This window comes from Podarcis tiliguerta (genome assembly GCF_965153285.1).
Source record: "Podarcis tiliguerta genome assembly, chromosome: 6".
Taxonomy (NCBI): domain Eukaryota; kingdom Metazoa; phylum Chordata; class Lepidosauria; order Squamata; family Lacertidae; genus Podarcis; species Podarcis tiliguerta.
In genome coordinates, this window is record NC_139539.1 from 56,381,022 (window position 1) to 56,669,379 (window position 288,358).

The 288,358-nt window shown below is 42.8% G+C and overlaps 3 protein-coding genes across 4 annotated transcripts; 2 read left to right on the forward strand and 1 right to left on the reverse strand.

Annotated features, from left to right (window-relative positions):
• Window positions 1-414: 414 nt before the first annotated feature.
• Window positions 415-6,871, forward strand: BSND (barttin CLCNK type accessory subunit beta). The gene is made up of 4 exons (XM_083448205.1): window positions 415-635; window positions 1,325-1,419; window positions 2,962-3,216; window positions 6,165-6,871. Exons 1-4 carry the CDS (start codon window positions 459-461, stop codon window positions 6,589-6,591), a joined length of 954 nt encoding a protein of 317 aa, XP_083304331.1. The 5' UTR covers window positions 415-458; the 3' UTR covers window positions 6,592-6,871.
• A 14,187-nt stretch (window positions 6,872-21,058) lies between these two features.
• Window positions 21,059-46,435, forward strand: PCSK9 (proprotein convertase subtilisin/kexin type 9). Its single transcript, XM_083448064.1, has 12 exons — window positions 21,059-22,666; window positions 26,149-26,340; window positions 31,301-31,424; window positions 32,772-32,905; window positions 35,402-35,543; window positions 36,263-36,459; window positions 37,893-38,076; window positions 41,166-41,336; window positions 41,600-41,748; window positions 41,879-42,059; window positions 43,258-43,439; window positions 43,898-46,435. The coding sequence occupies exons 1-12, from the start codon at window positions 22,472-22,474 to the stop codon at window positions 44,093-44,095; spliced, it is 2,049 nt and encodes a 682-aa protein (XP_083304190.1). The 5' UTR covers window positions 21,059-22,471; the 3' UTR covers window positions 44,096-46,435.
• Window positions 46,436-46,738: 303 nt separating this feature from the next.
• On the reverse strand, window positions 46,739-121,223 carry USP24 (ubiquitin specific peptidase 24). Of its 2 annotated transcripts, none has more exons than XM_083447947.1 (67): window positions 120,677-121,223; window positions 108,330-108,495; window positions 102,480-102,547; window positions 101,699-101,842; window positions 100,490-100,612; window positions 99,661-99,696; window positions 98,586-98,651; window positions 98,179-98,244; window positions 96,898-96,972; window positions 95,762-95,920; window positions 94,931-95,045; window positions 94,038-94,141; window positions 91,410-91,517; window positions 91,151-91,246; window positions 90,896-91,057; window positions 90,337-90,444; window positions 88,779-88,928; window positions 88,473-88,604; window positions 88,032-88,143; window positions 87,742-87,818; window positions 86,921-87,061; window positions 85,970-86,023; window positions 85,236-85,351; window positions 83,304-83,370; window positions 81,393-81,503; window positions 80,936-81,034; window positions 80,690-80,860; window positions 79,850-79,935; window positions 79,635-79,728; window positions 78,428-78,583; window positions 77,247-77,344; window positions 75,993-76,088; window positions 75,646-75,874; window positions 75,263-75,422; window positions 74,950-75,105; window positions 74,603-74,673; window positions 73,916-74,076; window positions 73,061-73,122; window positions 72,046-72,237; window positions 71,148-71,265; window positions 70,042-70,186; window positions 69,681-69,800; window positions 68,497-68,622; window positions 67,939-68,037; window positions 67,748-67,830; window positions 66,182-66,323; window positions 65,591-65,710; window positions 64,952-65,172; window positions 64,326-64,450; window positions 63,526-63,667; window positions 62,421-62,571; window positions 60,823-60,918; window positions 59,493-59,596; window positions 59,277-59,390; window positions 58,587-58,683; window positions 57,704-57,820; window positions 57,106-57,198; window positions 56,222-56,324; window positions 54,666-54,787; window positions 54,388-54,501; window positions 53,367-53,432; window positions 52,938-53,004; window positions 52,330-52,411; window positions 51,652-51,727; window positions 51,475-51,561; window positions 50,479-50,589; window positions 46,739-49,132 (listed from the first exon to the last, which is right to left on the reverse strand). In XM_083447947.1, exons 1-67 carry the CDS (start codon window positions 121,016-121,018, stop codon window positions 49,070-49,072), a joined length of 7,833 nt encoding a protein of 2,610 aa, XP_083304073.1. In that variant the 5' UTR covers window positions 121,019-121,223; the 3' UTR covers window positions 46,739-49,069. The 2 variants fall into 2 exon arrangements, with proteins under 2 accessions (XP_083304073.1, XP_083304074.1); XM_083447948.1 differs by lacking the exon at window positions 120,677-121,223 and adding an exon at window positions 111,993-112,213.
• Window positions 121,224-288,358: the final 167,135 nt, after the last annotated feature.

A 288,358-nucleotide genomic window follows, 5' to 3' on the forward strand; every position in this document is an offset into this window, starting at 1 on the left:
TGAGCCTCTGAAACCTGGCAACTGGGATCCGGTTCTAGAAGGGTCCTAAAACCTCCCTCCTGAGTCCACACCCCTTTGGCAAAGCATGCTCAGCTTTTGCGCTGTATATACCTAGGGGGAAGGTTATTGTGAAGTGTCCCTGGGCAATGTTACTCATGTGTGAATGGAAGGATCTTGTTTGCATTCATTACAAACCCATTAAAAGCTGGCTGGCTGAGACCTGGGCAGGACTGGTCTGAAGGTTGCAGCTGACACTTGTCCCCTTGCTGGCTCTCTGCACCATCTCCTTGCAGTGCACCAGAGTGAGGAGGGCTGCTGTCTGGGTCAGGGACAGGTGAAGGGCTGCCCAGCCTTTCTGGACTCCCCACCACCACCCACACCTTTCCAGTGCAAGGTTCTTTCCATGAACTAGCCTGCCCAGAAATTACCTCGATTTCAATCTTTCTTCCTGGATCCCAATGGCTGAAGAGAAAACTTTTCGCCATGGGCTCATCGTCTTGGGAGTTTTTCTGGTGATGATTGGAATGTTCATCATGAGTGTGGACAAGCCCCAGATCTACATCACCTTTTGTACCTTAGGGGCCTTGGTCATTGCTGCGGGGATCATTTGGAGCATGTGTCAGTGCTACCCGAAGGTAGGAAACAAGTCTACTTTTCTTTTTTCTAAAGAATGTGCCTTCCACAGTTGCATTTTGGGGATATCAAACTCAGACTTCCCAAGAATATATTTGGGCTCTTGGAAACTGCGGGATTATATGTTTCCTACTCTTTATTGAGCTTGTTAGCCCTTTAAGAAGTACAAACTTAAAAATATTTTACTTGCAAAGCAATCAATTTTTGGGTATCCGCTTGATTAATAAATTAGTTTACACATTGGTTTCCTTACTGTTGCCACAAAAATAATGATGCCGTCGCAGGATAGGTATTAGAATGGTGCCACAATATAATGCAGTGGGAACTGTACAAAGAATAAGTTAGGTAATGGCAAATCTAAGGCTGTTCCCTGTTGGAGTTGCAGCTTGAATATTCTTTCCGAAAATATAGGATTTGATTGAAGACACAGTTCGGAATGTAAAAATAAAAATAAAATGCCTTTCTTCTAGGGAACCCCTACATCTCCTTGGAGATAGGTGAGAAAGAATCACTTTGCCCAGGGTGGACTGCCTCCTCAGCTATATCTGAGATCCAAATGATACATCACATTTTCTTAATTAAATTCAGTGTTTGTGCATGTGTTTGTGTGTAGCTGCTCATTTGATGGGAGGAAATAACCCCCTTGTTCCAAGGAGTTCTCTTCCCTTACTTCCCCGCTTTTCCTCCCCAGATCAGAGTAGTTTCTGTTGATGTGGAGTCTGAGAAGTTTCTTGTAAAGAACACTGCTGCTTCATCTGTTCAGAATGAGATTCCCGAGAAGAACAGGTATGTTTGCGGAAACCAAGCCTATAAGCTTCAACTCAACAGTCTGTAATCTACTTTTTAATTAGAATACAGTACTCGCCTGTGCATATTGCAAACTGTGTTCCGCAGAGGGACAAGGTCAACGTCTGGAAATGCTGGCACAGGGCAGTGAATTGCACAATTTAAGTGTATTTTTAAGCAGGAGAAAAGTGGTGTCTTTAGGGAAAATATAAAGCTCCTCAGAGGTATGTGTGTTTGTGTGTAAAGCATGGAACAGCTTTGGAGACCCATGCGTAGGAAAGCAAAAGGCAGCAGCGTTTACAGCACAATCCTATACTTGTCTGCTTAGAAATAGATCTCATTGAGTTCAATGTGGCTTACTCTCAGATGTGTATATAGGATTGCAACCTCCATCTCATTTCAGTGTCTAGCCCTGCTATATATAATCCAATCCAGAAAAAGGATGAGGGCCTCCTTAGGGTTCATTCTGCACTGGCCATAAGAACAGCAGCTCCTTTGGCCTTGTCTCTCTGGGCTGTGCAGAAGCTATAACTGGTCAATCGAGATAAAATTATGGCAGCTTAAAAGAGCTTCTTTTCCATCTTCCACCTCATATCCAAGCTTCTTCAGAACAGTGCCTCCCTCACCCTAGAGATGGATAAATCCTGGTGAAATGGTATTTGTAGGAGGTGGTCTCCTGCAGAGTGCAGTGACAGGTTGGGTATATATGGGGTGGATCTACACACAGGGGGAACCGCTATAAATAAGCCAGAAATTAGATCCGTTATAATAAAAGAAAGAAAAAACCCTATGGAAAATCGCATATCATTTTTTTCTGCTCTCTGGCACCATCTGGTGTTGCATGCTTATAGCACATTCAAATAGTTATTTCTTTACTAATGTAGCTGAGTCCCAGGGGTGAGATAATCTTTGGTCCCAAGCTGTATAGAGCTTTCTACCAAGTTCATTTGTCATTTCTTCCCTTCCTCTCAACATTGACTAAGGGCAAGAGCACAGCCTGCTGCCAGAAGGCCTATTTTATGTGCTTCATAAGCAACTGTTTTTCTGATTGAAAACCTGGACCCGGCACCAGCCTACTGTGCATTAGCCCAGCCTCAGAGGCGTCCATGGGCCATGCCATTCCTGGCTATATGTCATTTACTTGCTCAGATCTCCCTTCCCACCACACTCCATCCATCAACTTCCCTTAAACAGCGCAAGACAATTTCCCATAATACTCCAATTGCCAACAACAGAAAGGAAAGTGAAACTAAAGTAGCTGAAGGCAGCATAGCCCTGGCATACAGACTGATGGGTTTCTCCTAGTCAGCCAGGAGGGAATGGAGGACAGGTAAGAAAAGCAGGTCTCCTGACAGCAAAAATCCAGATAATGAACAACTGCAACACACTTAAGAGGAAGCAAACTTGACTAGAGAAATGCTAGGTCCTCTGAAGCTGCTCAAATTTTTGAATCAGCAAATAATCAGATTCCTGTCCCCTGTTAATAACAGATGTAACAAATCTGGTGAAGTAACATACCACTTTCTCATGTTGTTTGCTCAGTTCCCAGACACCTTACACCAGCCAGAAAGAAGCTGAAGTCTATGAGAAAAGCCTGCCGTCTTATGAACAGATCCAGATGAAAGTGGCAGGTGCAGAATCTGTGGGTGTTCTGTCTGCCTCAGTCCCACCGGTTAGGGCAGAAGGATGTACCCAGCCTGTTGTACAGGCCAAGGCAGAGGTCCACAGGGATTCAGAAAGCGATGGAGACTCCTGCAAGGACCCAGTGTCCCAGAAGGACACTGCAAGGTTGTACTGGTGAGTAGCTCATGCGGTGCGTTCAGGGGCTGGTTTGAATTGCACACCACCCTGAACCTTATGGTCACCTTATGGTGATTTCTGTTAGGCACTCTGGATAGAGAAAGGTTTTCAAAGGTGGGATGGTTGTCAAATTATATAACTATTAGTTGGTTGTATGCATTTTCATTGCTTGATTAAACAAAATGAAGAAATGAACATCTGCATAAAACAATGTTACTAATACAGGTGTCAGAACCGACACAATCTTTGAAAATATATAATATTCTATGTTAGAAATTATATCCTTTTCTATGTGTAAGATACGGCGCAATGATATACCGTATTTTTCGCCCTATAGGACGCACTTTTTCCCCTCCAAAAATGAAGGGGAAATCTGGGTGCGTCCTATGGGGCGAATGCAGGCTTCGCGGACCTCTCCGCAAACAGCAGGAGCGCTCCCGCTGCTGGCGGAGAGGTGCCTGCATGCTGAAGCCTGCGCGCGCTGAGCTCAGCGCGCCCAGGCTTCGCGGACCTCTCCGCTAGCAGCGGGAGCGCTCCCGCTGCTGGCGGAGACGTGCCTGCATGCCGAAGCCTGCGCGCGCTGAGCTCAGCGCGCCCAGGCTTCGCGGACCTCTCCGCTAGCAGCGGGAACGCTCCCGCTGCTGGCGGAGAGGTGCCTGCATGCCGAAGCCTGCGCGCGCTGAGCTCAGCGCGCCCAGGCTTCGCGGACCTCTCCGCTAGCAGCGGGAACGCTCCCGCTGCTGGCGGAGAGGTGCCTGCATGCTGAAGCCTGCGCGCGCTGAGCTCAGCGCGCCCAGGCTTCGCGGACCTCTCCGCTAGCAGCGGGAGCGCTCCCGCTGCTGGCGGAGACGTGCCTGCATGCCGAAGCCTGCGCGCGCTGAGCTCAGCGCGCCCAGGCTTCGCGGACCTCTCCGCTAGCAGCGGGAACGCTCCCGCTGCTGGCGGAGAGGTGCCTGCATGCGGAAGCCTGCGCGCGCTGAGCTCAGCGCGCCCAGGCTTCGCGGACCTCTCCGCTAGCAGCGGGAGCGCTCCCGCTGCTGGCGGAGAGGTGCCTGCATGCGGAAGCCTGCGCGCGCTGAGCTCAGCGCGCCCAGGCTTCGCGGACCTCTCCGCTAGCAGCGGGAACGCTCCCGCTGCTGGCGGAGAGGTGCCTGCATGCGGAAGCCTGCGCGCGCTGAGCTCAGCGCGCCCAGGCTTCGCGGACCTCTCCGCTAGCAGCGGGAGCCAGCACTGGGCTCCCACAGCTTGCAGAGAGCTGCCTGTTTGGGGGCTGGGGTCGGGGGAAGCTCGGGCTTCCCCAACCCCGCGCCTGGGGGGGAAATAATTTTTTTCCTTTATTTCCCCCCCAAAAAACTAGGTGCGCCTTATGGGACGGTGCGTCCTATAGGGCGAAAAATACGGTATATATCTATATATGTACTACACACACACAGTGTGTGTATGTGTGTGTGTGTGTGTGTGTGTGTGTATATATATATATATATATATATGCAGGTTTTGGTGTCCTCGGGTGTCTTCCCGTGTAAAAGTTGGGGTGTCTAGGCGACGTTTCGACGAGGTCTCACTCGTCATCTTCAGGCTGGTGCTTTCGGCTTCTTGTTACTGGAACAGAGCAGGATCTCAGTGTTTGAGTTCCTATAAATACTGTTGAGGAGGTGTGGTGTATAGCCTCCAATGTTCTGGGCAGAGAGGAGGTTCCCAGGCTAGTGTGCCTTTTCTTCTTTTGTTCCTTAATTACTTGAGGGATATCTTGAGTGATTTCTTGAGTGATTTCCTGAATCCCACTTAGGTGGGTCATTAGGTGTGGATTAGTTGCTAAAGCCTTCGTGTCTTGAACTCTTGAACTTTGTGAAGAGTTTTTCTGAGAAGATGGCTGTACTGCACTTGGTTGTGCTCTGGCTTGGCTTCGTGTATAGGGGCGAGCTGTGGTTTTGTGGCCTGTGCCAGCCAGATCTGTGTAGGGATTGCAGGGGGGTGCAGCATCCGGAGGTGCCACCCTGGTTTGGCTACTGGATGGTGTCTGTAATTTATCTGTGGAGAGGGTCTGGGTTTGGGTCTGGTGTGGTTGATTGGTGATGGCGTTCTGTGTGCCTCTGGATCTGGTGTCAGATTTTGTGGGGAGGGCTAATTTCCAGATGTCTGGCAAGCGGGATGTGTCGTCACGCTTGTTCATGTTGTGAGGGTGTTTCTCTATCTCGATGGCTTCCATGATTATTCTCTTGTGGTGATGTTCCATGTTAAAGAGCAATTTGGAATCTGCAAAATTAATTTCGTGTCCTGTTTCTTTCATGTGTTGGAAAAGAGAGGAAGTTTTTTCTTCTTTTTTGACGGCATTCTTGTGTTCTGCGATCCGTGCATTTATTCGTCTGTTTGTTTGTCCAATGTACGTGGCTGGGCAGACTTTGCAGGGTAATCTAACTGATTGGCAACATCGGTTGATTAATCTGTTAGAGTAATCAGCTACTGTTACCATCCCCATAGAAGGTGGAGCTAAATATAAGATGCATGCTAGCTCTGTATCAATGAAAAGCCAACACAGTCTGTACTGCCCGGTGTTGTTCCTTCTAGTTAAAGCAGGCATCACAAGCGCAATACCTTCCATGTGGAGTGCAACTCCTGTTAACTCAGACCATTGGGCATGCTGGCCGGGGATGATGGGAGTTGGGTCCAAGAACATCTGGAGGGGACCACATTGGTGACTCTTGAGTTCAAGATCAAAACAATAATGTTGGGCTGGAATGGTCAATAATATTTAATTTACCCCTGGGAAACCAAGTTAATTAAACCAACAACAGCTGGTCATTCCAGAACCAGGGATATGCTGGTGAAAAGCAGAGCATCTGCCCGGCTTGATTTACTATAAACGTCCTAGTAGAAACACAAAACAGCTCAACAATCAGCTTTGGAAGCTATGTCCTTCAATGAACCTTCTCTTTAAATTCTAGTGAGTCGGAAAAAATTCCTAACCAGGCGCCACTCGCTTCTTTCCAAGAGGAAGCTGATGCCTCTTCTGTGGAATCTGCAGCCAACAGTCCGTTTCTACAGAGGTGGGAAAATGTCTCGAAGCCTATGTCTCCAACAGAAAGCCAGCTCAGATTCAAGCTTCCTTCCTATGAAGATTTTGCCCTGATCGATTCCCTGACGGCGGAAGGTCAAGGTCAAAACAATGAAAGGATAACGGCACCTAACCAAAGCCATTGCCCTATTCCTGCCCCCAGAGGAGATGGGGCATTGGCTACTACAGTAGGGCCTGAACGACTGGAACACAGAGCTGCGCATAATGTAGAAGAGGATGACATGTACTATGGAATAAAAGAGGGAGCAGGAGACGTCCCCTCGTCGGTCGGTGCTGTCTCTGAACCAAAGGACTAAGCATTAAAAATTAGGAATGAGCCCGGGGACCTTCTCATGGGAGTCCAAATCCAAAGAGATGAAAGGTTGGGTGGGGGTGGGGAGTGGCTCAGACAATAAAAGGATGCCCAAGCCAAGGTCGATTTGTCCTTCTCTCTGGGGATATGTAGGGAGTGATGGAGAATAAGGGTTAGGACCAAAGCAGAAGAAGAAACGTTTGGCTGTCTGTTGAAGTGTCTTAAGCTGTCCCTCCACTTATGCTCAACCTGTATATTTGTAAATAAAGTGAAATAGCACCAAATCCCATAAGTCCCCTGTGGTTTTCTTCCAAAGGAAATCAAACCTGGGTAGCACTGAACCCCTAAAAGGTCTCACCAACCAGAGAGATGATTCAGAAAAACACTACAAAGGGGAAACAGACTCTGTATATGAGAATGGCACCCCTGTTGAGAACATATATATCGTCCCAAGGGGCAGAGTCATGACTTTTCCCTGGGAGTGTGGATGGAGGATCCATGACTTGCTTGAACATCATCTTTTGGTGCTTCTTTGCCATTTATGAAATGATACTCTATTGGGATGCGGGTGGCACTGTGGTCTAAACCACTGAGCCTCTTGGGCTTGCTGATCAGAAGGTCAGCAGTTCAAATCCCTGTTATGGAGTGAGCTCCCATTGCTCTGTCCTAGCTCCTGCCAACCTAGCAGTTTGAAGCACACCAGTGCAAGTAGATAAATAGGTACTGCTGCAGCAGGAAGGTAAACGCCGTTTCCGTGTGCTCTGGTTTCGGTCACGGTGTTCTGTTGTGCCACATGAAAGCTGTCTGTGGACAAATGCTAGCCTGAAAGTGAGATGAGCACCGCAACCCCATAGTCACCTTTGACTGGACTTAACCGTCCAGAGGTCCTTTACCTTTACCTTTTACCTACTAAGGCTGCCATTTTCTAAATGTACAAAACTGGGAGCAAGTCCTACCGAATTTAGCAAGGTATGCTTTTGAGTGGAAATGCACAGAATTACACCGTAAATGTGTTTCTAGTCTTTTAGAATCCTTTAGCATTCTTGCCCCGTCATCCACAGATACCTTTTATTAGACTGTTTATTGGATTGATTGTACTTCATGTCCATGGACTGCTTTGCTGAGGACATGTTTGATGGTGGTGGTTCCTGGGGATTGGATGATATCCCAAAGAGCGACACTTTTAACATGAAAAAGAACTGGTCAGAGGTATAAGAAGTGCTTGCATGTGGGTGCCAAAGCAGCTCAGGGCTCACACTTCATTAATTGGCCCAATCGCTATGGAGCGGCTGATGTGCAGGAGCAGCAGCAGCCAGGCAGAAGGCGGATCGTGTGCCCTCAGCACCTTTGCTTCTGAGGTCCCGCTTTCTGCTCCGATTCATGCCTTTGGGCCATTGGAGGTCTGCTTGCTGCAGTGGAAAATCCGGAGTGATTTATGTTGCTTTCGGAAGCCTGCCAACTGCTCAGCTTGTCAGCTTGCTTCTTCCGCATGGGGAGGGAGCCAAGCTCCCAGGCAGCTGTGGGACAGCAGCTCCATGAAACTGACAGCGCGAGGCAACAAAAGGGTTGGCGTTGGCCCCGTCTTAACTAGGCTATCTGAGTATAAAGCCAGTAGGGCCTGTTTTAGAAGTTGCGCTCATGCCTGTTCCTTGGGGGCAGAAAGACACCATTTCGAATATGGCATCGAGTTCAACAGGACTTACTGCCAAACAACTTGTGCTTAGCATCACAGCTTTGGGAACCACACAAAATATTTTATTCTGAATGGATTAATGAATCTTAATAATAACCCTGCACCCTAAGATAGCAGCATACCCTCCCACATTTCTCTGGTGAAAATAGGGACGCCCTATTCAATAATAATAATAATAATAATAATAATAATAATAATAATACCCTGCCCATCTGGGCAGCTTCCAACAAATATAAAAACATAATAAAACATTAAACATTAAAAGCCTTCAGATATCTTCTAAAAATTGTAGACTTATCTCCTTGGCTTGGGGGGGTCACATAACTCCATACCCTCCAACATTTCCCAAGTGAAAATAGGGATGTCCTAAGGAAATGTGGGACATTCTGGAATCAAATCAGAAGCTGTGATGGCTTCTGCAAATATGAGACGATCCCTAGAAAAAACAGGCACTTAGAGGGTCTGTAGAAGTTTATAGGACCATATACACTGCAGGCACTGCAGAGAAACCACAACCATTAGGAAAACGTATTTTCTTCAGGGACTGAAGGGTGCTGCAAATCTTAGGAGTCTTCATGCATGTCTTGGCTTCTCAAATAAGCTTTCAAGTGACCTGGAAGCTGAGTATTTTTAATGTTTCAATTCCGCAATGGAACAAGATGCTACTTGTTTGTAAGTAGACTGCAGTCAAATGCTCCTGGTAACTAACAGCAGAAGGGTTTCACACAGTTTAAATATCCCATCAGAAGCTGGCTTAAGACGTGACCTGGAAGAGGTTGATTGTCTTGAGCCTCAATTTTTACGAAACACTTGACAATGCCAGAAGCAGTCTCGTGTTGCGACCCCCTTTGCTCTGTAACTTGCTCCATTCCCCATTTGTGCTCCTGATACATCACTTCCCCACCCCTGACAGCTGCAGGAAATATCGTGGACTGAAGACAGATTGTGAAAATGATGGCGTAATGATGTCAGAAGTGACCTCAGTGGCTGTGGGTGGTTTTGTTGCTCGGTCCCTTCTGTCCCGCCAGCTTTAGTACTTTGCTAAAGCATTGTGTACTTGGCATAAGCTGCCCTGACAGTGGTAATCCTACTCGTGTACTGTGTCAACAGCCATTTAAAATGTGTTGTTTGCACTAAATAGAAAAGCCCAGTTCGTGACCCTGAGGTGTCCTTCGTAGCTTCACTTGACGTTTGTAGAGGCTGCAGCCCCAGATCCAGTTACTAAGGTACATCCCGTATTCATGAATATTCCATGTGTCCTCGAGTAGATAATTGGAACCATCTTGTTCTGTTCTGCGGGTTCCCCTTCGCTTCTTTTTGTCTATTCCCACAAGTCACCACCAACATCCCTGCCAACCTCCTTGACTGGGACAGTTATTTATGACTCTTCCATCTTGGCTCTTGTGGCTATTTTGTGCCCACGCGTTGTGTCAATATGTGTTGTGTGTGCCGCATGTTGTGTGCCTATATGTATCCCATATCAGCTCTGACTACACCCACTTTCATTTTCACCACACCCACTATTCCATTTCCTTGTTCCTCTGGCATGTGGCCCCCCAGAAGGCTGGATTTGAAGGAAGGTGGCGCCTGGCCTGAAAAAAATGTTCCCCACTCCTGGCTTAGCCCATCAAAATAGCTTTTGAGGGGTGTCAAACGGAACCATCCTCTTCTGGAGCACTGTCAGGCTGGATAGAACAAAACGGAAAACACCCTCTTGCAATTTCCAGCAAGAACTCTTGATCTGTGTATTTTCCTAGCCTTGCTGGGTGGGAGAAAGAAGTCTGCAGTAGGCATGGATTTTTTAAGAGGGTAGAGAGATTGGGGGCTTTGCAAGGTGCAATGCCACCTTCTCATCAGCTTGCCAAAATAGATAGTCTGGTGGTCCAGTTTCACAGTGCTGCCCTTTTCCGTCTTCCTTGTGCCCTGGTTCCCTCTTATATTCCATTGCATGCATCTCTTTCAAAGCTAGACTATAAATTTAGCAGGTATCTTTGTACTTTGCTCATTGTCTGCCACAAGAAAGGACGCCACCTTCCCTGCAGATGTCTGGCCCTCTGATCACGTACGCAGCCAAAGGTGAAAACAATGTCAGGGAGTTGAGGAGGATTGTTTATACAATTATAAGAAACACTTGTTGGGTGTCACAGCAAGAAAACAAAAGAAAAGAAGAAAAGCACATGTTTCCTAAACATTGTTTTCAGAAGTGAGAGCAGCACACAAAAGAAAAATGGACCCCCCTCCTTGTTTAGACCTGACTCATGTCCCTGCTCCCAGCTCCCTGACTCCCCAAGGCAGGCCTTCCAAGTCCTGAGAGGTTTGCTTGCTCTCACCTCACTCTAGGACGTGATGTGCTGGCCAAGCTAGATGGAGTTTGCTGCTGTTGGGTAGCTGAATTATGCTAAACAAACAGCAAAGGCAGGACTGTGGGATTGGGATCACAGCATGGTTGTAGGGTTTAAAAAACTGCCTGCCCCTGTTGCTGTTCAATTTGGTATAACCTGCCCCCCTTCACACACATGGAGAAATTCGCTCCAGTTCACTGTTAAAGGTGAACTTGAAAGCTTTGCATTTTCCAAAACAATATGCAAACTGAAACACTGCTCTCCTTTGAAATGTGAGCTTCTCCGCAGTTCGCAATGCAACGCTCCAGGCAATTAATGTGTACAAAAATGCATATACTATGGTAAGGCGTGCATATAAATGTGTATATAAGGGAAAGTAACATAAGAATGTGCATTATTTTAGGGGAAATTGCTTTGCAAAAATGCATACATTATGCAACATTGCATATAAAAATGTGCAGAGCAGGAGAAATTTCCAGAGAACTGCTGACAATTTTAAAAAATAATAATCACAAGATGACGTAGCAATGTGGAGAACTGAATTTAAGATTGGAAAAATGAGAAACAGAGAGAAACTGAAAAGGGCATATTCACTCCTGCAGAAGGGAGACTGAGCACTTTTATTCATGTTAATGACCTAAGCCTAATTCTTCTGGTATGTGCCTGGATCCCTCCTACAAAATACTGACAGCCTGGAGGCCTCCTAAGATGCCAACAGCCACTATTTTCATCACAGAGACATAAAACAACCAGTGGTATTGCAGTACATTCACCCCAACAGCCACAGTGGTGTTGCAGCCATTGTTTACATCAACCTGTAAAAACACATTTTCGTTGGATTCCTTGTCTTAACAATTAAGGTACAAGTAATCTGTGCTAGGTGAACATGGACTCTGGCTTAAGAATGCAAGAAGTGCCTTGCCAAGTCAGTTGTCTGCCTCCATCTAGTCCTTAATTCTTTGCAAAATCACAGTGTCAAGCCAGTGTGAGACAGTCCACTAGAGACTGGCCAGTAGTCCTCTCCTGGACCTGATGTTGGCCACTTGTGAGATGAGATCAGTGTGGCGGTTTTATTGTTACTGAAAAGCAGGATTCAGCCTCCTGGACCATTGGGACAGCACTGTCCTGTTATATAGAGTGATAATTCCTGTTAAGTCTTCTGTGTCCTGCTGCTTTTGGCTGCATAGCTCAAACCTGGAATTATCAGTTTTGGCAGGGGTTAAATATGGCAGGGAAGGAGACATTCCTGCATGAAATTAAAACATGCAAACAGAAATCCCTGAGCTTTTGGCTGCCTAATTGTAGAAAAGGCTGAGGCAACACCCAGAGCCCTAGTAAATAACCTTGACATAGGGCAAGGGAGGCAATAGACTTTGCAGCATTACCAGACATAACTCACCTGTGAGGAAATTAAAATCAGGTGCTGAGCTTTTCAGGCACTGCAGGGTATGGCCTGTGGAATAGGCATGAGGCACTTGGCTGGGGTTGTATATAACCTACTAAGAAGCTCCAGTTTTGCTCTGGTGATCCTGTGTTCCCAAGAACATAAGTGGTGCAGTGAAAATGGAGGACTTGCGGGAAATATGCGCCTAATATCTGGAGGTAATGTAAGAGGTCATCTATTCCAATCCTTTGCATTGAGGTAGAATCCATTTGCAAAGAGGCACCTTAATAGTTCTTGTTCGATTTATTTACTTAAAATATTTTTTATGTTGCCTTATTTAGGTAGCCGTGTTGGTCTGACGCAGTAGAAATATATATTTTTTTTTTTTTTTTTAAATGTCCAGTAGCACCTTAGAGACCAACTAAGTTTGTATTACTCAGAAGGGAACTTGCATCTTTGCTATGCTATTCTACTCGTTTTGGTTCCATTTAACTGCTTATATTAAGCAGAGAGGCTGTGTGAAATGGAGGTTAAGATGCTGGACTTGTATGAGGGAGAGTGGGGTTGTAAATTCCTGCAGAACCATGAAGCTGGCTGGGTAACTGCCGCCCAGTCACAGACTCTCAGCCTAACCTACTATTACCGGTAAATGGAGCAGCCCCTGGGCTTATGGAGGGTGGGCTGTAAGTATGAGAAATAAATACGAAGAGTACAAAAGCTCTTCTTATTAGTGGGTTGCTCTTGCCTGTACCCAGGGATAGAAGCAGACACATCTGAGAGTATATGGTTATTTACACAAATAATTTGTGTCCCATCTTTCTCAGTGGGATCCAACACACAGAACTCCAGAACTGGGAATAATCTTGTAGCAGCCTGCCCTCTGCTGACCGCATTTGTACACACACCACTCTGGATACTTTATAATGCAGTACAATCGTGCCTTGGTTCCCAAACAGCTTGGCTCCCTAACAAATCGGTTCCCGAATGCTGCAAACCCGGAAGTAAGTGTTCCAGTTTGTGAACTTTTTTTGAAGCCAAACGTCTGTTTCAGCTGTCGGCATTGTTTCCATTGCCAATCAGCCAATCAGAAGCTGCGCCTTGGTTTGCGAACATTTTGGAAGTTGAACGGACTTCCAGAACGGATTGAGTTCGGGAAGCAAGCTACACAGTAGTAGGGTTGCCATATGTCTGGAATTTCCTGGACATAGCCGGGTTTTGGCTGTTAAAAACTGTCTCTGGGCAGAAAGCACTTAAAATGTTGGGGGAAATCTGGATGTATAGTGTAGATTTTGGCGAACATCCTTAAAAATAGCTCAAAAATTAAACAACACCCCCCCCCGATATTTCACAAAAAACCTCAACATTTTGGGAAACTAAAAAAACAACAACTCAGCAATTTGGTCAAAAAGAAAAAAAAACTCAACAAATTTGCCATTTTGAAATACAGTGGTATCTCGGGTTAAGTACTTAATTCGTTCCGGAGGTCCGTTCTTAACCTGAAACTGTTTTTAACCTGAAGCACCACTTTAGCTAATGGGGCCTCCTGCTGCCGCCATGCCGCCGGAGCACGATTTCCATTCTTATCCTGAAGCAAAGTTCTTAACCTGAAGCACTATTTCTGGGTTAGCGGAGTCTGTAACCTGAAGTGTATATAACCTGAAGTGTATATAACCTGAGGTACCACTGTATGGCAACCCTACACAGTGGGTTCTCTTAGCTTTAATTTGTGTTACCACTAAGTACAGGTGATCATCAAATTGCCCCTCAAACCAGAGGTAAAAAATGAAGATGTAAAAGGAGCACTTGTGATATAACAGCTTTATTCCGATATACAGTATATGTATACTCATGATACACAGCCCTGCATAGGCAGTAGATAAGTAGGACTAGAATTGTTCTTAGGTAGTAGAATGGAGAGCTTGGTGGCAGAAGTGGAAAAGACAGAATATGAGCTGGGGGGATCTGGACACTCATATCGGGCCCTGCCAGAAATCCTTAGGATTGTGCATTCAGGATAATTTGCACTCAGGATGCCATATTCAGCCCTGCTATCAATACTGCTTAACTGCTTTGTGCTTGCAAGTTTTGGGGTGGATGTACTGCTTTGTTTCTGATCAGTGCATGTCCTGTTCTTCCTGCTGAAATTTCTTCTCTCCCTCCAGATGGCAATAGTGCGGTGACATTGTGGAAGCATCGCAGAACTAAAAAAGCAGAATGGTGTGTGAATGGTGATAGTCCCATATAATTGCATGCACCTTGTCAATGGCAAGTGGCAGAAGACAACCACAAACACACCAGTCTGCAGTGGCCCGCAGATGAAGGAGAAACTCTTAATTTCTGGTCCTTCAAAACATAACAATATTTATTGGAGCCTGAAGTCACTTTTTGGAGAACACACTTCTCTATTGCCTCAGTTGCAGCTTTTACAGAACCCCTTCCCCTTTGTTGTTGTTTTTCTGGAAGCTCATCACACATACTCATTATCTCATTGTTTGTTGTCATTTCCCGCCTGTGAGGAAGGGGCTGTTCCTGTTCAATTCATCTTTTCTGTGTGCCCATTTTATAAAGGCCCTGGTGGGGAAATCCTGGATCTGGGATTGAGAGCAGGATGCAACAATTCTCTTCCAGAAGCTGTCAGAAGGCATTGAAAGAGGGCACAAGGGGCTAATGCCCCCAGTTGCCCCCCCCCAGTCCAGAATTTGTAGATGCCCCTGTGGGAGCAATATGGACCTGGTCCCAAATATCAGTGTTCTGTATAGGTGTATCTGGATGATAGGCTGAGGCAGAGATTGGTATATTGGTATTATGGCACTTGCTTTTCTGATTTTCCGATTCTATCAGTTTGTGCATGTTTATAGATGTCTGTTTGTATACATACATACATACATACATACATACATACAGTTATATAGCTGGTTAGCTAGAACTGATGCTCATTTTTGGGTAACTGTTGCAGTGCTTCCAGACTGGCTGTTTATTTGCACAAAATGTGATTGTTACCCTGCACTTTCTAGTGCAATTTTCCATCCCTTTTTTAACTGCAAAAAAATCTGATAAGAAAAGTTATGGAAAACTACATTGCAAAGTGTGAGATAGCAACCACTAGGTTCCACATGAGGAATGCTTGAGAAGCAGAAGACATCAAATAAACTCAATGCAAGTTGTGGATGTTAGCGGCAGGAATGCTCAGTAATCAGCCCGCCTGGGAACTCCCTCTCTCACTGATAAGAGTCTTGCCCTGCTTTCTATATTTTTGGTGAGCTGTCTGCCTGCCTTTTCGTCTTTCTATCAAAGCTTTGCTTGGGTGCCAAAGCAATCAGGAGCTTCTTTTTGAAAGCAAGCACAGCCAAGTTTTTAAACACTGCAAAATCACTCTGAGGAGAGAGCATTTGTGATGTCATGAGACAGCTGCCAATCAACACTGGAGAGGATTAGGGACACATGACAATGATGTGAGTGTGCTTCCAGAACACAGTGATGACTCTTTCTATGTCTGTGCATCACAACTCTACTTCTAAAATCTCTCCTATTGAGCCCTGTTTCTTTCCCTATCCTTCACTACTCTCTCATGCTTCAATTCTCAAACGAATGGTTGGCTTATGTACTGAATACATGCTTTGCACATCAGCTCTCTGGATCCTTCCTAACATTCCCATAAGCAAGCAAGCTTTGAACCAAGAAAAGTCCTACCACAAGAAATGGTTTGGTGCCGCAAGGTTCTTTGGGTTCAGCTTCATTAGTAAAGAAAAAGCGTTCTATATGTGTTATAACTCTGTGACACCAGATGGCACTGTGGAGTCCCATCATTCTCCAATGTGATTTCCCATAATAAAGCTTACAACGCATTTTCCTGAAACGCTTTTTCGATGTGTCCAGCCCCAGTTGCTTTTGACCATCCCAACTGGAATTTGTCCCTCTGGAAGACATTAATTTAGGCTTCTGATATAAAATACTCATGCATCTGGAAAAGGAGACTCTTGCTGCTGCAAGATGTATTAATTGGATCATTCCACAGGGCTCCTATTTTGCTTTTCCCCAATATAGTCTTAACATTGGCTACCCTTTTGGAGCAGGCCCACCTTGTCTGTTCTGCCCTGGATCTCAGCCCACCAGGTTACAAACATGCTGACCACTTTTACTCCATGTATCCTGTTAAGGAAATTCGTGCTTCTGGTCAAAGCTGATTAAACCAATTTCTATTAGAATCCAGGAATATTCTAATATGAGAAGGAGCGATTGGCATTTGTCTTTTGGATAAACAAAAGCAGGTCACTGAATCCATCTCTTTCCAGATCTGCTGGCTTTCCTCTTATTTTGGCACGAGGAGCCTTTGCTGTTTGGTGCCCAGCAGAAGATTTCTTCCTGCTCATGAACAAAGATGAAAAGAACTAGCCTATTAACTCTTCTTGCTCCACCAAGAAGTTCCTAATGTAAAACCTCATATACAGGCTAAGCAGGCCCTCTTTGTGCAGGGGCTCCCAGCTCCTTCTGGTCCCAAGATCCCATTTTCCGCTGTCTGGGAGGCCTTATGGCCAGCTCTCCACAGTGAAAAACTGGAACAACTCATATGTGTTTCAGGATCCAGCCAACTGCCGGCTTTCTTGGCTTGCCAGTTTGCCTCTAGTCCATAGAGAAGGAGCCAATCTTTCAGAGAGGCATCAAGCCAAGAGCAGCGACTGTGTGAAATTGACCGCGAGTGGCACAGAGATTCTCTCTTCCTCCTCCTTTCATTATGTAACGCGATTTCAAATGTAACATGGGATGGGCTCAAATTTCCATTTTGTGTATGTGTGCATTTTAAGCTAATTGGATAAATTAAAATCGCCCTGTTCAGAATTTTGTAGAGCAGGAATGCATGCTATTTACAGGTATTAATTCACTGAAAAGGGGCCCTTTGTTGTTGCTGTCCGATAAATGCAACATAAACATTTTCACTAGCTATCCAAAGCATTCTTGTAAAGAGCCCAGACATTACTTAGAAGCTTGAGGACAAAGGTGAAAGACCCTCCAAGGTGCTCATAAGTGAGGTACAGCCATTGCAGGGGACACACACGCACACCTTTCCTCATAATAGTGCGCTGGCTGGAGGAATATTCCTTCCCCAGAAACAAATTAAGGTGTCTTATTTCTGCCCCTTCCATTCCACAGGTGTGAGAGCCAGATGGACTTTGATTGTAGGCAGTCCAGGAGAGGCACTTGCCTGAGTCCCTGGAAGCTCAGGCGCCTAAGATACCAAGAATTGAACCCTAGTTCATTCAGTCTAGAGGATTGTGGGTTCATAGAACTGTAAGATTCTGATTGGATAGCACCATGTGGCATGACTCGTGACAAGAGGCGCATTTGTGTGCCTCTGAGCCCATGCCAGTTCACACAATTCACAAACACTTTATTGTACTTCTAAAAAAAAAAAAAAGGTTAAACAACTTAATAAAATTATTCATCTCTCCCAGGCATGGGGAACCTCAGGACTGTGGTCTGAATGTGACCCTCAGGCCTTTCCCAAGGCAAAAATGCCGCCCCCCAGTGACAATACTGCCCCTCTTTTCTACCCATGGCCGGATTTAGGTTTGATGAGGCCCTAAGCTACTGAAGGTAATGGGGCCCTTTATATGTCCAGCTGTCCTTTGTCAACAACAAATTGTCACTGTTTTTCGTGTTGAATATATGCTCTACACTTTGGTAATTTATGGACCTAATGGGTATCGAAAGCCATTTGCACATAACAAAATATGTATTTTATCAAAGCAGGCGGGGCCCCTGACTTACATCATAGGAGCCTACACAACACGAAACACTGTTGCTGTATGTAGGTTTTATTTTATTTGTTTTTTTATCTTATATTTTGGAAATGTACATCCAGTTCTTTTTCTTTAATTTTTTTGGGGGCCCCCCAAGAGAGTGGGGCCCTAAGCTATAGCTTGTTTAGCTTATACGTAAATCCGGCACTGCTTTTACCCCATCTCTGTGCTGTCCTTGAGTGCTTTTGTCTGACAGGAAATGTGCCATTGAACTATGATAATCCCTCTTGTTGGCCTGGATGGAGAGAGAGGGTTGTGTAGAAACCTCTGACTTGTGCAAGGCCTGTGGTACGAAGCCTGCAATACGAAGGCAAGAATTACATCTGTTGCTCTAGCTCTGCCTTCTCCTCAAGAAGGTTGTCCCTGAGGTGATGGGGTCCTTGGACTGAGAAAGGTTTGTCCAAATTTTAGGCCTTCCCTTCTCTCTGGAGTAGTCCCACTGGGAGCAAATCGTATGGGTTAAGTCATAGAATCATAGAATCATAGAATCATAGAGTTGGAAGAGACCACAAGGGTCATCGAGTCCAACCCCCTGCCAAGCAGGAAACACCATCAGAGCACTCCTGACATAAAGTCTGAAGAGGCGGCCAACAACCAGAGTCACAGCGGCAACCCACAAAACATACAGACTGTAAAATCAAAGGCACCGCAGCATGTTGTGGTTTTTGTTGGAAATGGGCTGAACTGGATTAAGCCCCAAACATCTGAAGGAGGAGCCACATCACAGGCTTTCCAACCAAGGCTGTCCGCTGAGCTCTTCCGGTGGTTTCTCTTGCCAGTTCCACCTCCCCCTCCTCCAGCGCACGGAAATTATTGCCCAGCGTTTCACGATAACACTGTTTTGAAAATGTCCTGGCCAGAACATAAAAAAGAGAGGAAAACACTGCTGTTTTCTTTTCAGTTATTCTTCCAAAAATATGACTTAGTTGAGTTTTGATCATTCCACAGCACTCTTATTTGCTTGAGAGCACATTCTGTAGCTCCTTCGGGCATGGTCTGTTTCGGCCTCGCAATTTATGTGACAGACAGAGCAATTTGCTGCAGAACAGCAGAACCACGGAATCAGAGGTAGGCTTGGGGGGAGAAACTTGATTCAGTTTGCATTTAAAGGTGAATCTACCTAATTTGTATTTTCCAGAGCAACTGGAAAACTGAAACACGTCTTTCGAAATATGCGTTTCTCCTAATTTTGCAAGGCAGTTCTCCTTCCACTTAAAGTGGACGAAAATCCGTACACCGAGGTGCATAGAAATGAATATATAAACGTAAATGAAAATGGTACACAAAGTGCATTATATAAGGAGTCATTGCATACAAACTTGTGCATATTAGGAGAAATAGACACTAAAAGGCTGATTAATTTTCCTGAGGACCTTTTTAAAAAAAGAAGCCACAAACTGCTGCAGCAATGTGGAGAATTAAACTTAAGGATAAATGAGAAACTGAGGCAAAATGAAATTGACACATTCACTCATCCTTAGTTGAAATGGGTCTTATAAGTCATCTAGTCCAATCCCAATCAGTTCAAGAAAGTTGGAGATCTCAAGCATCCCTAACAGGTGGCCGTCTGGCCTCTGCACAAAGACCTCCACTGAGAGAGAGCCACCCCGCCCAGATTAGGTTTCATTGTCAAATTGCTCTTACCACAAAGACATTTCTCCTAACAGTTGACCCAAATCTACATTCTTTGCATTGATAAAGTAATTCGATTGTGTGGCTGGTTCATTTGATCAGAAGCTGCTTCTAATTCCTTTGCTCTCTCTACTTCTATGTTCAGGTGACGACTGCACAGTAACTCTAAGCCGGAGTGACCTTCTAAGGCTGACCATGGATTCCTGTCCCATTTGTAGCAGAGAAAAGCTGAAGCTGTTCTTTGCTGCCAAAAGCCCTGGATGCAGCACTGCCTCTGCACAAGAGATCCAGAAGCACTGAAAGGGTCCTGGCATAGGGTGTGTGGACATCAGGGTGAACTCTCTGACGGTAAGAGCTGTTCGACAGTGAAGGAGACCCCTTGGGAAGGTGGTGGGCTCTCCTTCCTTGGGGATTTTAAAGCAGAGGTTGGGTGGCCATCTGTCATGGATGCTTTAGTTGAGATTCTTGCATTGCAGGGGGGTGGACAATACTATGCTTCTCTGATTATGCTTTTGGCACAATGCCCTTCCAGAAAGAAAGGCTAGGACTTGTGTTCAGTGTTAGACCTACTCAGCAGCAGACCCAATGACATTAATGGGCAGAACTAACTTAGGTTTGTTCATTTCAATGGGTCTAGAACAAGGGTCTGCAACCTTTAAGACAAAAAGAGCCACTTGGACCCGTTTCCGAAGAAAAAACAACAACTGGGAGCCGCAAAACCATTGCGACATTTAAAACAAATATATCTCCGGAGCCGCGATCTGACAGCGGGCGGGAAGGTGACGTCGGGACGGTGCGTGACTAACGCACGCACCGCCCCCATGCAACGTCACATCAAGTACAGCGCCCGCCACAGTGAGGAGTGTCAGGGCACACAATGCGCCTCCTCCCCTCGCTAGTATCCGCCCCAGAGCCGCGGCAAAGGTGTAAAAGAGCCACATGCGGCTCCGGAGCCACGGGTTGCAGACCCCTGGTCTAGAACATAGTTGGATATAATCAAAGGCTGCAGCCTTAATTAGTGTATGCACTGCATGCTTGGTGACTCAAAGTGATGCCACTGAGTGTGAAAGGTGACAAAAGGCGATATGGAAGCTCTGTCTGTGGCAGTAGCAGCTGGTGGTGTGGGGCAGAGTCACCCTCCCAATACTGGTGGCCCAGCAGTTTACCGAAAGGGGGCTGAGGCTGGGGCAGAGGCAAAGTTGGGCTGTGTACCAGATTGGTTCTGCCAGTGCATCTGTCCAGTGCCTTTGCCCTCACCCTGATCTGTCCCCTCCAAGCAAGGTGTAGAAATGTCTGTATCGGGAAGGCTGCTCCCCGTGGCTCTCTGCTGCTCCACCCCCATGTTTCTTCCTTTCTTATTTTTTAATTGTTATCTAATCTGCTTTTATAAATGTCTGCCATGTGAGTTCATGTCAATACGGAAAGCGGCAACTAATACGAAAAGCAGAATAAGAATGTGAAAAAAGGAAAGAACAGAGATATTTGCAGGCATAATTTTACTTATTTTTATTTTAACATTATATTGCAATCTGCCTCGAACATATGCAGATGGAAAGGTGGGGGTTAAATGATGATGATGATGATAATAATAATAATAATAATAATAATAATAATAATTCATAATATTTGACCTGGGCTTCATAAAGTATTCATTCTGTCTCTATAGGCTCACCTGTATTTGACAGTGTCAAAGGCAGAATCCATAGCTCTGTGGTTAGACCACATGCTTGGCTTGCACAAGACTCTTAATCTCAGTCTTGGGTTCGAACCCCATTGCAGGGGGTTGGACTGGATGACCTTTGGGATCCCTTCCAGCTCTATAAGTCTATGATTCTAAGATTACTAGGTTCAATCCACGGGTCTTTCAGCAAAGAGAAAATCAGCTAGCAGGAGTGGGCTACATATGTGCTTTGTTTTGAGTCACTGCAGGCCAGTGGTGGGTGGAGCCAGTCAGAAGTGGGCGGAGCCAGAGGCCAAGGTAGGTGGCTCAGTAGATGCCACTCTGACCCTTGTATAGCAGGCTGCATTCAGGCATGCAAAAGTCAGGGAACCCTACAGCCCGCCTCTGCATCCAGGCAACTGAGGCAAGCAAGAAACATTCTGGCAGTTCAAGGTCACATTCCAGCCAGGCAAAGACACTCTTTCAGCGAGAGGGGCTGTGCCCTAGTGAGGGCCCTGAGGTGGGGGATAGAGAGGTCTCTCAGCCTTTCTTTGTGTGCTATGTTCATTCTAGTTCTCTTGGGAAATTAAAGCTGTACTTCCTTGGGATGGAAGTACTATCGTACCCCGAAGAAACAAGAGTCTGGGGAGTACTGTAGACATTCTTTTTCCAGGTTTCCTTCAAAAAAGCTTTCCAAAGACCCATGCCACAACATGCCTATTGCTTCTCGAATTCCTTACATACACAACTGCTCCCCCTTATCCCCTTGAGACGCAGTCCTCCAATCGTGTTCATGCATAGAATATATACAGTACATTTTTCCTTCTGCAAGCTATGCAATGGAATGCGTTTGAGAAAGAAAGAAAGAAAGAAAAAAAAAAAACCCCACGCGAAAGTAATCCTGTAATTTGACGCCAGGAAAAGCAAAACGGGGCAGCAACTTGATCTCCAGGGATGAGAGAAACTCCAATTAATGTTTAACGAGATAGGATGGTCCGATGGGATAATAGTGGCGTGATCCGGCACATCCACGCCCCAAAAAGATTTAGAGGAGCACATGGAAAGGCAAAGGGGAGGAGGGAAAGTCGAAGCGGCTAGAAAGAAGCGGGCGAGGGGGGTGTGCGTGCGCGCTGTGTGTGCTAGCGAGCTGTGGGATGCGATTCCCATTTGCTGATCCTTCGCCCGGTGCAACTGCCGCCGCGCCAAGGGCAGCTCGCGCCAGTAGCCCGCTGCGCGCAGGGCCCCGCCGGGTTCTAGGCTCCGCCCGCGCCGGGTTCTAGGCGTCGCGCTGCGCTCCAGAGCCGAGCCTTTCCGCGTGCGGCGGCTTCTTCTGGGTCTCTGCCGACTCCCGCGTTCTTCCCAAGCGGGGGACACGATGGGCGGCCGCTGCTTGCGCGCTCCGCTGCTGCTGCTGTTCCTGCTGGGCGCGCTCTCTCCGGCTGCAGGCAACCTCGACGATCCGGACGAGGAGGAGGACGACCTGGTGGCGTCCTTCGCCTTCGAGGAGGAGAGCCAGGCCGACTTGGGGAAATACCGGAGCGGTTCCGCCGCTTTCCATCGGAGCAATAAGGTGACCGTGGCGGAGAGGAGGACCAGAGGGACTCGGAAGGCTCCGGCTGGTGCCCTTGCTCCTTCTCTCCCACTCGCCTTGGGCGAGCTGGGGGTGGCCTGGAGGGGCACCTCCGTCCTCCGAGGCTCGGGAGGACTCTGGTGGTTCCAGACAGGCGGGGTTTGGGGGGCAGCGAGCGCAAAAGTAGCTTTACGCACTGCAATGGAGCTTATTGATTATTTCATAAAATGTATATATTATGCCTCTTGACTGCCGAAAAAACACATCGAAGAGATTTCCCCCCCAAAAATAGATTGGGACCTTAGGCTGCAGTTGCCCGGGAGTATAAACTCCAGCGAATTCCGTTGGACTTCTGAAGGGATTGGCAATGTAAGGATTGCCCAAAGGACCCCATAGAGGCCCCGGGTTCGCATTGCACAGATGCTCGTTCCTTTGCTTGCGGGCAGTCAGCCCCTAGACCAGAGAGGATCTTGTCTGGCGCTGCCTTGCTCCCTCCCTCTGGAAATTACCCCACCTCCCCGCCCCACCTGAAGCCGAGTGTGCATTATTGGGAAGCTTTGCGTGCCTGCTTCCAACCCCAGCATCTGCGTGCAGGACTGGGAATGGTTCTCTGCGTGAAAACCCTGGAGGGCCGCTGCCAGTCCGTGCCGGCAACACTGAGCTAGAAGGGTCTGACTCAGTTTGAGGCGGCTTCCTAAATGGGCTGTGCTTTCTTGGGCGAGAAAGAAAATAATCTCTCTGCAGATTGTCTTTGCACATGCCCCAGGCTGCTCTCATCGTTATAGTCAGCTTCACTTTTGGGCAGGGCTCTGGCATTCAGAAACATTTCCATGGGAGGATCCTAGGTTGACTTGAAGCCCTGTTTCTGTGGCACTGCTTCTCCAACCCCTTCCCCTGTCTGGAAACTTGTTTTCCCCATTTGGAAGGATACTAATGCATGCTTTGGGATTTCTGATGCCAAATTCAGGCACCCACGGTAGGTCAGGACCTGGGATGGGCTTATCATTATCATCATCATTCATGAAGCAAAGGCTGTTGTGGGAACAGGGATCCAATATCCCTCTCCTCCGTTATTTTGGATCTGTTCTGTTTCCTTATGAAGTCACCCCTCTATCCAAACTGTAATGCTCTCTTTTTTGGGGAGTGGGGTGTTGTCTCTTGAAGAAGGGACATTTGAAATGTTACGTTCAGGCAGCAGGAGGAAGAGGCTTTGTGAAGCGTCCATTTTAGGAAATTTGGCCAGGCACCAGTCATATACTATTGTAACGTTGGACATGCCTTGAAGGCTTCCAGGTGTTTTGCAACGAATGCACACCTGTTGCATTTTGCCTTCATTCAGAACCTCCTCATCTGCTGAAAGGTAGATCTGCCTATTAAGGTCTTGTGATGTCTGGTGACATGCCTTCTATTGGAACTATTCGTTTTTAAAAATGCCTGCTTTGTTTTGCATGTGAGTTGAAAGATCTGGCATCCAGGGAGAGGTTCGGAAATGCAGGGGTTGTTCTCCTGGCACTCTGCGTTGTATTGTCTTTCTTTTGTCTTTGGGGCACTTCTGAGCCTTGCCTCTTTTGATTGGATGCCTTCGTGCAGTCCACCTGCCTTGCAAGCTTCAGCCATGATAGAGAATATCTGCTGCCTTGGCTTGTGCTGTGCAGGGTGCACGGCTGACCTACCTCCTCTCACTGCAAGGGACTGTCAGAAAGAGCCAAGGTGTTCTTTCAAATTTACTTCCCTGGCTTTTAGAGGTGGAGTCTGCCCAGCGATGAACCAGGTGGTATGGTCAATACTGGAAGCAGTGAGCAGTCAGCATCTGGATTTCCTAGATGTGTATGCAGGTCCCCCCCCCCCCCCAAAAAAAGGGTCACTGGATTTTGGTTTTGGCTTCTTTCAAAAAAATCAGAACAGTGTAGGGGTGTGTGAAAAATTAAAAGAGAAAGGAACACAAATGGAGATTGCTAAAAGATGGGGGGCATCTATACGTAATCATTGCAGGAGATCTATAATTGGATCTCTCAGCATCTTAAGAAGCACTTATAGGTGGGGAGGGGAAATGATTTGAATCAGGATTTAGTGCTGAGAGACAGGTTTTTAAACATTTCCCCCAGTTTAAATTTCCTCTGCCCAACGCTGCCACAGAGACGAGAGAAAGCACATCCAGTAATGGTTTATGTCTTCCCCCCTCCACGCTCCACAGCTAATAGCAGATTCTGGGAGGTGGGGATTTTAAATCATGGAAACAGTGCAGAGAAGAAGCTCCCCGGCCCCAATTCACTCAGCATCCAACCCTGATCCAAATCGGAGGATGTGACTGCTTTTGAGCAAAGATGTTGGGAGGTCTGATTCTGGATCTCCCATGTCCCATTCATCTCAGCCCTGTGCGATTGACTAGAAGATGGGAGAATAATTTGTGCAGGATTCAGCAAGATTTGCTTCACAAAATTCCTGGTCCTTCCCCCTTTCTCATAGTTGCCTCTGATATACGGTACAGAATCAGCTTCCTTCTAAGGGACAGATTATACATGACATGGTGATGTGTGCAACAAACTCCAGATTTTTTAAAAAATAAAAAGCAGATTTTTAGTAGAGATGTGTGAGCTTGTGTTTGCGCAATCCTTTCTCTGCTGATCAGTTTCCTCACTCAAAATCTCTCCCTACTCCTGCTATTTCTTACACAAAGTTCCATACGTTTATATCCATATCTGTGGGTGGAATTGCTGGGAGGGAGAGATTTTGAACTGGAAAAACAACCAGCACATCTTTCCTTCACTTTCAAAACCACATCAATTCTCAGTTGTCGTTCACTACGCAAATAAAGATTGTGCTGCTTTATGTGTGTGCGCTTAACAAGGCGTTGTTTGCTTCTTAAAGTGGCTGTGTTGAGTCAAAAAATGTTAAGTCAGAGGAGTGGTTGAGTGGAATCTGTTTCCTTTCCAGTGAGGTGTTAAATACAGTGGTGCAGTAGTTAATTTTGAAATGCAGGCCCTCTTCGTGGCAGCACACCCACATCTCTTCTGAGGCTGTTAAAGCCAAAATGATTTTTGGATAAATGCAGGGACCCCTTTCCAAGTTTTGCTTAATTTGAAGCCTGATGGAGAATTCTGGTGGACCTCTAAAGCTTGCTCGCTATTTTGATTAGCCATAATAGAGGGTGGTTGGTTATCTGGTCATTTTGTCTTTTAGAAAAGCTTTATTTGGTTGGCACGCAGAGGAGGCCCCCCTCAGGGGGATGTTGCTGTCATTCCTGCTATGAAATCGGTGGTGCTTTGCTCCTTCTCTGCCACACCTCTGGCTCACTTCATACGCATGTCAAAAGAAGTGAGCATGCAGAAGAGGCAATGCCCAGTATGTGGGACTAGGAGCAGAATCTCACACTTTCTTAAGGGCACCAGAGCCCCGCCCTGTGTTTGCGCCACCCCCCTAGTGGGGCACGCGCTTCTGCAAATCATCTACCGACTCTCTTCTTCTGTTTTGTCTAAACGCAGGATTTGTGGCGCCTGCCAGGGCAATACATTGTGGTGCTTAAGGAAGAAACCCACAAATCTCAGACGTCAAGGACCGCCAAGCGCCTTCAGGCCAGAGCAGCCAGGCATGGCTACTTGACGAAAATCCTGCATATCTTTGAGGACCTGTTCCAGGGCTTTCTCGTGAAGATGAGCAGCGATGTGCTGCACATGGTAAGTCCCTCTTTCTGCATCGGAGCTGGGGAACTCAGGATCTCTCCAGATGTGGTTCGGTCCCAACCCCCGTCAGCCGCAGCTTATGGGCAGGGACGAGGAGAGTTATAGTTGATCACCGTGCTATCAGAAATGTCCAGAGTGTGGAAGAAACTTGTATACTTACAAGTTGGGAAAAGGCAGGCCCACCAGTCCTGTTGTCTCCCCTCAGTTCCAAGTCAGTCTCCTATCTCCTTCTCCTGGTCCCTGACATAGCACAGCAGTATTTACAAGCACAATAGGTACTTATTTACATTCAGATCTTGGCATGTCTCTCATCCAAGCTTCCCCTGGCTCTACAGTTTTATCAAATGCAGCATAAAACATACCTTGTGGGGTTCCACCAGTGGAATGGGCGTTCTTGGCTCTCCACAGCTCCAGTATCTGCTCCAGAGGGTTAGAGAGATTTGGAGAGGTGTAGGGGAGCTATACTGGGGGAGGTGGAGGGGGAGAAGGGGAGGACCCATGCTGCAAGTGAAAGTCTCCGCCCGCACCATGCCAAATGCCACCCAAACCCTGGGAGGGAGGGTCTTATAGGCCATCTAGTCGAAACCTCCCTGCTAAAGATGGAGCAAGACTATCTTGTAAAAGATGGCTGTCTAGGCTGTGTTTGAATAAATTTTGTGCAATGCCATATCAACAACAAATAGAGATATTTTAAAGAAATATGGCTAGCGAAAGCAAGGCACCATCATCTCAACAGCTGTTAACATCTGTAAAGGGAAAAAAAGGTTAAGAATTTGGCTTTTGCGGAGCAGAATCTGCTGGGATCTTTTACTTAGTTAGAACCAGCTGCATGTATACAGATGTTTCGTTTTCAAGTGAGATTTCTTTCAGTTTCAGACTCTTCTTTTGGTGCACCAAGCAGAATGCTTAAGTGTGCAGAAGGAAAAATTCCCAAAACACTTTGGGGGGCTAATACTTGTGTATCTGTCTGCTTTTTGTTTCTGGTTTTTGTTGTCCCTACAGTTATTATTATTTTTTTAATCATCTCTGTTGCATGAACTTTCACTAAGTCCCTGTTCCCCATTGCGTGGGGCAATGATGTGGGCCTTCTGGCAATGTGTGACTGGCCGAAATTGACCAGGATCTACTGAGTGGTGTCTGAGTTGTTTTTAGTACACAAAACTGAACAAGTACACCATGTGAATTCTACTTGTATAAATATCTCAAATTGTTTTTCCCATAACCAGTGGTGGGAAGGCTGTGTGGTTGTGTTGCTCTCTTGTCTTCCTGGGACTGCACGTGGCCGCCGCTCATAGGCAGGAAGGGGGAACAAGGCCGCAGGAGCTCAACATGGCACAGGGGCGGAAGGAGCAGCTTGGCTTCGCTCTGCTCCCACACCATACTGAACGCCTCCTTCTCTCAGTGAGTGGCAGCGAGGCACAGAGTTGCGAAAAGTGGGGGTCAATGTAGGCCGCCATCCCTGTGTAGCCTTAGCAACCGGTACTGCCAATAGGCCAACTGTAGTTGAACTAAAATATATGATTGGGGTAAGAATAAATAAATCAGGGTAGTGCATTTTTAAGAGCTTTGCTTGAAAAATATGCTTTAGTTGGAATGCTTGAAAGTAAGTTAAGACATCACAACTCGGCAGCATTCTCTTCCTTTATATTGTTTAAATATGAAAGAGAACAAAAATGGAAGATCCTAGAAGCTGGACCAGTTAACATTCCAATATTGGTACAGTAAGCGTCCAGCTTAAACTTGTGGGCATTCAGCTTTATGTGTGTGGCAAAAAAATAAAGAAAAATTTAAAGGGAGGTGGTTCTGGGGTCATATGACCTTGGCAACCCCCCCCCCCCATTGAATGGGAGGACATGACTCTTAATCTCAGGCTCATGAGTTTGAGCCTCACAGTGAGTGGAAGATTCCCTTCCAACTCTACAAGTCTGTGATTCTGTTTTGACTATATGTGAATTTGGCTTTCGGCGGTCTCCCTGAAAATAACCCTAACATAAGTTGTAGGCTTACTGTATGGCCAAAGACCTGCCTGCGCGCACGCGTGCACACACACACACACACACACACACACACATTCCCCCTTTGAAACCGAACAATTTTACTGGCATTGTCCTCATTCCTTATGTTACTAATTGATATTATGAAACAATGCATTTTTTAAAACGGAAATTGTTTTCTGCAGAAAAATACTTGTTCACCGAATTTATTTCCTCCCCAAGGAGCCCCAGGGCTTCAGAGAGACATACAATTTGAAAGCAAAGCAAAAACATTCTAAAGCAGTTTAAATATTCTAAAAAACAGTAACAAAAAACATCTAAACGTTTCGGTTAAAAACGTTTGGTTAAAAAGCAGTTACAGTTAGAACATTCTAAAAGCAATTGCTTTTCAGTTAAAAGCGTTCTTCCATCCAGTGATCACAGCATTGCCGGGAACGATATTCTTTTGCCACCAAACGATGCTTCCCAATTTCCCCAACAGCCTTTGAGTGACTGTAGTGTGGTGTTTTTTCTCAGTGTGCTGAGTTTGTTATGGTGATGGGAAAACCAGGTTCAGGTCTCTGCTCAGCCACAACGTTCTCTTGTTGGGCAGGAGTGCATGCTATGTTGACTTTGTGAGATTACCGCACGGCTAATGTTCTGACCTCCTTGGCAAGATACAAATAAGAAGCAACTTTCCTCTTTGTCCCCGTGGGAAGTGTTTGGGAGGTGTTTTGTTTTGTGATGGCTTTCCCCCTTTCGTTCTGAGAAGGGCATATTTGCATGGACTCCTGTGGCTTTTTACCGGACAACTGATAACCCAGTGGTCCTTTCCAAACATTTCATAATCTTACGATAAGGCAGGTGCCATTTGAGAAATCCAAAGTGATGCAAGACTCAGTGGAGGCAAATAGGTTTGCTTAATCACTTCCTAGTCACTTACGATGCCAGATATGCTTCAGGCTGGTAGCTCTGTGAAAGTCGGCGAATCAGAGAACTTAAGAGCGTTGCAACGCTAAAGATGATGCCAGGTGTGCCGCTGCTTAGGGGAAATCATCCGATGCAGAATGCAAACACTCCTGGTTTGGGTTTTCTAAAACAACTCGTTGACATGGCTCTCTCTGCAGGGTTTTAGACACCCATGTGCAAGTTGCGACAGGTGTAGGAAATAGCATCTCATGCCCTCTGTTTGGCTGTGCTTGCGGTCACAAAGGCTTGTCTGCACACGCATAAGGGAAGTGGAAGGGAAAATATTCAGGAGCGCTCACAGATGGATGTGTGCGCATGCATGCACATACCCCAAGAGAGAATGGGCGAGAGGATTAGAATTTGTGTGGGAGCATGAGAGAGATCGAGATTGTGTATGCATGTTTGGTGTATGTTTGTGGGGGGCAGCGACCACAGAGTTAGCCTGCAGCAAGGAGATTCTCCCACAGTCTGTCAGTGGTGTGCTTCCTGCATGCAGTAGATATTTACCAACAAAGGCCTCAAGTGCTGAGCGCACACAGGAGAATTTGTGACTTGCCGCTACAACAGTTTGAGCTGCTTTGAGAAAAAGAGGCTGGAAATGCTCCCTAAATGGTGGCAAAGGGGAAATTAGCAAATGTGAGCTAGAAGTCAGACGGAGGAAGGAATTTTGTCAGACATTGGTTATTAGAGTTATTAGAATTGGCGTTATTAGAGTTATCCAGCTGTTAGAGTTATCCAGAATTGGAGGAGTATGTCTTTTTCCATTTGTTAAGTACCTGCCGTAATGCTGAGTTCGATAACAGCTGCATAACTTTATCAACAACACTAATGGTAATGACAAGAAAATTAAAAACAAAGCTATCAGAGATTATAAAATCAGAGAATTGTAGAGCTGGGACCCCCCAAGGTCATCTAGTTCCGCCCCCTGCAATGCAGGAATCTTTTTGCCCAATGAAGGGAATGGGCTTACAAAAACAGTTACGGGAGCAAGTGATGTTGCTGGATGTCAGGCGTAGTTGAATACATATATGAAACAGAAGCCTGCACAATTTTGTAAGGAGGACATGTTGTGCATAGAGAAGATGAGAAGTCTTTGGTCTCTGTCCTGCCATCTTTCTGGGTCTGATGGGATTGCAGTCCAGCAACATCTGGAGGACCAAAGGTGCCCCAGTCCTTCTCTCAGCCCCTCCACCTTGCCTGCTGCAGTCCTGTCCTTACCACCAACCTTATCATTTTCCTCTCTCATCCCTACCCTTGCCCTAAATCTCCAGCACCTTCCCACCCTGCTAGGCTTCCTCATTCCAGCATGTTTCTTCATCTTCCTCAGTACCAGCCAGACTGGCTTCTGATTCCTGCAGGGAAGGAAGGCTCTGCTTGTGCTTCCGAATGAATATGGAACAAGGTTGGATGGGCAGGTCACCACACAAGGCAGGGCCTTCTCAGTGGTGACACCCCAGTTCTGTTGAGATCAATTTGAACCGCACTCACGGCTCCTCCAGTTCACCTCTTAAGCATTCATCCTGATTTGCTTGCACAAGGTTTACACAGAGGTTAGATTGTATCCAGTCTTTATTGAGCGTTCGTCCTGATCTGTTTGAGCCACCATCTGCATGTTAATCCTCTGTTGACCTACTTTTCGGTGCATTTCCCGGTCACTTTCGAAACCAGTTTCTTTTTAAAAGTGGATTTGTTGCTCCAGGGCACTAATTGTATAAATCTGAATTTCCAGATGCTCTCTCATTGATGGGGAGGAGCCGCAGGGAGAAGAGGAAATTACACAAATGGCCTCTCTCCACATTCCGTTAGATGATTTTGGACTCCACCTCCCCTTAGCCCCAGCCAACATGGCCACTGCTTAGAGTGATGGGAGCTGTAGTCCAGCAACATCTGAAGGCCCACAGATCCCCCATTCCTGTTATATGCTCTGTATACTTTTAGGAGAAGAGTAGGATGATGGCGATGATATTTCTTGCATGACTTGCACCGTTCTTCCCGTGTCGTCTTTTGTGCAGGCTTTGAGACTACCGCATGTGGATTATATAGAAGAAGACTCCTATGTGTTTGCTCAGAGCATTCCCTGGAACCTGGGCCGGATTGTCCCTGTGCAAGACGGATCTACTGAATATAATCCTCCCAGTAGGTGATATTCCCATTCAACCATGTGTGCATGAGATGCCAAATATCTATGGAGTCAACAACAAAATCCTATGCAGAGGGATGGCGCTACCTATCACTGATTGCTTGGTCTGCCACTATGTGGTTCACGTGGGACTGCATTCCATGGGTGTGGGGCCACCACCAATAAGGCCCTGTTTCACACGCTTGCTGCCCTTACAGCCCTATTTGGGCCTGAGACCGTCACATGACAATAGCGAGACCAGCTCCGGATCCAGTGGATCTCAGGCTGGCTTAATCCTGCTCCTCTTTTCCCCAGGAGAACTCCATCTGGGGGCCTGCAAGCTGGCGAATAACTTGCCAGCTTGCCTCTCATCCCCATGCTTGGCAGCTGATGCAGGGCTGGGCTGAGCCAGTGGAGATGAGCAGAGGAACAGCCTTGCTGAATCCACCCACCCAACCCGGCTTGGTGTGAGGGTTGCTTTGAATTGCTCTGCATGTATTCTTTTTGCAACATAGTTTTTATTCATTTCCTTCTCTAAACTGTTCAACATGATTGCATTGGGATACATCTTTGTTTACTTTAGAGGATATGGCATGCAACAATTACATGAAATTTAAAATGGAAATAAAACAACCATAAGTACTCAGGTAAACATTTCTGAATCTATTAACAAAGTTGCGTCAAAATGGAGACCTTCAGGTGACAAGCAACTAGTAAGTTTAATAAATGAATGAAATAAGTGTTTGTGCCAAAATGATTACAATTGTTGCAGATATGAAATTTTATATATAGTAAATTGCATTGATTGCTTTGATGGGTAAAAGGTATTTTGTATCAGTAACAATTAGAATTTATAGGAAGGGAGGGGGAAAGGGGAGAAATTAAAACATGTACTTCATTATACACATGTTTCTGATTAAAACATAAATTTAACAATAAGCAGAGTGGATTTTCTGAATATCTCTTTTTGTTTTCTGCTAAAACCACTAGATGGTTAAATGCTGAGACCTCAAATAATTACTGGATAGGCTACTTCACTTTTTAAATAGCGAAGTAGACTGACTCACCCCCACCCCAATTTCCGCTTTCCGAAGATTGCAAATCTGGCCTTAACGACACAGAAACAGAGCAGCCAACTCACTTGTATTGCCTTTGATCACCAGAATAGAAGGGATAATCGTGTTAAGTCCAATCTTCCATTTCCTTTCCTGCCTGCTCCGTACAAGACAAAATTGGAGCAGCTCCCTTTATAAATTGCTTGCGCAAGATAAACCTCATTGTATATTGGCATGCTGGGATGCTGCGTTGAGAGCAATGGCTTCACTGCCTCTTGGCGTCACTGACTGACTGTCTCCTCTTTTTAGACAGGGGCGACCTGGTTGAAGTTTATCTGCTGGACACTGGGGTCCAGAGCAACCACCGAGAGATCGAGGGCAGAGTGTTCATGACTGAATTTGAGAACGTCCCAGAAGAAGATGGCACTCGCTTCCACCGACAGGTACGCCAGCTCTGCTTCGTGAGCGATGACGACTTTCTTGCCACCTTCCCCTTTTACCAGTGACGTTGCTAGAACCCTACGTTTATTATGATGGCTCAACCCTGAAACCTTTAGTCCTTGGAGGAGATCTGTGGGATTAAGCACCAGTTACGGTGTTTCTGTGGGAGCAGCGTGTGTAATTCAATCTGTCAGTTTCTTCAGGCCCGCTTTTTCGTTATGTTGAAAAGGGATGCTCGCAACTGTACCGCTGGGAAGTGGGTGAGTTCTTAACAGACACTCACCATTGTGGGTGCTGAATGTGCTTCTGTGCATCCCAGTGAGATGCCATTTGTGGACAGACCTGACTGCAGCCAGATTCCCTCTGACCAAGATGTTGGATCCTAGTCTTCCCATTGGGTCTCTTCCTCTCCTCCAGGGCGGAATGGCCTCTTAAGGTGGTTTCAGATATGTACATTGCATGGAGATTTCCAGATTGAATGGCACAATTGTGGTGGAAATCTGTGCACATGCTCAGTGCCATCTTAAGAGGCCTAAAGCCAGTGAGATAAGGTCCAGGGCAGCATTTTTCAAATAAAATTGAACCAAAATTTTCATACCAACTAATTTTTGCGCTGCAGTTTGACACCTGAGGCTGGGCTTTCATCCTGCCTCTGTGGGTTGAATTGAAAGGAAAGCCCACAGAAGGAGTCTGGTGGAAGCTGACTTTTCAATCCTGATGGCCTCCACCCCAGAAAAGCCACTCCTTTGGGTTGGGGTACCTTGTTGAATGGGGTGGGATGTGATGCTGATGATAAATAATAATAATAATAATAATAATAATAATAATAATAATAATAATAATAATAATATAATATTTATACCCCTTCTATCTAGCTAGGTTTCCCTAGCCACTCTGGGCGGCTTCCAACAAAACATTAAAATACACTACTACCGAGAAGGCCCTCTGCCTGGTTCCCTGTAACTTCACTTCTCGCAGTGAGGGAACCGCCAGAAGGCCCTTGGTGCTGGGCCTCAGTGTCTGGGCAGAATGGTGGGGGTGGAGACGCTCCTTCAGGTGCAGTGGGCTCAGGAGGAAGGAGCCAGTCCTCACAAATTGAGCAGAAGCACCTTACAGGAGCTACCCCCACCTGACTTCTGAGGATCCTCCCTTAGCCCTTTACACCAGAGCCTACTCCATTCAGCAGGGTCCCCTTTCTCTAGGGAGAGGTTTTGGGGAAGGGGCTGTCAAAAGGTGGGCAGAGTGTGAAAGCCAGCTTCAGCCAGCCCCCTTCTTCAGGCTTCCCCCTTGAGCCAACCCCATGGATTCTTCAGTCACAGTGAGGCTTTTGTTCAGGCATTATCAATCAACCTTTTTGTGCTTTGCTGAGTTATTGTCGCATCTGAAAGGCCCCATGTGCTCTTGTCATGCTTTAACCGTATGTGTATGGCAGGGGAGGCCCTGTAACATTCATGACTTGCTTTTTAACGTGAGCTGTCATGCCGACAACTTGTTCCCTTATTCCGTTGCTGAATTCCTCATAAAAACGTGTCACTGTGTTTGGCGGCACCACTGGGATGGTGTTTTCTTGAAGCGGGAAGTGTCAGTTGAGCTAGTAGGCCGGAGGCAGTTCAGCTGCTTTTTATCTGTAATGACAATCACTCCTTATGTGAAGGATCAAGGGGCTTCCAGCCTCTCATATTTGCGGCACAACCTGGATCTGCTTAAAGCCCCTAATCTTTTTCTCGACCTCTGCAGCCCCCCCCCCCCGATTTAGCATGTTAGTAATGGGGAGGGAGAGCAGTCAGTTCTTCACAAGATGAGGGGAAAGGGTTCAGTTGTTTTTGTCTAGCGAAGGGGTGAATAATGGGGCCGTTGGACAGCATAGAATTTCAAGATAGCTTTGAAAGGATGAAATTATGGCTCCAGTCATGCCTCCCCTTTTACATTGGGAGCATTTATTCTTCTCTCCCTGCGCCTTCCAATAATGGTAGCATTTAATCAATTACTGTCCTGAATTATGTCTTCACGTCACCCCGACATTCTACCATTGCTCTTTTTCCAAATACAGTGGTACCTTGGGTTACATACGCTTCAGGTTACAGGCGCTTCAAGTTAGACTCCGCTAACCCAGAAATAGTACCTCGGGTTAAGAAGTTTGCTTCAGGATGATAACAGAAATTGCACGGTGGCGGCGGGAGGCCCCATTAGCTAAAGTGGTACCTCAGGTTAAGAATAGTTTCAGGTTAAGAACAGACCTCCGGAACGAATTAAGTTCTTAACCCGAGGTACCACTGTAGTTTTCAGTAAAAATTAATTTAGAATTCTGTAATATAATTCAGGACTTCACATTCTTTGGGTTCCTCTTTTTCCTCATGTCTGTTGAAGGCAACGGAACCACTTGGTTCTTTAGCCACGCAGGGTGGTTTTAGACCCGAGGACGTGAAGGATTGCCATTCATGGTGTGCGCGAGGGGGCAGAAGCAGGTGATCAATGGCGAACTTTATGCTTTGTGGCAGGCCAGCAAGTGTGACAGCCACGGGACCCACATGGCTGGCGTTGTGAGTGGGAGGGATGCCGGCATCGCCAAAGGAGCCAGCGTGAGCAGCCTCCGAGTGCTCAACTGCCAGGGGAAGGGCACTGTGAGCGGCACTCTGATGGGTGAGTAAGCAGCAGCTGTTCGTCAAGGGGGAGCGGAACTCTGGAGTCCAATCTGTCAAATCCCAGCCAGACTTTGGATGTTGCTGATCCACCACCGCTGAGGGGAGGAGCCTGTTAGGTTGAATGGATATTCAGTCCAGTTCTTATGAACTCAGCTCTCGCTTTGTTTGCCCCCCCCCCCCCCCGGTCAGGTTTAAAAACAAAAGGGGGAGAGAGAGAGAATGCGGTCAAAATCTAATTTATATTGAGAGACGGAGCTTATTTTGTGGTTTCATATTTGAGGACCCCAAAGGAGAAATACTTACGAATTTAGTGGAAGTATGTTGACCTCCACAGCCCACTTTAATGGTTGCATGGACCTGTCAGCTGGACTCTAGTCCAAGAAAGTTTCTGCCATAACAAATGTTTGTCTTTCAAGTCCCACAAAAGTCTTCTGGGTTTTTTTTTGTTTTGTGCTATCAAGGGCTGACCCTTTTGTCCATTGCACTTGCATGGTTCCTAACTTTAAAACAAACAAGACGTTTTCTTCTCCTTCCTTTTCTGCACAGTAGGACAGATGTGTGTACAAAAATCTCCTTTCCCTCTTTCACATGTGCTCTACTGGTTTGTCTCCCCAGCTCAGAAACGGGGCAAAGCACACACTGTGAAGAGTCGTGCCTTGTGCTCTCTCTTTTGAGCAAGACAGCTCAGCTGCCCTTTTCCTTTTTTTCACATGACAGGATTGGAGTTCATTAAGAAGACCCTGGATATCCAGCCCTACAGCCCTCTGGTTGTCTTGCTTCCCTTGGCTGGTGGCTACAGCCACATCCTGAACACGGCCTGCCGCCTGATGGTCCGGATGGGGGTGGTGATAATCACTGCAGCGGGCAACTACAAGGAAGATGCTTGCTTGTATTCACCGGCATCAGAACCAGAGGTACGTGAGAGGGTTAGCTTGCTCCCTTGTTCTAGACCCGTAGTAAAGTAGCCCAGTAATTATTTGTGGTGCCCCAAGGAAGCTTCCAGATTATCTCATCACGGGTACATCTTTCACATGGTTGTAAACACAGCGCTCTTCCACTGAGACAGTTTGCTGCACGGACCTGCCACTCACCCACTGTGCGGTTGCCAAGTACTGACTGGTGCACACACCTGGGCTAGCCTACCTGCCATTTGATGGAATATTAGCACTCCAGGGCAAGGCATGGAAAGATGGGCGACTGCTGCCACCTGCATCCTCCAAACCAAGGACTGGGCAGCTTACGGATAGAGAAAGATTCAGTTGCTGCCCTAGAACATGCTGCGGATATCTTGGCCAAGCCACAGGTTCCTTTCTGCGACTACATTGACTCCAGATATAAAGTGGGGGAGGCTGGCACTTAGCCTTGTGGGTTGTGATTCTCAGAGCAGGGTCTATACCACAGCCCACTTATAGAATTGGCTGAAGAGGAATGTTCAAATTAACTGGGATCTCTAGTGACATTTTGGGGAAAAGATGGTTTGGGGAGGAAAGTAGCCATTAAAAACACACACGCTAATACTTTCTGGAGTCTCTGGTCACATCCACACCATGCTCTCTCCCTATAGCACTATTATACCACTTGATGATAACAGTCGTGGAGAATCCTGAAAACTTGTTCGGGTGCTGGGAGTTGTAGCTCTGTGAGGTCAGCACCCTTCACAAGCCACAGTTCTCAGGATTCTTTGGGGGAAGCCACAACTGTGGAAGCAGCGTAAGAATGCTCTAAACCAGAGGTCGGCAATCTAAGGCCCATGAGCTGCCACCGAACCAAGCCGCCCACTCGGCAAGTCCCCATGCGCTGTGCTAAACCAGAGCAGCGCAGCGTGGGGACTCTTACACAGCGCTGGAAATCACTTCTGGGCATGCCCAGACGCTGAAAATTGCTTCTGCACAGGCACGGTTTTTGGCGTCTGGGCATGCGCAGAAGCGATTTCTGGCACCGCGGACATGCACAGACGTGATTTCCGGCGTTGCGCTGCGCCAGCCCAGCCCACGGAGGATCTCGCGGGAGTGATCTGGCCTATGCCCAGTAAGCCTGGCCACCCCTGCTCTAAACACCTGGGGTGGACAGGACCTCTTCCTGGTGTTTCTGGGTGTTTTCCCATCAACGTTGCACCCTGTGCTTGTGCTGTTTAAATATACACTAGAGTGTAAAGGTAGGTTTGACAGTGAAACTAATTACTCAGGCCAATTGGCAGTGGGATGTCTCTTGCAGAGGCCAGACAGTCCATCTGCTGGAGGTTTCCTGCATTTGATGGCTTCTGCCATCTAAGACCCTCTGTGCCTCTAGGAGTTTGCCTTTCTTCTTTGCTCCACGCCAGCCCTGATTAGGTCTCGTGTTCTCATAGGTTATCACGGTGGGGGCCACCAATGTTCAGGACCAGCCTGCTTCCATGGGCTCCTTGGGGACCAACTTTGGCCGTTGTGTGGACCTTTTCGCCCCCGGAGACGATATCATCGGTGCCTCCAGCGACTGCACGACTTGCTTCACCTCGCAGAGCGGGACATCCCAGGCAGCTGCGCACGTGGCAGGTAAGACCTTACGGCAGAATTTGTGTGACTGCTGCACGGCTCCCAGCAGGGTCGAACTCATGGAATCTCTCTGTGTCTCTGGTCACACCGACTCCAAACATTTAAAGCACATGGCTTCCCCCAAGGAATCCTCTGTAGTTTGTCAAGGATGCTGGGAATTGTAGCTCTGTGTGAGAGGTGAACCGTGGTTCCTATAATTTTTTTTTGTGGGCGAGGGGAGCTGTGTGCTTTAAATGTGTGTTAAACGTGCTTCAAATGGCCTGGTGCAGATGTGACCTTTGAATTTGTCGTTTTGAGCCTCCCATTCTCAATGGTGAAAGGCAAATATTTTCTCCCGCCTCATTTTCTCTATCTCATCAAGCAGTCAAAACCCTAACACAGAACAGTGAATTAATGAAGGTTTTCCTCATAGTGGCCCCCATCACTCAGGACTGCATGCAATTACAGATATGCCTCCACTTCTGCAGCTTCATGATTCATCGATGGCTCTTTTCCATATAGATATCCCCCCCCCCCCGTCCCACATATTAAGCACATGCACGATGGCAGGAGGAGGATTGCACTAGCTAATAATAATAACAATAACAATAATAATTTATTTTTTATACCCCACCCTTTTGGCTGGGTTTTCCCAGCCACTCTGGGCAGCTTCCAACAAAATATTAAAATACAATAGTGCATCAAACATTAAAAGCTTCCCTAAACAGGGCTGCCTTCAGATGTCTTCTAAAAGTCTGGTAGTTGTTTTTCTCTTTGACATCTGGTGGGAGGGCGTTCCACAGGGTGGGTGCCACTACCGGGAAGGCCCTCTGTCAGTGCCCTGGATGTAAATGCGCCCGCTGGATTCATCCCACATTTGGCAGTAGTGTGAAAGGGACCCTATGTACATAGGGCTTCTCCATGGGTCTAAGCCTAGTTTCAAGACTAAATCAGCCTTGGTTGACCTGATGGATTACCTTTATCATGATATAGTGGGAGGGCAACCTTGTTACTCACTTGATGAGGGCTGATGCACTGAATTTGAATCCTGGGAAGACAGGGTGGATAGGTGGTTCCATGTCTGGAAGATAGGGCCGTTGCCTGTTATGGTTGGGATTGCACTCTAAAGGAGCAGGTACACAGCTTGAGGGTTCTCCCAAGTATGTATTTGTCATTTCAAACCTGTTAGAGCACGGGTTCTGAAACTTAGGTCTCTGGCTGGTTTTGGACTACAGCTGCCATCATCCCTGGCCACTGCTCCTACTAGCTAGGGTTGATGGGAGTTGTAGTCCAAAAACAGCCGGAGACCCAAGTTTCAGAAACCCTGCATTAGAGGATACATCTTTGTGTTATTACAGCCTCTGTAACGAGAGAGGAAAACCGGGATATAAATTTCCTAAATAATAAATAAGCAAGTGACCTCTGTGGTTATAGGTGTGCCTTTTACTGGCTTCATCCAGTACACAAGCTAACAGCTGTATCTGGATCGGGTCAGCCTAGCCACTGTAGTTCACAAATTGGTAATCTTGAGACTGTATTTCTGCAATATGCTGCATGTAGGACTGCCCTTGGGCCTAGTCCAGAAATTCCTGGGGTGCAGAATGGAGGCAGATGGCCGACTGCATGTGACACCTCTGCTAAAACATCTGCATTGGCTACCCACATGCTTCCAGGCATGTTACAGAGAGCCCTGACTGGACTCAGCTGGAAGCTGAGCATGCCGTGTTGCTGGTCCCATCCTGTGGAACACTCCTCGAGCTTGTTAGGCTTTCAAATTTTGAAGACCTGTGCATCTGCTTAATTTTTGGGGTTATCAGCCAGTCATTTTCATGATTATTTTGAAAGGGTTTTTAATGGTGTTTCATATTGCATGGTGGACATTTTGTTGTACATCGGCCTGATATTTTACGAGATGGGTGGCAGCATGTAAATACTTTGATAAATAACAAGTAAGTAGCTGGGAAGCTGCCCTGTGGCCCATCAGATCCTCGGTGTCTGAAAGCTGTGGCCTTGGCAGGGCACATCCATGTGAAATGACAGCCTGACCTTTACGCCACAGAATATTTTCCCGGCGTGTGCACATGCGCATGCTCTCGCCCTCCCCCGCTCCTCAGGCTCATTTGGCAGCTTTGTGCGGCTGCAGCTGGGAATGCCAGCGTGTGTGTCATGGTCTGATAGTGACATGCCTCGTGGGCTGTTGGGCCGAAGGCTGAATGCATCGAAGAGTTAACTGCTGCCAACACATTTCCTTACTAAATGGTTCTGTGCATCCTGGAGGGTGCCTGTGGCGAGTGTAGATATTTTTAAGAAATTAAATATGCAGCTTGAAGGGGAGGAAAGGAAAAGGCATTTACTTAACGCAGAAATAACCCCTCCGATTAGGCTATACTGGAGGAAAGGAGTTCCAGATGGCTGAATAATTTGTATTCTGAATTATCGGCAGAAATAAACGCCCAAGAACAACAAAGCAATTTGCAGATTAGAAGGTGGTTCTTGCTGTTTGCTTTATCCTGACCAAGACCACCTGGGTGTGTGCACCATTCCGTTCCATGGAGAAACTGGCAGTTCCATCCATTGAAGTGAATGGGGAAGCTCTTTAGAGTAAAGGAGTGCACCCATCAGAGAACCCCTCTGCCCACAGTGAATGTATGTGTTGGGCCAATGATCTTCTGTGGGGCCTTTCTAAAAAAAACAGACATTTGCCTGCGTTTGCCTCTCGTTCTCTCTCTTTGGCAAGAGCATCAGAGCATCAGTTAAGTAGCCTGGATGTATAACAGACTACAGGGTACAATCCAGCCAAAGTTAAGCACTTTTATGTCTCATGGAGTTCAATGGGAGAGATTCAATCATGTTGCCCAGGTGAGTGGAAGAGCAACGCAACTGGATCCAGCCCCCTCACTTCTTACCAAACAGCTGATCAACTGTTAATGATTAAGTGAATTCCATCTAAACAGCTGCACACACAGAGAGCCAAAACACGGAGCTGTTAATTTCACAGCACACAAACATAATTCTGTGATAACAGAAAACAGAAAAAGATAATCGCCCAATCTAGTTATACACACGCAGCCGCTGTCAAATAATGCAGAGTAATATGCACGTTTCCATAGGAATTGCAGCCATGCTTCTGAACTCCAACCCTGACCTGTCCATCTCCGAGTTGAGGCAGAAGCTGATCCACTTCTCCAGAAAAAACCTCATCAATGAGGCTTGGTTTCCAGAAGACCAGAGGCTACTAACTCCAAACAGGGTAGCTGGGCTTCCCTCCAAACTGGTAGCAGGTGAGTGATCCTTATTCTCATTGGCTTCATGCTTTTGTAGAAGAGCTTTGACAGGCCATGACAAGGGTCCATTTGACGATCCCCTCCCCTCCCCCTGCCTTCCAAAATGCCACTTTTCCAGCTCAACAGTGGTTCCCAAGCACCTCCCTGAGATAGGTCTCGTGAATGCGTGTGTGTTCTCCAGTTGGCTGGGCCAGGGAAAGAGCTGCACTCTGTGGGGCACTGCTAGGCACCTCTAATGGCCACGAGCCACTTCCTTTCAGATGAGCAGCTGTACTGTCGTTCCGTGTGGTCTTCCCTCTCGGGGTCAACCAGCAAGTCGATAGCTGCCGCCCGCTGCAACAGCAACGAAGAAATGTTCAGCTGCTCAAGCTTATCGAAGAATGGCAAGCGGCGAGGCGAGCGCATGGAGGTGATGTTCTGTGGGGGGCAAGGCTATATTTTGGAGTTGCTGTTTGACATGCAGACACAAGCTTTTCAGTGGGTTATGGAGGCTTGCTGGCACTTCCCTGTGTCTCACTGCTGTGCTTTCCAAATTCCAGGATTACGGAGGCAAGAAGGAGTGCGTGGCTCATAATCGATTTGGGGGCCAAGGCGTCTATGCCATTGCCAGGTGCTGCATTTGGCCCAAAGCCGACTGCCAGGTTCATGCCCACTCGCAGACTGCAGAGGGCACAGCACTGCAGAGTGTCAGCTGCACCAAGGACGGCCATGTATTGACAGGTACGTGACGACAGCTATGATGGATGCAATCCATATTGTCATGCCAAAGCATCTTTCCCAGGTGGGCTCTGAGTCACCAAGGAAGGTTCCGTGCAGGGAAGAGGACTCCCTTACTGGACCCAGACTTATGTGGCCAATAATGTGTTGTGGCACACTTGCAGATCTTATAGTTTGATGCACCCATAGCCCCATCAGCATTGCACTGTGTGGGTTGGGATGGGCTTTCCCACCTGCCATCTTGGGACCACTGTGCGACATTTGCAAGCAACTCTTTCTGGGCTTGCGTAGTTTGCACAATTAATAACTACCGGTAATGAAAATGGAAGAGTTTATAAGTACAGTCGTACCTTGGATGCTAAACGCCTTGGTACTTGGACATTTTGGCTCCCGAATGCTGCAAACCTGGAAGTGAGTGTTCCAGTTTTCAAACCTTCTTTGGAACCAGAATGTCTGACGGGGCATCCGATTGGCTGCTGAAGCTTCCGGCAGCTAATCAGAAGCACCACTTTGGTTTCCGAACATTTTGGAAGTTGAACAGACTTCCGGAATGGATTCCATTCGACTTCCAAGGTACAACTGTATTTGCACTTGGGGAATTCTTCAAAGCTGGATAGAATTTATTTGGAAATGGACTAACACCTTTCTCTAAACTCACACAAGCAGAGTTTATTTTTTTTAAAGCAGCGGGAAAGTCAAGTACTGGTCAAGGATCCTTAAAACAGCATGTAAACCTATTGCATGGTCATGGCAACATCCGCACACATTGCTTATGCATGCACAATGCCCATGAGCAGTACAGTGCATGCACACCCAAGTGGGCAAAACAGCTTGTGGAAACAGGCCTTTCAGTAGGTCTGAACAGACAAGGCTGTATCCCACACTACTGCTTGGTCTTTTCAAGGACAGCAAATTGGGTGATTTGGGTTTATATTTGGGTTCTTGCAAACGACAACATGTGGTAGGATGATGATGTGAATTGGAGTGGGTGGGGACAGACAAGCAGAATGTGATGCTGATGCAGAAACCTCTTCCATACCCCAGCTAATTTCTGACCTGCAATATAAACCAAAGCAAACAGAACAAACAAAAATGGAGATTCCCAATGTGAACATTCCAAATCAACTTGTACCCATGATTGCATTCATCTACACACACCCGTGTCACTGAGCATATACCCTAATATGATCTAAACTGGCAGGTTGCAGCTCTCATTCTCTGGCTGGAGATTTCAGTGACAGCATCAGACCTGAACTGGGGACAGAAAGCCATCGTGACCAGTGTGTTGGCCGGGCAGGTGCAACCGTGCATGCTTCCTGCTGCCATGTGCCCAGCCTAGAGTGCAAGGTGCAGGAATACTCTTCTCTGGAGCACACAGCAAAGGTATGTGGGTGTCGTTCCTTTAGGGCATGAGTCACCAACCATTGTGGGTCCATGGGCTCATTTGCAACCTGGAGAAGCATGCACCCCACAACTTACTCTGCTGGCTATGACAGACAGCTTCTTTCAAGCCTAACTTCAACCTCTGGCAGAGTTTAATCACTTTTGGGCCTCAAGTGGAGGCCACTTGCCATATGATTACTGGAATTTGCTCCATGCCCAAGCTGACTAAGAGACCACGAGACCCTTCTGCACAATGATCTTGTGGTCTTTTAGCTGCAAGTCCATTTCTTTGGGCAGGGATACTTGAACCAGGCGCAGTGGCAGCAGGGTTGTGGGATTCTCTGTATAAGAGGCTGCAAGGGAGAATGAATAGACTTATTTGGGGATGCCACCTTTGGGGCTGCCTTATCTAGAGGTTTTCATCTTTGTCGGTGTTAACCTTGCCTTCTCCATCACAGGTGATGGTGACTTGCGATGATGGCTGGACTTTGACAGGATGCAGTGCCCAGGCCCATGGCCCCAACACACTTGGGGCGTATTCTGTGGACAACACGTGCGTTGTCCTGAGCAGCCCAAGGGGCAAAGGAGCAGCAGCTCTGGCCATCTGTTGCAGAAAGAGACTCTTGGAAGATAAGCATGGTTCCAATTATAAGTGACAGACCTCTTCCCACCCCACCCTTTACTATCTATCCCTGGAACTACTGTGTTAAGACCACACCCCCATAACATCACCCTAGTGAAGAAGATATTCTTCCAGGTGGGACTCTAGAAAGCATTTGGGGTGACCTTAGTAGAATGCTCTGAGTTTACCAGTTTGCCAATAGTACCACCATCTTCACTATGGGGAGATGGTTCTAGTGATGCCCTCTCAGTAATACCAATTGAGATGCATCCACAGAATGATGTTGACAGTAGGTTAGTCAATACTTCCCCTATCTGCCTTTTATATGTATGGCCAGCCACTTCCAGCCCTTGAGGATGTGTGACAGCATCGGCTCCTTCCAAGTTTCTTCTTGTCCCAAAACTGCAGGGTAGCCAACCATACTCCTTATTGATGTGAACCACCCAGGGTGGTTTCATGAAAACAGCATGGATTGGGCAGTGCTCTGGGCTCAAAGTGGCATTAATGCACATACATGCATTCACTTAATGTGTTTGACTTCTATGATTTTTGAAGAACTGTTCAGTATTTCTTCAAAAGCTGGGGATAAAGAAGAAGAATGGGAGCTTTGGAGAGGACAACAGGTTTTTGTGGGACCTCAACCCCTTCATGGTGTCTGAGGTGTAACCAGCAACTCCCCTTTTGCAGTCATTAGCAGCTTTTGAACTAAATGTTGAGTATCCCCCTTAAGACATTTAATCTGGTGGCTGAAGCAGGATTTTGGATGGATATAATCAACTAAGTAACTGCATGGGAGCTTATGCAGTGGGACTGCCCCTCCTCCATATGTGCCCTGTGGTGCCCCCAAATCTACTGCAGAGGGCTGAGGGAACTCTCAGAAGAGATATAGGGTGCGGGGCAGGGGGGAAGGCGGCCCCATTATGCAAACGGAAGCTGTTCCACTCGCGCAATAAGTTTCCAAGACTCCATGTCATGCATTGTATGCTCAGCTTCTCCCCCTCAAAGGGGTCATTCCTTGTTTTAAAAAACCATTTACTATGTTAAGTAGCATTGTACCTATCAGGCCAGTCTTGTTTTGTAAACGTTTTGTTTTCACCTTCTCTCCCCAGCAAACATGGTTAACAAGGTTACTTGTCCAAGACAGAGTAGGAAAATAAGGTTAGTCCAGAAGACCCTCTCCTGGGATTCTTAAGCCATAACCTTTTACAGGAGGGAAGGGGAGCCTGTGGTCCTCCAGTTGTTGCTGGACCTACAACCCCCATCTTTCCTGACCACTGGCCATGCAACTGGGGAGTCTTGGGAGGTCCACAGGTCCCCCACCCCTGCCTAAGCACAGAGAAAAAGTTCCAGTGCCTAAAAAGTCTCTCCTGTGTTAAGGCTGAGGGATCTCAGTATCTTGATGTGGTTTAGCAAAGATTGGGGGAGTCTTCATGCCCATGGAGGGGCAGCATTCAGCTCATACAAACACACCCCTGCATTCCTTCAATATTTCAAGTTCTAAAGTGCCTTACAGACCCCATTTGCAATAATTAACAGAGAGCTTTGCAAATTTAAAACCCTCCTCCCTGAAAACAGGGAGTAGTCAGGATGACTTCTGATGCTGCCTTCTAACCTAGAAATGCCCCATCTACTGTGATCCCATGTTAAGGCGGCCATATTTAATTGGCCACTGTTGCCCCTACCTGTAATTGTGGAAGGCACTGCAAAAGTCATCAGCTGAGGTAGAGGGAACAGTTCAGATTTCATTGTTGGCCTCCAAGAATACCACTGAGTTGTTGAAGAACATTTCTTTAGATAAAAGTACCCAAAGCACTTAAGATTCAGGAGACCATGAACTATTATTGGCCATAAACCACACATGAGATACTGTGAAGTCAAGCACACTGTCAGCAATTTAGGCCAAATAGTTTGGTTTACTGATAAAGCACTTGGTAGCTACAATTTTAATTTTTGTTTTAAGCAGGCACAAGTCCTTCCCTCCTTTGGGTTTTTAGTCAAGTTTCCCAACTGCTTACATAATCAAAACTTTATCTGTTGATGTATGTTGAAATAGTATGTTAAAAATACTCTGACAGACCAATCCTTCCCTGTTTTCTCAGAAGCGAGGCTTACTTTCCAGGTAAGTCTGCATAGGGCTGCAGTCTAAACAGCTTTTTCATGAGTAATGTAGACAGCATGTTATACTTTGTAAGTGTTTTTGAACTAACACACATATTAACTACTGTAATTGATAGGTGCTTAATGTAAAGAAAAGCTTTCCTCGTGCTGTGGGTTTTACATTTTTATCTGGAAACTATTTATTCTGTTTTATATAAAACATTTTATAATGCCATCTTTTTTTGGAATAAAGTTTCATATGAATTTTCTTGGGAACGCATAACTGTGTAGCCTCCGCTTAAGCAGAATATTAACTACAGGTAACACAACTTACGCACATTTAACTTGTGTGCATTCAGCTTGGCTTTTTTAAAAAAAACCCTGGCAGTCCTGCCAACCATTTGCACCCAATGTGTTTTGACTAGATGCATTCTTTTTGTTAGACAGCTACCTGACATGACAAAGGTACAGATTTCTGCTAGTCTTCAGTGGAAATCTGAAGTATAGGGCAATTTCCTGAGTAAAACACCAGCAAAATGACATCTGACCTCTTTTCACAACCTAATGATCAGACTGGTCCTTTTTTGTGTGTGAGAGGAATAAACTTTATTCCATTGACCAGGATTTCCCCCCATGAGAACTGCCTTTTCTTTTCCAGTACCAAGTGCCTTAGGAATTAGTTGGACAAATCCACACACAGCTAAGAGTGCACAGTTGAATCGCAGCTGCCACCCCACCCCATAGAACATTCCATTAAACATATATCATATCCATTTTTCATCCAAAAAGACTGGCAGTAAAAGTGATCACAACATAGAAACATGTCACAATTTACACAGCAAACTAGATTTGTTGCATTTGGTTTTTTTAAAAAAATATTCTTCAGCAGATTCAAGTGATAGCAGCCAGAAATCAATAATCAACCAATTGTTGTAGTTGAAAACGGTAACCATCAACTCTGTACAAGCAGAAAGAGGACCAGAAAACAGCCTGCAATAATGTTATAATGTATGGTGGTAAAACAGAACATTCCTGGGGTTGAACGTTCTGTTTCAGTCTGAAAAGAGACCATCTTTTCCATAGGAAATGATGGAAGCGCCAATGCCTTTGGACAAACAGGAGTGATACTTTTTAATATCACCTCTGTTAACACTCGCTTCTGGTTCAACTTAAAAGTGAAGATAGGTGCTGCAATAAAAATGGGGTGGGGCATCAAAATTTATTCAAAATTTTAAAACACCACATTTAAAATTTTGGAGGCTTTTGATAAAATATCTGAATTCTGCCACATTTCAAAGAAGACATGTGTCTTGAGAAAAGCAAATTCAACTGAAATGTCATTGTTTTGCACATGCAGTGTTACCAGCACGACTCCTTTGACTCAAAACACATGGCAGAGAATTCCAGCTGGAAGATGTATAGCTGTTTCCTTCAGCAGTGAAGTGACCTGTAATATTCACAACCAGTGCACAACTGTGAAGAAAGCTATTGTGTCAGATCAGGTTTTGCAATAGTACATAAAAGTGAAAAGAAAAAAGAGGCACTTTTTGGCTGTTTGTGCCTTTGACTTGGCAAACCTTTCTACAGTGGAGGTAACCCAGGCACTCTACAACTTCCCCTCAATTCATGTGCACGGTGCATTTCATTTAAATTAAGGCAAAATCCTTGAACAAAGGCAAAAGCAGTGCAGAAAAAAAATGTGAAAAAACTAAAAATTGGCACAGAAGAAGCTAGTACCCAGAGCTGCTAAAGACATCACTTAACTGCATTTCACATGGGAAAACTAAATTGTACCCATGTAGCTCAATTGGTTTCCAGTTATTAAGGAACAAATGAACCTGTTGTATTTTCAATGCTGCCTGGCCAAGCAAAACAAAGCCTACAATCTTTGCCTGTGTTATTGTTGTGTTTTTTTTTAAAAAAAGATTCATATGTCCCCATGTCACTCAAGGAATCATATACAGCCAATTCCAACTCTCAAATTCAAAAGCATAAGCAAATGATTGCAGATCACATCATTAAGACTACAATTTATTCAATATGTCTCCAAGTGTTAGAATGATGATTTAAGGAGGCAAAACAGCAATAAAATTCTGTCTTAAAGTGCTTTTTTTGTTTTTTGTTAAACTTACTCATCAACATTTTTTTTAAAAAGATCCACTGATGCCACAATACATAAATGTATTCTTGGAATAAACAAAGCTACTTTATTGCTCTTATCCATTTACTTTTAGCATCAGGGAAAAAAGTTACCAATTTCAGACTTCCTTGTACCAAAACCATTCCATAAGGAATAACCATCCTTACACAAAAGGGCTGCAAACCCTTTCTGCAAAGCGCTATACAAATGACCTAGGAGACATATTAAATACAAAGGTCCTTGTGTAAACTGATTCTTAACTAATAATTTACAATGCCAAGTGTAAGTCACACATTTTTACATAATTTTGAATATCACTATTCAATATTTTCAGAAAGATTAAAAATTTGCCCTCCATACCTAAAGGCAGTCAGATTTTTTTCTTCTTCTGTATAAAAACCGAAAGTTTTTTTTTTTTGCAGCATCACAGAAAAGCAAGTTTTTTTTACATTCACTCATTAAAGGTTCACATAATAAAAATTTCAACCACTTGATATTTTTCCTTAAATTGGTAAAATCTTGTGACAGATTTTTAAACTCATGCTTGGACCAGCATCCCACAAGAACCACAAAGGATGCTGGGAGTTCCCCCACAGCCTGATGCTTAAACTTCTCAGTTGGAGAATCTCTCTTTAGGAAGTAGCATGGCCACTTTTTCTTAGAAAGCTTCACTTCTAAAAGATGAAAGCGGTGGGATTTTAACAATATCAGAAAGATGCCAGGGGTTCAATGCTTCCGTTGAACGCTCGTTCTTCAGCTTGCAGCTAACCACTAAGGATCCACATCATCAAGGTCACTTTTAGGTTCACCAATCATCATTGGGGACACTGTGCCCTTTCAAAAACACAAAAGAGTTAGGAAAGCGTATGTACTCTTCCAAGTATCACATAATGCCTAGCTTTCTGGGGTTTGAAAGCACATTTGGAAATCTGAAGCAGGCAACACAATACACCCATTTCACAGAAGGAATAGGCAGTGCTGAGACCACTTCTCCCAAATAAAACAGATGCAGATAAAAGCAGGCAACCTCCTCACCAAAACAAGCAAAACGCCCTCCAACCAACAAAAAAAAAGCAAACTACCTCCCTCAAAACAAGCAAGCAGGCAACCTTCACGAAACCAAAACAAGCAACTGAACAAAAAAGTGGGTGGGCAAGAAGCATTCTGGTGAAAAGGAGACAAGATGAAGGTGTGGCTGGATGCATGCCCTTTTATTTCTACCCATGGAAAGTTGGGGGGGGGGGATGCTCTTTAAAAGAGTATTGGGAGGGGCAGTGGGTCTTAGCTGGTACCAAGTGAAGTGTCTCAAGATGCTATGGAGATCATGGGCAGTACATCATAGACCCCAGGCACTGTGAACTATCACCGCATAGCTGGCAATTTAGAACTACTCAGCAATTATTTTGCTGATCTGAATGGCACAAACGTCACCAGGAAGGCGCACTATGGTAAATGTATGCCAAACCAAATTAAGACTCCAAGATGCTGCTGGTAGAGCTAATTCTTGCCTGAGTTCTTCAAAGTCTGAGAGAGTGAATTTCATCTAAGAAAGTAATGTGCTTAAGAACTCCACTATATTGCTTAGAAACAGATGCATCTTAGACCAGGCTAGTATCAAACCTATCTTGGCTATATTGTGAAACTGTTCTGTGCCTGTTACCCTAAGTATTTCAGTATTCTGATGCTTTGTGCTTGTCACTCTTTGGTGCTAGACTGGCCTGAAGTCAAATCAAGCTGGGCAACAAGGCCTTTGAAACAAAGAACACTGCAAATGGTTTACATTTCAGCTTTTGACAGAAGAATGCACAAGCTCAATTCATTTGCACTGGGTGGGGTTTAAAATTAGTTGGAACCATGTGGGGAGCTACTTGCACGAATTACTTTCTATATGAAGCCGTCTCTGCAAAACTCTCAAGTCAAGCAACCACTCTCACAGCTTCTTGAACGCATGAATGGGAATTATGGTTGTCTATAGAAAACAACCACTATTATAAAACAGGTGAGCTTCTGGGGTGGAATTCGAAAGTTTTCAGCATCAGGTTATGCAAAGCAAGAACGGTGAACGGAAATCAAACCATTTCCTAAGTATTAGTCACTCAGCTTTGAAGAGGCAATGCCAATTAGGAAGCCGACAGCAGCAAGCATGCAGGTAACGGACTCAGAACAACCTTGCCCTTTACCTGTGGTAGATGTCTGCCACCATTCTCATTGGCTGGGCTGCTCTCGGATCCATTACTGCTTCCTGATTGATCCTTCTCATTCAGCAGCGCTGTGGCATATGCCAGCGTGTCCTAAAGGAAAACCATAGAACTTCAGAGCCAAGTAAATACTTTTTACACAATGTTGCTGCTTACTAGGAAAAAGAAATGCTGTGCTTGCAAACAGGCATAAATTGGCACTGGTTCATATATGGCAAACTGGTTTTGGTTTTTTTAAAAAAGAGCATGGTAATGATACCATATCAGAGACATAACAAAAATCCCTTGCTATACTGCAGGGCAGGGGCTCCTTTTTCTTAGCCTGTGGGTCATATTCCCTTCTGCGCAACCTTGGAAGACCACATGGTAGTGGAGGGCGGAGCCAGAAGCAAAAGGGGGAGGAGCAACAACCAGCTTTCACCTTTGCATAGTAGGCTAGTTCACACACAGTCTTCATCTTCTGTTCAGGGACACTAACGGACCAAAAGCACTCCAAATGCAAAGGCAGAACAAATGAGGAGTGTGGCCTGGGGAGAGCGCCGGGGGCGAGACGCAGAGAGGGTGGGAGAGTTGGATTTGGCTCCTGGTCCCCCAGCCCAGCTGTATGAGGTTTATTTTTTAAAAGAGCAAACTGGAAAGTTATGGCACTTCAGTCCTGTTTCAATGTTTAAAGCAATGGGCAACTTGAAATTATTTAAAAATCAGACGTGCTAATGAATTTCAAGCCTATGAAGACTGGTAATGTATGCATACACGCATGTAGCTTGCAGCATTTGTGCACCAAGTTTGCTGTGCCTTTCATAAATAAAACTTGGCAACCATTGGCCAGTATTACATAGTAATTAGACAGGAGAGTACTGCACACGACAGCAAAAATGCTAGACAGCATTACCATTTTCATTATATTTGTATAAACACACACACACACACACGGTAACTACTGCCCACAGAGATTCTGTGTGTCAAATTTAGGCTGACCTGTGCAGAAATAGTGCGCTGAAAGGTTTTGGCGGTTGAGGTTTCATTGGATACATTACTCTGTGGAGCCCAGTAGTGTTCAGACATCTAGAGAAATATGAAAGCACCCATTAATGGAAACTGGAACAGTACTATAGCCACGTGAATGAACTTTTGTAATGAAAGGGTTTAAATTACCTTTATTTGAAGCCACTGTACAGCCCAACTCCAATGATGGGAATTCTCCTTGAAATAATCTTTAGCAGCAGAGCACCTTTGAAATCCAAAGCAAATTGTTAAAACTATTTATCTAAAGGTAATTTAGGATCACACTCCCTTTTCATACTTTATGAACTGTCTGGCTGTGTAATTCACTGCCTTTGCTTGTGTGCTGCAATACAGAGCAGGATGGAGTCCAATGTTTCAGAACGTCTCCAAAGTACAAATTCTTCCACTTTACAAAACCTTTCCTTCCTTGTCACACGGGGCAATTCTTCCTTGTCACAGTCAGCTGAGCGGCTATGATACATTGCAGTGACAGGACGATTTTACAAATGACAGAACATCACTATTTTTCAAACAGCACAGGCTTCATATTTGCTGTTTTCTTTGAGCCTGCTATTATTACAATGCAACTGAATGCACAGCATTGAACGTTCTTTAGGTATCCATACAACTAGTCTTCCTTGGATCACAGGTTCACAAGAAGCAGACCCTTTATCTAGATTATAAATGGATCCTACACATTTTATTTGGGCCTGAGAAAGGATAAAAGAGAACTGGCAAAGGCTTGCTGAAGACACAGCTGCTTCTTATAATCATGTGACTTAATACAAACAGAGCACACCGACTTCCATTTCACTGAGTTATACTTACTTCTGAGCAAGAGTGACCAAGAATTTGACACACTGATAACAGCGACTGCTGTCCACATGGTTATTACTGTGGTGCATCAGTGCTGTTGAAGAAAAAGAAAGGAGATTAATCAGTATTAAAGACTTCAGGAGTGGGCCCTGCCATAAAGCAGGGAGATTTGATTCTACATCCTAGTTTGGGTTTCATGTCAGACTACTAACCAAAGTGTAGAATCTAAACCATGGTTGTAGTTTCAAAATGTTCCACAGACAAACCATCATTTCAAGAAGTTTTTCATAAATATTTCTCACTTTCATTGAGCAGCACCAGCTTCTGCAGACAATAGCTGTAACCACGGTTTGCTAACTTAGACAAAAGCATAGTTTGGTGCAACGTATGAAATTAGCCTGTGATTCATGTCTTACTTAACAACAACAAAATGTTAATAATAATAAATAATAATAATAATAATAATAATAATAATAATAATAATAATAATTTTATTTATACCCCCTTTTCTAGTTAAAACATGCAATGAGCTGTGTGATTACACCCTAGGTTATAATAGAGCACTTAAAGATGATGAAACTTGATTATCAACATACCCCCCAGCAATCCATTTTACTCACCCAGCAATCCATTTTCAGTCTCAAATGCAAACTTGACCCGCTCTATTTGCAAAGGATCTTCAATAATCTGCGAAAAGGAACAGAACAATTATACAGACACCTGGAATCTATCATATAGTTATACAATGCTTGGTTGTACCCAATGAAGTCTTTCCACTAGTACAAGAACTTCTGCCTGCACAAAAGGGCTTTCTTTCGATTCTACCTTGGCTAGATTATATCCATTGTTATGTTAGCAAGATAAATAATATTATGACACTGCAAAAACCAGATAAGGGAAAATCCGTATGGATATAAGAAACATTGGTTGTATAAATTAGTTTTGTTTTTGGCATTTTCATCTATACTCCAATGCATATCGACTGAGTGAACAGCGTAACACAAACAAGCAAAAAAAACCCTGTTTGTTATTAAGGTGTGTTCAGTTACCAATATCTCATGAAGAAGCTGGAAGATGTTCTTCAATTCATGGGGTGGAGCAGTCTCCAGCTGATTCTGTAAGTTTGAAGACGCAGATTTAAGCAGGTGGAAGGGAACGTACATGAATATCAGATTTAGGCTAATAATTCATATATGATTTTGCATTTTTAAAAACCCCTAAATTATAACAAGGTGGGGGCTAGATATCTACACTTTTATCAGAAGCCTGTGTCATCAGAGAAATACATTTAAACATTTTTTTCCCCAATTTGTTCTGGGGAAGAATTCTTCATTTGTGTTTTTTTTCTGAAGAGCATTGGTTCAAAGGCTAGGGTGCTGGAGGACAGGCAGCAGGAACCAAACATATAAAATAGGAAAATTAGAGAAGTGAGAGGTGTACAAACTATGGGCTAAAACATATACAGATCTCCTGCTTCCTGGAAACTAAGCAATTTTTGTTTGTTTTGCTATTTCAAATATAAACGTTTTGCTCTCGTAAAAGCAAGTAAGTTACATTTATAAATATGAAATATGTTGCACTATGACCTAGGAGACCAGGGTTCAAATTTCCACTTGGCAATGAAGCTCACTGGGTAACCTTGGGCCAGTCGCAGTCTCTTAAATTAACCTACCTCACAGGGTTGTTGTGGGGATTGAGGAAGGGAAGAACCATGGATGCCACCTTCAGCTCTTTCGCAAAAAGGGTGGGATAGAAATGAAATTAATATGCATGCATGGAGCGCATGGATGAATGGAGGAATATGCCAGAAGCTCTGGCTATTTGTACCTTTTTGCAGAGCCTTTTCATGTGCTACAATAGCTAATGTGTACGGTGAAGTGCAAATAAGCTCTTTCATTCTGAAGAATTGGCATCTGCCAATATGGAGATTGTGCAACAGGCAATTCGATTCTGTACTGCACAGAGCTGTTACGTACACAGACATGTGTGTGCGCGCACACACACACGCCTCAGGCACCAACGTAGAACAGGCCATGTTTTGAAAGTGTACCCTGACTGGTTTCTCCTTACCTTGATGAAATGGAGCATGGTAAAGGAAAAGTGCTCATTACAAAAGCAGCAGTACACCACCATCTCAATGAGGACCAGCAGCGATCCAGTTAGCTCCCTTAATGCATACATCACCTAATGAAGAAACACAAAGAGTCAGATTAGGCAGCCGTTCTTTCTTAAAATAAAAATAAAAAATCCAGCTTTGGGAAGCTCGTAGATTTGCTCTTTTTAAATGTTCTTCACATTTAAGACCCAACCCAAGCCTCATAATTTATAGGCCTAAAACAGTAGCTTACCTCCATTAAATAAGGCTTCCCCTCAGGCAGGAACAGTAAAGCTTCTACTTCTTCATGGAGGGCCAGGAGTGGCCCAGAGGTGGTAATGCTAAGGGGTGAATGCAGAACACACAGACCAGGAGCTGAAAAATAAACAAAAGGAAAAGAAATATGGAGGCAGGAAACACACAGAGGGACGAGTGGTGGAGAGGATAGCAAAAACTTCGATCCACGTGATTTCCGGCCTTCCTGAACAAATACAAGGAGACATCCCCCACCTGCCTGCCTCCTGAGAAAATAGTTGAACCACTACTCCTTTTGAGTAGCAACTTTATATGCAGATAGTAAATAGCAGGGGTGTGCACTGGTTCTGTGTACTGCAAATTACAAGGTGAATCAGGGTGATTTGGGGAAGATTCCCACATCAGACTGTGCTACTAGCATGGTGCCTCCAGATGGACTGGGGGACTCCCTAAGCCTCCAGGTGGCTCTGTGCCCTTGATTCCCACCCCTAGCCTCCCAGAAACTAAGTCAAGCTGACTGGGGGAAACTCCCAAAACTCGGAAGGGTGGAGAGGTGGTGGAATCTGAGAAACAGGTCTAGCTTTGAAACTGATTTCTTTTCCCAGAGCACTCTAATTAGATATTTAGAGGAGGGGTTGAAAGCTATTTCTTTACATGTTCCATTCTTTACAGTGAATGGAAAGATTTCCATTGTATGCCTCAAAGTAAGTGGGAAAGGGGCTGAAGACCACCCCTTTGACCCTTATGGTAACAGGTCCTTGCTGGGAGAAATCCACTTTTTCCTAGGGATTTGTGCTGTTTTGCAGCAACCCCGTTCCATGAAAGTCTCCTTGGCAGAAGAGAATTTGCCTCCAAATGTCTGTGGGAGGCAGAAACTCAACCCCCTAACTACAACCATTTGGGCACAAGGGTCTTTGCTAGGGGCGACATTCCCCACACTCAATATTTCATGAGAATCTAGCACTTTTTTTCTTTGCCCGCAATTCCTAGTGTGCCCACCCTAAAATGGTCAAGTCTGTCCTTGTGGGAGAAGCGCTGTGAAGCTTCATTCCCTCACAGAAAGGGTGACTGTGCATACAAATTTCACCCAATTCTGGAAGAAAATGAAAAAAAGCATAACTCGTCCTTTGATGGGAAAAGAATCTAACCTTTAGGTGTCCCCTGGATATAAATGCCTAGTTTGCAGTCTTAATCCATTCTGGAGGGTCCTCCAAGCAAGGACCCACTGGCAAATTTAACCCACTTCTGTGAAAAGGGAAGAAAGTTACAACTGTTTTTAGATTCCCCATTATCATGAAGGGGTTGAGAAAACAGAGCTTAATGAGTAACAATGGGTTGAATTGGAAAGACTGGCTCCAAACAGATCAGGCTGCTTCCCAAAGCTGCAGATTAAAAGTTGAATATGGTGGCTGGTGTACACTTCTTCCAAATAGTCACTGAAAACCAGGAGTTGCTCTTGGTGGGTAAACTGAGGAAGTTTAATCTCTTTACTGAAGATCTGCCAAGCTGCATTATTAACAGCGGCCATTTAGTTTTGTGAAACAAAATACTTACCCACATTCCTTTGTGATGAGACATCAGAGTGCAAAACAAGCAGTGCCACGGTATTATGGAGGAACCCAAACTCTCGAGCTTGTGCTGAACTCCATCTGCGATTCTGTTTTTGTTAGGCAATATTAAAAAAAAGAGTAGAAGATTATTTTGCAAGCCCTGCTTAAACATCATTGCCTGCACACACTTTTCAGTTTTGTGTCTTTTATTTTATTTAAGGGAAGAGCATTCCTAAAACCAATCATATGCTTGCTTTAAGTAAGCAGCAACTGTGTTCATATAATAGTAGCAAAGTATAGAGTGCTATATGGAAAACTCATTTTGAGTTTCCAAGGTAGACTCAATTTTATGGTACAGCAGAACCTAGGCATATCGCACCATGGGTTATGTTGCAAGTAGGCACCCGTTTCTGTTTGATTAATGCAAAAAGCCTTCCATCAGCAACTTGTCCCAACAATGGGCAGGGTGTTCCAAGAGGGAGAAGCAATGCATGCAGCAAGTTCAGAACGGGGCTGAGTTGTGCTGAATCACCTACAGGCTTGAGGCAGTCAGTACCAGCAGCTGCCAAGGCAGGCCAGACACATGGCTCTGCCTCCCTCCTGCCTCAAATGCTGCTGGCAGTGCAGAGCTGGGCCCAAGGGAAGCAGCTGCAGGGAGTCTGGCTGTTTTCTTGCACATACGGTTGCAGGGGGAAGAGGAGCACACAGATTAAATTTCCTTGGCTGCTTCTCTTGGGCTCTCAGGTACAGGAGCAGTGGTGGCAATCGGAAGACAGAGTTCACAATGGCTTTAATCCCAATGGGTAGTTTCTGTAACTTAGTATATGAACTTGAAGGCAACACAAATATTCTACCTAGATTACTGGATGATATTAAGCACCTCATTACCTGGTTATTCTGACGGCTAGGACCAAGGAGAAAGTTGATCATATGCCTCAAGGCAGAATGCCTGAGAAGGAGATCACAAGCTCTTATACCCTGCTGTGAAAGGACAAACAGAACATAGGGTCACATCTGTTTCCATATGCAGAGCATGCCTGCACATTTTAGATTATGGTTCCTTATTACGCTTCGTACTTTCCAAAAGCACATATGATTAAATGAAATACTACTGACTGGCAGGGTTTTGAATGGCTCCACAGCACCAGATTCCCTAGGATTTGCAGGTATTTTTTCTTTCAGGTTTGCTTGCTTACCAGTTTAACAATAGGATACCCTGAACACAAAGGAAGACCGGACAGCTGGAAACACACGCCCTAAAGACTGCAGCAGACCATTGGAAAGCACCTGGGGAAAGGCATGCTCTCCAGTCAATAAGGCTTGATTTGAGCACCTGTAACAGGTTTAAACTCTAAATGGCTATATAAGAAATCCAGAATAATAATCTACCTTTATGTGATAATGGTAATGTTTACCCATAACATAAATTTGTCCTAGGACATAGGGCAAATAAAGAGAGAAGTGGAAGAGTGAGTATTTGGTTTACCTTTTGTACAAAATTGTTGAACAAGAAGAAGTACTGGGCACAGTTTTTGCAGTTCTCAGGAACATCCTTGTCCAGCAGACCAAGCAGCACATCCACTAACTGATGCAGACTTTTCAACTGTTGAAAAGTAAAGATGGGAAGATCTTGTAGTATCAGGAAGGCAGATTTAATTAAGGCACATTTAATAATAAGTACAAAAGGCACCTACTGCCTATGGGTTTATTAGGCTTGCTTAAGACAAATGCCAGGCAGCTTGGTTCAGCTGGCCATTGGGCATTGCTTCCTTAACACCCTGCTGAACAATTCTATTACATACATTTCAGGACTCACACATATCCTTAGAACAAAATAACTTAATTTAAGAAGGGCATCAGCGTATACACTCTTAGAATAGAAGGACTATAACACTTTCAAGTCTGACCACTGGCCCAGCAAATTTAAGTAAAAACACTCAAGCTTAAAAAGCTCTGTATTGAGCACAGTGACAACAACTTTGGTGCGTGTCTATGCAAGGAGCTAAGCAGGACATTTAAGCCTCTTTCTCTGACCACCAACCACCTCCTGAGATTTTACCAAACGTTGCCCATACATTCTCAAATGGATCTCTGCAGCCGTAAGAACAGGAACTTATTTTTTCAAGTAGGAGTTTCTCACAACACTTAATACTGCACTTAGACAAAACCATCACAGAACCATAGGATTTGCAAATGTCTGAAACTAGTCACAAGATTCTGGCAGTGAACAGACTAAAGAAATACGACAGAAGAGCAAGGGCGGCAGAGGGGTGGGGAACAATTAACATATACCATTAATGAAGCAGTAGCATACAATTTTCTGAAGTGCAATGAAATGTTTCGCATACCAGCAGTTACATATTACTGACCTTTTCCTGATAAAACAAGGCACTGTCTAAGGTTTTTTCAAGAATGGTGGCTACAGCAACTCGCACCTCTCTCACACTGCATTCCAGTAGAAAAGTCCTGAAAAATGCACACATGCAATAAAAATGAAGATGCGCGCGATAGAATCCATCTCTCTCATGTGCTAGTAGAAATCTGCAATCCCTGCCTTTTACTCAAGTGTGAAATCCAATATTTACACTTCTTTGAGAGTAGAAAGACTGGATACGGTCACTTAATAGCCAAACTGAAGGTGCCTCATAGAATGTAAATGATATCTATGTGCGTCTGACAGGAATTCTTCAAATCAGCAGGACTTAATACCATAACAAAATAGACAGATTAAAAGGAAGCAGTAATTGACTGCCTAAAGCAATGTAGATAGGCTTTCCACTGAAAGTCGTTCAGTGTGACAGAGCTTGTCATTTGGAGCAGACACATGCCTACACACACACACTGACTCACTGTGCACTTAATGGATCAAGCAATTTTTATATTCATGTCATAAATTATATTTCCTGCCAGAAATATAGCTAAAAGGCTATCTGCTTCTCCACAAGTAGATCGTTCTCTCATATGGCTTATTCATCCAAGTATACAAATTTTTGAGTACATGCCTCTAATGAAGATAAGCGAGTAGTATATAATACTTGTGTACTTATGTTGATACTTACTTTATGAGCTCTCGCCCTTCTGCCTCAACTAAATATTCAACCAACCATTGACAAGCTTCAAAACTTTTAGAAACCAAAGCATCAATGGTTGCAATCCATTCTTCTATGTCAACCCTTAAAAAACACACACACAAAAAAAATCACAGCAAGGTCAGCAAGACTTCAATATGTGAAATATAAGTTTTCTCTCTTTTAAAAAGCTTTAAAAAGTGCTACCTGAGTTTTTTCTTGGTTCGCAGACATGTCTGGAAGAGGAACTGGACTGCTAGTTGTAAACTTACTCTTGCCATAGATGGATAATGGGGGTGCTTTAACTTTGTCTAAGAAAAAGAAAGTGCATCACATAACACCACAAATACTGGCCTTTCTGGTAAGATTATTAAACACAGTTTTCAGACTGGAACTGAGATGGTGCCAAAATAGTTTTAGGATGGCACAAGGTAAAGAGAATTATCTGAGGTTTCAGAAAAACGCTTTGTCAAATGTCTAATGACTTCCACTCTTCTGCTAAGCTCCTTGGTGTTTAAAGAAAGGGGGAAAACAGCTTCTGTCCCTTGGATTATGCTCTGGGAGCTGCAATCCAGCACAAACTTTTCCTCATTTTTTGGACCTTCCTCTTTAGCTCAAACCAAACTATGAGTGTGTGCAGTGGCCTCAATATTTGCCTTGTAACTGTTATGTGTTTTAAAATTCTGATCCATTTTCAAATTGCTTCCTGCTATTTGACTTGATTTGGTTTTGTGTAAACAAAATTCTGAGGTTCTCATTCACTATAATGGAGAATTGAAAAATGGTGTAACTCCCCCCGCCCTTTGACCAAAGTGGATGAAATTTACAAGGGTGAGGGAAGCAGGTATTTGTCTCTTGCCTTTTCGCTTCATACAATAATTAAAGGGGTGTGTATTAAATGCTTCATACCAGCCTTTTCATTCCAGTGGTTGTGTCGTCTGATGGGTTTTATAGGCCTACAACAAACCATACAGTCTTAGGGTGTCTAAAATGTTGGTTGCAGAGTTTGGCTGTTTCAGTTTTCTTTGTTAAAGCAGAGTTACACAGGAGCTAACATATATGTGTGTGAGTAGCTTCTAATTTCTTTAAAAGTCCTACACCGCTGTGCTTTGACAAAAAACACAATCTAGAGCCCTTCAACAACATTTTGGACAGCCTTCTTGCAAAGTGATGTAGGAAAAAATAGATATATGAGGGGAAAAGTACAGAAACAATGGGGCAGAAAAACATAAAGTTTGGATCCAGCTTGGTGGAGGGCAGCCCCACAAATCACCCTGTTATTTGGCCCACAAACAGGCAATGAACACCCTAAAAGATATAATCACAGACTAAACATATGTTTTACTGCAGTTAAGTAATCAAAGAGGCCATAGTATGCTATATCAACAATGCATTCATTTTTTAAAAAGAAGTTTGCTGCTGGATAGTCTTAATTTCTCCCCCTCTTCCCACTGAGTACAGTTTATCTTGTTCTGGCTCCACTGAGCCTCAGCAATTCACTTCACTTAGTATCTGAAAGATAAAATTAATCACTCACAGCATTTAATGAAGCTAGTGATAAAACAAAGCTAAAATAGTCACTGCTGTAGACATCTCTGTTCTTCATAAACTTCAGGTTTTCATCTCTCACCATCTGAAATGACAACACATGTCTGGTTTTAGAAATAAAAGTCAAGGATATGTTTAGAATTTCTAAATCTTTCTTACAGAAAATATGACATTTTTTAAACAAAAGCATCATTAAAAGCAGGATGTTAGAAGCAATGTATATCTCATACTGTATGTTTGAAATGGCATGATTTGGGCTGAATTAGCTGTAATTATCACCAAGCTAATCAAGTCATACTGGAAAGGCTCACTGAAAACATCAGGCTCAGTGTGCTGCAGCAGTGAGATTAATGGCAACTTCTAAATAAATAGAAAATAGAACTCACATTTATTACAGTGCCATAAAACAGCAACTAAACATTCACATGATTTTCTGTCATGAATGCTTCAGCTGAGATTCCTGCATTGCAGGGGGTTGGACTAGATGACCCTTGGGGTCCCATTCCAACCCTACAATTCTATTATTCTATGTTACTAGTGCTGGCAAAGATAAAGGGGCAGCTACAATTGAGTTGTCCACTGAAAATGACAGACATTAGGCTTACAAGAGAGAACTATTTCTCTCTTGATTACCGTATTTTTCGCACCATAGGGCGCACCTTGTTTTAGAGGGGGAGAACAAGAAAAAAAATCTCCCCCTCTCTGCCCAGTGCCCCTTCAGAGAGAGGGAGAATTTCCCCCCTCTTGTTTTCCCGCTCTAAAACAAGGTGCCGTTTAAGGTGCGTTCAGGCGGCTACCTTGGAAGCCTGGAGAGCGAGAGAGGGAAGCCCACCACCAGCCCCAAAGAGCAGGTCAGGGAGCAGTGGAAAGGCGCAGCGGAGAGGCTCCTGTCATAGCCGCGCGTCAACTCTCCAGCCGGGAGAGGGTTGCGGGGGGCTTCTTTAGCCCCGTGCGCGCTCTCCCGGCTGGAGAGGTGACGCGCGGCTATAGAGGCTCCTGCCATAGCCGCGCGTCACCTCTCCAGCCGGGAGAGGGTCGCGGAGCTATGGCATCTTCGCTCCATAGGACGCACACACATTTCCCCTTCATTTTTGAAGGGGAAAAAGTGCGTCCTATAGAGCGAAAAATACGGTAATTTATCGATTATCGATTCTTACAACATGAGGAAATGGTCTTCAATTGAATAGCTTTAAAATAATAAATAATAATAAATTTTTATTTATATCCCGCCCTCCCCAGCCGAAGCCGGGCTCAGAGCGGCTAACAACAGTAAAATGATAAAACATTCTAAAATCATCTCATTATAAAATTAATTCCAATCAAATTAATGGCAACTATTGGGCTAGAAGTTCGGTGAGGATTGCCAAAGGAGGGAGTCAGGCTGTGCCCTGGCCAAAGGCCTGGTGGAACAGCTCTGAAGTGTCACCTCTAAATCTATGAGATTAAATCTTGATTTTTGTTTTGCTCCAGAACAATTCAGAGAGTAAAAGATATACCTATATCCATTACACCTAGAATTTTATCTATTGAGCTTGTGAATACCTGACATTTTCATAGTGTTATCTAGCTGCCATTAACACTGTTTACCTGATATATCCGAACTGGCATTTTCTCTACAAATAAGCCTTTCTTCTCCCCTTTCTTGACCAACTTGGTCAAGATGGACAAGCGGTCACTACTGGGTCTATGGGGCCGTGGCGATGATTGCGGTGAAACATCTGGTGAAGATGGAGCAGACCTGGGAAATAAAACGCATGTAAGCTCAATGCTGAAAATATATTCTTCCCTTTGCTTGACAAAGTGCAAAGCCAAAGTTCTCAAGTATGTTGTGCATCTAGCAATGCACATTTGATCATAACTTTACGTTCTGCACATGGAAGGCCTGAACTCATTATATGGCTGATTGTGGCTACAATCCTGCATCCTTTGCTAGGGCAGCACGCTGTGGAACAGTGTTTTCTAAGAAGCCAGTGTAGCTTCTCCTCCTTCACCAGGTCTCCAGGGCTGTTTACTGCTGTGGTGCTGAGTACATTGCTCTAAACAGATGCTCCCATGCATTCAACAGCCTGCCAAGCCCTCTCTCTCACAGCTCTGCTTCTGCTTCTGCTACTACTAATACACTGTATCTGTAATACCCAATGATGTTCATAACTGAACCATTTCTTTTTCATAATGAAAAGAGGCTTCATAGAGTCAGCTGGCCAGCCCCCTGCTAATGGGAAAAAATGAAACAAGGTAAAGAGAAAACCAAAGGTTTCTCTGACTAAATGTTTTTTGGCCGTTTTAGCAGGATTTGGGTTTCATGGTGCAAGTATTCACCCCCAAATGGTTATGTTCCACTTTTTCAAGGTTATATCTTTAAAAAGTTTCAATACCGTAGCTTGTACAGTCCTATTCCTTCATACAGCATTCACCTCCTAAATGTCTTGGATGCCCCTGGTCATAAACATACTAACAGAAGCTGTCCTGAGCTTATGCGTAACCAAATTATAGCCTCAAGAGTACTCCTCTGAACAGAAGATTATAAATTCTGCAGAGGTCCCTCATGGAAGGAATAAGCTTCTGGTTAAGTAGCTTAAACACACACACACACAGAGAGAGAGAGAGAGAGAGAGAGAGAGACTGGAGGGGAAGCAAGATGTTCTGCTTGTGCAGGGATCAGATAACCGGGGTTAGAGACAGGTAAACTTACAAAGACAGGTCCTCAGCTTCCTGACGCACGACGCTAACTCTGCTTTTCTTTGGCAAAACTGGCGAGTTCTGGTCAGAGACTCTCTGGTAGAAGAGCATGTAGGCATTCCAGTAGCGGCGGCGAACATCAGGGTATGGATTTGCTGCGAAGAAGAGATATCCTTATAGTTGACTGACCTGATTCTTGCAGCAGGAATACTGGCCTAACTACAACTTTCAGGCAGTTGTTAATGGAAATCTACACATTCCAACGGGGAAAGAATAAATTGCTGATTAAGGGGGTCAACAAGAAACATTTTCTATGGCGTTTTATTTTCCAAAGGCAGGTGGCTCACTTCCGTTTCACGTCAAACATTTTTCTCCCCCCCACCCCCGGGCCAAGAAAAGCAGGTCTGTGCAGGAAGCAGCATAGCACTGATATGCATGCATGCTTCACTGTGTGTGTGTGTGTGTGTGTGTGTGTGTACACACATGCACAGAAGCAATACACTACACATCACATGCATGTTTCACGTTGCTTCCTACATGGTAATGCCTTCTGTGTAGAAAAAGCATGTTTTTGTGTAGCAACTCTGATGACACCAGTTACACTCTTCAGTTCCCAATTTGTTAAGGAGCCATATGAAAAGAATAAAAAACAACAGTACAGCAGCCATACAGTATGTCAGTAATATATTAAATTTTTCTGAAGACAGATGCCAAACTTCCACATCAGCAACTGTGATCCTGTAACTCAGCCCTGAAGTGAGTAAGATTTAAATGCAGGGGAAAGTGATAACGGAACACAAAATTTATACTTACACTGGTCATAAACTTTGGGTCTATACTCTCCGCCAAAGCATTCATACTCCAAAGTTTCATCATTCAACTCAAATTCTTCAACAACTGTGTCATTGAATTTGAACCATTTTCCTTTTCCACATCCCCTGTTGGTAACACACAGAAACACAAGCCATGTTCACTGTCAAAGATGATGGCTTAAAAATCTCAACAAAGTTTCCTAATAGCTTTCCAATTCTCATGGCTACCAAAGAGATAATCTGCATTTAGAATGATTTCATGTTAAAATCAAATATGGAACAAAACAGATCTGAATATAAAGGGATCAGAAATCATAGCAAAAATTACACATTCACCACCAGTCTGTTTCATACAATGATTTAAACTTTATAAAGATCATCCCTCCTGTCACACACATCCTTTGAAAGGAAGATTCTGGTTTTGTTTTAAGCCAGAGCTACCCCATTGCATTTGCAAAAACTTTCAAGCATACTGGTATACTTTCATACAGAGCTTTAAAAAGTGCTGTACAAAAATGATGCATTTGCCAGTAGGAGTTGCAAGTTTAACACTGCATGGTCTTAGCTGCTTTAAAGTACTCAAGCAAAGAATTAATAGAGCCCTTCCAGAGCAGACTTTCTCCTTACCTTCTATCTTTGATAAAGGAATAGTAGTGCCCTGCATGGGCCTGACCACTGTGCACTATCACCCCAACCAGCTCATAGTTTTCTGTAGGGGCCACTTTCTTCCGTGGGGATCCTGCCCCTCCCTGATCGATGTGTCGCCCATTGTCGCCAACTTCCGAGGAAGAATCTTGCCGGGCCATTCCTGAAACTGTATAGGGTTCCATGTTCAGCATCCAGGGGAACTGTTTGAAAGGAAACACTTCCGATTAAATTTAAACCTGAGCCCTATTACTTGTTTATAAACCTCCTGTAATTACCTAAAACACAGGGTGCCTAACCTTTAAAGGTTGAACACAGGAAATAGTTTATGGGATGCAGAGTCATAGAGCAAACCAAATCTGTTTTTCCAGGACTCAGCATGGAACTTCCAATTTTTTCCAGTGAGGAAGATTATGGACTTCAGCTCAGAAAGCAAGTCACAATCACTTCTTTTGAAACTCTGCAAGCACCATTAGTAGTTAGGGCAGGTAATGTCAAAGGCCTATCAGAGGGACAGAGATACACCATGGGCAACATGCATACTTGGAACAGAATAAATAATGGTGAGAAGTAAAGATTCCATTCCATTCCTATGGAGAAATAAAGAGCAGCTGTGCTTACCTTTATCTGTTCATCGTACTTAATGGAACGTCCACTTTCCCAATCAAATCCAAATCTCATGAGGTGGATCACCAACAAGCTAGGCAGAGCTTTAATGCACGTCCGCTTTACTGTAGTTCTCTTAAAAATAGAAGAGAGTCACCTCCAGCTACTCATTTTAGCATCAGGGAATGCATACTTCCTGCTCACTGTAGAGAAGTTTTCTTACAATTATGGATTTAGGTTGATAGAATCAAAGAGCAGGAAAACTATTTTCTAAAGACTAACTAATTCCTTATCAAATCATTTACAACACGTCTTTTCTCAAAGGCAAAAACTTTCAAACATACAAATATTTTGTCTCTGCTTTGCCTAGGACACCAATATTCTGAAGTGACACCCCCCGCCCAATATATATATATACTACCCTAGTACTCATCGAAGGAAGTGCAGAATATCAATGTGATAAAGACAAGAACACATTAAACTTGAGGGCTTGGACTAGACTCATTCTCCAGATCTCTAAGTGTACTAACACACCCTGGGTTGTCTCTCCCTTAGAATTTCAGAGGCATTTTAACTGTCACCAGGGAAGTGGGGGAGAAGCATTACCTTTTCTTTACATTTCTCACAGTAATATGCATTACTTCCTTCCAGAATTTCTCCTCTAACAAACTGATCCAATGAAATTTCCAGGCTTTGACATGAAGTGACTCCTAGATTGAGAGCCATAAAGGCTTCCTCCCGTTCATACCTACACCAAATTGGATAATGAAAAAGGGTTAGACTGCAATACTACCAACTCTATTGTTTCATGGTTTAAGAGGTGTCTCTTTTTGGCAATATCTTTAACAGTCAAACCCACTGCAGACATGAGGCTTATCATCTCCTTTGATGGTTTACAGAGCAATCTTAATTTACACTGGCTTAAGTTAAGCCTATTTCCAGCTCTGTGAAGGAAGAATATGATTCACAACACCCATTTTGCTGGCTAAGTTCTGCCGGGTTGTGAGGCCACATGACTTAACTGCAAGGGAAAGGTCTAAGTCTCTCCTTGCCCTGTTCCACCTCTGCCAGGCCCTCAGAATGCCTCCCTTTTTTGAGACTTCTGTCGGCAACCCTCTGGCTCAGACAGGGTGAAAGACCTCTGCCAGCATATCCCCAGCTGAGGAAGCTCAAAATCTGCCAGAACCAAACCCATTCATCCCAGAGGATCTTGAGTTTGGATTGTGCTATAAGACGGCAGGCTATAGACTCATGGCTCCAACCCGTCCTCCCTGCAATTTCAATCCTGGTGAGGGTTTGCTGCTTAAAAACTAACCATGGTTACTATTTGTGAAGAATTAAGTAGTAGTATAATTACAGATGCAATACTAACAATATTGACAAGAAAATGGGGGTGGGGGTGTCATACAGGAAGGGGAGGCGGGTGCCATAGAAACAGATCTATGACAGCCTTCCCTCACCTGGCAGCCTCCAGAGCTTTTGGATTCCAAATCCCATCAGGCCCACTCAACATGGCCAATGATCAGGGATGATGGGAGTTGTAGCCCAAAACACCTGGAAGGCACTAGGTTGGGAAAGGGCTAGGAAAGAGACTTCCCAATCAGACATCTTTTGCTGGTAACATGTTTTCCGTATTTGCAACCAAGCTGCTGTGTTTTATTTCTATTTTTAAAAATGAAGAATTGGCAACGGCTTTTCTAAACCCTAACCTATGAGAATTATAAAGGCTTGAGAAATTAATTTAGAAATCTAATGTAATGTGTTGACTGAGAAGCGATCGGGCTCCTCTCCCACATAATCCAGAGAAGGGAGGATATAAATGGTTGAGCCTTGAGAGCTCTGTGCTGTTGCAGAGCAGGCAGGGTTAGGACTGGTTAGGCCATATCCCATGGAATGTTGAAAGCTGCCGAATGACTGACATGGCCCTGCCTGTGGAAAGGAGAATTCCATGCCTGAATCATGCTAATCTGCAAGAGAAAAAGTTGAGGGGGGGATATTGGCAGTGTACTTATCAAGAGCTTTTACTCCTTTAAAATGAAGTCACTGAATGGCACTAAACAAAGATGAAAATCAAGCACTTCTCCTACAATGTTCCAGTAGTTAACATTAAGAGTTCTTTTTTCCAAGTAGGCTACCCGTAACTAGCAATAACCTAAGTTAAAATTCACCCACCTATGAGGACAGTCCTTGCAGATTTTCTGATCAGAGTAGATTCCCTGGAAAGTGTTCTTAAATATTTGGTCTCGCCCTATTTTCTGTAAGAGATAAAAAAAATGCTAATAGCAACTAGCTTATACATGAAGTGGCTGTTAATGAAAAGAATTACTGTGTAATTATAACACCATAACAAACATAAAAATAACCTTGAGGTATTCATCCATCTGATCTATAAGACTTGTGAAGAACTCATAAGCATCTTGTTGTTCACGTACATAGAGCTCCTTGTTCCACATCTTGAAGATCTAAAATATAAAATGTATTCCATAGAGTCACTGCTTTAATATACTGAGACTCTTAAGGAAAGCATTAGATGCTTCTTAGTTCCCTGGAAAAAGCTTGCCACCCAGTGGAAGGAGAGGAGAGCATCCCAGTGATCAGCACCACTGGATTGTGACCAATAGGGAGAACTATATATTACAGTTGCACCTTGGAAGTTGAACGGAATCAGTTCTGGAAGTCCATTCAACTTCCAAAATGTTTGGAAAGCAAAGTACAGCTTCTGATTGGCTGCAGGAAAATAGTTTGCAAACTGGAACAGTCATTTCCAGGTTTGCGGCATTCGGGAGCCAAAACATTTGAGAACTAAGCTGTTCGAAAACCAAGGTAGATATTCAAACAGGTAAGAGTCCTTTTAGTATTGCTGCGTTTCAGTATGTTTAGACCTAAATCTACATGTTAAAATTGGGGGTGGGGAGAATTACCTTCCAGAAATTTTCAGGTATGTAATACTGCAGCTTGCTCTCCATTAAGTGACCAAAGAGTGACTGAACTTGGTAGAACACATTGTCATCGGGATTGTCCATGTCATCGTCAATCGAAAGCAATGCCTTTAGAAACAATTGACAAGGAAAGTTATTGAAAATGCATCACACTTAGGAACAGTTCAGTGTCGTCAAGAGTTGGTAAGAGCAGTAACCAAGGTATTTAATATTAATATTCAACATACCCAGAGCTTCCTTATTAACTGTTCTCAACTTCAACAAGCATACTGGTTAGGAAGATGGAAGGGACGAAAAGTAGGGCAACATGGCTGGCCTCACTGAAAGGCTTCTCACCAAACTGCACTACCTCAAAGGACTGGAATTCATTCTGTCCCCTTATAGGAACTGGGTGGAGGAGAGATCACAAGGCTCCTGTATCTGTCCTCCAAGCAAAGCAGGAGCAAGAGCCTGGGCTTCAAATGCCCATGTGCTCCAACTATGGCCCAGGTGGGCCCAGAGATATTCTTCAAAGGAAGGGGAAAGAGGGTGAGCAAGCTCCAGCTCTGTGTTTAGCCTCCAAACCTTTTCAGAGAAGAAAAGGAATCCTGCTGCTATCTGGGAGGCTTGGGGATGATGGGCCAATTGTGTGTGTGCTTCTCCTGTTGTTTTGTTTTTGGTGCTTGTGTTTGTGTGCAATTTGCTTTTGTTGTTTGGGGCTGGGTGTTCTCCTTGCTTTTAATTATTTCCAAAGCTATGCTTTTTGTCACTGCTGGGGTATGCGTGTTTTGCCTGGTTTTTACTGTGTTTATTTTGTGATGTATGTGTTTTCCTGGGGATGCTGCATGTTTGTTTTGTCTGTATTTTGTCATCTACACAAGTGTTTTGCCTGTGTGAGCGTCAACAGTTTTTATTCTATGACATGGGCATTTTATGGTGTCCCAGAAAGTTTTGGATTTCTAAATGTGCCTGAGCCAAAACCCTATCACCAAGGTTAGAGATCCCCTCATTTACTACATATGAATCTCAGCCTTGTAATTTCTGAACTAGGTAGTTTTGGATTTACCTCAGAGTTGTGGCCCATTTTCATGATTCAGCACTCCTTCCTTCCCAGAGTCCAGACTATATGTATGAAGCTAACAGGCATCCCAAAATAATTTGCTTTAAGAACATTAAATAAAGATTACCTCGGGAAGTCCTGGCTGCATATAGAGCTGTTGGAAGACTGCATTCATGTAACATGTTGCACCTCCGTTTTTTAGCCCCACAAATCCTGAAATGGATCGACCGTCTACAGGTGGGAGATACTGGAAGATAGGGAGGCAGAGAGCAGAAATTTGTAGCAAAGAACTTTTAAAGCATTAATGGATATAATTATTAGAAAAACTGAATATCCAAGAGACTTTCAAAAAATATTCATTATGGTTCCTTCCAACGCTACAATTCTATGACTCTCATTGTTTAATCCATTCTGAAGATCTGACATTTAGCTTCATATATACATAGCTGGAGTGAAAAAAATTACCTCCATTGAAGTAACGCACTTACATCAAATTCCTTGGAAAGAGCTGGATCAAGCTGGTGATGCATAGAGAGCAGCTCTTTTGTAATAAGCTGTAGATTTGAAGGCGAGCTATCTGCCAGCATCACCAGCACTTCATATGCTGCTAATCGGCTATTCACTGTACTGCACCTAGAAGGGAGCAAAAAGAATCTGTTCATGCTGCATATTCAGTTTTCATACTAGCAAGATATATCAAATGACCTACTTCCAATAGTTGCCAAAGGGAATCCAAGTAAAGTTTAATGCCCATCTGTGCAGTCCAATTTTAAAACCGTTCAGGGCATTTTTATTTCCTGGACCAGTGGATGTTATTTATTTTGCAGAGGAAGGCAAGGAATAAAAAAAGCCTGTGTGCTTATCATTCCCTCCTAAAGAAAGACTGGTTCCAGGATGTAAATAAAATGACACTTAAGCAGAAAAGTGCCTAGATTTCTGCATAAAATCCCAAGCTCAGTGGCTAAGTTAAGTTACACCCATAAGAGAAATTTACGAAAACAGTTAAGCTGATTTCTTTGTTTCTGGGTATGGCATTCAACATTTTAAGGGAGTTATGGACTGTGATAATGCACGGGTCAGCTACACCGGCCCTATGGTCCAATAAATTATTCAGATGCCTTTGTGCTTCTGAAAGAGGGATTGAGCTTTGCTTTTTAAAACAACTGAGCCCTTTGGATTTTGTAATGGACCGACTATACCCATTCAAATTATGCACAGTAAAAATAAATAGTTCTGGAAGAGCATTTGCAATATTGCTTAATAATCTTCAAGAATTTGAAATGTGATTCTCCACAGATATGGAACATCATGTTCTAAAAATGTAATAAAGAACATGAGAGCAATATAGATGATTTATAATTGAGTAGTATTTCAATATGTTTCTTAATAGCCTCTCTCAGGAACCACATTTATTCTCGGTTATTTAATTTCTCGGCACACTCAAGCACTGCTTATGAAGTTTACTTCAATGTCTTTTTTAAAAAAAGGAAATTGTTCCATTCTGCACAAAGCTGATTGACTATTCAAGGATGGTAGATCTGAGCCCTCTGTGCTTCTTTGTTTAATACAACAAAAGTCCTCATGCACTCTTTACTTTGGATGAAAGTCTTGCTGAGTGGCAGCCACACTGCCAGCTGGAGAATGGCTGTTCAGAATAATCCTAGATGCTCGGAAGAGGAAGTCATCTAATAATGGTTTGATCAAAGACGAACCTATAAAGGGAATAACACTATGTTCAATGTTGACCGTTACATGATTTATAATAAATGATCATGCAAGAAAAAGGTGTCCAGTGAGGGATCATGCTTTTCCTATCATCTCTACTTAAACAGGTCATAGGAAGCAGAGCTGAGAAAGGTCTTACTGGATAACTGCTGCCAGTCAGAACAGATGGCTTCACCTTGGCAGAACACAAGCCGGACTATAGCAACTTTCACTGTATTTAAAGAGCACCTCCACCAGAGTCTCCCCTCCCCTTTACTAAAACAACTAAGCAATGATTATCAAATGGCATCACATGCTGTTCCTGTTTTATTGTAAGATACACATACAGCTATCCGCACCCCAGAGAACGGTTATTTTTGTAATAGTTTATGACCAAAGCACTACGAATCAAATGTGGAAAACAGCAAATAATTTTCATTTAAGACCACTGCTATTTGAAGTATGTTCTAAGCAGGCAGGAAAGTGAGACAACCTCTGCTCACTCAGGTCTTATCCTAAGAGATAGTTGTTCATACTGCCAAATTTGCTGCATTTGCTTATTTGCCTGAAAGCTTAAACCTTGCTCCACAAAGGAGGTGAAGAACCATTCTCTTTCCACTGTGAAAATTAGAACTCTTGTTGCCTGTGGCAACCAGATGCAAGCAGCCTGACCTGACAAATTAGGAATTCTTGTGATCTGAAGCCTGAGCGATCTCAGCAGCGAGGAAGAAATGAAATCGCTAGGTTTAACATTGTAATGACACAACTAAACACTGAAAGCAAGTTACCTAGCATTTCCTTCTCTGTTCCGCAAAGTGACAGGAGGGTCTTAATGAGCCTCAAATGTCCCGCCAACAACACATTGTCAGCTTCACTGGTTTCACATTCAGCTGCACGGGTAGGTTCAAAGTTATCCAACCACGTGATCTCATCCTCCAACATAGCAGCTGGGCTAATCTTTAGCTGTTCCATTTCTGAAGCTAGGTAAGAAAAACCACATGGGTTAAGCCTACAGAACAGATGGACAAACTTAGGTTAACATTTTGTTTCATATAAAAGATATCATTTAGCTTAAAATGAACACAGAATTATTTTTTGGAAATGAAATGTCAAGACACAGGTAAACGTTCCCTTTTTTTTTTTTTAAAAAAAAAGTTATTATAAGGGAGAATAGCATTTTTTGGCTCTTTTGCCTTTCTATCACTTGCTCATACTCCTACATACATCCCCTAGTGGCAAAGAACATGCATGCATTATCCTGGCCACTCTTCCTAGTTCTATAAAACAATGTGAAAAAAGCCAAAGTGGCTCTTGTATGTTATTTCCATCCGCAAGAAAGTCGAATGCTATGGTAGTTGTAGTGTGTAGTTTCTTATGGTCTTGAAAAGGTAGGAAATGGTAATAATAATACTTTTATTATTTATACCCCGCCCATCTGGCTGGGATAGTACTGCTACCCACCTGTGTGCTCAGAGTCAACTACTAATCACTTGAGACAATTAGACTGCACACTAAAACTAAAGAGAAGACCCAGGCAAAAAGTTCATGAGAGAGGCAGATGATCTTTCACTTGACCTCTGAAACAGAGTTTTTAGCCCATGCAAATACAGTTCTGCACAGAACTACAAGGACACAAATAATGGAGGAAGGATAAGAACCCAAGAGAAACAAATTTCTCTCTCTCCATAAGCGCAATCAATATTAATTCTTGACTCAACTTCGATGGCACTGTTTACCATGTGGGTAAGGGACGTTTTCTTATGGTACATTAAGTTTCAAGTAGTTTTGATTCCTATTACTTACATGTGAGATCGTCCAATAACTGGCATCTAAGGTCAAAGTACTCTGTACACTGGGACAAAAGCCTAAAAGCAAATTCAGGCAATTAATATTGGGAGGGGGGGGGAGGAATCTCAGAAGCATATAAAATATTTACAGAAACCTTTACTTTCCCAGGTACCATGTACACATGCAAGATGTTTATTCAGACCTAGCCAACATGTTGACTTACATTCTATGCTATAAAACAAAGGTTTGCTTTTATTTTAAGTTCACAGTAGTGAATTGTTTGTAACGATCATCATCATTCATCCCAGAATAATATGTTGAAATGCTATCAGCTTAAAATCCCCTTCTCTGAAAGCAGATCTGGGATTTGGTGTTCATATTTAATGTTTAACTTTTAAAGCAAACATTGCTGCACATTCAACATCATGGATGCTTATGTTCTTATTGGAAATCTAATGGTAACAGGAAGAAGACTGATGTTTTGTTATTGGCATGTATGTAATTTTAAAACAGCACTCCCCCCCCCCCCCCGCCACAGCGCTATTGGTTTTTTGTGCATTTACTATGATCAACAAATCTAAAAGTAAGTTAGCATAGTATGCTGGCTGATGCTACTGCCTCCAAATGCTTATCCTCTCTTTGTACTGGGTAGATTGTGGTTCAATGCTGCAGTATGATTCAGTAACTTCCTGGCTATTCAATTCCTATTCAAGCAACCACAGGGGAAATCATAACTTCTCAGTTCACTTCTAGCACTCTTTCTCCCCCGTTTCACAAGTTTTTACTGCACTTGTCTTAAATAAGCATTTAAGACAAATGCTTATTTTTAATTCTTACATTCTCTATTGAACAAACATGCCTCCAACTTGCCTCTGGTTGACGCCTCTCATGATGCTGGTAGGTGACCAGAGCGGCAGCTGAGCAGTAAGGACGACACTCAAAAGAAATTGGTTTGGTTTTTGTATATCAGGGTGAGCTGATGTGTCTGTCTGACTGAGGGTATACAATTGGTCACAGGCCACGCGACGAATCTGGAACAGGGCAGAAGCACATGTCAGATCACAAAACCTAATACCAGTGTCTTAGAAAACTATTAAAACACTCAAGTTACTATCGTAATTTGTCCAAGCTAGCTGAGACAGACAAGCATGTAAGGAACAGAAGTGACCATGCAGGCTCTTTCTTGAGTGGGCACTAGGACAGCACCAAGTGTTGTCATCCTCCAATTGCCCACTTGAGGCAGGAAAAAATGTCATCAATCCATTGCTGCTTTTGAGGCAAATCTTAGTTTCAGTTTTAAACTGGCACATCTGTATAAAGTATGATAAAAAATGCTGGCAGTTAATTTAATTCCCAGAAGTCCAGTCCTCTAAAAACACAGCTTTCTCATCCTAGGAACTTGCTTGCTTGAAAGTCAGTGGCATAGCCGAAGTAACTTCACCTGTAGCAAATGTTTTTCAGCTGCCACTGGCACGAGCACTTGGTCCATGCTACAGGGCAGAACATGCCCTGCTCTCTGCAAGAGAACTGCTCTGAATATAAATGCAAGCACCTTACCTCTGCACTTGGCGAGCCAAGTAGTATGTCTATGATAAAGTCAGCAACACAAGGGAGGTTGTAAAAAGATCCTAAGAAAAACACAATGTGGATTGTCACAATTTCTTTCGTGAGAAAGCACTATAGTACTTAATACTCCTAGCATTAAAATATCATTGGGAAAATCTAATAGAATCATTAGCGTTATATGGCGTTACAGTAAAATGTGGGTGCCAGATATAAGCAGAGGTTGAGAGAAAGTGAAAACAGAGCTGGATGGTAACAAATTGGGACTGGGTCTTTGTGGCACAATTGTATGTAGGGTCAGGAAACAACAGAAAAGCTTCATCCACTTCTCTCAGACCTACCTAGCTGCTGACTGCGGAGCTGTAGGCATGTAACTAAGAGAGACAAGGCCTCTCCTGCAATCAGTGCATCTTTGGTGGATACAGAATGCTGCCTCACACAGATCCCAGCATGCAGAGCTGTTGGTTCTCCTTCACTCCCTGAACTGCAATTGCTTCCTGCAATATGTTAACAAGTGACAAAAGATTAAAAGAAGTGTAGATCTCTCAAGTTAGGAATGAACAGCTACAGTTGTGATAAAGTCTTATGAGCAACACAGAGCTGAGGTCATTGCCAAATCTCAGCTGTTTCAATTCTGTCAAGTCAGTGGCGTACCTGAGCTGCTAAGACGGTTACGAATGCCAACAGGGAACAGCGTGTTGCTTTCTTTGATCGGCTGGCTGCTTCCCACCAGGTCAAGCCGCCCTGCAGCAGCAGCCCATGAGAGTCGCATAAAACAAGCAACTGTGGAAGTGAAGTCGTTTGCTTCCATTGTCTGGGGGAAAAAAAAAAAGAATTCTTGTTCAAGATACCAATGTGTTAGGCCAGAAAAGCACTTACAGGTGACATCAAATCCAAGGAACATAGTTGGAAACAGGAGAAAAACTCTGGTTTTCTGGCAGTGTGTCATTTTTTTAAAAAGGTACTAAAATTCTGCAGAGCAGATGTTTGAGCTCTGCCTTTAGCAGGGCTACTGCTGCCACATTAGACCTACTTACTTGGATTGCAACCCGTGCAGCAGGAATGATCTCCTCCACTCTGATAGAGGACCTGTCTGACACAGATAGCTGGCGATAAGAGGACTTCTCTGGGGTTCCACACATTGACATCTGCCTGGTAGTCTGCCGGCTCACATTACGGAATGGGCGTGACGATAGTGTTTCCACTCCATGTTTAACAATATCGTCATCAAGAAAGGTAGGCATGGTTTGCCCAACAAGCAAAAACCTAAACATAAAAAGAATTGTGTTGTTTTGAACAGTGAAGGCACTATGTACCTTAGGAAGATCAAACACTGAGCAGATTAGGGTCATGCATATCTACCTTTGAAAAATCAATCACATACCTTGCCAGCTGCAGACAGATTGAATAAACTCCCTGTCTTGTTTCATAATCCACTTCTGATGGGATGGAGTCTCTCTGCATAACATTCACCACCAAACTGGAAAATAAATTTAGAGATTTTTAATTAAGACAAGAAACATATAACACATGTAGAAGTCTGTTGGTTGAAAATATTTCCCTGTATTGATGAGGATTAGTATAATGTGTTAATCACTTAAAACAAAGCAGCCTCACTAACACTATCACTAAATCAGGGAGCCAGTTGACAGGCTCCACCAAATTCTGTCTATCAGCAGGTGAAACGGGGGAAAGCAAGGGCTCTGATGTAAATCAACTTTTTTCTGCACTGCACAATGTTCTGGACACCGATCCAATGACTGTGCCATCACAATAATGGCAGCACCTGTCACTTCCTTCCTTTCTGTGGTCCAAAGGCATACTCTTCTGTTGGCGTGTTATGGCTCAGTTGGTTAAAGCATGGTGCTGATAATGTCAAGGCTGCAGGTTCAATCCCTGTATGGAACAGCTGCATTGCAGGGGTTTGGACTAGATGATCCTCAGGGTCCCTTCCAACTCTACCATTCTATGATTCTAAGCACACAACTACTGGAGACTAGAGATATAAGCAACTCTCATTTGCCGGTCAAGTACTGAAGTACAAATATGCTAAGAGATGACATTTAATACTTACAAGCTCCAGCTTATTTTTTTAAAATTCTAATCAACTATTTAAATTATTATGACTTTATCAGTAGGGCATAGTCAATGCCATCTCAGTGCCTCAAACTGTCTACTCCTATTCAAAGTTAAGTGCAGATTCAATGATCAATGGCATAGTACTATCCATTATCCAGAACTCTTTGACAAAGCATTTTCTGCAAACACCTTAACAGATTTTGGGAGGACAGCACCGACCACTGAAAGCAGTATTGAAAAAGCAAGGATATCCAGGTTGCACTGCAGTTTTGGCACCTCTTTGTGTAGGATGTGCGAAGAAAGGCTTATGGAAGTGGAAAGGTAACAGGAAAAAACCCTTGCTGCAATTTATTCAACATCATACACAGAAAGAAGGCAAACAACCTAGTGTAATTTATGTTGTCCTCACAGTATTTGGAATAGCTGCTCAAATACTACTATTGAGAGCACCACTTACAGTATTTATACTGGTATTAAATGTATACTGAGTGGAGAATACTTAAAGGCTAGTTCTCGCACAGATGGAAGGTTCCACTTCAGAATATTTATTTCAACTAACCTCAAGCCACCTGCTCTGAGAAAATTTTCGCAGAAAGATTTGGCACAATTTCTTGCCATTTCATCATCCGCTGTAGGCATTAGCTTGGAACTCAGGACCTGAAAAATATTCAGACTTTAGGTAAGTGGCAGAGTTTCAATGGAGCAATACACTAAGCCCCTCTCTCACCCACAGGCAAAGTATGCTCAGCTGAGCAAGAGTTCATATTACACTCTAACACTGCTACTCAGAATTAACTCACCTTCCTACGGCACTTGGTCATCTGAATTCAATGAGACCTTTCAATAATGTTAATTAATTCTTTTATCAACACCTGTTATATAATTAAGAACATTAACACAGTCAGAGGTCCTTGAATACTAACAAAGCTTTCATGAAGAGTGTTTCAAGGCCCATGACAATCCCTGTCATTTCAAGAGAGAAGTTATGGTATATTTACATAGTATGTAAAAAGAATGGAAGATAAGGAACTACAAGGTGGTGAGGGAGTGCCATGCGACCTGGTAAACAGATGTTTAGGTGGTTGCAAGAGAGCAGGATCACTACTATGGAAACCATGCAAAGATAACCCAACTATGGACAACTGGAAACACAGTGTCACTGCAGCAGAGTTTCATCTTAAGAGAATTCAATGACTCCTTTTTGTTTCCTAGCACTGTGTGTATTCTGTATGTTGGCATGCGGCTGCAGGTGTTTTTTTTGTTAGTCTGGGCTGCTTTTTATTACTTGCCTTTCCCCCTTTTGGGGGATGGAGGGTTTTGCATGTTTGTTTTGCCAGCTTTGTTTTGTGTGTGCTGGCATCACCCCATTTTTCTTCTGTGAATGGATATATTGTGGCATCCTTTATATTTTTTAGTTTTCCAGATGTGTCTCAGGACTTAAAATATTTGAGGACCCAAGCACTAAACTATAGTTTAGCATTAAATGGATGAGCCTCAACAAATCATTGGGTTCACAGACTGCCTTTTCTCTCTCCTCCTCCGAGTTTGTTGACACTTGCCTAAGTCACATTTTAGTATTATGGTGTAAACCAGGTCGCTGACTGGAGGCAAAGTTTCATACAGAAAACTTTCCCAACTCTACCTGGAGATGCCAGGAACTGAACATAGGGTCTTCTACATGCAAAACAAAAGAATTGATATTTGGCCCTACCCCACACTTCCATGCCAATTTACTCTTACCTCAAGATTGTAAAGTACTCTAAAAGTAGACATTCCTGGGGCAAAAGACCTGAAAAGACTTTCAAGTATTGAAGTAGCGCTAGGCTGGTGTTGATGCTTTGTAGACAAAGAAGGCGACTTTGAAGACTGGGAGTTTGATTCAGAGAGCAATGTTTTCTGAGAAAAGAATAAGCATAGAGAAATACAAATAAGAAGGCAGTTCTGATATACAGTAACATGGTTATATAGCCATGACAGCTAGTCTTTGGAGTCCTGAACTTCCTAAAAGTAATAAAATCTCTTGCAAGCACCTTTTGCTATATTCTATACCAGGGACAGAGGACTCGTGGCCCTCTCAGTATCGCTGGATTACAAGTCCATCCCTGTCTACTGGTGCAGCCGACTCAGGCTGATAGAAATTTGACGTCTGGAGTGCCACAGATTCAAGATCCCTATTCAATACCATAAAGAACTATAAAATACAATCTGCAGATTTTTACAAAGTTTATGCCCCACCCTTCTTTTTCGATGCACCCCAGTGTAAATACAATTTCTCTTTAATTAGTATTTTTTGTAATTTACATTATTATTTTTTAATAGCTGGCATCCATCTGTCTTGGGAGACAATGGAGGAGTGTGCCTTTGGGGGTGAAGTAAAACTCTTGGAAGGTTGCAGCGTGAGAGATACGGGAGAGACATGTTTTGTGAATGCCAGATTAATTTTAACGTAGTTTGCTAACTTCTATGAAACATGGTTAGGACCCAATGACTATTTGCTACTATCCTATATAGGTAGCTAGGCCAGCCATCCTTAAGGGTGAATGTTAAATGAGCCTGTGGCTTAGGAACTTTATGAGTAATAGATTCTGTGCCAACGTTGAGATGAAGCTAGCAAGCTAATACCCGGCTGTGCTAACATGGCATTTTTCCTGCCCCAGTGGCGATAAGCACATTAGCCATGCTATCTGAATCCCTAGAAGGAAAGTAATGTGTGCTAAGCAAAGGAATCCCACCCCCCGCCAAAGCAACACATCATTAATAATAAGAGAAATAAAATTAATTTAGCCAGTGATGGTTCAATTCTTGCTCCACAATGGCTAGCATTTCCCCAGAATTTTATAATGCCTACAATTTAATGCCCTACCTATTTCTTTCTCCATTCCTTTCAATCCCAATCTCAATCAGTAAAACTAGACTATGATTGTGTAGTTAACAGAAAAATATATACCTTTCGTCCAAGAGAATCTAGCTGATCAAGAGCTTCCTGAATAGCTGGGTCAGTAGGAATCAGCAAAAGAAGCCTCCGTACTCTCAAAGTAATCCTGAAGAATACAAGAGACATATAATGTACTCAATTTCTGCTGGGCTGGACACTATGCCTACTGGTAAATGCTTCCGAAATTTATTTATTTTTGCAGCCACAGTATTTCTACAGTGTCTTACCTTGGCTCTTCTAGGTTCGCAAGCTGGTACAGCATGTCAAACACATTACACACAAGAGCCATTACCACTCCAGGGAGGGATTTTTCCTGAGGATTAAGAACACACAATTAACTCCCCTATTTCTTAAGCAATTTGTTAGGGTTCTCAATTTTTAAAAATTGAGCGATATAAATTTAAAACCTGGCCTAGGGATGTCAGCTACTTGCCAACACAAGGCACTGAATCCTGTATACTTCTCTCTCTCTCTCTCTCTCTCTCTCTCACTCACACACACACACACACACGTCTGCAGTGTTGATCTGAAATTCTGCCAAAGAAACCACAGCTTCACATTTCCAATACTTTTAACTTTTATGTACAGAGTGGACCAAAACATTACACCTTGGAATTCTAAACTGTGTCATCAAATATAGTGAACAGCAGCAGGGAGGATGCTTTATACTTTTTCCATTTCTGCTTACAGTTAGAACTACTTCAAACAATTCAGATGCATTCATTTCTGAAATGATCACTGAAATCCTGCATTCATCAAAATCAGATGAGAAGGGTGTGCTAGCAGTTCCTGCTGGATTTATCAAGCATCTCAATTCAACTGGGAAAAAGTGCAGGATCAGTGTAGTAACTGCATGTAGCACTAGCTCACTTCAGTTTATTTTCAACTGATTTTCAAATTCTGACAAACTAATTTTATAAAGATTTGAATCACGACTGTCCAATGCAGGGTACAGAGAAATGGAAGATACTGGAAAGCATTTTTTTAAAGTGAAAAGAAAACAACTTAATTAATGAAAAAGTGTCTTTGTGTGTATGAAATCTATATTTACTCGCCCCATGTTGTACCTGTTCCATTGCATATGATGAACTGAAGACATTACTACTGTTGCTGGAGCTAGTGGAGGAATCAGCAGAGCTTGCTGATGGGGTTCCACTTCCTGATGTCTTTACTGTAAGTGCTTGTTCTTCAGAGAAGCCCAACTGGTGAAGTAGCTTCTGATCTTTATTCACTGTTAGCTGAAATACAATATCTTTTCTTAGCTTCTGCAAACCGTACACATCTAGAATATTGATAAAATCATCCTAACATACCAAGCTGTCATTTGCAAATATCTGTATGTTTTCCACAGGAGCATTCAACAGCTTTGCTATCTTCCATCTGACACTCCCTATGATCTCATTGCTATGAGCCTGCAAAAATGAAGTGGAAGTTAGTTCATTCATGTTCTCAGTTCTAGGAAGTATTATTAGACAGAAACCAGTGACCCATAAGGGAAACTTTTCCACATTATCCTGCAAGCCCCATTTACTCAGCATAACCTTGACAAATGCATCTCTGGGTTATTTGTGGGGCATAGGAATTTGTTCATTTTTTTCTTCAAAAAATGAAGCCCGGCCTCCCACAAGGTCTGAGGGACAGCGGACCGGTCCCCTGCTGAAAAAGTTTGCTGACCCCTGCTTTGCATCAACACCCAACTCCCTTTTTGCTGAGAATTTTCACACCTGAAATATGAGTATTTTAAAAGGCAATAAAATTGCAAGAGCATACCTCTACTGTAAAGGTATCTTTGGTAGATTCATACATAACATTAAGTGTTAAAAGATGTCCATGAAAGGAGGCACCGTGAGGTAGAATAGTACGTGGAACGGAGTAAAGGTCCTGTGGAAAGAAAGTGGTAAAAATGACCTTTGACACAAATGATCAAGGAACAATTTAAAATGTAAACTGGCGTAAGCTGATCAACTGAACATTTTTATCTGTGTTTTAGCTGTCACAATGATCTGTCCATTATACAGCAAAGACTTCCCCGACCTGGTGTGCTCCAGATATTTTGGACATCATCATCGCTGCCCATGCTGGCTGAGACTCAGTGGCAGAACACCTGCTTTGTATGCAGAAGGTCTCTGGTTTAATTCCCAGAAGCTCCAGCTGGGGCTGGGAATGCTCCTGCTATGAAATCATGAAGAGCCACTGCCTGTCAGTGTAGAGGCCATGCAGCTCCAAGTCTATGCCTTTGCCACTGCACTGTTCATGGGTCTTGTCCCTCAGCGAGTTAGCTTGGTGCCGCATGGCCTGTGGGTGGAGAGGGTTGCGGTGGTCCAGAATGGAAATCTTCTCTCCGGCCTGCTCCTAGGTCATTCAAAGGAGACCCAATTTCGGGTAAAGCTCAGTGTTCTCATTCACTTGGGTAGTAAGCAGGGCCCATGATCAAGGAGCAGAATCCGATCACTGCATGCTACTGTTGTTGCAGTGGGCTGTTAAGGGGTAGTAGTAGTAGTAGTTGTTATTATTAGGACTTCTTAGTCACCTTCCAAGGTATAAATTTCTTGCCAAAACTTGAGAGACTGGGGCTCCAGGACCAGTTCACTAGATCACTTGCCCTGCCACAGTTCAGCCAAATACAAAAATAGGTAAAGGCAAAGGGTTCAGTCGTGGCCGACTCTGGGGTTGCGGCGCTCATCTCGCTTTATTGGCCGAGGGAGCCGGCGTACAGCTTCCGGGTCATGTGGCCAGCATGACTAAGCCGCTTCTGGCGAACCAGAGCAGCACATGGAAACGCCGTTTACCTTCCCACCGGAGCGGTACCGATTTATCTACTTGCACTTCTGACATGCTTTTGAACTGCTAGGTTGGCAGGAGCAGGGACCAAGCAATGGGAGCTCACTCCGTCGCGGGGATTCGAACCGCCGACCTTCTGATCGGCAAGTTCCAGGCTCTGTGGTTTAACCCACAGTGCCACCCAAAAAAACCAAAAAATGCAAAAATAGCTACTACTAATAAAACTGTAGCCTTTTCAATCCAGTTCTGCGTTGGTTCTCATCCTCCTCACTCTTTGATGCGGCCCAAAGGTAATAGAAACTTGCTTGCTTAAACAATGAGTCTACAGTGGGATATGTGTGTTATTGGGTTGTTGTTTTTATTTTGGTTATGTATTTTGTGGTTTTATATTTTGATTTTATTTTGTAAACCACCTTGAGATCTTTGGGTCTCAAAGGCAAATCTTAAAAATGTAGTATAAACACTGACAACTGGGAAACACTGGCCTGCGAGTGCTCCAGTTGGAGAACAGCCTTTACCAAAGGTGTCATGGACTTTGAAGACACCCGAACTCAGGATGCAAGGGAGAAATGTGCTAAGAGGAAGGCACACTTGGCAAATCCACACTGTGATCAACTCCTGCCCGGGAACCAATGTCTCCACTGTGGAAGGACGTGTGGATCCAGAATTGGCCTCCACAGTCACTCACGGACTCATTGTTAAAACCGTGTTTATGGAAGACAATCTTACCTCAGCTATGAGTGATTGCCAAAGAAGAAGAAAATAGGGCGGTATATAAATTCAATAAATAAGAACAATAACAACAATAACAATAGGAGAACTTGAAGCCTAAACTTAGCATTGCACTTACTGGGCTACTCAAACTAAAGGGACATGGGTACCAAAATTTCTTTTTCTTACCTCTATAGTGATGACGTAGCGTTCTGCCAACAGCAGCAGTCTCTCAATTATTACAAGCTTTGTTGACCTGGAGATTGCAATCAAAATAAATGGCAGACAGTTGGGTGAGACCTCAGTTGAGCTCCTTGAAAATACCTACCAGCCTGACAAAAGCTACCAACACTATGCCCTGATAGGTGGCCCAAACAAATTTCTCACTATCAAGGAGTATGCAGAAGCTGGAACTAAGTTTCAAGGTGGCAACAGTCAAGGAGTTAGATTTATTCACTTCTCCTCCCCACCATCACCTCAGTAACATTTGATTTAAAAAAGAGGAAGTGTGATGTGATGTCTTCACACTGTTTTGCTGTACCTGCTCCACATTACACAATGAAGTGAAGCAGAGCCAGAGAAATTCCTGAACTGGGTCATAACATATTATGCATTCCAAGTAACAACAGGTTAGTGGTGAAGTACCGGTGGCAGTGGCAGCAAGGAGGAAAAAAATCATCCTTAATGCATACTTCCAACCCTAGTTTTGCCTAGCGAAAGAAAAGAATGGAGGAGTATAAGTAGTAAACTCAGTCCAGTTTTTCCTAAACTTTTGTTATTTGGGGCTGACATAATTAAAGATAAACCTGGCAACACACTTTATTATTTCACCTGAAAAATGTTTAAAAAGTGAGGTACAACATACATTTTAAAGAAATGTTAGCGGGGAAGAAGGCGTGAGAGAAGAGCCAATAGCAAAACAGCGCTGCAGATTATTGCAGTTTTTGATGCTATTTTATATCTCCAATTTGCCCTCCTTCCCCTCAGGGCCAGGGGGAATGTGGTCAGTGCTTGAGGGAAATAGCACCAGCTTCTGCACTTGGCTGTATTCCTGGGCCAATTCATCTTTCCATTTATTTAATTAATGTATTGATATCTCACACCTTTCCATGGTAACCGTAAACTCAAGGCAGCTTACAAATAAAAATACAGATGAGACCAAACAGCCGCAGAAAAAGGGTCACAGAAGCCATATCAGCAACAGAAAACACTTAGATTTAAGAGTTTTACAGTGCTGTTGCTGGTAAACTGCAGCCTCACTGTAGACTTCTCCCAATTGCATAAATGACTACTATGCTGTTGTATATTCCCTGAGAAATACTACTAGTACCAACTTTGATCTTCTTTAAGCAGCTGTCCAAATCAATTTAATGGAAGTGCACAATATTTGTTCCACGATTACTACACTTGTTTAATACAAATGTATTAAACAACACTTCTTTTTTGGAACTGGAACAGAGCACCACTTGATTTTCCAAAAGGTAAACTTAGGGTATATTGTATTGTGCTGTGTTGTATTATTTTCCTTCTCATCACAGGCCAGCATAAGTTGAGCAAACCTTAAAGAAGTGTTTATTCAACACTTCTTTTTGTAACCAGAGACTTGCATCACCCTTCTGGCAACTACCTTCTGCAGTGAATCCTATTGCAATGTATTTAAAAACAAAAACAAAAAACCAGAAACGTTCATTTGTGGGGACAAATACATTAAATAAACCTATCCTTTGCAAAGTGTTTATGTATGATGAAGCTGTGGGTGCCAGTTCTAATTTCGGTAGTTTCTTTGGCCCATATCCATTTCACACACAGACAAGAATACCTGGTTCAGATGTAACATTCTAAAGTTTAGTGGATCAGGAATGTGAGATATGAGACTCCTCATTACTGAGGTTTCTTTTAACACAAGCAAGCTGGGCAAACTGTGGTTACAGCTAACCACATTATCATGGTTTAAAGAGGATTTCATACCATGGTTTTGCACATCTTAGCAAGGCATGGTTACGGAAAACTGAAGGAAGGTGTGATCCTTCAGCACATTCCCAGTCCTCTAAATCATGGTTATCTAGAACAAACCAACATAGATCATATTTATCTATTCCTAAACCAAAACCAAAACCTTACCTGTATGGAGACTGTACTGATGTTGCCACAGTAGGCATTGCAGTTGCTGTTAGCATTTTGGTAGCTCTTGTGACAGCATGTGTCAGCGTTGGACCACCAAGTGCTGAACTGGCTGCCTAGAATGAAAGGAACATGGTGCTATTTCTGGATTACAAGGAAGGCCACGTAATGGTGCGGCAACTTCTTCAGCACTGAGAACTTAAACTTTGCCTTTTATCTGAAAAGTAATTTCCTAGCGTCAAGGCATAACAGGCAGACATCTCTACAAACCTTCATTTTAATGATATTCAAAGAAAGGAGCACTGGCTACTCCCTGTGAATACTCTATCTAGTTAAGATGTTTGAGGGTTATACCCAAGGCAAGGAAACAGGTAAAAGATCTCTGACTCTAGGCTCCTGGCTCCAGTTCCAACCATGTAAAGAGAGAGAGGGTAAATACAATTCCAAAAAAAAAAGAATAACTCTACTTGGGTCAAAGGTGGGAGAAAGTTCAGTGTCCCGGGCAAAGACAGGAAAAGAACTGGAGTTGTCTAGGGTCACATGTCTCCCATGCAGTTCCCTGCTGTCCCAGATAATTAGTGGATATAAGCCAACATGGTGGCTGCTCTATTAACTCCAGTTGAGAATGGGCTTTCTGTACAGTACAAGGTGGAATGCTGGAAATTATTTTACAATTATGTAAGAATAAAAAATACAACAGGACATTTTTTTAAAAAAAAAAGATTGACACTTACTTCTAATCTTGTATAACAATCCGCAATGAATTTTTTGTGGAGTGACACTGAATCCTGAAAAGAATGAAAAGTGTTAAACTATATTAAAAACATTAATTCACACACATGCAGAGAGAGCAAGAGTACATACAGAGAACTGCTACTATACACATATTACTGAATTTAAGCATGAGTATGGATAGGAGAAAGAGTGTTGGTAATACAAAAACGTACACGGTCCATGTCTCTATTCAGACAACCAAAACCATGGCTTGCCATTATGAATGAACAGCGGTAAGCACACACACACACACACACACACACACACACACACAATCTCTTCCCCATCCCTCTTCCTTCCTATGCAAAGCAGCATGCAGATGCAGAGAAAGAAGCTCAACTTTGAATCAGTGACAATTTAACTTCAATCAGTGACAGGTTAACTTCAACTTCGAATCAGTGACAAGCTAATTGTTTGTAGTTTCATAGAAATGCAGCAAACTATCAATTGTCAACAAGTGGAAGCTACTAATCTCTTTCCCCCATGCGCGCAAAGGAAGAGGTGGGATTGCACATTTCAGGGGCAATGCTGAGGCATTCTACATTTGTGGAAGAGTGAGGACAGGGACACACCCTCTAACTCCCCAGCCTTGTCACCCTCCTTGAGCTGGAGAAATAACTTCTTTTGCAGCAGAGAGCCTGCTCTACTCATTTTGGCAACCTGTGAGATTGATCACATGAGGAACCCACATAAATAGAGCAGGCTCTCCACTGCAGAAGCAGCTATCCCTCCAAGTCATGGAGAGCAATGAGGATGGGGTGCCCACATGGAGCTACCAGGTTAGTCTTCGCTGCCTACTCTCACGTGCTCTTTAAACACAGATGCCGAACGCTGGGTTAGGATCATCTAAAGGCAGCCTACATCTCCTCTTCTGGGGCAAGTACAGCAACCAAACAATTCAGAGTTGTTACCTTCTTTAGTCTTGGATTTAGATTGATGTAACTATAGTTTATTATTAGCTGAATAGCTTCATTCGCTATTTCTTCATCAGGTGACTCCATTGCGATCTTCCAAATAAAATCCATTCCTATTAATTCCAGTTTTTCTACATGCTAGACAAAATAAAAGAGAGAGAGACTAAGGTTGTTAGCACCCAGATCAGAGTACACTATTGAAATATTTCACATGTTGCAGAGCTTTATCCTATCACAAACTGAAGATACTATTATTAATTACAAGTAATAGTAATATAAGGACAAATAAGGACTCCTCTAATTATGTTGGTTAATCCTAGAAAAAGCCCCTCCCTCCCAAGCACGTAAAAGCAAAGAATTTAACTGTACTGCAAAGAATTTAACTGTTTAATATGAGTAAGTTAAAGAAAAGTGATCTGAGCCCTAAAGCTAATCTTGACTTAGGACAAATTAATGTACTATAGTAGGGTTGTCATATTTCAAAAAGTAAAAACCAGGGCACCCCAAAATGTTGAGATTATTTAAAGGAACCCCCAAAATTGTTGAGCTTTCGTTAGGGGGAAAAACACGATTTTTTTAATTGACTTGCCTGAGATCCAGGACAAAGTGCTGCCTTTCAGAAATTCCCCTGGATGTCAATTCCGCCTTTGAAATCCCAGTAATGTCAGGGAAAATCCGTAACTATAGCTTTGAAGAGCCACATTCTAGCTGCCACTTCCCAATGGTCACTATTTTATAGCGCACACTATTTTTCCAAATAAACTTGCCAGCTGTGACCTATGAACTGCACTGGAACAAGTTTATAGAAAGCTGCTTACCAGCTGAGTTCCTTGACGTTTCAATCGATGATCACAGAGGTTCACATTTTCAAAAAAGGTCTTAAACAAACCAAAACCTGTTTTTAAAAATTAACATTTTAAAGGAATTCTGCTATTTTCATTTAAACAAACACAGAAACATTACTCATGCAAAATAAAAGCTTTAAAGTCTAACTTCATTAGTCTCTGAAGCTGTTTGCAATCTTCAGCCATTATCAAGCCCCCCAAATTTTATTCTAAGATATCTGACTATTATACAGAAGGCTGATAAAACAAAAATACTTACATACCATTCATAGTGATTTCATAAGACTCCAATTTAAGAATTTTTTCTTTAAAAAGCTGCTGCTGCACATCACTCTCGAGATCATGCTGCCCCTTTGTAAACCATTCAAAGCACATCTGTGAAAAGAGTTTACACTATGGTTCACATTCTGTTTTTAAATGATATATTTTGCATTGCTCTAAAATATCCGACATACTATGGTTTACTCCACGCACCAGAATTTGTTTGAGGATTGCTAACAATTTAAGAAAACTCTAGTATCCGTATGATTGAGAATGAACAGCCATTTTTGTCTACTCCCGATAGCCCCTCAAACATTCCTAACAGCACTTGATTTTTCTACAGATTTGTGAAACGATTTTGTTTTCCTAATGTGTTTTGATTTTAGCCCCAGATCATCTTTAGGATACATTGTTTCCAAGGACATTCAGCAGCAGCATCTCACCTCTCGATCTAGTTCACAAACATCTTGGCCTGTCACAAGGCATTCCCAGATTTCCCGAGCACGATTCCATCCTAAGTAAAGCGTAGCCTCTTGGAGAAAAAATGCCAGAAATTTGAGATGTGCCTCCAAGTACTGAAAAGGAAGCAAACACAAACTGCAATTAACATTTCCAAACAGACCTTTATGAAACGTTTTGTAAATTTGAGGTTTGAGGGATTGAAGCTCACTACCTCAGTAAAGAGACAAGTTGCTTCTATACAGGGCTAGCCCCAAATGATCTGGTTTGAAGGTCACAAGTTTGCTTACCTCCCGATACGTGTATCGGCAATCCACTAAGGTTGCTCCTGACAGGCCCCCAGGACCTGCCACGGATGCGGCCAATCGGTGGCATGCTATTAAGCTGCTTGTCACCAGCTTCACTATTTCAAAGTTTTTCTTCAGATCCTGAATAATGCTCTTGGCAGAAGTATTGGAAAAGATGTGTTAAGCAGAGCATTACAACATGTGCAATTAGACTTTCAAGGCTCAAATACAAGTTTCCCTCGCTGCACCCCCCTGGCCATCTATTCAATCAGGGCCTCAAATGTCTCATAATTTCTATCCTCATTCACCACAGTTTCCAGTCATGACACTAGTCGTGCAGAAAGAAGTACTAAGCACTTCAAATATATACTTCAGTTAGCACAGCACAAAATCGTGTGCTTTCGTTTCCAAAGCCAAATCTGAACTTGCTACGAATACTTAGCATTAAGAACGACACTAATATGGCATGGCATTGTGACAGCGATTGCTTTGTTCAAAGAGGAAGTCTAAGTCTGATTTCTATGTAGCAGACCCAGGGTTTGACAGCTGTTTTCACATCAGTTCCCTACACAACAGGTTCCATGTTAGGAAGTTAGGAAGTTAGGAAGTTAGGAAGAGGGGGGCTAAATACAAAGAAGATTTTGGATTCAAGGATGAGACTTTAGGCCCACAGTGTCAGCCAATACATTTCCTCTACTTAGTAGAATTTAATCAAGAATTACACAAGTAAAGTTTAATAAGGTTAAAAAGATAAAATACAGGGTAACCTTACAAATATAAAGTATTGATGCAGAGCTGAAAAACCCTAATTAAATCATAATTATCTGGATCAACAAAATAAGTAAGGCTAGGGTCTGATACAAGCTTTCTAAAGGATAGCTTTTTAAAAAAATGTTAAGAGGAGAGTGGGATACAAAGATAAAATGGGAAATAATGGAAGATCCTGCTGATGGAGGGCGGGGTCTGAGGAAAAGCGGCTCAATATAAGACAGCCTTTATTGCGAAAAAAGGGAGAGCCAGAAGAACATCTTTAATCAGAACTAATATATCTGACCACGCCAGAGTTTACAACATGGTATGTGAACTTGTGAGTTACACCAGATCAGATATTCGGACACAATCTGAATAGTGGGAAATAGCTATTTCTGGGAGATCCTACTGCTGACAGCTCTTAAGACCACCCAAAGAAACACCCCCCCCCTTTCACACATTCCCCCCTTCTTTAAAATCTAGCTTGAGAGAGTGAGTTGAATGCTGTATTGAGTACATAATAGTGTTTTCTCAATTAACTGAGCCTAAAATTACAACAATTTGTATGCTAGGGCCTGCAAAAAAAAATTGAGGTTAAAAAGTGGTCCTCAAATTTGTAAAGGCTGGGAACCACTGATCTATACACTGAAATAACAAACAAACATTTTCAGGTCCCAAGTACCCAAACCCTCAGTATTCAATGTTGTCTCTGAACGCATCCCATTTTTTAGATTCATTCCCTCTTGATATTTTCCCTTCCTGATCATATCAATCCACACAAGACACAATTTTGTCTCAAAAATTATCTTACCTTATCTTGCTTTTGGTAGGTCTGCTTAATAAATGAGCGTGTGATTTCATGAAGCTGACGTAAAGCTGGGACCACCCACACAAACTGAGGATTATTATGCTGGGATGACTATTAGGAGAAGGTACAGTAATAGATATGCTTAGTAACAATGACTGCATAAACATTCCAAGTTTTATTCCCCATTCTAGATTACTTTTGTAGTCTGTACTATAGCTATTCCTCAGTTCCACAAAATCCAGTATTTAGTTCTCTATGTAATATATATAGATTACATTGTGAAGGACACGTGGATCTATTTGCAAATTTCATTCTTGCAGCTTCCCCACAGCAAACAGTCACTCCTTTTGGCAGAAACAAAGGCAAGATACTGGCTATGACTCTCACAAGAAGCAAACTGATACACACACTCTCCCTTTTCAAGGCGTCCTGTGAAACTTGAGAACTAATGAATGTGCCAAGCTTCAAGTTCTGCAACATTTCTAATCAAATAAAGTTACATCTAGAAGATTTGGGGGCGGGGCGCACGGAATATACATTCTGAGAGATAAGGCAAACTAACCCTCTTGATGTCTTCTATGCATTTGATGATGTAGCTTCTTTTTATTGCCTCCTTCACTGCATATGCATCACTAAGGATTGTCAAATGCTCCTCCAAGGCTTGTTGAATCAAACTGCTGGGCAATGTTGGAAGATGAGCCAACTCCCAGAGAACCTCAAGAACCTACAAGGATATACACACACAGATAAATATCAACATTCATTACAGAAGTTAGCCTCCATGTTAACTCTTATAAGTGGAATTTATTACTCATGCCTTTCCAGTGGTTGTCTCTACACGTGCTTCCCGACCAATACGTCCTATCAAGCTTAGCAGCTTCTGTCTCACTCTATCACTCTCAGATTCCCAACTCTACAAAAGGGGAGGGAAGGGGGGGGAATGAATAAAGACAAAACAAAAAACAAAAAACAATTTGAGTTTCAACTGGGCCAAGCTTTGGTTATCCATATTATGATCTTTAGATCCAGACAGACTTCAAAATATATATTTCAGTTTCTTGCTGTAGTTGCCTCACCTTCTGAATAAGGACAAAGAGATGATTGAGCTGGTCTGAGCTGAACTTGACAGCAGCTGCTGCAATAATGGTGTGGATGTTCTCTATTACAGTTGACGGCTGTCCTGACTTTAAAGAGGAGAGAAAAACAACAGTAAGGAGACAGCTATGAAAAAAGGTGAACTTGAAAAAATGATCCTAGATGTATATTAAACAGAAAATCTGGAATCTCAGGCATTCTCACCCACTGAAAACATAGATGTTTCTGATTCAACATGCTTAGGTTCACACTGCAAGAATGAGGAAGTCTGTAGCCCCATCTTAGAGACTGCAAGAAATACCACACTGACAACTTTGTGGTTTTATGTTCAGGTTTTGGACACAACAAAGGAAGTATTTGTATTCTTTGAAAGGTTTTATACTAAGTGTAAGGGGCAGATACTGTTTGCTAGGTGTGTCATTGAGTAAACTGATTACTAATTCAGAAGCGCTTTCTGTTTCAGGCTCTGGGTATTCTGGAGGCTAATGGAACCAGTAGAAATGCAGGCATTGTGTAACTACTACTACATAATTAAATAAAGATGAATCATTCATTCATCTCTAAGAAAAGATGGTACTTTTGAGAACCTTGGAAGGTAAAATTTCAGAAATAAATGCTCAAGCCATGTCAGAAAGGACTCACAATCCTTCAGGAAGGCTGAATTGATTTGTTCGAAATCAAAAGAAGTTGCTGACGTAGGTGCTAACAACCCTTATATGAATGCAGATTAGCACAGTATTTGAAATAAACATTCTAAAGGTAATGCAAATATGAAGACTGTATGGAATACTGAGCTGCTAATTTATCAACCAAACTCTTGGTGCTACATATTGCAGCAAGAAATATACTTGTGAATGGGCAGTGTGCAAATGTTATTTGTTCTCATATACAACTGAAGTTAAGGTACGACCAAAATCTAAAGAAATGAAGCCACCTTAAAATATTGTAGCAGTATTCTTAGTTATAAGTATCCTATGTAATGTTGAGAGACTGTAAACACATTGAACCACAGAAGTCATCCATTTGGAATACTGGAAATTGTGCGCTTAAAAGCAGTGGACTTCACAGCTTTCTACATCAACTCAACCTGCATCCCTGCTACGCTGTGGCAATGATTTGCAACTCACCTTAGTCAGTCACAACCCACCCATGTCCTAGAGTACTGGAAAGGGATAGACTACAAAGACATTCTATAATGTGTGTTATTCAGAGACACACAGAGCCTTAAGATCTCTTTTTTTAGAACATGTCACAGGTTTGTCAGCAGAATGACTGTGCTCAAAATAAATGAAGAAGTACGTCACATTGTTGCAACAATGCCAGAAATAAAGAGCTTTGTCACCATTTTACAGACTACTGCATATTTATAAGCTTAACATTGCGTGGATATTCTAAAGACGCCCGTTATAAAGTAAATTGGAGTGGTGGTCCTGATGCTCATTACATTTCTGCACTCTGAGTCCAGCACAAATTTTCATGCAGAATTTTTCATTAAATTTCTGAATAACCATAAACTGAGGTATAGAGCAGGCCAGAGTTTCTTAACATATTCAGCGCACAGGAAGATTTGACATAGTTGCTTCATATAAGAGTACTTAAATTAATCAGTGAGGAGGCAGGGAAGGGGGAGAACACGCAGCCTTTAACACTTATGTGAAATTTGAATGAACATCATTTCTGCAAAAAAGAAAAGTGATAGAAGTGCCCTTGAAGATAAATGAATTACTAGAGCTCTCTTTATTAAACTGCAATAACTAAGTTAAGTAACCAAATAATGTAATGGTGTGTGGGAGGATGGATGGACTGAATAAAATGTACAGATATGCAAAGGTATGTGGGTGTCAAACAAATTTAGCAAAGCAATTAAAAAAACTAGCAGTTCTAAACTAAGATATATATATAAAAAAATCATACATCTCTCAATGTTTTCTCTTTCACACAGAATTTGAAGAGAGATACAACTAGAAACAAAAGAGATGAACCTAGAAGCATAATTTTTTCCAGGGCCTCAGCAAATGTGATCACCATACTGTTTGCTTTCTTGCTCATATAGCATCAGAGTGTGGTTGTCACGCATCTTCTTGGAAACTTGCCTAAATCAGATTACTGGTCAGCAGGACATGAACAAGGTATGTCTTATGAGGTTTGGGAAAGTCACAACACAAGATAAAGATATCAGGACTTAATATGGTGATAGGAACGTACTGAGAAGCATGCATTGAAACAAACCCTGCTCTCTGCTTGTGGCATATTTATGTGATTGCAAATAACATAAAATAAAATAAAAAATGATTCATTGAGGTGTTGTTTGTATTACAAGCAACAAATTTCCCTTGGGCAAGTTGTTTAACAAGATGACCTACTGGCCTCCTTCCAATCCTAGGATTGATGCATCTATTTAGCATCCACGAACACAACTTCCTGCCATGAGTCCTAATTCTGTAGAATAACACATACTCCATGGATATCTACCGTATGATCAGTCACACTATTATTATCTGCTAAGTTTGGATAGGTTTGGGATCTTTATACATGCACCTGAAAAAGACATTCCACAAATGCTGTCAAAAGAATTTCAAACTCTGAGACATACTGCTGCACATCCTCACCTGTATTCTCCATATTTTTGTCAGCTCATCTAATGATAACTTGCTGCCCAAGAGTTCAATAATTCCTTTTATACGATCACAATATTGTGCTTGGTCTATGTTACCTAGCGAAAGAAACAGGACAGTGAGCCTAACCAGAAGGAATGCCTTAATCAAGTCTTTGATATGGTAATAACAAAATATATACTCCTTCAAAACAACTACAGTAATAAGAGGTTCAGTAACATGAAGATTTGTTTTCTAACAACTCTCTCCATCTCATTCACTACACAACTAAGGCCCTTAATATTTTTAAAAATGCCCTTTCTTACCCGATGGATTGGTGCTGGTAGCACCCAAGATACTTCTAAAAATACTAGAGAATTTGAAAGACTCGTTAAAAAATGAACTTTTACCAGGAATATCTACACCAAAATATTCAGATACATGAATGGTTCAGACAAAGTGCTGTGGTTTAGCATTACGAGTCTTAGCTCATATACTTTGTTCTCGTACTCTGGTGTGGCTGCAAAAAGTACACAATTTTAGCTTCCATCTTGTATTAACCACGGTTTTTTTAATCATCCAAAGCCAAACAACACTTCATCTTAACAATGGTTAATTGAAGCAAGCCAACTTTCTAAACTATGGTTTGTGTCAATCAACCACTGTTAAGATAAACCACAGTTTGCCTGGGTTTGGACAACATTCTGAATTTATTTTAATCTTGTAAGTGGAAGCTTCACATCATTTCCTTGCAGCCAACCTGGAGGAAGAGGAGTGAGGCAGCAGGCAAGTACAAGGCTCCCTTTCATTAACACCAAACATAGTTTAGCACTCCTGACTGCAACCACAATATCAACTTTCTTTCTGTTTAAGAACTTCAGAAATGCAGCAGGATATTCAAATCTTACCTTCTAATGCAATTGAAAGAACAGAGTTTTCTACTAGCCAGTTTAATAACCGATCTGTATCTATTGCGTTCTTTACTGATTTGGATACAGTGCTGTCTTCAATAAGTTTTGTTACCTAAAAATTAACACAGTGTCACTCAGAGGATTTGTAACAACTAGATATATCAACAGCCAAAGTGTGTAGGAAATAAAATAAATAAACTTGGAAGTCAGTTGCTCTATGTATGAGTGGTTCTTGGGAGGGCTGTAAATATGTGTCCTCACTGTGAAGGTTTGCAAGGCCTGAAACACTAAATACTTGAAGATCCAGGGAATAAGCAAAGCTATATTCTATTTTTCATTACTGCACTGAGCAGTGCTCAGCTCTATAAAATCATTAATATTTCAATGGCCTCATGAAAAGTTTATTAGGTCTTTTAAATGCACACTAACACCATATATTTGCCACTTATTCCATAAGTGAACTTCAAATGGATTTATAGCCATGGATAGAATCTAAGAATCTTTTGATTCCTCCTATGCCCCTGAATTTTCCCTTTGAAAGCTTTATGATCCAAATCAGCAATGGTTATCATTAAGTTGTTACGGTTAATATGAGCTAGAGAACTAGCCTTTAACTACTGGATCGGAACCCATTCGTGGGCTGAAGCCTGATCCATGGTGGCTCAGAAGAGGAGCACTACCACCATGCACATATATGGTAAAAGATCAATAAAATGGTCGCCAAATGAATGTTTGGGATAAAAGTGTGTCCTAGATCTGTGAAAGTTGAAAATACCTGACTGTGAATGTCAATCTAATCAGTTGAAGATTTTAGCATAGCAAACTTACTTCTTTGAGAGAGTTCATTTTTGCACTGAAGTGTGGCGATTTCAGCATACGCAACAGGATATCTAAGCGCAGGTCATCTACTACTGTTACCAAGTCAGGTTGGAATCGCATGCAAAGGAGCTTGATGGCAGACAAGAGTTCAGGGATACTGACCAGCCTCTGCGAAACATAAGAATTATGAGCGCTTTTTAGAGATCTCAATGATGAATTCAAGCAGCAAGGAAGATACCACCTAAGTTCAGGCAGCCTTTGAAACTGTACAGGTAGGGCTGCCATATTTCAAAAGGTGAAAATCCGGACACAAAAGTTGTTGAGCATTTTTCTGGCAGAAGTTATTAAGCTTTTTTTAGTTTTGCTTTGTCTATCAAACACGCTTTGAAAAAGCACTAGCTATACAAGATTCGAACCTCCTATAACAAAGAATGCTGATTTGCAACTATTGTGGATGTAGACCAGGCATAGGCAAACTTGGCCCTCCAGATGTTTTCGGACTATAACACTCATTATCCCTAACTAACAGGACCAGTGGTCAGGGATGATGGGAGTTGTAGCCCAAAACATCTGGAGGGCCGAGTTTGCCTATGCCTGATGTAGACTGCTACATGGAAGCAACCATTCTAGCAGGGCCACTCCACCAGCTCCACTAAAAGACTTGCTTTATCGGGCTCTTCCTGTCTCTGAACAATTCTATTCCATGTTGTCATTATAGAAATTACTATTTTTATTTTTTTTAATGGGTATCCTGAGTTTCCTCTTCCTTCCCAAGCCCTTCTTTCTTGTGCATCATGTGTTTTAGACTGTAAGTCTTTGGGCAGGCACTTTCCTGTATTAACTGACTGCATGTAAGTTACCCGGCTGAAGAGCTGGGTAAACATGTTCTAAATAAATCGTAAATACAGAACAAATTACTTTATAAAGGAAAGTGTGTACTAAGCACACTGCAGCTGACAGCATTAATGGCTAAATCTTCTATTGCTGATTATTTGTCAAGTGTCATTACAATGTTCACCAAGCATTAGTTAAGTACACACATGCTTTTAAGCATGGGAGCAGCAGCATTAGCTAATGGAATGTCAGTTTTACACTTTCAAATTGCAGTTCAAGTTGTAGGTCGTATCTGAAAAATCAGGTTTTACCTTGTCTTTCAGGTCCTTCTCTTCAACATTCTGTACATATTTAATCATATTATGAATTACTGGATCCAGCATGGGCTATAAAACAAGAAACAGGCATTCTGTATGTTAAAGAGAAAATGTATCTCCCCGCTCCAAGGGCTTTCTTGAAATGGAAAACTTTTATTCCTGCACCCTTCTGAAGATCAGGGAAGTTTCCCTAAGTGGGATTTAATGTGGTGCAGAAAACAAAAATTGCAACCACTCTCCCCTGAGCAAAAGTATATTCCACTCATGCTCAGAACATAAGTTAGTGTTCCATTATTATGCTAGTGTTCCATTATTTGACACAAACTAGGCACAATTAAAATAGATGTAAGCCAATTTGATGTGAGTATATGTGAAGTAAGGAAGCAAACAAATTAATTAATTATAAAGTGTTGTATCCACTGCTTGCCTGAGTGGAAACTGCTCACTCAACCAATCTTTTCACCCCTGCCCCTGTAGAGCCCTGAACAACATCTCTGGAGGGCTTTCCTATGGGCTGTGTCATAGGCAACTCTCCCTAAAATGGGCAAAGGAAGCAAGGTTTTTGCGTCCAATTTCAGACAACACCCCCCCTTCCAGGTAAACAGCCCACGTTGTTCAATGAAGTCCTCCGGAAAGGCTTTTTAAGTGTCTGCAGGGAGGAGGAGAAAGATCAGTTGCACAAGCAACCTTCACATGTGACTGTTAGATACTTCCCAATGTAAAAATAAATACAAGTCTATATTGGGGAGGGCAAATGTTAGATTAGGACCTACTGAATGATCTCTGGGTGGGTTAAAGTAGAACAAGGATTTCCAACTCCCAATTGTTTAACAATGGCAGCAAAATGACCCCCCCCCCAATTCAACTGCTGGAGGAGTGGACTTTTATGTGGAAGGACTGCAAACTCAGTTTGGTTCTGTCACTAAATACAAATTCCAGGGTTCAGAATTATTTAATTCTAAGTGTACAAATTGGATCTCACAGTCCGCCCACCTCCAATCTGTCCTATAAAGGTATCTCACAGATTATTCAGAGTTATCCCAAACTGACTGTTATTTTTAACAATAATAGCATCAATGTTAATGTGAGCATCATTTGGTGTTATTATATTATTATAATATTATAAGTTTCAAAACAAGTATTTTGCAGATTCATTACCTGAAAACCAAACATAAGGCATAGGGCAATGAACCACACTTGTTTCACTTTTTTAAAAAAAGCTCAGAGCAAGTTACTAATTGTACATAATTTGAAAGAGAAAGTGCTGTTCGTTACCTGTACTACCGAAGAATTGAGATACTCTGCACAAACCCCCAAAGGCTGAACTAAAGAAGATACTGCCTAGAAGAAAGAGAAAGCATTTAAGAACATACACAGAACAGACCCGAGGCAAATACCACAAGAAGGATGCCCAAACTGGTCCCTAGCATATGAGGCTAAGACAAGAGAATGGTATTTGATAAAACAGACTGATGAATATGGCTAGTATAGTTTTGCTTGACGACAGCAACAGCAAATACAGCCTAAAGGTAATGCAACGAAGCACACCAATTCACACTACAGTTTTAGAAGTTGTGTTTGCTTCACCCAGCACATCTCGAGACTAAAATATTACTTGAACAAGAGCCATCTACTGTGAAAGATTCATAAAACAAAGGGAAATGATCTGGATTTTAACTTACCCCAAGTTCAATATCTTCTGAATGAAGCTTAGACTGAATTGCAGAAAATCCACCTAATTCTGCAAACTTAATAAGTATACAAACAACACCGTCAAAGACATGAACTATATAAATAAAAGTAGTGTGATAGGTCTCAGAAACAGGCATGAATAGATGAGCATTTCCTTCAGTTGTCCACCACAGGAAAGTGTATCAGAAAGGTATGGTGAGTCTAAGGATTTTACTACTTCAGTAATGGAGGTAAAGGTACAACAATTCTCTTAGGAGAATAGGAAAACTACTACTGCAGTTCTCTCTGTCAAAGACATCTTTTTTCTGAAGTTCACCTAGAAAACTCAGTTTAATGGCATTTCACAGGTAAATTGATGAGAAATCCCTTTAAGAGGTAAAACTATTTTTCCATATGCATCATCCATTTCTTTTTACTCTATTACAGCTCCAGAGAAATGATGAAACATTTTGCAAGAATAATGCTGCATACATGCACATGTGTGCAGACACATACAAAATGAGCCTTGGCAGCCTCTTCACAAAACTCTAGCCTCTCCCTCCTATTTGGTGCTAAAAATACTCATTCTGCTGACAAAAACATTCGCCTCTCCCATTGTACAAGTGATGGCCGCTCTTCATTTCCCTTCAAATACTTCCCATTCCCTTCAGTTACCACTATAAATTCATCCACTGGATCTCATTTAAAGATACATGCCTATATATGATCCTCATTCTTCCAGTGCTAACATCCTTCACTGACAGAAGTCCTCTTGCTTTAAATTACAACCCATTCATTCTCTTTTGTGATCTCCCTGAATATGGACATGGTGCTAACTCTTCCACTTCAGATCCTTCCTCAAATGTATCTTATTTCCCTGTATGCCTTTTGACCAACACTTTCACCCTTATTTCCAACTTAATCCCATCTTAAATATTTGTAACTGTATTTCTTCACAGTCATTCTTCTTATCCTCTTGTCGTCCCCCACCCCACGAACTGGTTTTATTTTTGTTTAATGAGAGTCTGTATAGCGCTCTATATGTGTAGATGGTTCAGAATAAATAATGCTTTATCATTTACTTACCCTATTCACTAAGTCCACTAGCCATCCATGTGGTTCCTAGCCAACAGAGATGTTAACAAATTAGTAGCATTTCCCCCACAAGGATACTTTGTAAAATAATGGTGTTTTAATTGTGTGTTTCATTTAGAGCTCTAGATTACTTCATGCATGACTGGTCACTGCAAATACAACACATGCACTGCCTGCCAACAACTGTTCAGATAAGGCGCATAACATTTCTGGATGAGATTGTTAGCACTATCCACTTCCCAAACATTGCCTAACCTATTATAATGTATTATGCTCTATGATTCTATGATTCTATGACAAGATTAGGATATGGAGTTGGTGACACAGAATCAGTTATATTTATAACCCATAATGGAGTAGAAGGTTTTTTTTTTTTTAAGGAATGAAATTAGAAGCAATATTTTGGCACCAATAAGCTCAATGCTGCAAAAGTGTCTAAAAAGTCTCATGACCGAATTTTTATTTATCCATTTATCACTTCCTTATATCACTTCCTCAGCCACTATTCAGATCTAAAAGGACTGGAAATTATCACACCCATACAAGAGTCTAAACCACAGCCACAGTGTGGTCACCACTAAGATCTAGAAGAGAGCACTGCGGTTGGAGTGGTAATTAAACCCTTATTATAGTCAAAGTAGCAGAAATAATAGCACACCAAAGGCTACTGTCAATGAGACAGATTGATAAATTGTTAGATATGGGAAAGGGGGTGGGGAGGAAATGGCAATGTTTATTTCAAGTGACACACATACTGCACTAAAACACAACTTAAATTCTGTCTGACTTCTAGTAAGAGACCTGAAGTGCACACATTTACCTTCTGGAAAGTAGATATGGGTGAGACAGCATACATATTGCCCTCTCCAAATACTTCTGCCCAGTTCCTTTGGCATACTTTCATTCGGTTCTTGAAATGGTACTCATTATCAGGATTAAGAGCCTACAGTGAAAGGTTTGACAAGAAATCAGACATACAGGATTTTCCAGTGTAAAACACATTTGGATCAAGTGGCTTTTCATCAGGTTTTCCCTCCTAGGAAAGAAAAGTGTTTGAACATCAAGAAGAACATACACTTTTGCAGAAGCAGGAACAGAACTTCAGAGTAAAGAAATAGAAGACATGGTTTTAGTATCTCAAAACCAATTTTCTTTGACAAAACACTGGGTGGCTATTGGAGCCTAGACTGGCGAAATGCATTGCTTCGGATTATGTTTATGCAGATATTAACATGGATGCTAAACTTTGGCTTTTAAAATGAAAAGTGAAATATTGTGAGTGAAACCTCAAAAAGCAGCCCTATACCAGGTTAGAATGTTTGCTCATCCGCTCTAGTATGGTCTATTCTGACAAGCACCAGCTCTTCAGGGTCCCAGACAGAGGGAGATCTTTCCCATTGCCTACCACCTGAACCTTCTAACTGAAGATGCCAGAAATTTAACCTGGGATCTTGAGATTGCAGACTATGTGCTCTACCACTGAGATATGGCCACTCCCTCTTCACATTTCTTAAAAATAGTAAATTGACAAGTTTAAAGTCATTGCAGACAGTGGAATACCAAGTGTCAAAGCAAAGTACGAACATACATCTTGCTAAGCAATTAATTACATTCTCTATAGTTTAGAACCTAAGTGGTTTGAATTTCCAAATATACAGGAAAGCCAAGGTTTGGAGCAGTTCTTGGAAAATGACACAACAGCCATAACTGTGGTTTGTCAGTTCAGACATGGCAAACCAGAATAGTACAAGCCATGGTTCAAAAAACCACTTCAAACCAGGTTTCTTATTCTGATTCAATGGGTGATGTCTTGTCAATTCAGTATGTCTTGTCAATTCAAACATCACACTAAGTCATAGTTAAAAGCTTCCTTAATCATGATTTGGCGGAATGTATTCAGTATGCAAATATAACCAAGAAATGTCTCTTCTAGATTTTACATTTTAATAAGCCATGTGTTTAGGATGAACAGATATTCAGTTGTAAGATTTTCATGCTGAATAGCCTTGAGATCAAGTAACTGCAATACCATTGTGAGTACAGCGAGAAGACCAACAGGGATAGGATCTTGCTTTATCCTCTCTGCAGCCAGATCTACTAGTAGCATCAACATGTTGTAGATTCCCTCATGGATTTCGGTACCCCATTTATGAACAGCGCTCGATGTCAACAGCTGCAAAGGAGCACAGTATGTGTTAAAATGCTGACATGGATCTATAAGGGGGAAAAGAGGACCTTTTTGCCAGCCTTGAAATGCTTTTGGAGCTATCTATTTAGCAACAAACAACTTCTGAAGGCAGATTTTAAACCTGGAAAGAACAGCCGGCATCTACCTTAGCTCCCCATCCCAGTATTAAGAAGATTCAATTTTTAGTCATAGAATATTTAGAGAACACAACATCTTCAATACATTCCAAGACCAGAGGTGGCTAGGAGAACATCTTCACTTGGCATAACCTCACTAATCCACTTTAAAAAACCCCAAACTCCTGTCCTTATTCCTACAAACGTTTCTCAATAGCCCCATTCTCCTGTCCCCATTTGCTGTCCCAATAAAAATGACCTATTTTGTAGAACACCACAAAATTGCTGCAACATGAAAAAGAAAAATCAAATGCAGCTCTGCAAATTTTAAGTAGAATAACACAATAGTATTTGTCAACCATGTCCATTATTGTAACTTGCCCTCTTCCTCCTTACTTGCTACAGTATCAGAATGTAGCAAGCTGCCACTTTATGAGTTATATACCACCTACTCTCCTATCTACAGCACTAGATAGAATCCACTAGATAGAATCTCTTACACCTACCTTTTTAAATGCTTCAGGCATACATCTGTCCATAAACCTTCTGCAGTTTTCATCAGAATCTGAAAGCCCTTATTTAACAGAGGGAAAAAGGAGGAGTTAGGATCCTGCAAAGTTTTGCAAGCTACGGACTGAAGCTCACAGGGCTACCCAAACAAGATTTTTGTTGGTTCACACAAACACTATTACTGCATACCAATTATTTTAATAATGAAGAAACTCAAAGAAGTTATAGTTTTAATAAGGAGAAATGAATGAAATAAAACAGTGCATTTTTCTAAAAGTCAACAAAGAAGCAACAATGCTTTCTAAAGCTCCATTTTTTGTGCTTAAAAGGAAGGGGCAAGGTATTGCTCACAAAGGCCAGGATCCAGAATACTATGAACAAAGGAGACTTTAGATATTTTCTTATTCAACTGTGGGACTTTCAAAAGTAGTTTATGATATGGCACTGGAGTCAGAAATTCTATGAGGGTAGTTCACATGAGACAGAACAGCTCTATGGATCCCAGGCAGAGTTTGCTGGCTGGCACAGCAGAACATTACAGCAAAGGTAATAAAAGGTAAGCATTGCTCTGTTTTCTCTGTGGATGCAGATGCTTCCAGCTGGAGCGTATGCAGTTATCAGTGACATAAATGCTCTTCACTTCATCTGAAGCATCAAGATGAAAAACGGGGAAGGGGGAGAGATCATACTCAAGAGCAGAAGACTGAATCCCCAACCTAGAAACTATTTTGTTCCTTTAATGGTGTTTACTGTCAAACCCTTGGGAAAGGATGCAGACATTTCTGAGCACATCAGATGTGCCACACACCATCTGCGGCAGAAGTAAGCAGGCAATGCTTCGCGCTGAACAGCTGCAATTTAGCTATAATTTCATGATGATACTGATTATGCACAGACAGCTTAAACAGTTCCCTGAAGCATAGGTCTTGCAGCATCACTTATCATCCTGAGTAAGCATCATTGCACAAAGCACATGCTGTAAACCTGAAGGGTGCAAATGCAGACTGCTTATATTTACAGGGCTGCACTAGACCGAGGTACACATCTGCACTGTAAACAAAAGATTACACATTCAACCAGCATCTATAAGAACTTCCTTTCAAATGGAGGCCCAATGCATATCCTGTGACTTAGTGATTTTCCACAGCATTTAAAATCAGAAGAGCCAATATGTGCAGGCATGCATAGAATGTATTTATTTGTAAGGCTTCGGCTGTAATGCCAGCGTCCTCAATGTGGTTTTTGTGTGCAATAGCACCTGTGAAAGCCTCTCTCAACGTCAGTGAACGCCTCTGTACTCCCCATACCCCATACCATGCTATGACTTCACTCCCTGCCCCTTCAGAAGTAAGAAGAGAGTGATTTCTGCTTGGAAAAGAAAGCAGAGAGAGGAAGTGGGAGGAGTGCCATTCCCACTTCCTCTTCAAACTCTTTTGTTTTCAAGCCTGAAATCACTATCCAAGGAGAACACAGAGTGACCAGGAGAAAAAGTGTTTTGTAAAAAAGAAGTAAGAGGGGGCTAAGAAAAGAGGGACCTAGCGAGGGAGAGAAGGGAAGGAACAGAACACTGTGTTAGGTTTTGTCCTTCTCTTGGGGGGTGGCGGTTCTGCATTTTTATTTTTAAATTCTTGTTTCAACTTCTTTCCTCTCTGATGCAGTCTGTATTCGTCATTGCCCCCTTCCCAACCTTCTCCTCTTTGGTCATCTACATTTTTGTTTGTTTGTTTCCCATACAACAGCATTTGGCTGTTTGTTTCCCCCTGTTCTCCAGGGTTTGTGAGCCTTTACTTGTTTTTTCTTCCTCCAGGCCTGCCTACCTCCTTCCCAGGAGACATATAATGTAAGCAAGTCGCAGGGTGGGGGGTGGGGTGGGGAGACGTACTTCCCAAAATTTGTGACTAGGCATGACACTCGCAGCAGTCATGTTATGACCTGCAGCCTTCTCTGCCCTGCCCGCTCCACAGCAGCAATTTTGTGGTGTTCTTCACAACACCTTTTGAAAATGCCAAATATGCCCATGGGCCCAGGAAAGCTGGGGGCCCTGCTGTAATTCAATGCAGACAGCTGATTGCTCCCATATCTGTAAGACAGTAATTCTTAATCTGTCCACTTGCACCCTCCTCAATGTATTCCTCTTTCTGAGACCCCATTTCAGATGAATTTTTTTTTATCCCAACAATTTTCATTTGCTCTGATTTAATAATAAAGGAAAGTGCCTCTGATTACATGAACAGTTAATTTCCCTTATCCCTTAACTAAGGCACATTTCATTAAGAATGTATGTGATCAGTGGGAGGGGGGAAATCTAGGGCACACAACTCCAGTCCTATATAGGTCTGAACCTTAGCAGGGCCCCACTGCTCTTGGCACACTCTGTAAGGCTGGATAACATGCATTTCTCATCATACAAAGTTCACTTTATTCTTTCCCTCTTCACTTCCACTTCTACAAAGAAGGCTCAACACCTTTACACTCCTGTGATGCAATAAAAGGAATCTGAGTGAGCCTTCCACTCACCCTTAAGTGCTTGCAGGCAGTCTCCAAACATGTTCAGTTTAGTGTGGGGAGATAGCTTATACAGTCATTGGCTCATTCTATACAGCTGAATCACCCCCGACTGTGCACCACACACACAAAAAGCCAAAAAGCTAAGTTATCCTCTGTCACCAATAAAACAAGTTTTCTCAGCTTTTGTTGCCTGTGTCTGACCATATGCACCAACATTCTAAGCTCAGTAATGTCTACATTGTCTGGCAGTGGTTCTACAGGGTTACAGGAGTCTTTCCTCAGCATACCTGAAAGATGCCATATATTGATTTTGGGGTCTTTTGCAGGCAAAGCACATACTCTACCAATAACTTTTGGCCCTTCCCTTATGTAGAGATGCCATGCTACTTCCTCACCCCCCCCCTTAACTTTGAGCATCATCAAAAGCTCAGGGGTGAAATCCAAATAAGAAGTTCTCCTGACACAAAGATTTCTTCTTTTCAAGGGAACTTGTCTCCCCATGCTATCTCCCAAAATCTGATCCAGAGGGTTCAGGCTATCCTCAGAACACATTTAAGGGGCACACAGGCAGAGAAGTTCTGTTGTGCAATTAATTTGTTGCATACCACCCCAGAAGTGTAGTCAATTAAACCCTCCACACCAGCTAAGCAAAGAGATTCCCAAGACTTCATTGGAGACTTAAGTTACGAGGCAGGGGCTCTACGAGTTTGGAAGCTCCAATAAAATAAAGACCCTAGTAAGGATTTAGATTCCTGAAATGAGAAAAAAGGTGTGCATGCACATACATATCTAAGGCAGAGTTATCAGTGATGCCACTGGAACCATTTTTGTGCTTCCCTTTGCAAATACCTTTCCAAGTTCCCTTTCTATGTGCCAAGCAGAAATAACTAGAAAATAATTGTTGGGCACGGTTCCCTTCAAGAAGTGGTTAAGGGACGCGAGTGGCGCTGTGGTCTAAACCACTGAGCCTAGGGGTTGCTAATCAGAAGGTTGGCGGTTCGAATCCCTGCGATGGGGTGAGCTCCCGTTGCTCGGTTCCAGCTCCTGCCAACCTAGCAGTTCGAAAGCATGTCAAAGTGCAAGTAGATAAACAGGTACCACTCGGGCGGGAAGGTACCGTATTTTTCGCCCTATAGGACGCACCGTCCCATAAGGCGCACCTAGTTTTTTGGGGGGGAAATAAAGGAAAAAAATTATTTCCCCCCCCCAGGCGCGGGGTTGGGGAAGCCCGAGCTTCCCCCGACCCCAGCCCCCAAACAGGCAGCTCTCTGCAAGCCGTGGGAGCCCAGTGCTGGCTCCCACTGCTTGCTGAGAGGTCCACGAAGCCTGGACGCGCTGAGCTCAGCGTGCGCAGGCTTCAGCATGCAGGCAACTCTCCGCCAGCAGCGGGAGCGCTCCCACTGCTTGCTGAGAGGTCCACAAAGCCTGGACGCGTTGAGCTCAGGGCGCGCAGGCTTCAGCATGCAGGCAACTCTCCGCCAGCAGCGGGAGCGCTCCCACTGCTTGCTGAGAGGTCCACGAAGCCTGGACGCGTTGAGCTCAGGGCGCGCAGGCTTCAGCATGCAGACAACTCTCCGCCAGCAGCGGGAGCGCTCCCGCTGCTAGCGGAGAGGTCCGCGAAGCCTGGACGCGCTGAGCTCAGCGCGCGCAGGCTTCAGCATGCAGGCAACTCTCTGCCAGCAGCGGGAGCGCTCCCGCTGCTAGCGGAGAGGTCCGCGAAGCCTAGACGCGCTGAGCTCAGCGCGCGCAGGCTTCAGCATGCAGGCAACTCAACGCCAGCAGCGGGAGCGCTCCCGCTGCTAGCGGAGAGGTCCGCGAAGCCTGGACGCGCTGAGCTCAGCGCGCGCAGGCTTCAGCATGCAGGCAACTCAACGCCAGCAGCGGGAGCGCTCCCGCTGCTAGCGGAGAGGTCCGCGAAGCCTGGACGCGCTGAGCTCAGCGCGCGCAGGCTTCAGCATGCAGGCAACTCAACGCCAGCAGCGGGAGCGCTCCCGCTGCTAGCGGAGAGGTCCGCGAAGCCTGGACGCGCTGAGCTCAGCGCGCGCAGGCTTCAGCATGCAGGCAACTCAACGCCAGCAGCGGGAGCGCTCCCGCTGCTAGCGGAGAGGTCCGCGAAGCCTGGACGTGCTGAGCTCAGCGCGCGCAGGCTTCAGCATGCAGGCAACTCAACGCCAGCAGCGGGAGCGCTCCCGCTGCTAGCGGAGAGGTCCGCGAAGCCTGGACGCGCTGAGCTCAGCGCGCGCAGGCTTCAGCATGCAGGCAACTCTCCGCCAGCAGCGGGAGCGCTCCCGCTGCTTGCGGAGAGGTCCGCGAAGCCTGCATTCGCCCCATAGGACGCACACACATTTCCCCTTCATTTTTGGAGGGGAAAAAGTGCGTCCTATAGGGCGAAAAATACGGTAAATGGCATTTCTGTGCGCTGCTCTGGTTTCACCAGAAGTGGTTTAGTCATGCTGGCCAGATGACCCAGAAAAACTGTGGACAAACGTCTGCTCCCTCGGCCAGTAAAGCGAGTTGAGCGCCGCAACCCCAGAGTCATTCACGACTGGCCTTAACTGTCAGTGGTCCTTTACCTTTTTTAATTGCTGGGTATTCCACAGTTTGAGAAATTGGTTTTCAGAAGACTTTGTGATTTTTTCATAATGAGAAAAGACCACTCTCTTTCCACACCCCCACCACAACTTAACTAACACCAAATAATCACCTTTAGCATCACATGCATACACTCTTTCAAGTGTGCAAAAGTTCCACTGAAATGTTGCAAACTAGTGTTTCCGCCATGTAATTATACTGCAATTATACTACAAGCATTTCCATATCAAAAAGCATTACTACTAGCCTTTTAAAATTAGCAGCTCATTTGTTTTTGCTGCAACACAGTTAATTTTCTATAATTGCCTGAAGAGCCCTGCTCTTGGCAATATGTTTAAGCAAGTTTAGAAAATAAAATTTCATTTTCACCCCAATATTTGAGCATACCAGCCTATTCAACAGTTTGTTAATCACCAAACAAAATAATATTTAATAAGGGATATATTTGTGCCTGTTTTCACATGTTCTAAAGATCATCTATAATTCAAAAGTGATTCTGAAACATTTGATTAAAAGGTGAAAGCATCAAGTTAAAAATGCACAGCACTCTACTGAAGCCAAGAGATTCATACTACTTCCAACAAGAAAATATTTTGTTAATTAAACACCTGTTACCAACATGCAACGTGGAAAAAGGTGAAGCCAAAAGCTATTTGAGTAGACAATTTTTTACTGTCAAGTTATCATTATTAATATAAAAGTCAACATTTGTATGATGCTACTTTAAAAAAAAGGTTGCAACTTACCCAGCCTTGCTAGATAAGTGGATGCAATTAAACACTTGCCAAGAGATTCTTCCCGCTTATATGGAATGGACCAATGATCTGTTAATACTCTGCTCTCCAGTTCGTAAAGATTTGTTGTAGGAAACTCGATACCTTCTCCAGAGCAGTTCCCATTTTCGTCATTTTTCTGTTGAAAAGAAGAGACAGTTAGCTGTATGAAGAAGCCACAGTTAGTTGCTCTAGTTACTGGCTGTTATAAAAAGGGATTGTAGCAGATCCATACCAGAAAACCTGACATTCCAACTACAAAGCAACTCCTGTGCAACAGAAATTCTACTTCTTAACTCAGAAAACAAAGCCTATTTGCTGTCCTCTTTTCCCACCATTTCTGCACCCAGCAGAAAAATAAGGAAGTGCCAGAAAAAGTAGGGAGGATTAATGCAGAATCTAGCACTGTGACATATATATGCACAGTGGTGAGACAGATGTACTACCATCATTGACTTAAAAGTTTTCCTAGATTACTGAATCAAAAGTCTGGAAAGGATTGAAGGACATTAATCCAATCATTTTCAAACCAAAAATAAATCACCTAATTATTTAAAAGATATAGAATACAACTTCTGATAATCACATAATTGATCCAACATGCTAACAATGAAGTATTAATTGCCCATCCACAGATCTGATCATACCAGACCCACAAGCCAGCCACTCTAGTAAGGTTCTGCTTCCCCACTGTGCAACAAAAATGCAGCTTCTTCTAATAATATAAGAGCACAAGCCAATCTATGCCAACATTCTGTCCCTACAGTGACCCATCAGATACCTATGGAAACCCCCAAGCAGAACATGAGCACAATAGCATTTTCCGGTTTATGACCCAAAGCAACTGGTATTCAGAGGCATACTGCCAATCATACAGGAGACAATAACTATACAGCCATTATAATGAGCAATCACTAATAGTTTTACCTTGGTACCAACCTCTGCTTTATGGCAGGAGGAGATGTGGAATATAAAGCCACCATAGTTCTGCATTACAGTGGATTTGTACACTGACTGTGCCTCTCTTTTCTGCCTTTACTGGACCACTCACCTGTCCAAGATCATAATGCACACAAGAAGTGAGTGCACCACTTTTGAGGTAAGAAAGAAAAGCATGAAAAAGACCATCGCCATGCTGAAGAGCAGCTAGACCTACAACTTTGTGAAGAGCTCTTTCCACACTGAAAGGCTTACAGCTATCACATCTGCATCTACATAGGGATATGACAATCATATCAAACAAATCTATTTGGCCTTGAACTTATCTTCTCCTCTATATCTAAATAACCAAATTGTCACTACTGCAGTGAATAAGGAAACAGAGAACACCATAATCTCAAAACCAAGTTTGGTTTAGAATCTTTACAGGTATCTATTTTTTCTTTAGGTTACCGTAGGAGCGCCTTATCTAGTTTATAAACCATTCTGCTATAGTTACTTTCTAATTATTTTTCACAGTTTCAGCAAAAGATTCTGAAATCCATAGGTACAGATCTACAAGGCTAAGGTGGATTCCCATAAGGGGAAATAAAAGCAAACAAAGAGCAAGATGGTATCTGACCCACCTCCCAACTAATGTAGCCCGTGTGGACAGCACATTTCTTCAACTTATTTATAGTAAAGCAAATAAGGTCATTTATGCCACTTTCTCATCAGTTCCATTTCCTATGGAGCCATTTCTACAAACAGAAAGCACATAACCCACATTTCATTTTATAAATCCCTGCTCTCTCCCCATTCCCCAAACACCACTTAAATTTAACTACTTCCATCTAGCAGGCCTAACAATTCAAATCATTTGTTACAATTAATGAAGAGAGGCTTTAACTTTTTTATTATTATTGCGAACAAATAGTTTGAGCACCCTAGGTCTAAAGGCATTCAATGCTGCTCAAAGCAGTGGAGCCTATGAAATCCTTCACCATGTACAAGATTGGGTAGTAAGCGCTGACCATTGTTCAGCTTGAGATTTAACCTTTTTTAAAAGTGCCAACAGGATGCAAATTGATGCCAAGCATGGATCTAACAATAAAACTCTCATGGACACACATAGCTACCACAAAAAGACCAAAACCATGACTCACTGCACACTGGCTAGTCAGTGAGCAGGCTATTTTCGATCATTGTATGTACTTGGACAAGGTTCAAAACTTGTGAACTAGTAGTCACAGTTTGTTTTTCCAGTACCACTCCACTGTCTCATTTATTGCTTTCATTTCCTGGTCTAACAAGCACTCTCTCTGTATTAAAAACAACTGCACATTCATAAAATAATGCTTCCTATCTGAGAATGAACATTAAGTGCTGTGGAACAGGAAACTATTATCTAGGAAAGCAACAACAAACTAAAAGCACGGACATGAAATACTATCTTTTCAATGGATTGAAATATAGAAAACAACATTGTGGTTATAGAACAGCATTTGAGAATGGTGAGCATTGCAGTAAGAATGTAAGAAGAGCCCTGCTACATTTTCTCACAGTGGTCAGCTAGAGGTCTATGGGAAATTCAGGAGCAGTTCATAAGTGGCCATCGCTAGTTTAACAGTGTGCTACGTAAAGAAATACTTCCCTTTGCCCGTCTTGAATTTTCTGTTACCCAGCTTCATTGGCCAGCCATGGGCTCTGATATTCTGAGAAAAACACCCTACCCACTTTCCCTGCAGCATGAATGCATCTCTATCATGTTCCCCCTTCTTCACATTTTTTTCTAAGCAAATGTTGGAACCTTCCCTCACACCCCTCCTCTTATTGAACCCTTTTCAGCATTACAATATCCACACACAGGGTCAAATTTTCATTGTGCTATCCGTCAAAACTTCAAAATTGTGTTTCTGACCAGTCACCAATTAGGATTCCCCGCCCCAAAGTGCATCACATGAAAATAGCCCTTTTATTCAAGATAACAGCTAGAAAAGCAAGGAAAACTCTTAGATATCTTTATCTTGTAATACCAAATGCTACATAATCTCTCAACATTTATACTCTCAGAACATGCACTTGCAAATACACAATTATGCATCCTAAGTATGGTGGTTCAACTGATTCCCATAGAGATCAAGTGACACTTGCTCATATTGATCAAGCTTTCATCTGGGTTTCCATGAGAACATCTGGGATCGTGGTACGGCAATGCCTCTATCAATTAACCTAAAACACAGGGGGATCTTTGACTATGAAGGGACATTCTATAAAAATGACACCCCCTGAACCCTAGACTGTAGAGGTCCTACACTATATAGAGAGAGGGGGGAGTGATGTTCTTGAACTATAATGCCATCCATAGGTTCATATATTCTGATGTTTTTGTAGACTCTTTAGGAAATTCCCTAGCAGTTATCTGCCCCTTGGCCAAGCTCAATGATGCGCACAGGAGAAGAGGCAAAATAAAGACAATCATTTCAATTAAGTAAAGGATAGAAATTTCATTTCATGAAATGATGCTATTATTGGGTTAAGTGATGCAATACATATACTATGGGTTATGGAATATATGTAGAGAGGAATGTTTTTTTTAGTGTGGTGATAGTGGCATCCTGATGATAACAAAGAGAACACTTAATATTTGTAAAGGGATATTCCCTTCAAGAGGAAAAAAGACTGCACAAGCTCAGAAGTGCTCAGTCTTGGCATTACCCTAATGCAGTTTCAACAGAGATTCCAATCCCTTCATATATCCCCATTTGTGTCCCAAACTCAATCTACTTAACTAGGCTAAAACAAGATACAGCCAATCTTTGATAGAGCCACTAGTCACGACCTCCGGACACAGTGGAGAAACCTCTGAGGTTTTGCAGAAGAGCCTCCTGAGGTTAGACAGTAGAGCAAGTAGGAGAAGTACAGGGTCAGAGGTTGCTGCTAAGAGCAGAACAGCAGTCTCCACACTATCCATCATGGCAATGAGAGCCAGAAACAACATCAGATATGTTATTCAGTCAACACTTAGCTACTGTGAGGCTGTGCACGGCATCACCACATTACTTGCAAAACTAGCATACCAAACAATGCTACACATGACAGCAAAATCACAGAGCACAAAACTACACATCATTTATTTATATGAATCATTTATAAGTCATCTTTCAAGGTGTGCCCTCCCAAGGTGTGTTTTTTTAGCACAATAAAACTACATCATAATTACTGAAAAAATAGCACAAAAACCCGGCAACAGGATCACAAAAAGCCTGACAGAACAAAATAAACTTTTCAGGGCCCACATAAAATAATCAAGTGGAGGGTTCAAACACATTTCTTGGGGGAAAGACTTTCAGAGATGTGGTGTCCCGTCTCATCCCCAAAAGCCCCGTCCCTGGTATCTGCAAACTTGATTGTTCTTAATGGTAGGCCAGACAACAGAGTCCCAAGGATTATCTTGCATCTAGAGGTCACTCATAAGAGCATGGGCAGTCCTTCAAACAACCTATTCCAAAACCATTAAAGGCTTTAAATGTTAAACTCAGCAGCAGTTTGAACTGAGCTTAGAAGAAACAGGCAGCAAAAGTAACTGAAGCAGAATGGGTGTTATATACACACAGACTTCTTTGCTCTCCAAGCAACCTGGCGGCTGGATTCTGTACCAACTGAAACTTCTGAGCTGCCTTCAAGTGTAGCCCTACGTAAAAAGCATTACAGCAGCCTAGTCTGGAAGTAGCCAGTGTGTGGACGACTACAGCAACTGCAAAATAACATCTCACTATCCTAGAAGAAAATCATGTAAGTAAGTAACCTAGTCAGCAAAGTGGCAAGCATGTACATGCAAGTGATACGGTGGTACCTCGGGATACAAACACTTCGGGTTACAGATTCTGCTAACTCAGAAGTAGTATCTCGGGTTAAGAAATTTGCCCCAGGATGAGAACAGAAATCGCACGCTGGCTGTGTGGCAGCAGCGGGAGGCCCCATTAGCTAAAGTGGTGCCTCATGTTAAGAACGGTTTCAGAACGGACCACCGGAACAAATTAGGTTCGTAACCAGAGGTACCACTATATTCTGATTCTGCACAAATGAAGTGTGAAATCTGAGGGATATTTGGATGTAGCTCAGCCCTGCAAGTTATGCTTTCCTCTATAGAATGAATTATCGTTGCCTGCATTTTTTAATGCAAATGCAGGTATACTTCTTTAATGGAAGCCTAGGAAAACACAACAGTGTGATTCATTTTCTACAGCACAGTTTTCATTGAACATTAAACCACAAGTTGCCCATTTCTTTTAGTTCATCTATATTGCTGCAGGATTATATAAGTTATGGGTACTTTAGCAGCTCTCTCTAGCATTACTTCTTTTTCCCACTCCCAAGGGAAAAGTGCTAATTACCACTGTATTTTCCTTTGGGGTGCCCAGGATTGTACATTCACAAAGATAACACATTCAGAATTTAAATCCTATAATACCAGCTAAACACATTCATAGTGAAACAAGGGTATTTTTCCATGGCATGGTAATAGGAATGCTTCCCCCTGTCCTTCTGTCAGGTGCTAGCATCCAGATCAGGATGCTACCATAGACAGGACATTTTATTCCATACTTGACAGCCATAGGAAAAATGATTTGAAACACAGGTGCATCGAATGATTCACACAATAACTCAGAGCGTATAGATCTACTTAGTTACAATTTTATAGCTCCCTTTTATATTTGTCAGTTAACACTGAATTTGAAAAGTTCATCTAGACAGTTTTTGATATTAAGCAAAGGAAAGCAAGCAATACATGCAAAAAACAGGTGAAAAAGAGTTGACACCAAATGAGGATCTGTTATAAACTGTCAGACCTCTGCCTCCGCTATCCCAGACAAGCTTTTTTGTATAAGTAAGTTGTTTTCAAAAAAAAAAAAAAAAAAAAAACACCTATAAAAGATTAGGATCCTCCCAGGCCTTTTCTTATAAGAGACTCCTGTTCTTATCCAGAAAGATTCAAAATGTGTTTAGTAGAATTAACTTCTAACACTGGCCTCATTTTCCTCCAGCATTTCACTTCCTTATTAAGCAGCTGTCATTGAATAGAACTTCTGACTGGGAAGATGACCAGAAAATGTCTCTACTGAACATTATCTGAAAGACACTTCCTGCCCAGCTGAGCTGCTGTTTGTTCCATGCATAAATGGCCTCCCACTTCCACCAATGATAAACATTTAGATCACATCAAGTGTTAATCTTCGCCTGGAAGTTGCTTCAGTAAACAGAAAAAATATTTCATATGGGATTTGGAAACCCTTTAAAGGTGGAAGTTAACAGTAAGAAATGTACTAAAGATTATAACAGCTGCAGAGAAGGTTAAAAAGACAATGTCCATAAATATTTTTTGTTCAAGAAATAAAAGTGCTGAAAACATATTGAGATTCCAGTTTTGCAGAACCAGAAACCCAAGAACACCACATAGAAAAATGCTTTAATCCTGAAACGTGTTATACACAAAATGCATATGGCCGTATTTTATAATTTACACAAAAGGGTTAACATGCTGGTGGCACAGTCCTTCCGTATCTAAGATTTTAAGAACTCCTCCTTTAAAAATCAACAGAACACAGGCATGACAAAGTTAAACAATAAAATCAATGCTATCACTTGACTTAACTGCAACCCGTAATTTCAGAAAGCTATGAAGTTGGCACAAAAGTGATAATGAACATATCTATGGAGAATGTGAAGAAACTACTGTATACTTAAGCTTTTACACTATTTTTCAGGTTTCATCTCCCCCACTTGATTTATAACCAAAAGACAAAACAATTAATATATATACAACTAGAACTCATCCTATTCTTGATTGTAATCTGCTTCAACTGTTTTTAATACTGTGTTTTTAAATTGTTGCAACTTGAAGGGCAAGTTAAGAAATCTGAGTAATAATATACAGGAAAACAGAGGCGCAACTAGGTAAAAGCCAAACCATAAAAAACAAACACTCTTAAGAGCTGTGCGCAAGTAAAAATTTGCACTTGGCAAACATGTGTCAGACCACTATGTATCAGGTGCTTGGACTGATAGGAATATGAAAATTGTTTCATGTTTCCCAATGAGTTAGAGCTGTGAAATTTGATACGCTGTGGTCAGACCTTTACCTTCAGAGAAGGTACCAAATAACTGAATATACCTGCTTTTGAAAATATAACATCTGAATCTGTGGGGTATATATTTATTCTATACAATAGCTGTTCAAACTTTCTAAGTTAACTTGTTGCACTTCAGGATGTAGTACTAAGCTATGCAACATGAACACAGACAGCTAAATTCTAGCAGAACATCGCACTATAACTGGAAGGAGAGGTGACCATTAGAAGCTCCCAACCTCTTCCCCAGCCCAGATTAAAAATCAAGCCAGAAAGTAGAACCAAAAGTTCCACACTGGTTGTCTCCATTAGAGGTTATGAGTGTAAAGAAAATTAACATGAGAGGGAATTGGATTAAATATGGAGAATTAATAATTAAAGAAGGAGAGAAATGGAAAATGAAGCTATATGAACAAGTAAAAGAATATGTGTTTGATTAGTTGCATTATTTTCAGGTAAATGAAATGTTTAAAAAGGATTTTAAAGAGAGCGGATATGCAGAAAAGGAATTGAAATTTCAAATAGAGATAATAAAAAATGATTATAAGATATTGTCAAAAATGTATAAAATGTTGTTGGAATGGCATATGATGGATGAGGAAGTAAAGTCAGTTATGATACACTGGGCCAGAGATTTTAGCTATAATATACAATTGGATGATTGGGAAAAAGTATGGAATGAAAATATAAAATTTACAGCATGTACTGCATTAAAGGAGAATATCATGAAAATGGTATATAGATGGTATATTACACCAGTTAAGTTAGCAAAAATGTTTAAAACGTGTAATAAGTGTTGGAAATGTAAAGAAAAAGAAGGATCATTTTATCATATGTGGTGGGAATGTAAGAAGGTGAAGGGTTTCTGGGAGATGATATATGATGAGTTGAAAAGATATTGAAATATACATTTGTAAAGAAACCAGAAGCCTTTCTGTTAGGAATAACAGGAAGTGAAATAAATGGAAGGGACTACAAACTTTTCAAATACGCAGTAACGGCAGCGAGAATTTTAATGGCCCAGAAATGGAAACAGGAGGAACTACCGACCCTTGAAGAGTGGAGAATGAAACTTATGGACTATGCAGAGTTGGATAAACTAACTGGGAAGATTAGATATCAATGGGATCACAAGTTCATTGAGGACTGGGGAAAATTTACAGAATATCTGAAAAGTATATGTGATGAACAAACAACGCTAGTGGGATTTAAAGAAGTTTTGTGAAAGTTAGAGGAGTATTGTTAAAAAGGAATAGGATAGTAAGGGTATACTAAAAGGCAATATTAAATTTAAAGAATGCGTAAAGTATGTAAAAAAATGGATGATTTGCAGAGAAGCTGATGGAAGTCTAAAAAGTTGAAATTTGTGAAAAAAATTTGATATGGTGAAATTGTATAATGGAAAATTTAATAAATATTATTATTAAAAAAATAAAATAAATAAAAATCAAGCCAGAAAGGACTTTCCATTTTACAACTTGCCGTGAAAGACTGCCCTACTACAGTTACTCCCATAAATAGACCTTCTTGTTCCCAGAGCCACCTGTATGGTAAGCTTCTGTCACCTGCCCATCCCAGTTACCCTAAGACTAGTCCTCTGAAGCAGCCCCCTAGCTCTAACTTTTAGGCCAATGTAAGCCACAGGAGTGGGGGAAGAGAAACTCGCCCAACTCTGGTTAAAATACTCAAGTCCCTTCATCTTAAAATTAACAAAGCAACTTTCTGTCTCAAGGATAAAAAAATCACTTCTGCACTCTAAACACACTATATATTAAATTATTAGTTTATTAACAAGGATTAAGCATTCATAAAATGATTCAGAATGTTTAGTGAATGATGCAATGCTCTTAAATATATGAAGCTATGCATAAGCATAGTTTGCCACAGCAATTGTACATGTGTGAACACACACACAAAAAGAACATGATTATAGTGGAACACACGTTACGGTGAAGTGTTCTGCTACTCTCAAGTCTTCCATCACCCAAGATGGGATGGATGGGAAGGGCACTCTGAATAGGAATGTTATAGCAACTCATCTGTGATGAACAGGTGTACAGTGCAGAAGTATAAGTAGTGGACTCTTTGCAAAAAATAATAGTCCTGTTATTTTTTGGCCAATGTGTTATTTTAGATTATTAGTACTGGCACTGCATAGCTGCTGAACAAAACCAGGTGCAGGAAACTGTAAAGGCAGCTTATCTCTGTTAGGACCAAATATTTAGATATCTGTATTTTCCCATGAGAGTCAAACAGAACAGAAATTGACACAGGAGAGAAAGTCTCTTCTTTTCCTCAGCACTACTGATCAGATCTAATTGTGTGATTCCTGTGACAGCTTTTAAAGAAAGAATCAAAATGTTGGCTAATCCAGTCACAAATGTCCTACATAGGTGGTTTTTTTTTTGTTTTTTTTGTTTTTTTTGTAAACTGCTTTGAGGTTTCATTACACTCAAGCAGTATATAAACATTGTGAAATAAATAAATAGATAGTTTGGCTCTTACATGGCACACCGAAAACTGAGTAGGTAAATATTTGGTGGTTATACAGCACTGAAGTGGCACTACAGTAATGACAACTGCGAAGAATAGTAAATGCTTAAGAATCAAAACAAGACTTCTGTGCTGGTTCCCAACATAATTAAAATTCCCAACTTACTACAAGAACATGCTCATGGATTCCTATGTTTATTTACCTTTTCAGTCATGATTCAGTTGTCAGCATGTAATTTAGGAGAACTGGGAGCAAGGAAAGGAAGGAGTTCGTACACAGCCAAGCCTGGCAAAAGACCTCCCAGCCAGAGTTCTCAACCCCAGGCATCTGTTTCTTTCTTCACAACAAAAACCAGCTTTTCAAATTTGAAAACTTATTATTTATCTGTTAAAATGGTTCATACAATAACATCACTTCTGGAGGCTTGGGGTGGGAATATTATAAGGAATGTAAGTAGTATTTGTTTGTTTGAAGGATTTTTACCTCACTCCTCAGCCAAAAAAGGGGGGGGGGGCTGCTACTTAGAAAAGCAAGTAATAAGACAGTCTTTGACCTCAAGCTTACAATCTTGACTCAAAAGGAAAGTGGCCTTGGAGGAAGGAGCCAAAAACAAACTCAGGCACTTGTTCTTGGTTACAAAATACAACTAGAAACACAGGGCTGTACCCAACACTGCAGCTTCACCAGTGTGATGGGCTTCCGTGCAGGCAATGGAGTTTCCTCTTCTGTCCCTTTCAGGCCTTTGCCTGCTGTCAAATTCAGCTTCAGAGGGTGGGGGTGGGGGTAGAAGAAAGAATCCCATTGTGCTAGGTGAACCATGCTGGTACATTACTGGAGACAAATCACAAATTCATACTTGAATGTTATCTAATAAGCATTGCAAGTCGGAATGAGTAGAAAGTATGGAAGAAAAAGTAGAGTATAAGTTAGTTCTTTCAGTGTATGATGGATCAGAATAAGATTGTATCAGAGGGCTACAATGTTGCCATGTTGCTTCTCCTGCCCCTCCACTGACGGCTTGGGTGATGCCCCAGATGCATTCTGAATTCCTATCTTGTACAGAAGTCAAAGGAGTCCATGCTGTCCTTGGCCAATATTTGGTAGGGTATCTCCCCAGGAAGCCCCCATCACTTTTCCTGTAGGCAGCAGAGAATATGCACTTGGTAGAAGTGCTCAGGGTGACTCCACCAAGAAGCAGCTGAGGAAGCCGCCTACCTTTCATTCCTATCCCCAAACCCATTCAATTGTAGGAAGGCTATTCATTTTCTTACCTAATGCAACATAGTCAGAAGCAGCGCACCCAGTGGGGAGAGTCGCATCACTACCAAGAGGAAGAGGGGCAAGGTGGCGGAGACTGTGCAGGTGTACTGGCAGGACTGGATGTGCCCAGGCAGCCCCAACCTCCACACTGCTCACCAGGCAAGTTGCTACTAAATGTCTGGATCAGCTTATACAATCCAAACATTAATTACTGCATTCAGCGAAGATCCACTGGAATTAACAGACCTAAACGGCCATTCATTTCAATGGGTCCACTCTGAGTAAAAGTTAACTGACTATAACTCTCAAGTTCCTGACACAATATGCTTTTATGAGGTTTTGTCAGAATGTGTATTTTATACTTCTATTTATTTTTTGCCCATGTTTGAATAGGTTATGACTTGCTCCTCATGCAACATAGCGACCTATGTGATATAGTGCACACAATTATTGAGCTTTATAGCTCTAAGCATTCCGGGACAAGAGTATTTCAAAAATCCCCTTCTCCCAGATGAACATAACTGAGAACTTTGTTTTCTTAATGAGACTCTTTGCTGAGTCTCTCTACCATTGGAAGTATAGCAGGATAGTGCCAGAGATATAGTATTTTCAGATGTAGTGCCCAAGATTTGGAATAGCTTCCCAAAAGAAGTGCACCTGGGCCTATCAATATCACTTTTAGATAAGCATCAAATCCAGTTCTACCTCAACCACTAATGATGTGATAGTTTTAAAACTTCCTACCTAATTCATGGTTTTGGATCATTTTACTGATTTTGTTGCTTGTAAGCCACCCAGACTCTTTCAAGTAAGACAATCAGGGCAGAATTGCTATAAAGAATTGCACGGGTGCTCAAAGAACTCCTTGGTTAACAAAAGCTGCAAAACTATACACACATGGGAGCAAACTCAACTGAAAGCAATATGGCCTACATCGGATTAGACATGGAAAATATTAGTATGGGCACCTCATAATGAAAGAACGAGTCCGCACACACACAAGTGACCAGCTCCCAAACCCTCCAACACCGCAGCCTAGGCATAACACATCAATCCCTTTTCCTAGGCTCCAGGCTACATTCCTCTTCCGGTGACAAACCAGGGCACCCAAACGCAGATCGCACTTGAAGCTCGAGTTATGCACCTGACAGCTCATGCACAAGACGCCCAGGAAAACCCGCCTGCTTTGGGGGGGGGGTCAACTCCACCAAGACCCCCAAGGCGCGCGTGGCGGGGTCCCTTTGGGAACTCGTGGAAACTGGGGGAGGGGGCCCTTTGAGAAGAAATCGAGGTGAGGATTCAGGGCTGCGCGGTTCCTATCCTTGCAAGCTCTTGGTACCCCGAGTCCTCTCTCTCTCTCTCAAGACCAAAGCGGTATTTTAAGGCGATCCCGTCCCCCTTTCGATGCGTTTCCAAAGGGCCGGTGCGGCCAAAGGTCAGGCTGGGATCGGGCTTAACGGCGGCGCAAAGCATAGGCGAGCCTCGCCCGCTCCCATCCTCCGCCCAGAGACCGTTACCTCCTTCTCCACCACCTCATGGTAGGCAGGGGGCGGGTCGAAGCCGGTAGTGCCGCCGCTGCCGCTTCCACCTTGGCCTCCTCCTCCTCCACCACCGGTGCCTTCGCCGTCCCCTCCGCCGCGGGAGACTCCGCCGCCGCCTTGCTGGGGGCCTCCCTGGCCGCCGCCGCCCCCTCCGCTGTCCATGGGCTCATAGTGCAGGCCGGGCCGCTCGTTGGTGAGCAGCGCCACGGCCTCGTTGATGTCGTTCTTGGCCAGGCGGAGGGCCCTGCGGATGGCGGCCGCGTCCGAGAAGCCCATGCAGAGCAGCGTGGTCATGTGCTGCTCCTCCTCGCTCTCCATGGCGCCTCGCTTCGCGACGCCTCAGGCGCTGCTGCTGCTGCTGCCGCTCCCGCTCCGGCGGCCGCCGCCACCGCCGCCGCCCGCTCTGCGCGCCGCCATGTTGACGGGAACCTCCTCCTCCTCCTCCTTTGGCCCGCCTCCCACCGCCGCTGCCTCAGGGCAGGACAACGCCGAGCCCCACACCCACCCGGAAGCGGCCTGCTGAAGCCCGGATGAGCGTGGGGAAAGGGAGGGGGAGAGCGCCGCCGCGATCACGTGCTGAGGGAGACGAGGCCAATGCCCGAACGTGAATGGAGGGGAGGAGGGGTGTGGTTGTCATGGAAACGTCAGAGGCAACAGGCGATGGAATCCTGCAAATGCCGCTCTTATACCGAGCCCCGGTCACCCCACCAAGCTTGAAAAGCATTGAAAGTATTCATTCATCTAAGGTTCTTCCCCGAAGAAGTCTGCTGCTCCCCCCCCCCCCGCAATGTCCTATCTACGGGGTATTTTTACCAAGAAAAGCTCAACTTTGATTTCCTAAAAGAAGCTCAACAACTTTGGCTGCCCGCCCCCCCCCCCAACAAAAATCCTGGCTACGCCCATGGGTGGATCTGCCACCACGTGCTTATTTACTTCTTGCTGGTGTTGTTATTTTCCAGACCTCGACCTCACCGTTTTGAAGAAAAGCTCCCCGAATAAAAAAAAAAATATATTACTTTTGGGTTCAGTGACTTTGTGGCTGGGTTGTTTCATTTTTATATATGCCATTAGATAGATAGATAGATAGATAGATAGATAGATAGATAGATAGATAGATATAGCGGCATTGTTCTTTTCTGTTTTGTAACTTGCCCTGGGACCTTTTTGGGAAGGGCAGGTAGTAAATATATTTAAATAAATAAATCCCCATGAGCCAAAGTCTCAAAAAACAACACCAAGCTTTCTTCCATCAGTACCTGGAAAGACAGTGCAGGTCCTGAACTTGTCTGGAGATGCCTTTAAGGCATGTAGGGACCAGTCTCTCCTAAAGAGGCATAAATTACTTTCCTGGTCATCAGAAGCTTTTGGACATATTTTGCTTTTCCATATTTCTTTGATTCATGTGACATTTCTAAAGGCAGAAAATGACATATTGGATTCAGGTAGTTAGCCATGTTGGTCTGACACAGTCAAAATAAATAAATAAAAATGGCCAGTAGCACCTTAGAGACCGATTAAGTTTGTTCTGAGTATAAGCTTTTGTGTGCATGCACACTTCTTCATATTCTTGGTCTCTAAGGTGCTACTGGACAATTTTTTTATTTATAATCAAATACTGGTTTCTATCAGGTATTTCATCCTCTGCTGCTAGTGCGGATTCCCCATCACTGCTTCACCACTCCATGAAAAAACCTGCACCTGCTCAAATTCGGCTTAAAGTGCTGCTCTTGGAGGCATACACACCACAATCCTCATGCAGAATCAGATCTCTAAATTGAGATCCTGCTGCTTAATTGTGTATGTAACTAGCAGGCAGTCTTTGATTTCTGCTTTCAGAAGCTGCTGCAGCTTTTAAAATTCCCGTAGACCTCAAAAGCCAAGAGATACCATAATTTATTGAACCTCAAAAAAATCCAGACCTTAAGCCAAATTCCAACACTGAAGTGTGGATCTGGATCTGTTTAACGTGTTTGATGGATTAGTTAATCATATTATCTATAGTGGTGCTTATATACACTGTCACCAGGGGTTTATATATCCTGCTGTGACTCTGAAGCATGGAATTTGTGTGTAATCCATTATAGCTTGCTCATAGTTGCCTGTCTATGCTATCTGCCATATTTATGCAGGCTCTGGATTTAAGTTCTCTGTGGTCTTGTCCACCCTATTTGAACACACACACACACACACACACACACACACACAGAGTGCCCTATCATTATCCCTCTTTCTCTCCCTCCTACATTCCCTCCACTTCTTGTTTCCTCTTCTGGGTCTCTACCGTTCCTCCCCATAGGTCATTGTTCAAGTCAGCATCACTTTATCTGCATGCTGCAGGATCCCCTCAATTTTTTTCTTAAACGTTCTGGGTGTTTTTGCACAACAATAGCATTTCACGTGAACAATGTCGTTCTGGAATGTGCAAGTAACGCAAGGATCTTAAAATAAAATGAAAGCTGAACATGAAATATGTTCCCCTGATGTCAACATAATTCCTGTTTGACACAGGCCAAAGCATAACCGCAAACCATATGGGGGAAACTCACACTTCTGCATACAAACAGACACAGCAATGAAACATTGAGATATGAGCAAAGTGAGGTGCAAAAAAGGAATGGTGGGAATGCACATTACTAAGGCTTATGCATACGTACAGTGGTACCTTGGGTTAAGTACTTAATTCGTTCCAGAGGTCCGTACTTAACCTGAAACTGTTCTTAACCTGAAGCACCACTTTAGCTAATGGGGCCTCCTGCTGCTGCCGCGCCGCCGGAGCACGATTTCTGTTCTCATCCTGAAGCAAAGTTCTTAACCTGAAGCACTATTTCTGGGTTAGCGGAGTCTGTAACCTGAAGCGTATGTAACCCGAGGTACCACTGTATTTCTATTTTCCCAAAGCTCTTCATGACATTGTTGCAGTAGTGAAACCTCAAATTAGCCGCTTGCAGTATAGATGACAGCTTTCAGTAACCTGAGCCACGCTGCATTCCTTGTCAGAAAATGGCCTATTGCTTTCTTCCATCTCTAGCCAGTCTTGCCGTGGGCAGGACATGGGCCCATAACTTTTGGAAGCACAATCATACATGACCTAGATTATTATGTCATATGGCTGTCAAATACACAGCTTTGCAAATCTCCCAGCTTCCTCTTGTAAACTCCTGATCTTGGACGTCTAAAAGGAGAGGGTGGAAGCCTTTTTATTCTCTCTTTCTCTGAACCTAATATATAATAGGAGCTGGAGCAGCAATAATAGAGATTAGATGGGTTATGAAAGATATATAAGAGGCAAGGAAACTGCATGGGTGCAAAGCACTGAACCTCCAATTCTGGGGCAGGCCCTAAATTTGAACTCCTTAGAATAATATTGGAGAGTTGCCTTAACTTGAAAGGTAATGCATACTTTTTGGGTTGTGCGTGCAACAATGAAGAAAGCCTAGGGCTCATCTGCTAACTGCATCATTTGATGCATTGTTGTTGTTAAGTTGTGGGTGAACATATCAGACGACACAACGATTCTTCAAATAGCTCTTGTTTATTCAGAGGCCAGAACAGAACTGAACTGAAGGGTTCAGCCAGCCTGCTTATACAGTGGTACCTCGGGTAACATACGCTTCAGGTTACATACGCTTCCGGGTTACAGACTCCGCTAACCCAGAAATAGTGCTTCAGGTTAAGAACTTTGCTTCAGGATGAGAACAGAAATTGTGTTCCGGCGGCGCAGCAGCAGCAGGAGGCCCCATTAGTTAAATTGGTTCTTCAGGTTAAGAACAGTTTCAGGTTAAGGACTTCCGAGTTGAGCGCCAGCGATCATGGCGGCCCCCTGCTGAGCACCGGAGGGGGAGCTCCGAAAAAAACAGGGTTCTACCGCTACGGCGACGTGGTGAACCCCTGAAAACGTAGGCGGAGGAAGCCTACGTCCGTGGGACTCGGCGGGCACCAACAGCGATCCCCTAAAACGTTTCTGGGGCTCAGGAAGAGCTCCGGAGTGTGGAGGGGGTAACGCGGTGCTGAGAGTCAATCGCTTCTTTTTCGGAGAGACGTCGCACAGCCGTGATCGGAGGAGCGCTCAACTTCTTCTTGGGACAAATTGGATTATAAAAGAACTTTCCGTGAGTAGGAGAATTACAAATTTTAAAAGGGAAAGAAACAAATTAAGGAACTTTTGGATTTGGCAAGTTAAAAAAGCAAGCTAAATTAGAACCGAAGCGGTAAGGTTTAACCAGGAAGTCAGCCTTCCGCTCTGTATATAGCTGGAAACAAAGACTTTTGCGTGCCAAACCTTTAAAAGTGCTTTTGAAGAAACGGAATCTGGCGTTTTGATAAGGATCTTTTCCCCCCCTAAGTGGCAGGGAAAAGGGGGGGAAGGACTGGAAACTGTATTGCCTGCGTAAGAAAGAGCTGACTGTGGGGGAACCACCGCCCGGCGCGCCCGGCGCGCCCAGAACCACCGCCCGGCGCGCCCGGCTCTGATCTGTCAATCTGAAAACACAGGGTAAAGGAGGGACTGCGGAGAGAGACTCTGAGATTTTAAGCTCTGCAAACTGGATTATACTGTTAAAAGCTGAGACTGTTTAAGTCTTGTTACTGGGAGGAATTAGCTGCAAAGTTGCTGGGAAGGAGAAGGAGAAGACGGGAGCCATTGTTCCCAGGGGCTATTGTATCCCCCTGGTGGACATAAGGATTGTTACAAAGACTGATACAAAGAAACAGAAAGCAACTGGGAATTTTCCACTGTTTGGTTTTAAAATCTGACAGCTGGCTGCAGCTGGGAAAGTGACTGGGGACTTTCCACTGTTTTGACTTCAAGTCTGACAGCTAGCCTCAGCTGAGAGTGACCTTGAAATAAGTTGCTGTGGTATGGCAAGTGATAAGGGAAAAGTAGACCAGCTGCAGGAGAAGACTACAAGATCTGGGAAAACCTTTTACTCAGGAAGAAGAGCCTCTATACCTGACCCAATTGGAGGTGCATCTGTACAACCTAAACCAAAAGCTATGTCTTCAACTGAGGACCTTTTCAATACAGGATTTGCAAAAATTCAAGAATCATTAAATAAATTGACAGAGGAGGTTGTAGAAACAAACAAAAAGGTGTCAGAGACATCTTCTAAAATAGATCAAAATACAGCTTGTATTAAACAAAATACGAATTTAATTCAGCAATTATTGCAGGAATCATCAAAAACAAGGAAAATTGCAGAAGAAGCTAAAGCAGCTGCAGAGGCCACAGAAGAAAAAATACCACCGATTAACAGGCAACTTGAGGACTATAGAACAAGATTTTCCATGCTTGAATTAAAAGATAAACAAACGAATCTCAGGATCAGATCCTTGCCAGAAATTGAAAAAGAAGGTCTTAAGGAATTTCTTGCACAGGAATTTGCAGATTTCTGGAAACTGGATCTGGATAAAGAAGAAATCAAAATAGTAAGTGCTTTCCGACTGGGTAAAACAAGCAGGAGAATCAAGACAAGAGACTGTTTGGTCACCTTTGGATCTAAAGAGGAGAGAGATAAAATTTTGGGACTACATTTCCAAAGGCCTTTGGAAGTTGGTGAATCAAGAGTGGAATTGTTCAGGGACATCCCCAAACATCTCTTAGACCTCAGATCTAGCTACAGAGACTTGGTCACACAGCTGAGAAAGAACAACATCATCTTTAGGTGGGAGTTCCCTGAAGGGCTTTCGTTTAGTATAAAAGGAAGGAAAATAAAAATAAAATCAGTGGAAGATAAAGACAGATTTTTAAAGGACTACGAGGAGGACTTACAGAAGGAATTCTTTAAAGACCAAGACCCGTCCGATACACAAGAGAGAAAAAGGAGAGATATAGCTAAAGCAATCTTGGATTTGGACAAGACGACACCACCGGGACCAGAAGAGAAAGAAGACACATTGGGAGCTTCTGGAGGAATATAGCAGACCAATTTCAAGATGTCTCTGCAACTATTAAGCTGGAACTGCAACGGTCTAAACGTGGTTTCTAAGAGAAAATCAATTTTTCACATTTTAAAAAAAGAACAATTGGACTTGATTTGTTTACAGGAAACACATGTAACTAGGCTCCATAGAAAAATTCTAATTAATAAAAGACTAGGTCAAGAGTTTATTTCATCGGACAAAGTTAAAAAAAGAGGAGTGGTGGTATATGCAAAAGAGAGCCTAGCACCAAAATTAATTTTTAAAGATGAACAAGGAAGATATTTGGCAATTGAAATTCAACACCATGGACAGAAATATCTGATTGTTGGCGTATACGCACTGAACGAAGGAAAATCGGAATTTTTCAAAAAGTTACATGAGACATTGATGGACTATCTGGAGTACAATGTGATCTTGATGGGAGATATGAATGGAGTTGTTTCTACAAATATGGACAAGGCACAACGGCAGGTAGTCACCAAAGATGGGAGACTACCGAAAACCTTTTTTGAACTGACTGATAACCTGGACTTGGTGGATATCTGGAGAACCAAAAATCCTTTAGAAAGAGAAGGAACCTTCTTTTCTGAAGCCAAAAAGACATGGACAAGAATTGACCAAATCTGGATCACAAGAGGACTGGCACCAAAGATAAAAAAAGTAGAAATCTGCCCAAAGACTTACTCCGACCACAATGCTGTAAAGATGGTAATGAACTTACAACCAACTGGTTCTTTCAGATGGAGGATGAATGACTCTCTGTTTAGAGATGAGGAAATAACCAAGAAGGCCCAGAAAACTCTGAAAGACTATTTTGAGATAAATTTAAACACTACGGTGGAAAAAAGAACTGTATGGGACGCAAGTAAAGCTGTTATGAGAGGATTTTTGATACAACAGAACGCACTCAAGAAGAGATTACAACAGGAAAAAAGAGAAAAGATATTGGAAAAGATTAAGGAAGGTGAAAAAAGACTGAGATCAAATCCAAAATCACAACAAATCTTGAGAGAGATAAAGTTATATCAAGTACAATACATGCAAATGATAAATCAAGAGATTGAATGGAAGGTCAGACAAATGAGACAAAGAACTTTCGAATCAGCAAACAAATGTGGAAAGTTATTGGCATGGCAAATAAAGAAGAGACAGAAAATGAATACAATAACAAATTTAGAAGAGGAAGGAAGAATTATTCAGAACCCAGTGGAAATTAGGAGTGCCTTTCAAAGATACTTTAAACAGCTTTATTCACAACAACCACAGAAGGAAGCAGATATGGAGGAATTCTTGAAAGAAAATGGGCTACCGGAAATATCTCAAGAAAGTAAATTTAAATTGAGCTGCAGGATAACAGAACAAGAGGTAGAGAGCGCCATCCAAAATATGAAACTTGGCAAGTCCCCAGGACCTGATGGGTTGACGGCAAGATATTATAAATCAATGAAAGACTGGCTAATTCAACCCTTGAAGGATATATGTAATGACATATTACAGGGGAAAAGGACACCAGAAACGTGGAAAGAAGCTTTTGTGACTCTCATACCAAAGACAGAATCGGAAAAACACCAACTTAAGAACTATCGGCCTATATCATTACTTAATGTGGATTATAAAATTTTTGCTGACATTTTGGCTAGAAGATTAAAGAGGGTTTTAGCGGAGGAGATTCACAAGGACCAAGCAGGCTTTCTCCCAGGAAGGCACCTATCTGATAATGTAAGGAATATAATTGACATTTTGGAACTTTTACAGGAAAGAATAAACACAAAAGCAGCTTTAGTATTTGTGGACGCGGAGAAAGCCTTTGATAACATTTCTTGGGGTTTTATGAAAAAGAATCTCCATAGTATGGGGGTAGGCCAAGAGTTCGAAAATGGTATAGGTGCAATCTATTCTGAACAAAAAGCAAAATTAATTGTTAACAATGTTTTGACTGAAGAGTTCAGAATAGAAAAAGGAACACGACAAGGTTGTCCTATTTCCCCTCTGCTTTTTATATCGGTCCTGGAGGTGTTGCTGAATATGATTAGAAAGGACCAGATGGTAAGAGGGATACAGGTCGGAGTTAAACAATTTAAATTAAGAGCATTTGCAGATGACTTGGTTTTGACATTGCAGGAGCCAGAGTCCAGTGTGAAGAGGGTTTTAGAACTGATTCAAGAGTTTGGTCGATTAGCAGGTTTTAAACTCAACAAAACAAAAACTAAGGTTTTGACAAAGAATCTAACAGAAAAAGAGAAAGAAAGGTTTCAGAATGAGACAGGTTTGACAGTGGTGAAAAAAGTGAAATATCTGGGAATTATTATGACCTCAAAAAATGGGAACTTATATAAGGATAACTACGAAAAATGCTGGATGGAGATAAAAAAAGATCTAGATATATGGTCTAATCTAAAACTCTCACTGTTAGGTCGTATTGCTGTGATAAAGATGAATGTATTGCCAAAAATGTTATTTTTGTTCCAGACACTGCAGATTATTGATAAAATGGACTGTTTCAAGAAGTGGCAGAAAGATATATCCAGATTTGTCTGGCAGGGCAAAAAGCCAAGAATAAAATTTAAAATATTAACAGATGCAAAGGAAAGAGGAGGCTTTGCCCTGCCAGACTTGAAACTTTACTATGAAGCAGCAGCTTTTTGCTGGCTGAAAGAATGGCTACTTCTTGAAAATACAGATATACTGGACTTAGAAGGATTCAATAATGCATTTGGGTGGCATGCTTACTTATGGTATGACAAGGTTAAAGTTCACAGAATGTTTAAGATTCACATTGTCAGGAAAGCATTGTTTAATGTATGGACTAGATATAAGGATTTCTTTGAAAACAAGACTCCAAGGTGGTTATCTCCGATGGAAGCAAAAGCAGTCAAAAAACTCAATATGGAGGCCAATTGGCCAAAATATTGGGAGATACTAGAACAAGATGGAGATAAATTGAAATTGCAGAGTTTTGACAAATTAAAAAGTAAAGTCCGTGATTGGCTCCACTATCATCAGATAATGGAGGCATATAAATTGGATAGAAAAATTGGCTTCCAGGTGGAAAAATCAAAATTGGAAACAGAATTGCTAGAACCCAAAACTAAGGTATTGTCAAGAATGTATAATCTGCTGCTGAAATGGAATACACAGGATGAGGAAGTGAAATCAGTAATGATTAAATGGGCACAAGATGTGGGTCACAACATAATGCTAGCCGACTGGGAACGGTTATGGACCACTGGGCTAAAGTTTACGGCATGTAATGCCCTAAGAGAAAATATTATGAAAATGATATACAGATGGTACATAACACCAGTCAAACTAGCAAAAATTTATCATATGCCCGATAACAAATGTTGGAAATGTAAAGAAACTGAAGGTACCTTTTTTCATCTCTGGTGGACATGCCCAAGGATTAAGACCTTTTGGGAGATGATCTATAATGAACTGAAGAAAGTATTTAAATATACATTCCCAAAGAAACCGGAGGCCTTTCTCCTGGGCATGGTCAACCAAGAGGTACGTATGAAAGACAGGATATTTTTTATGTACGCCACAACAGCAGCAAGAATACTTATTGCAAAGTATTGGAAGACACAAGAATTACCCACGCTGGAGGAATGGCAGATGAAAGTCATGGACTATATGGAATCCGCAGAAATGACTGGCAGAATCAGAGACCAGGGTGAAGAGACGGTGGAGGAAGATTGGAAGAAATTTAAAGACTATTTACAGAAACACTACAAGATTAATGAATGTTAAAATAACATCAGATTGAATGTAGAAGGTTATTGGAGTAAAATTTTAAGGATCAGAAGACCCAACATTCTAAGTTCTAAGCATTGAATAAGCTATATTAAGACATTCAAATCAGAAAAGAGGTTAATTATGACAGAGGGAAGGGATTTGTTGTTTAATTGTATGAATTGGAATACAGGGAAGGGAGACTCGGGGAAGTCAGAGAAACAAGTTAATGCAAGACTAATATGAAGATAAGATTGTTTTTATTTCTGTTTTTTGTAGTATGTTATGTTTGTGTAATTCTGTATGTTTTTGGTGTATTGTTTGTTGCTTTGTTTTGCTTTGTTGTCTTTTATGCAAAAACGAATAAAATATTTATAAAAAAAAAAAAAAAAAAGAACAGTTTCAGGTTAAGAACGGACCTCTGGAACGAATTAAGTACTTAACCCGAGCTACCACTGTATGGAGCTCCACTAGAATGCAACAGTAACCATTTTCTGTAACTATTCAATCACTGAACGTCACTTTCAATCCCTTATTTGCATATGTGGACCTGAGTGAAAACTATCTACAGTATCCCTCTGCTGGCCCAGGGTGAGAACTTCAGTACATAACAGTTGTTGTTTTGCACATGTTTACATTGCAGAGATGCTGGAAAACACAACTTGTTTCATAATACAAGGCATATAGAAATTCAACAGGGTCTTCTTCCTTTCTGTGCTGAGAGTGCTGCATCTATTAAACTTCTGACTGCAATGGAATTATTAAAAGAGCAGGACCCCTGTAATGAAATAAAGGCTGACCCAAGCTGCAGCGGATATGAATGTTTTTGGATCTTCCAGAGACCTGTGACCTTTCAGTCTCTCTTTGGAAAGACTGCAAGAATTTGTGGGAGTTTGATAGCTAGCCAGCCTAAAAATAAGCTGTGACTGAATCAAATATACTGGCTTTTGCTAGACTAGGTATTTTTGAATGCTATGTGAATGGTTATATTTGCACTACATGTTTTAGCCCAACATAACCCATATACCTGAAGGTAGGATTTTGAAGCTGCAAAATATATATATATATAAATATTCTGGCATATTTTATTCATTTATTTAGGAAAATGTATAAATCACTTGATTGTAAAACCCAAACTGACCCTCAGATACCCATTTGTACAGGGTACAGTATGAAAAGCTTTAATAAATCATGCCCTTTCCAAATTTTTTCTTAATCATTGATACATTTCAGCTTCTTTCATTTGAAATAACTAACATATTTTAACCAACTGTTGCTAGAGGTTCAGTGTTATTAAGGCATCATAGGCTGCAATTCTGTATTCACTTACCTGGGAGTAAGTCCTATTGAACTCAATGACACTTGCTTCTGAATAGATATGTATATAGGACTGGATTGTTGTTGTAGTTCAAATGAGAGTGTTCAGAGCAAGTGGCCAACTTCCAGATATTTAAATTAGTACCAGCATGGTAATGTTATTAAGGGCAGATGATGCAGTAAGATTATATTACAGTGGTACCTCAGGTTACATAAGCTTCAGGTTATATATGCTTCAGGTTACAGACTCCGCTTATCCAGAAATAGTACATCGGGTTAGGAACTTTGCTTCAGAATAAGAACAGAAATTGTGTGGCGGTGGCGCGGTGGCAGCGGGAGGCCCCATTAGCTAAAGTGGTGATTCGGGTTAAGAACAGTTTCAGGTTAAGAACGGACCTCCGGAACAAATTAAGTACTTAACCCGAGGTACCACTGTATCTGTTTAATGAAAAATTTCCACCTATTAGTAAAAAAAGAAAAGAAAAAAAGAGGGAAGAGGGAATGAAATAAAAACCTAAGATACAGTACTGCTTTTTATTTTCCACATTTTATTTCAGCGTTCAAAAAACTATGGAAATGCATTAGGTGAGAGAAAAGGCGGTTAATATCAAACACTATCCAGAGCATTACCACTAAAACACATTTGCCTTCAAACCTTCAACACTATGCATCATTTCCCCATAAGAATCTGTGTTTTGTGTGGGTAAGGGGAAATGTTTGATAAGTAGGGTCATGTTCCTTTTGAAAAACCTGTAAAAACATGCGTCTACACACAGAGAGAGATATGTATATCTGTCTGTCTGTCTGTCTGTCTGTCTGTCTGTCTGTCTATCTGTCTATCTTACTATGCAACATCAACTAAAGGCCACAGCTATCAAATTTGCTATGGCTAAGGGTCCTTTCAGCATTCTCTACTCATAGAATCATAGAGACTGAAGGAATCCCTCAGTACAGGAATATTCAGCAGTCTCATACAGAGATTGAACCTGCAACCTTGGCATTATCAGCAACATGCTCTAACCAACTGAGCTATCAAGGATGAGCATATTAGATTAGTAACATACTGATATGATACGATGCGATAATCTTTATTGTCATTGTCCCATACAGAACAACGAAATTGAAAATCTACATCAGACATTCAGAAACCAACAAGCCTGCTATCCCAGCCTGGTTAGCCCCCTAAAAACTCTGATACCCCATAATTAAATACAATATACTCCCATAGAGACTACCTAACACTGCGTTTAAAACCAAAATCGCATTTGACTAGAAACTGTTTGTCAGGCGGCTAGTCCTAGTCTTTATAACCCTGTACCTCCTTCCAGAAGGCAAAAGCTGAAAGAGATCATTTCTGGGGTGCACACTATCCTGCACTACCTCTGCAGCTTTCTTATGGCACCTGGAAGCATAGATTTGATCCAAGGTAGGGAGAGTGCACCCAATTATTCTCTCCACAGTCTTTACAACCCTGGACAACATTGTTTTTTCCCTGACCGTGCAGCTCCCAAACCACACACAGACCATAATTTAATACACTCTCAAAAGTACAATGGTAAAATGCCATCAACATATTCCTCTTGGATCAGTAACATAGAAGATAATTGGGTGGTTTTGCACTAGCGTTTTTTTTTATTAGTATAGAGCACTTAATTCCATGTTTTAAAGAAATTGGGATCATTTATATTATATACTAGGAGCTGCCGCTGCTCTCCAACACTGCCAGCCCCTTTGCCAGCCCCACTTCCCCAACTCCTAACAAACCCTCCTCCCTTTACTGTATGAAATATACTCCGAGTTGAGAGTGGATTTCATGCTCTTCATTCAGCTCATAGTGGTGAGGAGGAATGGAAGTTCCCCCAGAATGTTTGACTTATATACATTATTTACACAATGAGCCCCACGTGATTGGCTAATTCTGGGATTCTCCTGAAGGCCAGTCAGGTCGTGGATTCACTTCCACCTGGAGCTGGATTGGGTGGCTCCTGTGGACCAATCAGACTGCTGCATTCTGGAGCCTATTGTTCTAGGACCAATCAGGCTGCTGCGTTCTGAATCCTATAGTTCTAGGACCAATCAGACTGCTGCATTTTGGATCCTACTCAACTCAGTACATAACACTGTAATACTCAACATGATTCTCAAATGCCATTTTGTAGTCACAGTGGTCCATTGAGGGTTGGTCGTTTCTGGTTCCAGTCCTCTGTCTGGATCCAATTCCCCAACCCTGTTATAGATCCATTGACAGAACACTAAGATGATGTGCTAAAGACGCACCCCCCTCTTTGATGCTAATGGCAACCAATAGTTTGGTTATACCCATACCCTCATCAACTAGGTGCAAAGCAGCAACATTTTGAAACAGAGATGCTGTTTCTCCAACAAAAAGGGAGAAATCAATCATTTCTTCATAGAGCTAAGGAGAGTGAAAATTGATAGATGCAGTGCTTTTCCCCCCTGGGGGTAAGCATTTCCCTAAACATTTTGTGGTTCTTTGTACTTTTGTCCATTTACTGTATTTATTTCCTCCTGATTTGAACTATAAAATGGTGATTTTCTTGAGTCAAAAAGAGAGTACCCCTAAACATTATTATTATTATTATTATTTAGAAAAAAAGCACTGGATAGATGTATTTTCCTGCAGGTACATTACTGCCCTCTTCTGGATGTTGGCAGATCTTTCGGATGAGCCATTGGATTGAACATACTGGTAATTGCAACCTCCTTGAGATTTCTTGCTGAAACTGGTGTATGTCTTTAGATAACAAAATAAATACACAGCCTTGACTAGCAAGCTAGATGAGGGACAAACCACACACGATGCGGGAAATCCATGATTGGCTCTCTGAACGTTTTTGTTTCCTTTCCTTCTTTTACCTTAAAACAGATGCAGGGGACTCTGAAGTTGATTGGAGCACTGGAAGTGGACACATTAACCCTTTTCATGGATCAATTTTCCATTCTGAATCCCCTTGCTCTCCCAAGCTACAATTAGCTGTGTGTGTGTGTATTCAAGAAAATCATCTATACTTGCATTTTTCTCCCCAAAGGACTATTAGCAAGACATTTTCCAATGCAGTCTAATACATGTTTGCTCCAAAGTTAAGATACATTTACCAAGGCCAATGTGTTTGTGCTCCTTGTCACTAACATGGCCTCTTCAATGGTCACGGTAACTAGTTTGCTTTTATGCAGTTGTGACTGACATAGAACTAGAATAACACATGCATGTGTCCCCCCTCTCTCCCCACACACCCACCTGATGAGGGAAGTTTTTAACATTTGATGTTTTATCGCTTTATTATTATTATTATTATTATTATTCTCTTGGGAGCCACCCAGAGTGACTGGGGATAAATAAAAAGTAGTAGTAGTAGTAGTAGTAGTAGTAGTTGTTATGAATCTTATTTCAAAAGAGGGAAAATAGCATAGCAGCTCTGGCCAACCCAGCCAGCTGTCTCTGGGGATCGCAAAAAGGGGATTGTTATGTTGTGGGTGAACATATCAGACGACACAGCGATTCTTCAAACAGCTCTTGTTTATTCACAGGCCAGAAGAGAACTGAACTGAAGGGTTCAGCCAGCCTGCTTATATAGAGCTCCACTACAACGCAACTGTAACAAATTTCTGTAACTATCCAATCACTGAACGTCACTTTCAATCCCTTATTTGCATATGTGTACCTGAGTGAAAACTATCTACAGTATCCCCCTGCTGGCCCAGGGTGAGAACTTCAGTTAAAGGAGTACAGTCGTAACTTGGTTGTTGAATGCCTTGCGATTCGAAAGTTTTGGCTCCGAATGCCACAAACTCAGAAGTGAGTGTTCAGGTTTGCAAATGTTCTTTGGAACCTGAACGTCCAACGCGGCTTCTGTGGCTTCTGATTGAGTGCAGGAAGCCCCTGCAGCCAATCGGAAGCCGTGCCTTGGTTTTTGAACGTTTTTGGAAGTCGAACAGACTTCTGGAAGGGATTCCATTTGAGAACCAAGGTACGACTGTATCCAGGAAGAAGAAGAAGAAGAAGAAGAAGAAGAAGAAGAAGAAGAAGAAGAAGAAGAAGAAGAAGAATTTATTATTTATACCCTGCCCATCTGGCTGGGCTTTCCCAGCCACTCTGGACGGCTTCCAACAAAATATTAAAATACAGTAATGCATCAAACATTAAAAGTTTCCCTAAACAGGGCTGCCTTCAGATGTCTTCTAAAAGTCTGGTAGTTGTTGTTCTTTTTGACATCTGGTGGGAGGGTGTTCTACAGGGCGGGTGCCACTACGGAGAAGACCCTCTGCCTGGTTCCCTGTAACTTGGCTTCTCACAGTGAGGGAACTGCCAGAAGTCGCTTGGCGCTGGACCTCAGTGTCTGAGTAGAACGATAGGGCTGGAGACGCTCCTTCAGATATACTGGACCGAGGCCGTAAAACTTTAAAATCATTTGAACCTGTCTGATCTGTCTGAACTGCTTGGTTCAGTTGGCAGGAAGAACTCCAGTAGAGTGCAAATACACACTTTAAGCAGGGTGGCGGGGAGTGTTGGGATCACATGAAAAAATAGTTCACACACAAAAAAAATCCCCACACTATTCTTACTCTCTGTCCAAAGTGGGGTAAAGGTACACGAGGCCTGCCCTCTTTTCCACCAGGTCACACTATTATGACCTCACCCTTCTCCATCACCTCCCATTTTATTTCTCTGCCCAATTAGGACAATGCTATGCATTGGATGAAATAGGCTCTTGTTCACAAAAGCTTTTGTCACAATACGTCTGTTTAGTCTTCAAGGTGCTGCAGGAGACTCTGTCCTTTTTGCTGAAACTAACATGGCTACCAGTCTGAAAATGACTTGAAGACAATTCCCATGACTCTCAAACCGGGAAGCCAGTGGATCAGGCCCATCTTCCCACCTCATTCTGTTAGCAGTCAGGCCAGTGAGGGATGAGGGGAGGAGGAGAATGTGAGTGGGGAGGAGAAGGCAGAAGGAGGTGGTGTCCTCTGCCCACCTCAGGCGGTGTAATTTCTTGTGCCAGGTCTTTTTATGCTTTAAAAACAAGCAAACACCAAAGCAAGGTACAGCTGCAAAATTTGGGTGGTCTAAAGGTAGATTATTCTCATCTCCTCATGCATGCAGGGCAAAGTGAACTCCTTCAGTCTTCCCAACCCTGTGTCCTATGCAGTGGGCCACTGAGGGCTGTTGTTGTCAGTGTTTGTGTGTTTGTGTGTCTGTCTGGCTGGCTGTGTGGCTCCCCTTATTTCATGTTGTTAACCGCCCTGAGATCTACGGATGAAGGACGGTATGCAACTTAGATAAATACATACATAAATAAGTATTATATATTGACCCTTCCTCTTACCAGCTTGGCAAAAGCATACTCCCTTCACTGGGCATGTCTCGAATCCAAGTCCCAAGGCAGCTGTGTGTGCTCTCTGTAGGCAGCCTGCTCAGTGCTGAAGGGGTGTCCCTCTTGGAATGAGTTCATTGGCTCCATCCGCATGTGGGCATAATTGCCAGCACAATCCTTGATTGGCTGGTGTAAGTGAAAGTTCAGGCACGCTGTCGATCATTTTCACTCTATTTTTGTATTTTCTGTTTGTGCATCATCTCCCCCTCCCCTCCTGGCCTGAGCACATGCTGGATACAATTGCCTAGTGCTGGCATATCTCCAATTCTGGCATAAAGTGAGTATAAGATTGCTCTGTCCAAAGTGCAAGTACTTAACTTTACACTGTTAAACTGATGCAATTGCCAGTGTCCAACTTTCAACTTTGGAAACAAATTTAAAGATGCCATTAACTCGGATGCCTAGCTATGATCATCCACTTAATCTGAATCAAGGTTATTTATTAATTCTAAAATGCGAGGTCATATGCTGGCCTTCAAGGAACAAATGCTTTGCCTTCTTAATTCTTGCCGAGTTCCACCAGATGGCACTAATGGATAACATACAAACAGATTTAACCCCAAATTAGAACAACTCAAATCTTTCTTTTGTTCTGCCACATACTATTTATCCTTTACCTTCTTGGCTTAAACAGATTTGATGTCCTTGATACTCTTTATTGTGATACCATTTTTTTCAAATCTGAAGCTATCCCCTGAATTGCTGACCATTCTATTTTGTAGGTCATGTATCACCGAAGGCAATATGCTTAAAGCTTACACTGTTCTCTTCTTTTGCTGGAGGGAACATACTCTATATGTAGCACATCCACCTTGGGCACATCAAAGATCTCTGTGTTATATTTCAACATGCGATAGAAGTGGGTTTGCATCTAAATTACAGTGGTACCTCGGGTTAAGTACTTAATTTGTTCCGTAGGTCCTGAAGCTGTTCTGAACCTGAAGCACCACTTGAGCTAATGGGGCCTCCCGCTGCTGCCGCACCGCCGGAGCACGATTTCTGTTCTCATCCTGAAGCAAAGTTCTTAACCTGAGGTAATATTTCTGGGTTAGCAGAGTCTGTAACCTGAAGCCTATGTAATCTGAAGCGTATGTAACCCAAGGTACCACTGCAATGGCTGAGACTTAATGGCTGGAAACTAAGCCTTATGAGGAGCGCTTGAATGGGATGGGTATGTTTAGCCTGGAAAAGTAGAGACTGAGAGGAGATATGAAAGCCATCTTCAAATATCTTAAGGGCTGTCACGTGGAAGAGGGAGCAAGCTTGTTTTCTCTTGCTCTGGAGGGTAGGACTCGAACCAATAGATTCAAGTTAAAGGAAGGGAGATTCTAAGTAAACAGCAGGCAGGAAGAGCTTTCTGACAATAAGAGCTGTTTGGCAGTGGAACAGACTCCCAGGAGAGATGGTGGACTCTCCTTCCTTGCAGGTTTTAAAGCAGAGGTTGGATGGCCACCTGTCATGGATGCTTTAGCTAAGGTTCCTGATTCTATGACTAAGGATGCAATACTACATGCACCATTGAAGATTACTTTTTGAGCACAGTGGAACTTCTGAATGAATATACATAGCATTGTGCCCCATGAGCCAGGTGTCCATTTACTGCACATTAAGAGGTATTGAGAATTTGGGACCGTCATAATAGATATATAAAGGTAAAGGTACCCCTGACAGTTAGGTCCGGTCGCGGACGACTCTGGGGTTGTGCACTCATCTCGCTCTATAGGCCAAGGGAGCTGGCGTTTGTTCGCAGACAGCTTCTGGGTCATGTGGCCAGCATGACTAAGCCACTTCTGGTGAACCAGAGCAGCGCATGGAAATGCCGTTTACCTTTCCTTTGGAGCAGTACCTATTTATCTACTTGCACTTTGACATGCTTTCGAATTGCTAGGTTGGCAGGAGCAGGGACCAAGCAACGGGAGCTCACACTGTCACGTCGTCGGGATTCGAACCGCTGACCTTCTGATCGGCAAGCCCTAGGCTCTGTGGTTTAACCCACAGCGCCCTAATAGATATATACATTAACCCACCGCGTCCCTAATAGATATATACATTAAGTAAATTCTATTATATTACAGGCATGTGAGAGTTGTCATTGCTGTAAGTTTTTGGTCCTCAAAGCAGCTGACTACAGCAATTGCACCCTTATCTTCCACACTTCATATGTAACCTAGATAATCCTAAAGCATCCTTTTTATGTGGGCAAGAGTAAATTAGTCAATGAAGCAGACTGCCTATCACATGGGAATCACATTTGAGCCTGCTGGTGTTTCTTTTCAGTATAAAGAGTTTGAGGGCATAGTTAACAGCTGAACCCTAGGCCATGCTTTTGATAACAAGAAGCCACCATGTCCTATATTCTGAAAAGTGCCACAGCTGGGGTAGAATATTGTATAATCCGATCTGGCATATTCTCTACCAGCAGGCATTTCATTTTGACTTGGAATGGATCAAGAAGGACTTGAGCATTTGTCCATTCTCCTTAACTCTTCTGAACTGATAAAAGGAACCAAAACATTCTGTGAAAAGTTACTTGGAGGGGAGAGGTTTTGGAAAACACCAGCAGAAAACGCACCCAATGCAGCATCATTTTTGAAATCAGCTGTAGCGAGAATTTCATAGTAAAGCTTCACACACACATAGTCCTCTGTGGTAACATTTTACAACGTTTGTAGCAGCAAATCTTACATCTTGTGAGGATGTATTTAGGTTACTACACCAGTGTGGTGTAGTGGTTAAGAGCAGTGGACTCATAATCTGGTGAACCAGGTTCGCTTCCCCGCTCCTCCACATGCAGCTGCTGGGTGACCTTGTGCTAGTCACACTTCTCTGAAGTCTCTCAGCCCCACTCACCTCACAGAGTGTTTGTTGTGGGGGAGGAAGGGAAAGGAGATTGTTAGCCCCTTTGAGACTCCTTAGGGTAGTGATAAAGTGGGATATCAAACCCAAACTCCTCCTCCACCTCCTCCTCCTCCTCCTCCTCTTCTTCTTCTTCTTCTTCCTCCTTTCCTGAATTGACTTCAATATATTTAAGAAACAAGGAAGTGGATGTAGATGACTGGTGTTTCAGGCATCAAAAGTCTCAAACTGGGAGCCCAGCAGGTCAGGCAGAGGGGGATTTAGGGGAGCACATTTAGTCACACTGGGTGCAGAGCCTTGCGGGTGCCACAGCGACGTGGCAACTATTATTTAGAATGGAGTGTGAGAGGTGAGGGGGGTGGCCAATTTTGACAGGACAAAGTATTGAGGATCGAGGTGTTAAGATGTAGAGAACTTTAGAAAAAATATCCCTGAATTTACAAATCACAGGCTAGTATTCCCCCCCTTTAAATCCTGAAACTCTGACGCCAGTCTTTGGGTTTTTTTAAGGCTTTATTTTATTTTTCACGGTTCACAGAAATTCCTATGAAGTTCACCAAATGCCATATATCTTCCTCCAGATTAAAAAAAAATATATATTACTGTGTTTTCAGTTGCAAAGCATCTCTGAGCAATGTCTTGGGAAATATGCAGAATTTCACCATTAAATTACCAAGAAAACACAGAACTATCAATTGTGTTAAAAGTTTAGTGATTTTTTGTCGATGGGGGAGCAGATAAGCACAAATCCTTTAGAAGCCTAGCTTCAAGAGAGCCTCGTAATCTTGGTCTTTTGTTTTAGAGTACCCAGGGCAAAGCCCATGTCAGTGCACTGGATAAGACAGGCTCTGTTGGAATGCCCCAGGGGTGCTTGTGGATTTAGCTTACAGCTTCTGAAATCTGATTTAAGAAGTGCTTGGTAGCATTTCTGTATTTATTGTACTTTGTGCGGTAAGGAAAAAGCTCAAGTGTGTGAATAGATAAATGAACTGGTTGCTTCTCACATGCTTCTCACTGTACATGAGTCCCAAAACATGTCCAAGTCAGGAAGCTCTTGTTGGCTTTGAGCCAGGAAATGACATCATTCCAGCCAGTTGTATCTTGTGTGTGTGTGTGTGTGTGTGTATCTATATGGTCACAGTAGTAAAACATTTGAGGTTGCCGCTAGTCTGAGAAAGCAAGTTCCTCCTGGAAACCTTTATAATTTCCCAGACCTAGAATGCCACAGCACATTTTACCTTTATGTTGCCACATCAGTGCCAAGAACTGAGTTGTCTACCAGCTGAGGCATTTCCAGATATGCACCTGTATCTGGACGTACCATGATGCTTTGCAACCAATTGCACTGCAGCCAGAATCCTTGTAGGGCCACACAGCGAACAGCAGGGAAAATATTTATGCAGGTTAAGGCAGGGTTAAGCAGAATGATTTGGTGTATTATGGCCCACTTTCTGCGACAAACCATGACTTATTCAAAAGAGGGCGCAGACAGCAGATACCAAGTGCACACTTATCATTAGGGCATGTGAAGACAAAAACGCTCAGTCTTCCCATTACAGCTTTTTCAAGAAACGAGTTTTAAGGTGGAGGTGGAGGGAGGAGGGAACTGAAGGACTGGCGAGGCTGAAGAACTTCCAGTATGTTTTTGTATATGTGCAGATTTCATTTTTGAGAGCATTTTCTAAAATGCTAAGCCACAAATGCCCGGGTTGTCGATTCCTAGCAAACAGTATGAAAAACAATGTCAGAAGCAATCAGCATCCTTAGGGTGGTGGCCCATTAGTGGAGGGCTTGCTAACTGGAATCACTTTGGGATACATAATTGTTTCTGACACCCAAGCTGATCCGACCCTGGGTATCTCTATATCCAGCAAATCACCCATGACAGTTTTGATAATTTGAATTTTTCGACCCAAATCAACGTATGCAAAATTGCTTCAAGAGAGAGCAAAAGAGGAAGGCGGAGGGGGGAGAGCCTAGGTAGAGAAGAATGGCTGCTCAGGGTCAGGCTATGAAAATGTAACCACATGAGTGAGCCTACAGACATGTCAATTAGTGGAGGGGGGCCCCCACTCTGCGGGGCTTGCAAGACTCCCTCTCCTTTCCCTTAGGCTTAATTAAGAAACGAGAGGAGGTCTGCCATGTGAAATTAAAATTTGGGGGAGGAGGTCACTTCAAACAGGACAAGGTTGGCATTGTAAAAGCGGGCTTCTGGATTTGCTGGGTGCTCAGAACTGATTAACACGCCAAATGTGATGAGCTCATGCATCAGTAACCCATCCAAATACTATACATTTCAGAAATGAACAGCATTTCTAGTTCATGTGTGCTTTCTGCTTTAATTTAGTCAAGCTAAACGGAAGAATATGGGAGATGTCAAATCACATCTTTATAGGATGGTCTTTTAGACCCTGCTTAGATGGGATGCCATGTCAATAATTCAGGACGTTGGTGTGTTATAAAGAATAGGTTAGTTTAGGAGTAGTCAGCACTCCTTTTGGACTTTGGCACTTATTTTAATTAAAGTGTCATAGAAGTTGGGAGAGTGGAATTGTCACTAGACTGAGGGGTGCCCTTCTGCTTCTTTAGGTGCAAAGTATGGGAATCTGAAATATCACAAAAGAAAGCAAGGGTAGCGGGGGTAGTGGTGAGATTTTCTAATGATCCAAGAAAACTAAACACGGAAAGTTGGCATTCATATTCTGCAAAGTTGCTTCACATCTCAGCAAAGAGAACATAAGAATATAAAAAGAGCTGTGCTGGATCAGGCTAGTGGCCCATCTAGTCCATAATCCTCTCCTCACAGTGGTCAGTCAGATGCCTTTGGGAAGTGCACAAACACACACACTTCCCTCCTGTGGGTTCCAGCAACTTCTCTTCAGAAGCATACTATCCCCAACAGTGGAGATGGAAGATATCCACTGGGATTAGACGCCATTGATAGTCTTCTCCTCCACGAATTTTGCTGTTGAGAGTAAAGCATCACTGCTTGTTACAAGTTCCCTCAATCACTTGGAGGGGGAGGGGTGATATTTTTCCTTTCCCGATACAGTGGTACCTCAGGTTAAGAACTTAATTCATTCTGGAGGTCCATTCTTAAGCTGAAACTGTTCTTAACCTGAGGTACCGCTTTAGCTAATGGGGCCTCCCACTGCGCCACTGCGCAATTTCTGTTCTCATCCTGAAGCAAAGTTCTTTACCCGAGGTACTATTTATGGCTTATCGGAGTCTGTAACCTGAAGCATCTGTAACCCGAAGCGTTTGTAACCCGAGGTACCACTGTACTTTCCTAAGTTAACTATATGTTGATATGTAGAATGTTTATCCCAGGTTTTCCTTCCTTCCTCCTTCTTGTTCAGTTAGGCTACATGTATGTCGGTACTCGGAATAATAAACCTTAATTTTATTTTTTTATGCTTTCAACCAGCCATCTTACCAAACAAGTCATGTCTGCATTCTGCTGCTATACATTCAGACCTGCAATATTTGTTTAATCCTCTTTCGAAGCTCTAGAGAGGGAGAAAACTATTTCTTTATCCACTTTTTCCATGCCATGTGTAATTTTACACATTTCTATCATGTCACCTCCAACTTGCTTTTTCTATAAACTCAAAAGGCCCAAATGCTTCAACCTTTCCACATAGGGGAGTTTCTCTGTAATGGTTCTAGGGGTTGCTCGTGCGTAAGCCGGTGCAAACACCTGGCTGGGTTGCCTGAGTGAACCTTTCCTGTCCGGACAGCCACTCACCCGTGGCTGTCTCAATCGCTGGCAGAATCCGTCAGTGGGCGTTTCTTAAACTTCTTCCAGCAAAGAAGCTCTTTGACACCTAGTCTCCTCCTACTCTCCCTGCGCGAAAGCCTTCTGCGCAAGGAGGGCGTAGGCAGCGGAGGACCTCTACTCTCCCCGCTGGTCCCTGCCAAGGAGTCATGGGACCGCCTCGCCGCTTCCCCCATCTGCCCCCCTTCTCCACTGGTGCTACGCTGATTCTCTTCCCCAGAAGATGGGCTACCTCTCCCACTCCCAGGACACTCTCCGGAATCCCTCTGGATTTTGCTCTCTCCCTCCAGCATGATGGCAGTTCCCTGACATGCTCTATCCCCTTCATCATTTTTTTTCCCCTTTTCTGAACTTTTTGAACAGAGAAAATGTGAGAGCCAGCAAGTCATGTTTGTTGAACAAAATGGGCTTTATACTTTGAATCTCTAACCCAGGGTTGAAGGAATCGCTGGCGTGTTGTGCGAAACATAGTCCTCCAGTTGTGAGGAGGCCTTTATTCCCTTCATGGAGCTACAATTCCCAGAGTTCCCTGGGAAGTGGGATTGTTAAACCACTCAAAATGGTAGCTCTGTGAGGAGGATAGAGGTCTCCTCACAACTATTAGTATCAGCACACGGTATTAGATATGGTCCAGAAGCCTTAAAAAGAGTTCCCAGGATTCTATGTGGAAAGCCACGATTTGGTATGATTCTTCTTTCAACGTAGAGTGAAGATAGAGCCTTATGAGGTGTTAAATTAACAGAAGAAATAATTAGTGTTCCATTTAGGTATCAAAAACAGCTTCTGCACCAGCACTGGTGAAGCTTTGCTGATGAAATCCCATCCAAGATTCACGGACTCCTAAACTCAGACGGTTTTGACCTAATCAGCCTAAGGATGAGTTGGCTTGTTTTGAAGCACAGCAGCAAAAAGCACATTGCAGATGTTGTTTGAATGAACGTTGGCAACTTTCAGAATGCTGGATTCTCGGCATTCTTGGCTGCTGTGGAGTAATCCAAAGCACTGCAGCAATTGAATTCAGAGCGTCTTCATTAGCACACTTCTCAGAGTTTGGTGGAACACAGTATAAATCCCCAGGTACTCTTCTACTTCAGGCTCAACATTCTCAAAATACATATGGAAATACTTTTGACTTTGCATTCCCTTCTCAAGCCCCTCCAGTTTAAACCTACATTTGTACTGCACATTAAAAAGGGAAACCTTTCAAGCCCTGAGCAATGTACACAGTTCAGAAATACATGAAACTCAAAGCTACACATTAATCACAGTCACGTTTCAACTTTGGAGTGGAAACTCTGAATGTTGCTTGGACTTCGTTGCACGGTTAAAAGGGAAAGGGAGATTTCCAACCTTTGAAAGTCAGAGTTCACGAGCTGCCTCAGGTAAAAAGAGAAATTGCGTTAATGGTCTTCATCATATTTCCTCCCTGGGGCACTTAGAAAAGTCTCTACAAATTTTTAGCACACTACTAGATTTCTGACTGTGGTCCCTTACAAGCTGACAGTGGTACAACAAATACTTGCTTTTGCAAAGGCAGTAGCGAAAAAGAAAAAGGGCGCATGGTGCATTTTGAGAGCCACGTGACAGATTACTGCTTTGACAAATGAATCTGTATGCTGAAAGGCTCTTTTCGAGACATGGGCTTTAATAATTGATTACTGCTTAATTGCAAATGTTTTGCTACTTTGTTACGGCCTATGGTAAGAAATATGGGGACGCGGGTGGCGCTGTGAGTAAAACCTCAGTGCCTAGGACTTGCTGATCGCAAGGTCGGTGGTTCGAATCCCCGCGGCGGGGTGAGCTCCCGTCATTCGGTCCCAGCTCCTGCCCACCTAGCAGCTCGAAAGCACCCCTAAGTGCAAGTAGATAAATAGGTACCGCTTTATAGCGGGAAGGTAAACGGCGTTTCCGTGTGCGGCGCTGGTGCTGGCTCGCCAGATGCCGCTTAGTCACGCTGGCCACGTGACCCGGAAGTGTCTCCGGACAGCGCTGGCTCTCGGCCTCTTGAGCGAGATGAGCGCGCAACCGTAGAGTCAGACACGACTGGCCCGTATGGGCAGGGGTACCTTTACCCATGGTAAGAAATAAACCATTGATCTGCCTTCCCAGCTGTCAAGAGGATGCATGTTTGACCAAGGCACCGAGCTAGTATGAAGTAGAGAAGCTGAACTGTCAAATGCTAGGCGTGGAAGAAACCTATTGGGAGAAAAATGGTATCTAGAGCAAGAAGTAACCAAAGTGGGTCATCATGGGAACGTGGTAGAGAATATGCAAACAGCAATGTTGGTGAGCTGAGTGTTAATATTTACAGGAATTGAACAGGCGTTGGCTGCTCAGATAACAGTTGGTTAGAGGCTACTTGTGTTACAGTTAAGATACATCCAAAAATAAAGAGTATTGTTTCCTTCATATAAGCTGGTTCTGCCCTTTGGTGGAAGCTAGAGAACACTGATGGAAAGCCTATTACCAAAGTGGGAAGATGGGGTAAGAGACAAGAGAGAGGTTAAATGTGGGGTGTCATGGTGGTTAGCTAGTCTCACCTACGTCCCCTCATTGGTTGTATATAGAAATGGTGGGCTGTGTTGGAAGTCAGTTCTGATGTAGAGCAAACATAACACATTTTTGTATGCTGTTTTCATGAATATATGCATTTTAACGCACACTTTACCTTAGTGTATTCATTTCTGTACTGGCAGAAGGTCTTCTCAGTAGTGGTGACTGCCCCATGGAATGCCCTCCCATCAAATGTCAAGGAAATAAACAACTATCTGACTTTTAGAAGACATCTGAAGGCAGCCCTGTTTAGGGAAGTTTTTAATGTTTGATGTTTTATTGTGGCAGCCGCCCAGAGTGGCTGGGGAAACCCAACCATATTATTATTATTATTATTATTATTATTATTATTATTATTATTATGAGATAACTGCGTCGCAAAATTGGGGGAAGTGTGAATTTCCCCACGATATATGCCTTTTCCCTCCTACAGATTGTTTGGTTGGAGAGCTCACAAAAATTGAAGAAGTGTAAACTTCCAAAACAAAAAACAAAAAAAGCATTTGGATTTGCACATTGATTCCAAAAGTGTGCACTGGGAAGTTCCTTATTAAAATGCAAAAAAAATCAGATCTCCCCCCCACCCATATGCTCTATTTTATATGAAAATGACCTCCCTCCCAATTCCTGCTCCACAGCCCAACAGGCAAGCAAGTGTTTGTTAAACACATGCATGTATAGTGTGGCTTTCTGAATGAAGGAGGATGGTTCATGAAAGATCTAGCAACTTAACATGAATTATTCTTGTACAGAATAGCTTCTCTTTGATCCAGCTAACTCAGTCCAGGCGAGCTTGGGGTGGGGAGTGTTTTTAATTAAAATTAAAAAGAGCAAGAAATAAATGAAATAAAAATGAAATGGCCAAGAATTATTATTTTATTTAAAATATACGTTTTAATCCACTTTCCCCATATGTTCCGACATGAGAGGTGGCTTTGTGACTAGCTTGTTATACAGAACTGTTTGGCTAGAAGCCCACACACATTGTGCAGCAAAGTGAGGCTTCATTTCCATGTCTCTCTCTTTCTGGTTTTCACTGCTGTGCTCCCCACCCCACCCCCCCAACACACCAAAACGTGGCAAGCGGAGACAGGCAACATGCGAGCCATAATGTTACACAACATTTTTCAGTCGAGCAGTTGACATTTTTATGGCTGGAAGACATTTAAAAATAGGGGAGAGGAAGAATAGCCAGCTATTTTAAGGGGGAAGATGATGCCAGATCCTTGTTTAATAAGCGAAAGAGGAATTCCAGAAAGAACCATTTGCAGTTTTCAGGGGGTTATGGGCAAGCGCACTTGCCGTTGTGAAAAAAAAAGAGAGAAAAAGAGAGAAAACCTCAATGAAGCACAAGGGTTGAAAAGCACCTTTGTTTCCTGTTTATTTCAAAAGTCAGAGAAATTCAGATTGTTTGGAATGTCAGCCTGATCTGAAGCTTTTGTTTTGTGTCAAGCTTCAAGAAAGTATTGATAAATCCTGTGGGCACCTAACTATATAATGATGCTATCCATACATGTTCCTTGTTTACATGTAGATTGGACTACTATAGCATACTATAGCACTACTTTTGAATAGTGCCTAGACACCAGTTTGCGCAGAATATGACAGCTAAGCTGCTAGTGGGCTGCATCACATTCATTGGCTTCTGGGAGTTTATGGGCCCAGTTCAAAGTGCTGGTACTAGTCTTGAAAGCCTTACATGGTTTAGGAACACAGTCTTCCATATGAACTTCTTTTATGCTGCTGCAATGGATAGAGGCCCTCCTCTGTACCCACCCCAAGCAGAAGTGAGTTTTGTGGGTAATGGTGGGAGCGCCTTCTCAGTCAGGTCACCTAGACTCTGGTTTGCCATTGAATATCCAGCTGATCCCCCCCCCAACTTTTCACAAAAAAGAGAAAATCCTGTTTCCCTCAAGGGATTTTGCTTTTAGGGTTCATAGATCCTTCTGCTTGTCTTGTGCCTAGAAAACACAGGTCCAGGCAGTTTTCCTCTTGCCCTGCTTCTTTCCCCAGGGAAAACCTGCTCCTTAGCTTTCAATCAGAACAAACGACAAACCACAAAATCCTGTTTGCTGTTTGCTCTGATGGAGCGCTAAAGAGTGGGAGGTACAGATCTGGTCAGTTTGTACCAGAATTTGCAAAAAATCAAATTCTTCAAGCATCCCAAATTTTGAGCTGCACATTTGGACTTTTTTGGCATGGAATTTGGATATTTGGGGATGTAAGACGACCCAGTCTTGATCGTGGATCATAATTTGGTTTCAAATGGTGAAGGCAATTGACATTTACTGTATCTAATTGACTTTTTAATGATGCCCTCAAAAGGACAATTGAAGGAAAGTTTAGTCTTATAGAGCTATCACTGATTTTTTTTATCTCATCAGCTTTTCTTCTCAAGCATTTCTGTTTTACATTGGTTCACAACAGTACCAGCCAGCCTGATGATATCCAATTATACCCATAGATAAATAAAGAACGTTAAAAAAAAAACAACTGCAGGAAAATTGCTTTTCTCTGGGATGGCTGGAACGGCCAACATAATATAGCATTGTTTGATCTTGCAAAGCCATCAATTTACATGCTAGCGTGTGTCAAGCCTGTTCTTGGCAAAACTGGAACAACACCTGGTTTAGTTTTAGCCTGCTCACTATACATTTTCAAACAATGGAGGGTCTTCTTGGATCAAAAATTCAGGCTACAAGCCAGGCCTGAGGATTCTGCTGTCAATAAGATACTCTAGTACCTTCAGCAATTAAGGTGCAGATTTCTTCCTGTCCTCCTCCTCCTCCTTCACCATCTTCCAGGGCTAGACAATGCCTCAAAAGTGTACACTCACAACTTACGCACATCTGACTTGCCCATATTCAGCTTTATGTGTTTGGCAACTTAAAAAATAAAAGAAAAAGAGGGCTGGCATCTGGGTGTGCGTGGGGGGACTATGACATACCCACCTGCCATTGCACCCAACGTGTTTCGACTAGACGTGATTTTGGCTTTATGCACTGCCCCCGGAACGTAACCTTTGCAGGCTCACTGTAGTAAGTAATAATGTTTGCTTAGCTTAGGATGCTCTGTTGGCAAGTCTTGCTTGTACAAACCTAGCTGACATCATCGAAATGGGTTAGCCTGGTATTATCTAACACCCTTTGGCTCCACATTGCCATTTCCTTCCTGACATCAGAATTTCAGATGACAAGCCAGTGAGCTTCCCTTTCTCCTATCGCAAGTCCACATGAAACAGATTATTTCATATATTCAGTGGGTTCTAGCCTACCTTTCCTTTGACAGAACCCACAATGAGAGTTTTACAACAACAATATTACAAACACTATGTTGTAAGGCCATGCACATGCCCAAAGAGATTAACCCCCAGAAGAGCAGGGAATGGTGGCCTGGGGGAAGGACTCTTTTAAATTATGGAACTCCCCTGCCACAGCAGTGTGACCACCATCTTCGCCATATTGCTTTTTGCCGTATACTAAATACATGCCTCTTTTCGCTGACCTTTATCAGTTCAGATGGGTGGCATATAAATACTACTACTACAACTATACTGTCCATATTCTTATCTTTGTGCTATTGAATGTTGACAGTGCATCTCCAGAATGTACTGGGAGGGATTCAAGTGCTTAACAGGGAATTTAAGATTGCACAATTAAAGTGAATCATAACACTCTGTTATCCTAGTGAAACAGATCCATTTAAAACACACACAGGTTAAGAAAGTGATGGGAAAATGGGATGGAATGTGTAGAATGAAGAAATAACTCAGGGGAATACAAATCAGGATGAATGCAGGTCTAATGCTCATTGTAGTTCAATCTCCCTGCAAACAAGTTGACCAAATGCTCAATAAAGACCAAATATGATCTATACTCCATGTAAACCCAGTGCAAGCAAATCAGGATGAATGCACAGTGGATAGATCATCTGGAGGAGCTCTCAGCTCTGTGGTCTGGATGTCACCTTCCCATCTTTCAGCTCTATACTTCCTTTCCCCTAAAAGACCAGCAATACAGAATGCATGGGTTTTATGCAATAAGAACACTAATAAGTGGTGATGATGATTTCAAAATACTTTATGCTGTCTTTAAAGGAAATAAAAAATATTTTTTACATGATTGCGTATTTTTTTACATTTCTTTAGAAATTTGGTTAATGACGCAGATGACTGACTGAATCAAAGGGAAGCCTGTCCCATGGCAAGTCTTTGACTAAGGTCTAAATGCTAATTCAATCATGCAATCTAGACATTGCAAACAGCATTTCAGCACTCTGTAATTGCATCCACATTCTTTCTCCCTGTCAAGCTTTATGAGATCTTACTGACAAACACACTATCTCCAAAGCTGTCTTCATACCTCCAATTGTATCCTATTTTTTCTCATTTTCTGGTACCATTCTTTGCTAAATCATTGCCCCTGTTTTGCTTATTGGAAATAGTCCCCCCACCACCTTAAAAAGTTCTGGATGCCCTAGTTTTCCTTCCATTGTGTATGCAAACTGACCATAAGGACAAAATTAAAAAAAAATCCTTCCAGTAGCACCTTAAAGGTAAAGGGACCCCTGACCATTAGGTCTAGTCGTGACCGACTCTGGGGTTGCAGAGCTCATCTCGCTTTATTGGCCGAGAGAGCCGGCATACAGCTTCTGTGTCATGTGGCCAGCATGACTAAGCCGCTTCTGGCAAACCAGAGCAGCACACGGAAATGCCATTTACCTCCCCACTGGAGCGGTACCTATTTATCTACTTGCACTTTGACATGCTTTCGAACTACTAGGTTGGCAGGAGCAGGGACCAAGCAACAGGAGCTCACCCCATTGCGGGGATTCAAACCGCTGACCTTCTGATCAGCAAGTCCTAGGCTCTGTGGTTTAACCCACAGCGCCACCCGTGTCCCTCAGTAGCACCTTAGAGACCAACTAAGTTTGTTATTGGTATGAGCTTTTGTGTGCATGCACACTCTTATGAGCACACCGAGTTTCATGACCCAATGTATGACAGGAGGTTATTGCACAAGAAACGAATGCCTACAGCTATGGTTGCCAACCTTTCAAGAAGGTCCCATAGCTGTGCTTTTAACAGTGATCTGCAGCAATCAGCAAGCAATAGCATTTAGCTCCATGCCACGACTTCAAGGGCTGCTTAGAAAGCTGGCATCACTATGCTGAGCAGGCAAAAAAACATGTCAGGGGTTTGTAATCCTGTTTTAATCTGTGAAGTGTCAGGTAGAGGTCTGTAGCCTTCTAAGGAGGACTGCCTGAATATTATCACAAAACTGCAAATGCGGAATTTTTCAAAATGTACTCTCTCTTGTGAATTCCCCCTCTCCCCCAGTCTCTCTCCCCCTCCAGTCTCTATTTAGGAAAATTACCTGACTTGTAATTATAAGATGTATTGCAGATGGAGGTAATCAGAGAGAAACGACTATCACACCTGCACTGGAACCGAATGTGGCATTTATTAGGCTAAATTTCTCCTGCTGACAAACTGGGAATGGGGGGTTGTGGGCAAGGACATGGAAAGTAAACCAAGATTCCACTGCACAGCTGGAATATAAACTTGCAGTGCTGCTCACATTCATTTTTCCTCACGCAAATGATCTGACTGTTATTGATCGAGATTACCACCAAATAAAAAACAGAATCTCCTGGCATAAAAAATGATTGCAAGCATTCTTCTGCCTCTTCTTTTGAAATGTGCAGTGAAAGGCTCAAGGGAAGAGATGCAGCAGGAGACCCACGTTAAATTGCATATAATATTGTCTTCTACTACTGATGAAAAGATATGGTGAAATAGCTACTTTTTAAACCATCAGCTTGGGCATGGTAATTGGTGACTCCATGTTAGATGGGCAGTAACCTTTAAGGAAGAGGGACGCGGATGGTGCTGTGGGTTAAACCACAGAGCCTCTTGGGCTTGCCAGTCAGAAGGTCGGCGGTTCGAATTCCCATGACAGGGTGAGCTCCCGTTGCTCGGTCCCTGCTCCTGCCAACCTAGCAGTTCGAAAGCATGTCAAAAGTGCAAGTAGATAAATAGGTACCGCTCCAGCGGAAAGGTAAATGGTGTTGGTTCACCAGAAGCGGCTTAGTCATGCTGGCCACATGACCTGGAAGCTGTACGCCGGCTCCCTTGGCCAATAAAGCGAGATGAGCGGTGCAACCCCAGAGTCGGTCATGACTGGACCTAATGTTCAGGGGTCCCTTTACCTTTATCTTTAACCTTTAAGAAAGGTTACAAATGGTCAGACTGGAGAGTTCCTCATTACCATAGACAGAATATTTGGACGCCAGTGGCTGAAGCTGGCGAGGGCTAATTTTCAGGACATTTTCAGGACATATTACAACTATGATGCCTGATTATATAAGGTCAATGGTGATTTCTGCCCCCACACTTTAAAAAGACTTAACATGTAAGATTGTCCATCAACATAAACCATTTGGGAGGCAAACATGTTTCAATAGCTGCTTGGCAGAAATGAATTCCTTGACCCAGAATATCCCTGTTTAGACACCAAATACACCTTTGCTGTTACTTCTCTAAGGGAAATATGTAAAATTACTGTTTGGTGCTGACCACCTTGGATTTTTCACCCAGCACATTTCCCTCAAATCCTGGTTAGGCTAAATCTTGGCCAAATTACCTTTCTAAGATATCAAAACATACGCCACACCTTAGACATGGTTAACCAGTCACAGAATCCTACTGTTCTGCCTCTGCTACATCAAAGTATACTATATGACCTGCACAAATACAACTTCCAGTGGCAATTATACTGGTTCCCAGATGTTTTCAATAACAAATTTGCTGGTCAGCTGCTAACTAAATCATTTTCAGCTCAGCACTGACCCATGTTAAACCAGTAGTATAGGCAAGCCCCTAGACAAGAGGATTCAGTTACATCTACTAACTATATTGTATCCCCATGAAAAAATTGTGCTCTTCACAAACACAATAAAATCTTTCTTTCTTTCTTTCTTTCTTTCTTTCTTTCTTTCTTTCTTTCTTTCCCCCCCTCCCTCCCTCCCTCCCTCCGTTGCCCACAGGCACCATTAAAAGGGAAAACATTTGTTTAGTTGAAACACATTGTCAATGCAACACATGATCCTCCCCTCCCCTCTGAAACTATGCTGCATAATTTAGAAGAGGGGTAATTAGCTCAATCACAATGTCCTTCTCCATTCTGAGTCAATTCATGGCTCTGGGCGGTGTATTTTCCTTGGATACCAAAAGGAAAGTATGGAGCTAATTTCACTCTTTCGTGTACCACTCCTAAGAACAAATCATCAGCTGACATAAAATCCATTGGTTCCAATGGGTCTGCAGTAATCCACACCAGCAAGGGGTGAGATGGGGTGGGGTGAAGGACTGGAATTTTCTGTGTATTCTCTTTGGAGTTTTTCACTTGCAAAAGAGCTCAATTTGAAGCATTACTGCAAGATACACTTTAGTGGTATGGGTAGCAGGAGACTTCAGTCATGCTAAGATTATACGACAAACCAATTTGAAATCTCCTGTTTTAAGAGACAACAGGCCATGACTTAATGCATACGTTCAAGTCCTGAACTTTTACATTTTCTGCTGCAGGGATCTTCAAGTATATATTGGCCAAAATGGCCAGAATAGTACATCAGAGACACAGTTATATAAAGTACATAAGAGTGTAGAAGCATAGAAAATATTTTAAATGCACATGCAACTATATAAAATGTAAGGGAACTTTATAAACATTTTAAACCCTAAATCAGGGGATAGGGAAACTGTGGCCCTCCAGATGTTGTTGGACTCTCAACTCCCATCATCACTGTCCATTCACCATAATGGCTACAGCTGATGGGAGTTGGATAACATCTGGAGGGCCACAGGTTCCTCAAAGGCCTTGGGATCAAGGACCTTCTTCTCCCATATGAACCTGCCTGGGGAATATGATGACCCTCCCATGAGCCCTTTTCCGGTTCCCCTATTCTGCCGACTACGCTGCGGAAGAAACACACAGCCGGCTTTTATGCTTTGCTGCCTGACATGGCCAGCGAGGCACTGCCCAGTAGCGGGGCTCTGATTGGTCCAATTTGAACTTATGTTTTGGGCAGGAAATCCTACCCTGTGACCCTGCTGGCCGGGGAATTCCCAAGTGGCTGGCCCACCACGTGTAATCTGGCTGTTGGGAACCGCAGCTGAGGGTGAGGGGCTGCAAACACCACCCACCTGAGAAAGGGCTGAGTGGCCATTTTCACCTGATGCTTACCTGGAGACCCCAAGAACCAAAACTAGAACGTCTGTAGCCACTGTAGCTGCTCTGCCATTTTAAAACATGAAATGTAGTTTTACAGAGAGCCTCCATTAGATTATAGATGCTGGACTGATTTCTTCCTTTCTTTAACACACTGCAAAGCCTCAGATACTTCTATAATTTCTTTTTTTGTCATGACACTGAGAATACAGCTGTCTGGACAGAATCAATTTGCTCAGGTGGAAATTGTGCTCTCGGTAGAATTGAGCTGCAGTTTTTCTGCACAGCGTCCAACTGGTAGGCTGTGAGAAGCTCTGAGTAATTAAGTCCCCATGTTCAGATGGGGAAAACATGGAAAGGAACAAGCTTCTGGTCCCTTCTCAGGCCTGACTGAGCAGCCGCCTTGCGAGTTTCCCATGGCAACTTCCCAACAGCTCTTTCACAAGCAGGTGGTGCTTAGTGTTCTGGCCTGAATATCGTCTTCCCATCGATGTCCGCACTGGTGTATTGTGCTGTGCTTGTTTTTGAAACATGAACTGACTGGCTGCTTCCACACAACCAGAGCTGCATACAATTAGGACCTCATCCAGTAATCTTTGGAAGAGACACCCTTCAAAGTGCTCATCCATATGGAAATCAGGCTAGGAAGTTCTTAGCGCTTCCCCAGAAGACTGGGAACTTTGGAAAAGAATTGTGGGCTATGTATATATGCATTATGAGCTTAAACCCATAGATAATTTAAATCTTCCCACTCACAAGACAGTATAAGCTAAGCTAATCAGCAGCTGCTTGCAGATATAGTACTCAGCTACTCTGGAACTGGCGTTACTCTGAGAACCTTTTCAAAAGAAATTCAAAAGAAATCCACAATGTTGATCCTGAATTACAACCAGTGGTGCTGACAGCACTCCTAGAGCCTTCTGTGCTTGGGGAGTCCACCTCCCTTGTGGAAGTGGAAGCTGATGTGACCCTAGGCCAGTGCAGCAGTGCTACTGCCAGAAGGACATTATTAGAACAAGGGACAATGGGTGGAATGGAAGTGTGGCAGAGGGAGGACCGGAGCTTAGGAGGAATCCTATGCTTCCCCCAGGCTTGTTCCTGTGCCCTATGATGGCATAATGTTATGATGACAGTGTCATGCTGAAACATAATCTCGGGAGTAAACGAAGAGGTCCTCCCACTTGCCCCACTCTTTTGCAAAGGGAGGGTCGGGTTTTGCCAAGGGGTGGGGGAGAAAATAAATCCCGCTCACATGTAAAGGTGAATCTATCCAAGTCACACTTTCAGAAACAGCATGACAACCAAAAAACAGCCACACCTTGAAATTCACACTGATCTGAATTTTGCACTGCAGTTCTCCAAACAATGTTTACAAATAAATAAATAAATAAATGCGTGCTTATAAAAAATAATATATTGGTGAAAATGACATACAAAAATGCATTATGTTAGGGCCAATTGCTGGCAAAAACATATATGTTTGTCAAATCTATATAGAAAAATGTGTTTATTAGAATAAACGCTGATGATTTTTTTTTTAATGCAAATTGGGAAATGGAATTTAGGATTGGAAAAGGGAGAAATAGAGAGAACCAAAATGGACATATGCATCCCTAAAGACATCTGCAGGCATTTTATTCATGTGCAAATTCATGCAAGTGGGAATGGGCATTCTGAGCTCCACCCCATCACTGTTCCTATCACCCTCTATGAATAGGAGGATAAACTTCTGATGGAGGGAGTCTCCTTTACTTGTGGATGCTGCCCACGTGATCTAGAACCAATAGCATGGCAAGCCTTCAAGAGGCCAGGAGGAGGCTCCCTGCTTCAGATATTCAGTCTCCAGTTTGGAGGGGACAGGGATGGAGCACAAATCTCACTCTGTTCACCCCTGATTTTTTCTGCTTCTGTGTTGGTATGTCTAAAAAAGGCAATCTATCACGGCACACCACCATATATCCTTGGCCAGAGAACACACACCTCAGCTTTCAAGCCATGAAAGTGGAGTCACATCACACTGTTGCCAGGTCTTTAGAGTTATGTACACAGATGTGGAGTTGTGGAACGGGCACTGTGCACTAGCTACAAACACCCAACAACCAGCAAGGGGCGTAAGTGTTGGCAAAACTCTAACAGGTACACTGCCTGCAGAAGCAAACTTGATCTGAATTCCACTGCTGCAGTTGGAGCTGGAAAAACTCCCCATAAGTAAAGCAGGGAGGGGAGCGGACCTCAGCAAGGAGTGAGACGCCATACCTCAAAACAGCATTCCTACACATCTTTCATCTCTGCCTTCCCAAGAAAAGAGCTGAGCATGCACAGCAATGTTAACATCTATGTCTGGATAGTGTCTCTCTCTCGTCAAAATATGTGGAAGCTGTCTAATGCCTGAGCAACCCTCCATTACTCAACATGGCTAGGAGTGCCTCTTGCATGTGATAAATATGCCCTTTACAGAAAGGACCAACAAATCCACAGGTACAGGTAAGATCTCACAGTGGGCAACAGGAAAAGGAATAATAATAATAATAATATATATGCTGTCCATCTGACTGGGTTGCCCCAGCCACTCTGGGTGGCTTCCAACCAATTAAAACATCAAACACAGTAAAACATCAAACCTTTAAAACTTCCCTAAACATGGCTGCCTTCAGATGTCTTCTAAAAGTCAGATAGTAGTTTATTTCCATGATACCTGACAGGCTGGCGCTCCACAGGGATGTTCCACAGGCACCACTACTGAGAAGGCCCTCTGCCTGGTTCCCTATAACCTCACTTCTCTCAATGAGGGGCCCTTGGAGCTGGACCTCAGTGTCCGGGCTGAACAACAGGGACGGAGACACTCCTTCAGGTACACTGGGCTGAAGCACAACCAAACACACTACTAGGAATGGATTACTATTTCCTCAGATTAGGAAGGCCCCCCAGATGTTTTGGGTTTCAAGTCACACCTTCTTTGCCCATTGTCCATGCCAGCTGGGGCTTATGGGAGCTGTCTGCCGCACCTGAAGGATACCAGGTTGATCAGGCTGATGTACACTGAGCAAGAAATTGATAACTGGATGCAAACTGGATGTACATGTGCAAAGGCTTTGCAATCATGCACAATCATGTGACTGGGTTGCCCCAGCCACTCTGGGTGGCTTCCAACAAATATAAAAGCATAATAAAACATCAAACATTTTAAAAAATTCCCTATATTGAGCTGCCTTCAGATGTTTTCTAAAAGTCAAAAAATTGTTTATTTCCTTGACATCTGATGGGAGGGCGTTCCACAGGCCAGGCACCACCACTGAGAAGGCCCTCTGCTTGGTTCCCTGTAACCCCACTTCTCACAGTGAGGGAACCTCCAGAAGGCTCTTGGAGCTGGACCTCAGTGTCTGGGCTGAACAATGAGGATGGAGACTCTCTTTCAGGTATACAGGGTCGAGCTCGTTTGGGGCTTTAAAGGTCAGCCCCAACACTTTGAATTTTGCTTGGAAACATAACAGATAAACATCTGTTAGACTAATTAACCTCTGCCTTTGTGTGGCTATGGACTAGATGGGCTCTTAAGATGGCTTGGAGTCTGACAGTTCTGTGATTCTGAAAGCCATGAGCCTCTGGCTTTCATAGTCAGACCCTCCAAGTGTCCCTATTTTCCAGGGGCATCCCTGATTTAGAGAAGATGTCCTGGTTTCTGATTTGAACCCAGAATGTCCCACTTTTCTTTAGGATGTCCCTATTTTCATTGGATAAATGTTGGAGGTATGACATTATCCAACCCCCGAGCCGTCTGAAGGCAATCCTGTTTAGGGAAGTTTTAAAAAATATTAAATGTTTTATTATGTTTTTATATATGTTGCAAGTTGTCCAGAGTGGCTGGGGCAACCCAGTAAGATGTGTGGGGTATAAATAGTAAAATTATCATTATGGAATGGGATGTACTTATTTTCATCGGAGAAATGTTGAAGGGTATGGAAAGTATTTCATTGGACATTTCCTATGGCTTTAAACAGACTGCTATAAACTTCCTTTGTAGAGTGAAATCTCATTTGGCCTGAGAGAGAGAGAGAGAGAGAGAGCGTGCTAGACAGTAGGGTCAAGGGTTTGGTGAGGCCCCCAGAAGGAGAAAGCACTACTGTGTCTGTCAATTTACCCAAAGGTTCTGTAAGATGAATGATAGTGCTAACTTTAAACAGCTTTGTAGGTGATGTTTTTCAAGCCCCTATCCCCTTTAGATCACCTGCTGACCCATCTGCCAGCAGATAAACTTGGAGCAGAAGAACATTACCTCATTAAGAAAGCTGGCTTAGTCTAACTGGAAACAGAAGACACACAATGTCTCCTTTGCCTTTTTTATTTAAAAAAATAAAAATAAAAAAAATGCTTCACAGATATTTTGAAGACTGCTATTCAGAAAATTCATTTCCAGGCATGTGCTAAAAGCAAAATATGGCCAACTGTTTAAAGATCAGATTTCAGCATTTATGACATAACAAGTGTCATCAGTTAACGTGGAAGATCACCATGCAGAATGCTAAATGACTGGATGCTCCAGGCTTTAATACTGTGATAATAACAATAACAGCAGGGCTAGTCCTACCATGAGGCAGAGTGAAGCGCGTGCCCCAGGCAGCTGAGTTTGGGTGTCATAGGCAGCAAATGCTTAGTTATTTAATTTATTATGGTTGTATTCTTATTCTCAGGGAGATACGCTTGTGGGGTTTTCCTACCTTTGATGCCAAAACAAATTGGCCAGCCATGGCTATTATGTAGCTTGACTGGGGCCTTGAACTTAGTTGAGCAATTATTCAACCACAGCAAGCCTGCCTCCGTTTTTTCTTTACTGAAACAGTGCTTGGCCCTTGGTTTGACACTACCAGTGGTTTAGTTCTCACATTGCAACTGTATTTTTGGAATTCACAGAATCCTAGCAGGGCACGAACGGGATATTTTAGAAAAGGGGAAACCAAGCTTACATTTGTACTGCGAATGTTTGCCAAAACTGACACGTGACCTGCTCTATCCGGCAGGAAACCACAGCAGACTGCTGAACTTCTGACCACGTAATTCCCCCTTGTGGAAGTGGAACTTTATTGCTGAAGCTTTCCATTTAAATAGCCAAGGATTTATAGTTCAAGTAGGTATACAGCAGTTTATCAGACTTGTATCTATCAGACTTTTGGGGGAAAATAGGTTGGTATTAAATTCATCATCATAATTTGATTCTTTTAAGATCATAGTCACATGGAGGCACTGTTATGTATTCAGTGGTCTGTGTTTGCCTGAGCTTGAGTCTGGACTAAGGATTCTGAGCTCCTCTGTACTGATTTGATACACGATATCCAATCACAGAACATTTCAGGATTTGGGCCTCTGCCATTGGCCCTTAAACTCTGACTTATGGTTTGCAGCTTGGAAGTTTAGACAGCCAATCACGTTGGGGGTGGGAGTGGCCCAGGCTTCCAGAATGTATATAAGCAGTTACTTTACGCCTGTTGTCCAGTTCTGTTTGTTTAATAAAGGTTCTTGCTGTTATCACTGTGTCTTGCCTTGTCGGAAGCCACCTACACTTCACGTACCATTTGGATTGGGACTCTCCTCCCATCACTTTCCTGCTGAAAACTCCCACCACCCAATTTGCTATTGACTGCAATGGCACCTTTGGGAGTCAAATAATAGTTGGAGGGGCTTCAGCACTTTCTCCAGGCTTTTGTGGGAATTTAATGGAATTGCCTTAATTCTTAAATGATGAAACTGCCTGTACTAGTTATATGTATATGTTTGTGTGCATTCTGCTTTTTAACATCTAGGTCTCAAAGTGGTTTACAACAATAAAAAAGACAATATGCAGAATTTATAACATAAATTAAACCTCAGAAATGGAAAATCTGGAAAATGTAATCAATCCATTAAAAAAGAAAGAAAGAAATGCATTCATGATGCAAAAGTCTCCTGAAATAAAATAATTTTAATCAGGTGTCTGGAACTCTGTAGACTCTGACTTCTAGTGGGAGTTCCGCAGACTCGGGCCCACAACTGGAAGGCATGATTTCTCATTGACATGGATCATGCTTCTGATCCATAGGGGGCCAATTATAGTGCTCCCCCAGATGAGCTCAGTGATTGAATTCATATGTGCAGGGTAAGGCATTTTTAGTTTTACTAGGATGGTTTTTACTTTTAAGTGCTATTTTGTTTTAATACTCATCTTTTTATTCTTATGAATTTTGACCATAATAGTACATTGTTTTCTAAAAATATAGATAATCTGCACTGCAATTATTAACTGATGAAGCATGCACTACAAATTAAAGAAATAATAATAAGGATAACCTCTTTCCCCCGTGTCCTAATTCATAGCATCACCTTCCACAGTGACTGCTATTTTAAAAGAAAGAAAAAACAAAAAAGAGATGATAATGTATTGAAATGTCAAGTCTCTTTTAGCCCTTTAATCTACCTGTTTGGAGAGATCTGCAATATTGGCGGGCTAATATATTTACAAAAACCACAATAGGCTGGGAAACCTTCCTTGCTGAGTCATCAAAAACTGCATGTCCTCTTGTTTTTCTTATTCTGATCTGATGCTAGTGGTTTAACTCTAAACCAGCTGCATTCGAAGGAACACTGGCTTTCCACAGTTTAATTAACTCAGGACAGATGAGACTTGAAACCTTTCACATGGAATGGCTGGAGATTAAGAACCTTTTCTTCCCCCCTCTGAAAGGAAGAAAGCTGTTTCTGGAGATTAATTTCCAAGGATTTTCATTAGATTAGCTTTCAGAGATAATTTCCTTTCCTTGCCAAAGCCTACGAATGACCTTCAGCTGCCTTGGGGGATTCTCCCAGTACTTCTACTATCAATCGCTTCAAAATATGCAAAACGGCATTAAACTGACTGTCCTGTAGTGAGCTCATGTTCTTCTTCATTCCAGGCAAAATCTATAACTTTGTGTAATAAGATTATTAATAACACTTTTATTAGATTTCAACTACAGTTGGAAAGAGGTGGCTTGCTCAGGGTCTGATCTGTGCATAAGCATTTGTTCGTTAGTAAAAAGGAGTTGGAAGAGGATATTATCAGTTGGGTTATAACGATAATTGAAACAGACGTTTTATGGAGTGTTCTGAATTAAGGTAATTTTGATGAAGAATCATACCCTGTAGAATCTTGTGCAAAATCAGAAGTGGATCTATTCATTTTTAAAAAATGTTTTTATTTCATTTTGCAATATGTAATAAACCTCCGCTGCCTTTTCTTCGGGAGAAAATATGAGGGCCTGTATTGGTTTATTCATGATTTTACAGTCCACCCAACCAAACAATGACACTTGGTGCCGGTGATTGATGACATGGTGCAATCTGTCACCAGCACCAAGTGGCGTTGTTTGGTTGGGTGGACTGTGAAAATTCAGAACAGTGCAAGCAGAGGGTCTGTAGCACATGATCTGCACACAGAAGGTTCCAAGTTCAGTCAATGCTGTCTCTAAGCAGTTCTCGAAGACCAAAACCCTAGAGAACTGCTGCTAGTTAATGCATACAAAACTGAGCTAGATGGATCAATGGTCAGGTTCCATGTGAGGCAGATCCCAAAGCTCCATTTGGGTGTTGAGGAACCCCTGCATTTATATGGCGAAACTCTTGTTCATTGCAGAACATTCTGGGTCATATTCTACAGCACATTCAGTTCAAGTGGGGCACTCATTTGGCCTGTTTGGCTTCACTTTAATTCCACATCCACTGAGAATGACCGCTGGCTGTTGTTTTTCAGCGCTCGAAATTAATTGGGAACCAGTTCCTTCTGGGTCTTTCTGGGTATTTCAAATGGCTTAGTAGAAAGGAGATGCTAAACAGATGGCACTTCAGTCTGCAGCTCTTTCATATAAATTGTCCCAGCTATAAAACAGTTAAGCGTTTGGCTTGCAAACTCAGAACAGGGAATTGAGAGCTGAAACTGAAATACTAGCCTTCTTAAACTCAGCATATTGTGTGCAAGGATGTGTGAAGTGATTTTAAGGATGAAGTGCCAATTTGAACAATTGCCCAAAACTCAGTCCCTAGTCTTTGAGATTTAGAAAAGCTCAGGTGCAGATGCACTTATTTATTTATTTTTAACCTCCCTCCCCCTTTTTGGTGAACGCACCTTTTACACTTCCTGCTTTTAGCCAAGGTTATAAGCCTCAGTTCCAAGCGCTGTAAGGACATCTGTTTCCAAAGCAATTCCAACAAGAATCAGAAAGCAGGAAGCAGTGGAATCCTCCAGAGTAAAGCTATCACCATGAGACCTCTCATATAATTGCAGAAGCTCAGGTTTCTAGGTGTTCAGCCAAGCTGTGGACCTGCAGAGGCACCGCTGTCGCCACTTCAGAATCCGTTTTGCTGCAACTTCCCATCTGTGGACAACCAAGCTATAAGGTTCTTATGTGCTTCCGCTCTCCCTGAATCCAGCTTTTCTGCCATGTTGTGCTCGTGCAGCATAAAATCATATATTTGGAAATGGGCTTCTGAGTAACCATAAAGTGAAATGGAGGAAGTAATGAAAAGCAATGTCCACACATATTAATAGCCGGCTATAAAGTTGGGTATCACATTGCAAGAACACCTCTACCTGCGTTTAAGATACATCCTGTTTTGGCACTCAGCCTATTTGGATGGTGGTAGCTTATCTTTTTTGGGCCAATCCCCCAAGGGTGCATGCCAGTGGTGGGTGTGGCCAAGACGAAGTGGGTGTGGCCACTCCATCTTTGCTCTAATGATTCCCAGGGAAGAGGTGAGTTGCAATGGCACAGTTCCCAAATTGCAGTCATTCAGCTGATCTGTGGCATGTCTGTGGATTTGTGGTTGAAGATGAGGCATTGAACATCCTTCACATTAAACATGCATATGGATCATTAATTATATTTTTATTTCTTATATTCTATTTATTGTATTACAATTCAAATTTGATCCCTGCCACTCCTCCCTTCCCTCCCCAACCATTTTATTTTTTTAAAAAAGCAAGCCCCAGCATGGGGCAAATGAAGTGCCACCAAGACTGAGTGTGCAGGGATACCCCCACTACTTTTTCCTCCCTCCAACCTTAAAAACAGCCAGCTCCAGCATGCAACAAAAGAGCTGCCTGCTGCAGACTGGAGGGTAATAGCAGCTTGAGTTTCTGGGGTTATTCCTGTTACTTCTCCCCACACATTTTCCCCCTCCACTAGACCCAGCATGGGGGAAAAGGGGTGCCCACTGCTGGCAGGCAGGTATGCAGCAGCCTGAGTTTGCAAGGATAAACCTGATGTATTTTCTTTCCTTCCCCAATTATTATTATTTTTCAATAATCCCCAGAATAGGGCAAAGGAGGCATCTTCTTCTGGCTAGCAAGGAGCAGTGGCACCCTGAGCAAAATGCCAGTTTGTCAAAGTTGGATGGGGACCAATAGCAATCTGGCTCACTATGGCAGCAACGTTCTCCACTCCTGATTTAGTATCTCTCTCTCTTTAACTAAAAACATTCCAATCTAACATATAAACATTTTAAAATCACCTGTATCGGTCTCCTAATTCTGATGGAGGGACACATTTATATTTATTTATTTATCAAAACTATACCACCTACTGCATGAGTCTCAAGGCAGCATACAACCAAGTATGAAAATACAACCTCCACATTCAAATCAGTACTGTATAGTTAACAAAGAAGAATGCAGCTAATAAGTTTGGATAGATGGCAAGGCTTTCTTCTGGGGATACTCATCATACAGTATTGTTGGCGACTCTATGAGTCTCTGCTGCCACAGCTGCCTGGTCCGGCTAATCATCTTTCAGAATCACTATGAGCCCCAAACCAGAATGAACTTGTATGTGGCCGACCTTTGTATTTAATAGGAAGGAGATCGTGTTACAGTAGCAGTTAACCACAGTGCTCTTTGAAGCTTATTGCAATGCATCATTGTGGTCCCAGGTGTAGGCTGGTCAAATGGGCGGAAAGGGGCCAGCCAGAGAAAGTGGAATGACGCCTGAGAAGAAGAAAAATAGAGCACAGGAGCTGCCCGGTAAAGCAGTTTCTTCACAGAAGGATGAGGGCGGAGAACGCAGAGCAGTTTTCCAAGAGCAAAAGCAGCATTTAGCATTTAGCTTTATCTTAAAGCTACACTGACTGTTTTCCCGTAAAAGTATATTCCACATTTACACAGTGCTGTTGGAATGCGTACCCACCCACTCAAAGTGCTGAGGTGTACTGAAGAGTGCTGTTTGTTCATTTCCCCCTTCTTCCTACTGGATCAGGTCAATGGCCCATCCAGTTCAGAATCCTGATCTCTCAGGGACCAGCCAGATGACCCAGGGCAGCCCCCAAGCAGGATCTGAGTGCAACAGCATTCTCCCCATCTGAGGTTCCCAGCAACGGGCATTCGGAGGCAAGAAAATAGGAAGAAGAAGAAGAAGAAGAAGAGTTTGGACTTGATATCCTGCCTTTCACTCCCCTTAAGGAGTCTCAAAGCGGCTAACAATCTCCTTTCCCTTCCTCCCCCACGACAAACACTCTGTGAGGTGAGTGAGGCTGAGACACTTCAGAGAAGTGTGACTAGCCCAAGGTCACCCAGCAGCTGCATGTGGAGGAGCGGGGAATCGAACCCGGTTCACCAGATTACGAGTCCACTGCTCTTAACCACTACACCACACTAGCCGCCACCATTGTGGCTAGCAGCCATTATGCCTCTTTCCGCATGAACTTAGCCAGGTTCTTTTGCCTCACAAATAGTGGCTATTTTCTCTCAGCTTCAACTCTCACCTCTACAAGCTGCTAGCAGAGAGGAGGACAATACCCCTTCTTTGTTCGTTCCCCATATAAACATTGCTAGGACATAAACACAACGCACTCAGATGGAATACTTTAGTTGCCCGGGAAAGTATTTCCAGAAAAATGAATCGGATCCTGAGAGCAGGATTAGAGCTGATTTAGTCACATAAACCCGTGTGCTTTGGGCCTGTAGCACAGGATATGAACATGAATGAAACTTATTAAAAATATGGGAAGAGAATAAAAGCCCTCCCTAAATCTCCCTTATTGTATAAGCTGCTATGAATTAAAGCCTTTTCAGCCTGATTCTCAGTCATCAGCATAATTATGTAGGAACATTTTCCAGACCAGCCAAGGATTCCCCACTCCCCACTCTCTAACAAGCATTTTAACAACCTGCAAATCAGGAAACTGTAAATCAGAGAAGTGAACTGAAATCACCAATGATTAGCAAGGCAGGATATCTCCCGCTTGTATTCAGACTGAGGGAAGTGAATTGTAACTGTCCCGTTTTCCAGGATTTAAGTGTCATGTGGTTTAAAGCAGTCATCATCCATACATTTATTCTGAACTGTACACCATTGTTGCTAGTAATGACTGCATAGTTGAACCCCACTCTTCTGCTCTTAATGCATCTCAGGTGGTGATTTACAGCACAATGCAGTTTAGAACAAAGCACATCTCAATATTTTAAGTTTTAAAGCTATGCTCCACTTTAAAAGCTGATTGAAATAACAAACATGTTTACAATTTATCTGTCTATTTATAAAGGTACAGTGGTACCTCAGGTTAAGAACTTAATTCGTTCTGGAGGTCTGTTCTTAACCTGAAACTGTTCTTAACCTGAAGCACCACTTTAGCTAATGGGGCCTCCTGCTGTCGCCGTGCCACCACCGTGCCACTGCCACGTGATTTCTGTTCTCATCCTGAAGCAAAGTTCTTAACCCGAGGTAATATTTCTGGGTTAGCGGAGTCTGTAACCTGAAGCATATGTAACCTGAAGTGTATGTAATCCAAGGTACCACAGTATTTCTATTTTGCCCACTCACATAAAACATCAAAGCAGTGCACTGCATAAAGTTTCACAAAACAGTACAAAAATCACAAACGTGGCTGGTTTATTTAAAATAACAATAACACTAAAAAACAACTGGATAGGCCTGTCCTCTGAAAGTTTACAGCGAGAATGCCTGCTGAATCTTGGCTGAGATGGCAAGTGACACTAGATGCCCGACTTCTGGCTGATGCCAGTCAGGCTTCAGAGACATCGGGGATAACTAACAGCACTCCTCTGGATGATCTCAGCAATCAAGCTGGGCTATAAGGAAGAGATGAGAGGAATCTGTTGGAAAGGCATCAGAGTGAGCCTGGTGAATCTCTACCAGGAGTATATTTCAGAGCCAGGGTGCCAATCACCAAAAAGTCCTCTTTGCTCACTTGTCTTGTGACCTCTCACAAAGTATCTCTTATCCTTTGTCATACTCCATGCTTATAGGCTCTGGAATGCTAGAGTAACATCCCTAGGCTGTACTTGGGCATCCTGGTACCTTAGAGCAGTGGGGCCCTCAGGGCAGAACTTGGGGGGGACGACATTACCTTCCCGCCGGAGCAGTCGGTACCTATTTATCTACTTGCACTTTGATGTGCTTTCGAACTGCTAGGTGGGCAGGAACAGGGACCAAGCAACGGGAGCTCACCCCTTCATGGGGATTTGAACTGCCGACCTTCTGATCGGCAAGCCCTAGGCTCTGTGGTTTAACCCACAGTGCCACCCGCGTCCCTCAATTTTGAAGTAATTACTATCTAATTTCACAATGCTAAAGATAAAACAGTCAAGTCCAGAGTCTAAAATTACCTAATCACTACTGCCCTAGAACATGTGAGAGAATGACCAGGACCTGAAAGTAAGTAAATACAAGTAAATACAAGGCCGCTATTAGCCCAAGCACTAATCTATAGAGGAGGGCACCAGCTGCTTCCCTGCATGATTCACTGTTCTGTTCTAGCCTGTCTCTGCACCCTTCCACTCAGCCTCCACTGCAAGATGCATAAATCTCTCATTTGGGGTATGATCAGTCTTAATGTAATTCCCCGCTATGGAGGAGGCTGTCTGTTACAAACACTCAATTCACTTTAAAAAGCTAAGATTCTAGTTTTCTATCCTACTTTTCAAGCAGCAATAAACCACTTTCCCAGTTTGAATATCACAGTAAACTGTGGTTTAGCAAGTCCAAAACAGAAACCCCAAAGTTAGGTGTGCAAAGTTAGGGGATGTGTGTAGAGCGAGCATGGGTCATTCCTGGACTAATAAACTGTGGTTTATATGCCTGGGATGGTAATCTTTTACCTGGGACTATTTATTATCATCATTAAAGTCACTGCTGCATGCAAAACAGTATGAAGGTTGTACAAATTTATAATGGCTGGGAGTGGTACAGAGAAGTACTCCCATCTTAGCAAAAACATGACTGTTGCCTGGTTTGGGCAAGAAACAATGTGTGTGCAATTATGAGGCAAATGCATCCTCTTAATGGTATAGCTAGTAATGGCTAGTCCCCCACTGGCTATGGATCTTGTGCTCCAGTTGTTGAAAGAGTAATATCCCGTTCTGCACAGCGTGATGGAAGAGCAATGAAAACATCATCTTAATAGGAAAAGTATGCTTTCACAAAAGCAACACGGCATGTTTGCCTGAGACAGGCCTGTTCTGAAAAGGCAGCACAAAACAGATAACCATTTAAAAGGGAATTAGCTGTTAATTGGGAGGTGCCTGGACCTCTCAACAGAACAATAGGCATAACAATAGGGCAGAATAACCCTGCTCTTTATCATTTCAGTCCTAAAGGCTACCAATTCTAAGTGAAGATGTATCAAAGTTTTGTCTCAAGATTTGATTGTGAGATTTTGTACACGATGGGTGAAGGCGCACTGGAAATGATGCTGAGGAGGATCAGGACGATGATCATATTGGACACTAAAGGATGTGGGTACATTTAGCTTACATTGTATCTAACAATGACCTCGCAATCACCATCTAAGGCCGTTCTTCATGTGCCCCCTTTCACAAGAAGAATATAATACGGACCATGCTAGGTGTTTACAAGTGATGGTGAAGCTGGACATGCAAAGAGGAGGAACTGGCCCATGGCTCTCAGGTTCCCTTGTAATGAGAGATATGCCACAATGTGAAGCGTAATGCACCACAAAATACATTCGACTGCACCATGTACAATCTTTTTGAACTTTCCTGACTTCCCATGTGGCTTCAATCTCCCACTTGGGGTACTGTCAAAAAGATCGATTTCCCTCTCTGAGTTCCTCACACAATGCGCTGGATTCCTGCAGTTGCTCAGTATCCATGTATTTTACCCGTTAGCCTTTAGAATAACAACATGTGCAATAGGTTTCTTTTGCCTTATCTGGCCAGGAAGTCCCTTTGCAGAGAATTACTCTTGGCAGGAATCATTTTGGCTGGCTTGCTGTGCTGGCTTGCACTGATGAGATCATTTGAGTTTGCCTCTGAGCTTTGTTGATGTCCCAGCAATGGCTTTGTCCAACAGTGGAAGGCACCATCTTCCTGCTGCACCATCTGTATTTGCACAAACATGTTTATTTGCAAAGCGCCAGGTCAGAGATACCAAAATCCACTGAACAAAACCGGAAAGTTACTGTGTGTGTTTCTTTTCAGGCAGAGTGGCTAAATAAACATCTTCAAATGCTAACATTTTAATGGAATGATAGGTTTACAGATGAAGGAGCTGTGACAAAATAGCTTCTGGCTGCTTCCATGTCCAGTTCACACTAATATTTCTCCATGCCAGGCTTTGACAACCTGGTGTTCTCAAGATGTTGCAGGACTAAAGCTCCCATCATCCCCGACTATGGCTATGATGGCTGGGCTGATGGGAGTTGCATAGCTGTCAATTTACAGATTTGAAAATAAGGGACCAGCAGCCTCAAAATAAGGGACCAGCAGCCAAAATAACGGACCTGCAGCCTCACCTGTTCCAGGCACTCCAGTCTTCCTGTCCTCCTGCAGTCTGGTCAAACTCATGCTGGTAGCTTCGAGAACACTGTCCAACAAACTTTGTAACCAGAGGTTCAGCTGAATAGAATCTGAATCACATGCACCACAAGGCCTATGCAGCCTCAACTTAAGATGGCTCCCCAGCTTGGCTATGCACTGCAAAGTTTGCAGGAGCACCTGCAACAAAATGGCGTCCAGCATTCAAAAACCCCCTCAGCTTGCTTTAACTAGCCACACACAAGGCATGCAAGCTCCACCCCCCAGTCATTCTTAGACTTCTTATTGGGTGAGCAACACAGCCAAGCAACACAGTTGGAGCCTCCCTCCTCCCTGGCCGGCAGGGAGGGAGGGAGAGGACCTGCTTCCTTTGAAATTTAAGGGACATCATTTAAGGGACATTTAAGGGACATCTATCAATAAGGGACAGCAGTGGGACATGGCGCTGGAATAAGGGACTGTCCCTTCAAATAAGGGACTCTTGACAGCTATGGAGTTGTGGTCCAACAATATATGGAGGGCATCAACTTAGTCATGGCGGCCTAGCTGCTCACATGTAGGGACACATGATGATGTCAACTGGCCTTTAGTTCTTCAGCTTCTATTTTGCACAATTACCATTCTATTGTGCTGTGAATATCCCTTTCCCCGGTCTTATCTTAAGGCATTTTTTGCATGTGTCCCTTAAGCTGGCTTTATATTTTAAAATCTAATCAGCTATCCTTGGTAGCTCTTGGTTCCCATGCTCCTTGCTTGTAGTTTTTTGTTTTTGCCTCAGCAGCTATTTTCTCATTAGTCTCTGATAACTTCATGAACCCATTCTTTCAGTCAATAATTGTCTAGTTTTACCCTCATTGAAAAGATTTCCTTTCCATTACTGAGGCTAAATAAAAACAAGGAAATTAAATTAGATACAAAACTTTGTTGAAATAACATGAAGGTTGTGACACACAAGCCAGGAAATCCAAAGATAAGGCTCAACAAGCTGCCATCCACTTAGGAATGAAGAAGCACAGTAGTAGGTCTCTCTATTTTTTCCTCTTAGATAAAGCACAACACAGATCCTATTTGGCTCAGTTGTAGGGGGCACTGTGTCCTTTTGTTAGAGAGTCCTGGAACTAATAGGATGGCGGCCTCATCCTAGGGTTGCCCAGGCAGGTACAATATGTGACCCATGAGAACAACAAAATAACAAGACTGTACAATGGTGAGGGGGATAAAATTAGGCCAATTTTTTATTGACAGCAGCAGGCAGGACGAGGGTTGGCATTCCTATCAGGCAGATACCCCAAGCTTGGGAGTGCCGAGTTCAATCCACCCCTTAGGCCCCTTTTGGGGGGAGCCCTATACCATATTGATCCTGCCCAATGCCATTTCTGTCCACATACAAACATTCTCCGCCTAACAAAGGAAGGTCATAATTTCACTGAGGGAACTGCGAAGAAAACCCTAACCAAGTGCCAATCAGGTTGAGAGAGAGAGAAAAAAACATTTTTGGTCCTGTCAACCAGGGACCCAGAATTGCTCAGTAAACCAAGCGTGGGCAGGCGAGAAGCTCTCAAGAGAAAATGGCCCTGAGCTCCAGGGATAGTAGCCTTATATATGCTTTCCCTTCCCCTTTGCAAGGGCTTATTGGACAGCTTTTTCCCACTAGTCTGTCGCACAGTAAGGATAGTGGGCAAAACCTTGCCCAGTATTTTGCTGTGATCTACAGGCCACAACGCCACCAGGCCCAGGTGTCCTGTGCTTATTGGGCATGGAACGGGGTATGTAGAATAGAGCTAGCAAAGAGCAGGTCTAAAGGTATGCTAGAATATTTCTACCTGTAGTGAAGAGGCCCTTAGAAGTAGGACTGAGGCAGCAGGTGAGGGAGACTGCTCTTTCAAAATTCCTCACACAATTTATGGGCTGTGAAATGAGACGGGGGCACAGGATTTTGCCAACTACTCTTGTGGGAAAAGTGGAGGTTAAATTTTCCTTAGAAAATTATCTTCTGAGAATTTCCAGCTCACTTAATGTTGAATGGAACTCTGTTGTTAGTGTGGATGATACTAAACAATACTAAATGATATTTAAAGCTGGATCCACAGCTGTCCCCTAAATTCACAGATTGCGAAAAAAATGGAGAATCCATTTTGCTGACTATTCTTCAGCAAAGGACTAAACATTCCCAACAGTTCACAGAGACCTCCAAAAAGAAAAAGAAAAGGAAAAGTTTTCAATATTATTATTTTCTGAGATTCAGAAACTTCACCTCCTCCCTCATTATTTCTATAGATGATCTGGCATTGGGTATGGTTTCTTAACAAGGAGATAGAGATTAGGTTTTCTGGATCGATTGTCAAAAGCATTCATTCTCTGGAGAATCAAAGAAGGAATTTCAGCAAGAGTACTTGTGGGCAAGCTACACTTACTGAAAGTTCTAAGCTGCTCTGAAAATTGAAAAATTCCCGTTCTGTTTTTCACCTGATCCCTCCCTCCCATTTGGTAAACAAGGACATGTTACAGTACTGTATTACTTCTTCCTGAGGTCGATCTTAGAGGGGGAAAGCTCATCTGGACCCCTTGATGGCTGGGAAGTAGTAAACAAGACTACTCACACACCTTCTAAAGAGATTATTGAATGGGATTAACACCACACAGGTCTGAGGTAAGGTTACCAGATTTTTTTCAATGAATCTGGGGACACTTTTCAACTTCAATGGATTCTGTATGGGGACTGATTTGTAAATCCGAGGACTGTCCCCAGGAAACGGGGACGTCTGGTAACCATGGTCTGAGGAGAGCAGAGGTATAAACTCCATAGAGGTTATTCCATCCCACTGACAAAAACATACCTTTATAGCTTAAGATCTTCAGGTTCTTAGTTCAATTCTTTTAAAAAAATGGTGGTACAGTTTTAAGTTACCATCAGTTTTTGGGGTGCTATCCTAATGAATGAAATGATGCTTATCTACACTGTAGTCCTTAATAAAAGGCCCTTTACTGGCTAATCCAAAAGGTGGCAAACTTATTCTGTTTCTGATTCTCACTCTTTGTTCCTTAGGGCTTCTCTCAGGAAATGCCTCCATTAGAAAGAGAGGTTATCTATGCAACCTGACCTTTAAATGCAGGTGATTAAAGATGAAGACCACCTGAAAGAAATTGCTACACTAAAGGCAATGGCCCTTTTCCTTGAAAACAAAAAACAAATCTTTCCCATTATTGCACCTGTCACTCAGAAAGGCTGTGGTTTAGAAGCCTCTTGCACTGCATGTTATCCTGCATCTGACTGATGGTGGTAACTCAGTTTGCCTTAGGCTTTTAGGGACTCATCCATCTGGAAAGAAATGCTATAGACTTTGTAGAAACTCATCCAGGCAGGAAGAAATCCCCATTCCTTTCCTTACTGAATGACAACAAGCCTGTAATTTGTGTTTTCCAAGCAAGCATTCCATTGGGCTGTTCTGCCCCCAAATCTGATAGATGACATCCTGTGTGTGTTTTCCCACAGGACACAATCTAGCCCCCTCTTGCTGCCACCCATTTACCTTTGTGCTTTTAAAATAGTAGTATTCTTTGGAGAAAAGTCTTGGAATCGTATATTAAATGATATTTTATAGTAAGACTAGCAGGATGCAGGAAAAGGCTTTGCTGCTCTGATTCAGGGATTGTGTCTATCTCTGGGTCACAACACAGATTCATTTGCAAATCTTTTTACAGTTTTAGATTTTAATGCTATGTTTTACTGGTTGTTGTGACCCACCTTTGAGTTTTTGAATCCTAATAAATACTTGAAATTAAAAAAATGGCTTAAAACATCTGTTTGACAATTGTAACATTTGGGGCATTTTAGAACAAGTGTCTTGTTCCTTGTCAACCTATTTTACTAGGGTTCTTAAAATAGATGGATTTTTTGCTTGATTAGAACTACAGTTTATTTCTCAGCAGTGGGAGGACATGGTATGACCAAGTTGGTCCAGATGTAACAATAGTACAAAATCTTTCTTGCACCCCCCCTTTTTTTGAATTAAGGAACAAGCTGTATGTGAAGTTTGATGTGAATTTTACTGGGCAACTGATTCACTTGCACTATCTGAAACTGCTTACAGTCAAGCAACACATTAATCTCCCCCTCAGTAGCCACAAGTTTCCCTCCCACACTGAAAGAGTTTCTGTTCCCCCCATTTTTAAGAGAATCATTCCTCCCTCTAGAAGAGGGGCTTTTAAGATTTCTCATTGCACCGAAGTTTGATTACTTAGTCATATCTTTGGAGATATCATTAGAATGAGCTCAAGTGGAAAGTTTTCATCATGCAACAGCTTGAGACTGCCCAGCTGAATGCAACCAGGCGTTATCAAGGAGCTGGGACCAGTTACAAATCTGCCCTTGTTTCCATGAGCCGGCAGCTGTGCACAGACCGTTCTGCAGGTTGAGCTACTGTTGGACTCTCCTCCCTGGAGTTAGAAAGTCCACCGAGGGGTTTGGCGTTGCCCAGTCATCGCCTCCTCTGGTTGCAGTCCAGATCTGATGGAAATCAGTGACAAAGTTCCTTGCAATCAAAGTACAACCAGACTACGGTGCTGTGGTCTAAACCACTGAGCTTGCTGATTGGAAGGTTCAAATCCCTGTTATGGAGTGAGCTCCCATTGCTCTGTCCCAGCTCCTGCCAACCTAGCAGTTTGAAAGCACACCAGCGCAAGTAGATGAATACGTACTGCTGTGGTGGAAAGGTAAACAGCATTTCCGTGCGCTCTGACTTCTGTCACGGTGTTCCGTTGCGCCAGAAGTGGTTTAGTCATGCTGGCCACATGACCTGGAAAACTGTCTGTGGACAAACACTGGCTCCCTCGGTCTGAAAGCAAGATGAGCGCTGCAACCCCATAGTTGCCTTTGACTGGACTTAACTATCCAGGGGTCCTTTACCTTTACATTTTAACTAATGTGTTCAAATGGTCATCCAGGCAACTGTGGAACTTTATTGTATGACTTGTGACTTATGTTGTTGGGATTGTCATTCTAGTTCTGTGGAATCAAAGTCAGAAGCAAACAAACAGGACATCTGCTCTTAAGTCCCTCTGTATAGTTTTGTGCTCACAAGAATGAACGCCAGTTACAATACTGTTAATGCTGATACATAATTATGCAGGTAAATTTCATGTATATCTCAAGAGCCTAAGATCCAAGGAGGCCCATACATATGAGATAAGCTTTCCATATGCTCATGGTTTCCCCTTGACTTACTGCTGGTAGCAGACCCCTGCACCTTTTGGAATGGCAGCTTGGAAAGTCTTCCTAACCTAAAGCCAGCTTTCCAGGGGATGGGGAGGTGATAGGAAGGGTATATGTGAAGAGTACTTAGTATACCTACAGATTCTAGTTTTAGGTTATACAATTGATTTTTTCACACTAAATTGCATTTCTGCTTGGAAATAAAAACATTTTGGCATCAAAACCTGAACACAGCCACACTGTAAATCAAAGTTTGAGGTTTTAAATAAGAATTTTGAATAAAAAAAGGAATGTGAATTCATTCAGTTTCAAATTTGAATGCTACTTTCCTCCTTAAGTTCTGGCTTTGACATTGTTGCTGTGGCTGGTTAGTTTGTATTCATTGTGATTTCTCGATTTAAATCAATTTTAAGCTCCAGCAAATCAAAGAGTGGATTTTGAATCCCAGTTTCCTCAAATTGTTTTGTATGTCCAAATAAATTATCCATATAGTTTTCTGTTTTCTATATATGTTAGAGTGGGGTGGATTGAAGGTAGTTTGGGATCCACTGAGATATAGTGGGGTGATTTGCAGTAGTTTGGCAAGTGCTTCAGTTTCCCAGTGGTTTAACAACAGCAACAAGCCAAAAGACTCTCCTGCTGACCTTAAATTAGACTGCTATAATGAAAAAAGTTTGTGTCAATTTTTTTTTGCAAAGAACTGTAAGCTTGGTTCTGAGGCAGAAACAAATTCCTGGTTTGAACATGTCTTCCAAAGCATCTTATTCTTGAATTTTGTCTATGTCTCTCCTCCCCTCTACCTCTACCACCAATATTTTACACTTGGCTCCAGTTGGTGGACCTCAAGATCCAATAAAAAACAAAGAAGATCCCACAAATCTGAAGCTTGCCTACTGCTATGCTATGGGCATATTATCCCCAATGCTTAACGCTCTCTTATAAATTTCCATCCTCAGTTATTATATTGTAACCATGTGATATAATTGGGAACTGTCTTTCTGGAAACATTTAGCTTACTCTTACTCTTGCCTTCTGATGGCATTTTTGATTATCAAGTACATAATGGGAAGAAGTCTAGCGAAGTTGTGAATGAAGAGGTCAAAATAAGCAACACTTCCAAGGAAAAATGAGTCTTGTTCCCTGCGTCACTGGAAAGAGAAAAAAGATCAATGTATGAATCATGCAGAAACAGTTCCAGGCTACAAGTGCCAAAAATTAATGAATCGGCTCCCCTATAACGTTCATATTGCAAGGCGGCGTCCAAATACGCTATTTAAGTATTAGTGCAGCGCCTTAGGTCTCAGAACTCTGAACTCTCCAGCATTTGGCTTTTATTATTTAATCAAAATTGCTGTGGTAGAAAAAGAGTTTTTGGGGAAATATACTGTTGATCTAGAAAACATGATAAACATGTACGAAGCCCAGAAATGAATATCATTTACTTGTTAAAGCAACATTTACAAATTCCTTGTACGCTCTCCATTTTCTTCTTTCCATTTTTGTTTTGTTCTCCAACTTTGCCAGCATTTTGCAAACATGTTTCTGCCTCCACGAAAAAGACACCATTTTGATCAAGGCTTTGGCATTTCTCACAAGCCTGAAGCGATGGTTCAGCTTGCAAAGAACCAAGAACATTATCTTCAAAGACAGACCAAGCACTCCCACACAGAACAAACTTTGTTGTTGCATCCAGTCCCTAAACCAATGGCTGCAAGCAGTGTTTGGGACTGGTCATAAGGTTGACGGCAGTACAAAGATTGTTTTCCGCAAGCTCTTGGTGTATTCAGCTTCTCAGTGGAACGTCAACATATTTGGACCCGCTTTTAGGGTCTAGATGTGGCTGAACTTCAAGTATCAGTCCAAGAGCCAATAGTTTAGATTGACTTATACACGTGTGGGGGGCCTTGGCTAGGTCCTGTGGTTTTAACTCTCTGTTTAGGCAATTCGTTCTTTATGGGCATGGCCCAAATAAATGGCAGCACATTTAAATCCCATTGATTTCAACTGGAGAGGTTAGCATGGCGTTCACTTTCTTCCACTGAAATCAATGGGCTTAGCTTCGGAGGCATCATCTTTCAAATTTCGTATGTGACTTTTTTGTTATCTGATTTCATTGTTTTGTTGTGCTATTATGTTGTTGCTTTATTATGTTGCTATGAACTAGTTACTACTTCCTGTGATGGTTGATTCTGAGATGAATTCGTGGTTTCTTTGTTGTTAACCACTTGGAGCATGGTTCTTTTTGTGTATAAGTGACAATGAGGAATGAACGAATGAGGGGTTTATGTATGATTGTGTGTCTGTGGTAAGGGTGTGTGTTGCCCAGCCCTGCCCATTTTTGAGCCTGGCTCTATCCAGTTTTGAAATGTAGCCCCCATCAGCTTTCCATCATGGTAATGTGACCCTTGACCCCCACAAAGGTTGGTAAAATAGTCTCGATGAAGGAATACATTGGCTCCCATAGGTGCCAACTCCCTGGGGCCCTGGGTTCCTGAGCATCCACAAAATTCCCTATGAAAGGGGTTGGGCACCCACAATTTTTTGTGCCAGGGCCATGTATGCTGCATGGTACCCATGGCCCTGGGCACCCACAGTTGCGGGGCCAAGCTGGCGCTCCTGTTGGCTCCTACAATGTTTTGTTGTTGCCATTATAATGTTGCACTGATGTGAGGAGGCCCAGTCTACTTGCAGAAATCCTTACTTGTTTGCCTGGTCCTGTGCAGAATCTGTAGTAAGTCAATATGCATTCAATGTGTGTAGTGTCTAAAAGTAATGCCATTGTATTTCATATTAGTATCTTCCTCTACACATTTTCTAGTAAAAAGGGGGAAAATGTTAGTACTGTACCAGAAACATCAAATTGTGTGGCTAAAGTTTATTTTGCAAATGCAAAGAACCATTCAGCATATTTGTTTACCTTGCATGAAGTCTGGAATTTGCTTTTCCATGGAATGCAGGATTTGCATCCCAGCCAGAAGGAACGGAGCGCTGATGGACAATGTGGTGGTAGTGGTGACACAACAGAGGTAGGGAGTGGTCCTTTGGGGGCAAAGGTTGCTACAATCTGAGATTTAGTAAAAACAAACAACTCATCACATGTTATAAAACTGTTCTGCCATTTCAGGATATGGATGGAAGAAAATCACATGATTAATTTTATGGGAGGCACCAGAAGTGGGTCTGGGGCAGGCATAGGCAAACTCGGCCCTCCAGATGTTTTGGGACTACAACTCCCATGATCCCTAGCTAACAGTGGTCAAGGATGATGGGAGTTGTAGTCCCAAAACATCTGGAGGGCCGAGTTTGCCTATGCTAGGTCTGGGGGATAAGGAACCATCCATACAGGCAGAGTTCCCCCCAGCCTCCAATTTATCATGCAAGATAAAGCTTACACATACAGAAATGAACTTCACCCCTTCTATACTCTCCCAATATTTTTGCCTGGTGCTATCACCAAATAGACTTCTGTTTAAAAATAAAGCAAAACTTAGAACTAGATGTTTGGGAGAAGAGTTTAGTGGTCTGACATTATAGTTTTCTGTATGCAGTGTGAAGATAAATGTGTTTCCATGGATTTGCTGCATGGATAGCATGCAATCATGCAACCTACCTCCATCATTCAGTCAGTCAGTGCAACTGACATTTGGTACTTAAAAATGTTGGGTTTTGTCTGTAGTTTCTAGCATGGCACCCCCTCCCCATATGGATCCTTGAAGTTAATAGATTGTTTCCCACCTAATCCAGTAAGTGTGAATTTAATCTGAAATGGGGGGGGGCACCTCTATTTGGGGGTGGAGATGTGTTTCCCTCCCTCTAAGCCTGTTTTGACAAGTTTTGTCTGAAATGTTTTCTTTTTTTTAACCATTCTGAAAATGGCAGGAAAAGTTAGGTACTTAAAGCTTATTTTTAAACAGCATTTCAAAGTGAAGAAAGAGGCATGTAATTAATGTCTTTTTGCTGTTTTCTCTTGCACTTTAAAACATCTGGACATTAGTGTTGACAGACAGAGTCCTTAATCTTTTTCACTGTGTGCTCCAAGCCATATTTTTCTTCTCTGCTTTAGTGGCACCTGAGGAAAAAAAATCCAAAATACAGTCTACAGTGGTTGAAAAGGAACTGGCCCAGTGACTTTACTGCTAGAGCAACAGAAGAACAGCAGCCATGGATGCCTGAGAATCAACACTCTTATGGCCCACCTACATCCATCTTGGCAGCTGGCAGTGGGTGAAAAAACAGGTCTATCTGTGTACCACTCGAGTAATTAGTCTATGCAGGTGAAATGTGGAAGGGATTACAGAGGTGCAGTCACTAAATTAGGAATGAAACAAGTGTAACTCTAAAAGCCTACCTTTGAATTTACTTAAATAAATTATGACGGCAGATATTCAATTTCATATGTCTGGAGTAAAACGTCCCTCGTTTTCATGGCTGCTTTTGCTGCCAGAATCAGTATTTGGCTCATTACGTTTGTGATTCCCATTTCAGCTAAGAGTGAGAGTCATACTGTGGACAATCTTCATGCGGTAATGTAGATCTTCTATTAACTCCTGTGTATCAGATATTTCACTGAGGTGGGGCAATTTGTACCCATCACGTAACGGGAGACAGCTGTAGCTTCTGTTATCATACCTGAAATGCAGAATCAGTTGGTCCCTGGGAATTTGACAGAACCCCCACTTGTCAATAAAATAAGGCCAAAGCTTTTATGTGAGACAACTTTTTTTAAAGTATAGGTACACTGTGAATGAGGCAATATCCAGTGGCCTCACAAAAAAATCACTGAACATCATGGAATCGTAAAGAGGCATTTTCAGTATCTGCCCACATGTAGAAAACTCTTCTCCATGAGATTCCCTGGGAACACATTTGAGAAACACCAGAGGATCTTTACATTTGGATAAACATTTAGTGGCTAAGGCTGCAATCCTAATTATTTCTACTCAGATGTAAGTTCCACCGAACTCAGTGGGCTTACTCTCAGGTCAATGGGTTTAGGATTGCAGCCTAAAATGGTGTGTGTTGGGAACGAGAAATGCTTGTAAATCAAATAGGGTGGTGGTTGTACTTATTATTTTGCTAATCACATTGCAGACCCTCCAGCTGTCTCTGTTTTCCAAGGACAGTCCCGGTTCTTCAGAAGCTGTACTGGTTTCTGCTTTGATCCTGGAATGTCCTGCTTTTCCTTAGGACATCCCTATTTTCATTGGCGAAATGTTGGAACGTATGGAGTTATGCAACACCCGAGCCAAGGACATAAGTAATTATACAAGCTTTAGAAAACACCTGAAGGCAGCCCTGTACAGTGGTACCTCGGGTTACATATGCTTCAGGTTACATACGCTTTAGGTTACAGACTCCGCTAACCCAGAAATAGTACCTCGGGTTAGAACTTTGCTTCAGGATGAGAACAGAAATCGTGCTCTGGCGGTGTGGCAGCAGCAGGAGGCCCCATTAGCTAAAGTGGTGCTTCAGGTTAAGAACAGTTCCAGGTTAAGTACGGCCCTCCGGAACGAATTAAGTATACCACTGTATAGGGAAGTAGTTTAATGTTTTATTATGTTTTTAAATATGTTGGAAGCTGCCCAGAGTGACTGGGGCAATGCAGTCAGATGGGTGGGGTATAAATAATAAAATCACTATTATTGTTGTTATGGAATAGGACATCCCTATTTTTTCATCAGAGAAATGTTGGACGGTATGATGTTGATATCTGCATGGAGCCTCCAGGCAGGGCAGGGTATAAGACCAAATAAATACATTCTGTCATAAACACACAACACTGGTCACATGGTAGCCATGGGGAAATAATTTGAAATCCCATGACCCGTTGGTTCTATTGTGTTCCTGTGCACAGCCTGCAGCTTTTGGCACAGCACTGCAAATAACATTTCTAGACTCCGTTTGCCAGTGACATGCCCATGACTGGCCGAGGGCTATGATGTGGGAGTTGCAAGAGTTTCCTGGAGGAACCATGTACAGATGTAGTGTTGGGGACAGGCCCAAAACTAAAGTGTGTGCCTTTAATCCCCGTTATCTGCTGGCAGATTAACTGATCTAACCCAGTTTATACAGAAGACTGTATTAAAGAGAGACATTTAAATCCTAGCTGCTCCACTTTGAGACTCATGTTTACTTAATCATGGTTATTTAAAACACTTCAAATTAGACCTTTGGCAAAAGCAGTACAGTCTCAAATTGCAGCCTTGGTCTGATGCAGCTGTTTAGTCAGATGAGGTTTAGCTAGAGCTAACTATCTCAATAGATAGCATTAAAACATGAATGCAAAAAAACTTTGTTGCTTTTTTTGGTGGTAGGGGGAGAGGAGAATTTTTCTAAAATTGGGTCACCCTGGATGTGCAAAACATCCCATTCAGTGGAGGAGAATGCATTCTTCTCTCTATCCCAAATCCCAATCCCAAACACCTGTACAAGATCAATATTCATATGCATAGATATGTTTTGACTCATCCAATTGGCTCACATTGTTCCAATTACATGGTTGTTGTAGAGCCAGGTTAGAAATTTTTTTGCCAAGAAGAAAAGGAAAGGCATTGATATTTTGTGGTTTCAGGACAGACTCTTCACATTGAAAAGCCAGAACATTGTTTTAAAACAACCCTGTACATTAAACAGTTTTGAAACGAAAATATCTGAATTCTTTAAGGTTTAAAGTATGAAACAGAAAATATGCTGCTGTCCACCTTTGGAATAAAAATGCTGAAAAGTAGTAAATTCAACTAATTAAATCCATTCTACTTATATGTGACTTTTTTGTTCAGCACTTTTATGCTAATAGGATGTTCAGGCCAATCCCCATGATTGACCCTGATTCTCCAGTAAAGAAGACTGCACTTTCTTGTAACTTAAGAGCAAAATAACTGTCTTAAAAGTGCACTGGTCCTTTGAACACAGCCTCATAGCCCAGCAGGGCTTGCTAGACTAAGCATGTGCTCTTGCAACATCTCAGAAAGCCTTGCTTGGATGGGCACCTTCATTAGGCGTCAGGCAAAAACATTGCTCTTCTTCCAGGCCTTTGGCTAATTAACATAAGTACATACATACATACATACATGTTGTTGTTTAGTTGTTTAGTCATGTCCGACTCTTCATGACCCCCATGGACCAGAGCACGCCAGGCACTCCTGTCTTCCACTGCCTCCTGCAGTTTGGTCAATCTCATGCTGGTAGCTTCGAGAACACTGTCCAACCATCTCGTCCTCTGTCGTCCCCTTCTCCTTGTGCCCTCCATCTTTCCCAACATCAGGGTCTTTTCCAGGGAGTCTTCTCTTCTCATGAGGTGGCCAAAGTACTGAAGCCTCAGTTTCACGATCTGTCCTTCCAGTGAGCACTCAGGGCTGATTTCCTTAAGAATGGAGAGGTTTGATCTTCCTGCAGTCTATGGGACTCTCAAGAGTCTACTCTAGCATCATAATTCAAAAGCATCAATTCTTCAGTGATCAGCCTTCTACATACATACATACATACAAACAAACAAACAAACAGTTTTTGACCTTTTAAACTCTGTGTGTTTTTGGGGAATGTACTGTTTTTGTTTGTTAGTATGTTATGTGTTGTGTTAGTATGTTTTGTGTTTTTATATTGTAAACTGCCCTGTGATCCTCAAATGAAGGGCAGTATAGAAATTTAATAAATAAAATAAAATAAAATAAAATAAAATAAAATAAAATATAAAGCTTCCAAATAAATAAAAGACAGAAAGAAACAGGACTCTTCTGTTTTGGAAACGAATAGTCAGCATGCTAAGTCTCTCAGTCTGCCTGATTTTAGAAGTCTCGTAGTGCTAATGATGGGAAATGCCCCCAAATAAATTACAGCTCTTTGGACTCTGCTTAAACTTTCTTATCAGTGACACACTGACTCATTGAAATAATGCAGACACAGTGTCCGTTCTCAGCTGAAGTCAGAGTGCCCCTGACCCATTTCAGTTCTGGCTTTCTGTATTACTTAGCTGAAAGATTTCTTGTATTATTAGAGACAGCTAAGATGGAAAGAAGAGGAGAGGCATAGCGCTGGAAACCTGATTATCCATAAATGGACATTTCCCCGCATCCCTAATCATGAAGTCATTCGAGGACATTACTTCAGCGACCTCCTTCCAGCTTGGGTTAGTCTGTGTGCAAATACTTGCATAAAGTGGAACAAAGCAAATGATAACATTGCCCTTTCTCTCTTGGCACCATGGAACAAGTTAAAATTACTCAGAAGTAATGTGATAGTTGCAGTCTACAGATCAGTTACACCATAGCTTTTCAGTAGAGTTGTTCAGTGGATGACTTGAGAGTAAGCAGTTTTATAAAAGAACCTCTTAATGAGGGTGAAAGAGGAGAGTGCAAAATATGGTCTGAAGCTCAACATCAAAAAAACGAAGATCATGGCCACTGGTCCCATCACCTCCTGGCAAACAGAAGGGGAAGAAATGGAGGCAGTGAGAGGTTTTACTTTCTTGGGCTCCATGATCACTGCAGATGGTGACAGCAGCCATGAAATTAAAAGACGCCCGCTTCTTGGGAGAAAAGCAATGACAAACCTAGACAGCATCTTAAAAAGCAGAGACATCACCTTGCCAACAAAGGTCCATATAGTAAAAGCTATGGTTTTCGCAGTCGTGATGTACAGAAGTGAGAGCTGGACCATAAAGAAGGCTGATCGCCGAAGAATTGATGCTTTTGAATTATGGTGCTGGAAGAGACTCTTGAGAGTCCCATGGACTGCAAGGAGATCAAACCTACCCATTCTTAAGGGAATCAGCCCTGAATGCTCACTGGAAGGACAGATCCTGGAGCTGAGACTCCAATACTTTGGCCACCTCATGAGAAGAGAAGACTCCCTGGAAAAGACCCTGATGTTGGGAAAGATGGAGGGCACAAGGAGAAGGGGATGACAGAGGACGAGATGGTTGGATAGTGTTCTTGAAGCTACCAGCATGAGTTTGACCAAACTGTGGGAGAAAGTGGAAGACAGGAGTGCCTGGCGTGCTCTGGTTCATGGGGTCACGAATAGTTGGACATGACTAAACGACTAAACAACAACAACAACAACAAAACCTGTTCACGAGAGACAGAAGTGGGTTTTTGGCACACCACAAACAATCATACCTCTTATTATATCGCATCCAGCACTACGCAAAAATACCTTGTGTTCAGCTTTATAGAACCCCAACGTCAACCTATAAAAGATAGTATGGCATCTACAATTGGGTCACCTGTTTTTAAGCAGTAGCTATGTAAAATGACTCATTGACTTATTTCATAAAACTTACACACCGCGTGGTTGTAAAGAAAACCCTCAAAGCAGTTTACTAAAACTATGACGTGTATGGGTGTGCATCTGTGAAATCTACAGTTCTAGGGAAGGGCTGGGGCCTGTATATTTGATACCTGCATGTTCTTCCCCCTTCCGCAACAAATAGCAGCTTTGAGATGATGCAGACTTGCAAAATAGTATGGGGCAGGGGAATTTAACTCCTCTGCAAGCAGCATGGTCTGATTACACCCCTGCAGCTTCTTTTAAAAAACAACATGGGAGACCAATCACAGTTCTCCTGCCTTCTTATCTAGTATCTTAAATAAATACAGAACATTATGAATGCAGATTAAGAATGATGATGCTCTGGAGCCGCTCCCATTCACTTCAGTGGAGTGGAGAACTCCTCAGAGGTTTATGCCCTAGATGCATATACTGTATAAATGTTGCTCCAAAATCAACACTGGAACTCCAACATTTCCTAAATGTGTAGGCACAGGGATTCTTATTCAGATTTTATTTTTATTTTTTAAAAAACTTATTTATTGAGACTTGTTCAAAGCTATATCAAGACAAAAGCACACCAAGAACTCAGGTCAATATAAGTTTCAATAGTGGGAGTGGTCCCTACTCACAATTCAATAATCAACAGAAACAAAAACTAATCCATTCAATAATAAAGATTACAAACTCAAATAGAGATTACAAACTCTAACAGAGATTACAAACTCAAACTCAAAGAGATATGTATAAAACAATAATTTGTCACAAAGATTTTCTCCTTTTCACTCGACAATACAGTGGTACCTCAGGTTAAGTACTTAATTCATTCTGGAGGTCTGTACTTAAACCTGAAACTGTTCTTAACCTGAAGCACCACTTTAGTTAATGGGGCCTCCTGCTGCTGCCGTGCCGTCAGAGCACGATTTCTGTTCTCATCCTGAAGCAAAGTTCTTAACCTGAGTTACTATTGCTGGGTTAGCGGAGTCTGTAACCTGAAGCGTATGTAACCCAAGGTACCACTGTAATGTTGATACTTATAATTTATCAGCTTGTAGATGGAGACTCAGTTTCAATTGTTGAGCAGAAGTCAGTTACGGATTGGAAACCAGAACAGGGCCCTGTTTCGATGTATTCACCTTCATCAGCTGGAAGTGTCAAATATCACATGAAAATACATTTAAATTCTAAATTATCATAAATTATAAAACAGTATTATATACCAATTGTGAGCAGGGACCACTCCCACTATTGAAACTTATATTGGCCTGAGTTCTGGGTGTGCTTTTGTCTTGGTATATTTGATACAAAAATACATACCCATTACAAGATCAGATTCGAGTCTGATGTACAGGCACATACAAATGACGTGTGATCACTGATGCACGGGCTCTTTTGGAGTGGAGAAGGGAAGAATGGGGGCAGCTTGGGTGGGACATGCTTATGCGTGCTCTGCTGATGTGCGAAGGGACCAGGAACCAGGAACGGAGTCCCCGCACAAAATGGTCGTCACCTGTATTCAATTTTCAATTGGTCTGAACGCGCATAACCAAACATTGACCTATGTCCCCATTTCTATACACAGTGGTACCTCTGGTTGCGAACGGGATCCATTCCGGAGGCCCGTTTGCAACCTGAAAGGTCGCGATTTGCCGCTTCTGCACATGCGTGTAACACCATTTTGTGCGTCTGTGCATGCGTCAGCGGCGAAACCTGGAAGTAACCCTTTCCGATACTTCCGGGTCACCACGGGACGCAACCTGAAAATGCTCAAGCTGAAGCAAACATAACGTGAGGTATGGCTGTATGTCACACAGTGACAAATTACGGACCGGTGTTCAGTTTGGTGTTTCGTTTTACTCACTGAAAGTAGCTAGCAGCCAACCAAGCAGGATTCTCAGCAGAACAGGCTAAGTGGGTTGTTGCCAACCTGCTTTAGAAAATGTTCATAAATGCATGTTGCCCTAACATGCTCCCAGTTAAAACTGGTGTTCTTGAAGGTTCACACATGGGGCAGTTGTCATTCATGCCCTTAAGGAGTCTGTGAAAATGACCTGCTTGGTATATTTGTGAAATGTTTGTTGCTCTCCCTCTGCTTGGTCTCCATGATGTTTATGAGGTAGATATGGTCGATTGTTCTTTTTGTTTACAAAGTTATTCCTGTTTGGACCTTTTTTCATTTTGAAAAAGCATTTTACCTAGTTTGATCTTTGCATATTTATTATTGTGCTTTATAAGCCTGTAAAGTGTCTGGTTGTCAAGTAACTCCTTAAAATCCCTGTGAAGGACAATGAAATAAAATTTGCAGGGTGGGACTTGTGAGAAAGAACAGCTGCGCACTTTGAATTGTCTCTCTTCCAGGCTCTTTTTATGAACAAAAGCATCCATTAAAGAGCCATAACAAATGTAAGTCCAATGCTTTATTCGTCCATGGCATTCAGTGGGACTTACTTCTGAGTAAATCTACTTATTTGCACTAGATTCATGCATCTGTGAATATCTTCATTCTGTTCAGCAAGCCTTCAGTTTGATTTAAGGATGCAGTGGATCTAATACAACATTGTGTGTCCCTTCTAGAATGAAAGGGCTGTGTTAGTGGCAACCTGCTGGCCAAAGCCAGCTTGACTTTGAGCTCCAGAGAAATGGAGAAGCTCTCAAGTCCTATAAAGTCAGGTCAGCTTTGTGTCCTTCAGCAGCTCTTTTGCAGTCTTCTAGTTCTAGGATTTCCTGTTCTTTACCAGGATAATTTAGTAGAATTGGAATTTCGGAATTGCTGGCAGATGCAAAGAGTGGCATAATAAACTTAATAGATTATGACACCTTGCAAACTGGCGGGGGTGTGGCCTAAAAACCATACAGCCGTAACCCTGAGGCAAAGAAAAAGAGTTAAGAGCAGGAACTTTTCAGCAGAAAAATAGCCAGTGGATAAAGGCTTAACCAGCCATTGCTAAGGCTGCAAGAAAGAAAGAAAGAAAGAAAGAAAGAAAGAAAGAAAGAAAGAAAGAAAGAAAGGAAGGGCTTAATGATTAATTAGTCCTAGTGGAAGTAAATCAGCAGTCATACAATATCCTTTGGGACCAACTCATCAAGTTATTATGATTCACTTAAGGTCTTTAGCGTGTCTCTGGTGTGACTTTAGAAAAGCAGTTTTCTCCTCAGCTGCACAAGTCCATTTGTGCTACCAAACCATCTTTTCTGTCCTGTCAAAATGTTAGTTTGTCCTGGAGGGGGACAAGAAACAGGTCCTTGAAATGACTTCATTGGCACTCAGCTTTGACACGGCTACTGCTACGCTACTGTTTCACAGCTATCTGCCACGGCAGCGGCTTATGGTGAATTCCCTCACATCCTGTTGACTTTTACACTTTGGAGTTCGGGGGGGGGGGGGAGGGCAGGACTTAGGTTAATGAGAGGTGGAATTGGCACAAACGCTGCCCAGTGGCTTCATGCTTATGAAATTTTGACTCAAATTACGTCAGGAGCTGTAAACCAGTAAGTGGCATGGCCTAAGCTGCTGCGATCACTGTTGAATACATAGGAGAGGTGGCGGGAGGGGGCAGAAGTAGCCCTTACAATATTTATTTAGAAAGTGCATCTTGTTTCCATTTGTAGGCAAGCGAATTACGAAGATTCATGTGGCATTTGTAAATGGAAAAAGTGACACCGCCCTTGTTATGAATAAAACTTATGAAACGTTTAAAGGAAAACAGCTTTTTTTTTTTTTTAGCCGAGCCTTGTGGTTTAACCGCATGAAATGTGTCCACTCGCATGGACATTTGCCTTTGAATTGCTAATCTTCCCATAGAACAAGTGGCATGTATGGTCCAACTCACCTGAAATAAATTCAGGGCTTCGCATGTGGAAGGACCCAAGTTCAATCCCTGACATATCAAAGCAGGGCGATGAAAAAACCATGCCTAACACCAAAGCTGTTTGCTGGGTTCGTTAGTGCATGTGTGCTTGGGAAGCAGGATCAGGAACGGCCTCTTGAGCATATTTTTCAGGAAATAGGGCATGAGAACAGCAGGAGTTTTAGGAAAGAGCAGGTGGGGGAACACTTGTGTGAATCAATGCGTCTTGAGAATAGCAAAAGAACAGCATACAGTGCTACAGAATACGTCTATACCAACTATAGCATACTTAACAAAGGGGCAAATGGGACTCGTCAACCTGGGAAGGTAGGCCATCTAGAAGAAGGAAAATGATCCTAAACCTACGCTGCCTTGCAGCATATCTTTTGGAGAAGAAAAGGCTAAGGAGCAAACCCTACACACATCCAGAGTGGAGATCCTAAGATGGTTGGAAGGTGCCTTGTACGCCTCCTTCTGGCAACTCCTGCAGACAACTTTGTGTCAAATGTATTGCTCTGCTTTCCTGTGGACCACATCAGCAAGGCTGGGTGGGGGTTGGCGATCCTGTCTTCTGGGCAGCTCAGGTCCTCCACACAGACTGCCCAGGCTTGTGCCCTGAGGAGGTCACCTTGGTGCCCCAACACAGCGGTTTGACTTCACCCCAGGAGGCATACTTCATTGTCTCTCAAGACAGATGGATGCCAAAAGGCTTGCACTATTTACCAAGCTGGAATCTGCTTACTAGCCTAACAAAACCTGGTAGGACTACAGGGTACTTTACAATCACCTGCTTCTGCAGTCCTAGGCAGGCATCAAAACAGGGCGGGTATTGAGTCTTTGTTGGTCTTGATTGTTGATTCAGCTTGGTAGGTCACAAGTAGTGCAGACCTTTCCAGTATCTGAAAAATCTTGTCACAGTGTTAACTTAAGTCAATGCACCTCCTTAGAGCAGTCAGGAGAAAATGAGAACTCATGAGGTCCTTTGCCCAGTATCTGTCTTTGCCCATGATATTAGTTTGATAAATGTTTGTGTGAGAGAGAAAATTCATACACGAAAAAAGCCTTTGCCTTTATCCTGGTTTCCACGACTTATGACATGCTTATCTTGACTGTATTCAAAATTCACCTTGCCAAGCCTAGATATCATGATTTGGAAATGATGCATTTTGTCCTGGCAGCATCTTGGGTCTAGCATTTCATTCTGATAAACATCAGAGATAAACATCAGAGAAATATAGCTAAGGAAAATAAGAAGAGCTGATTATAACTCAGTATGAAGTTTTGTGTGACAAGTTCCATTCATTGTGAGAACTCTTTGTTTCTTGCAAATGAGCTCTTTTGAATGCTGCTCTCCTGCAGAGTGCAATGTGCATATCATCCATCAAAGCAAGAGTCAACGAAGGAAATGAGGACAGTTGATAACATGTTTCTTATGATAATGCCATTTTTCCATGATTACCAAAGGCCAAAACTTATATATTTGAGGGAAAATGTTATGTTTTGAAAAACATTCAGAACTTCCCACACAATTTAGAGCTGAACTATTACAGAGAATTGGGGGCATGGGAAGGTGTCTCCAGGACTAAAGTCACACAGGCAAAAGAAAAAAAAAGATTATGGGATGTTTTGTGTAGGAACTTTCCAGAGCAGAAAACAAACCAAGAGGATTATTTCCAATTTGGAGCCAGTACCTAGTACACCCACATTGTCATCTTTCTTTTTTCTTCTCCAAACATATTGTTGAACAAAGAACTAGTGTGACATTAGAAATTCCCATATTTTCCAATGGCAGCTCAGCAACATAATTTTATACCCATGTATTCTTGGTTGTGTAATGGACTGCCTGTCATGGATTTTGGAAGCATTAAACTATCCTAGTTTATTGGCTAGACAGGTTTCTAGTATGGATCTATCCACCAACCACTGGGTATTAGCTCCTGCCTATGATGCAGCCATAAATGTCACAGAGGTCCTCTCAGATAAAAGGGCAGCAACTGTAATACAGTCTTCAGGTTCTTCTCCCATAGAAATGAGAATGGAGATGTATTGAAATGAGAATGGAGCTCCAAAGGTTTAGGATTTTGGGGTGGGTGGGTGTTGAAGCCAGAAATACATGTGTCACTTAACTCGTAGTGTGTGACATGCACACACAAGATGTATTTGCAACATATTCTTCCATTTAACAAATAGGGAATACATTGCACATGCAAGCAAAATCCATGGCAGACAATTCCTAAGCCCAAGAAGTTGGCTTAGCACTCTGAAGGACAAACTTATTAGATCAGTGCTCTTAATTCCTTTTCGCAATAGAGAAACACTAAAACTCATTTGCTCAAGAAATAAGATTTTTTTTTTAAAAAAAGATAAGCCAGTGAAAAACTCACCCAGAGGCATCAGAGAGAGAAGAGGCTCTCATTTTCACTCTCTTTACTCTGGGTTCCTCTTCTTTTTACCTTCGCTGATTGTTGTGTAATACCCAGCATGGCTATCTTCCTATATTTGTGGGTTTCCCAACATATCTGGAGGCAGTGGCTATGGGGTTTTGATTTACATTTCCAAGAGTGGCTGACATAGTATCAGCCCAGAGCATTATGGGAAATTAAAATGGCAGACTTGCATACCCACAATTCCTTGGTGAAATATACTCGGAGTTGAGAGTGGATTTCATGCTCTTTATTCAGCTCAGAGTGGTGGGGAGGAATGGAAGTTCCCCCAGAATGTCTGCTTTAAATACATTATTTACATGATGTTGGTCCTGGTCTTACCATTATAGGGTCTGGAAGCAACGAATGGGAATCTAAGATCCCAGTTCCTTTATAGTGTTAAAATTTCTAAAGTCAGCTTTCAGTGTTAGCAGCTGAAGTCAAGCGTTAAATCTGTGCTATAGCATGTGCAGTGTGTTTCTGCAAAGCTGGCAAAAAGCAGAAAGAGTAAAGCCAGTTCAGAACACAGTTCACGGACAGAAATAATTAGCCAGGCTCACAGCCAAAGGAGCATGCTCAGTGAACAGGAGGACGAAGCAAGCCCAGAGTTAAATGGGAGCAGCTTTGCACATCCACAAAGAAGCTCTGAAGGAGAACGTACAAGAGCGTATTCTCGTCTTTCCTTTTTTTCAAATGGAGAACAATTTCAGGCCGTGTAAAAACGATTAAAGCATCAAAACAGCAATAAACAAACATAACAACAATACCTTTTTCAACTAGCAGGAGGAGCAACACACAGCTCAGGCAAAGTATCATTGTGCTCCTCATGAAATGCTTGCCTGAATGAAGACAAGAAAGCAAGGGACACCAAGAACTCAAAATGCTCTTTTAGCTGTTGTTGTTATTTTATTATTATTTATTAATTTATATGCCACTTAATGCCACAATAGGGTTCCAAGTGGTTTACTTGTATAAAAACTGGGGTTTTGCACCAGACCCCATTAAGGCACAAAGTACAAAGGTCCCGTAAGCACCCAGGGTTCCAGATCCTGTGGAAGTCTATGAGTGCAGAGGCCTGTATGCGTAGGTTTCCCCAGCTCAATTCATGCTCAATGTGTGGACCAAGGAATCTTCACAACCACAGTTTCAGGCCAGTGATGTGATCCCACTGGCCCTTTTGACGGGTTAACGGTACAGGGGTCAGCAAACCTTTTCAGCAGGGGGCCGCTCCACTGTCCCTCAGACCTTGTGGGGGGCTGGACTATATTTTGAAGAAAAAAATGAACAAATTCCTATGCCCCACAAATAACCCAGAGATGCATTTTAAATAAAAGTAGACATTCTACTCATGTAAAAACACGCTGATTCCAGGACCGTCTGCAGGCCAAATTGAGAAGGCGATTGGGCCGGATCCGGCCCCCGGGCCTTAGTTTGTCTACCCATGGGTTAACCCCTTCATTTGATTAACACTTGAAGAGCTTGTATCTTTCAATTTATTCCCTCTCATTCAGTCTGTTCCTGACCTCTGGAAGTCATTCAAGGATGACACCACAACACCTGGTTCAGATGGAAAGGAGAAGTAGAACTGGACACCAGTAGCTTACTAATGACAGCCCAAAATTCTGGATGACTTCTCACAGGTATTCTATGTGAATGTGATGTGAAAAACCATGAGAGAGAAAATATATACCCACAAGAGAGCAGCCTCATTCCCTGCACCTCTTCTTGGAATCTCCCGGTGATGTAAGAATTGACCATTTCTATTCCAAAGGATACCACGGCTAATGACACTGAAAGCCACTGAGAAGTCCAGGAGAACTCACAACATCACATAACCCTGTCTTTCCTACAGATGGTTATCATTAAGGGCAACCAAGGCAGTTTCAGGCAGAAGACGGATTGAAATGGATCTAGATAATTAACATTCATCTGAAGATTTATAGCCCACTTTTCAGGCCACACTGTCCTCACAAGGTGGATTGCATAAAGCAGGGGCAGTCAATTTGGCACCTACTATCCCTGATCTTTAGCCCTACTAACTAGTGCTGGCAGGAGCTATCGTCCAGCAATGACTGGAGGGCACAACGTTGGCTACCCTGAAATAAAGCTTTAAGCTCATAAAAACAAAAATTCCAAAGAAACCATTAATTTTAAACCACCAGGAGCTAAAATTTTTTAAGCACAGCATATTGATTAATCAAACACAGACAGGAATAATAACGTATTGAGTTTTCTTAAAAACAAGAGAGCAAGCCATATGTATTTCCCTGTGGAATTCCAAAGGTGTGGGGGTCACCACTAAGAAGGTCCTGCTTTTGATATGCCCACTCTTATCAGTGGACTGACAAACAGGAACTCAGAAGTTGATCTCAGTACTCAGAAGTTTATGAGCCTGCTTGTCATACAAGATGATGTGGAGCTGCTCAATCAACTTGTAGATAAAGGGGGAATGGAAAAGGGTTTGTAATTCCCCAAGTAAAGGGCACAGTGGTCAAAGAACTGTTACCCCAGCTTGGGTAGCTCAATGCAATGGTTGAAAGCCTTCTTTTAAGAAGAATAGATTGAAAGATGAATTCAAATTTTTTCACCCTGAAATGTTTCCTGACATCATAAGGGCTCTGAAAAGGAAATTTCAAGTGAGGATATATGGCTCAGATATTCCACTCTGCTCGGACAGAATAATGAAACACTTTTTTGTTGTGATTTATGAGCCTGGAAAATTGACTCCAGACTTTCTGAAAGCCTTGAAACTACTCTAATCTAGCCCAAAGCTGTCAGCTTGGTTATGTCTCCCTGAATAAGATGATAAAAACACTCAGATCTGATATGTGCGGCCTCAGCCTAGGCAGATTTAGGCGGGCTTAAGCCCACTGAAAACAGTGGGTTTAGGTGTGCCTAACTGAATAGGATTGCAAGCCTCCATACTATATTTACTCATCTGGATCCAGTGGAATCATATCTCCATGTAACAGTCAATAAGTAATATTGTCTTCTGGATAAGTGTGCATATTTGTACTGCAATAGAAAGAAAGCAAAATGCACAGGTTGCACTATTGGCTTATGGGGAGACTCAGGTACAGTGGGAAACAGACGCAGGTGGGCAAACAGGAGGGGAGGGTATCCCTCTCCTAAGCCCCTTTTCTAGTGGGCAACTTGCAGTAGCAGTCCTTCACTTACCATTGCTTGTTACTTGTGGTAATATTGGCCCAAGACACACAACTAAATTCCAGAAAGCACTTGCAACAACAGTGGATGTGCTAACTGTGAGAAGAAGACGTTTTATGACTTGACCAAATCTTTCCATTTGATTGCCGGGGGGAAATGAGAAGTTCTTAGAGCAAAAACAGTGCCTTGAGGGAGTTTGCCTGGATACCATACTACGTAAGAACTCAAGAAGAGCACCACTGAGTCAGACCAAAGGTCAGTTGACTCCAACATCCTGTTTTACAAAATGGCCAGTCAGATGCCTCTTGGGAATCTGACCCCACAAGCAGGCCATGAGGGAAACAGCCCCCTCTTGCTATTGCTCCCTAGCTTACTGCCACTGAAGGGATGAGTTCAAAACTGGGCTGGTATTGTTGAGTCTTGGTATAGAATCTCCTGCACTTACAAAGGCTACAAATAATGTATGCCTTTATTGTAAGCTGAGCCCATTCTCACCACCCTGTTTTTCTCTGCTTCAGATTGAAAACTGAGCTGCAGAAGAACTGGGCAGTAATGGCTGTGAGGGAAAGGTAGGCCTATCTCGCCACCTTATTCCATGTTTTAAATGGTCCTACAACTGTGTTCCTAGCAGCTAGAACGCCTCTCTTTATCTCCCCTCCTTCCCCAGCACCCAGTTAAACTTCATTCTGAGGGAAGGGAAAGAGAAGAGGAGGAGCAGAAAGAGAGGTCACCGGAGGAATTGCGTCTCCAATGATGCCTTGTGCGAGTGATATATAGCAGAACCTCAAGTGCCATGTAAGGAGTGGGAGGAAGAGAAAAATGGAGGGGTACAGAGGGTAGTGAGCAGACTTTCTCCTTAGTGTTATGTTGTTGTTAATTACATTTCTATACTGCCCATCATCTGAGGATCACAGGGTAGTATAAAAACACAAAAAAACATAACATAGTAACAAACAAAAACAATTACCTCCAGTTAAAAGGCCATAGGTAAAGGTAAAGGTACCCCTGCCCGTATGGGCCAGTCTTGACAGACTCTAGGGTTGTGCGCCCATCTCACTCAAAGAGGCCGAGGGCCAGCGCTGTCCGGAGACACTTCCGGGTCACGTGGCCAGCGTGACATCGCTGCTCTGGCGAGCCAGAGCCGCACACGGAAACGCCGTTTACCTTCCCGCTAGTAAGCGGTCCCTATTTATCTACTTGCACCCAGGGGTGCTTTCGAACTGCTAGGTTGGCAGGAGCAGGGACTGAGCAATGGGAGCGCACCCCGCCGCGGAGATTCGAACCGCCGAACTTTCGATCGGCAAGCCCTAGGCGCTGAGGCTTTAACCCACAGTGCCACCCGCGTCCCTATGGCCATACACAGTGTTTAATTGGCCAAAGGCCTGAGAGAAGAGGAATGTTTTTGCCTGGCACCTAAATATATGTAATAAAGGTGTCAGGTGAGCCTTCCTGGGGAGAGCATTCCACAAGTGGGGAGCCACCACAGAAAAGGTCTGTTCTCGTGTTGCCACCCTCCGGACCTCTCATGGAGGAGGCACACGAAGAAGGGCCTCAGATAAGCTGCTACTTTTTAATAATAATAATAAATGCTCTGGGAGTATAATCCATCTAGGTGTATAATGTCAACTTTTATTGTTTCACTATTGCTTTGAACATGTTCTGTCTCAAGAAGGACTCATAAGTTGGTATTTAGTTATACCAGAACCATGGGAATGTTAATGTACACAGATCTACTTGCCTCATTGGGATGTTGTGAGGATTAGTGAAAACCTGCTTCATAAATGTTAAGTAATATTGCTTTAATAGTTACAAGAATAATGCTGGTTCAAATTTATTAGTTGGAAGGGCTTTTTTTCATTTGGTAGGAAATGGGTTCTGGGAAATGAAAAATGAAACACTATGTAAATGAGAAACATTATGGTGATGATGATGTTTTAAAATCTGGTTTTAATAGTGGGTACTGTAATTGTCAAAAACGTCTGCTCTCCCCCCTACTCCCACAAATCCATATGAGGCTCCATAAAAAAAGGCTGATTACATTACCCTTGCCATTTATTTTGTTCCTCACCAAAGTTTCATCCAATATGTTTGCATCTGAGCTAGTGTGGTCCAGAATATAATGTTGGAATTATACCAGGGAGGGTTCAGTCTTAGCTCATTTATGGACTCTATGGATTTATTCTGAACACACAAGCTCTCTCATGTGTATATTCAGTGCTAGTCTTTGCTTGTGCTTTTCATAATTTTCTTTTATTTAAATCACAGAATTGTACAGTTGGAAGGGACCCTAAGGGTCATCTAGTTCATCAAATCTTCCTACGTAGGCCACACCCATTTGTTTTCCAAAAGGAGTCATATGGGGGGGTCAAGACAAGGGATGTTAAGCCTCACCCCACCATTTTCTCCACTCAAAAGGCCTACTCTGTGAAGCTGCTTTGTGGTATTTTTTTAAAAAATTATTATTATTATTATTATTATTATTATTATTATTATTATTAGATAGGGTAGGGAATTTTTGGTAGCAAAACTGAAGAAAGAAGAGGGCTGTTAAGAAATGGCATTTCTACCCAAAATCAGCAGAAATGAGACTCAAACAAGCAAAAAAACATTTTTGTGCATGAATTTATCAAACCTAATTCTGTTTCATTTAGAGAATCCCTTGGAAAAGAGAGTAGAAGGGTGCTTGCCTGAGGGCATTGGCTAATTACTTAATGTGAAAGCTGGCAGCTGTTTTTAAACTGATTGCCAACACAATAGGGTGATTGGGATATTAGGGGAGTGATAGTACCACTGGTGGGGCTCAAAATATGCTCCTTTGTCCACCTTTGGTCCTCACTCTGCGCTCAGCTCTCACCTGTGGCTCCTAGAAGCTGTCAGCATGCGACAGCAGCCACACCCTTAGAGCGGCTTCAACTGGCAGGCTAAACCAGGTCAGAGTAGCAGATGGGTCTCAAACCCTTAGTGAGACAGGCTTTGAGGGATTGATCAGACAAGACCAATAATGGGTCCAACGGTCAAGAAGGCAGTTTCTGCACATGCTGTAGAGGGAAGTGGGGGGCAGAAGGGACTCATTATCCTGGGAAGGTAGAAGGAAATCTCTGGTCTTAAACCTCTGCTGCCTTGCAGGATATCTTCAGGAGAAGAAAAAGCTGAGGAGTAAATCCTATACAAATCTGGAGTGGAGTCCCGAAAATGATTGGATGGTGCCTTGTACGTCTCCTTCTGGCAACTCCTGCAGCCAATCTGATGCCAAACGTATTGCTTTCCTTTCATTTGGACCACATCAGCAAGGCCGGGAGGGGGGACTTGTCATCTGGGCAGCCCAGGACCTCCATACACACTGCCCAGGCTTGCACCCTGGGGAAGTCACTTCGGTGCAGCTAGTGGAGTGGTTTGACTTCACCCCTGGAGGCACACTCCATTGTCTGCCGAGATAGATGGATGCCAACAATGATTGCCCATGCAATAGGGAAGGCAGATGCCCCCCCCCCCCAATCCAGGACTAACAGACACAAGTGACTGGTTATTCTGAACATCACATTTGTTTTTACGTCCCATTTGAATCCATTTGTTTCTTCTGAATAAATAGGGGTTGTGTTGCAGATCTCGGATCCAGCAATATTTGTGCCTAACCCCAGGGGATAAACTGAAGAAAATCCAGCATATTCCTCCACAGTTATTAGCAATGATTCCTAGGATAGCTGCCTACTTCAGGAGATGCTTCCAGATGGTGGGCTTAATATTGCAAAACAAGTCATTTGGGATATTGGCATCAGGTTTTTTTAAAGTCATATTTTCCATGGAAAAGGAAAATCTGGATTAAATTGCATGCATGTTTGTGTGCATATGGGGGGGGGTATGCACAAATATTGTGATGATGATGACATGAGAGCACAGCCACCCAAAAGTGTGTCTTTTGGACTCTGTGATCTCATGCAGGTCACATGACTTGCGCAGGGCCATGGACGGGAAGATGGGCATCCCGGTTCTGGGACTCAACTTGTTGGAGGGTATGTGTGTGGTGTGTGGAGAGCCACTGTGGGTAGATGGTGGAATGAGGAAGACTTAGATTTAAATACCCAAGTTCATTGGGTAGCCTTGGGGAAGTCTTAATCATTCCATCAGATATACCTGACTGGGTTGTTATGTAGATAAAATGAGATAATCCTGCGCAGGTTGTCTGTAGTTACCTGGTATTAAGCTCAGTAGGCCTCAGACGGGGAGAACTGAATCAGGTGATAATCAGAAAGCCAGCTCCATACAGCTTTTTGATGTAATACTCCCAAGCTCTGTAGTGTTCCTTCAGTCTTGGTCAGGAATGGCACCAGTGCGGGTATCCTCCAGGTGGCCCCCTCAGCAGTGGTGGCAGAGACCTCACTAGATGGACCTCTTGGTGGTGGTGCACCCTTTTCCTTACCTTGGTGGGGGTTGGCAGGCACAGCAACACAACAACAACAGCTCCTGGTCTAGAGTGCTGCTGCTGGCACATGACATTTTAATTTCTCCAAAATTCCTTTGTGGCCTTGATTTGGCATTGCCTTGGAGCTCTGTCCTCTGGGATTAGCTTCAAGATACACAGTAGGCTGTTTGAAGGGCTCATACCATTAACAACTGCCTGCCAGTGCCTGACATCAGTGTGAAATGGCCAATTTCTTCCCATCCCTCTTTAGCAACGGATTGATTTCTGGCTTCTGCCTGCCTGCCACCCATCAAACACCTGTTTGCCCCCACGCCTTGCCAGCTTTTGGTGTTGAAAGAATGGCACTTGGAAGAAGATTGAGGGGTGGGGGAGCATGTTAAAAATGTCTATTACTTCAATTCCCCAAGGCCAGATGTGCTGGCAGCATTAGCCTACATTCATCGCCTTGCATGACCACATCAGACAGAGAGGACACAGATGGACCGACAAAAGTCATAAAGAAAGGAAGCTATGTTTTCTCCGAACTTTGTCCAATTTATGGTTTAACACAAATGGGCAACTGTAGCCATGGATGACTGAAGTATACGGAAACATTAATTTCGAAAGTGACAAGTAAAGACTGAAATAGCTCAGAAAGGGAGGAAGATGCAGTATATGGCCTTTTGGACATATAGATATCTCTGTGGTTTGGGAAGGAGACCTGCTTCTATTCATTTATTTGCTTAACACTTCTAGGAGTGGATGGCCATGTTTTGAAAGTCTTCTCCCATCCTGCAAGTGTTGAAATGTTGTTAGTAACAGATTGCTCACCGAATCTCACCGATTCCACATTCCTGAATGGGACCATATAACTTAACCTCATGTACCGCTTGACTAGTGACTTCCTGTTAAAGTGACACATGGGGTTCCATTTACACGGGAGATGCATTCAGATGGAACCGTTTCAGGGTGGGCCAAGAAGGAGTGCAAACGCATTATGTGCTGATTGATTGTGCTAGGTGGACTATAATTATGATTTACGCTCACATTCTTTTTTTTCTTCCTTAAAAGGAAATCCCAGTTGCCAAATATGTTAATGGTGTATGTAATGGTGTGTTAACGGACACCATTACGACGCTGAACAAAATTAAACCTTTTGCCAAGACAAACCTTTTCAATAGTACATTTTATGGATCAGCAGACTTTGCAAATGCCTCAGAAAGTGGAACCATAGTGTGAGAAACAGGCCCTGGAAACAGCTAGCAGTTGCCTAACCACAAGCCAAACATGCCTGTTAGTAATTAACTCTACATGGATGTTAATTTTATCATCTCATAAGTGCTATGCATAATTGCATAATTGTGATATTGTATAATATTTAATTACAGCTTGGGTTGTGATTTAGAAAACACGTTTCTGGACCAGTTAATTTCGTGCCAAGGCACTCATGAAGACATGTATGAATACAAATGGCCATGGATTTCAGAACCAATATGAATATTAGAAAATATGCTGCTTAATAGGAAGAAGCCAAAAATGGAGAGTTTGAAGGAATGTTTGAAAGTGTTGTTTGATATTAATTATTTGTACAGCTTGCTGATTGGGCACAACTAGTTAATTTGATAATGGTACCGCTAGATTTTTGTAAGCAGTAAGGTGGGTATTTTTGGTTAAAACAAAAGGCTTGTAGCTAATAAGTATGAAAAGGTTTTCTGGTATTTTTGAGAGAATAACTAGGGGCCAGGATTCAGAAAGACATGAGGAGTGCACTGTATCTTCAAAGACTATACTGAGGTGAACCTGGGGCAGAGAGAAAATGTAAAAGAGCTTAGAGGAAATGGTGTGAGACCCTATGAAAACTGAAATGAAATAAAAGTTAGCAAATTCCTAACAATTTGGTTAGATTGGATGTGTGTTTAGGTTGTTGGAAGACAGGTTGGCTGCATACATCGTCTAGGGCCAATATTCACTGTCTTCAGACCACATTTGATGTTTCTTGAGGAGCACTCATATATTTGTTTATTATATAATATGTAGAAGTAACCACAACAAATGCTCTTCGAGCACAATGCCCTAATGCAGTCTTGAATATATCCAGAAGCGGGTCCTTGAAGCTTGCTCCCTTCCCCATGGTATACTCCGAAATGGTGTCCACTGTGCAACAAAGTGCTTCCTATAGGCAGCACAGTCCCCATACCTTGTCTTGTTTCAGTTCCTCTTCCTACCAGGCAGTTCCTTCACTTCTCCTTAGTCCTCAGCCCTCTCTGTTTCCCACTCTTCTCCAGCCCATTGTGCCTAATTGGACAATGTTCAGTGATGTAATTTCCTGATGGCTCCTCCCTTTAGGGATGTTAGTCCAGTTAATGTTACGATAGGAAGCTCTATCTGTCTTGTTGCCATGTAGTCTACAAGAAAGCAATGTTTCCCTTGCATAATGTGACACCCATCTGCCCAACAAGTGAAAGATCAGTGAGCAGACCTTTGGAGCATTCAAGTGGCATATCCTATTCCTAAATATTGATTATTTGCTGCCTTGGTTCTGGTCCTCAAGCTACATGCCCAGTCTCTAGCTCTAGTGCTTTTAACATTAACTTAAATATATTTGTAGTACTAATGGTGATGTAGTTATTGTATGTAAGTATAATAAGTTTATGATTAAGCAGGAATTACTGAAAACGCTCTCTCCTTGATATTGGGTCCTTTTACAGATGGCTTTTTAACTACCTCTTGAATTGAATGATTGATCGCATATGTGGCACACTTTTCTTCTTAAGGCTGCAAGCAGCAGACCCAAGGACCCAGGTTTTTTTATACCTGCCATTTTATGCATCACAGCAAACCTTCTAAATGTCACCATAACCAATAGTTTGAATGACCTGGTTGCCATGAACAGGTGTCTGCCTCAAGCAAGGGGGGAAGATAACTGCCCACAGGGAGGCAGAAAATGAAATAAGAAACCAAAACATACATATGTCCCCATCATATATACACATGCTTGGAAAATGGGAGAACATACTGGAAATATCTTCTTGTCCCTTTTATCATAACAAACAAGCAATCAAACATTTGCTCCTTCCTGTATGCTTACTCTCTGCTTCTTTCTCCCTTTATGAGCTGGTAACTAAAAATATTTTTGTATTTGTGTGAACAATATGTATGTTGTTGCCTCCTGATCTATGGTATGGCCTATGCACTCATAACTGGACAACGTCCTTGACAAATTATTGAGAAGTCTTTGAGTCCTTCAGGTTCAAGCCTGTTTCTGGCCATCCCTTGACATCCTCCACCCCCAACACTCTGCTTTTTGGTCCTTTGGGCCATGGATGTGTTATTGGTGGCTATAAGGAAGTATTTGACACTGGATCTGCCTCCCTGATGTTTAGGCTCTCTTGCTCTCTGTTAGTCCTTTGGGCCATGGATGTGTTATTGGTGGCTATAAGGAAGTATTTGACACTGGATCTGCCTCCCTGATGTTTAAGCTCTCTTGCTCTCTGTTAGAAAGGGAGATATGAAGTATCCTCTGGTCCTCAACTACATTAGCTCCAATCTGAGTCCAAACATAATCTGGGGACAGCATCAATAAACAGGAGTCAGGAGGTCGCCAACTAAGGTGGTCCTGAAGAGGCCAAGGCAAGGCGTCTGGTTCAGAGAAGGGAGCTGAATGACATGCATTGCTTCTGGCAACTGGCAAAATCCAGCTGATAGCCCAGAGTATGCAGCAGATGTCTTTTACAATTGAGGGGGTGTTATTACTCACAAGGAGTCCTTTAGTCAAGAGACATGCAGTGTCATTGGGCTCTCAGACATGCACTCTGGACTTGGACCTTCTGGTGCTGATGCTCTTGAGGGCAGGAGGATGACTTGACCTCTGTCAGAGGTGGGTCAGAAATCCACCCAAAGGGTCCTTCCAGGGCATCCTCTGGAGGTAGGCCAGTGGAGTGCCCCCTGTTATACCAGGGACCTCAGTGCTGGTGTCTGGGGGACTCTCAGTACGCCTGGGTCATTCCTCATCAGAAGGGTTAGGGCATCTCTCTGTCTCTCCTCCTCTCTCTCACACACCAGCAACAATCCTGCAAGGAAATATGTGTATACATTGCAATTGCATGGGTAAAGTCAATCACATGGGTCTTTTAAATTATGTAGTCAGCACCCTCCTGTGTGGTGAGGTGGTGCTTCATAGGGAAAGGCCCACATGATCCACGAGACTCCTGATATCAGGGTTGTGAGTTCAAGCCTTATGTTGGGCAAAAGATTCCTGAATTGCAGGGGGTTTGATGACCCTCATGGTCCCATCCAACTCTATGATAATCTGTGAGCAGCTGATCAGTTAATTTACCAAGGCTTTCCTGCAGCAGTGTGGGTTCACACCAAGAGCAGGAACTCCCATGTGACCGGTGCTGTGTATCAAAAGGGCTTAATCCATGGAGCAAGCAACTTTAGCTTGTTTGGGGTCTAATGCTATTGGAATGGAAAGTGTGTATCCTGAATTCCAACACTAAGGGGAATGCCAAACACTTTCTCCACTGTAATGGGAGTTGATCCAGAGAAACATTCCACAAAAGAATGTGCTTTTTTTTTCCAGGTAAGAAGTGAATATGCTATTTCTCTCCCGCCCCATTTGGTTGCTTCAATTTATGTTTTTGTTTTACAACGTGTGTATATATATGAAGTTTGTCCAGTTATCCAGATGTGTGTATGTTATGTTACCTTCTTTTAAAAGTACTTGATTTGGAGCCAAAAGGAAAAAGGAAGGGTTAGGAATGTGAAACCTAGTTTCTCATAACTTTGTAGAAGGCAGATGTTTCTTTTCTGCTTCCAGCTTTCATTTTCTTTGCATGAAGAAGTTCTTTAAAACTAAATAAATATCCCTTTGAGAAGAGCACGACTTGTGGTGTTTTTCTTTGCATTAACTGTTTTGTGGCTGGCAGGCTTTGATGCACGACTTTATGCTTATTCCATCGGAAAAGTCTCCTCAAACCCTTTGCACAAACGGCATTCGGTGCTGTTTGTACAAACAGGCCACTGGGATAAAAAGAGAGAGACCTCAACAGCATCAAAATCTCATTGAGACGTTGGATAAGTGCATCGCACACCCCTCCCCTTTATGCTGCAGAATAATGTAAATATGCCCTGCAAATCATTTTCCTTGTAATTAAGATTCTTGAACAAACTCTCCCAGCTGCAAATCAAAACAAGACTTATTCAAATTTTCTAAAGATAACAGCGGGTACCCACTGGTGACAGATGATACTAGATTTTGCACTGTGGCATGCTTAAAACAAATACACCCAGTCTGTGTCTGCATGCTTTGTCTCTTCAAGGAAAACTATCTTCTTTCACAGCCTTGATGGAGACCCTCAAACTCCTAAATGGAAACACAGGGCTTCCGCTCACTACGCAAACAGACCTTCCCAGTGGAGCTGTACTTAGGTGATCCTCTCTGTTGAAGTGTGGCAGCACTGAATTTAGGGTAGTAACAGGTGATTCCTTCACACAGGGTGCTGAGTTGAGGGGCAAAGATTGAGAAGATCCATAATGGAGAAGATCCGTTTTGGGGCGCCAAATTTTGGCCTCGCACAGGGGGCCATATTATGAAAGATTACCAAAGTCTGGCCCTGAGTATGGAATCCCACAGTGGGCCTAGAAGTGGCTAGCTTTTTCTTCGTAAGGGCCATATTTACCCTTCACCAACCTTCCAGAGGCCACATCCCAGTGGTGGGTGTGGCCACTCCACACTGTCTCAAGTGCATACACAGATCACCTGATGCGGAGTGTTATTGCCCACCCCTGCTCAATGAATGTTTGATTTGGTGACTGTGAAGGGGGGGATTTGCATTGGGCTATGCGGTGGGCTTAGGGACGCAGGTGGCGCTGTGGGTTAAACCACAGAGCCTAGGACTTGCCGATCAGAAGGTCGGTGGTTCGAATCCCCGTGATGGGGTGAGCTCCCGTTGCTCGGTCCCTGCTCCTGCCAACCTAACAGTTTGAAAGCACGTCAAAGTGCAAGTAGATAAATAGGTACCGCTCTGGCGGGAAGGTAAACAGCGTTTCCGTGCACTGCTCTGGTTCGCCAGAAACAGCTTAGTCATGCTGGCCACATGACCCAGAAGCTGTACGCCAGCTCCCTTGGCCAATAAAGCGAGATGAGCGCCGCAACCCCAGAGTCGGTCATGACTGGACCTAATGGTCAGGGGTCCCTTTACCTTTTTATGTGGTGTGCTTAAACCTTTCTGCCCACCTTAATGTTACACTTCCTTTCTTGCTGTATATATATTTTTGCTGCCACTCCTAAATATGATTGGTTTTTGGTGGGGGGAGGACAAACATTTGCTTGGAGGGCATCATTAGGTCCCTGAACTGTGGGTTAGCTATTCCTGGCCTGGATCCTCCATGGCGGGGGTGGGGGGCCTTTGGTATTCCTGATTTAGCTCCCTTCATCCCAACCATTGACCATGCTTGCTGGGACTGATGGGAGTTGTAGTCCAACAATGTCTGGAGGGCCACCGTTTCCTCACCCCTACTCTGCAAACAATAACACTCCCAACAAGAATGCAGTTTTGTTCTAAGCATTAAAATAGCTCCTGTTGTAATAAAATTATCTTGTCATGCAATGGATGTGGGAGGGGCTTTGGGGAGGGTGGGTGGTTTGCTTGAGAATCCATATTGAAAGGCAGGCTAGAAATATTTCAATGATTTAATTAATCACTTCTATTGATAAAATTGGGAGTGTGCTAGGATCCAGATCAAATGGATTTGAAGGATAAAAGTATGGGGATAAATTTAGTTCCATTTGCATTTTACTGCGAACCTACCTAATTTGTACTTCCCACAATAGCATTCAAACTGATGCAGACATCCTTCGGAATTGGCACTTCTCTGAATTTTGCAATGCAGTTCTCCAACCCCAAAATGTTACAGGTAGGTAGCCATGTTGGTCTGCTGTAGTCGAAACAAATAAAATAAAATAAATAAAATAAAATAAAATAAAATAAAATAATTCCTTCCAGTAGCAACTTAGAGACCAACTAAGTTAGTTTTTGGTATGAGCTTTCGTATGCATGCATTGAAGAAGTGTGCATGCACATGAAAGCTCATACCAATAACTAACTTAGTTGGTCTCTAAGGTGCTACTGGAAGGAATTTTTTTATTTTGTTTCAACCCAAAAATGTGTGTAAGAATGCATATATTGATGGAAATGGTTTACAAATGTACATTACATTATGGGAAAATGCTCGCCAAGATGTGAGTTTTAGGTAACATTGCATACAAATGTGTTTATTATGAGAAAGACACACTAAAATTCTCTTGAATTTTCACAAGGACTTAAACAAATTCGCAAATGGTTGTGGAAATGTGGTGAACTGAAGTTACAACTGGAAAAATGAGAAACTGAGAGAAATTGAAATGGACAAGTTTGTCCACCCTTATAATGACACAACTCAAGGGCCATTGGACCAGAGGTTGTATGCTGTGTCCTGCTGTATTCTGTGTAGATGGGTGGTGGTGGGAAGAACTAGGGCTCCATTAGTTTGCCTATTTCAGACATATTGTTTTGTAAACCAGAGAGATAAAGCCCACCCTGTTTTCTGGGAAAGAGATTAGAAAGGAATAAACAAACCAGTGGTTATGTTCTTCCAGAGTGGAAGATCTGATTTGCAATTAACCTTGTCCTGTAGTGCCTTCAAGTAGTGGGAATTTGTGGACGTGCCAGCTGTTGATGGGGCAGAAGATAATCAAATAGGAAACAGAGAGCTATAGATGTTTCAAACCATGTATGGAGCTTGGGAACAAGAAAGTCTAAAGAAAAAGGAGGCAAAGGTGGTAGAGAAGAATATGTGTGGTTTTCCATGTTTGAGGGGAGTACCCTCCAAAAATTATCATAGGATTTCTCAAATTATTCTTTTCTAAAAAATAAGCTCAGCCCATTATCTCCTTCAGGCTGAACCACAATATTGTTAAAGATCCCATCGTAATAAAACTGACCAGCAACTTGCAGTGTCAGTTAATCTTTAGGTACAGCCTGAAGAGGATAAAGATAAAGTCTATTGAGTCTCCATTGGTAGGCAATTATACTGAATATCTGAGGCCATTTTTAAGCAGAAGTGTCACCATACAGCTCTTTTAAGCCTCTTTGGTTTCTGCGGGAGAGTCAAGCACATGCATAATCCTCCCATGAAATCAGCGGGGATTAGAGACACTTAACTTTGGCTAGAAGGGTGGTATTCTGTTCCACCCTTAACAGAAACAACCCATCATGTAATCATATTAACACAGAGCATTCACTACACTGTCATTCCCCTAAGGACCTTATGAATATATCTTGCGCGGTAACTGTTAGAAATGTTAAACATGCTATAGAGTTCCACAAAACTACACAAGGTGTTAAGAGACTGAGCTATAAACCAGAAAGCCCCTTGTTCGCTTTTCACCCTACCCATAAACACAGCAGGTGGCTTTCAGCAAGTTCGTAGAAAAAAACCCTAGTACTTTGTTGTTTAGTCGTTTAGTCGTGTCCGACTCTTCATGACCCCATGGACCAGAGCACGCCAGGCACTTCTGTCTTCCACTGTCTCCCGCAGTTTGGTCAGTCTCATATTAGTAGCTTTGAGAACACTGTCCAACCATCTCGTCCTCTGTCGTCCCCTTCTCCTTGTGCCCTCCATCTTTCCCAGCATCAGCGTCTTTTCCAGGGAGTCTTCTCTTCTCATGAGGTGGCCAAAGTATTGGAGCCTCAGCTTCATGATCTGTCCTTCCAGTGAGCACTCAGGGCTAATTTCCTTAAGAATGGATGCGTTTGATCTTCTTGCAGTCCATGGGACTCTCAAGAGTCTCCTCTAGTACTTAGTACTCCTTTATTTATTTTTTGTTATTGAAATCCTCATTAGTTTCATTATCTGTTCACAACCATCATATTTGATCCTTTACATCCCATTCGGTTTTTGTTCTCATTCTGTCCCCTACAATTATTTTTGGCCTTTGTCTGTAGCGCTAGTGGCAGCAAAACTAACTTTGATGGCTCTCTTGGGTTCTCCCCACCCCACCACATGTCCCAGAGGTTGAATTGTTCTGGGAACTGTGGGTTCAAAATGGCATCTGCCACAAAAATGGTGTTCTTTCCCGAGTGGCTGCCCTATTTCTCCCAGAATGCCTTGTAATGACCACAACATTGGGGCATTCTGGGAGACAAACAAACAAACAAACAAGACTGTTCATTCATTGTGGAATTAATGCATACACCTGCCCCTGTCTGCAATTTAAGGACACTGTTCTCTCTTACATGGTTATTGTAATGATTGTTGTGTTAATATATGTGCTTTGATAACTCCTAAACAGCCATATGCATATGATTGCCTTTGAAACATGGGGTGTTATAAATTTCAGGCCTTCATGTTTATGAAAGGATCTTCACCAGTGGGAAGTTGAAACTGCCTGGGTATCCCATGCTACTACAGTGGTACCTTGGGTTACATACGCTTCAGGTAACATATGCTTCAGGTTACAGACTCTGCTAACCCAGAAATAGTACCTCGGGTTAAGAACTTTGCTTCAGGATGAGAACAGAAATCATGCTCCGGCAGCACGGCAGCAGCAGGAGGCTCCATTAGCTAAAGTGGTGCTTCAGGTTAAGAACAGTTTCAGGTTAAGAACGGACCTCCGGAAAGAATTAAGTACTTAACTTGAGGTACCACTGTAAGCCTAGTTGTGCATGTGGCAAATTAAAGGCAGGGAGGTCTCTCTAGAAGATCTGTGAAAGACTTTAATGCAGAGAAAGTTAATACAATCTACAGTGTTAAAAGGGTCTTGAAAGATTTGCGGCATCATAGAACGGTGATTGTTCTGAAATTTAAGGGGAATGTTTAACATGCTTATGGAAAAATAAAATTATTTATTAACCTGCCTTGACAGGTTTCTTTTTTTCTGGTAAAATTCTTGCTAGTTTATTCTCCAAGAATGGTGTATTATTTTCAGTTGAGGAAAGACTATACCCTGTCTATAATCTGCTTTATGGTGTCCATCCATTCAGGGGTGGTTATTCTCTTTGAATCAGCGTGTGCACCTAAAAATTCTATGAAGCTTCAACATGTTTCTTGGGTTCCCTGCAAAGAAATTTTCTATACTCAGAAGTTTATTTTAAAGAGGAAAAATATTATATGAAATAAATCATATGGAAGTATTTATCAGCACTCCCTTCTTTAACTTTTCCAGTGTCTGGTTTCAAAACCCATTTCCAAATGACTGAAGTTCATACATGGTCTTTAGAAAAAAAAAAGTTTCAGAAGAAAATGTTTTAGGAAAATTACCTCAGGGTTTATTGTGTATTTATGCTGGGTTAAATAATAATAATAATGCAACATAGGAAAATGAGTTTATTAAGAACAGAAGGAAAACGGCAAGGAAGCAGGGAAGTTTTTTGACAGAAAAAAAGGTCTGGTTTGTCATAGAACAATTACTCCAAAATAGTAAGTTGGGAGGCCCAGCCCCTTCTTTGGCTTACAGGAGTCTCTAGGGGAGGGTGACATTAGAAAGGGAAATAACCTTGCCGGTTGCTTGACCCAAGTGATTGCTTCCCCAAAAAGTCGCTAGAGTGACACAGAATGCAGCTGATGTGGGAAAAGGTCCCAAACCTTACTGATGATACAGGCTTATGTAGACCTAACACTGCAGATGAGTTCTGCCATGCACCTGTACCCACACCAGAGTTCTAAGTGCGAGGAGATTCTGTTTCTCTTTTTTTTATTATTATTTAATATAGAGGCATGCTCAAACATGAAATCCCACACCTCTCGTTTATGATTATCCCACACCAATCCCAACTAGTTTGTGAACCTTTACAGCAGTTTTGTTAACAAATGATGCCATTTTTCATCTATTCATTTATGAAGTTCCTTATAAATGCTGCACCAGCATAAAGACACTGTATTCAGAGTGCTTCACAGAAGCAAATTTCCCCAAAAAGAAGCTGCTTACAGGTGAGAAACGGTGGTTTCTCACATGCAGTTTGTCATGTGTGATGGATGCACATGTGCTTTTTGCGTGTCGAGGTCCCCAGGGCCACCCCAATAACTCACACATCACACCAAATTTTTTGTTTAAGGTTTTTGGCATAATTTTGGCCACAGCTTTATTAAAATACAAACATGTGAGTGGTTGCTTAGGCATTGGTTGAGACTATCTGCCCCCACCGTGGGGGACAGACTGACATTCTGCACGCCTGCGAAAGTCAGAAAGGGGAATACACTTGGGGGTAGCGTCGGAGCAGGGAACCTGCCCTCAGCCCTCCCCAAATGCAACCAGGAGCTCTTGCAGTGGCCTGAGCCCCCTTGACAGAGTGGACAAGCAATAGTTAGCTCCCAATTCCTTTAACGGAATCCCTTGCAGCAGCAGCATTAGAGGGGCAGGCACAGCCAATCCATGCCCCTCAACCAACCAAACCATAAACCAATCCCTAACCGCAACCTTACAAGTTGTGACGATTTGCTACGCAGTAGGCAAAAACCAAATGGCCCCAGCCAATCAGCCAGATGGACAAAATTCCTACTGGGCCCCTGCCCCAAGAGCAGACGACCCCATGACAGGCATAGCAAGGTCAAAGCGAACAACCCTAAATATAGGGGGGGGGGGCTGGACAATCCGATGCACAGGCGAAAAGAGGAAGCCCTAGCCTCGTGCAAGGAGTTTTAGCATTTCTGGCTGTCAATCAACAAATGGCAAAATTAACTTCTTCCCAACAACAAGGGAAGCCCAATTGCATCAGTCGCCAATGATCAATTAGCCCACTCCACAACTTTGGAGTGTCCTGGCGGCCCCCCACCGCAACACGTGCTCTCCATGAAGGAGAACACGCTTTGTGTGTGCTGTGATTTGATTCCATATGATGAGGTGCCTAAATTGAAGGGATATATGCTTTCCCTTCTATCACATGCAGTGGATTACCTGCAGGTTTCATACACAGAAGAAGCATTCCTGTATCACTGAATCTCATGTGAAACAGTCCAAGACAGGGCAGCCCCCTATCCAGAACACAAAAAGGGAATGTCTTCTCTTACCAAATGCTTCTTCTGTTTGCAAATGAGATTATCCCGAGGAAAGCATCTGTGTGTTTTCTTTTAACTGAGTCAGCAGAAATAGTGACAGTTGGCAACCTCAGCTGGGAACAGTAAGACATCTTGTGCAACATACTTTATTCTCCACAGGTTGCTGAGAGGTACCGTAACATAGCATTACCGATAAAACTGAGTTCCCCCCCCCTCCCCCCTCTCTCTAAAGGGTTATAAAATAACTCTGCAAATGCCCCGCTCTCCACCTCATCACAGATGTCCTGGCAAGCTCTGCAAGTCCAGTCCCTCTTCACAGCATTTCAGTGTGATTTGCCCCAAGTGAAATTTTGGCTTCAAATGTCAGAAAGGAGTTGGTAGTTTATAGACGAAAGCTATTGTAAACATGTGCAAGATATTTCTGTGGATGATGCAGAACCAAATTCTGGCTTAACTGCTACAGATTGGGGAGGGGGGGGGATCTGGATAAGATCTGCAGTTGATTTAAATTTAAGGTTGCAGACCAGAAACCTGCACTGTTTTTATTTATTTTTATTTTTTACATTCTTCAGGGCAGCAAGGGCCACCAATTTCTGGCCCCTAGCCAATTTCTTTTCTGCCCTTATTGTCCATTTCTTCCTCCTCCCATACCCAGCTCCTGTGTGTGCCACAACTGCCCTTGACTTAATTATAGGGCAAGTCAAATAGCAGGGAAGAAATAGGAATGGTTGGGAGAATAGACAACTGCCTCACCTCCTACTGCATTAAGTGTACAGCACCATCACAAACCCAAGAAAAGCCTTGTTGGATCAAGCCAAAGACTCCTTTAGTTTAGCATCCTGTTCTCACAGCAGCCAACCAGATACCCCTGGGAATCTGGGAAGCCAAACAGCATTCCCCTCGCTTGTGATTTCCATTAGCTGATATTCAGAGTCATACTACTTTGCCAGTGGAAGTTCTATAGGATACAGCCATCAGGAAGCATGTTGTTGTTATTGTTGTTGTTTAGTCGTTTAGTCGTGTCCGACTCTTCATGACCCCATGGACCAAAGCACGCCAGGCTTCCACTGCCTCCCGCAGTTTGGTCAGTCTCATATTGGTAGCTTTGAGAACACTGTCCAACTATCTCGTCCTCTGTCGTCCCCTTCTCCTTGTGCCCTCCATCTTTCCCAACATCAGGGTCTTTTCCAGGGAGTCTTCTCTTCTCATGAGGTGGCCAAAGTATTGGAGCCTCAGCTTCACGATCTGTCCTTCCAGTGAGCACTCAGGGCTGATTTCCTTAAGAATGGAGAGGTTTGATCTTCTTGCAGTCCATGGGACTCTCAAGAGTCTCCTCCAGCACCATAACTGAAAAGCATCAATTCTTTCGGTGATCAGCCTGCTTTATGGTCCAGCTCTCACTTCCATACATCGCTACTGGGCAAACCATAGCTTTAACTATACGGACCTTTGTTGGCAAGGTGATGTCTCTGCTTTTTAAGATGCTGTCTCCATGGACAAAGACAACAGGAAGCAAGATATGAACTTAATTGTCTCTCTTAAACAGGAGCAAAACAGCAGTAGAAAACTCATTGCTCTACCCTGATAGAAAAAAGTTCTGTGATGCCCAGCATCTGAACTATCTAATGTCACCATCTACACAAACATGTATTGCAATCTAGAACTGCTAGATGTAAATGCTAGCACTGAAGTGACCTGGGGCAGCTCAATTGGTAGAGCACGAAATCTCAGGGTTTTGAGTTTGAGCCCCAGGTTGGGCAAAATATTATTGCATTACAGGGGTTGGACTAGACTGACTCAACCATTCTATGATGTTAGAGTTCCACTCTTCTTTACGCCATAATCATCACATTTAAAAACCTTGTTCTTTGTAAAACTGTCAATGGCTTTCTCCATGCATAGCGAAAGCTCAACAACTGTAGAGACAATGGAGAGTTCAGCCCTTCATGAGTCAAACTTCCTGCAGAATCCATAACTTCATGTGCTAACCCTGGATACTCATGGGATGGGTCCTTCTCCCTCCCTCCCTGCACCAGGGCTCCTCCAAACTTCACCCCTCTGTCATAGTTCCAAATTCCACAGCAAGAGAATATCTATCCTGAAGCCCAAGGTATTAGATCCACTGAGATAAAGTTACAAGAAGGTAGATTTCAGCTGAACTCAGAGGTGTGGTGGAGACCTCACTGAAGATGTTCTAGCTGAGGCTGGTCAGCCATCAGCTGGATGTTATAGCTCTGGATTTCCTGCATTAAGCAGCGGGTTCTATATTTTCCATGGAGAGCTCTTGTACTATCCCAGCATTGAGGACCTCAGAGGACATTCATGCCTCCCCAGACCCAGAAGTATGGGGGGAGAGAAAGAACATGGTCTGAAGTGGTTCAAAACTGGAGGACGTCTTTATTTGTTACGTATGCTATATTTGTGAGAGATTTTCTGTTGTCTACTTGTTTTGCTCTTACATTTGCTGTAACCGAATGTCAAGGTGTACGTGCTCTTATTGTATCATTGCTTGTTTTTCCTTGATAAACTGCTCTTAAAATAACAAGAACAGGTGGAGGACTTCTCTTATGGGTATACTTGGGGGCACTGTACAGTGATGTGGGCAATTTAAGTCATTGAGTGAGCATTTAGATGCACAAAATCATCAAAACTAGCACAGTTGCTCAATACTTTGTGAGAATGACCCTTGTATTGTTAGAAAATGTTAGTACATCCTAGCCACTTTACCAACTGGATGAATATGGGTTAAAGTACTTAGAAACACAGACTGAATACCAAGCAGCACACACAAAATATTAGTTATAGATCCCTCCACTCTCTCTTTTTCTAGTTTTCCGTAATTCCACTGAGTACAGTCTCTGTAACATCAGTTTTGAATTGCTGCTGCTTCCCCCCCCTGCATATTTGTCTGCAGCAGCTGTCAGATGGTTAAAATGCCAGTATTACAAGCTGCAATAAATATGTCCTTTCAAAACCCTTTGCGATGGTTGTACCCATTGGGAGTTTATGTAACGCACTGAGCGGTTAACAAAATATGCATAAAGAACATTTGCTTCCTGGAGATTTCAGCATTGTGTGGCAGCTCGGGGATGACTCATGGGTTGTGCATGAGTGTTTGTTGCTTTACGCACACATACTTTGTAGTAAAAGCCGTACGAGGCATTCTGTGCTTTTTAAAAAAAATTTTAAAAAGTGTCCCAACAGCTATCACACGGTGGCACCTGAGCAAAATACTAAACTTTAATTCTTGGGGGCAATTTCTCACAGCAGCAAGTGTCATGAAATTCAGGGCAGGAGCCCCAAAACAGAGTTGCTCACACGTGAGGGTTGAAGAGAACAGTTTTGCCTGCGGGTTCTGTGCCCCAAACCAGCCATGGACTGTGTGAAGCCTGCAGACCCACATTGCCAGCAAAGCAGATGGTTATTTAGACATTTATTATTGTGGTCTTCTGCAGTTTTCATACATCATTTATGCAAGGCCTGGAGTTACTGCCGGACATTCTGTCAAAACAAGGGTACTTTTTAAAACACACACATTTTTCTCCAGGCACAAGCAGTGCAAGATCCAGGACGGTGACTAGTAGGCGGAAGGATTGCTGGGTGCCCCTTATTAGATCATTTCCCTGCTTTACACAAACATTGAACAGAAATAATGCTTATTCTTTCAACTGCAGCATATTCCTGTTTTCGGACATTTGTGATTTGGCAGCCCTAGACATGATGACATTTCAGAGCTGAATCTTGAGCTTCCTGGAGGCATCATTCATCAGCCCCCATCTGAGAAGCCAGCTATATGTTGCTGCAGAAGAGGCCACCTGGAAATGGTTTGCCCAAGAAAATAGATAATGGACACTAGGCTGACTCTGGGATGGTGAGGGAATGCCCTCTCTGCATCCTCTGAGGTTAAACTTTGGACCTCTTGGAAGCTTGTAGGTTCCCAAACCTTCTCTGAGTTACTAACAACAGCTGTATCTGCTATGACTGTTTTAGCAAACTATTCAGCAAAACTTTTGGGTGGTTTACCCTTTGTGGCCCTTTCAGATCTGCATACTATACACAAGTCTTCCATGCTAGGCTTCTCCTCTTTGGGAGAATGGTGGGCAGGCTGGAGGCATGGTCTGTACTACCTTAGTCTGTACAACCAACTTCCGTCCCCGGGGCCCAATAAGCTTAGGGTAAAACTCAAGATAGAGGGAACCCCATGCACTATGGAGTTGGATACCGGCTCATCCTACTCCATAATATCTGCTAAGACTCTGAAAGAGCTTTGCCCTAACGGCGGTCCTCCTCTCCGCCTGGCCCCCGTAGTGCTGTGGGATGTCCAGAGAAAAAGAATCCCGCTAAAGGGGATGGGCACCTTCAAGGTCCAGTTTAAGAAGTACACCAAGAATTTGAACCTCATTATAACTGAAGGCCCATTCACTAGCCTTCTAGGCCTAGCATGGTTCGGGCCGTTAGGCTTAGGTATTTCAGGGCTTAATCAGATTTCCCCAGGGACAGATTTTGAATCGATCTGCCAGAAGTTTCCATTAGTCTTCGATGGAACCCTGGGCCTGTACAATGGACCCCCAATTTCCCTACGGCTCAACCCGTAGGTAAGCAGTATCCCTTTGGCTTAAGGAAGTTGCACTGCTGTCTTCTGGCTCAGAGGCATCCATCACAGATGCCTCAGTACAACCAGGTCCCCCTGCTCCATCTAAGTAAAACACTGCTGTTGAAGTGGACTGGGTCCTTGTAACTGGTGAGGCTCCTTTCAGTAAAATCGGAGTTTGCCACTGAGAAAGAACTGCTCCTCATAGATAGGGCTTAGTCTAAGGGTGCCTGTAGCTGAAGCAATATCAGAGCCCAGCACAAGGTCTTGACTCACCTAAGATGAGGTCAGCACTTGTATCATAAGTATGCCTCAACCTGTTGCTTGGGAAACATGATGCTGGACTACTGAGGGCTTTGGTCTAACCCTGCAGGTCTTTTCTTTTGTTCTTAATAATACAAAATGAAGACACATAAACTGGTACTCTGAAGGAAATAAAAAAATTAAATAGAACTGAATATTTGTTATCCTTACGTTAAATGGCATGACATTTTAGATACAATTGTCTATCTTTTTTTAATTTTCAAGCCTGGCTTAGACTCCAGAATTTGAATTACAGGTTTGAGCAATTTGATCTCAACCTCTTCCACCATCCCCTTTCCAATTTGTCATTCGTACATCCAAGATAATTCTCCCCTTCACCAGCAATTAGTGAAGATAAATGTGCTTTCTGAAATGACAGGAAGTTAAGTATAGCTCTCCAGTGTTTGCTCAAAAGTACTGAAAGTCTTAGTCTCTGAACAGTCTGGGACCTACTTCAATCTAATGCTGCATATTTCCAAAAAAAAAGAGTTGGATGATACTGGAGTTCTTCCCATCCAAACTATGTTTTGTGAATGTGAAAAAAGAGGTCCACAGTATTGCTCCCAAATCAGTTGTATCACTTCATGGGTCAGCTGTAGTTTGACCATTCATCACTTTTGTAGAATCATAATTTCATTACTTGCCCTTTACCCTAAGGCTGCAATTTAAAGTGCAACATTCAAAATAGTTTAAAAGAACCTCTAGTCACAAGAATAGGCTGGGTTCTTTAGCAGTGTCTCACATCCATCTTTGGATATATGCCTCTTCAAGTTCTGCCAAATGTTCCCTGTTGTTTGCATGTTGCATCAACCAAAGTTATTTTTCTAGTTAACTTACGTGTGCAAAAATCTACCTTTCACTGTGTTTTTATTCATGAAGTTATCCAACATAGAACTGAATTGTTCAATTAATGTTTTAGCAAATGTGTGTGTCTTTTCCATCACATTCCAACTCTTCCTGATAGTGACCTGAATCTGGGTCTTCATTCCAGTCAGAGCCTCTGGCTAGCCTCAGGTTTTGACAGTGTGTTGGTCTCCTCCAGAGGCGCCAGGTTGCCCCCAACATTGAGGGGGCCTGGCCTGCTTCCAACAAATACAGTGGACCTTTGGGTTGCGAAAGTGATCCTTGTGGGATGCACGTTTGCAACTCGCAGCATTCGCAACCCGCAGTGGTGCGTCTGCGCATGCGTGGATTGTGATTCAGCGCTTCTGTGCATGCACAAAGCGTGATTTAGCGCTTCTACGCATGCGAGACCGTCGAAACCCGGAAGTAACCCATTCTGGTACTTCTGGGTTTCGGCAGGTGCGTAATCCGAAAAAATGCAACCTGAAGCGGCTGTAACCTGAGGTATGACTGTACTGAGGGGTCCAAAGACACCTCATTCCCCTAGAGTTGGTGTGCCTGGTCTCCTCCATTGGTACATGTACACACAGCATTTCTGGAAGACAAGAGTCTCTACATTCGTTTAATCCTCAATTTGTTTCTGAGGAAGCAAAGCAAACGGAGGTGGAACTTCCTTAGAACTGCTGAGTCGCTTTTTACAAAATATTTATTTATTTAAGAGGGGGAAGCTCTTAGTGTCCAAAGAAATTGTTTCTACTGTTTGCACTTCTGAAGCGAACTTCCATCTCCGGTGACTGACTCAATAGGAAGAGGCTGCACACGTGTGTGTTTTGATATAGGGGAATATAAATAATAAACACTTGCTTATTTTTACCTCTTTGTTGATTCACAGCATTGCCAATGTAAACTTGGACGGTAAAAGTATCGTGTTCAAATGAAGCAACTATAAATCTAGGTTGGACACATCCTGCCCTAAATATAGCACCATGCCCAGTAACTGAATGTTCTTCAGAATCAAGAGCACCAGTGAATTATTAACAGAACCCACACAGTGCTTAAAGAACTAACAGATATGGGGCGGGGGGAGGACAAGGCCATGCTTTTTAAAGAAACTATGATCCATGATCCATGTTACGGTAAGTTAATACCTTTATTATGCTAACCAAAGTATCACAAAATAGTGTGGAAGCTTTTGAGTTCTCCAGAAGTGTTCATCGGGCTAGATCAGAGGTGATGTGATGCCCTCCAGATGTTGGGAACTAGAACTCAAATCAGCCTAGGCAGAATGGCCAATGGTCAAGGTGGAAAGGAGCTGTAGCCCAAAACACCTGGAAGGCACTACCTTTGGGCTAGCTAGATGATGAACAGAGCATTTTGGGTGAGATGTGGGAACTTTGGGAGCTGAAGCTGAAGACATGGGGCCTGCATTTCCATGGTGCATATCAGTGGCTGATTCTCCATTTTGAAAACCCATGAACTGAGTATCACCCAAATCTCCCATGTGACAGCCATTTCTTGCACTTCTGGAGATGGGGAATCGACCATTGTTACAGTTCCCAGCAGGCTTTCATGCCAACAGCTACTAGCCACGATGGCTGTGTTCTATCTCCACTTCCAGAGGCATTATGGCTCTGAATACCAACTGCTGGGAATTGCAGAGAGGCAGAGTGCTGTTGTGCTCACATCCTGTTTGCAGGCTTCTCAGAGGCACCTGCTCAGCCACTGGCCTGATCCAGCAGGCCCATACGATGTCCTTGTGATGCTTGCACAGCATCGCAAGGGCCTCGTTTGAATGTCTGCTACCTCCTCCCATTGAACTCAGTAGGACTTTCTAAGTAAACAAGCCTCAAACTGCGCTGCTCATGCGATGCATAGGCCACTCTTCTTCCAAGGAACTCCAAGTAGTTTATACATGATTTACAGGTGGTCTTCCATTCAGCTATCGCCTGGGATTAGACCTCTGTTTCAGGAGCTGAACAGTATTATGCGCCTTCACACCATTCCCTGGGCCGGAGAACTTGATACTGCTTGTCTTTTTTATTTTTAAAAAAGCTTATTTCCTTCAAGACTTATTCTGAAGTGGAATGAAAAAGGGCCCCAGACCATGACTTCATAAAGTGGAAATGATTTCCCCTTCAGTCACTCCAACACTTGAAAGTAGTAGATTAATGAGTAAAATAGGCATGTAATGTATAAAGCAGTTAATATGCACAATCAAAGCAGAAATCCCAAACCACACACCTATGTGGAAGTAAATCACATTTAATTAATAATAACCTGTGGTACAGTTAAGCAATTTTAGACTCTGGATTTAATGATCTTATCCGTCCACCCCCTGTTTAGATGGTAATGGGTATTACTTTACATACTTCAAACTGCAGTGAGCCAGCTTTGAGGTGTTGAGGGCCTTCTTGGGGTGCTTGACTTCTCCCTCAAAGTCTTGCACCAACACCACCAGTGGATGTGCCATGTCAGATGCTGATTTCCCCATGAGGCTACTTCTACAATATCAGAACATAATTGTCATAGGTATTGCAGATATCATATATAACACTGACAGTATGTTTGGGCTTCACCTTCTGTGGGATCAAGGCCATGTAACCTTGACTATATTTACACACACACACACACACACACACACAGAGAGAGAGAGAGAGAGAGAGAGAGATGGCATTTAAAGGCAAATCTGTCTCATTTTCACTTCCTGAAAGAACATGCAAAGCTAAACACAGCCCTCCTTCAAGATTCATACTTTTGTGATGCAGTTCTTCCCCAAATAACGCATACAGAAATGCAATGCACTCGGAGGCAGTGTGCATAAATTCACATGTGGGTGAAAATCATGGGCAAAAAACACACCAGGTTAGAGAAAATTGCTTGTAAAAATATGTATATTGGGCAAACATGCGTATAAAATGTGTATATTAGGAGAAATGCAGGTGGATTTGGGTTAGAACAGGCTTCCTCAACCTCGGCCCTCCAGATGTTTTTGGCCCACATCTCCCATGATCCCTAGCTAGCAGGACCAGTGGTCAGGGATGCTGGGAATTGTAATCTCAAAACATCTGGAGGGCCAAGGTTGAGGAAGCCTGGGTTAGAAAAACCACAAATGGGTGTAGAAGTGTGGGGAGCTGAACTTCAGATTGGACAAATGAGAAATGGAGAGGAACTGAAATGGAGAGATCAACCCTTCCCTCCTCACAGCTAAGCAGATTCTAACCTGGGGTTTTAGGCAAGAGGCTAGAAGTGACAATGCAGGTTCAGTCTGGTAGCTGAATTTATGTACCAGACAAAACCTTAAAAGTTTGAGTGAGAAGCCTGAGAACATGGTGTTTCCTGCTTGGCAGGGGGTTGGACTCGATGACCCTTGTGGTCTCTTCCAACTCTATGATTCTATGATTCTATGATTCTATGATTCTAACATGCCAGCACCCTTGTGTCCAGACTAGGTGTGTCAGCCACAAGGGGTATCAACTCTCTCTTGCCGTCAATATCTGCAGCTTCCTTGTATTGTTTGTCAAATATTGCAAGTATCTCCCCTTCCCCTCGCCACTAAAAATAGCTGTTTGTTTGCAATTCACTTTGCATTCCCATTTCCTTTCCAGGTCCTCTTGGGAGGTTCCCAGTTTACCCTACACAGGAAAAGACCTAGAAAAAGCTATTGCTAGATCTTTCCCCTTTTAGATATATATATTTCAAAACTATTTTGTCCCTATTTAATAGATTAGAGCAAATAACCTTTTGGCCTACTCATCCTATGAAGCTAATTGAAAAATGCATTGCGCCCTTCCGTCGCTGGGACTTCTTGGCAAGATTACACCCCAAATATCCTGAAGAAGTAAATCCAAAAATGTGATTCTTGCACCACCCCTTCTTGGCAGCTGTCACCCACCCATAGGAATTATGTTTTAAAGCACTTTTCTGGTGCTCACTTCTGGTTCCTGCTTGTGGCACACTTTGATCTGTGCAGCTTAATCTAAAGAGAGTGTTAAGATCCTGCCAATGCCACCATAACTTGGGTGACCCATGGCAAGGGACAAAGTGTGATTATTCAAAACATGTTGGTACAGGAAGGGAGGATAAGCCATACAGCTCAAGGCCCAGCGTGACACCAAGCGTATCATTAGTAACCATGGCACATTTGGGTGGTGAAATTAAATAAACCATTTTGATAAGGGGAGGGGGATTCTTAGGGCTCAGCAGGATGGACTTAACTCCTCAGTGACAGAGCTTTCTTTGGCTGGTGCTGACTGGCATTCCCCTTGCCAGATGTCAGATGTCCTAGACAGTCTCACCCTAAGGAAAACAGTGACAATGCTGCCAGGAGGAGTTGTGGTACTGATGCTTCTAGACATTACCTTGGAAGGTACAGTCTGAATGTCTCATTGAACTCCCCGCCCACAATGCCTCTGGTTCTAGCTTCCTTTATGCCCTTCCCATATGCAGAGCAGACCTTGGTCTCTCAAATTTCAGCAGCGCCCTGTGTGAGCAGCACCCCTACCTCTCGCCTTCCGTTCCGCTCAATGCACTACATCAAAGTTGCAATGCCCTGCGATGTCCCGTGCAATGGAACTGGTTGTGCTGCCCTAAATCTGCCTCTGCCGTATGAATTGGACTGAAAAGTCAATATTCAAAGTTTTTGGCTCAGTTTCACTCAGAAGCAGCTTGCTGGGAAGGGCAAAGCCACTTTGCTCACTTCCTGGCAGGGTGGTCACTGCTGTTGACTGGGAGGCAGAGGGGTGAGGTGACAGCGAGGTTGGTGCAACACAAATGCACCTGCAGGAACAGCAGATTAGTTCTGCTGGTGTGTTTGCACCACGCTGACTTTGCTTCTTCCACTCCTCATGAGCAACCACCCACCTGCCATAGAGCTGCCAAAGTAGCTCTGCCCCACTTGGCAAGCCACTTCTATCATTACTTCTAACACGCTTTAAAAACTACAGACCATATTCTGCATAAGCTTTCAAAGATGGGAATCTGAGAAAACAAACAAGGAGTCCTCCTAGTAACAGAGAGGCACAAAATGGCTGCCGCTGCTCAGGTCCAGCTCCGAGAACAGGAATTCAAAGAGTTTACAGCCCTATAGTAGTAACAGCACCAGGCACCCGCCACTCCGCAACAAGAGTGTTACTATTGCTAATGGGATGAATCCTAGGGAATGGAAAATGAAGGTGAGGGATTAAAAGAATCTGCTGATGTGAAGAGGAACCAGACTGTGGAGAAGTCTCTGCAGGGAGTTATGGAGGTTCTGTTCCATAGACCATTTAACACCAGGATTTAGCAATCCAAGTTAAATCACCATGAAAGAAGAAGCTGATCTCATATCTTTCTATCTTTAATTTCTATGCTGTGTTTATGTTAGGTAACCCTTAAAGCAACCTATAGTTTGCCTGTTCCAGAGAGTGAAGTTTGGTTAAGTTTTCAAGATTTTAAAACTGGGTTTTTTGTGAGTCTTTGTTTTAAAGTATTTTCTTTAGCAGAAAGCAATGAGTCAGTTGCTCAATTGTTCTTACATCCCTTCCCTTCCTCCCACAGGAGCCCATATTATATTCGGCTGGGAGCTGCCCAGAGTGGCTGGGGAAATAATAAATTATTATTATTATTATTACAACAAACAGAAACTACAAATATTGCAAAACTAATTAAAATGACCACAAGATCTGTGCCAGCAGCAGGTAAAAACAAACACAGCAGATGATAAAACAGTCAACAACGAATTCCTACATTTAAGCAATTTCTACCACTTTTTGTTTTGAATCACAGTCATTTTATTTAAACATCATATACAGTATATAGCCCTGATAATATACATGGCACATGTCTGAGATCTTTTTAAATATATATATATATATTTGTTTCAGATTCCAGGTAATTGCCATCACCACTTTTTACATATAAATAAGAAAGTTTCTAATCCTCATTGTCATGAAGATAAATCTTGAAAACATGCAATGTTTCAAAAAGATTCCATGGTTCTGGATCATCTCCATGCATGCCCTCAGGTACAAGCAGCCTCTACTGCCCTGTCTGGAATGCCTTATTTTCTGAATTCCCTTCCTGACAACCTGCAAATTGGCATCGATCAGTGGAGAAATATATTGTGGAAAGCCAGTGAATTATAGTGATCAGGATTTCAATCAGAGAGGCTTAGGCCTGAATCCCTGTTGAGCTATGACTCTCCTCAAGTGACTGTAGCTAGGGATGTGTGCATGTGAATTAATCTGCATCAGCCCATAACTGTGACTGCCTGCTTACTCACCTACAGTAGCTTCCGAGGCGATTTAAAGTTGTGGAGTCAGCACATGGGCATAGGACTGAATCCTTCCCACTCTGCTTGATATGGCCCCAACCTAAGTTGCTCTTATCTCGTGGCTGCTCCCTGAAGCAGAAAATTGCACTGGGAGTTCCATCCATGGAGCTCCAAACTGAGCTGTGGAATTCCTTGACAAGTCAGTAGGTGGTAGCAGAGAACAATAAAAGGGTCTTCTAAGTTGCCAAGGAAGCCAAGACCCTGGGGGGTGTGTGTGTATTGTTTTTAGGGGGACAGGTCCCCTCAAAGTTCAGAGGGCCACACACACAACGTCACGTGCTTGACATCAGGATGTTGCATCAGGCCTCCTCAGTTGTCTGGAGAAGCTGGCGCCTCTGCCTAAGGATGAGGTGCCTGAGGGTCAAACCAGCTAAGAGAGGGAAGAGATCCCTAACCACAACTCTGTTTCCTCAGCCAAAGCGTAAAACTAGCTGGAGGGCAGACAGGGAATTGGGGTTTGGGTTGCAGCGTGTTTTCCAGGTGTGGCGTTCATGTTAGGAAAATGGCAGACGTGGAAGGGGACTGCAGCTCAAATGGTCTCCAGTTGCCCAACCAGTTCTCTTATGTGTAGACAAAATTGGAACAACCTTAGACAACAGAATTTGGGAGGTGGGGTTGTTGGCCGCTGGCCAACAGTGTAATTTCTTCAGTTCTGTATCCCCCCCCCTTATAAAATCATTATTATTTTTAAATAGTTACATCCTTCCTTTTGGGGGACGTGTGCTAGTCCTCAGCTATGTGGGCATAGAAATCTTCCTTCTTTGTTCATGTGATTCGTCCCTTACTCTCAAGAGAAATTCTTTTCTTTTTAGGTGTTTCTAAGAGCCAGGAGTTCTTTTCTTTTTTTTTACCTTCTCTGTTACTAAATGTGTTTTCATTGTTCAGCGTATTTAACCTGAAGGGGCTCATTGATGGCCATGTCAGGAAGCTAAATCACCAAGTCCTTAATTGCTTTTAGATCTTTGGCTTGGAATTCACTTTGCAGAAACCCACAACCTGAGGCATATGGGCCTGCTCTGTAGCCTCCCATCTCACCACCCCTAGCCAAATGGCTGAGCAAAACTTACACTCCAAGATCACAGTTGGGCAAGAGGAAAATACCAGGGTTGAGATCCTCAGAATATTGCACTTTTAGCAGATGTATTCCCAAACCTTCCTTCACCTGGCATGTTTATTTTTATACTGCATAAGGCTGCAATTCTAACCCCACTTACCTGAGAGTAAGTCCCACTGAATTCAATAGGACTTACTTCCGAGGGGACAGGGTTAGGATTGTGCTACACACACACACACACACACACACACACACACTTAAAAAAATCTAAATATCAATACTTATTTTATTTAACAAATCAAATGGGATTTTATGGCATTATTATTTGTATTACTAACATTATTACAACCAGAATAAGAAGACATCAAATGAATCCTCCCCCTTATACTTAATATCCCTTTGACAAATAGAAATTATGTAGAGATTTATCACTAGGAACAGGTATTTCTCAGTCTCATTTATGTCTTTATGTCTATACTTGCTGGGGTGCAGAGCTCAGCATTGCATGTTATGTCATGCCCCATCATGTGCAGACATCACATGTGGCCCGGGTCTGTGTGTGTGTGCCTATATCTTGTGTGGCATTTAGATCACACAGATGGACATTTACACGTACGTGATGACCTATGCATTCACGAACCTGAATATCAGCCATTCATTCCACTGTTCCTCTGAGGCAGCCACAGGAAGCATTGTCTCACTCCATGCGAATCTACCCATCTTTTAAGATCAACTGATATATCCCTCTTACACCTGATATATCCCTCTTACAAGGCCTTCTGAGGCACAATTGGTGGCTACATCTGACAAGGTCTTTTCTGTGGCTGCACCTCATATGTGGTACTCCTTCCCTCAGTAAGTCAGATTTGTTGGTGTTCTGCGAGCCCCTGAAGATGTTTCTCATTCAGTAATTATTTAACTCTCCTGCTGTTTGAGTTACCAGTTCTAGGCAGGCTCTCCAAATCTTGTTTATGCTGCTTTTAGTTAAATAAGGTGGCTTTTTGTTTCATTGCTTTACTGATTTGGATCATTGTTGTTTATGTCTCTGATTTGGTTTGCTGGATTTGGTTAGCTACTTCGAGTTCCGCTGTTGGAAAGGGGAAAGTGGGGTAAAATTTTAAGGATAAAACAATGTAAAAATGCAAGTGGAAGCAGGCTTGCTTAACAGGTGCCACTCCAAAACACTCAAGCCGAGGGTGTTCCTTGTAAGTAGGAAAGACATATTTATTCAGGCAAGCAGTACAGGCTCAGCAGCAGACACAGAGTTCAGGAGTCATGGTTCAGGAATTCTGGAGCAGGGCAAGAAGTTCAGAACTGGTTGGAAGCAACTGAGATGTCCCAAAATGTTTCCATGCCCATCCCACCAAGCTTTTCAGTCTGAGGTGCGGTGTGTTCAGTTGTGAGACTCACTTGCCTTGTGCGAACGTCAGGATTGCAAACCTGTGCCTGGTTCTAGGCAACAAGACTTGCACCCCCTTATTCAAGCTCCTGTTGCTCTCCACTCCTGTTCCACCTTCCTCTACCATCTTTCTGCAATATATGCACAAAGCCATATAGGATATCAGTTTCCACTCACATGAACTGGGCCAGTCCTACGCGTAGACAGAGTGCAGCGCTGGCTTCAGGTGGCAGATTTGGGTGTCATGATTAATGATTTACTTTGCCTCTGGCAAAGTATTGGACTGGCCCTCTCCATTGAAGGAGCATTTGGGTAGCACTCATGTCTCAAAACAGCTTGAGCACATTGTAAAAACCTTGTGTCTGTCCATGTGTTCCCCCCCCCCATGCTTCCAACAGTGGTGGGGTTTTAGTTTTGTTTTTTGGCTTAATTTACTGTACTCACTGAGGTAAGCCAAGCGATGCAGACACTTATAGAAACACACTCTTGCTGTGTCAATATTCAGTACAAAGCAACCAGATCTCTTTCTTCCACCAGTCTTGGGGGGTCCTGGAGGAATTAAGAGGAAAAGGGTCTAAGCAGCAGCAGCAGCAGCAGGGGAAGTTATTTGGTTTTCTCTCCCTTTTAATCCATCCAGTGTTCCTCTGTTGTTCACTTTGCTTATTCAGCAGGGCTGTTGGGTTCATGAACGACCCACAGATGTCAGTCAGGCCTTCAGCAGCATATTCTGAGGGGAAATCATATTACTTAAGCAAGAGCGGTTATGAGGCCAAAATGAAAGGCGGGAGGTCAAAGGAACACCCTTAAGAAATAATGTGAAATGTAAAGTGTCTGTGTGGTATATCTACAAGATTTTTTTGACCCCCCCCCCATGCTAAGAAGCTAAGGCTGCAAGCTTCTGCTAGTGTGAAACGCTTCCAAATTGATTGTGAAAAAGGGTAATCAAGATAGGAATTATGAGAGCTTAATTAAATATTACATGTACAGTTGTACCTTGGATCCTGAATGCCTTGCAACTTGAACGTTTTGGCCCGGAAGTGAGTGTTCTGGTTTGCGAACGTTCTTTGGAACCCAAACATCTGACAGGGCTTCTGCAGTTTCCAGTTGGCTGCAGGAACTTCTTGTAGCCAAGCAGAAGCCGCGCTTTGGTTTCTGAATGTTTTGGAAGTTGAGTGGACTTCCGGAATGGATCCAAGGTACGACTATACCTGTATATGATGCACGTAACTAAACTAAACATTTGGTATATGATATGATAAACTGAGGGGATGGAATTAGAGGAATGAAATGGCTGGCAGAGAAACATCCCATTTACTACTCCTCTAGTTTAACTTGCCCCTTCCCAAAGTTGTTCCGCCCTTCTTCCACCCTCCTTTAAAAAGTAGTTTTGATCACCTACAAGATTGTCATAGAGATTTTGGCTATTCGCAGCCTAACTTTTCAACTACCGGTAATTTTTGAAGTATCTTAACTATAAAGAGAGAAAGTATAGAACAGGTGAACAGGTAAAAAGGATAATATTGATATATATATATATTTTCTTAATTTGGTCAGATTCATTTATATTCCATTTCGTGGTCTGAAATCACAATGCTCACTTGCCTTTTCACACAACCCTGCTCTTCCCACCTTTGTTTGTGTGCAACCAGTGCTGCTTCTCAAAGCTTACATGTGAGAAAATCTTCCCAAAAGCTGTCCTTTGAAAACAGTCAAAGAGCTTATCAGGCTTTCAAACAAAACAAGCTGTACTTCCCTGGCCCTTGGTGGAAGAACCAGACATGCCACAGGCCGAGAAAGGGTCAAAACATTACCTTTCCTTTCAAACAACATTGCCTCGATCCTGTTGTGCTCAGTGTTTTCATTTATCCCTCATGAAGCCAAAATACATTCCAGATGCGCTTTGCAAGATCTCCCACAAGGTCACAGCCAAGCTGAGGTGCTCACAGTGACCTCTCCTGACCTTAAGGTGCGCTGGAGGAGGGAGGGCCTGTTCCCTGCTGCCTCAGTTGAGCTGGAACTGTCATTATGGATAAAATCTAACTCCTTTTGCCAAAAGCTCCCCCCGCATGCCCCTCCTCTCTAGGTCTCTCTGCTGCAATTTGGCTCAAATCTTATCGAGCTTGTAGAAAGCAGCCTAATGGGAAGGGGAGATATTTTTTTTGTTTTGCTTTTAATTATGGTGTATTTTGTATTCTCTTTTTGTATTTTTCTGTTGTGAACCACCCTGGGATCTTCGGATGAAGGGCGGTATACAAATTTAATAAATAATAATAGCAATGCACCGATGGCATTTATCCCTATCTAAGTTGGTAACCAAACAGAAGGGATATTTTCATTGAAGGAAAATGGGGATAAGGGAGATATTGAACAAAGTTTTTGTGGTTGAATTGAGGTTTTGATGCCTGAATGCAAAAGGTGAAAGGATGTCAGGTTCCAGGTTGAAAAGAGTACTCAGAAAAACAATAGTGAAATAAACCACATCACTGAACATTAGGGATGGGGCAGAAATTTGATTCAGTTCACATTTAAAGGAAAATGTGACAGATTCAGTTTCTGAAACAATATGCAAACTGAAACATCTGTCAAGCTGTGCATTTCTCTGAATTTTGCAATTCAGTTCTCTAGCCAAATACAAAACCACATACACTGGGGCACTGGTTTCAAATGCATTTATTAGTGAAAATTAGATAACAAAAATGCATTGCATTAGGGAAATTATAACTTCCCATTGGTGGAGGCTCCAGCTCTGCTCTGTAGCCGGCCAGGCAAGCTCCAGGCTGCTGGCAAGGCCTCTGTTCACATCTAGAGGAAGGTTAATAAGTCAAAGCACCTACTGAAGGTCGTAACTGGAATCGTACGTAAGTAGAGCCGTACGTAAGTCGAGGTTCCACTGTTTTGGGCAAAATTGCATTCAAAGATGTGTATATCAGGAGAAATTTGCACTTAAATTCTGATGAATTTTAAGAGTGAGTTTTTAAAAGGAAAGAACAAGAACAAAAAAAAAGCAAATTGATGTGGATATCTTAGACTGGAAAAATAAGAAAAGTCTGACATGGCCAGATTAGCTAAGATCTACCGTCGGATGCAGGATGTCTTTGAACACCAGTTGCTGGGAGTTGCAAGTGGGGAGAGTGTTGTTGTGGCTTGTGGGCTTCCCATGGGCTTCTGCTTTGTTGCTGTGAGTACAAGTCATTGGACTAGATGGGCCCTTGGGCTGATCCAAAAGGACTTTTCCCTGAAGTCTTCGGTTTAGGATTGCATTGTGAAGGTGCTGAACAGGTATCTGAAGGCAGTGATAGACTGGACAGGGGCCAATAAGTTGAGGGTGAATCTTGATAAGCTGGAATTGCTGTGGGTGGTGGTTCCCATGTCAGGGAATTAGGTGCACACTGTTTTGGTAGGGGTTGCACTCCACCCGATAGCTGGAGGTTTGTAGTTTGGAAGTACTCCAGGATTCCGACTGATTCTAGTTACGCTGTATGTAAACAACCTAGTGAACCTTTCTGATTGGGTGTTGTAGAGATATTGTAAACAAATAAACAATGAATATTTTTATGAAAAGAATATGCAAATCAAAATTTGTGAGTTCAGAAAACTGAAGCATTAACCTAAGACTTTAATCATAGCTGTCAACGTTTCCCTTTTTTAAAAAGGGAAATTCCCTTATTCCAAATAGGATTCCTCGCAAGAATAATAATAATACCAGAATCTCTTCTCACCATGAAACATGTTGTGCAATCTTCATGCAATCTGTAGTTTGAATTCATTATGTGTAATCTGAAGTTGATGCTAAAAAAGAAAGAAAATAATGGAAAGTGATCCATTATTCCCATCATGTGTCTGATGCTTCTGTTGAAAAATAAAGTCAGAGGGAGCATCTTTTGATTCCTCGTTCCATGGACAGTCATCTTCTTCCCTCTAATATCATGCAAGCAATAAAGAGCGTGTGCAACACTCTAAGCAAGTGTATTAAGATGTGTCAATCAACAAAGGACACAGCTGCTGAACCAGGCAAGATGGGACAGCAAGTTAAAAGCTTCATCAAGGAACATTTATTTTGCAACATTGACCTTTGGAGCACCATCTCCGAGGAACTGGAGGAAATTAAATTCTCACAAAGTAATGGAGAAGGAACCTCATAGTGGTTGGTTTGTAACCTCTCAGCTTCCCTCCTGAATTTTAAGTGAAGATCAGAAAACAATTTCGCCAAATTAATGTTTACCTCTTTTATGGGAGAGTTTGAAAAGGTCAAAGAAAGGGGTGTGTGGTGATCACAGCCAACCAATGGAACATGTGACCTTGGTGTTGTAGATCAAGACTTGGACATAGGACTGGCCTTAGGTGAAATGTTAACATGGAGACCTCTTTGTATACTTTCCCCAGGTCAGAAAGACTGGAGCTGGGATGAGAGTCGTTGCTTTGGCAATGAAGCATCTCAGACTATGTAGGAGCTAGTGTCTCCACCCCTTCCTGGCTCTCGGTGGGGCCCTGATCTGAACAGGTGTTTCCATGGTCCTCCACTACTCGCATGACACTTCAGCAGCAGCTTGAAAGTTCCTGTGTGTCTGGCCGTCTCCTCTGCTTCTCTGGCCCTGTATGAGATAAAGCGGGATGGGATGTTGGCCAGGAATCCGAAAAACCATTGTAGGCACACCCTGTCCTAGGAATTAGCATTGCAGAGATATTCTGGAGGGTCCTGCTCCCATTGCTCCTCATCCAAGAAGACCTCAGGTTCTGGGCAGGGTTGAAACATGATACTCTGGAGTCCCCTGGATCCTATAGCCTCTCAAAAAATTATACCTAGACCATGTGGTGGCCTTCATATATTTTGGAGTATAACTCCCATCATCCTTATCCGTTGCCCATACTGGTGCTGATGGGAGTTGTCGTCTGAAACATCTGGAAGGCACCAGGCAGTAGCAGACAGCGTGTTGGAGCTGTGCTGCTCAACCGGCCTCCCTCTGGCTGAGTTGCTACTGCACACCAGGACGGAGGGGCTGTGATGGTGCAAGTGTGCCAGTGGATTGGCTCTGCTGGCATGTTTGCACCATACTGACTTTGCCACCATCTTGCGCCTGCCCCTCTCTGTATGCAGCAGGAACTCAACTGGGAGGAGGCCAGGTATGTAGCACAGCTCCATGATGCTACTGGCATCAAAATGTGAAAGCCCAGCTGAGATCAACAGTATTTGGAGGGTTGCTGTCTGTCTCGCTCATACACTTTTCTCAGTTGCAGAAAACAGACTTTGCTTGAGTAAGTTGGCTCACCATTTCCTTTCTGAAAGTCGTAATGAAGCCTAGATCCCCGGTCCTCCTAGCCCAAACCTTGCCTGGTGAGCAGGAAGTTGTGTTGTGTGTCTTTATAAAAACGAATAACCCCAGAAAAATTACAGAGCTCTTTGCACCTTGCAATGCCATTTCCCTCTGCATGCTCATCTGCGTATTCTCACCCTGATTTTCACCGAGTCCTTCATCTTATGTCAGATGCGTGAACTTTCCTCTATTCCAGACTCCTTTCCTTCTGCTCTTGCCTTGGCATGTTCTGTTACATCATAAAAAACAACTATATTGGTTTTTGAAGGTATTCCAAACAAAAGGTCTCTCCAGAGATGCTTTTAACAAACGTCTGCTGCCCTAGCAGCCAGCTGCACACACTCTAGGGGTGCAGGCTAGTTCTTGGAATAGTTTTGTGGTTTATTGGAAATGATGGAACCATATACATTAAAGATAGAAAAAGCCCATTAAGTCATCTTACCTCGTTCTCTGCCTGTTCAGCATTGCTCCCTGCAGTGTGTTCTTGCAGCCAAGTTTTAAGTGACCCAAGCATTCGGATGCCACACGATCCGAGGAGCGAAACATTGTTGTGATTCTGCAAAGAGTTTAAAGCTGCTCCTCAGCCACGGTGGAAGAATAACACATGGAAAGGAAAAGCCCTCCAGCTAATCGCTGTTCCTGCATCAAGTATTAAAACATGTGGAAGCCATTAGACTTTAACCTTTCACTGGAAACACACTAACCTGTGCCCTATAAAGTCCTAATTAATGGGCCCTTTTGAAAACAACATCTCAGACCAGTATCTAGGAATGGTTTACACATGTTTTTATGGGCAGGAGAACATTGACCACAAGAAGGATCAGACACAGTTAAATTGGGCTCAGGACATCCCAGGCAACGTCTCTGCTTCCTGGAGCCACTTTGGGAAGGAATGGAATGGGGATCTTCTCTTGTGCACATAGACAAAACAGTACTGGCTGGAGTAGAAGTTTGAAATAGGGTTGTGCATGCTCCCTCGTTCTGCTTGGGGCCTAATCTGGCCTGGCCTGACTAAATTAGGAACTTTGCACAGCCCTAATTATTTGATGGGGTTTTCAAAACCTTATCAAACCCAGGTGGGTTTCAACAACAGAATATACAACTATAAAACAGGTTCTTATAAAACAAGTAAAACTGTTTCAAATGGAAATGAACTATATAAGGTCAGCACAATAGGTGGGTCCAATCAAACAAGGTACCGTATTTTTCGCTCTATAAGATGCACCAGACCACAAGACACACCTAGTTTTTGGAGGAGGAAAACAAGAAAAAAATATTCTGAATCTCAGAAGCCAGAACAGCAAGAGGGATCGCTGCACAGTGAAAGCAGCAATTCCTCTTGCTGTTCTGGCTTTTGGGATAGCTGCGCAGCCTGCATTTGCTCCATAAGACGCACACACATTTCCCCTTACTTTCTAGGAGGGAAAAAGTGAGTCTTATAGAGCAAAAATTACGGGACCTTAATTTCCAAAGACCATGTTAAAGGGGTGTAACTTCAGCATATGGTAAAGGCTGTAGAGTGAAGAGGCTTTGACACATCTCCATTATACCCTTATCAGAAATCATTGCCATCACAGATGGAGGTGGAAAATCCTAACCTTTCCCACTTTGTACATTAGATAGGAAGCACAAGCAACACCCTCCTTGCTGCTTTCTATCTGTTTGTACCTCCTGTCATCTTGCTCATGCTGTGCAGTCCATAACATTCAAAACCAGCAAACAAACTTCCCACTGAAATCAACTGGGATATAATAAGCTTTGGTTTTGGCAGCCTTTTGTTATTGCTGCCTGCTTTTAACACCCAGGATGTTCGGCATCCTCTCTTATAGCCAAACATCATTCTAATTAGTTATTTTTATAATGTAGGTGATTGTAATTTCTAGTTAAGGATCTGCCAGAGTTTCTGTTATAGAGTCCTCTCTTGCAAGGGTAATTAAGTGGGCTATTAAAACGCTCTCTGGGGCATAGGTTGTAAACAGTGCACTGTATTGTAAAACTATGCCATAAAACGAAAAAAATGTTTTTCTTTTGTTTTCCTATGTTGTATTTAAAGAATGTTATACAGGGGGCCATATAACCAGTGTTGCATTAAGCATCTCTATGCAGGAGTTGAAATAAAATGATCTCAGATAATCAGAAGAATGTGCTAACAGGCAAACAATTTCCAGGATATTGAACAGCATCAGAGCATGTGGATAGCAGTGAGCCCCAAACTAGCTACAAATCAGAGCAAAATTCCATATACACTGTACAGACATTTACTGTGACATATGTATGGTAGGTAACCATCTGCAAAGCAGCCTTTAAGTCTCGTCAACAAGGTAATGTGCTGCATTCCTAGCAGCACCCCTAGAAACCAGCAAAACTGAGTGAAGTTGCAGAAAAGCAGTGACCAAAAAGGAGGCAAAAGAACATTAGAGCATTTCCTATAGAATCCTAGAACAAGATTCTTCCTGCTCTAAGCTCTCACGCAACAGCTTGGCACCCTCTAAACCACGATTGCTGCACTCCAGCTCTCCTCCCTGTGGGCCACACTGGTTGAGCCAAGAAGAGTTACAGCCCAGCAACCATTGTAGGTTCACCATCCTTTCTCTAAATGTAAGAAAAAGCTCTGGATTAGGCAACTGAAGTCACAATTCTGAATACTTGTTACAAATGGTATATTTTCAGCTGGGGGCCACCAAGGCCCAGAAAAGAGTAAGGGCCCATCTACACTACAATTTCTAGTATTTCATATCTATTATCATGGGTTCAAGAAGTTGTCCCACGCTTCCCCTGGGAAAACCCACTGTTTACTGCTAAATCAGAACAAATGTTAATTCATGGAAAACCTGGATAAAAAATTGTCTCTCTTCTGAACTGGTCCTAAAATAGCTCCAGAATAGGATTTCATGTGCTTTCCTAGGAGCTGTGTTTGGGGCAGTCTGCATCTACCTCCTTTCATCCTTTCCCCGCCTACCCCTGCAGGATAATTTTTCCAGCTGTCTCTCCGGCTTCAAGCAGCACACTTCCAGTTTCATTGTCCTGATTAATTTTTTATTTATTAGTTTTGGTTTTCTCTGTTTAGCTCTAATTGCTAAAATTGTGGCCAAATGATATATATGCTTGTTCCCATTCATTTGTTTTGATTGTTTGTGATGGCTCCTAAATCACAGCTTTATTTTCTGTGTTTAGATTCAGGTAGGTAGCCGTGTTGGTCTGACACAGTTGAAATATATTTTTAAAATTTAATAAAATTGTCCAGTAGCACCTTCGAGACCAACTAAGTTTGTTCTTGGCATAAGTTTTCGTGTGCATGCGCACAGTGTATCTGAAGAAGTGTGCATGCACATGAAAGCTTGTACCAAGTACAAACTTAGTTGGTCTCGAAGGTGCTACTGGACATTTTTTATATTTTTTTATATATTTTCTGTCTTTAATAATACATATCGGAAGACTTCTGGCTCCTTTTCTATATGTTAAATGATTGTATGGTTATCCTATTTTCTGATTCTCTGACATTCTGCCACTGGTGGGCAGAGCTGAAAGTGGAGACAACACAAGAAGCAGATTATTGATTATAGAAAGAATGAATGGGAAACCACAGGGCTTCAGGAGTCTTTCCCCAAGTAAAATCTGAGGCAAAAATCACAAGTGGGATCGCCCAGCCTCAGATCAAATGGGGCAAAGATGTACAGACTTAAGGGAAAGTGTGGGTGGGCCCTAAGTATGGGTTAAAAGGAAATTAGGAATAGTTCCCACCTACTGGAGATTATAGGTTCGGGGGGGGGGGGTTAGGGCAAAGGGTATGATTTCCATGCAAGTGTGAGCTTCTGCAGCTTTCCAAAAATAATCACATTTTGGGACTGGAACAACAAGTTACTGCATCTGTGCCACTCTTTTGTAGCCTTCAGACAGCAACTGTTAAAGAGGTCTCCCCAGGCAAATTTCTAACTGCATTTCTCACATGCATAATTTTCATTCCTGGGAAGAATAAAATAAAGCAGGGGGAGGAGATCAAGAATCTAGGCAAACAAAATGAAAATGTTCCAGGTCTGGCCCCACTGGGCACAGAGCGTAAGTGCTGTGAACTGCTGTGGGGGGCACACTTTTCCATGCGAGGCTGCAGAACAAACAGCCGGACCCTCCACTGGGGCTGATTGTTGACATGTTTATGATGATGAAGTGGAGCAGAGCTCTCTAAGCGGGATGCCGAGAATGACAAAGTAAAGTGTGGCACTAACCGGAGGACCTATATAATGCTAAATATCCTCGGAAATGGCATTTTCTTCCTATTGGTGACCTTTACACTGAGGAGTTAAGAGGGCTTGCTGCTCTCCCGATACATCACACATTCCCCACACTCGGAACGGCCAGCTTCAGCATCGTCAACAACAACAAACCAGCAGGCGCCAGGGGCGGGAGGCTACTGCGACCGAGTTGCAGGGATTCTGGCGGTAATTTATGGGCCTGCTTAGTTTCCGTGAAAGATGAGGCAGCCTCTGCCTGAAAAATCTTGCCCAGAGGAGAGATCGCAAACCCCGAGCGGATGGTGAAATACCTTCATGCATCATCAGATTGCTTGTGATCGTATTTACGACACGACGCTGTGAATGTGGTGGGACTGGGGGAGCCAGTGTAAATTCTGTTGGAAGGGGGAATAGTATGAGCAATCTTTATTGTTGAGTGAATGCCATATGTGCCCCAGGAAATGAGAACTACCTCAGCTTACTAACTGCAAAGCAGATAATAGTGATAAACCTTGTTGAGATAGCTTGGTGTGCACATCAGCTAGGGGTGGTGGTGGTGATGGTGATGGTACACTTGACTTTGACACATCCACCCCTCTAATTGCCTGTCCCCAGTTTCAGATTTCATCTTCGCCTTCCAGCAGCCTGGAACCAGCACCTCAACAGCAGCCAATTGCCTGAGCCTGACACTTTCTACGGCACTGTGGCAGCTTGGAGGCAGAAAGGGCTTCTGGCCAGCATCTCTGCTATGCTGCAGTGCCACTATAAACTGGCAGTAGCTTTCAGCCCGCCAGGAACAAGGAGCTTGTCACACAGGGTGTAATTAATTTGTGGAATTCACAGCCATGCATAGCGATGATGTCCATTAGTGTATCTGTTGCTTTTAAAGGGGAATAGGCAGAGGATAAATGGCTGCTAGTGATATTGGCTACATGGGACCTCCAGGGCCAGACAGAGGATGTATCTCAGTACCAGCTGCTGGGAGGCAGCAACAGGGGACAGCTGTCACCTTCATGCCTTGCATCTGGCTGGCCATTGTGGCAAATAGGATGCTGCATGAGATTGCTCCATTGGTCTAATCCAGTAGGGTGTTTATGTTCTTAAGCGAAATGAGCCAACATGGTTCTGTTGGACTCAGTATTTGGCTAATGGTTCTATTTGGCTTAGCTGACTCTGGGCTGGCTCTAGGTTGATGCTTAAATTTTGCTCAGCTTGCTGGAATGGCTGTTTGCCTCCAGACCTGGCATGGATGTTACCTGGCATGAAGTCCCCTTCATTTCAGTGGCACAGGCTCCTAAGGTAGAAATACACATAGAATTGCAGTCTATTGATTTAAAATGGTTCCTTTTCAAACACGCTGAGCTTAAGGACAGTGCTAGTGGGAAATAAAAAATAAAATCGTAGGCTCATGCTGATTTGTAAAATTTCTTGGCAGCCAAATAAATAAATATTCAGTGTTTTATTATCATTCTTCTCATTCTCACCTCTAAATAAGATGCAAATCAACACAACAGCACCATCATTTTCGTCAATTTGTGGATATGTTGGCTTTCCAAGTCCCAAAATTGCAACACACGCATATTTTAGAAATGCTTTAAAAATGCATAGCAACTCCCAGAAGTAGGGAAGCAATTTCCCCCCATTGTTTGCCAGAAGCCAAGATATTTGATTATTTTAACATATTTGAACAGCAACAGCTTTCTAGAGAAAAGTACTTGCATCAAAGCACTGAAGGATATTAATAGCTTAGTCAAAGCAGCCAGTGAAAACTTTGCTTATTTGTAGAGCTCAGCTGAATATTCACAATGAAATTCATTTCTGTCAAATTTGGGCAAGTTGAGTTGACCGGAGAGTCTGATGCAAAGTCCTTTTTAATTTAAAAGGAGGGTTGTCATGGCCAACAAAGGCCAAATGAAGCGAATGTCTCCAAAGTGGAAACTTTAATTAATTTCAGGTGCCAGTTACAATATACTAAATTTGTATTGTGCCCCCGCCCCCGCTTTCTCTCTTTTATTAAAGGCAGAAATGTGGCTTGAGTTGAAGGTTCCCTGAAGGAATGGTCCAGTTTGGTACCCCATGCTCTCTTTTTATTTAGAGAGATACAGAGATAGGATGTAATGAACCTGTGACACTCCCCCCCCCCCGAAAATTGTTGAACTCCCTTTAGCCCCAGCCAGCATGGCTAATAGTTAGGGCTGATGGGAGTGGTAGACAAGCAAAGTCTGGAGGGCCACAGATTCATCTTTCCTGTTCTATATGCTCACTCTTCCATACCCACTATGCCTGTGTCATTTCCAATCCCTTCCTGCCTGTTCTCCCACCCTCTTTCCCAGCATTCCTCCATCTTAGACTGTGGATATTCTATACCTCTAAAGCACATTCAAAGAATTATGGGCACTGTCATTTACCCCTCACAGAGTTACACTTCCCAGCAATCCATAACAAACTATTATAGTGCCCAGAATTTTTTGAGGAGCTCTGTGGTAAAAGTGCTTCAAATGTACTTGAAAGTTATAGTGTATATGCGGCATTATTCGTTTCTTTACATCCCTCCAGTTCCTTCTGCTTTTCTATTCCTCCTCTTCATTGCAAACTTTTATCTCACTCAAGATGATTAACAGCACATGTATACAATAAATTAAAACAAATATACCATATCCATAGCCTACCTGGCTGCCCCATGAACGTGTGTGTGTGTGTGTGTGTGTGTGTGTGTGTGTGTTTGTGTGTGTGTGAAGAATGCTTTGTATCTCATACCTGGCTGGTTAGATAAAATCACCAAATAGTCTTAGCAATGAGTAAATTGCTTCAAGGATATGAATCTCGGCAGGCAACGTAAATGCAAGCGTTCAACACAGAATGTACTTATTATCAAGCCCAGCTCCAAGGAATGAATCTGAAACAGATGTGTCAATGCCAGTGGTATTAATAAGCAGGATAGCTCCAGGATCCCATAAGGTATCTGTGCTTCCAGCAGAAAAGACCAAGACGCATCTCTGCTCTAGATCACTTTTGACTGATGGACTGACTTCCACGTTATTGCTTTACATTTCTTGCCAGTAGAGAAAAGTGCAGGAAGCAGATATGCATAGTTTGGATTTAATGCATAGGGATAAAAGGGCATCAGCACCAGTGCTCTGCAGTTCATGCCTTGCTCTTCTGTATCAGCCTTTCTCACAGGGATGATTATGTGCTGCACTCAGCCCTTGGGGGAAAGATTGCACAAGATGCACCATGCTAGTTGTGCCTGGAGGACACATTTATTATGATGAAGAGATACCTAGATGGGTCAAGCAATTTCTATGGTGGTGCAAAGTCTACATAGCAGAAACTTGGGTTTGCCACTACATGTACACTCAAGAAGAGCTGCAGACCAAGAAGAGCTGCATGACAAAACAACAACATTAGGTGTATTGAACAAAACTTGCAGAGTTTGTTTGTGACTCCCTAGTTTCACTAGGGATTAGGGATTAGTTCACTAGGTCAGTAAACTTTTTCAGCAGGGGGCTGGTCCACTGTCCCTCAGACCTTGGGGGGGGGGGCGGACTATATTTTTTGGGAAAATGAACGAATTCCTATGCCCCACAAATAACCCAGAGATGCATATTAAATAAAAGGACACATTCTACTCATGTAAAAACACACTGATTCCTGGACCGTCCGCGGGCCGGATTTAGAAGGTGATTGAGCCGGATCTGGCACCCGGGCCTTAGTTTGCCTACCCATGCCCTAGTTCCAGGCTTTACTGCTATTATTTTTATAAAACCATTTATTTTCAAGAGTGCCAGTCCCAGGAACCTTGTGGATGCAATAACATATCTAAAACTCTTATATCGCAACTCAGTTGAGGCATTCCATCCTTCCCTTTTTGACACACTTGGTTCCACCCATGAACGGTTGCTGCTTAGCTCTTCCCTTAATGTTGCTGTCAATTTGAAGTACAAGTGGGTTGAGGTTGGTGCGGGCCCGGATGCAGGCGGGAATGCCCAAAGAAGAGCTGCATAGCTGGGGAACGCAGGAGAGATGGATGCAACCCTCCTTGGGGAAACCCTTTGCAACTATGACAAAGTGAGAGGCCCTTTTGGGACAAGGTAAACAGCAACTGAAAACCTATTCCAAAAATTCCATCTAATTTTGAGGAAAATGTCACATGGAAGTGATGTGGTGTATGCAATTTATTGCCCTTAAGAATCTGGTGGTACTCGTTTGGTGTCATTCAGAAATGAATCCACCACCATCATTGTCATCACGATGCATAGATGTTTAATAATTCAAGAGTTCCGGTGCAAAGCTATACATGCCTACTCAGAAGTAAGACATATTGAGTTAAAAGGATGTATTGGCTTGCAGCCTAATTGGCACAAGAATTTAAACAAATAGTCCCATTCACCTATGTGTACATTGGCTTTCCAGAGCCCAGTATTAACTCTTGCCAAAGATGCTTTCATGGTACTTATGCCATGGTGTGCTCAGCCACCTGCATACGCGCATGGAATGCATTACCACTTGCTGTTTCTGGATCCATTGGGCTGTTCTCTGTTCATGCTGCATTTCTGACTGTTCTCGGGGCTTCAGTATAGGCAAGTCAGGTGCTGCTGCGTCACCCCAGCCAATAAAATATGAACACTCAATTACCTCTAGTTCTGCTGTAGCCAGGAAATGATATCGAGTGGAGTTATCCTATTGTCTGAATTATATCAATATGAAAATTGATGAAAACCACAGGGAGTCAACAGTCCCCCTTCTGTATTAAACAGAGTTATGGCCATATTAAAAATGCTTTTAAAAGTATATAGCAGTTCTTAACAGCTAAAAAAAAGTAAGGAAAATCCATGCTTCAAAAATCCATTCTCATTTCTTTCTCTCTTCATGACCTTGTTACTTACTCTCTTGCTGCTGGCAGCATTCCTGAAAGTTTCTTTCGTTTTTTCTTCTTCAAATACGGGCATAATTATGCTCATTCATCTTTGCTCAATTGAGAATGAAAGTGACCTGCATATGAAAATATTGTAAGAATACGGCATGAGGAAAAGATTCACAAGACATGCCCCTAATTCCCTGGGAAGGCCTGGCTGTCAACTAAAACCATGCCACATTGCGAGAATATAGGAAACTGTCTTATACCAGCTCAGACCATCTAGCTCAATATTGTTCACCTTGCCTTGCATTGATTCTCCAGGGTTTTAGACAAGGGAGTTGCCCAGCCTTACCTGGAACTTGGGACAGACTTAACTTGGAACAGACTGCACGCTCAGCATGTGCCTCACCACTGGCTCTACTTGCAACATTTTCAGGGTTTGAACCTTAAGGGTGTCTCCAGACACTCAGTATTTTTCAGGAGAGATTCAAGCGGATTTCAATACTTTTAGAGTTGTGCAGTTAAAGCGAATTAAAGTGTTCTGTTGCCCTAGTGTAACAAATCCATTTAAAAACACACACTTAGTTTTTTTGCAGTATGGAAAGTGATGGTGGAAATGCATTGAAAAGTGTGGGAGGAACAAATGAAGACATAACTAATAAATAATAATAAACAAAACCATCACAATAATTTAAACACCCTATAAGAGAATCAAGGATAATGCTCTTTGTCATATAACTGCCCTGTAAACAAATCAGAACAAATGTTTAGTAAAGACCTAGTTGAATAAAAATCTGCCGTCTTCCTTTTTCTCCTGTAATGCAAACACAATTTAGACCTCTCATATTTTCTAATCATTGACTTAAAAATATATATATTCAGTATTCTTTCTCATTGGTTACACCTTGCGGATATGTTTTTTCGCTTGTTCATAATTATTTGCTTCTGCACATGTGCATTTTGACTTTTTGAGAGTGATTGGGAGTTAAATTTGCACCTTTGCCTTTTTGGAGGGGGGATGTTTTTGATTTTCCACCATATTATTTACACATTTGTAGTGCTATACAACTGGCAGAATAAACTGCTGTTACAGACAACAAAGGGTTACTGGTTTTCAGGTGTCTTGCGCCAACTACTTAATTACTTGGATTTCACTCCCCAGCTCAAACCATCCATCTTGTCTCCATCACAGCTAGTGCTGGGGCCTCTTTCTGCAGCATGTTTTAATTTAAGGTGAACACAACTCAAGTTACCATTGTGTCTTATAACAACTGAAACAGAATTCATGGCCCCAGGTGGCACAAAGCTTTTTTTTAAAAAAAGAAAGCTGTGTAGCCAACTCTGAGTTTAACCTTGCTTTGTCAATGGCACTTCTCTAGAGTAAGAAGACAGAGTATTGCAATCAGCAGTTGCCTCCAGTATAGTTGGGGGAGAAATTTAATTCAGTTCACCTTTAAAGACAAACATACAAAATTTGTGCTTTCTGAAACAATTCAAGAACTGAAACACATCCTTAGAAATTTGCACTTTGAATTTTGCAAGGGAGTTCTCTAGCCAAGAAATGTGTACTAAAGTGCACACACTTGGGTACAAATTCACACTAAAACACTGATGAATTTTCATGAGGTTTTTTCAAAAATCATGAACTGATGTGGAGAATTGAACTAAGACTGGAAAAACTGAGAAACTGAGAGAAACTGAAACTGGAAGATTTGCCTGTTCCTATCCCTCAGGCTTTCATTCCTGTCACACAACATGCAATTTACAATTCAAATGACCGCTGCAAAACTTATATTCTCTCTTATGAATCCCACACTTTTGTTTTCTGGGAACTCATCACTTACCCCTTTCTGATACCACAAAGTAAGGACACCTTTACATTCCCTTTTCAAATCCCTAAAGTGAAAATATCTAAAGAAAATCAAGCGCTTTTCCATATATACCAGGTTTCTCACTGAGCCCACAGTTCATAGGGAGCACGTCTGATAGAGGTACATCAAAACAGACACCTGCCTCATTCACACATGCTAATTTTTTGGTGTACACCAAAATGTGGGTTTCACAGCTGTTATGTGGGGATCAGGCATGAAAGACCTAAGCCCCCAACCTTCTGTTGTAGCCTCCAATAAAAAGGGGCTGAAAATGTGGGGCTGGCAATGCCACTCCACAGAACTACTGTGGTGGTAAGTTTGGATTGGCCCCTAAAATATATGTCTGGATAAACTTGCAAAACAGAAATGCTTGCATATAAAACAATATAGCGAGGGCACTTGCCTAGTGCCAGTAAACAGGGATTCCCAAAGGTGGTGTCACACTTGAGGATCATTTTATTAATATGTATTTCTTCTCCATGAATATGTGCGTCTTTAGTTTCCGGACATGAGTCTTAGGATCATGGGTTAATAAGGAGGCAATTTACATAAATGCAGTTTTTTCACTTTGCATTTTCCATGCATGGGATCCTCCCTCACACCTGGATATCTAGGAATATTTAATCTCTGAATCAGTTCCGAAGAAACTGAAAGGACTGAACACACATGATAAAAATGGCAGAACTAAATTTAGGAGAGGGTTAGGAAACAGATGAATAAAGGCTAAGCTTTTGTGGGAAGCCCAAGTTGACACAACTGAGGCTCCCTCCATATTGCTATTGTGATTGAATCTGAGCAATTTTCCAGCAAAGGAAATGAAATACAATACTGTACAAAGACACTTTCAGAAAGTTCAGTGTACCTGGAAAGGAGACCGTGTCTCTGGAAATTGCTTCCAGAAAGCTTTGTTTGGAAAGGTTTATGGGCCAGTTTGATATCTGTACCCTGCCACAGTTGGCAGTGAAGCACCACATTCTGCTGCAACTTTTCATGTCTCTCCTGCCGCCTTTTCCTGCCACAACAAAGTAGGAGCAGTGGGATGGCAGACGTGCCTTAAGAGATAGCAGGAAAAAGGCACACAAAATAAAGTCTGCCTTTGATGTGGTAAGCGAAAGTGTAAAGGGGAAAAGTGCTTGCCATCTGCTTGGTCACTGTAAAGATTTGTCTTTGTAAGTCAAATTAAGAAAACTTAAGTTTTTCGTATTCATTTCTGAATTTCTTTGAAAAACGTAGCAGAATTTAGCCACCTCATCCCCCATCAGATGAAAATAACTTAAAAAGATATACCAACTTCAGGGCTCCATCACCTGAAAGTAAGGCCAAGTAAACTTAATTATGAGTAGACATGTATAGAATCATTCTGGATGTGAAGTTGTAGCATTTGACTAAGTTTTCAGCTGCGTGTTTTCACCAAGTTTTGATTTTATTTGAATTCACCAAGAATTAATGGACTTTTCCAAGGTTTGTGGCCCTTGTTTTTACCTTGTGAATTGTGAAAATTCCAGCCATATGGAGAAAAGCATTTCTTTGTACATAAAAGCCCTCGTCTTCTCTTGCCCGATTACTGTCATATGACAGAAAGTCTTGGGCTGTGCTCACTGGTCCCAAGATCCATGTGTTGAAGAAGAAGGCCTGAAACAGAAAGTTGGCTTTAGACATGTAGATTTCCTGTAGAATTTAAAACCCCATTTTCACAAGGTTCAAAACCACATGGGGAGCCTACATGCACAGCCCTCAGGAGAGTCTACTCATGCGGTGAAAATGGTTGCAGGGGGAAGTAGGGACCATAATTTTTCCTTCCATGACCTTCCTTAATGAAAGTTATCCTAGGACCATTTGTATTTCAGGGGTTCACAATTTCAATTGTCCACAGATCTCAATAGGTCTTGACACAAGGCTCAATTTAAGTTAGGGATGGGGAACATTTTACAGTCTGAGTGCCACCTTCCCTTCTGGGCAACATTTTGAGGGCCCTATGCCAGTGGTGGGCAGGACCAGAGCCAAAGTGAGCAGAGCAGCAAATGTAAATTTTACCTTTGTACATTAGGGTAGTTTTTACATGCACATGTCTCCATCAAGACAAGTGAGAGGCATTTCACTTCAAGGACATATCATAGGCAGGCAACAACACCAGGGAGTATGGAGGAGGGCCGATGAGGGTTGTGGCTGAGGGAGAGTTCTGAGGGACAGACCAAGAGAACCACATTTGACCAGAGGGTTACAGGCCTCAGGTTCTGGTTTAATTTTCAACAATGGAATTATATAACCAACACCCTTATTGATTCATTATCAGTAGTGGCATTTCCATTCAAGATAGAAAGCAAGTATTCCCCCACCCCCATTTGGGAATAAAATTCCAAAGCCATCTCTTTTGCCCTATGGTCCTTTCAAAGGATTATGAAAGACTTGAGATAGAAAGTTTGGCCCCCATAAATCTCTTCCTATTAATGCTAGTATCATTAAATGAAAACATAGTCAGAGCTTTAATTCACCATGAAATAAAATGCAACTATTGCCTCAGGCTGCCCTTCACATTTGGTGCAAATTGGAGATGACCAGAATAATCCCCATGAGGGACTAATTTGATCCCTCCTCTTCTCCGGCACCTGTGGGAATTCACAGGTGTTAAATTAGGAGGAGAAAGGCTCCCCTGTTGATCCCAAATGAAAATGCAACAAAAACAGATTGAGTCCAAAAATGGAACATAAGGCTAATACAGGACTTGAACAGAGCTTGTTTCATAATCCATAGTAACGCCAACAGACTGCTCATGAAGAAATGTCACACAAATTACATGTAATTTACTACAGAACATGGTCCGCTTTTTTCAGTTCAAAAAGACGGGTGTTTTTTGTGGAGGGAATCGTAAGAAAAATCTAGCTGTGAACATCCTCATAACCTATTTAAAACTGCTATATGTGTTGTGATGTAAAAGAAAAGCTCTGTGTAAGCTAAGCCTTTAAAAGGGGCACATTCAGCGGTGAACATTTAACAATCATATTAATGTGTCCCAGCAATATACGAAATGATGGTGAGCCGGTTATGCATGGTGCTATTCATGGAAAGCAGGGGTAGCCAATGTTGTGGACTGTAACTCCCATGAGCCTTTGCCAGTGTGGTCAACAATTGGGGGGAGATGGGAGTTGTAGTCTACAACATGTGGAAAACACCGTGTTAGCTACCTGATACAAAGTTTGAAAGCATAGCAGCGTCAGCCCTATTCAATAATTTAAGGGACCTCACTGGCTGGCTTTTCCCCTGTTAGCTTGGCTCCTTTGTTCTCCACATATTGGAGGGAAGGTTTGAAGTGGGGAGACTACATGACTTGTTGTTGTTGTTTAGTCGTTCAGTCGTGTCCGACTCTTCGTGACCCCATGGACCAGAGCACGCCAGGCACTCCTGTCTTCCACTGCCTCCCGCAGTTTGGTCAGATTCATGTTTGTAGCTTCGAGAACACTGTCCAACCATCTCGTCCTCTGTCGTCCCCTTCTCCTTGTGCCCTCCATCTTTCCCAGCATCAGGGTCTTTTCCAGGGAGTCTTCTCTTCTCATGAGGTGGCCAAAGTACTGGAGCCTCAGCTTCACGATCTGTCCTTCCAGTGAGCACTCAGGGCTGATTTCCTTAAGAATGGATAGGTTTGATCTTCTTGCAGTCCATGGGACTCTCAAGAGTCTCCTCCAGCACCATAATTCAAAAGCATCAATTCTTCCGCGATCAGCCTTCTTTATGGTCCAGCTCTCACTTCCATACATCACTACTGGGAAAACCATAGCTTTTACTATACGGACCTTTGTTGGCAAGGTGATGTCTCTACTTTTTAAGATGCTATCTAGGTTTGCCATTGCTTTCCTCCCGAGAAGCAGGCGTCTCTTAATTTCGTGGCTGCTGTCACCATCTGCAGTGATCATGGAGCCCAAGAAAGTAAAATCTCTCACTGCCTCCATTTCCTCCCCTTCTATTTGCCAGGAGGTGATGGGACCAGTGGCCATGATCTTCGTTTTTTTGATGTTGAGCTTCAGACCATATTTTGCGCTCTCCTCTTTCACCCTCAATAAAAGGTTTTTTAATTCCTCCTCACTTTCTGCCATCAAGGTTGTGTCATCTGCATATCTGAGGTTGTTGATATTTCTTCCAGCAATCTTAATTCCGGCTAGGGATTCATCCAGCCCAGCCTTTCGAATGATGAATTCTGCATATAAGTTAAATAAGCAGGGAGACAAAATACAGCCTTGTCGTACTCCTTTCCCAATTTTGAACCAATCAGTTGTTCCATATCCAGTTCTAACTGTAGCTTCTTGTCCCACATAGAGATTTCTCAGGAGACAGATGAGGTGATCAGGCACTCCCATTTCTTTAAGAACTTGCCATAGTTTGCTGTGATCGACACAGTCAAAGGCTTTTGCATAGTCAATGAAGCAGAAGTAGATGTCTTTCTGGAACTCTCTAGCTTTCTCCATAATCCAGCGCATGTTTGCAATTTGGTCTCTGGTTCCCCTGCCTCTTCTAAATCCAGCTTGCACTTCTGGGAGTTCTCGGTCCACATACTGCTTGAGCCTTCCTTGAAGAATTTTAAGCATAACCTTGCTAGCATGTGAAATGAGTGCAATTGTGCGGTAATTGGAGCATTCTTTAGCACTGCCCTTCTTTGGGATTGGGATGTAGACTGACCTTCTCCAATCTTCTGGCCACTGCTGAGTTTTCCAAACTTGCTGGCATATTGAGTGTAGCACCTTAACAGCATCATCTTTTAAAATTTTAAATAGTTCAGCTGGAATACCATCACTTCCACTGGCCTTGTTATTTGCAATGCTTTCTAAGGCCCATTTGACTTCACTCTCCAGGATGTCTGGCTCAAGGTCAGCAACCACACTACCTGGGGTGTACGAGACATCCATATCTTTCTGGTATAGTTCCTCTGTGTATTCTTGCCACCTCTTCTTGATGTCTTCTGCTTCTGTTAGGTCCTTACCACTTTTGTCCTTTATTATGGTAATCTTTGAACGAAATGTTCCTTTCATATCTCCAATTTTCTTGAACATGACTTAGAACTCTCCAATAAGCTAAATCACATTGGGAGTCCTTGCATATAGAGCAGGCTCCCTTTTTCCATACCTTCTCCTCCGACGCATGGAGGACCGCAAAGCCAACAGAAGCACAACAGAGAGGGGCAGAGAAGAAGAAGAAGAAGAAGAAGAAGAAGAAGAAGAAGAAGAGGAGGAGGAGGAGGAGTTTGGATTTGATATCCTGCTTTATCACTACCCGAAGGAGTCTCAAAGCAGCTAACATTCTCCTTTCCCTTCCTCCCCCACAACAAACACTCTGTGAGGTGAGTGGGGCTGAGAGACTTCAGAGAAGTGTGACTAGCCCAAGGTCACCCAGCAGCTGCATGTGGAGGAGCGGAGACATGAACCCGGTTCCCCAGATTACGAATCTACCACTCTTAACCACTACACCACACTGGCTCTCAGAGTCAGGAAGAACAGCCCCATTTCCCCCATCATGCAGTTGTGTGAGAATGGAACATCTGAATAAGACTATAATCACTGGCATTCCTACTAGATCTAATGGTGTAGCTGGAAAAACATGCCTCTTTAGTGCACTTATGCTGCTTGTTGACTTTAACATGCCAGTCAATAAAGATAATGCCAGCTGGAAAGTTGACTTCACATCAACTTCAGTCACTCACATAGTCGCTGAACACAGGAAGTTGCCTTCAGTCAGACCATTGGACCATCTGACTCAACACAGTTTACCATGACTTGCAGGGATGCTTCACCAGGACTGATTTCCAGCTTGCTGCTTGAGAACCATTAACTTGGGATGCTGGGAAATGAAGCTCATACATGCAGTGGCGTAGCGTGGGTTGTCAGCACCCGGGGCAAGGCAAGTAATTTGCACCCCCTAACCCTTGGATTTGCGCCCCCTAACCCTAACCCCCAGATGTTGCGCCCGGTGCGGCCGGCCCCCCCCGCACCCCCCACGCTACGCCACTGCATACATGCAAAGCATGTAAATTTCCACTTAGCTATGGGTCTTCTCAGCCATAGATAGAAAATGGCAGCAATGACTACAGGGTAGAATCAACAAAAGGAGGCCCTTGATGAGGCAGGTGGCACTGAAATTATGCTCACTTGAATCTTGGTCAATAAGAGAATGTTTCAAATCATCTAAGATAGCAAGAAGATTGAGAGTAAAGTATTGATCATGATATTTGATTCAGAGCCTGATTGGACATTATGAAAAACAGTCCATTTAAGTGCTTCAGAGGCTTTCTGATTCTGTTTTATGCCTGAGACCAACTGCTCTTCAGAAAATAAGATTTTTTTTTCATCCCACATTAATTACTGGGAAGTAAAATAAATAAATAATTCTGTTTTTAAAAATGTATGAGATTTGCAGGCTAGGTAGTATATCCAGAGTGTATTAGGTCTGTGAATCTACAGGCAAATAGGTCCAGGAGGTTTTGTGCTGTCTTTAAAGTTTGGTTTATTTGTTAAAAAAGAAGTAAATTTTGTTTGGCAGAATTGGATAAAATCTGTAGGCATGCTGTCCCTTCTGGAGATTTCAGAAGGTTTACCCATAAAGTGATTTATCTATTTTGCAAAAACCGCATCTGATAGCACTAAGAATGGAGCGAAAAACCTGCTGGCTTTTTGATGATAAAAGGCAGCAGCAGAAGCTTATCTGAAGTGTGTTGTGGATCTCTGTGGCCCCAAAACACTAAGATCAGCGATAAGAGAAATGCTGTCTTATCTTTAAGAGAAAAAGGCAGTTTCCACACCCACACCTAGTGTTCCTAGGTAAGAAACTTACCAAACTGCAGATAAATTGGTCAGAGGTTTTCATACCAGGCATCTTAAGAGTTGATTGCATGGCTTGGGTGGGGTGAGAGAACTAAAATGTATTCTCTTTCTTCTTCTGAAGCCCTGGGATTGGTGATCCTGGTTAATATTATTCACTGTGATTAAAAGCTTGACCTGTCAGTCACAATGGAGCTCTCACCCCATTTTGGCATTTGTGCTACCTTCTTTTTTGCCCCACCCCCCACTGATGTTTTGCTTAGATAGTAAAGTTAGAAACAACCCTTTTACATTCAGCAGACAATTGTCTATGACATTGTGGGTGGGAGGGTGGGGGAATCAAGGTTGCTAAGGCACCACAAGATACTAGAATTTTGTGTGTCCCAGTTTTGACTTTGTGCACCTTGTCCTGATCGTGCTTCACCTCAGATAAAACCACAATCTCTTCAAAGAATCCTGGTTCTGTCAGGGATTCAGGATTAATCCAAAGCCACTGTGGATCTCTAATGAATAGTAAGTAGAAATGGTTATTTTTAATGACTCTGCCTTTTCGTTGTAAAATCCTAGCATTTTGATCTCACTTCTTCAAGTTTCAGCTTCCAGTTCTTGGATCTAGGCACAATATAGTTATCAGATGACTGGTCAGATGAGAAACTTTTAAATCCTTAGATGAAATGAGTCGAGGATCATGGTAAGCTTGTCAAATTTCATGCACTTGGTGAACAGAGTAGTGGTTTGGAAAAACTGCAAAAGTGGGATAATGTAATTTTTTTTTTAAAGCCCCACTATCTTCCATTCGCAGCCACTTTGTGATGTGAAAAGGTCATGGTATTTAAATGAAGGTGTTGCTTTGGAGAATTCATGTTGATCTCACTATTTGGACACAGGTAGTAAAATCATCAGTCATCTCTTGTTACCCAGAAAGTAGTTAAATGGCTGTCTGCCATTTTCCTTAAGATGCTGCCATTGCCAAACTCATTAATCCCCATATATTTGTAATTAGAGGCGCTGCTTTCAAGAACCATAACATTCAATTGGTCTTGGCTTAGAAGAGATGACTTTCCTCTGCTTTAAATCTTTACAAATGAAGGGTGGTGTATGCTTTTTAGCTGTGTCTGACTTAAGGGCAGAGTAAGGTATAGGCTGGTGTTGTTGAGCCAATTGGATAATGATATTTAAGGATATGGGAACTGCCACATATCTGGCTGGGCTTATTCAATAGCTGTGAGACTCCTGGATCTTCCACTAAGTAGCTTTAACAGAACCACCTTTCCTTTAGTGGGTGGTACCCCAAAAGATCTTAGGTTTGGCAGCTGGTTTTGGAGCAGAGTATTTCAGAGTGCCATATGGAGGCCAACCATCTGTTAGGCTTTATGCATGAGGGCTGCCCAGCAGTGTCTGTCTTGGCTAGGTGAATGAATGGATTTCTGTTTTTAGTTGTATTTCCTCACAGAGATTTTTCTGCATAGACTGTCTTGTCATTTGGTTGGATGCCCTCCATTTTTTAAATTTCAGAAGAAAAAACCCTCTTCCTATTCACTTTTCATCGCTTAATTACTGGTGATATCTATGCGGTATGTCTCATTTCTGTTTCAGAGAGAGCTGTGCACATTTGCTGAACCGCTCCAGAGCATTGAGACATTGTGTGTGGACAATGGTGTCTTCAGCCCCCTCAGTCACTTGGCTGGCTGTCATGAGGTTTTGTCCCAGAACAGGTAGACTATATAAGAGCATGAGAAGAGCCCGATGGATCAGGCAGGTGACTCTTCTAATACAATAACCTCCCAGTGGTAAATCAGGTACCTGAGTACAACAGCACTCTCCTCTGCTGCAGTTTCCAGCAGCTGGACTTCAGAACTAAATTGCTTTTGCTGTATAAGACTGAATCAGGTAAGTGCTGGAGATGCAATGAGGTTGAGGGAACGTTCTTTCATATGTGGTGGACCTGTAAAAGGGTAAAAGAGCATTGGGAAATAATTCATAATGAATTGAAAAAAATGTTAAAAATTCTTTTCCAAAAACAAACAAACTAGAGTCCTTTCTGTTGGGGATAATTCAGATGGAAATTCCCAGGTGTCAAAAAAGGTTATTTATGTATGCCACTACTGCGGCCTGTGTTTTGTTAGGCCAAAAATGGAAAATGAGCGAGGTCCCAACTAAAGAAAAATGGCAACTTAAGCTGATGGAATATGCACAGCTTGCAGAGTTAACATATAGAATAAGAAAACAAGAAGAACACACGGTTAAAGAAGATTGGAAAATGTTTACTGAATATATGGGGGGGGGGAATTGTGTACATTTGAAAACATTGGCAGCATTAAATTCAACAGTGTAAATAAGTCTTGATGGGTGTAATAATGGAATACTGAATGGTTTAGTTTATGTAAAATATACAGGGATTTATGATATGCAAAATGAAGCATGGAAGGAGAAGAAGGGAAGTTACTGATATTTTAAAGATGTTTAACTGAATATTCTAAACTGCAAAACAGAAAATTTAATAAGAATTATATACAAAAAAGGCAAATTGCTTTTGGCTGCTGCAACACAGGGAGGAGACAGGAGACCCACATAGCCTCATTTCCTCAGAGTAGCTAAAGAAACAGATGTGGTCTCTGGGTGAGGAGCCTGGTAACTGTCAGTTCCAGAAAAAGGGAGATCAAGAGATGATGCTTCCCCATCTTTGATAACTCCATTCTGTGTTTCCAAATAAGTTTTTTTGCAAAGTGATTAGACCCTCCCCCTTTCTGAATCTTGTTGGTGTCCCCATAGAAGATTTTGCAAATCCCTGTGAAAAGGCACTTGTTTTTTCTTTCTTCAGCTAATTTACCCAGTAGCTTGATGATGGATCTTCTTGATGTACCTTTCTATTTCTGCTGTATCCCCCCCCCCTTTTTTTTGAGATGACACGTGCAGAACTGCAAATCATGGCCGAAGAGCCTCCCAGTTTGGCCTATGAAGCCACTTCCCTCAAACCACACCCACTTCTGATGTTACATGTGATGTCAGGTGTGGCACAGCTCAGTTCCCACGTGAAATTCCACCACGCAGCTGGTCTAAATTAATTTAATAATTTAAATGTAGTCCATTTGCTTAAAACTGCCAATATTTTAATTTCTGTATTTCCATACATAGAAAACCATTTTTGGTAAACTGCCATGGGAGGGCGGTGTGCACTGAAATAAATCCTTCAAATAAATAAACAGATATAATTTATTTCGAGCAACAAATGTGGTTTTTCTTCAAATTTCTGTGCCCTTTTTGATAGATGAGGAAAAGAGCATTTAGTCAGTTCCAACCATGTGTTAGGAGGGGCTGCAGTCAGAGGCCTTATAAGCTTAGCAGTCTGGAATGAAGTATGTACACTACTCAGAACTTTTGCTCTGATTTTGTAAATTGCCCCAGCTGTGTAGAGACTTGGAGCTCATAAATTGAATAAAAAATGAGATAGGATTGTGCCCTATCAAAATAAGCCCAGATCTGATCTGTGTCTACTCAAATAAACCACTTTCCAGCCCTGATGTGTTAGGTGGAGGATTAGATGTTAGCAGCTGGAAAACAGCTGTTCGCTTCCTTCTCCAACCTTATTATCTGCTTTACCTTTTAGGTATTATCTGCAATCACAGTTTTCACATGGTGTCAAAAACAGAAGGCACAACTATTCCCCAGGATTTGCGCTGTGCAGAGTAATGTACTTATCAGGAATGGATGTTGGAGTACATTCACTTGGTTGTGGTAGTCCGCTTCTGCCTTCTGTCTGCCCAGCTGCTCTGTTCATAACTCAGAACTAGGAGACAGCCTCAAATCCACAAATCTGCAAGCTAAATTGACGATTAAAATTTTATTTATCTAAATAGTTTAGAGGCAAGTCTGAAATATTTGCATCCTGAGAAATGCAAGTAGATGAAGCCTGCTGTTGATCTCCAGATTTATTCATTCATTTAGCATCACGTGCAGTATAGGTACCTTGTACCTCTCCAGGGTATAAAAGGTAAAGGCACCCCTGCCCGTACGGGCCAGTCTTGCCAGACTCTAGGGTTGTGCGCCCATCTCACTCAAGAGGCCGGGGGCCAGCGCTGTCCGGAGACACTTCCGGGTCACGTGGCCAGCGTGACATCGCTGCTCTGGCGAGCCAGAGCCGCACACGGAAACGCCGTTTACCTTCCCGCTAGTAAGCGGTCCCTATTTATCTACTTGCACCCGGGAGTGCTTTTGAACTGCTAGGTTGGCAGGCACTGGGACCGAACAACGGGAGCGCACCCCACCGCGGGGATTCGAACCGCCAACCTTTCGATCGGCAAGCCCTAGGCGCTGAGGCTTTTACCCACAGCGCCACCCGCGTCCCAGCACCACCCACGTCCCCTCCAGGGTATACAACAACCTAAACACATTTTTTTAATGGTGCTTTATGACTGCAGGTTAAGGCCAGCAGGAGCAGGGCGGGACTGGGGGATTAAGCTGTCTTGGCCCACAATGTAGCAGGCCAGTGAGATGAGAAGCCATGCTGCAGTGTCTAATAGCAGATGGAAAAGACTGTTTACTACAGTAGACTGTGTAACACTGGAGAAACCCTTAAGGCATTCAATGGGAGAAAGGATATAGGGACTATGTACATATGAATGTACATTGACAGCAGTATCTAAGGGAGAAAGCAAGGCTGTGATCCTGTGCACATGGAACCTGTCAACCATCAAATGGTGATGATCTGCAACTCCCATCTCCCCTGACCATTGCCCATGCTGTCTGGAGTTGCCACAGGTTCCCTAATCCTCTTACACACACTTTTAAAAATATCTCTATTAAACTTTTTAACATAAAAAAGTTACAGAACATATATATGAACTCTTGTCACATCAGGAAAGGAAAGATGGTGAGAAGCATCTATTAACACAGCGCAAAGGAGGGAATGTTTTGGGGGAGGGACTTTCCTCCCTTCATCCCCATCATGCCCCTAGTGCCCCCCAAGTCTGCTTTGGAGTACTGGAGAAACACCCAGAACATGCAGACATCATTCTGCTTCCCCATGCCCCACTTAACCCCATGGCCTCATAACAGCCAGTTTCTTATGTTCATTAATTCAATGTGAAATTTGATGTGGGGAAGTCCGGTCTGAATTCATGCTTGGCCCTGGAGAGGTTGGCCTTGGATAGAGACTTTATTACTAGCATAACCAACCTCAAAGGGTTGTTAGGATATGAAACTAAAGTTGCACCCTGAGTTTGTAGGAAGAAGGTCATGGTGCAAGAGCAACAGAAAAGTGATCTGGTAGGGAATGAGTGCAGTTTGAAATACATTTTTCTGAACTGAGTAATTCTTTTGTAGAATTATTGAATCCCTAGAATTCTGTAAGTAGGTACCCAGTCTGCTGCGAACTTGAGGGAAGTCCCATTGGGATGAATGGGAACTGTTCTACAACCCTGCATTTAGGGTTAATACAAATGCATCTTAGAAGAAAGCAACACACAGTGAAGTTTGTTTTCTAGAGAAGTTTCACCCCTTTAGGAACAATCAGTGATGTAGCTCTGCTAACATTGCTTTAGTTCCCGTGGGATTCAGGTGCTCCTAACTCCAGATTCAAAAAAGCAGAGAGGAAAACTGAAATGTACTGAAATGTAATGTTCCCTTGTGTTATTATTTTACATTTGGCTACAATGAATAATGTATATATACATTTGTAGGATATTTATGGTACTAAAAGAGGCTCCCCAGGGTGTGTCTATTTTATTCCACAGCAGTTCATAAATCTGGTAATTATTAACAAATGGCATTCTGTTACAGGTAAGTAATATTTGAAATATAATCTCCATGAAATCCTTATTGTAGCCATTAATATTATAGATCACTGAAGCAATTAATAGTGTACCAAAATAAGTTCCTCCAATGTAAGTGTAGTATTTTATTGAACTGATTCCACCCCCCCCCACCCTACCAAAAAATGACCAAACAGCTGAACTTGAATCTCTTGGAATTCCAGAGAGAAGATTCTTGTTCACAGAGTGAGCTTATCCTAGATTTATACTAGTTGGATGAGAACAGGAGCACTATAAGACTCCTTGCAATCTGAACTTAAGTCAGCAGGCTGCTTACTCTAGCATGACCTATACAACCACACCAGAGTTTCATTCATCATAGATCAATTTGCCACTATGGTGTGAAAGTTTAGTAATGCTGATGAGGCTTACAGTATGAATTACCCTGTTTAGTAATACTCATTTTCATTATGAATTGGGCAACCTTGTTCCCAAATTCTTCCCCAGGTAATAATTAGCAGCAAGGCACATTCTGAGCTGTGGTTCCACTCTTGTGCTTGGGTAGTGAGACCCCAGGCTCTAGAGACTGATAGCTGCTGCTGGTACAATGTCTGGAACTGCGTCCCCATAACTAGGGACATCTGACTTTCCAATCCAAATCTAAGTACTGTCATCTCTCCACTGCCCTCAATTCTTCCTTCTGTCTATTCTAATGGGAACCCAGGCTCCATTTCCACATTGGGAGGAGGACCATTGGGTGAGAAATATTTGAATGGGCTTTAGGGCATCATCAGCTGCCTGCCACCTGGTGTTCAGCAGATGCAACGAACACTCTATGTGAGCAGCCTGGACCTTGCTCTTGTAGCATGCGCAATGTGTAAACCAGCAGATCAATGATACAGTCAGCAGCAATTCCTGTCAAGGCAGCAACTGGAAAAATTGGCCCCTGGGTCATAAGAACTGATGCTGACTATACCCAAGATCTGCCCATTCACACATTGCATTTTTCCACATGAATTCAGACTTGAAGGAGTTTAGGAACGCTTGTCTGGAAGCGGGGGTAGTATTGTTTGAGTCAGCCCATGGGAGCTTCTTTCTGTTTAGAAAGAATGCAGACATTTAATCTACAATGTGCGGAAAGTCTCGGACTCGGAAAATAAAAAGCAGATGTGTCTTTCTCCCTCTGTTTTGAGAGGGTGATATTCACTTAGGTCAATTAACTCACTGTGGACTGTGAAGAGGTACAGAATGACCTCTTACAGGGCAAGTCGCAACAGGTTTCCCCTAGAGAAACCTTAGAATTGAGCTCACTGAAATAAATACATCTTGCACAACATACCGGAGATCAGTAAAACAATGACCATGAGCACAAACTGCTACTAACTTCCCATGGAAAGCCCCACTGATTACAATAATGTCAATCAGAAAGTTAAGCCCATGCTTAAATCCCCACCACGAAAACTCACGAATGAAAAGTGTATAATGTTGGTGATGCTCCTAAATATCTAGCCCTATTGGTTAAACACTGAAGAGGTCTTAGGTGGGGCTCCCAGGACATCTTTCATATTGATCATGTCTCAGATTTGTCCTGTAGTTTAAATCTCTCTGTTTGGTTATCCCCATTTATGGTGTGACTTTCTACAGAATACGGAGTGAAATTTGGAGGAAGCTTCACATCCTCATGAAACTGAACCTCTTGAAAATTCAGCAATGTCCTAGTTTTTAAATAGTTGTGACGGCATTTAATTTTTCCTGGTTCTTAAGAGATACAAATGGTTACAGTGAAGAGTAAAAGAAACAGCTTGTCTCAAAGATCTAAAGAAGACCAAAACTGAAAAGATCTATGAGCATCCTTAAGCAGCTGTTTCTTCTTCGTAGCGTATGACTTGCTTCGGCTCTCCCCTCTCCTCTCCACCCCCTCCATCATGACTTAGCATGCAAACTTTATTGCTTTGACCAAATTAACACTGATACGTATCTGCAGTGTACGCAGAATTTTCAAACAGCCCAGCAAAAAAATATTGTCTCTCCTAAGTGAAACAATTTTTGGTTCTACTGTCCTCAATTACACGAAAACAAAAGCTGTCTTCTCTGATCTTTTAATAAGAATCAGAAGTAGGGATGGTCTTCAACTGTCTGTGGTGCTGTTGGGGCAGAGGAGAAGTGCTTCACTTTATCCTAGTAAAGCAAATGGAGCTGCAGACTTTATGTCTGAGATCACAAAAACCTAATTTGACAATAGAAGGGGGTGAGAAGGGGGCCACCTGAAAGTTATATGGAAGTTGGAAATGTTGAGAGGTTGATGAGATGGATGTGGTGTTGTTGGCATCCCTTGATTTTCAGTAACTGTTCTTAACAACTTAGGACCGATTTGCCCATGCCCCATATATGCCCACTTGATTGTTTTGATCATCAAAACTGACACTGTTACAAGTGCCATATAATGCTTGTTCCACATTTGCAAGGAATTGATCTTTTAGTGTGACAGCATCTACACTTTGAAACTCCTTGCCTGTTGCCATCATGCAGATGCCTTTATTGTACTGTTTTCAGAGCCTGTTTAAAACATTGTTGTTTAGGCAACCCCATTCAGATATGACAGGTGTTTTAATCTCTTTTTAATTTTTTTTTAAAATTATTTTGGGGTGTTTTAAATAGTTTTTAAAAAAATGTTTCTGTTGATAATTTCTTTGTTTATTCCTTTTAGAAACTGCTTTGAGGCCTTTTAATTTACACATATATTATTCATAAAATTTATAGCTTATACAATTTTACACACACATTCCTTGGATATATGCATAATTGCCCTCAGCATTTGGTTGTAGAACAATATTGCATAATTCAGAGTACAGTGGTACCTCGGGTTACAGACACTTCAGGTTACAGACTCTGCTAACCTAGAAATAGTACCTCAGGTTAAGAACTTTGCTTCAGGATGAGAAAAGAAATTGTGCAGCGGCGGTGCAGCGACAGTGAGAGGCCCCATTAGCTAAAGTGGTACCTCAGGTTAAGAACAGTTTCAGGTTAAGAACGGACCTCCAGAATGAATTAAGTTCTTAACCAGAGGTACCACTGTAGTGTGATTCTGATTGTGTTTTGCATTGTGAATTGGTTCAAGAAGTGCAAAACAGAGTATTTCTTATTAAAATGAAAAGTGAATAATGTTTTCCCTCCACCCCTAGAGGAGAGAGAAGGGAACACCTAGAACTGCTTTTTTGTGTGGCAGCCATGTGCACTCTGTAACATCTAGCTTGTGGGCGACTTTAATATATTCCATTTCCCCCCCATCTGTCCCATTTCTAAGTGACACGTGTGTAAATTAGAGCTTTTATCTGCAAAATATGCATGCAAGGTGACTGATGACTGGGGAATAAATTCCATGTACAAACTGTAACATCTGAAAGAGCCTTGAAGTGGAGAAACAGCTTTCTTTTAATCTGCTCATAAGGTACTCTGCCTTCAAAGCAATGGAATTCGTAGCACCCTAGGACGTGCTTCCTCCAGCTGCGTTTCAAGGATTTAGAGGACGGGTGTTTGGTTATAACTTGCTCAACATAACATGTTTTCATGAACTGTCTTGCCGTGGGTCCCCACCCCAAATTAATGCTGTCACGCTGCCAATCCGCAGATTAGCTTGTGCAATGTTGTTTTATGAAGGGTACATCAGAGGTTATTTATACAGATGTTAAATCTCCATACATAATTTATACAATTGGGCAGCACACCCATGCCAGGGCTCTAGCACCTCTTAGTGAGACCAAACCCCCGTACTACAAGAGATCTTAACACGGCATCAATCTGAGCTGCAAAACAGTTACTTGGAGTCAAGCCACTCCACAGGTTCCACGCGGCTCACTGCTCAAACTAAGCCCAGGCTCTTGGCCCACTTCACCAGCTGAACATTACAAACAATGATGTGATGTGAGCCTTTCAAGGACATGACTGAAGTGTTACAAAAAACAAGCATTTAGAGCCTAAAGGACTGATCCTGAGGCCTGTGGCACAAAGAAGTCAGAAATAGGATTGGGCGAGCATTTGGAACAGTATCACACATCATGCCATTGTACTAAGTACTCGGGATACCGCAGTAGTGTAGTAATTTACAATTGTGCGGCCAGCGATGCATGGCACCGCCCAGCTTGGATGTTGGCAGAGAGACAAAAGACCATGAAGGTTCAAAGCCTTTAATAAATCATGACCATGAACCTCTGATTTTTATGTATATAGTGGCTCCCCATTCTTTTCTAGGATGGGAGATTATTTACTCACAATCACATGCCCTCCCAGCACACTATGCATGAAGAGTGCTGCCTCTTCTCATGGAAAATAATGGTCTCCTGGAATAGGAGAGGTCCATGCATGTATCATTAGAACATAACAATAACTGGCTGGATAAGATCAAAGGTGCAGTTAGTCTAGCAGCCTCTTCTCACAATGGTTAACCAGATGCTTATGGCAACCGTGCAATCAAGATCTGAGTGCAACCGAACTGTTCCTATTTGTATGTCCCAGCAGTTGATATTCAGAGGCATGCCACATGCGAAATGAGAGATGCTTCGCAACTGCTGATACCTGGCCACTGTCTATTCAAAAGTCGATGGGAGGAAAAGCTCAATAAGGACTATAATGGTGACAAACATACTTATGGCAAGGAACTATTCACTATATTGGACTCTTGGGCTGCAATTAAACATGTACTTGCTAGGGGCTAAGCCCCATTGAGCTCAGTGGGGCTTACTTCCCAGTAGACTCACAGACAGGAGTGCACTGCCAGTTATTTAAATATGGCAGTGGAACCATATAGCTTTTCAATAAAGTATTAACAAAGTTGAGTTACGTATTTGGCAATCAAATACTGATTACAGAGATTATCATTTAGATTTTAAGTATTGGTTGAATATATGACAAGGTAGAGATATCACTGCTCGATTAACATTGCACAGAAGAGAGGAAACTTTGTTCACTGCCATGCAATTCTTCTACATTTTCTGCTGTTATCTAGCAGCCAGCTCCAGAAGCCCTATGGGGTAGTTTTGTTTTATTCCCATTTCATTCATGGGACCAAAGCTTGCCCAATGCCCAACCATAGCTGAGTTGAGATCTAGAGACAGGCTTCCCATACAGTGGTACCTCAGGTTACATACTCTTCAGGTTACATACTCTTCAGGTTACAGACTCCGCTAACCCAGAAATTGTGCTTCAGGTTAAGAACTTTGCTTCAGGATGAGAACAGAAATTGTGCTCCGGCGGCGTGGCAGCAATGGGAGCCCCCATTAGCTAAAGTGGTGTTTCAGGTTAAGAACAGTTTCAGGTTAAGTACGGACCTCCGGAACGAATTAAGTACTTAACCCGAGGTACCACTGTATACACATTTATTGTCTCCCTGTATTCACCCATTCAGCTTCTCTGTGGAGAGGGATCATAGTCAATTTCCGGGATCTATGGCGGAAAGGATCTTGGACTAGGAAAGACCTCTGGTGAGATGTCAGAGAAATGTAGAAAGTACCAGGCTAGAGAAACTAATGGTCCGATGTGATATAAGGCAGGTTTTTATGTTCTGTCTATGGATTTGATGGACTGCAGTCATATTTATGGTCATGCCATAATGCATAAAGTTTGATTTTAAGAAGTCTCAGGCCTCTTGCCTTCTACATGTATCAATCTGTTGGCAAAACAAAGACATTTGTAGCAGGGATACTTTTTTCCAATATGGTTTGTTAAATGTCAAACACATACGAAAGCCCCTTTTAGTTGCATGTGTAAAGTTCTTTTCTCGCCCTCCTTCCACCAGGGGGAGTCCATGTGGAAATGTAAAGCTGTCTGACTCATGTGCAGTATTCTTTCCCCTACCAGTAAATGTCTGCAGTATTGATGTTTTCGTGTGCACTTAGCTGTAAATCTCATCCCACTTTGAAATTCTTTGTAACACAAGTAATCTAACAGATCTGCAGTGCATTGAAAGCGCTGCCAAGTAAGAGAATGCAAGAACAAGAGGCTTGGCAGCTTCGTGAAGGGGCCAGGGGGGTGGGGACTGCTCCTCAAAGCACAATAAATCAGTTAAGTTGCAAAGCAGCAGTGATCTTTCACAGTGACTTGAAGCCTGCTCTATACCTGGATGAAAACCTCATGCAGTTGAAATGTGCCCAGTGAACTTAGAGAGATGGATTAGTGCAGGTAAGGGGAACATTTGGTCCTCCAGATATTGCTGAACTACAACTCCTATCAACTCAATCAATGGCTAGGGAAGATGGGAGTTGTAGTTCAGCAAACATCTGGAGGGTCAAAGGTTCACAGCTGGGTTAGTAGATTCAAACTGACCACCATTAAACTAGGAGTAGAGAGGAACCAAAGGGTGGGATTCATCTGATAACACCATCAGTGGAAGCCCTGCAGAATGGCTTCTGCCTGCACAATAGGGCTTTATCCCCTCTCCTCCCCCTGTGCAACCTTCCCCCCAATGGCTCAGAAGAATGTGGAAAGGGAGATGGATTGTTACATCTGGCAAGCTGATATGCAGATGTCTGTAACAGTGTGAAGTTGAATGTCACCCAATGTATTTGTTTAGTGTTGTACCCAGAAAGCAATCATGGTTGCACTACAAGGAAAATCAGAAAAGCAGTAGGCATGGCTTGCTGCAAATTCATGGTTATAAGTAAAAAGTTACTATAGTTGGCATTACGGTGGTGGTGGTGGGGTCACAACAACATGTCCATTGGGTGTGGAGAAGCCAGCTGTTATGACAGGACTTAACATCTATCTGGTCTAAGGAATATCCTATACGAACTGTGATGTACGTTTTCATTAGCGGGGCAAACAGACCCATTAACGTGTGTGAGGAAACAGGTGCTTGGGGAATCTAAAATCTTCTGCCATGCTATCTAGCCTCACGTGTTCAGAGGAAGGCATGGAATGGAAGGAGGTGCTGCACATGTAGCTATTGTTTCACATTCCAGGACCTTCCAAGCCAGAAGATGTAGCCTTACTGGATTCTTTGGATTTGGAACATCCATGCCCAGTTAAGTCCAGTCCTTACCAGCCCATGCTGTATGTGCCAATAGCTGGCAATACCCCACAGCTCCTGGGGGTGGGGGTAAGCAGATCCAACAGCTGTACCAGACCAGGCAGCCTCAGAAGACCTCTGCACCTTCGTGGGGTAACTGCTCTTTCTTGTGTGAGTGAGGATGCTTCAGCAAGCACCTTCCACAGTGCTCTGTCCAGGGTCCTGTCATGAACCTGCCTTGCCTGTCCTAGCCCTGCCCTACTGCTAAGTGCATCTGCTGCAGTCAGCTCTTCCTGAGCCTTGAGCCGTGACAAGACAAGCCATGCTTGGGCTGCTCTTGCCCCAAATGCCAGGTCCAGTCATGAAACTCACTCTGTTACAAACTTGTTCTCAGAATGATCCTATCTCCACTATTCAACTGTGGAACAGACACTGGGAGAGTGTGACATCTTCAGATCTAAGCGGTGACTGGACAAGTGGTTGAACCCAGACCTCATTCAAACAGTCTAGCCTGTTGCCTGCATCCTCCCTGCTCCCCTCTCCCCAACAAGAGTAAGACCTACCAATACATGTTAGTCTTGAAGGGGGGTGTGGACTGTTTCCTTAGAGGTTTTTTCCTACCACCACCACCCCTGTTTTGAAGGGAAAGATTATCTGGATGATTATCTGAGGGCGACACACAAGGACAATCAATTATGTTTTGAATGAATTTTTTTCTCTCCTTCGGCTCACCACCCTGGGACCCTGTGGGATGAAAGGCGGCCTAGAAATAATAAATAAACACTAGCTGTGACATGTGCAGTTTTTTAAAAGAGAAAATAACAATGTGTGTGTGTGTGTGTGTGTGTGTGTGAAGGTTTTAACTCTTTCCTCCCACCATCGCCCACAATTTGCAAAGACATCATTACAAAAAAACCCAAGAAGGCTCAGATTTGGATCAGAACCACTCATGGAACACAAGGGCTAAATCTTTTCCCCCCTGCCTTGGTTGTTTCTTGATTTTTTATTTTTTAAAAAAAACACCAGACACGACAAAAGCTAGAGTCCTGAATAATGTTGTGTCTAGTTTGGCCCTGAAATATGCTGGTCTGTGTGTAGTGAATCATTGCTAAGATTCTAGGAAATTGTTCTTGTTTGAAAGGGGGCTCCAGATGAACGTTGGAAAGCTGGGAAGCAGCATGTGAAGCAGTATCTGCTCCATCATCTTGTTCAATCTGCATTGCCAGCACCCCAGTCCAGGCTGACCATGTAATGTCCACAGTAAAATGTACAATACTCAGCAGAAGACAACAGCCTATTTTTCTCTCATATAGATCTTCTGTTTTGAATCTTAGCAATGCAGACTGCCCACTTATAAAGACAAGGAATTTCATTAAAAGGCAATGCAATGAAAAATAGCTCTACCTAGGAAGCAATGCTTAACCAGCTTCATTTCATTTAATATATTTTTTTTAAAGTAAAGGATGATATGGAAATAAATCCAGCCCTCAGCTCCCCTTCAGAACAGCTCATCCAAGCTATCACAGGATAAAACTTTTTAAAATGGAGTTCTATACAGGCAGCCCTCTCTGCTGGGCTGTACTGTAACCCTCATTGAGCAGACGGTGTTAGCTCAGGCTACATCCATGGAAATCTGCTTCAGTGGACTGGATTAGAATGAAGTTATATTAACTAATGAGAAGTCGTACTGCGGTATATGGAGAAACTCTGGATTGTCTTTCTACAGCAGAAAATCTGCTTCTTTTGTACATGCCCCAGGGGAGCAGGGATTATTACAGACAGTAGCTATCTTTCACCATCTGTTATCCTCTTTTGCTAAGAATGGGGAAGGGATGTGTTCACATTAAATTGGTCACTTTCCCCGTTTCTTTAAAGCACAAGGAAACAGTGGCACCATACCTCCTCTAACTGCACCAATTGTGAGCCCACATATACATACAATAGAATTACTGTTTTTGTTGGTCATGCTGACAATCACACACTTCCAGTATTCCATGCTTTTTAAAATATTACCAGTTGTGATGTTCTCCTTGTGTCCTTCATAACAATTAGCAGGAATTTAGCAGCAGGAATGATTTCATAAAATCACTAGGCTAGGCATAGCATAGAGCACGGAAATCTACCTGGGTTCTTTCTTGCACTGCTTGCTCAATAAAAAAGAAGGAGCAGGGAGATAAGGAGAATGTAGTTGAATAAGTGTTGTGAATGGGATACACATGCACACTGGTGTTATGACTTTGGGCAATCTTGATTTCTTTAAATGAATCCACTTAGCACGATTTGCCTAAAAGTGTTGCTGGATGAGTACTCTGGGACTAGATAAAAGATGTTAATGGTTCTTGGTGACTGAGGATGTTTTTCCTACATGGGTGATTTACCCACAGGATATGAAGAGCAAGCAGGTTTTGGAGAGAAGGCCAAGAGTTTAGCTAAACTAGAATGTGGTGAAATGGACAGCAAGTGGGGATCTTGGCTCAGTATTATCTCAAGGTCTGAAGAAGTCAAATCACAAACAGTTTTAACATTTAGTCAATGTTCACATTGAAAATCACACCATAATTGTTCAGGGTCATAAAACTGTCTTTGCTTGTTATCTCCTTATAACTGTTATTATAGTGTTTCTTTGCAAGGCACACTTTGATTCTAAAAGCAGCTCTGCATTGTCTTATCTCTTCTTCTTTTTAACTAGGAATGCCAAAATTTCCATATTTGTAGCTTCATTGAGTTTGAGTACAATAAAAAAAGAGAGACGAAGACATCTGACACATATTTGACCGGCTGCAAAAAAAGGAAAGGAAAAGACTTTTTAATTCATTCTGTGTATATTCAGCAGAAACATTTTCTTGCCGTGTATGCACAAACTAGATAGTTAAGTATCAAGTGCCTCTGGAGTCAAATTTTGCCACACAATTCTCCCAGGGAACTTGAAGCTCAAAACTGTGGGTGCAAATTGTGACACCACATGTGCACCAAGTTATAAATTAGGGCTTGGTCAAAATATGGCCCATGGGGCATCTAGTTGTTAACTAGACACAGCAGATTGCTATCATGCTACATGTATTAATTACCCTTCCAGAGCCAGGAAGTTGAAAATTGCCAATCTCAATCAGGTAATTGTCATAGTCTATACTTTTCTGCCTTTCCCCACGTCCTGACCTCACTTTACACTCCCCCAGATACACACCCACTTCTGCACACCTGCAATTCAGGATGGTACTTTATGCATCTGATGAAGTGAAATATAGTCCATGAAAGCATATGATATAATAAATTTGTTCGTTTTTAATGGGGCATAGGACTTGCTAGGGCTCAAGATATTGTTGTTTGGGGGTATCTTTAAGCAGTTAGAAAAAGAAAACAAAGACTTTCTTGATTGTTTATGGACAAATACCCCCCAAAATGTCATGCTCAGAGCTTTTGATGTAACTTCCTCCCTTTTATCATGTGACTACGCTTTCAAAAGAAAGAGGGGTGAATGACCACTTTACTGTGCTCACTTGGAAAATTTCCAGGGCTCTTGGAGACCTCATATCAAATCCTCAAAAGCCTCAAGGAGCTGCTGTTCCACTCCTAGTTGTCTGTCCCTCTTCCTTTGGCAAGCCAAAAGAAGCCTTACTTTGAGGCTGGAGGAGAGGGTATAAGGCATCAGGGAGCTCCTAGGAACTTCAGAAGAGACCAGCCAGGAGGAAATTATGCTTCATGTGAGTATGCAGCCACTGAGGAGAGATCCCACAGATCCCACTGCTTGCCATGGGAGTTGCTTTATTCCAAATCAGACCATTGCTCTATCTAGCTTAGTATTATCAAGACTCACTGGCAGTGGATTCCCAGAATGTCAGGCCGGAGTTTTTCCCAGACCTACCTGGAGATGTTGGGGAATGAACCTGGGACTTTCTGCACACATGGAGCTAAGGCGCTTCTTATACAGTCAGTGAAGTAGTAGTAGTAGTATAGTTCAAAAGTGATCCAAAGCAGAGGTGTTTTTTTTAGTATTCTAGTGTTTAGGTGCTTTTGCAGTCTGACAATGGCCCATCTCGTAATTACTGCTCATGGAAGAACTGATTTAAGAGAACAGTGAGGACTTCATTGTCTACCAACTTCATAAAGGAGCATCACATCTTAGGGCAATAGTAGTTTTAAGAGTATTTCTAATCCATGATTCCTTATCTCCATTGGCTGATACTGATTTGACTAGAGTTTCCTTGAAGCACCAAGGGATTTTTAGGCATATGGCTTCAAGGAGCAACAGGACCCTTCTGTTATTTTGAGTCTAAGGAGGGGTGTGTGTGTAGATACAGATGACCCTGCCTGTGGCATTCAGTCTCTTACAATTGTCTAATTGTGTTTTCAAAAATCACAGTGGAATATATTTTGCCCTTCAGATCAGTTTCATTTTAGGGTGAAAGGCTACTAGGGAGAACGAGTGTTTAAGGCTGCAATCCTTGGCGTAAGCGCTATTAAACTCAGATTGATTTGCTTCCAAGTAAACACGATTGGATTGTGCTGCCGAAATCAAATTATACTTTCAAAACAATGGCTCATAGCAAAGACAATGCAAATAGACATTTGAAAAACAAGCACACACATAACAAAAGGGTTTCCAAGAAAACCCTTGTGATGTGTGTGTGTGTGTGTGTGTGTGTGTATTCATATTCCTTGGACCTTTTTATATTTGAAAGGCTCAGCACCTCTCTAACTTGAAGAAAGACTTTTGAGTTTTGGCAGGAGCTTGAATACTGAGGTCAGGGAAGTGTTTTCTGCTGGCCCTGATTAGAACTGTATGAATTTAGCTGAGTTATGATCTGTTGAACATATATATGTACGGCTTGACTTGGTCAGGTAGTGCTCAAAGAAAAGGATTTCGGGGCTGTTATGTCTGTTAGAAGAATGCTGGCAAGCAACTTTTCATCACTGCTAATAATCTAATTTGGCTTTGCCAATAAGGGTTAATAATACTTGCCTAGGGTTTTTGCAGACACATACTTAATTTTGAATGTTAAATGCTTCCAACAATGCTCTATAAAAATTAAATGAAAAGGCTACAATATGGGTTTCTAAAACTTTTTGGTATTTATGTTTAAATTTATTTATTTATTGTATATGGATGCTTTGAGATGGTCTATATCTGTAATGCCTAATAAAGGTTTGGAGAAGGAAGGTATTTATTTTTACCGCCTGAAGGTATCAAAAGAATAAAAGAGAAACTTTGGAAACTAAACTGCATGCTGACAAACAGGCCCCACCCTCAGCATAGTAAATACCAGGAACAACCACCAGCTGATTCCTGGGTCTATTCATTATACTGAATCAGAAAGTAACTGTTGGTCCATTTAGACTAGTATTAGCACCAGCACTGTCAATATTTTGCTGGTGAAATTTGTTAATGTGCCATCAAATTAAGGCTGTGCAAGTAAAGTAGATTTGGTGCTCTTGTCCAGCAAACCCACTTCCAAAAATCCCCCGCTCTTACAAACATATTAAAAGGTGCTTAAAGATTTGTACTGAAGGCACTTGGTGAGCCTCTCTGGGGAGAGCTTTCCACAAACAGGGAGCCACCAGGGAAAAGGCCCGTTCTCGTGTTGCCACCCTCTGGGCCTCTCAATGATTATTGCAGGGTCCATGCTGGGAACAGATGGTCCTTGAGGTAATGTGGTCCTGAGCCAGTACACTCAGGTCAGGATCAGTGTAATATGCTCAAACTGCCTTGCCCCAGTGAGCAACCTGGCCACCAAATTCTGCACCAGCTGAAGTTTCCAAACCACCTTCAGAGTCAGTCCCATGTATAACACATTGCAGAAGTTGGGTCCTCCATCATGGAGGGCATGTGTTGCGGTGAGATCACCAGAAACTGCCTCCCTGTTGGGGTGTGGGACTGTTTGGATGGCCACAACACCCCATTGGTTGCCCCTCTGTTGCTGCGGCAGAAATTTGGTCAGTTGGGTTGGCTATTGGGTGCTGAGGGGCTACTTAAGGTGCTTCACGTCGCTAGAGAGTTTCACTTTCTTGTGACGTGCAGCGGATCACCCGCCCTCCTCTCGTTATATTTAGGGTTGTTCTTATGGCCTTGCTATGCCTGTCTAGGGGTCATCTGTTTTGGAGCAGGGGCCCAGTAGGAATTTTGCCATTTGGCCAATTGGCTGTTGCCTCTTGGTTTTTGCCTAATGTGTAGCAAATCGTCACAACTTTGTGAGGTTGGCGGTTAGGCATTTGGTTCAATGTTTTGGGGAGGGGACGTGGTTGGCTGTGCCTGCCCCTCCATTGCTGCTGCTAGGGAATTCCGTTAAAGGAATCCAGGGGCTCACCTGGAAGCATCTGGGGTGAGCTGTGAGATCAAAGGAGTTCTTGCTCCCCCAGAATGCTTTCTCTTACTGACATAGGGTGGTGCCCAGTGTCAGTCCTGTTCCTGCCACCGTGCAGTTTCAGGTAGTCTGGAACCAATGCCTAAACAACCATTCACATGCGGTCATCAATAAAGTTGTGGCCAAAATTTAATGCCAAAAATCCTAAACTAAAATCTGTGTCTATTGTGTCTTCATTTGGGGGTGGTTTGGGGGTCTTCACACACAAATCTAAAGTATTGGAAAGTTTTGTGTAACTCTTGCTTGACATAGCATCATATAACTTCCTTATGAACAATTCTGAATGAATGAACACTGGCCATCATATAACCCTCGTGCAAGCTTTGTGCAAACAAATCCAGATGACTGCCCACCTAGAAGTGACCCAAGGAAGGCTAAGATTTCCACTTCTTCACAACCACAGGGACCCCATTTCCTTTGCCCTTGCAAAGACCACCAGCAAGAGTCATTTATTCATGAGCAGTTCTGCTGGGTGGGTTCGTTTGCTGCTAGAACCATAGCTCACTGCGGCTGGAAGATTGTTGGTGGGGAGGGAAGAGGGGAGGAGATGGAGGGCTTTCATTCAAATGGCAGACTTTCCTCTCTCTAGCTCCTTGAAATGAAACTCTCCCCAGCTGGCAGGTTTGCAAGAGTGCTGCAGTAGGTTTGCCAGCCAGGAAAGGCTGTTTCCATTCCAAGCAGGCGTGTTGAGCTCTCCCAGCCACCAGATCAGATGTTCCATGAAAATGTCCATTCACTTCAGTCATGCTGATACTGTGCAGAACATCTTTAAAGAGAGAATTGTACACCCCACCCCAGTGCAATCCAGAAGTGGAGCACTGAATAGTGACTTCAGTCAGGAACTGATGTGATGTATCCTGGAAACAGGCTGGTACCAACATTCTCTCTGAGACTTTCCCAGACTGTACGATTGGGTGATCAAGCATGAATCTGACCTTGGCTCCTTTTACTCTTAAAATTCATTCTACTCACCTACATGAGTTCCGCAACATAATTTGATTTGCTGGGGTATCTGGCCCATGAAGTTTACATTTCAAAACACTACAGCTGCTTATCAAAAAAATCTCTCAGATGTTTCCTTTCATTTGAAGTGGTTTTGTGTGTTTTGAACCAAACCTGAAGGGGAAAATGGCGATGTAAGCATTTTTACCTGGCTTGGTTGAGATACCAAAAAATAGAAATAAAATAAAAAAACAAACACTTCGGGCGACCTTGTAGAAGTGCTTGCTCTACTAACACATCTCAGAAACACTTGGATCATATACTACACCAGCACAACTATTTTCTTGTTCTTCATCCAAGATTGCTTTCCAAGAATTCTCATAGGATAGAGTTACTCATACACAGGATGGAAATCAGAAAAAAAAACCAAGTAAGACATTTGCAAGGGCAGGGCAGAGTGATGAAAAATTGAAACATGACAGGTTGTGCCAGCTCAGTTCAGAAGTATTCAAGCGTGTTTTGAGTTTATATTTGCAAAACTATATTCGTACAGAACACACACGACTGCCTCCCTGTGCTACATACGCTTTATGAAAATAAGATTTTCAGATGCTCTCAGTCTCCCTTGAGAGTGATTCCATTTCTGCTTGTATGTGTGCACTGTAGATATAAAATTACGTAAGCCCCTGGGGAAACTGAGTCTAAGATCCCAAGCACCCTTTGGTAGCACACTTCTTTTCTGTGGTTTGGGCCTTGCTCTCTCTTGCTTGCTGAGAGTCTATCTTGTGGCTGAAAGGGAGGATCTATAGAGCAGCACCGGATTTGGGGGAGTTCAGGTGGATCCCCCACACAGGGCACTGAGCAGAAGGGGCCCCCAAATTGAGAAGATCCATCTTTGAGAAAATCCATTTGGGGATGCCTATTTTGGCCTTGCACAGTGCGCCATATTATGGAAGATGACCAAAGTCTGTTCCTGCACACAGCACAGGAGCTGATGTGCAGAAAATCCCAGGTGTAATTCCTGTCATCTCCTGTTAAAACAATCAGGTAGCAAGCGATGTGAAAGACCTCTGGAGAGCCACTGCTGATCAGGACAGGAATCATGCTATGCAGTGGTGGCTTGTGTGGGACTGGAAGGGCGGCAGGGAAACCATCAGTAGGTGGAGTCAGAGGCAATGACAGGCAGAGCCCCCCCTTTAACTTGTTGTAGGATTGCAGGGCACACTGATATTGGTGGAGGCGTGCCCCATTTGCCCTAATGGACCATCTTCTACTGACTGTGTGAAATGAAGAATACAATCATGTGCCTGTCTCCACTGGGCAAATGTGAGCATAAGATTTCACTGAGAACTGGTACACATTCATAGTTTATGCCAGGGGTAGCCAATGTAGTCCCTTTTAGATGTTGTTGGACTCCAGCTTCCATCAGCTCCAGCCAGCATGAGAAATGGTCAGGGATGATGGGAGTTGTAGTCTAGCTGCATCTGGAGTTACCTGGCTTAGAGCAATCAACACCCAGCCTGTCAACATATTGCCAAACCTCATGAGTCATTTTGGTGGGATGCTGTATCCTTGTATATTTTTTACTGCTGCTCCGCTATATTCCTAACTCTTTGGGGTTTTTTTAAAATACCTCCTGTATCTTTAATACTTCTATTGCTGCATATTTTCCCTCACTGTTGTCTTTCTTATATTATTATCCCATCTATGTTTCCAGGAGTGTAAATTTATTTTTACCTCTTTTTCATTGTTACAGTAAAAAGATAATTTAAAAAAATGAAGACAGGCATGCAAGAAATTGAAAGAACACAAGCATGCTTTACAATAAAAATAATTGGGGGGGGGATACATGCATGAGGTTTTTTTTTTTTTAAAAAAAGAAATCAATTATCAGTTATCTAATTAATGTTGCTGGGGAGAAATATAGTGTTACAGTATAAAGAGGGAGAAGAAATATAACCTCCCTGTGAACCTCTCAGCCCTACTTGAAGCATAAATTATAAACCTCTTAGCCGAGAGGCTTTTTGGCATGAGGCTGGTGTCTACAATCAGAACTCCGTCTGCAGGTACGAACACACAGAAATCTTTCTGCCTCATGGAACTCTGAGCCTCAAGAGATTTCTTGTGTTTTGCTTCAATTTGCTATAGCCCGTGTCAGAAGGCTTCTGCGTCCTTGATCAACTTGGGGCCACAGTTTTGGCCTTGGGAGCCTTCCCTGTTTCCTATGTATCCTGCTAGAAAAAAAAATGCCTTGCAAAGGTGATAAAAAGGCCAGGGTAACTGAAGTAGAACAGAAAGAGAGATGCTTCAGTAGCACTCCCTGGTGATGCATAGATGCTGGCTGCTGCTACCACAACTTGGTTAATCGTGTTTGAAAAGGCTTTGCAGTGAGCTAGATCTTTCTGCCCATGAATAGCTGACTCCCCATCTTCAGTGAAGGGATCTAAGAGAACCATAGGATGCAAAAAAGGGGCTCCATTAGCTTTGTTCTTGCATATGGGTGACCCTGCTGTGACCCAGAGCCTCACAGCAGTTGTCACTTCCACTTCTGTCTATTCAGAGCCATTGTATGAAAGCATATGTCAAGAGGGTTCTGACTAGGTCACCCAGAGCCATGGGTAGGTGAGGTGGGCAGGAGGAAACAGGGTGAAGTGGAGTTGCTTATCACACGTTTTCGTTGTTTTCCCCCACACGCCTTCCAAGCTGGGGGGAAATTTAGGCACCATAACACCGTGGATCTCCCCCAGTTGAAATGTGAATATAAGTTTTGGGTAAAATCTCACACCAAGTAGACACAATCTTTCCCAAAATTGGCATCAATTGTGGTGGTGCTTCTCTGCCACTGGTGGAGATGGTGGGGCAGGCAGGGCACCCATAAGCAACCTACCTAAAGCAATGGCCTCACCCTGCCTAATGTCTGGGCCAGCTCTGTTGATTACAATCTTCCAGAGCTATCCCACAGTCACACACTTACCTGGGACTAAATCCAGATGAACTCAATGGTACTTATTTCTGTGAGACAACATGCACAGGACTGACATGCTGGCCAATCAAACATGTACATTTCAAATTCTGATTTCAAATTTTGACTGAAATATGAATGCAATTTTTTTTAAGATCAGGTTTTTTTCCCTATAATGTGGATTTCAAAATGGCGTATTTTGAATTTTTTTATGGATGCAACAGATGTAGTTTTACAATAATATTTTAATTGCCACCACAGACCACACCCCCTGAAGATTTTCTATATTTCTACACACATGCAAAGAGGGTTGGGAAAAAGGATGCCTCTTACTCATTATTGTTGTGAATGACAGCTGATTTTGTCCTGGAACAGTTCGGGCAATTCAGCTACGCTTTAATTCTTAGATATTATGAAAAATGTCCTTCCCCCCAAAAAAAAGATTTTACAAAAAAGCTTTTACAGTTGTGAGGCAGCAGGGAGAGGAAGATTTCTCAGAGTGATGTTTTGCTGCTCCAGAGTTCACATTTTAGTTTCATATGTGATTTTCCTGGATGGCAGTTTTATGGGCAAATGGCTCTGTTAAAAGCAGTGCATGCTGGTGATATCATGAATATGCCACATAGTGTATGGTGTCCTCTGGTGACAACAGATTTATAACTTTTCTCCTCTCATAAAAATCTAATATCTTGCCAAACGAAGGCCAGCTGGAGTTGTGAAATCAGTAAACACAAAGAGACTATGTTGCAATACAATAACCCCCCCCCCCACCAAAAACCATTGGTTTTTCAGTAAATGTTAATCTGAAACATTTTGCAAGAATGTAGACTGTGAATTAAGCCTCAGACTTTTCCAGGTTTGTAGCACAGAATGGAAAAGCCAAATGCATTTTGCTTGAAGGACCCCCCCCCCCCCGCCTCCTGGGCCAAAGACTGAATCTCCTTGTGAGCAAACCTGCATGTCAGTTGTGGGTTGCAGCCAAAGACCACAAGTGTGTGGAGAAATGGATGTGATCCTAACCTTTGTTCAACAGGCTATATTCCAAGGGTTAAGATCGGGGTGCCAACTTGGATAAAAAAATGGCTCCTATGGTTAAGATCAGGCATAGGCAAACTCGGCCCTCCAGATGTTTTGGGACTACAACTCCCATCATCCCTAGCTAACAGGACCAGTGGTCAGGGATGATGGGAGTTGTAGTCCCAAAACATCTGGAGGGCCGAGTTTGCCTATGCCTGGTTAAGATCAACCTTTGAGAGAGGACTTTGTATTTTCTTTTCTCTTTCTTTATTGTTTCTGTTTCCAGTTGGATTAGGTTTTTTATTGTATTATGAAAAAGTTTCATTAAAACTCATGGAAAAAACAGAAAGAAACTCATTTGTTTAGTAGGCAGCTGTTTGACTGTGAGGTTTCTAGAAAGACAAGTTTATTGATTTGTCCTCTTTTGGTTTTCTACTGGGACCATACTGGGCACTATCCATATCTAGGTGAAACTTGATGGTCTGTTGAGCAATCCACGATGTGTTCTTTTGTTTGCTACTTCAGACACAGAGAGAAAGAGTTTGTGGTTTTTCAGAGAGCTGTGCAGACCCTTATGCAACGCAGGGATTTGGGAATGTGTCATAACGAGCTTGAAAATGAGAGGAAGTTTAACTTTCCTCATTAAAAAAAGAGAGATCATGATTTATTGCTGTAAACAGAAAATGAAGGGATGATCGAAGAAAAAAGTTAATTAGGCTGGAAAATGATCTCTCTCTCGTCGTCAGGGCTCTGGACCACTTTTGAATTCTCCCAGAAGGTCTGGTTTCCATCACCCCTAGCAAGAAAGCTTTGTTTTTATCACCTAAACTGACATTCCGATAGGAGTAGCTTTGAACTGTAATTTGTCTTTATATTATTTCTAAAATGCTATTTGTGTGTTTATACGTGTTGGCAGCGGTGCTCTTGCATTGTCTGCTTTTTCTGCGGGGGGACTATTAATCAAACAATCAGGTCCCGATTAATCAAAGTCACCCTTAGATTTCAAGGTCCTTGTCTTTATTGCTTCCCGAGTCTGAGCTAAGCGTTCAACAAGGAAACAATGACCCATCCAAAAGGTTGAACCTTTCGAAAGTGTCCTCTCCCAGCCCACTTTTGGGGTACATACCTAGAGAAAGGTATCCCTTGATGGCATTCCGTGATGCAAACTCGGAACTTTTTGGCTACCAAATGGAGGATGTGGTATATCCTTTTCAAAGAGGCACACATACTTTGCCTGTTTATTTTGGCTCTCCTCAATCAAAGCCTGCTGTGATTTTGCTATACTTAAAATTAACAATCTGTGTTATGGCCCCTTGTATTAAATTACTCTGATGGTTCCCCCTCAAACCTTGGCCTGAGAAATAGTAAGAGCAGGAAGGTAACCTGAACTTTTGCCTTGCTGTTGCCACAGTGATTATCTGATGACAATCAAGTGATAGGAGTTTTCTCTGATCGTCTGAAATACTTATAAATGTTCCTCATCCTGTCTGCGATGCACATACGTCTTGACCTCATTTACCCTTTAAATTGCCTACTAAGTTCTCTCAATCAGTTCTTTTAGGTGCAAGTTGTGGACAGGATGCAGCTTTCTGCTTCTCTGTATTCTAAGCTTTCCATGTGCACAGGAAAGGAACAAAACCTTCAATTTCCCTAGAAGAATGAACTTAAGGTTCCACAAGCAATTGCATGGGGACTCCTCAGTGCAGCCCAGCCTGAGAGGATGAGGCCTTGTTTCCCTCAAAATCCTTTGTCACAGCAGTCCCCCATGAAAGGAAGTGAACACCAACTGAAAGCACCCCAAAACAATGAAGCAAAAACAGAAATTGTGCAAATACGGTTTTTGAATAGCATGGATATATAGGCCACATCCATGCAAGTGAATCACCCAGTCAGGAAACATGCAGAGCCTTTACACTTCTGTACTGGCAGGGGTGTGTGCATGTGAAATACAGAACCTTTCTTCCGGCCAGTAGTGGATGGCATGATGGCTCTGCACTGACCTTGCTGATGCCTTGGCCCCCTGCCCCAACCTAGTGTGCAGCAATGACTTGACCGGGGGGATGTCAAGAAAGTGGTGCAGCCCCATTGCACCACCTGTTACTGCTCCAAACACCAGCATTGCTGCTGCTTATCTGGATGGGGTGAAGTGGAGCCACATGGGCGTACTGGTGGAAACAACAATCCTGTAGGTGCATTCTTACAGCCAGGGGTGTATCTACTAAGAACCTAAAGAAGCTTAAGCGTCAGGGGCCTCTAATCCCAGAGAGGCCCCAGAAGTAACTTAGTCCACATTGCTTTAACAATTGATTTAAAAAGTGTATCATGCATGTATTTTCATCCCCGCTAATAACTAGAAAACTATAAGGCATAAGAAGTTTTTATTCACACCAGTGACTTTGACATGCAGCATAATCTAGTACAGCAATTTTAATCAAAGTCTGAGAAGTAGTAGTTAATATTTTTAAAAAGATTTTGGCAATCTGCCATGGAACAACCCCATTGAAGATGATAACAGCGGTTACCTAGACCTTGTTGCTGGTTGTGAAGGGGCCCCCATAACAGTTCAAGCTTCAGGGGCCCCCAAATGTAGGTCTATCACTGCTCACAGCCCTGAGTTCACTGTCACCTCGGCCTGTCTCAGGTAAGCAAGAACAAAACTAGTGTTGGGAGCTGCTTGCTGGTGGCTATTGAGTATCATATTTATGACTCAGGAAATACGAAACACAGCAGCACCAGTAAGCTCTTCCTAGGTAAAGCTTTACCTAGTGGTGTTCTTTGCCACACACCTATTAAAGGCTCAAAAGCCAGGCCAGAAAATGTTTGGCAACTGCAAGTCCCACAATCAAAATGGTTTCGTCTGACTCTTGAATTGGCGTTCGTATTTCAGGAAGCTTTGGTTAGCATGACGCTGCTTCCGCATATTAGTTTCTAGCACTGGGCCCATGAATCCACATGTAAACACTCTCAGGAATCAATTTTCCGAAGGTGCTGACAACCCTTTATCTTCAATATAAATGGCCAGCTAGAGACAGCAGTAAAATTCCCACACTTAACAACATTGGCTTACCATGTTTGCTATGGAAAATAAAATGCTTCTTCCAATGGCAGCCGGGGTTCCCACACACTACGTTCAGCACATAGGCAACCCCCTACCCCCAAGCTCCCCTCCTAAGCATTAGATATCCCAGGGAAGGCTGCAATGCCAAAGTAAGTATGAGCCTCTATCAAATGTTAGTGTTTGAATACGGCTATGTGGAGTCTTTTTCAGAGATACATGCAGCCTTTGAAGTATGACTCACATTGCCTTTAACATACTCCCTTGAGATCAACAGCCTTTATGATGGAAATGCATTCTGAGCTGAGCTGGCAATACAAGATGTTATTGCTAAACCTCCGAGTTTATAAAATACATAATGAAATTTAAGTCCGCGCCCCAGGTGGCTTCATGCGAGTTAGTAATGGAGCATTTACTTCTATGTGCACACTGTGATTTCTCCATCTATGTATTTGCTGTATCCTTGATGCATTGAAGGCTATATTATAAAATAACCACAAATATTGTTAGCATATTAGAAGTGGAATCATCATCTATTCTCCCCAAGAGGACCATTTTTTCACAGTCAGGAAGGAGATAAATGAAAAGGGTATGACCCAGAGAACAGCCATACCCATCACGTGAGCATGACTGTTGGAGCCTGCCTGGTTTGTATCAACTTAGAATTGAGCATGGAAACCATATAGGCTGGTATAGATCCCTAGAGATGATGGAAACCACAAACCATTTACTACAACATTGAGGTTTACACACACAGGCACACACACACACACACACACACACAGTCCTCAATACATAAGATTGCCAGCTTGGATCTTTGGACCAGTTCTGTATTAGATCTGAACTAGGATTCTTTTAAGTATGAAGAAACTCTTTAGTGGTTTTAGATTCCTTTGGAATGTACTCTAAAAGCCGAAAAAGCACATAGCTAATTTCTTAAAATCTTCTATGCCATGGTCAAGGAGCAATTTAAAAGAATATATGTTTCTAGAGATCCACTATATTGCATGTTGAGGATTTATGTTAAGGTTATCAGATTTTTTTCAATGAATCCGGGAACACTTTAACTTCAGTTGAAGGGGACTGATTTGTAAATCCGGGGACTGTCCCTGGGAAACGGGGACATCTGGTAACCTTAATTTATGTTGTTTGACGATGCCCATGCTTCACTTCTTTCTCATATCTGCATGTGTTGGATGATGAAGAAAAGGGAGAGAAGGGGAAATAATGAGTCAGGTTTCTGTCTCTCCAGTTTGTACCAAAGTCAATAATTGGTCATTCACAATACAAGTGAAAAAAACAACACGTTGCAAAGGTTGGGAAAGGCAATTCACACCTTCAGAATACAAGAAGCAACTAGGAAAGGGTTGAACCCTTACTAATGAATTTTTTGGATATAAAGGTTGTGAGGTATTTATGTGTATAAATAAATATGTGTATAAATAAATGTGTATAATTAAATATATATATATATATTATGTGTATAAATTTATATTATATTATATATATAATGTGTATAAATAAATTCAGGGTTTCCCGAGCTTAGATCTCTAGCTGTTTTTGGATTACAACTCCCATCATCCCTAGCTAGCAGAACCAGTGCTCAGGGATGATGGGAACTGTAGTCCCAAAACAGCTGGAGACTTAAAATGTATAACAAAGACAAAGGATTACAAAAATATGTGTTTTCACAGATCAGAGATGGTGAACTTCTTTCAGCCTGAGGCCCACATTGCCTCCTGGCAACTTTCTGGGGGCCACATGTCAGTGATGGATGGGGTCTAGAGGTCCTGGAAAGGAGCCTTCTTCTTCATACCCAGAGCAAAAAGTTGAATAAGTAAGACTCTCTGAGTTTAGTGGGCCTTGTGCTGAGGTAAGTGAGTATGGGATTGCAACCTTAATCTAATCAAGTGGTGCATTTTGAAACCCTCAAATATGCAAAGAAGGCTTTTTAATTATGTGGCAGAATGTTTCAGTTTAAAGGCTCTCGGTAAATGTGCCCTTCAGAATAGTTGGCAGGCTGCACATATTCGCTTAAAATGGCATGTAGCCACCACCAGAATTTTTACAGGTTCTTGAGACGGTTGTGGGTGGATGTTGCCAGGCCAGGAGACATATTTGTGTTTATTGCTTAGGGCAAGAGAAGCTGACCAACCCTAATTACCAAATATTTCTTCACCACAAAGACCCCAGTGTTCTAACCACACATGAATTACTGTCATATTATTTACCCTCCTCCACAGCTGGAGATGGGATTATTTTAGCTGGAACCTGAGGGGCACAGATGGTGCCACCTGCTCTGCCTTTGCTGGTGTGTTTCTTTAAAAACTCAAATACCTTTGAAAAAGACTTGGATACCAAAGAGGCTTTGAACACTTTTTGCTTCATCTATCCAGCACATGAGTTTCTACCAGCTGCTTATTCAGTGTGCTGCAGTTTTAGGTTTACAGCAGTGGTGGGGAAACTGTGACCCTCCAGATGGACTACAACTCCCATCATCCCATTGGTCATGCTAGCTAGGACTGATGGGAGTCAGAGTTTATGGTATTGGGACCCTGGTTTATGGTTTATGGTACTGGGAAACTTGGATCCTGGGCTATGAATTCTGTACAGGCTGTTGCTTGCCTTCCAATTACTTTAGCTTCCAGTGGAACCAGAAGTGATATAATTCTTGAACTGCTAAATATATACCAGGGTTGTTTCCAGATTTGACAATGCTTAGTTTTCAAAGCAGTATCTCATTTAGAAATTTATTCTTGTTCTGCAGTACATGCATGAAAGTGTTTCAGTGACATCGGTGGTCTTTGGTTGGTAAAGGTAAAGGGACCCCTGACCATTAGGTCCAGTTGTGGCGGACTCTGGGGTTGCGGTGCTCATCTCGCTTTATTGGCTGAGGGAGCCGGCGTACAACTTCTGGGTCATGTGGCCAGCATGACTAAGCCGCTTCTGGCAAACCAGATCAGCGCACGGAAATGGTGTTTACCTTCCCGCCATAGCGGTACCTATTTATCTACTTGCACTTTGATGTGCTTTTGAACTGCTAGGTTGGCAGGAGAAGGGACCGAGCAATGGGAGCTCACCCTGTGGCGGGGATTCGAACCACCGACCTTCTGATCAGCAAGTGTTTAACCCACAGCACCACCTGTGTCCCTTTTGGTCTTTGGTTAGTGAATTGTTTTTCTGTGGACCAGCACAGGTGATATCAGGTTGGTGGCTGGCCTCTTTCAGCCCATAAATAAGCTTCAGTATTTTATGCATGAGATGGGCAGGGTTGTGTGGCAGCGGCTTCTGGTGAGATATTGAGGAGCTCACAAGAGGTCACAAGATCTCACTTCATGTTGCTGCTGCATGGCCCTTGTAAATGAGACTTTGGTGGGGGGGCAGCAGTCGGGGGAGGGGGCAGTGGTCCCTTCCCATTTTGCCTTAGGTAGCAGAAAAGGATGGACAACCCTTCACTTTATGGACCTCATATAGGCCAAAAAGTGTGGAATAGCCAGCCTCATATAATCAATATGCTGAAGTCTAATTAATGCATGAAAGGGTTAAGACTATAGAGTAAGTTGTCCTGCCAGAGTTAGCTCACTTTGGGAGGAACTAGACAATCAAGCCTTTCTTCTCATTCCAGTCTACCCGAGATGCTCAATGAGTGAAGAGGTTTGAGCTGGTTGCTCCAGCTTAGCTTCATGGCTCTCACAAGCCACACTTGAAATCCTATACCAATAATTTAGTAAGGGCTGCCATATGACATTACCAGGATTTCAAAGGTGGAATTGATGTCTGGGGGGAATTTCTGAAAGGTGGCACTTTGTTTTGGATATTAGACAAGTCAACCGAAAAAGTCAACTGAAAAGCTCAATAATTTTTGGGGTGTACTGGTTTTCACTTTTTGAAATATGGCAACCCTAAATTTAGGAACTTTCACCACTTTGTAACTAAGCCAGGTTTTACTGTCCATGCAACTTTCTGAAGCACATGAATCTGACCTTTGTTTACTTGTGACTTACCAAACGTGTGGTCCTTTTCTATGCTGGGGGAAGAGGCAAACTTTGGAAAGAATTTTTTTAAGGGACATTTTGGAACTACTTGAAAGGGCATATATTAAAGTTTTAACAGACTATATTTCCATGCTTTACTTTGCTGCATATTTTGTGACTTTAAAACTCTGCTAGAGTTCTCTCACCAAAGAGTAGTTGCCCCAAACTTAGATCATGACATAGGAATACGACACAGGACACAGGAATTCTCCTTATTATACTTCACCCCCACCAACCAACATGAAGTAGGGGTGAACATGTGCTTAAATGCATGACAGGTCTTAACTGATTGCAGGGGCAGGGGAGTCTAATTCTAAACGTGAAGACAACTTGTGAGAAGGAGAGGTGTACCTCTCCACTCCTCCATTGCAACCCAAAGGCATGTTTCCTCTTTTGCCCCTACTGTGAGGCTCTGAGTCCACAATGGAGCCAATGGGGAGTTTCCCTGCCTGATGGCCCTATCTTGGTGTGTGTGATGTTGTACAATTATATAGTAAGGCATGCATCACGGTTGTTGTTGTTGTTTAGTCATTTAGTCATTTCTGACTCTTCATGACCCCATGGACCAGAGCAAGCCAGGCACTCCTGTCTTCCACTGCCTCCCGCAGTTTGGTCAAATTCAAGCTGGTAGCTTTGAGAACACTGTCCAACCATCTCGTCCTCTGTCGTCCCCTTCTCCTTGTGCCCTCCATCTTTCCCAACATCAGGGTCTTTTCCAGGGAGTCTTCTCTTCTCATGAGATGGCCAAAGTATTGGAGCCTCAGCTTCAGGATCTGTCCTTCCAGTGAGCATTCAGGGCTGATTTCCTTAAGAATGGAGAGGTTTGATCTTCTTGCAGTCCATGGGACTCTCAAGGTACCAACCTCTGAAAAATCTCTGGCATTTGACCCCCTTCTGAAAGTACAAAAATGTGCTCCCAATTTTTGTGGGGGACAAATGGGCCTGTGCATGCGGGGGCAGTCAGTTTTCTAGAAATCCATACTTTGGAGCCAGTAACTATTGTGCTCTGTTTCAGCAAATATATACAGTGCAAGAGTCTGCTTTACAAATCACACACAGGGAACATTTAATGCTCACAAAGCACAATCATATGAGCAGAGGGACATCTCTTCTATGCTGGTGGGGTTGTAAGACTCATGGAATGTATTTGGCACACATGCTGGGAATATGCATATGTGTGAAGATTCTGGGGGAAGATATTTCGTGAGATATCTTGTATTACTAAGCAAACAACTGAAACTGATTCCAGATTAGAAATGCTATTTTCTGGTGAGCATAAATATATTCTTCATAGAAGGCTAATCATCATCTTGATGGTCACAGATCATTTAGAGTTTTCACAGATTTGCAAGGCATCTGGTGTTGGTTTTTTGCAGAGATGGTACACCTGTATATGTGATGCAACCTTTCTGGGGGAAAAGTGACCCGGTCAAACTTGATGACTTCTGTGCAGCATGTTATCCCTTTATCTTCCATGTGAATGATGTTTCCTGTGTTCCTAAACCACAGCAACACCAAACCTCATTCTGGACTAGTGGTGGCTAACCTGATAGTCTCCATATGTTGTGGAATACAACTTGCATCATCATCCCTGACTAATGTCCACAATAGCTGGGGCTGATGGGAGTTGTAGTCAAATGCATCTGGAGGGCTTCACATTGGCTATCCTTGTATCTGGACAGACAGACAAGGTTAAAAACAAATTTGCAAATGTGAATATGCTGCATGAGATGTATTATTTGCACCCAGTAATTTCTCCTATTCTTGTTATTTTGGTAACACTTTTGAAACTTTAATGATTTTTTAAAAAAATATTAAACGTGTTGCATTTAAAACTTAAATTCCTCTCTGTTGAGGTAAAGGATGTGTTCTTTACACCATCTGTAAATGCGTCCTTAAGGGTTTATCTGCCCGACTCCTTACAGTCAAACTACTTGGACGTCAATGAGGGTTAGCCTGCTTCAAGGAAAGTCAAGCAACTTTAAGTGGTCTGTGTTGTGTGGATCATAGCAAGCGAAATGCAAATGCTCTTCTTAGCTCAGAAAAGAAAATACTCATTTCCTTAATTAACTAAAAGCATTAAACTGATCTGCCCTGCGGCAGAATTTCCTTTGCACTCAGAACTTTTCAGAAAAACCACACTATAAAGAGGTTGGCATCCACTTATCACTTCACTCTAGTTATTTTCCCCTCCAGTTTCACAGCTCTCTCCTGGCACAGAACTCTGCGGCAAGCAGGTTTGCAGAAGAGCATCATTATGCAGGAATGCAAAGCATCCTAATTTCAGTGTGTAAAACCCTGAATCTTTTAGGTAGGAAAAAACGGCAGCGCACCCACACACTCTGAATTTTGGTCGTCTACATTTTTATAGGCAGCTCTGCTTTATATTACAGAGTGCAACTCTTCTTGCACCTAAAACAATATCATTTCCACCTCACACCTCTCTTTAACTGTGGGGTTTTCACGAACACATTGCAAGACTGTGATTTTATGTACTACAAATCATATGTTAACTTTGTCAAGGAGGAGGTCGCTTTCCCGAGTCCTCCCTCCAAGCTACTAACATGCAGGCACCAAATGGGTTACCAGGCTTTATTGGCTTCTTCTCTGGCACCAGCTATAGAACGTCAACCAGCAAGTCTAAAACATGGTGTATTCTCTCCCTCCCCTGTCAGGTTAACTCGAAGATTTATAGGTGCTGGGAAATGCTGGAAACCAGCCAGCCCTATCACATGCTCCGCTTGTTACCACCTGCCTGAGGGGCCCCATCCAGCGGTACTTGCTTACAGGATCACTACCTCATGATAAACTTCATGCTCTTATTTTAAGTCTTTGCTTGCAAGGATGCCATATTGCCATAGAAATATCATGCATCTCAGAAACATGGGCGCTGCGCTGAAGAGGAAAAGAGTCTGTTTATTTGCCTATTCCTTTCCAAACACACTTTTAAGAATTCTCTGCATCAGGGGCAGGCCAGGGAATTGATGGGTGGCAGGCCAATTGTGACCCACCAGCCCTTACCATTTGGCCTGCAAGGCCAATTTGAGGGAATCATGCCCATCCAGCCTATACCTGATGTCATATACATGATGCTAGGTGTTGGGTGGCTGAGGGCAGGGCTTCAAAGGCACAACCAGGAGCTTAAACTGAGTGACCAATTTTTCCTTTGCTGGAAAAAGGTGTGCTCCCAATTGTCCTTCAGCTGATGGGCGGTGGGAATGCACATCATCATCATCATCATCATCATCATCATCATTATTATTCTGTCCTATACCCATATATCTCAGTGTGGTTTGGTCTAGGAGGGGGGAGTGGCTTTCATTCAGTTCCCTTCCAGCACTACTCTTTGAACCCTCAAAAATCAGAGGTTTAAGAAGTAATGTGAGGCTGTTTGATATCAAGTGAATGGCAGGTGAGCAGCCCTGCCCTCCTGTCAAATTTGGCCTCCTAGGCATTGGGAAGATTAAAAACTGGCCCACCAGCCATAAATGGTTCCCCAACACCATGTTACATATATAACATAAAAAAAGAATGCAGAGAAGGAACAAACACAGCCTAGGCATGTTTACAGATGTACATCCCAGTGGGGCATACTTGCAGGAAAGTCTGCATAGGGTTGCATCCTTAATTGATTTATTGCTAAATGTGGTTAAACAAACATTTTTAAAATGGCTATTTCTACTGGAAAGAAAGGCTTGCCTGTACAATCAACTAAAAAGAAAGCTTTCCCAAGTTTTCTGCATCTGAACTTCAAATTCAGTACCTGGAGGAAGGGGTGGATGTGTCACCCAAACAAAGGAAGAAAGTGGAAAGTCCTGCTAGCTCTCTCCTGAAATTGCCAGGCAGCCCACACTGGTGGACAAAGTTAGATATAGTTGCTGCTTATACATTAAATAAAGTGGTGGTTCTTTAGCACCATTTACTGTTTTGTGTCTTCATTCTGGGTCGAAAATTCTGCGCCCCAAACCAATTACAGTTATTTGTTTGAAATAGCTCATCCAAATCAGATTAGAGTGTCTCATAAGTATTAGACAGGAGAAGGACTATGTTTAATAACAAACATTCAGATGGGGTGAAAATGAAACATGGTAACAAAATGAAGCTAATGCTATAAGCTTCAATACATTTACTTGGAAGGAAGTCACAGTGATGTCATTGTCACCATATATTTTTAGGACTGTAGATTTCATGCTGTGTAATCCCTTCCATTCCTGTCACTAGAACATTGATTCCTTTATGTGATATTCATTCTCCCATTACAAATTCCCACAATTGCTGGTGTTCATGGTATTCCACCCAGGAATCTGTCCAAAGCTTTCCTGTCTACCTCATTATTCTGTATCAGTCCTCCGCTCCACCCCAAGTGTGAAGGTCAGATCCATTAGTTACTGCATTACCTCCTTCAGGGCTGTTCCTTGTTCCTATATTTTTATTCGTGCAAAATGAGTGACCCTCTGGCATTTTGGAATTAAACCTTCCCTAATGGCTCATTTGCTTATCGGAACCTGATCTCCAAAGAATCATGTCTGAAATGAAAGGAGGGCACTGCTAACCCTATATCTCATTCTCCCTGTTTATGATTTCCTTTCTTTGCTTTTATGGAAAAGGTAGTAGTAGGATTCTGAGCAGTAGGTGGGGTATAACAGTTGGTCCTCCCCTGCCTTTCGCCAGATCCTTTTATTTATTTAGTTTAACATAATCCTTCTGATTTTCAGTCTTCCTATTACAGGGTAACACAACCTCCAAGGTAACCTTACACCTAGTTAGCTAATTATACTTTGGATCCTACTATTTGTTTTTCTTTTTTTAGTCTTAAGAAAGTGGAGAAGCCTGGCCCATGCTGAGGTCACATTTCTTCAGCACAAGCAAGCAAGAGCTTCTAGGGTTGGTCATATGAGCTTCAGGGACAACGGCCGGGGGCCAGGGCAACTCACTGAACCTTTTCTTTCAGTATGGGTTTAGTCAAAGGTTACCAGATTTTTTACATGAATCAGGGGACACTTTTCAACTTCAATGGATTTTGTATGGGGGCTGATTTGTAAATTTGGGGACTGTCCCCAGTAAACGGGGACATCTGGTAACCTTAGTTTAGTCCTGGGTTTCAATAGGATTAGACAATAAGGCTAATCCCTGTGGTCAGTCATCGTGATGACCATGTTCTAACCCCACTGTCTAAATATCAGCTGCTGGGAACCGTGGTGGTCTTTGGGCTCTCAAATTTCAGCAATGCCCTTTGTGACACTAAAATTTGCCCCCTGCCTCTCATGCTCCATTCTGCACCATTGTTGAGGTGACTGACTGCCCAGGGCAGCCAAAGTGGTCATCCTACCCTAAAACCGCCTGCGCTGGGAATCACTAGTGGAGAAAGTGCTGTTGCACTCAGGTTCTTCTTGTGGGCTTCCCATGGGAATCTGGCTGACTGCTGTAAGAACAGGATGTAGGACGAGATGGGTCACTGGCCTGATCCAGAAAACTCTTCTTGAGTTATGGCTATGTAGCCTATTGCTACCTGCTTATCTGAAGTGGTGCCTCTCTTGGCAGTGTACAGCCTGAATGATAAGACAACCAAGGAAGCCCTATTTGCCATTCCATCCCAAGTGAAGCCTGAGAGACTTTTGCTCAAGACAAGGTCTTCTTGGTGGCGGCACCCGAGCTGTGAAATGTCCCCTTCAAGTGCTGATAGCATGGACATTATCCAGCTTTTGGCACAAGCTGAAAAACTTTATCTTCCTTTGGACAGTATGGGGGTTGAACTATTGAGCCACCTAGTATTGTTAGAGGAAGCAGATGAAGTGATTCAGATCTCAGGTGGTATTATAGGTTTATTAGCTGATTTTATTATATGTTTTTTGTATTATTATTTTTGAATGTGACTTGTCCTGACATCACTTGTGATGAAGAAGGTGGTGTGCATTTTACAAATAAACTGCAAGAAGAGGACAAAGCAGTTTCTTTAAAGGGGACAACATTGCTTGCAATTTGCATATGCTAATTTGTATGTGGATGCAAATTTAGAAACAATTGTCATAATTCGCAACAACAAATTTTATTGTATGGTCACAGATCCAGAAAATGGCTCGCCATACTGCGGAAGACTGTGACCAAATGACCTTTGTGCTTGCTCAGTCTGCTGTCCACCTGCTAACTGTTGAAGGGCAACTTCAAAACCCCTGCCCTGCCCTTCTTATAGTTAAAGGTAAAGCTAAAGGTACCCCTGCCCGTACAGGCCAGTCTTGACAGACTCTAGGGTTGTGCGCCCATCTCACTCAAGAGGCCGGGGGCCAGCGCTGTCTGAAGACACTTCCGGGTCATGTGGCCAGTGTGACGAAGCTGCTCTGGCGAGCCAGAGCCGCACACGGAAACACCGTTTACCTTCCCGCCAGTAAGCGGTCCCTATTTATCTACTTGCACCCGGAGGTGCTTTCGAACTGCTAGGTTGGCAGGCGCTGGCACCGAACAACGGGAGCGCACCCCGCCGCGGGGATTCGAACCGCCGACCTTTCGATCGGCAAGCCCTAGGCGCTGAGGCTTTTACCCGCAACGCCACCTGCGTCCCCCTTCTTATAGTTATTTAACCTTAAATCCCTAGAACAAGTTTAGGCAGTGAATGGGGGAAGGAGTGGGGAGCTTCCATTGTGGAAGCAGAAATCCTTGTACTGGTGGAATGTGTCAGCCAGATACCACCCAACAGGCCAAGAATGTTTCTCATCTCTCCATTCTGGAACTTCTGTGCCCTTCTAATCTTGGAGCCCTGTTCCAAGAATTGTGTGTTTCTTGTGTGTTTGTATGTGGGTTAGGTAGTGTCATATGCATCTGCCACCAGTCAAAGTCATCCCATTGCCACCTTAAGAGAAAACCTACCTTTTGCCTCACCCCCCCCCTCAAATCGGGGCATTGCCATGCTTTTTGCTAGAACTGAGCATGTTGGTACCAGATAAAAGTCTCCTCCCTCCCTGGGCTCTTTTCAGCTATTTTCACATCTGCTCACAAAGAGCGAGAAATGATTTGAAAACAGTAGGGATCCCATTTTGTAACTGAGCAAAGCATTTAGAGCTAGTCTTATAAGCCCATTATTATTATATTGTGGTCTTATTTCAACATCTAATATGATTGGAGTTCAACATCCAATATCATTTGATATCACATATTTTCCCATGCCCTTTCCATGTTTTCTCACTTGGCCTAAACTTGTTGCTAGAGGGCTCTGTTGACAACCATGGCGTGTTTGGATAAGTTGGTTGCCAAATCACCTCTAATAAAAATCCAAACGAGAACAGATGAAACTGTGTGAAAAAGATTCGAGCAGTAATCACAGAAGGTTAAGACAGCATAAAGACAACTTAAGTATAACAAAGACACCATATAAAGCTCTGTGTTTGCCTCTACTGAGACCCTAAATGTGGCTCATAAGTGAATCTCAATTCTTCAATCTGTTACATCTTATTTGTCACATCTGCCTTTCTGCTTTTTCAATAACTGGTGGGGTTTTTTGGGGGGGATGCTATTAAATAGATGAAATATGACAATAGGCAGATTTCTATCAAGGGCTTAAGATCCAAAATAGTTGATTAGCCAATAACACCCCACTCACACTATATTTGATGTCAATCATGGTTTGCTTCTAGCTGATTGTTGGTGCTTGCCCCTGCAGCGTTTGATTTCAAACTGTTTGAGCAAAAGCAGGGCTCCTCCACATGCCAAACTGGGGGCGGGAAATCCAGGTTCCCCATCCCTTTATACTCCCTTGTGACTCCTGAAACTAATTATCAGCATTTTCCAAGTTCTCTTTTCAATAAATGTTGTAACCTACTCACTTGGTTTTTTCTCCTACCCTAGGCAGAGAAATTGGAGATATCATTTCAATAGATTTCTTCAGGGGCATAAAATCATTCTTCACCATTTTCTCAGTGACTGGATTCACCATTCAACCTGTCAGTAGGACAACTTATTCCATTTTTTGCTAAGGTTTCCTTTTTGTTGCTGACCACCATTTTGAGTCCCCCATGATGAGTCCTACCATCATTCTGTGGCACTGGGTGCATGTGTGTGTGTGTGTGTGTGCACACGCGCCATTCACCACCCAAAATGGTGGAGAAGATCCTTAGAAGGTTCTGCAAGGTGACCTTCTTTTTTTTTCTAGGTGGGGGAGAGGTTGAGAAAATAAACAATCTCAGAAAGTTTTTCAGAAAAAGTCTCCTGTGAAATTTCGACTCTGCTGTAGTGTGAACCAGCTCTCAATGACAAATTCCCAGCCTGTGCCTAGGACTCTAGAAGGTTGGGGAGCAGTACTAGTTGCTTCCCTAATAGACGATAATGAAAAAGGGAAACATAGTGTGCATGGGAATGTGGGTACAGTGGTACCTCGGGTTACATACACTTCAGGTTACAGATGCTTCAGGTTACAGACTCCGCTAACCCAGAAATATTGCTTCAGGTTAAGAACTTTGCTTCAGGATGAGAACAGAAATTGTGCTCCAACGGCGCAGCGGCAGTGGGAGGCCCCATTAGCTAGCGTGGTGCTTCAGGTTAAGAACAGTTTCTGGTTAAGTACGGCCCTCCGGAATGAATTAAGTACTTAACCCGAGGTACCACTGTACTATATAATATAGATGGTATGGTTTATTTTTATTTTATTTTTTTAAAACAACCATTAGTACCAAAATTGCCTGATAATTTGTTCCTCTTTCCTAGTTTTAGAAGCTTTGGGATGAGGGACAATAAGAACCCTTTTAATTGCTTACAGAGTGCAAACATTCCCCACCCCCGACATGTCTCACAGCTTCTGCTGCAGAAGAGAAGCAGCCCAAGAAGTTCAGCTGTTTTGCTTTATAACAATACAAGATGGAAGGCAAATGTGTTCCTTTTTCATTTGTGATCCCTGTAAGAGGAGGAGGAGGACCTATAGGTTGCTCTTTCTTTCTTTCTTTCTTTCTTTCTTTCTTTCTTTCTTTCTTTCTTTCTTTCTTTCTTTCTTTCTTTCTTTGCATTTCAAGCTACTCCCTGCCCTTTGCTACCATTCCTTTATGTTTATAAGTTTAGCAGGGGGTCTAGAGAGTGAAATGAAAAGCACATGCCTCTCTGTCTTTACAATTGAAATGGAAGAAATCTAATATGGCAGAAGAATCACGTTGTTTATGGGGTTATGGATTTCACCGAAGGCCATCCTTACTGATTCATAATTAAACTACCATAATAAGCTCTGTATTTCATCTCTGGAGATCAGAAGGATACAAGGGAGTGAATTTTCATTTTCACTAGGGGCCGGTGAATATATTTCCCACTTCCATGGAACTTTGAACATGCTAATGATAAGAAGAGGAAGAAAAGATTTATGAGGGATGCTGCAACCAATGCAAGTGAGTTGAGGGATAATTTACTAGGCCAAGGGTAGCCAAGGTGGTAACAGCCAGATGTTGTTGTGCCCTCCAGATGTTGTAAGGCTCCAGCTCCCATCAACCCCAGCCAACATGGCCAATGGTCAAGTCATCACCAATGATGATGGGAACTGGAGGTCACCATAGAATCACAGAATTGTAGAGCTGGAAGGGAATTGGGGGGTCATCAAGTTAGGGGTGTACAAAGGGGGTGTGAGGGGTGCGGTGCACCCCGGGTGTCATCTTGACAGAGGGTGACAAAATGGTGGGCGGCACTCATCACTGCGGGGCCTGCAGCATGTATGAGCCACATGTCTCAGCGCCCGCAATCTCCACACTGTCCGCCCACTCCCCCCCCCAGCTGTAGGGCAGCTGAGGCCCCGCTGTGTGCCCTGTCTCTATGGGCGCTGCATCTCATCCTTATGGGCGCCACAATCCCAGTCCCTATGTGTGCCATGGCCGTGGCCCGCCTCTATGGGTGGTACACCCCGCCCCATGGGTGGTACACTCCACCCCTGGGCACTCTGCCCCAGGTGCCTGAGATGCTTCCTCCACCGCTGCGTCACGGCAACCCCCTGCAACGCAGGAATTAAAGAAGTGTCTGGGTTTTGCTGTCTTGCCCAGGTAAGTCTGCAGTGGCTATTCAGATGGTGCAGTCCCACCAATGAAAGGGAG

Coding starts and splice junctions, on each gene's coding strand:
- BSND (XM_083448205.1), top strand. CDS start 459: ATGGCTGAAGAGAAAACTTTTCGCCATGGGCTCATCGTCTTGGGAGTT. Junction 636..1,324: donor TGTGTCAGTGCTACCCGAAG/GTAGGAAACAAG, acceptor TTTCCTCCCCAG/ATCAGAGTAGTTTCTGTTGA. Junction 3,217..6,164: donor GACACTGCAAGGTTGTACTG/GTGAGTAGCTCA, acceptor TTTAAATTCTAG/TGAGTCGGAAAAAATTCCTA.
- USP24 (XM_083447947.1), bottom strand. CDS start 121,018: ATGGAGAGCGAGGAGGAGCAGCACATGACCACGCTGCTCTGCATGGGC. Junction 98,245..98,585: donor CAGAAGATATTGAACTTGGG/GTAAGTTAAAAT, acceptor TCTTTCTTCTAG/GCAGTATCTTCTTTAGTTCA. Junction 75,423..75,645: donor CTGCACGGGTTGCAATCCAA/GTAAGTAGGTCT, acceptor TTTTTCCCCCAG/ACAATGGAAGCAAACGACTT.
- PCSK9 (XM_083448064.1), top strand. CDS start 22,472: ATGGGCGGCCGCTGCTTGCGCGCTCCGCTGCTGCTGCTGTTCCTGCTG. Junction 35,544..36,262: donor TGTGAGCGGCACTCTGATGG/GTGAGTAAGCAG, acceptor TTCACATGACAG/GATTGGAGTTCATTAAGAAG. Junction 41,749..41,878: donor GGCGAGGCGAGCGCATGGAG/GTGATGTTCTGT, acceptor TCCAAATTCCAG/GATTACGGAGGCAAGAAGGA.